Source organism: Hypanus sabinus, chromosome 4, assembly GCF_030144855.1.
Source record: "Hypanus sabinus isolate sHypSab1 chromosome 4, sHypSab1.hap1, whole genome shotgun sequence".
NCBI lineage: Eukaryota > Metazoa > Chordata > Chondrichthyes > Myliobatiformes > Dasyatidae > Hypanus > Hypanus sabinus.
The window spans coordinates 76,418,444-76,706,801 of record NC_082709.1 but is presented as its reverse complement, the minus strand read 5'-3'; the positions used below and the strand labels follow the sequence as shown (position 1 = coordinate 76,706,801).

At 43.0% G+C, this 288,358-nt stretch overlaps 6 protein-coding genes across 8 annotated transcripts in view; 3 read left to right on the top strand and 3 right to left on the bottom strand.

Moving 5' to 3' along the window:
- retreg2 (reticulophagy regulator family member 2) overlaps positions 1-10,956 on the top strand; it is a 35,700-nt gene extending 24,744 nt beyond the window's left edge. Inside the window, exons 8-9 of the mRNA XM_059967453.1 lie at positions 7,802-7,937; positions 8,263-10,956. Of these exons, the coding sequence (XP_059823436.1) occupies positions 7,802-7,937; positions 8,263-8,852 (726 nt within the window). The 3' untranslated portion in view covers positions 8,853-10,956. The remainder of the gene's footprint in view (positions 1-7,801; positions 7,938-8,262) is intronic.
- A 137-nt stretch (positions 10,957-11,093) lies between these two features.
- rpl37a (ribosomal protein L37a) lies at positions 11,094-24,042 on the bottom strand. The gene is made up of 4 exons (XM_059967455.1): positions 23,922-24,042; positions 23,035-23,163; positions 19,078-19,160; positions 11,094-11,228 (listed from the first exon to the last, which is right to left on the bottom strand). Exons 1-4 carry the CDS (start codon positions 23,922-23,924, stop codon positions 11,165-11,167), a joined length of 279 nt encoding a protein of 92 aa, XP_059823438.1. The 5' UTR covers positions 23,925-24,042; the 3' UTR covers positions 11,094-11,164.
- Positions 24,043-32,645: 8,603 nt separating this feature from the next.
- On the bottom strand, positions 32,646-84,040 carry smarcal1 (SWI/SNF related, matrix associated, actin dependent regulator of chromatin, subfamily a-like 1). The gene is made up of 16 exons (XM_059967451.1): positions 82,777-84,040; positions 81,436-81,486; positions 73,443-73,718; positions 71,232-71,282; positions 67,771-67,954; positions 66,539-66,689; positions 63,641-63,802; positions 62,607-62,672; positions 61,302-61,442; positions 59,602-59,820; positions 58,222-58,292; positions 51,500-51,602; positions 43,168-43,350; positions 39,785-39,885; positions 38,131-38,224; positions 32,646-33,200 (listed from the first exon to the last, which is right to left on the bottom strand). Exons 1-16 carry the CDS (start codon positions 83,147-83,149, stop codon positions 33,009-33,011), a joined length of 2,418 nt encoding a protein of 805 aa, XP_059823434.1. The 5' UTR covers positions 83,150-84,040; the 3' UTR covers positions 32,646-33,008.
- A 3,661-nt stretch (positions 84,041-87,701) lies between these two features.
- Positions 87,702-115,598, top strand: LOC132392902 (E3 ubiquitin-protein ligase MARCHF4-like). Its single transcript, XM_059967452.1, has 4 exons — positions 87,702-88,088; positions 94,724-94,879; positions 108,234-108,426; positions 115,054-115,598. The coding sequence occupies exons 1-4, from the start codon at positions 87,702-87,704 to the stop codon at positions 115,374-115,376; spliced, it is 1,059 nt and encodes a 352-aa protein (XP_059823435.1). The 3' UTR covers positions 115,377-115,598.
- A 7,877-nt stretch (positions 115,599-123,475) lies between these two features.
- On the bottom strand, positions 123,476-251,444 carry xrcc5 (X-ray repair complementing defective repair in Chinese hamster cells 5). 2 transcript variants are annotated; one of them, XM_059967447.1, is made up of 21 exons: positions 251,302-251,444; positions 238,595-238,708; positions 234,162-234,345; positions 225,416-225,464; positions 223,578-223,700; positions 203,913-204,092; positions 195,770-195,884; positions 193,526-193,664; positions 180,075-180,187; positions 175,564-175,626; positions 168,221-168,358; positions 167,838-167,928; positions 162,814-162,941; positions 153,830-154,026; positions 147,176-147,260; positions 136,497-136,566; positions 132,980-133,089; positions 129,681-129,777; positions 125,208-125,275; positions 124,700-124,771; positions 123,476-123,675 (listed from the first exon to the last, which is right to left on the bottom strand). In XM_059967447.1, exons 1-21 carry the CDS (start codon positions 251,317-251,319, stop codon positions 123,661-123,663), a joined length of 2,169 nt encoding a protein of 722 aa, XP_059823430.1. In that variant the 5' UTR covers positions 251,320-251,444; the 3' UTR covers positions 123,476-123,660. The 2 variants fall into 2 exon arrangements, with proteins under 2 accessions (XP_059823430.1, XP_059823431.1); XM_059967448.1 differs by lacking the exon at positions 125,208-125,275.
- A 27-nt stretch (positions 251,445-251,471) lies between these two features.
- On the top strand, positions 251,472-270,837 carry tmem169b (transmembrane protein 169b). 2 transcript variants are annotated; one of them, XM_059967449.1, is made up of 4 exons: positions 251,472-251,539; positions 260,833-261,060; positions 265,685-266,035; positions 269,253-270,837. In XM_059967449.1, the coding sequence occupies exons 3-4, from the start codon at positions 265,777-265,779 to the stop codon at positions 269,870-269,872; spliced, it is 879 nt and encodes a 292-aa protein (XP_059823432.1). In that variant the 5' UTR covers positions 251,472-251,539; positions 260,833-261,060; positions 265,685-265,776; the 3' UTR covers positions 269,873-270,837. The 2 variants fall into 2 exon arrangements, with proteins under 2 accessions (XP_059823432.1, XP_059823433.1); XM_059967450.1 differs by having other exon boundaries at positions 251,480-251,539; positions 260,882-261,060.
- Positions 270,838-288,358: the final 17,521 nt, after the last annotated feature.

Genomic DNA, 288,358 nt, shown 5'->3' with positions numbered 1-288,358 from the left:
TCCCCACTGATTCACTGAGGTGTACACGGAGTGTACAGAGAAGTGCAGGCAGAGCGCTGGAGGGGGAGGCTCGTTTCCGTCATGTGCTGAGTTGTGTCTGCAAGTCTCTGAAATTTTTTTGCAGTCATGGGCAGAGCAATACCAAGCTGCTGTGCATCCAGATAGTCACAAAACACAATACAGCACAGAAACAGGCCCTTTGGCCCATCTAGCCTGTGCTGAGCTGTTATTCTGCATAGTCCCATCAACCTGCATCTGGACCAGAGCCCTCCATATCCCTTCCATCCATGTAATAATGCTGCAATTGAACCCACATCCTTCACTTCCACTGGTAGCTCATCCCACACTCTTTGAGTGAAGAAGATCCTCTCACGTTCCCCTTAAATATTTCACCTTCCACCCTTACTCTCTGACCTCTAGGTCTCATCTCACCCAAGCTCAAAGCCTGCTTACATTTCCCCTATCTAGCCCTCATTATTTTGTATACCTGGATAAGAAATTCCTCATTCTCCTACACTATAAAGTCCTATCCTTTTCAACTTGTCCCTTTAACTCATGCTCTCAAGTCCTGTGTGAATAGGATGCTTTCATGGATAAAAGCTGGGGGTAAACTTTAATGGCACATGCCACATTTCGTTGATACACTTTTTTGGTGATGTCTAGGCCAGCATTTAGACAGACACAGGTTCACTGTGGATAGTTAGCGTAGATTTCCTAGGGATATTTTGTGCAATAAACATTACATTTCTTGGAAAGTTATTGAATGTGGAAATGAAGATAACTATACGCTGGATATTTTTGCAAAATTCCACATAACATAGAACATTACAACTTAGTACAGGCCCTTTGGCTGATATGTCAACCTTTTAATCCACTCAAAGATCAATCTAACCTTCCTCTCTTGCATAGTCCTCCATTTTTTAAATCATCCATATGCCTATCTAGCAGTTTCTTAAATGCCCCTAATGTATCTGCCTCTCCCACCATAGGTGTTCCATGCACCCACCACTCTCTGTACAAACCCCATTTCTAGAAAAGTTGGGATATTTTCCAAAATGCAATAAAAAAAAATTTGTGTTATGTTAATTCACGTGAACCTTTATTTAACTGACAAAATTACAAAGAAAAGATTTTCAATAGTTTTACTGACCAACTTAATTGTATTTTGTAAATCTACACATTTAGATTTCGATTTTTGTTTTTATTGCATTTTGGAAAATATCCCAACTTTTCTGGAAATGGGGTTTGTAGATAAAACCTACCTCTGACATCCCCACCCCCCATACTTTCCTCCAATCTCCTGGAGATTGGAACCTACCTCTGACGTCCCCACTCCCCATACCCCCCATACTTTCCTCCAATCACCTGGAAACTATGCCATCTTGAATTAGCCATCTCAGCTCTAGGAAAAGGTCTCCAGCTATCCACTCGATCTATGCCTTTTATCATGTTGTATTCCTCTGGCAAGTCACCTTCATCCTCCTTCATGCCAAAGAGAAAAGCCCTAGCCTGTTAAACTTATTGTCATAAATCTCCTCTGCACCCACATCCTTTCCATAATGTGACCAGAACTGAACACAATAATCCAAGAGTGGTCTAACCAGAGTTCTATAGCACTGCAACATTACCTCACAGATCTTGAACTCAGTCCCCAACTAATGAAGGCTAACACACTATACACCTTCTTAACCACCCTATTAACTTGGACAGCATCTGTGAGGGATCTATGGACGTGGACTTCAAGATCCCTTTGTTCCTCCAACCTGCTAAGAATCCTGAAATTATCTCTGTGTTCTACCTTCACTTTTGACCTTCCAGAAAATCACTTCACACTTTTCTGGATTGAACTCCACCTGCCACTTTTCAGCCCAGTTCTGCATCCTGTCAGAATCCTACTGCAACCTTCTACACTTTCTTCACCAATCTTCGTGTTACACCAGGGCCTGGGGAGATTCTTCACCAATCTTCGTGTCATCTGTACCACGTTCTAACCTACCTTTCAAATTGAGTGTAAGCATCTATGTTCAATCATTCGTCGTCACAATCATGTCACTCCAGACTGCCCCAAATTATACTCGCATCAGACTAAATCTGCACCTGTGTGATCCCATTGCTGTACACAGTGCTCTAGTCTGAATGGATCAAGGGTGCTGGAGATGGCTTGATACGGAGCCTACATCCAGCACCCCTGTTGACAAAGTCACAATCTCTTCTGGTTCTGTTTCAGAGACAGCCATTGTAACTCTGATCAGCTTTGGAAGCATGGGCTGTGGAGATCAGTGGGGGTTTTGTGTAGTAAAGTGTTTTGGAGAATTGGAAGTTAGAGGCTCCAAGGTGGAATGGTTGAGGAGGTCAAAAGTTTGGAGCATGGAACTAGGGTGATAGGGTAGAGGTTGTTGGGCACCGGGAAGTTCAGAGGAAGGAGGTGTCTTAGGGCTCATGTTAGTATGGAAGAAGCTGAAAGACTATGCTGTGACTTTCAAAGGAAAGGGTTTGGGTTAGCAATTTGTTAGGTTGTGCAGTGAGTTTGAGATCAGAACATGATGGATGCCACAAAGGGAATATTTAGTATTGTGAGTCTGGTATCAGGATTACTATGTGAAAGAATTTAGGTAGCAGTGAAAATCTTGAGACCATAAGATTTAGGAGCAGAATTAGGTCAACTGGCCCGTTGAGAATGCTCTGCCATTTCATCATGGCTGATCCAATTTTCCTCTTAGCCCCAATCTCTTCTGTTCTCCCCATATCCCTTCATGCCCTGACCAATCAAGAATCTATCAACCTCTACCTTAAATATACATAGGGTCTTGGCCATTCACCACTCTTGGTGTTCTGTGCGCAGTGTCAGATGTGGGAAGTCTGGGAGATTCTCAGCTGCCTGGACGGCCACATCTGCGCCAAGTGTGTTGAGCTGCAGCTCCTTAGGGACTGTGTCAGGGAACTGGAAGTGCAGTTGGATGACCTTCATCTGGTCAAGGAAAGTGAGGAGGTGATAGATAGGAGCTATAGGCAGATAGTCACACTGGGGCCTGGGGAGACAGACAAATGGGTAATAATCAGGAGAGGGAAGGTCAGGAATCAGAGGCTTGAGAGATCCTGTGGCTGTACCCTTTCACAATAAGTACTCTTGCTTGAGTTCTGTTGGAAGGGATGGTCTACCTGGATGAAACAACAGTTGCTGCACCTCTGGCACAGAGTCTGGCCTTGTGGCTCAGAAGGGTAAGGAAAGGAAAAGGATGGCAGTATGATAGGGGACTCTGTAGTTTGGGGGTCAGACAGGCGATTCTGTGCATGCAGGAAAGAAGCATGGATGGTAGTTTGCCTCCCAGGTGCCCGGGTCCGGGATGTTTCTGATCGCATTCACGATATCTTGAAGTGGGAAGGAGAACAGCCAGAGGTTGTGGTACATATTGGTACCAATTGCATAGGCAGGAAAAGGGAGGAGGTCCTGAAAGCAGACTACAGGGAGTTAGGAAGGAAGTTGAGAAGCAGAACCGCAAAGGTAGTCATCTTGGGATTACTGCCTGTGTCACGTGATAGTGAATATAGGAATAGAGTGAGGTGGAGGATAAATGCGTGGCTGAGGGATTGGAGCAGGGGCAGGGATTCAGATTTCTGTGTCATTGGGACCATTTTTGGGGCAAGAGTGACCTGTAATCCCAGGGGGACCAATATCCTGGCTGGGAGGTTTGCAAAGGCTATCAGGGAGAGTTTAAACGAGGATTGCTAGAGGTGGGAACCAAACTGAAGAAACGGAGGAAGAGGCGGTTGGCTCACAAATAGAGAAAGCTTGGAGACAGTACGGGAGGGAGGATAGGCAGGTGATAGAGAAGGGACACACTCAGACCGATGGTTTGAGATGTGTCTATTTTAATGCATGGAGTCTCATGAACAAAGCGGATGAGCTTAGAGCGTGGATCAGTACTTGGAGCTATGATGTTGTAACCATTTCAGAGACTTGGATGGCTCAGGGGCAGGAATGGTTACTTCGAGTGCCAGACTTTAGATGTTTCAGAAAGGACAGGGAGAGAGGCAAAAGAGGTGGGGGACGTGGCACTGTTGATCAGAGATAGTGTCATGGCTGCAAAAAAGGAGGAAGACATGAAGCGATTGTCTACAAAGTCTCTGTGGGTGCAAGTTAAGAACAGGAAGGGGTCAGTAACACTACTGGGTGTTTTTTATAGACCACCCAGTAGTAACAGGGACATCGAGGAGCAGATAGGGAGACAGATTCTGGAAAGGTGTAATAATAACTGGGTTGTCATGGTGGGAGATTTTAATTTCCCAAATATCGATTGGCATGTCCCTAGAGCATGGGGTTTAGATGGGGTGGAGTTTGTTAGGTGTGTTCAGGAAGGTTTCTTGACACAATATGTAGATAGGCCTACAAGAGGAGAGGCTGGACTTGATCTGGTATTGGGAAATGAACCTGGTCAGGTGTCAGATCTCTCAGTGGGAAAGCATTTTGAAGATGCTGATCACAATTCTGTCTCCTTTACCATCGCATTGGAGAGGGATAGGAACAGACAAGTTAGGAAAGCATTTAATTGGAGTGAGGGGAAATATGAGGCTATCAGGCAGGATTTTGGAAGTGTAAATTGGAAACAGATGTTCTCAGGGAAATGTGTGGAAGAAATATGGCAAATATTCAGCGGATATTTGTGTGGAGTTCTGCATAGGTACATTCCATTGAGACGGAAAGGATGGTAGGGTACAGGAACCATGGTGTACCAAGGCTGATGTAAATCTAGTCAAGAAAAAAATAAGAGCTTACAAAAGGTTCAAAAAACTAGGTAATGATAGAGATCTAGAAGATTATAAGGCTAGCAGGAAGGAGCTTAAGAAAGAAATTAGGAGAGCCAGAATGGGCCATGAAAACCCCAAGGCATTCTACAAGTATGGGAAGAACAAGAGGATAAGACGTGAGACCAATCAAGTGTGACAGTGGGAAAGTGTGTATGGAACTGGAGGAGATTCCAGAGGTGCTTAATGAGTACTTTGCTTCAGTGTTCACTACAGAAAAGAATTCTGCTGATTGTAGGAATGACTTGCAGCAGACTGAAAAGCTTGAACATGTAGATATTGAGAAAGAGGATGTGCTGGAGTTTTTGGAAAGCATCAGGTTGGATAAGTCACTGGGTGCAGATGAGATGTACCCCAGGCTACTGTGGGACGTGAGGGAGGAGATTGCTGAGCCTCTGGTGGTGATCTTTGCATCATCAATGGGGATGGGGGAGGTTCTGGAGGATTGGAGGGTTGCAGATGTTGTTCCATTATTCAACAAAGGGAGTAGAAATAGCCCAGGAAATTATTGACCAGTGAGTCTTACTTCAGTGGTTGGTAAGTTGATGGAGAAGATCCTGAGAGGCCGGATTTATGAAACATTTGGAGAGGTATAATATGATTAGGAAAGTCAGCATGGCTTTGTCAAGGGCAGGTCATGCCTTACGAGCCTGATTGAATTTTTTGAGGGTGTGACTAAACACATTAATGAAGGTAGAGCAGTAGATGTAGTGTACATGGATTTCAGCAAGGCATTTGACAAGGTACCCCATGCAAGGCTTATTGAGAAAGTAAGGAGGCATGGGATCCAAGGGGACATTACTTTGTGGATCCAGAACTGGCTTTCTGACAGAAGGCAGTGAGTGGTTGTAGACGGGTCATATTCTGCATGGAGGTCGGTGGCCAGTGGCTCAGGGATCTGTTCTGAGATCTCTGCTTTTCGTGAGTTTTATAAATGACCTGGATGAAGAAGTGGAAGAATGGGTTAGTAAGTTTGCTGATGAACAAAGGTAGGAGGTGTTGTGGATAGTGTGGAGGGCTGTCAGAGGTTACAGCAGGACATTGATAGGATACAAAACTAGGCTGAGAAGTGGCAGGTGGAGTTCAATCCAGATAAGTGTGAGGTGCTTCATTTGGTAGGTCAAATATGTTGGCAGAATATAATAATGGTAAGACTCTTGGTAGTGTGGAGGGTCAGAGGGATCTTGGGGTCTGAGTCCATAGGACTCTCAAAGCTGCTGTGCAGGTTGACTCCATGGTTATAAAGGTATATGATGCATTGGCCTTCATCAATCCTGGGATTGAGTGTAGGAGTCGAGAGGTAATGTTACAGCTATATAGGATCCTGGTCAGACCCCACTTGGAGTACTGTGCTCAGTTCTGGTCACCTCACTATAGGAAGTATACGGAAACCATAGAAAGGGTGCAGAGGAGATTTACAAAGATGTTACCTGGATTGGGGAGCATGCCTTAAGAGAATAGGTTGAATGAACTCGGCCTTTTCTCCTTGGAGCGACAGAGAATGAGAGGTGACCTGATAGAGGTGTTTCAGATGATGAGAGGCATTGATCATGTTGATAGTCAGAGGCTTTTTCCCAGGTCTGAAATGGCTAGCACGAGAGGGCACAGTTTTAAGATACTTGGAAGTAGGTACAGAGGAGATGTCAGGGGTAAGTTTTTTTTTACGCAGAATGGTGAGTGCGTGGAATGGGCTGCCGGCGACGGTGATGGAGGCGGATATGATAGGGTCTTTTCAGAGACTCCTGGATAGGTACATGGAGCTCAGAAAAATAGAGGGTTGTGGGTAACCCTATGTGATTTCTAAGATAAGGACATGTTTGGCACAGCTTTGTGGGCCGAAGAGCGTGTATTGTGCTCTAGGTTTTCTGTTTCTGTGTTTCTCTGGTTGAAGACATTCCTCCTCATCACCGTTCTAAAAGCATGTCCCTCTATTCTAAAGCTGTGTCCTCTGGTCTTAGACTCTCCCACCACAGGAAACCTTTCACCATTCAATAGGTTTCAGTGAGGTCACCCCTCATTCTTCTGAATTCCACTGAATACAGGCCCAGAGTCGTCAAATGCCCTTCATTTGATAAGCCATTCAGTCCTGGTATCATTTTCAGGAACCTTCTTTGAACCCTCTCCAGTTTCAGCACATCCTTTCTAAGGAGCCCAAAATTGCTCATAATACTCCCAAGTGAGTCCTCACCAGTGCTTTATAAAGTCTCAACATTACTTCCTTGCTTTTGTATTCTACTCTACTTGAATTAATGCTAATGTCACATTTGCCTTCCTCACCACAGACTCAACTTGCAACTTAACCTTTAGGGAATCATACCCAAGGACTCCCAAGTCCCTTTGTGCCACAGTAGTCAAACCAAACTGCTTGACCATACACTTCCTGACATTGTAGTCCATCTGCCATTTCTTTGCATTCTCCAAGTCCTTGCTGTAGCCTTGCTACTTCCTCAAACCTCTACTTATCTTCATATCATCTGCAAACTTTGCAACAAAGCCATCAATTCCATCAACCAAATAACACACACAAAATACTGGTGGAACACAGCAGGCCAGGCAGCATCTATAAGGAGAAGTGCTGTTGACGTTTTGGGCCGAGACCCTTCGTCAGGACACATCAACCAAATTATGTCTTGGGTGGTATGAGGTCAAGGATTAGGAGGGAATTGTGGAAGTGACAAATTTCAGAAGTCAGTCCATGGGATTGGGGAGATTGAGAATTCAGATGTGTGTGAGCAGCTGAGTGATCAGATCAGAAGTTGATGGATGAGGACTTAAAAGATTTGGAGATGAGTCAGGGTCGGAACAAGTTGTCATTGGGAGATCATATGGTCAATAACTGGAGGGTGTATTGGGGCGTTGGACCAGGATTATATTATTGGAAGAGCTGGAAGATAGTGACGTTGCTGGGTGATGTCAGGTGAGAATATCAGTGTTTGTGAAGGGAACGTCAAGGGTTGTGTGATGGACTTGTTTATTACAAGTGTTTTGATCTCAACAGGTAGATGTCAGGACAACAGCTTTGGCCTTTGCAATCACAGACTCAGAGTTGTCAGATGAGGAAGCTTCGATTCTGGAGAGTGGAGGATTCACAGTGTCTCGAGGAACAACTCCGCAACTTTCAGATGTGTCTGAAGGTAAGGCAAATGTCCAAAGCTGGAGTATAGAAATCTTGCACAGCCCGGCACATTTGTCCCACTGAGCTCTCCAGTTATCCCATTCGCTCTGCCATGCCCTTAAAATCCTACCTGACAGAATTTATTTGCTTGGCTTTTGAAAAGCTCTGCTGCTCGACCATTCAGCAGCATTCACCATGCACCTTGCCTTCCCCCACTAGTAAATTGCGAAATAAGAACAAGTTTGCAGGGCTCTGGACCAGAGTGAGATGGGTATTAACAGCTCCTGGGCAGAATGGTCTCATTAGGCACCCCGATGGCTCTGATTCTAATCCTGTGCTTTCAGATCTGGAGCGGCAGAGTGTGCATAGTGAACCTGAGGAAGCTTTTGCCAGGGACCTGCCGGAGTTTCCCTCCGTGGAAGAGCTGTCAACTGACGGGAGCCCGTCCCACGTTGTGCCCCGTCTCACCTCCCAGACTGACAGCAGCACTCGAGACTCTCAGTTCTTCACTGAGACCCTGACCTCCCCTCTGCACTTTGTAAACTCCCATTTTAATGGGAATGAGGCTGCAAGCAATCAAGCAAAGACTGATCAAGCTCTCAGCTCATCCCTACAGAGTTTCAGCGAGGAGCTGGTAGCCTCTGCGATCACCACTGTGGTTCGGAACACACTATCCTCCCTTCTTTCCAGCCCTCTGACAGACAACCACACAGAAAGCTTGGGCTTCCTGCCTGCAGAGATAGATCAGAACTTCCAGACACCATCGGAGCTGGGACTGGATGAGGTGGAACCTCCGCAGGAGGAGGGGGATGATTTTGAGCTGCTCGATCAGGGGGAGCTGGAGCAGATGGACACGGAGCTTGGTCTCACTCAGCAGCTCAGGGAACCGGGTACTTCGCAGGGTGCAGCACCTGAGGCGCAGGAGGAGAGCTAGTGTCGGCATAGGTCCACAGACCAGATCGGTGAGAGAGACCAACCTTGGTCCTCAGCATGTGGTACCAGTCCGTCAGTGTATGGTACCAGCCCCTCAACTTTGCTCTCCTTCCCCTGCTGTGTGGCACCGGTCCAGTGATCCCTCAGACCGTGGCCCCAGTCTTCCCAGCATGTGGTACTACTTCCTAACCGCCCCTGCTCCCCCTCCTTGTGGCACTTACCTCTGTGGCTTCAGTCTGTCAGTTTGTGGCAAGTCTCTCACCCTGTCTGTGCTGGAACCCCACTGTCTCTCTGTGCTGGTACCTTAGTCCCGTTCTGCGCTGGGAAACCCGGTGCCCCCGTGTTTGGCCCTGGACCTCAGTCACTGCACATTGGGACCCCCCCACACACCTCAGCCTTTCTGTAATGTACTAATGCTGTTGTCCGTGTGGCATCAGTACACCTCTGGCCCCTCAGCTTCCAACCCCAGTCCCTGTGAGTGACCCGGGCATCTTGGAGTCTGGATCCCTCTTCAGTGTGTAGGCTTGTTTACCCCATTGGACCTACCTTGTTCTCCAGGAGCAGAGCAAATTCAAAAGGTTGTGAAGGACCAGGGTGTTTGCAGTTCATTGACTACTTGGCCGTTGTGGCAGCTGAACCAGCCTAAGCCTAGTCCCTGGCCTGTGATCCTTCTGTGGTTCCACAACCAAAGGCTGGTTATGGACTCATTTCTCCAGGAGTTAATGGAGAATCTACTGCCCCGATTCCTGTCAGCTATGGTTTCCAGTATACACTGACAGGTCTTAAGGGGAAGGCTTGTAAATGTTTTCTGGCATAAATGTTGGGGGCATACTTGGATCCCTCCCTAAACCTGGGACCAGATTAGTGATCATAAACACAGGTTTGGGTTGGGACTCACATTTCAGAGCATTGGTAATTTAGGATCTAGTGTGGGAGATTGAGAATTGTCAGGAGACAGGGCTTGTGAATTCAGGACCTAGGATGGACATTGAGAATTCTGTGGTAGGAGATGGGGGAGCAGAAAATAGGGGTTGGAAGGTTAGGATCAGGCATTCAGGGGCCCAGGCAGCAATCAAGAGTCGGCAAAGGGATTAGGAATTCTTAATTCCAGGAATTAGGGAACCTGAAATCTCGATCTTAGGTAGATCCTAACTCACTACATGCTGATAGAGAAGACTTGGCGTAGGCCAAAAGGCCTGTTTCTGTGCTGTAGTGCTCTGGCTAGGATCTAGTCTCATCTGTGATTCCGATGCGTGAGCCCCTCTCTGGATCTCCACTGGCCAGGATTGAGTTTCATCACCCCCAGTTTAACGGTTTTTTTCGATATTCTTGTGAAATTGCTTTCAGTGGCACTTTGAACCATTATTTCGTGTGCAGTCATGTTTACATTGAGGCAAGGGATCAGGAGGTACACCTTAAGCACTTTGTCTTTCTCTGTCTGTTGGGGCAGGGGAAGGTGAATTAGAGATCAGTGTGATGTCTGACAGTCACTGGTAAGATTTGTGAGATATTGAAAAGATGATGCTGGAACTGGCTGAACAGTGAGACACCCATTTTAATAAATAATGTTCAGGCCTTGGAACACAGTTTACATTAGAACCCAGTCATTAAATTAAATGTATTTATTTATCTAATCAACTAGGCAATACAGGTAAACTGGTTAGAGCCCAGCTTCTACCTGCTTAATACTGAACATAATCTGCTCTGTCAATATACAAGCATTTTTCTACTTAAACGTAGTAAAAAATGTGTTTGTAAACAAATAGCACGGCTCAGAATTTCCTTTCTCAATGCAAAAGAAACAAGAACATATTTGCTTCTGGGGGGGAGGGTGTTGAAGGCAAGCAGAAATCTTTGGAAGTGGGGGCACAGAGACTATTTCCACAGTGATTTCAAGGTGATAATTTCACTTTTAAAGTTGGGGTCTTTGGTAGGAGGAGGAAATTTCAAAGTCTTCAAAATTAGAGCACCAAAGAGAGTAATTCACATTGGTAGAAGGATCAGGACTAGGAGGACATGGATCGAAGGTGATGGGTGGGAAACTTACTGGTGAAATATTAAGTCTTTTATAACTCCCTGCCCCGAACTGCATTTGAGTCAACATCTCATTTAGCTCTTAACAATCTCTTCAGACACCCTGCACCTCATTTAACAGGCAAGTGAGGCTCCTGTTTTATATATTAAAACTGACCTTATTTTTAAAAATGAGATTTAATGGGTAAAGAATGAGCAGAAGAACTGATGTATTTAAACCTTTTATTAGGTAGGTTGCAGGCAAACAGCTGAAAATTAGATACTCCCAATGGCTGACATTCACTGGTCCTTCAGCTCCCGGAGGCGACGAATGGCAGACTTCACAGTGACAGCTGAGGTCGTGCTGGGGAAAGAAAACAACAATTAGAGGGACAGAAACCTATCAATCCCCCCACCAGACACCACCCTGAGCTGTATGCAAACATTACAATGCTGACAGCAAAGGAAGACTTCCCATCTCAGCTTCTACACTGTTAGTGTAGATGGATGAACAGTGGCCCATAGAGTACATATCCATGTCCGACAACTTGCAGCAGGAAACATCCTACCAATTTTTATATACATCCTTTGCTGAAGTTATTAAAACCAGGTCACACCTGTTCATGGCGAATACAGAAGAACTTGTCACTATAATATAAGGGAGATTTCCCTAGAGTTGCCAATTAGTGTGAGAGGCTATTTGGCCTCTCCAATTGTCCAAAGTGCCCAAACCAATTATGAAGCAGCCACAGTAATCTCATTGCCCAGCATCAAGTCCATTACCTTCTGCAGCCAGGGTGGTTAAGAAGTGGCAGATGTTGAGTATGTGGATTAACTTCACTCAGCTAAGTGAAGTGATCCAACACACTGACTTGTACCTTACAAGTCGGGTTGTTAGATTTGTAGCATCAGTGTTACCTGTCTTTTATCAAACCACCTCACAGGACTTGCGGGGGTTAATGGGTGCTTCACTTGCTGAGTTGCAAATGCAACTACATAATGTCTCCTCTGACCTGTGATGCAGCTGAGGATGGCTGAGCCCTTAGAGCCTTCTGCAGCAATGTGCTGGGACGTTTAACCTCCAATACCTCCTTCCGTGAGATCAGACTCCTACCAATGGACCGTTTGCCCCTTAATGCCAAATACAGTCGGCCCTCCTTATCCGCAAGTGCCACATGCGCAAACTCAACCAACCGCGAAGCGAGCAAACCCGGAAGTGCTCTTCCAGCACTTGTTGTTCAAGCATGCATGGACTTTCTTTCCTTGTCATTATTCCCTAGGGATTACAAGTCATCTAGAGACGAGTTAAAATATATAGGAGGATGTGCATGGGTTATCATAGATTGGGATCGAAAATAATTGGAAGTTATTATTTAGTGCCAGTTTGTCAAATGTTTGTCTTAGTATATAGTAGATATTTTACCTTCCTATGCATATAAAACACTTAAAACACATATTTCAGCACCAGAAGTTCCAGAGTTCAATCCAGTGACAGATCGCTCCCTATCTGTGCCTAGTTGATGTGGAGGATCAAAAACCCAAAACTCAATAATTAAACCACTGTGTTACTTAGTAATAATTGTAGCTTTCATTGGGGAAGGGCCTTTCTCATTTTATCCTTTAAAATTGTTCCAATAGTTGACTGACTGTAGCCTAATGCTTTTCCGATGGCGTTTCACCTCTTTCCGATCGCTTTATTATTTTCACTTTATTTTCAATCGTGATCGTGATTATTTTCGTGAACAGAAACACCGCGGATTCAGAGCTCAGCCGCCAGGTCCTAAGGTCCACCACATTGAAACAGGTTGAATAAGGGACTTGAGCATACGCGTTTTTTGGTATCCGCGAGGGGTCCTGGAACTAATACCTTGCAGATAAGGAGGGCCGACTGTAGTTTCAGTTCTACCAAGGCTCCTTGATGCCACACTTGGTATTAGCACCCTTCTCAACCCATTTTTGTGCCTGCTCCCGTACCTTTGATGCCCTGTCAAATCAAGAACCTATCAACCTCCACTTTAAATAAATACGCCAGTGGCTTGGCCTCCACAGACATCAGTGGCAATGAATTCCACAAATTCACTACCTCCTGGCTCCACATCCACTCCATCTAGTCCTTTCAATATCGATAGGTTTCAAGTACGAGCACAGAGCCACTAAATGCTCACGTTAACCCCTTCATCCCCAGAATCATTCTGACAAACCTGCTCCAGACCCCATCCAATGTCTGCACATCTTTTCTTAGATAAGGGGCTTAAAACTGCTCACAATACTCCCAAGTGAAGGCTGACCAATACCTTAAAGCCTCAGCATTACTCTTGTATTCTAATCCTCTCAAGATGAGTGCCAACACTACATTTGCCTCCCTTACAATTGATTCAACCTTGGCCATTTGTACCTGTGATTTTTGAATTTTCTCATTTAGAAAATATTCTAGACCCTTATTCCTTCCACCAAAGTGCATGACCATACACTGACACCACCTATATTCCATCTGCCACTTTTTAGCCTCCACCTTATCTTTGTATCATCTGCAAACTTGGCCACAAAGCCGACATTTCCGCCATCCCAACAGTTGACGTTCAAGGCGAATAAAGGTGGTAAGAATAAGAGAATTTGCTGCACCCCACTCCCCACGCTGCACTACCAGCCTTATTTTCAGGCATCATCCCCATATTCCTGGATTCCTGTAATAGTCAAAAATCTGTCCATCTCCATCAATGTTATGCCTACAATGCAGTTGATACATTTTGGGAAGTCAAATCCAGGTATGATATGTACAATAAATATTAAGAAATGCAGATGAACAAAGAGACCTACAGGTTCAAGTCCATAGTTCCTGGGTAGATATGCGATGAATATATGTGGCTTACTTGCCTTCAGGGCATAACATGTAAAAGTCAAATAATATGTCACAATTAAAAACCCATAAACCATATGCTATAGGAGCAGAATTTGGCCCTTCAGCCCATTGTCTCTTCTGCTATTCCATCATGGCTGATTAATTACATCATTCTCCTGTTTTCACACAGTTACCATCGACGCCTTTACTAAACAAGAACCAACCAACCCCCGCTTTAAATATACTCAAAGTCCTGACATCCCTACCCACATTCACCAGAGGACAGGCCACTAAGAATTCAATGCTGGTCACTACACTATCGGAAGGCCGAGGTGCCACCAGTGAGTGCAGAGGCTGCTCACCAGGATGCTGCCTTTAGTTCTGGACAGACTCAGGTCGGGCTCAGACTCATTTTCCGGAAGAGAGAATGGTTAAGAACTGAAACACATCAGAGACACTGGTAGAATTATGTGAACTGTTATGTTTAGAAACATTCAAACGGACAAGACACAAATGCAGGCAAATAGATGGGATAAAAGGTTAGCCAAAGACAAACGAGAGAATCTGCATTTGCTGGAAATTCAAGTAACACACACAAAATACTGGAGGAACTCAGCAAAACTACCAAAACATCGATTGTATTCTTTTCCATAGATGCTGCCTGGCCTGCTGAGTTCCTCCAGCATTTTGTGTGTGTTACTTAGGTTAACCAAAGCCCATTTTATACTGTGCTTACACCACTCAGTTTCATGTACTTCTACCATGATTCCTTCAGCCTTCTCTACAAGGAAACCTAGCCTATCCATTCTAATTATTACAAAAACACAGCATCCCAGACAAAGACAATCCATTTCTACACCCTTTCCAGTGCAATCACATCCCTGCTAGAGTGCAGTGACCACATGGCCTTTGTGTTGCTGTATCCTATGAAGGACTACTGCATGACTCGAGTTGTTACCGTCCAGTCAATGCTAATTCCATATTATTCCCAGTTTGTATACAATCCCAGCCCCAACACATCCTACAGAATCTACACAGCAGGGACAATTAACCAACTAAATTACTCGTGACTGACTGGGAAGAAATGGGAACGGGTGCATTATGGTTACATGTACTGAGGTACAGTGAAAAGCTTGTCTTGCATACTGCTCATACAGATCTGATCATTACACAGTGCATTAAGGTAGAATACCAGCTCAAGCAGTAACAATGTGAATAAAGTGTAACAGTGGCAGAGAAACTAGAACACCTCCAAGTAGAAACTGCTTACCACATCATAAGACCACCAAGTCAACTCTGCAAGAATAAATCCAGTTGAACGGATTCAAAAGCAAGATGTCAACAGAGTGGGGTATGTGATCTCTTGGAATTGTGCTGCTGGCTCAAAAGTTTAAGTGTGCATGGGAAGGAGCACACAGACTGCTTCAAGTGGAACCATTCACACACTGGGAGTGAAAAGGAATCGTGAAAATACAAGCTCATTGTCAGAGATGTTCTCTCTGCAGCCAAAAGCAATGCCAGGGTGAATGCCATCTCGACTGGAATGGGAGGGCAAAGTTCAAAGTGGCAGCAAAGACATTGAAAAGACGAGTGAAGTTGTGTGAGGAGCACGTGCACCTGGGATCCAGATTAAAAACAGAACACGACACAAGATCAAACTGCAAATCTCTGATGTAATAAGATTAAAGAAGTAAATGTGTGGCTCAAAGACTGGTCTGGAAGAAACAAAATTCAGTTCCACGTTGACTGGGACAGATGAACTATGACCCAGCTGATGCAAGCTGGACAGGTATGGACAAGGCTTTGTACTAAATTTATTTTGGCAACTGGGAGAGGTAAACTACCAGCTCCAGTGCGTGGAAATACAGAATAGAGAGATCTCATTTAACAGATGTAAAATAAATTCACTGTTGTTGGCTAGAATTTCAGATGGCAATGAGGTTAAAATGAAACAGCTGGTTGAGTTCAAAGTAAGTGTCGCCACATACAACACTGAAATAGAGCTCTTAAAAGATAGCAGAGTCGAGGGATATGGGGAGAAGGCAGGAACGGGATTGTGGATGATCAGCCATGATCACATTGAATGGCGGTGCTGGCTCAAAGGGCTGAATGGCCTACTCCTGCACCTATTGTCTATTGAAATTAACTTTTGCGGGCATTCACAGTAACTACAGAAATGCAATAGAAACAGTGGAAGATTACACCTACCAGGACAGACAACCACCAATGTAAAACAAAACTGCAGAAATACAGAAAGAGGAAAAATAAAAATAAACAATAAATATCGAGTACATGAGATGAGTCCTTGAAAGTGAGTCCATAGGTTATGGGATCAGTTCAGTGATGGAGCAAGTGAAGAGAAATGAAGTTATCCCCTCTGGTTCAAGAGCCCAATGGCCTAAACCTGGTGGGTCCTGTACCTCCTTCCTGAAGGCAGCAGTAAGAGAGCATGGCCTGGATGGTGGGGTCCTTGATGAAGGATGCAGCTTTCCTGCATCAGGTAGCTCACTGGTGGGGAGGGCTTTAGTTATGATAGACTGGGCCATATCCACTACTTTTTGTAGGCTTTTCCATTCAAGGACATCGGTGTTTCCACAGCAGGCCATGATGCAAACAGCGAATACATTCACCAATGCACATCTATTAGAAGTCTGTCAGATTTAGACAACATGCAGAATCTTTGTAAATTTTTAAGAAAGCAGAGGTGCTATCTTCATAATGAGTGGTGTTGTACTCAAACCTCAGCAAGAAATTGGTTGTGGACTTCAAGAAGGGAAGCCAGGCACACACACCAGTCCTTACTGGGGTCAACAGTGGAACTAGTAAGAAGAGGATCTACCTGATTAAAAAGTCAGTATGACACTGTGAGCCGAAGGGTCCATACAAGGCTGTAATGTTCTTTGTCCTATGCTGGGCCCAACACACTGATGCAATCTCAAAGGCGGCTCCAGTGGCTATACTTCATTAGGAACTTGAGATGTGGTATAGTACAAAGACTAGAAAATCTCTACATATGTATAATGGACATACCAATTTGATCACCACCTGGAATGGAGACTCCAAAGGGTTGCAGAGTCAGTCAGCTCCAACCCCAACCATTGAAGACATCTAAGAGGAGGTGTCTCGCCCATCATTAAGGACCCTCACCATTTGGGACATGCCATCTTCTCATTATTACCATCAGGGAGGTGGTACAGCAACCTGAAGATCCACACTCAACAATTTAGGAACAGCTTCTTCCCTCCACCATCAGATTTCTGAACTGTCCATGAACCTCACCTTGTTATTCCACTTTATCACACCAGTTATTGATTTATCTGTCTGCCACAAATCAGCAAATTTCACTTCACACGTCAGTGAAAATACACTATAAAAGATTAAACTGCAAGCAGTTCTGATCATCATTCAGCAGGGAAAGGTTGTCATTAAGCCAGAAAAGATTCCCAGGGATGTTGCTGGGACTGGAAGGCTTGAGCTGCATGCACAGACTGGATAAGCCAGGACATTTTCCCTCAGGAATGGTGGTATAGAACTGAGGGATAACTTTACAGTCATGAGAAGCTGAGATAAAGTGAATAGTTTAAGCATTTTACTAAGGCTCAGAGAGGCAAAGTTTTCCCACATAGGGTAAATGGAACAAAGTTGCCAGAGGAAGCAGTAGGATGGGTACAAGTTGAACCTTTGAAATACATTTGAACAGGCAAGATTGAACTGAAATGATTTAAGCTGTGGCCTGCAAACATCAGCACCTGTGTTCAGGGACTCCGTTAATGGTCTGTGTGTTCTTTATTATTTGGACGTTTTGTTATTTTCTGACACGTGGGTGATTGGCAGTCTTTGTTGTGTGTGTGTTTTAAACAAAAATGGGTTCCATTCAGTTTCTTTGATTTGTGGCTGCCCACAAGAAGGCTGCATACAGTGTGCATAATTTGGTAATAAATGTACTTTGAACCTGGGTTGCAAGGGATATTGGCCAAAAGGGAGGCACCTTGCTAGGCTAAAGGGACTACTTCAGTCTCGAATACCTCTAGGAATCTAATACATGAATGGTATGCAGGGTAAAACTTCAAAATCAGCAGATTATTCCACATTTGTAAATAAGTTAGTAATCAACTGCATCAAGCAGCCTGACAAAATGGACAGATAACCAGCAGATTAAGGTTGGAACAACATGTGCCAAGAACTGAAAAGTGGCAGAGTACACTTGGCCATCTATCTTGACACAGAGGAACAGTACAAAAGCACTGTTTAAACACAACTGGAACATGGCATCCAATCCTCGTTAACTCTGAAGAATGAGAGCTCCCCTCCCAGAAAGGTTCTGCGAATGGTTTCAGCTACAGGATTGGACTGGAGAATCTGGAGATAACCCTGAAGCAACAAGAGGCAGTACAGTTGACAAAGATGCACTAGATAATGACTAGTTTGTGTTGTCAGAAGGAACATAATCAGGTAGTGAAAGGGTTAATACAGCTCCAGCCAATTGCTAAACATGTACCAGTACCCACCCACTTGCTAGCATTAACCACAGTCTTGCACATCCCAGTATCTGCCCAGATTCCTCCAAAATCTCTTTTAGCATTTCAGCCCAAATACCAACTACGCTGTGTGTGAAACATTTATCCCTCAGATCTCCTTTACACTCCCTCCTTAGTTTTAGATTGTTAACTTTAGTTAAAAGAACACAACTCAGAAGGTGCAGGCTTATGGAAAGATCTGTTCATGATTTGGAATTTAGCACCTGCCACAGTGGCATTAACAGCCACCCAGCCCAGCCTCATCAACAGTAGCAATTCCAGTTCTACAGAGATCTCACCAAAACTCCACACAATTTCAGCAAGTGTCCCTTACTGGAACCAACTTGCAATTACCACTGCCCTGTGAGAGCTTTAGAGAACCAAACATTTACTTTCTGAATCCCATGAAACAACACAAGTCCCTCAGTGCACTAACGTTTTCCTAGTTAGACCATTTCTTTACTCTGCCTATGTGAATGACCTCACAGCAATGTATGCCACGTTTTACCCACACTCTCCAAAGTAACTGCTCCTCTCACTCATCTATCAACAGGCTCACTATTATTATAGGACAGATTTCATTGATTTCCCGGTGTATTTATGCCCAGGTATTTGAATAGTCTTATGCCTCAAATTTCCACTCTTCAACATGTCTGCCAATGTTCCCCATGGACTCAATGATAGGCTACAGTTGAGAGGGGGTTCACCACCAGAACAAGCAATGGATCGGATCTTATGAATTTTCCAAACAGCAGATTAGGAGATAAGAGTGTGTGCAATTCATTCTAGTTTAATGTGAATGTACACTGCACCCAGGTCATCCCACAGATACTTTCACCCATCAGCTCAGTACTTACTTGTAGGACCAGGCTCCTCCAGCTACTGTCTTCATGCAGGACCCACAATGCCAGATTCCAACAGCTCTCCTCTTCATCTTCGTCTGTGGGAAGGAAAGATTCAGGAGTTACCATCAGTGAAACTCACACAATCCTTGTATGGTAGAACTAGGATCACCAGCTCCAGAAATTTCCACAGATAAAGAGCAGACCCATGGTGCACTTTGAACAATCCCCAAGCCGCAGACTGACTGTGGGGGAAGTGGATTGACAAGTGTTTTGGGCCGAACAAGTTGCTCAGAGCAAGCAATAGACAAATACAGCAAGGAAGCAGGCTCTCCGGCCCACATCCCTCCAAGCTCCACCTTCCATTTACCTATTCAATGACAATATTGTACCTACCTCAACTGCTTCCTCTGGGAGCTCATTGCGTACACTCATCTCTGTCCCTTTTAAATCTTTCCCCTCACCCTCAATCTATGTCCTCTGGTTTTGAACTCCCCCACCCTAGTGAAGACCTTACAATTATCCACCGATCATAACTTTAGACATTTCTCTCTAGATTGCCACTTGTTCTTCTATGTGCCAAGGAATAAAGACCAATGCTAGCCAACCTCTCCCTATAACCCAGACTCTCTAGTCCTGCTAACATCCTTGCAAATCTCTTCTGCACTCTCTAGCTGTTCCTGCAACTGTGACCAAAACTACACACAGTATTCCAAGGGCAGCCTCAGCAACAACCTATACAACTACAATATGTCCCAACTCCTATCTTTGACATCCTGAAGTCCAGTGTGCCAACCAGTCTACCCGTGACACAACAATGCATGTATACTCCTAGCTCCCACGTCCTGCTCCGCATTGTATGGAGCCTAACCTTCCAGACCAGCCTTCCTGCCTAGCGGGATCTCGTGTCAAAGGCACTATCCAGTCATTCTATCATCTATCCTTTTGGCTACTTGTTCAAAGAACACCCAGATTCGTCAAAACGATTTCTCATGGACAAAAGTTATGCTGACTCCTCTTAAGATGCAATGTGCAGTGAGACTGTGAAGGTGAATAGACACATAAACACAGTCAGTTGGATGGGTCAAAATGTTTTTGACTTAAAAAAAAAGACAGCAGATGAGTAAGGGTGATGAACATTGAGCATGGATCAGTACATGGAATTATGACTTACAGAGACTTGACCATTGCAACAGCAGGTTGATGTTCCAGGGCTTGGATATTTCAAAAGGGATAGGGAGGGTGGTATAAGTGGAACATCTAAGCCCTTGAAATCACTTTGTAGGACCCCATCATCCTTCCTGCCAATATCATGTTTACCAAAGCAAACTATAACCTCTGGCTGCTCACTCTTCCTCTTAAGAATGCTGTGGACTCAATCTAAAGGCTGATTTATACTTATGCATCAAACGAACGCCATAGATACAGCGTAGCCATGTAACCTACACTGTACCCTACACCCTACCCTGACTCGCACCTCTCCAAAAATGTAACTGTGTGTCGCGGCGACGCAGACCGCAACAACTGTGATTGGTCCGCTTGGTAGCATCGCATTTCCTCCTGTCTATAGGCATACTGTGCGTACAATGATGCGAAATTAATGGTTGGAGGCGATGAACCAAATCGTCAAATCTACCTGCCGACATCCGAAAATATTTGAAATGCATTTCCTCGTCCATGTCTCTCAGCGGCCGGACAAGCACAGAAACTCACCCTCCCTCTGCCTCAATCCGTTCAATGGCCGTACACACCATCTCCTCCGACGTCTTCTCTCTTTTCTGCGCTGCAGTAATTTCAGTAAGAGTAACCCTTGTTCAACCTTTATCAGCTCCAGCATGATGCGCTCAGTTTCAGTCGCCATTGTTTGAAGTACACAAAGAAACTCTACACAGTGGCAGAGAAACCCCACCACCGTCTAGCGTTTTGACAGTGAATTGCAAAGCGACACAGACACACCAACGCACAGGTATAAATGCTCACAATGGCGCAGGCCACTTACGAATGCTGCGGCGTAGACTGAAGTGTAAATCAGCCAATAGATGTCCCTAACCCTGGCACCTGGGAGGCAACATGCCATTCAGGAATCTCATTTCCATCCACATAACTTCATCTGTTGCCCTAACCAGGTAATCCCCAATCACTCCTCTTCTGAACCACAGATTCAGACTTAGTGGCTGAGACATTACTGCCAGGGCTTTCCCCTGATACACTGTTCCCAGCCCCAAAACAATATACTTGTTATGCAGGGGGATGGCCACAGGGACACTCTGCACTGATTGTCTATTCCCTTGGTCTCTCCTGACAATCACTCAGTTATCCACATCCTCCACTTTAGGGGTGAGTGTCTCCCTGTATCACCCATCAATCAACCCCTCATCCAGCTCTGTAACATAATCTGTAAGGGGCTGCAGCCAGTCGCACTCCTTGCTGGTGTAGTCAGAGATAATGGAGCTCTCCCTGACTTACCACAGCCTGCAAGAGGAGCACGCCACCACCCCAGCTGTCAATTCTGGTAGCAGAGCGGTTGGGGTGACACCACTAAAACTTAGTAGTTCAAATCGGGAGTCCAGTGTAAGCAAGCTTGTGCATTGTGTGAGTTTGTTTCCTTCCAGAGTCCAAAGATGTATCACTTAGCTTAACAGTTAGCCCCCACCTCTTCTCACTGAAGCTTTGAGCTGAAGCCTCGGCTCCCCAATCCGACACGAGCCCACTGCAACAATGACCACTCACTTCACTAACTTTTTATTAGCTACTGCCAATTAGTTAATGACCCAATATATGAGCTAGGGATTTTCTTGTTGCAGTGAAGGAGGATGAGAGGAAGCTTCAGGATTTATCAAGCGTACATCGAAACACAGTGAAATACATCATTTGCATAAATGACCAACACAGCCGAGGAGCTGGGGGCAGCCCGCAAGTGGTGCCACACCTTCCAGCACCAAAACTAAACACCAACAGCAAAACAAGCCCCATTCCTCCCACCCGCGCAAGCAAACAGTCCTCTAACACTATGACAGGCCATCCTCAGCCTCCCGAGGACCTAGATTCAGACTTTGGCCCTTCAATGTCCCCTGGGGACTTGCAAAAATTCACAGACCCGGGACTCCAGCCATCGGGCCTCGAATTAGAACTTCTGATTTGATCCTTGATATTGACTCCAGGACCCGCTGATCATGGAACACCAGGCCTCGAACTCCACTTGCTCATCAGACCTCGTTCCTCCCAACAGCATGGGACCCGTCAACAACTCACGACACTGGGGGAAGGGGTGCCACAAGCCTTCACGCAGGCGGGTCTGCCAGCCCACAGATGTCCCAGGCCCACACCGCTGGCCTTCAACATGGAGCAGAGGCTCAAGACTCTGTCCTGTCCTCTAATTTTCTCCACACCTCAGTCCCTAAACCCTAACCTGACCCCTAACTCCAGTCCATCCCCAAAACCATACCAACGAGTCCACCCCCCCCCAAAAAAACAGCCACAACCTCAGCCCCAAGATGTTAAATAATGTGAGAGACACACACAGACCATACCTTCTTCCAGCATGGCAACATCCAATACCAGAAGACAACCATTGAGTGGAGGAAAGTTTAGTGAAGATATCAGATAGTTTTTAAAAAACAGAGCAGGCTGCCAAGGAACATGATTGAGGTAGACACATTAGGACATTTAAAAAGCTCGTCTACGTTACACCAGACCATCTATGCAAGTACTGATAGGTCTGGTCCCTCCAGTAACTGCCCCATCACTCATTGTCTAGCCTTTTTAAATATTAACTACCTTCCAGTTCAGGAACTTCACCAGTGCCCAACAATAAAGCACCCATCTCCACAAAGGTCTGCGACTCCAGCTAACCCCGAGGACATGCTCAGTCAGGCCCTGTGGGTTTATCCAGCTCAATGTACTGGAAGGAAGCAGGTAAGATAGCATGGGGTCCACTTCAATGCCAGCACCTTAGATTGTGCGACAACTCACCTTCCCACAGAAGGAGCAGGTGTACTTGGCGTGTTGGCTGATCTCGATCTTTTTCACCATTTTGCGGAGGGATGCTCCGTACCGGGTGCCATACTTGCCCACAATCCCAACCTTCTTGGTGCGTTTCGCCTGGAAAAGATTAAGTGGTCAGTCAGGCTCCATGCTCCCTCCACCCAGATACCCCAGCTCTGCCTGCTTCCACTGGACCACACAGCTCCACATCTCAGATTCCCACTGGATCCCCAGACACATTATTAACACCACAGCGGAAGCACCATTGCTGAAACCCCCAGATAGATCCCAGCTTCAGAACCAGAACCTCAAGCACGCTTCTCAACCTCCTCTCAGCATTGCCACTACCTTAGTGTGTGGCCTGTTCTCCCAGGTATCACTATCCCGTACCTCTGTCCCACCCAGTGACACAACACAACCAGGTCCCGAGTCCTAACTCACCCCCCATCCCCACTCCGCGCCCCTCCCCAGGCGGTTCCCTCTCCCCAACCTACCGGGGCCTGGTACGCCAGTTTACACGGCCGTGAGCCTGATTACAACCGCCATGGTCTCCCCATCCAACACCCTCTCTACCCCACCAATGCCGGCCCACTTCCCGGTTCTCCACCGGCCTTGGTCTCCGTCCCTTTCTGCCCACGGTTCACGAACCGGCACCCCAGTCTCTCCCCGCTCCCAACACTCGGCCACCGCGGACGAGGAGGAGCGAAACGCCGGAGGCCGGGGGAGGATACGCGGCTTCCCACTCATGCATCCAGACCCCGGTACCGATGGCTTCAAACTGACGCTCCTCCCGGGCCCGCAGCGACCCTAAGCGGGGCGGATGGCGGCGGATTGCCGCTTCCCTTCCCCCCTCGATCCCGGCCGCGGCCGCTCACCATCGTCCCAGATCCAGCAGAGGGCCAGCCCCTTCGCGCACGCGCAATATGAGCCAGCCGGCGGATGTGACGTCACCTCCCGGGCGCAACAACCAGGGATTCCGACCACCGAGGGTCCGGGGGCTACCGGGAGGAGAAAATAACCGGGTGATCGGTCCGAGCAGCCGCGGGCCCATGGCGATCCGGACCGGCAAGCGCCCGCAGGGATTGGGCCTGGGGCTGGAGGGCGGTTTGGGGGTCTAGAAGCTTGGCAATCAGTCCGGGAGAAGGGGAGCTGGGGCAAAGACCCTGACTTTCTCGCCTGTTTGTTCCCTTCATTGCCCGAGCTTCCATGAGTGACCACTCCCGCCTGACTAAAGCGGTTCGCAGTGGTGCCTGGCACAGATTGAGGGGTAAAGGAGAGAAGCAACACGCAGCAACTCAGACCTGATGAAGGGTCTCGGCCCGAAACGTCCACTTTTTGCGTGTGTTGTTCTGGATTTCCAGCATCTGCAGATTTTCTCGTGTTTGGGAAAGGAGAGAAGTTGGGTTTGACCCAGCCAGGGCATAAAGAATCAGTCCATTAACCCACCACGACGTCCAAATCAACCGCTCCTCTCGGCAGCCCCTCAGTACCCTTCATTCCCCATTGAAACACATAAATCTAGAGCATATTACAGACCCTTCGGCCCACAATGTTGTACCGACTCTCGAAACAGCTTGGAACTTTTCTACCACATAACCCTCTATGCTCCACATACCTATAGAAGAATGACTTAAAAGACCCTATTGTATCCACCTCCTCCACCTTCGCTGGCAGTGCATTCCGTGCACCCAACCCTCTGAGTGAAAAACTTAACCTTGACATCCCCTCTGTACCATATTCCAAGCACCTTAAAACTATGTGTCAACCCCCCCCCCCCCCATGTTAGTCATTTCAGCCCTGACTATCCACATGACCAAAGCCTCTCATCATTTTATACACCTCTATCAGGTCACCTGTGTACAAGTTGATCCAAGAAGAAAAGGCCAGATTCACTCAACCTATTCTCATAAGGCATGCTCTCCAATCCAGGCAACATCCTTGTAAATCTCCTCTGCACTCTCTATGGTATCCACATCCTTCCTGTAATGAGGTGACCAGAAATTACCTCATCCAGGTCATTTATAAAACTCACAAAGAGGCAGAGTCGCAGAACAGATTCTATGAGGCACACCACTGGTCACAGTCCTCCACGGAGAATATGAACCATCTACAACTACCCTTTGCTTTCTGTGGGCAGGCCAATTCTTGACGCACAAATCCTTGGATCCCATGCCTCCTTACTTTCTGAATAAGCTTAGCATGGGAAACCTTATCGAATGCCTTACTGAAATCCATATACAGTACATTACACCCACTGCTCTACCTTCATCGATGTGTTTTGTTACATCCTCAAAGAATTCAGTCAGGTTTGGAAGGCGTGATATGCCCTTGATAAAGCCATACTAACTATCCCTAATCAGATTATGTCCCCTCAGAAAATGCTCGTAAATCCTGCCTCTCAGGATCTCCAACAACTTGCCCACCACTGAAGTCAGACTCACTGGTCTATAATTTCCTGTGTTATCTTCCTTTCCTGAACAGGGGAACAATGTTTGCAACCCTCCAATCCTCCGGTACTTCTCCTGTCCCTATTGATGATGCAAAGATCATTGCCAGAGGCTCAGCAATCTACTCACTTGCTTCCCACAGCAGCCTGAGGTGTATCTCGTCTGGTCCTGTGACTTATCTAACTTGATAACTTTCATAAGCTCCAGCACAACCTTTTTCTTAATGTCTATATGCTCAAGCATTTCAATCCACTGGAAGACATCCCCACAATTGCCAAGATCCTTTTCACTGGTGAATACTGAAGCAAAGTATTCATTAAGTACCTCCACTACCTTATAGGGCACCATGCACATTTCCCCTATCACACCTGAATAATCCTATTCTCACACAGCTCATCCTCTTGCTCTTCACATTCTTGGGGTTTTCCTTAATCCCGCTCACCAAGGCCTTATCACGTCCCCTTCTAGCTCTCCTAATTTCATTCTTGAGTTCCTTCCTGGCACCCTTGTACTTTTCTAGAGCTAACAGTACCTGGTTTCTTGAACCTTTTTTAAGCTTTTCTTCTTAACTAGATTTTCTATGTGCTTTGTACACCATGTTTCTTTAACCCTTCCATCCTTTCCCTGCCTCAATGGAACATACCTATGCAGAACTCCATGCAAATGTTCCCTGAACATTTGCCACATTTCTGCCATGTATTTCCCTAAAAACAGCTGCTCCCAATTTATGTTCCCAAGTTCCTGTCTAATAGCATCATATTTCCCCATGCCCCAATTAAATATTTTCCAAATTGTCTGCTCCTATCCCTCTCCAGCCATGGTAAAGGAGACAGAGTTGTGATCACTACCTCCCAAATGGTCTCCCAGTGAGAGATCTGACACCTGACCAGGTTCATTTCCCAATACCAGATCAAATACAGCCTCTTTTTTTAGTTGGCTTTTCTACATATTGCATCAGGAAACCTTCCTGAACACACCTAACAAACTCCACTCCATCTAAACCTCTTGCTTTGTTTCCTGATTCTGGGTTTTGGATTTCTCTGGATGTTTTGATCTCTGCCTGAACTTTGATGCCGACTTTCTTTGTAGCTCAGGATTTGCAACTTAGCGAATATCACTGTGAGCACAGTACTGGGTCCGTGATTGGATCCCTGCTCTAGTGCCCTGACACAATCAACACTGGCACACAGTTGAGTATAGTCCAGGAACCTATGAACATACCCTCATTACCCTTGTTCTCTTTTTGCATTACTTACTTATTTCTTTACATATATATTTTTTCTTATTGTACTAAGATAAGAAATGCTTACCTTTCCATACACAACTTGCATTTTGGGAAATCTGATCACCTGGCTCTCCTCCAACCTGCATACAGACGGAGGCTACAGAGTGAGGTTCCAGAGATTAGGACACTGAGGTAATCACAGGAGGCAAAGGAATGATTATGGGACTGCTATGTTGAAGGACTTATCTAGGGATCTGAATGAATACACCACATTGTAACGGACTTTATTAAAAAAGCTGTAAACCATATAATTAGGCCATTCAGTCCATCGAGTCTGCACTGCCATTTCATCATGGTTGATCCCAGATCCCACTCAACCCCATACACCTGCCTTCTTGCCACATCCTTTGATGCCCTGACCAATCAGGAAACAATCAACTTCTGCCTTAAATTTACCTTCAGATTTGGCTTCCACCACAGTCTGTGGAAGAGCATTCCACAGATTCACCACTCTAGTGAGAAAAAAATTCCTTCTTTACCTCCATTCTAAAAGGTTGCCCCTCATTTTGACGCTGTTCCCTCTAGTTCTGGATACCCTAACCATAGGAAATATTCTCTCCATATCTACCCTATCTAGTCCTTTCAACATTTGGTAAGTTTCAATGAGATCCCCACAAATTATTTTAAATTCCAGTGAAACAGGCCCAAAGCCGCCAAATACCTCCTTTGGACACTCTCCAATGACAACACATCCTTTCTGAGATATGGGGCCCAAAACTGTTCACAATACTCTAAGAGCAGCCTGATTAGTGTCTTACACACACTCAACATTTTCTCCTTGTTTTTATATTCTATTTCCCTTGAAATAAATGCCAATATTGCATTTGCCTTCTTTACCACAGAACCAAATTAACCCTCTGGGAGTCTTGAACGAGGACTCCCAAGTTTTTCTGCACCTCTGACGCTTGAACCTTCTCCACCCCCATTTGGATAATAGTCTGCTCTATTGTTCCTTTTACCAAAATGCATTTTCATAATTTCCCAACACTGTATTCTGTCACTTTTTTTGTCCATTCTTCCAGTCTGTCTAAGTCCTGCTACAATTGTTGCTTCCTCAGCACTACCTACCCTTCAGCTTTCTTCGTATCATTTGCAACAAAGCCATCAATTCCATTGTCCAATTATTGACCAACAATGTGAAAAGTACCGGTCCCAACACGAACTCCTGTGGAACACCATTAGTCACTGGCAGCCAACCAGAAAAGGTTTCTTTTATTCCCGCTCACTGCTCCTGTCTGTCAGCCATTCCTCTATCCATGCCAGTATTTTTCCTGTAATGCCATAGGATTTTTTTTTGTTAAATGGCCTCATGTGTGGCACCTTATCAAACGCTTGCTGAACATCCGAATAAATGACATCCACTGCCTCTGCTTTGGCCACCCTGCTTGCTACTTCCTCAAAGAACTCTAACTGATTTGTCAGGCAAAAGTTCCCTTCACAGAAACCATGCTGACTTTGACTTATTTTATCATTAGTCTCCAAGTACCCCGAAACCTCATCCTTGATAATAGACTCAACACTTTCCCAACCACTGAGATTAGGCTAACTGGTCTATAATTTCCTTTCTGTTGCCTTCCTCCCTTCTTAAAGAGTGGAGTGACATTTGCAACCTCCCAGTCCTCCAGGACCATGCCAGAGTCAAGTGATTCTTGAAAGATCATGACCAATGCTACCTTTATCTCTTCAATAACTTCTCTCAGGACTCTGGGATGTAGTCTATCTGGTCCAGGTGACTTATCCACCTTAAGACCTTTGAGTTTGGACTACTATTTGGAGGCCTACCTATGATTCCCAAAATACGTTTTTTTTTTACGCTTGTCATTTCTTAACTCCACAAAGATTCAATAATCTCTGACCGTATGCCACCTCTTTATAGAGATGTAATTCCATCTCTCACCACCAGAGCCACACCACCGCCTGTGCCTTCCTGCCTGTCTTTTTGATACAAGGTATATCCTTTGATTGTGCCTCCACTAAATCATTCAGCGTCTTCTCCATTCAGAAGCCCCAAATGAACCATGAGACCCAAAATCTGCCTAGAGCCAGATCAGAGGCATTCAATTCCGGTGACCAAGAAGTGCAGGTATGGTCTCTGGAAAGCCGTGTCATGGACAAAGTGGCAATTCCTGAGCAAAACTGAATCAACGAGGGATGATCAACAGCTGTGGCAGGGCTTGAATACTATCACCTCTTAAAAAGTTAAAGCATGACATAGGAGACAACTAGGCTTCACTTCCAGATTAACTCAATGCCTTCCATGTTCTCTTTGACCATCAAAACATTGAGGAACCATCTCACAGCCCCCAGTGATCCTATGATCAGTCTCTGAAGCTGACGTATGAGCTGCCTTTAGGAGGGTGAACCCACGAAAGGCATCCGGCCCAGATAGGGTACCTGGCTGAGTACTAAAGACCTGTGCAGAGCCCGGCTGGAGTGTTCACTGAGGTATTTAATCTTTCACTTTAGCAGTGAGTGGTACCCACCTGCTTCAATTATTCCAGTGCCCAAGAAGAGCATGGTGACCTGCCTCAATGATGTTGCCCATAGCATTGACATCCACAGAGATGAAGTGCTTTGAGAGGTTGGTGATGAAACGTATCAACACCTGAGTAGTGACTTGAATCCACTCCAGTTTGCCTCCTGGAGCAACAGGTCCACAGCAGGTGCCATTGCATTGAGTCTTCACTCATCTTTGCAATATCTGGACAGCAAAGATGCAGACATCAGGATGCTCCTCATCAACTACAGCTCAGCATCCAATACCACCACTCCCTCAAAACTATTCAATAAGCTCCAAGATCTTGTCCTCAATACCTCCTTGTGCAGTTGGATCCTGGATTTCCTCATTTGCAGACCCCAGTCAGCTTGGATTGGAAACAACATCTCCATCAGCACAGGTGCACCACAAGGCTGTGTGCTTAGCCCCCTGCTCTACCTGCTGACTGTGTGGCCAAGCACAGCTCCAATGCCATATTCAAGTTTGCTGATGACACCACTGTCATAGGGCATATAAGTGGTGATGAATCGGCATATAGGAGGAAGATTGAAAATCGAGTTGAGTGGTGTCATCAGAACAACCTCTTACTCAATGTCAGCAAGATCAATGAGATGATTACAGACTTCAGGAGAAAGAAACCAAATGTCCATGAGCCAATACGCAGAGGATCAGAGGTGGAGAGGGTCAGCAACTTTAAATTTCTAAGTGTTATTATTTTGGAGAAACTGGCCTGAGCCCAGCACATGTGTAATTACAAAGAAAGCACAGTGGTCATCGTCGAGAATGGCAGCTTAAGTCACTAGCTCCTCTGGAAAAGCGCGTATTAAGCCCCGTTATTCCATCAAATATAAGATTTTTCAAAAGATATTTGAACTGAAAAGAGGGGCAAGAATGGGGAAAAGGAACAGAAATAAAAAAAGCGACACTGCGGAGCCTGGGTCCGAGAGGAGTGCAGTGAGCGGCTCTCCGACCCGACCGCGTGCTAGCGAGGCGGACGCCGGGCCTTGCTCAGTCGAAGCAGCGAGTATGTTCGAAATCCTGAAAGAGATCATGGAGGTCCAGAAAGAAATAAAGCAGCAGCTCCAGGATATTAAGGCAGAGCTCGCCAGCGTTAATCAAAAAATAGCGGTGGCAGGGACTCGAATCGAGAAGGTGGAAGGAAGATCGCGTTCAAAACGTGGAATGGATACTGAGCAAGACAATAAAAATAATACACCACCAAGAAGGTAAACTGCTTGATCTGGAGGGAAGATCATGGCGGAAAATTAGCAGAATCTACAACATTCCCGAAGGAGCGGAGGGCTCGCCTATGATGGAGTTTGTCGAAAAGTTACTGCAGGACGCGCTGGATCTTCCCTCAACTATGGAGCTGGAAATCGAGAGGACGCTGGTTCCGAAACCTACCCAGGACAGAAAGCCATGCTCAATAATAATTAAATTCCTTCGGTACAGCACAAAGGCGCAGATTCTACAAAGGGCCTGGGGTAAGAAGAGAGCGTTTTTCGATGATAAATTAATATATTTCGACCAAGATTACCCCCCCCCCACCGTCCTGTAGAAACGCAAATAATACTCTGAAGTAAAGCGAGTTCTAAAGCAAAATACGATTAGATTTCAAACTCCGTACCCTGCTAAACTTCGAGTGTTTTATGACAACGGGACGCGGTTGTACCAGACGGCGGAAGAGGCGACTACAGACATGAAGGCCAGAGGGTTGCCCGTCAGTGTCACCAAAACGAGGGAAAGCCTGACTGAGGAACTGTCCCGCTTCGCTTGGGAAATAGTGCGAGAATCGAGAAGGCAGGAGATGGGAGGAGGCCGAGGGAAATATATCAGGAAGAGACCGGGAGTTCCCCAAAGACAGTCCTCACCCCCTTCAGAAGAGCCATAAGGTTTAGCTAACTTTAAAAATGTTGAGAAGCTAAATGAAAGCAAAAGTACACAGTGATATACCTATCTCGAAAAATACTTATTATAATGTGGATTTTATATTACTTAGTTGTTATTATTTATTTGTTCACTTACTCCTTTTTCCCCACCAAAATGAGTGTGTGTGTATATATATATATATATATATATATATATATATATATATATATATATATATATATATATACACACACACATTTAATGCGTGTGTGTGTGTATGTATGTATATATAGTACACAGGGAAATCTTTTCTGTGTAATGGATTTGTTCACTGACTTTTATGAATACTGCAATGGGGGCCCTCAACTCACAAGTAGGAGGGGTTATCCCCCACAGCTAGACATTTCCTTTAGCTCAACGCAGGGTCATCTACTAGAGACCTCAGCCTTGGAATCACACGTTCGTTGCCATTTTTGTTATTATCTGCGTTTCCTGGTTCATATTTGTTCAGGGAGTAGATTGATTAAGTTTTATTCTAATTTCAATGGTACATTGACAGATAAATACAGATGGCTAAGGACAAGGTAAAATTTCATTTCTTTTAATGTTAATGGGCTATTAAATCCAATCAAATGTAAGAGAATTTTATCCAATTTGGAACAATTTGATTCATACTGGGAAAAATGGTTTAACTAAATAATGCCTCATAGGCATGACTTCATTCTCACATATCAATGAATCTGTTGTAAAGAAAAAAGATCACTCCCTACTTGTACATAGTTCTTCCCTTTTGCTTGTTTTTTCTCTCCACTCTTTTCTATAAGTGTATATACCTCAGATAAATACTTTGTGCAGATTTGAGATATATATGATTATATGATATATATGTACAATGTCTGAAATACATCTTATGGAAACGTTTGTTTGATGATGAACTTCAATAAAAAAAAAATAACTTACAAAGAAAGCGCAGCAGTGCCTCCACTTCCTTAGGAGTTTGCAGAGATTTGGCATGACATCAAAAAAGTTTGACAAACATGTATAGTGGAGATTATATTGACTGGCTGCTTCACAGCCCTTGAACAGAAAGTCCTACAAGAAGTAGTGGATTTGGCCCAGTCCAGCCCACCCCACCATTGAGCACATCTACATTAAACACTGTGACAGGAAAGCAGCATCCATCATCAGGGACCCCCACCACCCAGGCCATGCTCTCTTCTCACAGCTGCCATCATCAGGAAGAAGGTACAGGAGCCTCAGGACTCACACCACCAGGTTCAGGAACAGTTACTACCCCTCAAGCATTAGGCTCACCAGCCTGTAGGGCCCTGGCTTGTCCATGTAACCCTGCTGTATAACACCATAAGCATCCAGTCTTCTAGTCCCTCTCTCATGTAGTATTTTGCTCTCTAATAAGCAAAATACCACAAGGGATCAAATAATGTTTATGTACTCATTAATAGAGCAATTATTAAAACAAAAACTCTTAAAACCCCTTAAATTTCACTCAAAACAAAAAACTTCCAGACTTTATTAAAAATAGTTTTATTATAAATGGAATCTCATTCTACATTAAACATTCCACTGATCATTAAGACAATGAAACACATTCTCAGTCTCAGCATTATTGTTTTTTTTTAAAAAGCCTGAAGAGATGCAACTCAGAGGCCTGCTGCAAATTTCAGTTTGACGACCCTGCTCGAGACTAATTTCACTCCAACAGTCCACTGCTCCAGTTCAGTCGTTTATTTACAAGTCGTGCAATCAGCAGAGGGAGTGCATGGGCACAGAGCAGGACAGTGCTTACACACAATGCAAGCTGAATTAAGGAATAAGATCAATCACTTAATGCAAGCTTTTTCCACTATTTCCCAAAATATTCATCAATCTTTTTCTTCTTAACAGGAGTCTCTGGTTGATCAGTTTGCTCGACAGTGCTGGAGCCAGAGTCGATACACAGGTCAGCACCTTCCAGGAGAAGAGCTTCATCACTGGTCTCTTCAGAATCGACCAAATTCAGCTGGAAGAAGTCCATCAGTTTTGTTTGTTTCTGACCCTACACAAAAATATAATCCTGGTTAAAAATAGAGAAAAACGGATCAAATCCACCGTCAGCAACAATCAAAGGATATTAATCTACATGTGGGTGGTAAAGCTAGCCCAGATGAGAAGGGCAGAGATAATTGCTTCAATTTTTAAAAAAAGCAGCACAATCTGGAACTATCCCAATTCCATCTCGCTGCAGAGTTCCAGGTGAAGTTCATGATTTCTTTATAAGGGCATCCCTATAAGCTTCCACAAAAATATGACTGATTATATTCAGTTTGAGGAAGAGGAGATAGGATCCAAGACCAAAAATTTAAACTCAGTAGGTTAAAAATTAAAATACTTAATGCCCTACTTTAAGATCAATCTAACCCTTCCCTCCAACATAGCCCTCCATTTTTTAATCTCCATGTGCCGATCTAGGAGTTTCTTAAATGCTGTCAGTGAATTTGCTTCAACCACCACCCCTAGCAGGGATTTCCTCATACCCACCACTCTACCTCTGACATCCCCCCTATACTTTCCTTCAATCACCTTAAGATTATGCTCCCTTGTATTATCCATTTCCACTCTGGGAAAATGTCTCTGGCTATCCACTCGATCATGTCTCTTATCATTTTGTACATCTCTATCAAGTCACCCCTCAGCCTCCTTTGTTCCAAAGAGAAAAGCATCCTGGTAAATCTCCTCTTCACCCTCTCTAAAGCTTCTCCATCCTTCCTACGACAAGGCAACCAGATCTGAACATAATATTTGAAATGAAATCCAATCAGTTTTACAGAGCTGCAACATTACCTCTTGGGTCTTAAACTCAACCCCTTGACTAACGAAGACTAACACACTATCTGCCTTCTTAAACACCCTAACAACTTGTGCAGCAAATTTGAGGCATCTATTAACATAGACCTCAAGCTCTCTTTGTTCCTCCACACTGCCAAGAATCCTGCCATTAACCTATATTTTGCCTGCAAATTTGACCTTCCAAAATGAATCACTTCATTTTTTTTCCGGGTTGAACAACGTCTGAATGAGCCGACCAGGGGAACATTATAAAATGCCCTACTAAAATACATACACACCACATACATTGCTCAACCTTCATGAATGTGTTTTGTCACATTCTCAAAGAATTCAATCAGGCTCATGAGGTATGACCTGCCCATCATAAAGCCACACTGACTACCCTTAACCAGAGTATGCTTCACCAAATGCTCATAAATCCTGTGTCTAAGAATCCCCTCCAATAACTTGCCCACCACTTAAGTAAGATTCACTGGCTCACTGGTTTAAAATTCCCAGGATTATCCCCACTCCCTTTCTTGAACAAAGTAATAACATTTGATAACCTCCAATCATCTGGTATTACTCCTGTGCCCAGTGTGGATGCAAAGATTATCACCAAGGTGCAACATTCTCTTTCCTCGATGCCCATAGTAATCTGGGGTATATCTCTGGAGACAATTTATCTACTGATATTTCTCATAAACCCACTGATTCTTACACCTACCTGGACTATACCTCTTCCCACTGTCACTTGTAAAGATGTCATTCCTTTCTCTTAATTCCTCCATCTCTGCCACATCTGCTCTCAGGATGAGGCTTTTCATTCCGGCACTAAAATGATGTCCTCCTTCTTCAAAGAAAGGGGCTTCCCTTCCTCCACCATGAAGAAGGCCCTCAACTGCATCTCTTCCATCTTGAACACATCTGTTCTTACCCCATCCTCCTGCCATCCCACCAGGAACAGGGTTCATCTTGTCCTCACCTACCACCCCAGTAGCCTCTGTGTCCAGCACATAATTCTCCGTAACTTCCACCATCTCCAATGGGATCCCAGCACCAAGTACATCTTTCCCCTCCACCCCCCCCCACTTTCTGCTGTCCACAGGGAACACTCCCTACACTATCCCCTTGTCCATTGATCTCCCTCCTGCTACATCCTTGCAAGCAGAATAAATGCCACAACTGCCCCTACACCTCCCTCACAACCATTTACGGCCCCAGCAGTCAGCCCAGGTGAGGTGACACTTCACCTGCGAGTCTGTTGGGTCATCTACTGTATCTGGTGCCGCTGGTGTGGCCTTCTATATAATCGCTGAGACCTGACATAGATTGGGAGACCACTTTGCTGAGCACCTGCACTCCGTCCGCCAGAAAAAGTGGGATCTTCCAGCAGCCACCCATTTTAACTTTAATTCCCATTCCAACTTGTCAGTGCACAGCCTCTTCTACTGCTGCGATGAGGCCACACTCACCTTATGTTCCATCCAGGTAGCCTCTGACGTGACGGCATGAACATCGATTACTCGAACTTCTGGTAACTGCCCCTCCCTTCACCATTCCCATTTCCCCTCTCTCAGCTCTGTCTGGTACTCTTCTCTCTTCCCTTTCTTCCATTGTCTTCTGTCCTCTACTATCAGATTTCCCCTTCTCCAGCCCTTTATCTCTTTCACGTATCAACTTCCCAGCTCTCTACTTCACCCCTCCCCCCTCCCAGTTTCACCTACTAGCTTGTACTCCTTCATGTCTCCCCACCTTCCTGCTTCTCATCTTTTTTCCCCCACTGCTGATAAATGGTCTTGACTCAAAATGTTGACTGCCTGCTTTTTTCCCCCAATAGGTGCTGCCTGGCCTACTGAGTTCCTCCAGCATTTTGTGTGTGTTGCTGGGGTACATTTTGACTGGCCCCAGAAGCTTACCTATCCTAATGTTTTTCTAAAGTTCCAGCACATTCTCTTTCGTCTGTTTTTTCACAAACTCAAGTTGCCTTTCACTGGTGAATACTGAAGCCAAATGCTCACTGAGGTCCTCCTCCACCTCCTCCGACTCCAGGCACATGTTTCATCTATATCAGATTTGTCCTATCTTCACTCTCATTGTGGGGGTATTCTTATTCCTACTCACTACGGGCTTCTCATGTCCCTTCTAGCTCTCCTAAGTTCATTCCTTAGCTTCTGATAGAAGATTAGTGGGAATAAAGGAGGCCTTTCCTCGTTGGCTGTAGGTGTTCCGCAGGGGTTGCCGTCGAGACTGCTTTTTTTCATGTTACTTGTCACTGATTTGGATGGCTTTGTGGCCAAGTTTGAGTATGATGCAAAGATAAGTGGGGAGGCAGGAAGCAGGGAGCCTGCAGAAGGACTTAGACGGATTGGAAGAATGGGCAAAGAGGAGGCAGAGGGATCAAATGTAGACAAGTTTATGGTCACAGCCTTCGGTAGAAGGAATAAACGTGTAGACTATTTTCTAAACGGGGAGAGAATTCAAAAATCAGGTATGAAGGGATTTGGGAGTCCTCATGCAGGACCTTAAAGGTTAACTTGCGGGCTAATTTGGTGGTGAGGAGGGCAAATTAAATGTCAGCATTAACTCTGAGATGACTAGAACATAAAAGCAAGTATGTAATGCTGAGGCTTTATCAGACATTGGTCAGTTTGCACTTGGGAGTATTACGAACAGTTTTGGGTCCTTTATCTACAGAAAGACGTGCTGCAGAGGATCCAGAGGAGGTTCTCAAGAATGATTCCAGGGATGAAAGAATTCACATAGGAGGAGTGTTTCCTCTGGGACTGTATTCGCTGGAGTTTAGAAGAATGAGGATACCTTCTAACTCTCTAGAGTCCCATTCAATCCTTGTCTCCTAAACTTTTCTTTTTTTGATAAGATGTTCCACCATCTCTTATCAACCATGATTCCTTCACCCTACCATTCTTTCTCTGTGTCAATGGGACAACCCTACCTGGAACCCCCACCAAGTGCTCCCTAACCAATTTCCACATTACTGTTGTGCATCTCCATGTGTACATCAATTTCCAATTTATACTCCCAAGTTCCTGCCTAACATAATCCCTTCTCCTTCAATTATATACTTCCCCATACTGCGAGCTCCTATCCCTCTCCAAGGCAAGAGAGTTGGTAAGAGAGTTGTGGTCACTATCTGAAATCTCCCAACACATAAGAGGGATGAAATTTAAGAGACCTGAGGGAATCTTGATTATCCAGAGTGTAGGGAATGTAGCAAAATTACTTGGAATGAGCTTCCAGTGGAAGTGGTCGAGGTGGGTACAATCAGAACATTTAAGAACTCAGCCCCAATCCCCTACCTTCTCCCCATATCCTCTTATCAATCAAGAATCAAAAGAATTTAAGAGGCGTTTGTATTGGTATGTGGAAGGGAGGAACTTGGAGGGTTATGGACTGAATGCAAGCAACTGGGACTAACAGTGAAGATGCTATCATCAGCATGGATCAGCTGGGCCAAAGGGCCTGTTTCGACATGATGTTATTCTATGACTCCTTGGTTTAGGAATTACTTACTGGCATGAATAGAAAGCTGACTTGGTTAACAGGAATAATCTTGGTTAACTTGGATGTAGGTTTGATTGCAACGTTTAAGAGAAGTTTGGATGAGTACATAGAAGGAAGGGATATGGTCCAGATGCAGGTCAATGGAACTAGGCAGAACTGTTTAACACAGTAGTGTTCTATGACTATTATAACATAACAAATTGTTTCCCAGGAGATTAGTGCTGGGATCAAATTTTTACACTTTATATTAATGGCCTGGATGTTATTGATCACAGAATGGGCAAAGATCCTGCAAGTGGAGAAAGAAATTGGATATGAAATTGTCCAGATCAACCTAGCATCCAGAGACTTCAGTTCATTGAAATATTCTTTCCACATTTGCAATTTTCTTCATTTTTAAAAATCTCTAAGCAGGTTACTTACTGGAAAAATAAGCTTTGTTTTGACTCTGCAGTGGAGCAACTGCTGCATAATCTATCTGTATTCTGTGGAGACTTCCACAGGCCTTCTGCACACGTACCTATTTTTGTCATCAAATAACCATCCAGATCATTAATATAATAAGTGTTAGAAGTTCATCCTAGCACTGATCCTCTGGCCTGTACAGCATCTCAGGTACCCCTGATGTCATTTACCTTGTGAAAATAATCAGTGGCTTCGAACTCTGAAAAATTATTTCCCGATAGTCCAGCTTCTCCAAGGACCTTTAGCTTCTCCTGAATCATGGGCCTGTGCAGATATTGGAGAGGTGAGAGTTACAGTGGTAACAAAATGATCTGACAGTACTTAAAGCAAACACTGAAACGATCTCTATAATGTTACGCTGGGCCCATCCAAAAGACGCACTTCAAGACAGTGCTATGTTGATTTGAAAACTTAGTATTCTAATATCACTAATGTCATTAATATTATCATATTAGTATTCTAATATTGCTAGTATTCTAGTATCACTAAGGTTACGGAACAGTGTTTTAAAGGAACTACAACGTGTTCACTCTGATAATATAGTGTGATTTCAACTTTTAAGGGTTGGTGGTCAATTATGTCAAAGCAGATGCTGACTGCAATAATTTGCTGAAGGTGTGATATATCTGAAACAAATAGACAACTGTACATAGAATATTAAAGAAAACTACCAGCAATGCACTGGTGCTCAAGACTAGTAAATTAGGGGCAGAGCACCAATTAGGAAAAAAAAGGCTTAAATACTTAGCACTGAAGCTGAAGACACAAGTACCAGAGTGTGAGGCAATTAGTACAAAGACCTAGATAGCTCAAATCTTCAAGAACAGGGGTTCCCAACCTTCTTTATGTTATGGATCAATAATATTAAGCAAGGGGTCCATGGGCTCCAGGTTGGGAACCCCATTCTAGAGGAGAAGAAAGATGATAAGTTAAAACAAAGAATCTGACCAAATTATAGCAGAAGATTTTAGTGTTGATCAGCACCTGAGAATGTAATGTTGTTGCTAACACAGGACTGGCAACTCAACATTAGGGACCTTGTCAATCTTCTCTGCACTCTTTCCAGTTTAATGATGTCTTCTCTATAACAGGGCAATCAAACCAATACAAAGCACTTTAATGTGGTCATAATGTACCAACTCCTATACTCAAAGCCCTGACTGAAGGCAGCCAGAGTGTCAAATGCCTTTTTTAATCACCATGTCTAACCCGACACTGCTTTCAGCAAAGTGTACATGCCCTGTACTTGCAGGTCCCTCTATTCTACAACACTATCTCAAGTCAGTTCGCCACTTGCCAAACCTCCGCCCATCTACCCAGGCTGATTTTTATTTGTGACTGAATGTGCTATCATAACTACAGAATACAGTACGTGTTGTGTGTACACACCGTATTTTACACCTCGGCCCTGGAGGAACGCTGTTTTATTTAGCTGTATATATGTGAATGTCACTTAAACAAACTTGAACATCCCTCTGTAATTTTGATAACCCACTAGAATTTGGAAGAATAAAGCAAATGTCCTATTCTATTGAAACCTGACTGGATCTTAAGGGTTTTAATAATTTCCTCTCATTCTTTCAAATTCCAGCTATGCAAGCCTGCCTCTTACTCACATTCCCCTCTGAAAACCTGATGAACTCTCCTCTGTTCCCCAGCTCAAGGTGGGACTAAGTTGACATGAGTTTAGGAGAGAAACCTACCCGGAGCCCTGGACATCAGGAAGAATCTGGGAAATGGAGTAAGCCAGGTCAAGTTGAGAGCAAGCATGGAGTTAATGCTGGGGAGAGATCAACGTTTCTCAGTATGGGCCAAAGCACTCACCAGAGATAATCGTCTGCAGTGCCTCTGGCTACCAGGTAGTGAATATCCACACATCTTGTCTGCCCGATGCGGTGCACTCGGTCTTCTGCCTGAAAGAGGGTCTGAAGCCAACGAAAGACAATGAAGTTAGTCCCAAACTCCTGTGCCTGAAGGCAGAGACTGCCCTGCCCATCAGCACAAGCACAACCCAGGTTAACAGCAGTTATATTCCAGGCTCAGCACATTCAGACAAGTGTTTATCATCTCTGCTCATCAGGTGATCAAAGCCCTGAGTCATAGAAAAGTACATTACAGAAGCAGGCTCTTCTAGTCTGTGCCAAACCATTTAAACTGCTTAGTCCCACTGACCTGCACCTGGACCATACCCCTCACATCCATTTACATACCTATCCAAACTACTCTTAAACGTTGAAATCAAGCTTGCACGCACCACTTGTGATGGCAGCTCATTCCACACTCTCATGACCCTCTGAGTGAATAAGGTTCCCCTCATGAACCCCTTAAGCATTTCACCTTTCACCCTTAATCATTGACTTCTGGTTGTAGTCCCAGCCAATCTCAGTAGAAAAAGTTGCTTGCATTTATTCTGTCTTTACCAGTCATAATTTTGTCTAGCTCTTCTCAATCTTCTACATTACAAGGAATAAAGTCCTAACCTATTCAATTTTTCCTTATACTGAACCTCAGGTCCTTCAGTCCTGGCAACATACCTATAAAATTGCTCTGTATTCTTTCAACCTTATTTACATCTTTCCTATATGTAAGTGACCAAAACTGGACACAATACTCCAAATTAGGCCTCACCAACACTTTGTACAACTTTAACATAGCATTCCCATCTCCTGTACTCAATACTTTGATATATGAAGGCCATTGTGCCAAAAGCTTTCTTTACAACCCTATCCATTATTATTATTATTATTATTAGTTAAGTTTGCACATTGCCAAGTGTGTTTTTAAATGTTGCTGCTGTAACAAAAGAATTTCCCACTTGGGATCAATAAAGTATTTATTATTATTATTACTACCTGTGCCACCACTTTCAATGAATTATGGACCTGTATTCCCGGATCCTGTTGTTCTACCACATTCCTCAGTGCCCCACCATTTACTGCGTAAGACTTAACCTTGTTCATCCTCACACTCGTTTTCATTAAATTCCATCTGATATTTTTTAGCCCATTTTTCCAGCTGGTCCAGATCCCGTTGCAAGCTCTGATAGTCTTTGTCGCTGTCCACTACACCCCCAATCTTGGTGTCACCCCGCAAATCTGTTGATCCAGGTGACCACATTATCATCCAGATATTGATATAGATGACAAACAACAATGGATCTGGCACCGATCCATGCGGAACTCCACCTGTCACAGGCCTCCAGTCAGAGAGGCAATCATCTACCACCACCCTCTGGCTTCTCCCACAAAGCCAATGTCTAATCCAATTTACTACCTCATCTTGCATGCCAAGTGACTGAACCTGCCTGACAAACCCCCCATGCTGTGCCTTGTCAAAGGCATTGTGCAAGTCCGTGTACACAACATCCACTGCCTCGCCTTCATAAACTTTCCTGGTAACATCCCTAAAAATCTGTACAAAGTTGGTCCGACTCAACCTACCATGTACAAAGTCAAGCTGACTATTGCTAATCAGACCCTGTCTATCCAAATACTCATATATCCTGACCCTTAGAATACCTTCCAATAACTTTCCCTCTACTGACATCAGGCTCACCAGCCAATAATTTCCTGGCTTATTTGTAAAGCCTTTCTGAAAGAACAGAATAATATTAGCTATCCTACAAACCTCCGGTACCTCACCTGCTGCCAAGAATGGTTTAAATGTCTCTGGAAGGGCCCCTGCAATTTCTGCACTTGCCTCCCAAAGGGTCCAGTGGAACATCTTATCCACACTAATTTGCCTCAAGCAGCAAACACCTCCTCCTCCTGTGATCTGTATAGGAGTCATGACTTAATTTCTATAGATTCTGTGCCCAACTACTGAGTAAATACAGATGCAAAAAACCCATTTAAGATCCACACATAGATTACCATTCTGATCTTCCAGAGGACCAATCTGTCCCTTGCAATCCTGTAAAACCCCTTAGGATTCTCCTTCACCTTGTCTGCTAGGGTAACCTCATACCTTCTTTTAACCCTTCTTGCATTTCTTATACTCCATAAGTACCTCATTTGTTCCTATTTGTCTATACAGTCGGCCCGCCTTAACCGTGAGGGATTGGTTCCGGGACCCCTCACAGATACCAAAAAACGTGGATGCTCAAGTCCCTTATTTAACCTGTCTTAATGATGTGGACTTCAGGACCCAGCGGAACCCTAGACCTTATTTAGCCTGTTTCAGTGCGATGGTCTTTAGGACTTGGCAGAGCTCTGAATCCGCAGTGTTTTAGTTCATGAAAATAATCACGATTGAAAATAAAGTGGAAATAATAAAGTGATCGGAAAGAGGTGAAATGCCATCGGTCATCGGAAAAGCGTTAGGCTACAGTCGGTCAACTACTGGAACAATTTTAAAGATTAAAGTGAGAAATGCCCTGCTCCAATGAAAGCTACAATTATTACTAAGCAAAGCAGTGGTTTAATTATTGAAATACATTCTTAAGTGTTTTATATGCATAAAAAGGTAAAATATATACTATATACTAAGACATTGACTGACGCTAAATAATACTGGATGTACCTGTTCCGACTTACTTAATAAGAGAACTTCCAATTTTTTTCAATCCCGATCCACAATAACCCATGCACATCCTCCTGTATACTTTAAATAATCTCTAGATTACTTATAATACCTAATACAATGTAAATGCTATGTAAGATAATTGTTATACTGCATTGTTTAGGTAATAATGTCAAGAAAAAAGTCTGTACATACTCGAACAACGAGTGCTGGAAGAGCACTTCCGGGTTTCCTCGGTTCGCCGTTGGTTGAATTCGCGCATGTGGAATCCACAGATAAGGAGGGCCGACTGTACCTGCTATTCACCGCCTTTTTTTCTTAACTGGGGCCCCATTATCTCTTGAAAACCAAGGTTCCCAAACTTGTTATCTGTACCTCTTATTCTGACAGGCACATACAAGCTCTATACTGTCAAAATTTCACTTACCAAGGGGACCTGCACTATAAAACAGCCTGTCCCAATCCACATTTGCCAGATCCTTTCAGAGACATGGGCCTGCAATACCAGGCTAGAATGCCAACATGTCAAACGGCTTCACTTTCTTCCACTAAACTATAACTCATTTGATAACCAACAGAATTTAAATATCATCCTCACCTGATGTGGAAAAATACAATGACAACAATGAGGAACATCTGCTACTGGGGTTGCACTGGCCTTACACCGAGCCTACACTTTTACTTACACCAGGGTTCCAGAAAAGCTCTGTGATGATAACCAGGTCAGCGGATGAGAGAGTCAGGCCCATGTTGGCGGCTGTGATGGAGAGCACGGCGATACAGCGTGTCTGAGACGACTGGAAGTGGTCGCACAAAGACTGGCGATCAGATGAAGAGGTAGAGCCATCAATGCGGATAAATGCAACCCCCTATGGATAAACCAAAGTTTGTTGTTAAAGCTTGGATTTATACTGCTCACTACAGAGCAAAGGTGGAGTGACACTGTAAAATTCAGCCCCAGAAGCAGTCTGAACCATGAGCAGCTGAACTACAGGGTGGAGCAGCAGCTTGACAAAGAAACCAATGAACAGGACAAGGTGCACGCTAAGAACAATGAGAGCTGTACTGGGATAGGGACCACAGCAAAGCTTAAAGAGACCACAAATACAATCAGCAGAGGGAAGAATTGGCAGCAGAATTCCAGGGAACTGACGAGAGTAAGGCTCAAATGCAAAGAGAATATTTCAGGGAGATCATCCAACAAGGCTCCACTGAGGCAGAACCCAGAAAATAAGGGAAACCAGGGAAAGATGCCGGGCCCTGGTAGAGATACCTGTATCATTGTGCGCCACAGGTGAGGTACTGAAAAGTGGAGAGTGGCTCCATTATATGCCTTTATTTTAAAGGGAACTTTAGCTGGTAAGCCTAACATCAGTGGTGGGAACATTATAACAGGAGATTCTGAGGGACAGGATCCACATGCACCTGCAAAGACAAGGGTGGATCACCAATAGTCTGCATGGGCAAGGGTGGATCTCCAATAGTCTGCATGGGCAAGGGTGGATCACCAGAGGTCTGCATGGGCAAGGGTGGATCACCAGAGGTCTGCATGGGCAAGGGTGGATCACCAGAAGTCTGCATGGGCAAGGGTGGATCTCCAACAGTCTGCATGGGCAAGGGTGGATCTCCAATAGTCTGCATGGGCAAGGGTGGATCTCCAATAGTCTGCATGGGCAAGGGTGGATCTCCAATAGTCTGCATGGGCAAGGGTGGATCTCCAATAGTCTGCATGGGCAAGGGTGGATCACCAATAGTCTGCATGGGCAAGGGTGGATCACCAGAAGTCTGCATGGGCAAGGGTGGATCTCCAATAGTCTGCATGGGCAAGGGTGGATCTCCAATAGTCTGCATGGGCAAGGGTGGATCTCCAATAGTCTGCATGGGCAAAGGTGGATCACCAATAGCCTGCATGGGCAAGGGTGGATCTCCAATAGTCTGCATGGGCAAGGGTGGATCTCCAATAGTCTGCATGGGCAAGGGTGGATCTCCAATAGTCTGCATGGGCAAGGGTGGATCACCAGAAGTCTGCATGGCTTTGTGCATGGGAAATTAGGGCTCACCAAGTAGATGCTGCTTTGTAGAGATGACAAATAGGACTGACGAGAGCAGGGTGGTAGACTTCAGCATGGCCTTTAAGGACTCATATGATAGACTGCTTGACAGTGAGATCATATGGGATCTAATCTGACTCCTGGTGTAAAGAGTCAGAGGGTGCTAATGCATAGTTGTTTTTCAGATTACAAGACTATGCCCAGTGGTGTGGCACAGGATTGGTGCTGGGCCCTCTGTTGCTCATCACTTATATTAACAAAGTGGATGAGACTGTAGTTGCCAGGGTTGGTAAGTTTGTTGATGACAACAGAACTGGTGCTATAGAGAACAACGAAAAACGTTACCTAAGATTACAACAGGATTGAGATTAGGGGTTCCCAATCTTTGTTTTTCATGCCATTGGGCCATTAAACAGGAGGCCCATGGATCCCAGGTTGGGAACTCCTGACCTAGATCAATTGGGAAAGTGGGTCAAAGTTGGCAGATGTAATTTAAATTGGGCAAGTGGAAAGGATGAATCTTTAAAAAAAAACACACACAGCAGGACTTGCACAGTAAATGAGAGAGCTGGCCCTGGAAAGTCTTGTAGAACAAAGAAAACTAGGGGTACAAATACACTGATCCTGGAAATTGGCAACACAGGCAGACAGCTTGGTGAAGAAGGCATTTGGCATCCTTGGCTTCATCGCTCAAGATATGGAGTCGTAACGTCATGTTGCAACTGTAGGTCAGTGAGACTACACTTACAGCATTGTGTGTAGCTCTAGTCATAAGCTTGAAAGAGTGCAGAAGAGATTTAAAAGGATGTTACGTGGTCTGAGGATGCAAGTTAGAAGGAGAAGCTGGGTAGACTGGGGCCTTTTTCCCTAGATTATAGAAGACTGAGGGGTGAACTTATTGTGGTTTATAAATCATATAGGACATAGATAAGAATAATTTCATAGTCTTTTTCCCATGGCAGCAGGGTCTAAAACTAGAGTGCATAGAATTAGGATTAAAAGGGAAAGATATATAGGAGACTGCGGGAATAATATTCAGAGGGTGGTGGGTATGTGGAAGAAGCTGTCAGAGGAAGTGGTAGGAGTACAGTTGTACTGTTTGAAAGGCTCTTGGGCAGATTTACAGACAGGAAAGATTTAGGGAGGTCTGGGCTGAACACGGGCAACTTGGTGGGCATGGACACTGAGCCAAATGGCCTGATTCTGTGCTACGAAAGAAACCAAGATAAATTGCAAAAATTTAATGATTTTAGTTTTGCCAATCTTAAGTTATTGTTTAAGCAGAAAGACTGAGTAAATGCAGGACTATTATGAAGGTATAGTCTTCAGATTGGGAAGATCAACATGGATCTATGGAAATCACGTTCGACAAATTTGTTAAGTTTTTTTTTTGTTTTGACATTGTAACCAACAGGAATATCTTGAATATCAAGAATATCTTGATAAAGAATTAACTAGGTTTTGTTTTGTATTTGGATATTAAAGATGACATTTGACAAGGAGAAATTGGATAGGCTGAGTCTGAGGTTGACTTTCTAAAGGTTTATAAAACCTTGTAGTGCATGGATAAAACAGATGGTCACTTTATTTTTTTCTTTTTAAATCTTTTAAAATTTTTAATGTGGGCAGCTTGCCCACAATGGGTAAATTTGGAATGTAAATCTGTACAAGTCTTTTCATTGTTTTCAATTTTAGGATTTTCACTTCCCTTTTCTTTATCTAAATTGAATAAACAAATAACTAATCCTATAGTTAAACAAACATTGCGAATATGGTTTCAATTTCATAAATTTTTTGGCTCGAATAAGTTTATCTTATCAAGCCCTATGATATCTAACTTTCTTTTTCGGCCCTCTTTTATGGATCAAGCCTTTGTTTTATGGAAAACAAAAGGTATAACATGTTTTCGTGATCTATTTTTAGATAATAGTTTTATGTCCTTTGAACAGCTATCTAATAAATATAATTTACCTAAAACTCATTCTTTTAGATAGTTGCAAGTTAGAAATTTCTTGAATAATAAGTTACAGTCTTTTCCGAAATTATGTCCATCGGACATTACGGAAAAAATTTTAGCTCTGAATCCTTGTCAGAAGGGTTTAGTAGCCACCATTTATAATATGATCATGAAAATGCAGCCAGAAGTATCAGAAAAAATTAAGGAATGGGAAAAAGAACTTAATTGTCTTATACCCACTGAGCAGTGGGAGAAAATTTTACAATTAGTCAATTTTTCTTCTATTTGTGCTAAACATGCCTTAATACAATTTAAGGTTGTACATAGAGCTCATATGTCTAAGGATAAACTTGCTCGATTTTATTCTTATGTTAATCCAACCTGTGACAGATGTCATTCTGAAGTTGCTTCATTGACCCATATGTTTTGGTCTTGCCCTTGTTTGCAAAATTACTGGAAAGATATTTTCAGTATTATTTCAACAGTTCTGAATATCAATTTCCAACCGCATCCTAATACTGCAATTTTCGGTTTACCAATGGTGGATAATAGTCGTTTATCCCCCTCAGCTCGACGGATGATTGCATTTGTTACATTAATGGCTAGAAGATCTATTCTATTGAATTGGCAAGAAATCAATCCTCCAACTATATCTCAAACTATCTCTTGTTTGAGCTTAGGAAAAATTAGAAGTGTTATCTTTGATCCTTCAGTTAAATTTGAAGAAACTTGGAGACCATTTATTCAACATTTTCATATGAGTTAAACTGTCTTTTCCTAAACCTCCCTTTTATTATCCTTAATTATTTGGATGGAGGTATGGAGTTATTGGCACTACTGTATATATTTGACATAATGCAATGGCCCATGTTGGTTAGTTTTTCCCCCTCTTTTTTGGGTTTTTTTTAACTTCTTTTGTTCGTAATTACTTGAGTTTGGGAGGTTATTATATATGGATTATCATCTACTTGAATGTTTATTTAAACTATTAACTATGTACTCTCAAACTCTGTGTATTCATGTTTCATTTATGTTTGTTTAAAAATTAATAAAAAGATTGTCACCTTTTAATAAGATGCCATGTATGATATTATTGAACAAAGAACATACATCAGTGGCCACTTTATTAGGTACCTCCTGTATCTAATAAAGTGGCCACTGAGTATGTTCATGATCTTCTACTGCGGTAGCCCATCCACTTCAAGGTTCGATTTGTTGTGTGTTCAGATATGCTCCTCAGCAAACCACCGTTGTAACACATGGTTATTTGAGTTACTGTCACCTTCTTGTCAGCTTGAGCCAGTCTGACCTCTCTCATTAACAAAGTGCTTTCACCACAGAACTACTGCCCATTGGATTTTTTTTTGTTTTTTGCAGCATTCTCTGTAAACTCTAGCGGCTGTTGGGCATGAAAATTCCAGGAGATCAGTAGATTCCGAGATGCTCAAACGACCCTGTCTGGCACTAACAATCATTCCATGGTCAAAGTCACTTCGAACACATTTCTTCCCCATTCTGTTGTTTGGTCTGAACAATAACTGAACTTCTTGACAATATCTGCATGTTTTTATGCATTGAGTTGCTGCCACACGGTTGTCTGATTAGATATTTGCATTAACAAGCAAGTGTACAGACATAGCTAATAAAGCGATTATTGAATGTGTAAGGTACCAGGTGCACAGACGACCGATTTCTGAAAATAAAATAGCAAAAACAATTAAGTTAATTTTTGGTTGGGAGGGTGTGTCTCATGATGTAGGAATTGGTGCTGGGGCCCCAGTTGTTCCCAAAACAAAGATTTTCTTTATTAGCTGGTTATAGAAGCAAGTCTTTTAACATTTTTGAAAGGCAAAAGTTAATGTATGTTGCTACCAAAATGGGTGAAAGGCTACTTCACAGATTCAAATAATGGGAATGGATTCAGTCTAAGATAATGAGAATTTCTTTTTAAGAGGAAAAGTTTGATATCTCTGGCCCTGTATACATTGGAGTTCAGAAGAATGGGGGCAGGAGAGTGGAAAATGGAATCCCATTGAAGCCTACTGAATACTGAAAGCCCTGTACAGAGTGATAATTCCATTAATAGAAAGACTAGGATCCATGGGACAGCCTCAGACTTAAAGGATGTTTCTGTAGAACTGAGATAAGGGGAAAATTCTTCAGGCAAGTGGTGAATCTATGGAATTCACTGCCAGGGAAGGATGTGGTGGAAAAGTCATCGGGTGTACTTAAGGAAGAGACTGATAGTTTCTTGATTGGTAAGGGGACTAAGGGAAACAGGGAAGAGGCATGAGAATGGGGCTGAGGAAGAATAAGCCACGATGAAATGGCACAGCAGACTTGATGAGCAGAATGGCCTAATTCTGCTCCTATGTCTTATGGTCTTTAAATCAATGCGTTATGATGTGAACTTATCAACAGCAAGGTTGATGGGAACAGTTAGTCAAAGCTTTCATGAGGGAAAGGGCTACCTAGTATTCGAGAGAGAATGCAAATGATCAGATTGTTCGGCAGGACCAAGCATTGACTTTAGAGGCTGGATGGCCATCTTCTTTAATTCCATAGCTCTGCAAGTAGCACTCCACCCTTATGTCGGCATTGTTTCTATAAGATCTACCAATGATCATACTGCCAGTTTGTATTCACTGTCCCCCCCCACTTGCTCAAATTCCTATTCACTTTTCACAACAATCACATCTCCTTCCACTGCACTTGGACCACAAGACATAGGAGCAGAATTATGCCATTCAGCCCATCAATTCTCCAGACTTCAAGCACTGCATTCCTAACAACAGTTTGTTACTTAAAATGAAAGTCTAAACCTCTTGCCTTTTATGCTAATCCAGATTTTGTTAGAAAACCTCTTACTGCCAGATATTGTTTCTCATTCAAAACTCATGGTTTAGAACACCTCTTAAAAAATAATTATTTAGAGATGTAGGGCTGATTTTTTGCAGGAAAATGTACTATGAGCATGTGGTCAATGTTTAGGGATCTCTTGCAGGATGTTAGGGATAAATCTGTCCCGGTGAGGAAGATAAAGAATGGTAGGGTGAAGGAACCATGGGTGACAAGTGAGGTAGAAAATCTAGTCAGGTGGAAGGCTGCAGCATACATGAGGTTTAGGAAGCAAGGATCAGATGGGTCTATTGAGGAATATAGGGTAGCAAGAAAGGAGCTGAGAAGAGCAAGAAGGAGGCATGAGAGGCCTTGGCAAATAGGGTAAAGGAAAACCCCAAGGCATTCTTCAATTAAGTGAAGAACAAAAGGATGACAGGAGTGAAGGTCAGGCCGATAAAGGTGAGAAGATGTGCCTGGAGACTGGAAGTGACCGAGGTCCTCAATGAATACTTCTCTTCTGTACTCACCAATGAGAGGGAACTTGATGATGATGAGGACAATTTGAGTGAGGTTGAGGTTTTGGAGCATGTTGATATTAAGGGAGAGGAGGTGTTGGGAGTTGTTAAAATACATTAGGAAGGATAAGTCCCCGGGGCCTGACGGAATATTCCCCATGCTGCTCCACGAGGCGAGGGAACAGATTGCTCAGCCTCCGGCTAGGATCTTTATGTCCTCGTTGTCCACTGGAATGGTACCGGAGGATTGGAAGGAGGCGAATGTTGTCCCCTTGTTCAAAAAAAGGTAGTAGGGATAGTCTGGGTAATTATAGACCAGTGAGCCTTATGTCTGTGGTGGGAAAGCTGTTGGAAAAGATCTATGGGCATTTAGAGAATCATGGTCTGATCAGGAACAGTCAGCATGGCTTTGTGAAGGGCAGATCATGTCTAACAAGCCTGTTACAGTTCTTTGAGGTGACCAGGCATATAGATGAGGGTAGTGCAGTGGATGTAATCTACATGGATTTTAGTAAGGCATTTGACAAGGTTCCACATAGTAAGCTTATTCAGAAAGTCAGAAGGCATGGGATCAAGGATGTTTGGCAACATGGATACAAAATTGGCTTGCTTGCAGAAAGCAGAGGGTCGTGGTGGAGGGAGTGCATTCAGATTGGAGGGTTGTGACTAGTGGTGTCCCAAAAGGATCAGTTCTGGGACCCCTGGTTTTCGTGATTTTTATTAATGGGTAGAAAGGTGGGTTGACAAGTTTGCAGACAACACAAAGGTTGGTGGTGTTGTGGATAGTGTAGAGAATTGTCGAAGATTGCAGAGAGACATTGATAGGATGCAGAAGTGGGCTGAGAAGTGGCAGATGGAGTTCAACCCGGAGAAGTGTGAGGTGGAAGGACAAACTTCAAGGCAGAGTACAAAGTAAATGGCAGGATACTTGGTAGTGTGGAGGAGCAGAGGGATCTGGGGTAGTTAAGAAAGCTTAAGGGGTGTTAGCTTTCTTAAGTCGAGGGATAGAGTTTAAGAGTCGTGAGGTAATGATGCAGCTCTACAAAATTCTGGTTAGGCCACACTTGGAGTACTGTGTCCAGTTCTGGTCGCCTCACTGTAGGAAGGATGTGGAAGCATTGGAAAGGGTAGAGGAGATTTACCAGGATGCTGCCTGGTTTAGAGAGTATGCATTATGATCAGAGATTAAGGGAAATAGGGCTTTACTCTTTGGGGAGGAGGATGAACAGAGACATGATAGAGGTTTACAAGATATTAAGAGGAATAGATAGAATGGACAGCCAGTGCCTCTTCCCCAGGGTACCACTGCTCATTACATGGCTTTAAGGTAAGGGGTGGGAAGTTCAAGGGGGATATTAGAGGAAGGTTTTTTCACTCAGAGAGTGGTTGGTGCGTGGGATGCACTGCCTGAGTCAGTGGTGGAGGTAGATACACTAGTGAAATTTAAGAGACTACCAGACAGGTATATGGAGGAATTTAAGGTGGGGGGATATATGGGAGGCAGGGTTTAAGGGTTGGCACAACATTGTGAGTCGAAGGGCCTGTACTGTGCTGTACTATTCTATGTTCTATATAGTACAACAGGTCCTTCCAGCCCAACAACCCCAATTACACCCATGCGATCAATCGACTATGACTAAGATATTGACTTTACCTTTACTTCCAGAGCTGTACACAACGCATCCAGAACAAGACGATGATGTCCGAACACCAAGAACTTCTCCCGACCACTCTCGAGTAAATCGCACACATATTCTCTGTAAAAGAGTCATCCAGTAATTTCATAGACACAAGATATTCTGCAGATGTTGGAAATCATCATTAACATATACACAAAATGCTGGAGGAGCTCAGCAGGTCAGGGAGCATCTACGAAGGGAAATGAAGAGTCTACATTTCTGGCTGAAACCAGTCACCAGACATCAACTGTTCATTTCCCTCCATAGATGCTGCCTGACCTGCTGAGTCCCTCCAGCATTTTGTGTGTTCCCCAGTAATTTCAGTTTCTTTTCAGGAGTGGATTTATTACACCAAGTTGAAAAGTTTATCAGGCAGACATACTGACTGGGACCAGAGGCTTTAGGTCAGACTGAAATCATATTAGGAGAGCAGGAACATATGGCCAGTGTAAGGAATCAGGTAACTTCACTTTATGACAGTTCTTTTTAAACTCAGCTTACTATTCAGTTTAAAAGGTTACCTTAAGAGGGTGAGATCAAAATTGTTCTGAGAAGGTAGTGCCTTCGGCGGAGATTGACAAATACTTGATAAGCTAAAGGATGAAAGGCTACTCAAGATAAATGGAAAATGATCTTGGGGTTGCCATCAGGTTACCCAAATCTAATGAAATAGTTGAGCAAGCTTGAAGTGGTCTACTCCTGCTTTTCATAGTGTTCCAAATACTCTTGGCTTTAGAATAAAAGCACCTCACGGACTGGAAATAAGGCCATTAGACCATAAGACATAGGAGCAGAATTAGGCTATTTGGCCATTGAGTCTGCTCCACTATTCAATAAAGGCTGATTTTTTTTCCCCTTCCTCAGCCCCACCTTTGATGCCATGTCCAATCAAGAACCTTTCAATCTCTGCCTTAAATACACCCAACAACTTGGCTGCCTTAGTAGCCTGTGGTAACAAATTCACCACCCTCTGGCTAAAGAAATTTCTCCACGTCAGTCTCCTGGCATGTGCCCTCTTGCCCCATACTCTCCCACCATGGGAAACATCCTTTCCACATCTACTCTGTCTAGGCCTTTCAACATTTGAAAGGTTTCTTTGAGATCCCCTCTCATCCTTCTGAATTCCAGCAAGTACAGACCCAGAGCCATCAAACTTTCCTCAAACCATAACCCTTTCATTCCCGGAATCATCCTTGCGAAACTCCTCTGAACCCACATCAATGCCAGCGCATCTTTTCTTAGATGAGGAGTCCAGAACTTGTTCTCGATACTCAAGGTGAGGCCTCACCAGTGTCTTATAAAGCTTCAGCATCACATCCCTGCTCTTGTGTTCAAGACCTCTTGAAATGAATGCTAATATTGCATTTACCTTTCTCACCATTGACTCGACCTAAAAGTTATCCTTTAGGTTGTCCTGTACAAGTACTCCAGTCCCTTTGCATTTCAGATTTTTTCATTTTCTCCTCTTTTAGAAAATAGTCTGCACATTTATTTCTTCTACTAAAGTGCACGACCATGCATTTCCATCATTGTATTTCACTTGCCACTTCCTTGCCCATTCTCCTAATCTGTCTAAGTCCTTCTGCAGCCTTCCTGTTTCCTCAACATTACGTGCCTGTCCATCAATCTTTGTATCATCTGCAAGCTTGGCACCAAAGCCATCTAGTCAATCATCTAAATTATTGATACACAGCATAGAATGAAGTGGCTCTGACACCAACCCTTGAGGAACACCAATAGTCACTGTCAGCCAACCAGAAAAGGATCCTTTTATTTCCACTCACTGCCTCCTTCCAATCAGCCAATGCTCTAACCATGCTAGCAACTTTCCTGTAACACCACGGGCTCTTAACATGTGTGGCACTTTATCAAAGGCCTTCTGAAAATCCAAACATACAACATTCACTGCATCCCCTTTATCTGTCCTACTTGTAATCACCTCAAAGAATACCAATGGGTTTGTCAGGCAAGATTTTCCCTGAAGGAAACCATGCTGACTTTGTTCTATCTTGTCCTTTGTCACCAAGTATTCCATAAGCTCATCCTTAACAATTGACTCCATCATCTTCTCAAACACTGAGGTCAGGCTAACTGGTCTATAATTTTCTTTCTGTTGCCTCCCTCCTTTCTTAAAGGGTGGCGTGATTTGCAATGTTCCAGTCCTCTGGAACCATGCTAGAGTCCAATGATTCTTGAAAAATCATTATTAATGCCTCTACAATCTCTACTGCTACCTCTTTCAGAACCCTAAGGTGCAGTTCATCTGGTCCAGGTGACTTATGCACCTTTAGGTCTTTCAGATTTTTGAGCACCTTCTTACCTGTAAAAGTAACTGTACTCACTTCTTTTCTCTCACACCCTTCAACACCCGGCACACTGCTAGTGTCTTCCACAGTGAAAACTGGTGTGAAGAAAAACAATTTCAGGACGTATATTGAATACATTTCTCTGACATTAAATGTACCTTTGAAATGCTCATTTTGTACCAACTGCCATCTCCTTGCCCCCATTATTATTTCTCTGGCCTCATTCTCTAGTGGTCCTATATCCACCCTTATCTTGATTTATTTAAATACAGCTTTTTCTATCAACCTTGAAACTATTTGCTAGCTTGTTTTCATATTTTATTTTATCTTTTCCTTCCTAAGGATTCTTGTAGTTGTTTTCCATAGGTTTTTAAAAGCTTCCCAATCCTCTGTCTTCCCACTAATTTTTGCTTTGTTGTATGCCCTCTCTTTTGCTTTTACATTAGCTTTGACTTCCCTTGTTAGCCTTTTGAGTATACCTTTGATTTTGGAATACATCTATTCTGCACCTTCCTCATTTTCCCCAGAAACTCAAGCCATTGCCAGCAACTCCTTCCAATTTACTTTGGCTAATTCCTCTCATACCACTGTAATTTCCTTCACTCCACTAAAATACTGCGTTGTCAGACTTTACTTTCACTCTATCAAATTTCAATTTGAACTCAATCATATTGTGATCACTGGCTTACCTTAAACTCCCCAGTTACATAACACCCAATCCAGTATAGCTGATCCCCTAGTAGGCACAACTATCTATCTTGTAGGCATTCAAGTTTCACTCCATTGTGATCCATTACCAACCTGATTTTCCCAATCTACCTGCATGTTAAAATCTCCTAGGACTATCATAATATTGCAAGTTTGACACAACTTTTCTATTTCCTGTTGTAATCTGTAGTCCACATCCCAGCTACTGTTTGGAAGTCTGTATATAACTGCCATCAGGGTGTTTCTTAACTCAGCCCACAAGGATTCATCACCTTCCGATCCTATGTTATATCTTTCTCACGACTTGATGCCATTCTTTACCAGTAGAGCCACACCATCCCCTCTGCCTACATTGCTATCCCTATGAGGCAATGTGTAACCTTGGACATTCAGCTCCCAATTACAACCATCCTTCAGCCATGATTCAATGATGGTCACAACATCAAAAAGTGGAAATGATCCAAGACGTCCCTGACCCCGGCACCTGGGAGGCAACATACCATCCGGGTGTCCCATTCCTGTCTACAGAATCTCCTGTCTGATCCAGACTACTGGGTCCCCTATCACTAACACTTTCCTATTCTCCCCCTTTCCTTTCTGCACCAAGGACCCTCGCTTAGTGCCAGAGACCCGGTCTCCATGGCATTTCTCTGGGGGGAAATGGGTGACCCCTGTACTAGATCATCCCACGAGAGAAAACATGCTGACTGCATCCAGCTTGTGAAGACTCTTCAGGATCAAGTTTCAATCAATTCCACTCTCACTTTTCTAAAACTACAGCAGATTCAATGTTCGCAGGAGAATGGGATTGAAAACGATAATGAATCAGCCGTGATGGATTGATGGAGAACACTCGATGGGTCGAGTAGCCTAACTCTGCTTCTATGTCTCATGGTCTACGATCAGATTCACGCTGACACTGTCAAATGTTTCTTCACAAGACAACTTGCCTAGATATTTTCCAACACTTAACACCACTCCTTAAATAGAGAGAGACCTGTTCTCCAGACATTATTGATAGAGGTGTTGGTGAAACAAAGTGTCATCTCCCTACTTTTGTATTCAACTCCCCTTGCAATGAACAGGAACACTCTTGTCTTGTAAATCCAGCACTCTCTCCAAAGTCTCTACATCCTTCCCATAACAAGACAATCAGGACCATATGTAATACTCCAGATGCAGTCTAACCAGCTTTTTATAAAGCTGTAATATACCTTCCTAACTCTTGGATTTAGTGGCTCAACTTATAACAGCAATCTCTGAGATTTGAACTCTCTTTATATTTAGAAAATATTCTAAACCTTTACTCTTCCTACCGAAGTGCACAACCATTCATTTTGCTCAACTAATAAAGGCAGCTTCTTATTTTTAAATTCTCTTCCCATTTAGAAAATATCCTAAACCCTTATTCTTCCTGCCAAAGCGCATGACCATACACTTTGTTGCGCTGTATTTCATCTACCACTACTTTGTCCATTCTTCCAAACTGAAAGTTTGGAAGGCTTTCTGTAGACTTTCTAAGTCTTTCTATAGACTCCATGCCTCTGCAGCACTACTTGCCCCTCCACCTATCTTGGTCCCATCTGCAAACCTGGCCACAATACCATCAGTTCTTTCAACTAAATTCATTAATATATAAATTGACAAGTTACAGACTGAGCACCAACTCCCGAAGAGCTCCACTAGTCACAGACAGGCATTCTCAAAAGTATAGCTTTAGCTGACTTCTCTCTACCCTCTGCCAGTCAGCCAATCTTCTACCCATACTAATATTGCTCCTGTATCACCATGAGCCCGTCTTATTTAGCAGACTCATGTACAGCAACTTATCAAAAGCCTTCTGAAAATCCAAGTACATATCCAACATTCTCCTTGTTTTGTTTGCTTGTCTCCTCCTCAAATAATTCTAATAGGTCTGTTCGGCAACTTTATGAAACCTTTATGAAACCAGGCTGACTTCATCCTATTTTATCATGTACTTACAGGTTCTCCAAAATTTCATCTTTGATAATGGATTCTAAAATCATACCAACCACTGAGGTGAGGTGAGCCAGTCTACCATTTCCCATCTTTTGTCTCTCTCTCTTTTTGAATAGGCATGTTATATTTGTGAGTCCCAGAGGATCACCACTAATGGCGCTACAATTTCTTCAGCTACCACTTTCTGATGATGAATGATTTCAGATATTTCACATTTCTTTGTGAGATAAGACACCATTCAGCCTATCAATCATGTGCTGGCTCACAGAGCAATCCCATTTCCCATTAGTTTTCCCTGTAACTTATTAGAACAGAGAATAGTACAGGCCCTTTGGTCCACAACATTGTGCTATTCTTTTAACCTACTCCACAATCAATCAAACCCTTCCCTCCTACACAGTCCTGAACCTTTTATCTTTCCTTCATCCATGTTGTTGTCTCAGTGTCTCTTAAATGTCTCTAATGTATGAACATTGACCGCCAAACCCAGCAGTACACTTCAGGCACCCACAAATCTCTTGTAAAAAACCTATCTCTGACATCTCCTCTGTACTTTCCTTCAATCACATTAAGTGGATGTTCTCTAGTTTTAGCCATTGCTGCCCTGGGAAAATGTCTCTGGCAATCCACTCTATCTATGCCTCTTATGTGCTTCCAAGTCAGCTCTTATCCTCCGCTCCAGAGAGAAAAGTCCCATTACTCACAAAACCATTAGCCTTCATGTAATCTGCAAACTTACTAACCCAACCTTCCACTTCTTCCTCCGAATTATTTATAAAAATGATAGAGTATGTGTCTCAGAACAAACTCCTATGGAACACAAACATTCCATCAACTTCCCCCAGTCACCTGCCTCGGATTTCACCACTCACCGGCACAATGGCAGCAATTAACAATGGCTAATTAACCTTCCAGCCTGCATGTCTCTGGGAAGAGAGAGGAAGCCGGAACATACGGGGTTGGGGTGGAGCGGTGGGAAGCAACCCATACAGTCACAGATCATCAGGATCAAATCCCAGTTACTGAGGTTTAGCCATACCACTGTCCCTCTCCTCGAGACGAACAGTATTCTGAGGACGATAACAAGGACATCTCCATAATTCAGAGAAGGTACTTTCAAACATGGAGGTTGTTTGTGGAACTTTAGAACCCAAGGGTAGAGACACAGAATAAGCTGTTGGCCACTTCAAACTGGGATGATCAGGAATATGTCTCAGGGCAGTAAATTTTAACCACCCTCCACCCAAAAGCTGTGGATGCTGAGGCAGCAGAAGGGACACTTGGGTTACTCCTAGTTCTATTCACACTCTTGTGGTGAACATGCCAAGGCCAGCAGATGCAAAAGGGTATTACCACAAGCAATGTCTCCACATCATAAACCATCTTTTACAGTAAACACAAAGTACACTGCAGATGCTGGGGGTCAAAGCAACACATACAACAAGCTGGAGGAACTCACCAGGTCAGGCACCATCTGTGGAAACAAGCAGTCAATGTTTCGGGCCCAGACCCTCCATCCTGACGAAGGGTCTCAGCCCAAAACGTCGACTGCTCGTTTCCACGTATGCTGCCCGACCTGCTGAGTTCCTCCAGCTTGTTGTATGTGTTCCTCCATCTTTAACAGTGATCAGGAAAAATAATGGTATATAGAGTTAAGTCACAGGTAAGGGAGGAGGTTAATAAATGGATACTCGCTTGCTCACACAATGGATCGAACTTTAGCTTCTCCTGTGCGATTGTAGAAAAGCAGCATCGCTTCCTTTTGCTCACGTTTCTGTTTTAAAATTAAAAAAAGAGGATAATCTTGAAATAAGCACCAAAATCTATTCCATGTGTGTCCACTAAGATTGCACTGTAATCTGAGCTAATTCCATATTCGAGTTTAAGTTGCTGTTTAACTGCATACCACCAAACAAAACATTGTTCCTCTGGACTAAGGAGCAAAACACAGTACATACAACCCATACACATAACATTTAAAGTAATATTACCACAAATAAATTAACAAGTTGCATTTAAAACACAAGTTAAAAAGTAAAGAGACCTGGGTGGTGGCAGGGAGTCCAGTAGTCTCACGGCCTGGGAGAAGAAGGCCTTGACCTAATGCTACGGTTTTTCCTGCCTGACGGTGGTGGTGGGGGGTGGGGGAGGGTCGTTCAAAACGTTTGTTAAATGGATGGGAGGGATCATGGACAATGCTAAGGATCTTGCATACACAGCACTCCTGATAAATATCTTGGACGGGTCCAGCAGAGATCCCAGTGATCCTCTCAGCAGTCCTTGCAATCCTTTGTGGGATCTTGCAGTCAGATGCCTTACAATTCCTATACCAGACAGTGATGCAGCTGGTCAGGACCTCTCAATGGTACTCCTGTAAAAACTGGTTAGAATGGGGGGTGGGAGCCTCACTTGCCTCAATCGACAGTGAAGCTATTTCTCCCTCACACAGAAAGTCTGGCCGTGTAACCCACTGGACAGAACGTGTGCCTACCATCCATTACAAACTCATTAGCTGAGGCAGTGGAAGACACAGACAGAGAGATTTTCATGATACTTTCCAAATCCCCTTGAAGGAGCTGCAGACCCCAAGTTCAAAAAGTCCAGCACAACATCTTCTGCTGACTACAGTAGGCTGAAGGTCAGGAGTTCAGGGTCAACCAAAACTAATTAACCATTGTTCAGTTGTCAATAAGATCACACCATTCACAAAATGATTGCTAGGTTTCTGAACACACTATAAATTGTGCTAGTTGTATCTGACTTGGGGTATATCAAGAACTAGAAGGTATAGGTTTAAGATGAGAAGAGAACATTTTTTAGAAAGGGGACCCAAGGGGCAACTTATTCCACATATGTATGGAAGTGGCTGAGGCAAGTGTCATAACAATATATGACTGACACTTGGAGCAGTACATTGATAGGAAGGGCTTCGAGGAATATGGGCCACACTTTGGTAAATGGACTAGCTTAGATGGGAATCTTGGTCAGAAGTGCCCGTTTCAGTGTTCTATGACAACTACAAGAAGCGGACCTTTTATGGCCAGCAGGAGCTGCGTACTGCTATCGAACCAAACAACACCCACCGTCTTGTGGCCTCTGGCCACCTCATTTGCAGCTGCCTCCAATGCTGCCCTGTCTTTGGCACTCAAACCCTCAGGCTCCACAAGTACCACCTTCCGTCGCTTGGCAGGCAACTGTGACAGAACATCACACTTCAGCCGTCTCACCATCATTGATTCCAGCAGGAGGAGTCGTAGTTCAAGCAGATTAGATGATCCAGAGTAATCCCATCCCCATGGTAACTGCCAATCAAAGGAGAAAGAGAATGAGGCAGAGTCTCATTGGGTAGGGGAGAGGAGGGCTGTAGCTGGGTGATGATAGGGTGTGAATGAGAAGGGAGGGATGCTAAATGAAAATATGGGAAATGCAGGGGGGCACATGAGAATACGGTTTTGTGGTTAAATGAGGGGGAGGTGAGTATACCTCCAAAGAGTGCATATGCAGGGGAAAAAAGTCAAAGTTCAAATTTAAGGTTACCTGCACCTGCAAAATGGTGAATTTGTAACACAAATCAAAGTAAATGCATCTGATTAATAGTCACTTGGGTGCAAACTGACCAACATATGGGATTAAACACAAGAGATTCTGTAGATCCTGGAAATCCAGAGTGTACACACAAAATGCCGGAGGAACTCAGCAAGTCAGGCAATATCTATGCAAGTAAAAAAAAACAAATGACATTCGGGCTGAGACCCTATATCGGGCCTGGAAAGGAAGGGGGAATATGCCAGAATAAAAGGTTTGGTGGGGGAGGGAAAGGAGGACAAGTTAGATGAAGGGAAAAAGTAAAGAGCTGGAGAAAAAGGAATCTGATAGGGAATGGGGACTGGAATTAAAATGGTTGGCCACTGAGAAATTCCATTTTTTGTGGATGGAGTGGAGATGCTGGACGAAGTGGTCCCCCAATTTACACTGGGTCTCGCCATTGCAGAAGAGGTCACAGCTGGAGCACCAGATACAGTAGGCTACCCCAACAGACTTTCAGGTGAAATTAAATATTTCAGAATTCATAAGATGCAAAATGGAAGAAGCAGGACATTTTGATGTTAAACAGGAGGATAAACATCAAAAAGTTTCAGTTCAAAAATCAGGTAACAGAACCAGTTTGGGTGGAGTTAAGAAATAGCATATGAAAAACATAGTGGGAGTTAATTTGAAGTACCTGATCAGTGCAGATGCAGAGCATTGTGTAAATTAGAAAGCACACAGCAAAGGCAATATGTTAACCATTGGAGACTTTAATCTGCACGTAGGCTGGGCAAAGGGAATGAGTAGGTATAGTATGGCGGATAAATTCACAGAGTATATGAGAGATGATTTTCTAGATCACTGAGTGGAGAAGCTAAATTTTAGTCATGTAATGTTAAGGAGATTCCATTTTCCAAAGGCATAGATGTAATTAGGTTATGCAGGCCTATTGGGCCAAACGGGCCTGTTACCGCACTGTATCTCTAAACAAGAAACTGAAAGATAATCAATACAGGGATAATGTTGCCTCTGGCTGTAGTATCTAGAATCAAGACATCCCAGTCTCACAATAAGCAGTGACCTTTCATTGAAAGGAAATGACTGAGTCAGAAGCTGGTTGCTTTTAAGGGAATTACAGGATTATGGGATCAGTACAGGGAAGGTCAGCCATCATCTTGCTGAATGGAAGTCTAGGGCAGCCATACAGACACTTCATTTCTTCTACGATCACAAACTGATCTAACCTCTGCCTCACCTGCTTGGCAGCACAGTAACGCATTCCAAATTGGTGGAAGCTGCGGAAGAGAGAGGGACGGATGGCAGCGATCTGGCTGTACAGCTCAGCAGGTCTCGACAGTGCCGGTGTCCCAGACAACAGCACGAGTCTCCTTGCAGCCTGTGAAAGAGAAGTAAAGATATCAATGGGAGTGTACGAGCAGCAACGCTCCTGTGTGATGGACGCTTCCAAAGCAAATCAATGAGAGAAGTTAAAGGGAACAAGGGGTGGCACAGTGGTGCAGCTAACAGATCTTCTGCCTCACACTTCCTGTGAGCTGGGTTTGACCCTGATCCCAGTACTGGCTGTGAAGACTTTGCACATTCTCCCCGTGACAGTGCGGGTAGGCAGAATGCTCTGTTTTCATTCCACATCTCAAACACAAGTTAACTGGATGCTGTAAAGTACCTCATACATAGCAGATTTAGGTTAATCTGACAGGAACATGACTTCCTGCTTTTATGAAACCTGTTAACCTATTTATACTGTTCCTACTTTAATCCCAATTTTTATTCTTCCAACATTCTCACTGAGAGAATAAAATGGAGCTTGACAATCACAGCGTATCCACTGGGTCAGAGAGCCCATTCCATCCTGCAAAACTCTAAAAGAGATCAAGGACTTGGGTCTCGTGTTCAGTCAGATGGACAGAACAAAGCCTCGTTTCCCCTGCCCTCAGTGAATGTCTGTGGGCACAAAGTGGCCTGGAGAGTGTTTTTGTTTAAAGCACACACTCTGCACCTTGAAGTAGAAAATGGCACCACTACATAGAAAGGAAAAAGGTCTCCACTGATATACAAAGCTTAGTGAGTACCATCTGGTCTGGAGCAGCACGTTGATACTTAAACAAACTACAGCACATTGTTAGACTTTAAGTTGCAAAGCGTTAAAACCCAATACTGGTAAATCTCATCTGATTTTATTAACAACAGATTCCCTTTCCCCTTACAACCTCAGCAGATGGAGGTTACATTGGGAAGCTGAAACCTTGGAGGATTGTTTCAACTTCCCACCGTCTGTGACTCATGAAGTCCAAGGCTCATACAGAAGCAGCTATCCTCAATGCAAAAACCCACTGCAACGTCACAGTGCATCATTTATTTATAATTTTAAACATAAAACAAATTTAAACAAATCCTATTAATGATCACAACTAACCATAAGAGAGACATAGGGAGGGGAGGTAGTAGTAGTAGTGGAAGGCTGGACAAGATCAAACGGGAAAGCCAAGGATCTTTGGAGCAGGGAATCAGTTCCCAGTGGATGGGAAGGTTCGGAAAATACCTGGAGAAGAGGAAGAGCAGCTTTGCATCGAGCAGTCTTCATGTTCTTCAGAAAATGAGACTCATCCTAAAAGACAAAAAAGAAAATCATGTCCTGAGGAAGGGTCTTGGCCTGAAATGTTGACGCTTTATTCGTTTGCATAGATGTTGCCCAATCTGCTGAGTTCCTCTAGTACTGTGCGTGGTACTCAGATGGAAAATCAGTCAAGTTCAAACTGCAGATTCTTCGTGCAAGGCAGACAGTAGGAAAGAAAAGGGCTAACCCTCAAATTTTGTAAAGTTGGGTTATTTCAATAAGGAATATTGCTCCTTCTCCACAAGGAGCAATTTGGGATATAGCCTCAGTAAATTTAACATGGTCTGCATGCAAAATGAAAATTCAAACCTGCAGATTGGTAATCTGAGAAAAGAGAAAGACTTAGAATCATAATCATACAGCACAGAAACAGGACATTTGGCCATCACAGACACAGTGGGCCATCAAATACCTGCCAACGCTAATCCCATAGTCTTCTGTGGTCTGACAATTCAAACATCCATCTAGCTATTTCTTCATTATTCTTAGAAACTCATTGACTTTTCAACCATAATCCCGTTGTTACAACATATACACTAAAGGAATCAGGGTATGGATTTGTGCAGGAAAGTGATGCTAAGGTAGAAGACAGCTGTAATCTTTCTGAATAGTGGAGCAGGTTACAATATCCAAATCATCCACTCTTCCTTCTGGTATATTTAAGCTCTTGTGACAGAGACTAAATGGAGAGCTTACTCAAGAGATACCACCACCAATAAAAAGCACGATATGCTGAGCGACCTCCTCCTGTTGTTATTGCATGGATCACACTGTAGGGAACTTACCATGTGGGAACACACTGTGCAGACACTGGCGAGACTGTGTACTTTGCAATTCTCACAGTAAACACTGAGAGATTCGGGGTCAGGGCGAGTCTCCAGTTTGCACGGTACACGTGCCAGGTGCCGTGTCTGACCCAATACCAGAGTAAATAGTGGAAAACAACTAAATGCACCTACCACAATGATGACCTGAAACTGCCTCTCCATCAGCTGCTTGCTGAATTTGGCAAGCAGGTCATGGCTGATGATATTGACATTGGAAGAGGAGAGGCGATCTTTGCCCGTCATCACCACGTTGACAGTGTCAGCATTCACGGAGGGCAGCCAATGGCTGAAAGCCTGTCAAATGACAATAATGCTCATCACCCAGTCCACCAACTGCACTTGGATCAGATACCTGCAGCCTTCAACACGTACATGATATTAACCTAAAATTCAGTCCGCAGCAAGGCATTTGTAAACTAACAAGCCCAGAGCCCTGATCTCAGGGATCTACCGCGACAAGATGACTTGCCCAGGAATCCCCTACAAATCGCAAGACAAGATTGTAGACGTAGTGGACAGCGAGGAAGAATATCACAGCTTGAAGCAGGATCTGGACCACATAGAATGAGCGCAGTAGAACAGAGGTAGCTGGGAATACTGATCTATAATTCCTTGAACGTGGCATCACAAGTGGATAGGCTCATAAAGGAAGTTTTGTCACATTGGCCTTCATAAATCAGTACTGTATACAGGAGTTGGGATGTTGTACGAGGCAATGGTGAGGCCAAATTTGGAGCATTGTGTGCAGTTCTGGTCACCCATCTACAGCAAAGATATCAATAAGATTGAAAGAGTACAGAGGAAAATTTACAAGGACATTGCAAGGGATTGAGTACATGAGTTATAGGGAAAGGTTGAATAGTTTATGACTTTATTCTGTGCAGCGTAGGAGTACGAGGGGCAGATTTGATAAAGGCGGTATAGCTGTGAGGGGTACGAATAGGGTAAATGAAAGTGGGCAGTTTTTCAATGAGTAAATTAGAGTTAGTGGGAGGGAGGTAGAAGAAAGGAAATTATAGTGCAGTTAGCCTGATTACTGTGGTTGCGAAGATGTTAGAGCTGATTATTAAGGATGAGGTTTCAGGGTACTTGAAGGCACATGATTAAACAGACCAAAACCAACAAGGTTTCCTTTAATCTTGCATGACAAATCTGCTGAAATTCCGAGGAAAGAACAGACAAGATAGTCAAAGAAGAGTCAGTGAACATAGTTTACTTGGATTTTCAGAAGGCCTTTGAAAGGTGCCATGTATGTGGCTACTTACGAAAAGAGCCCATGGTATCACAGGAAAAATACTAATACAGGTAGAAGATTGGCTCATTGGCAGGGAGCAAAAAAGTGGTAATAAAGGGGCTTTTTCTGGTTGGCTGCCAGTGATGAGTGGTGTTTGCAGGGGTCAATGTTGGGATTGCTTGTTTTTACGTTATATATCAATGATTTGGATGACAGAATTGATGGCTTTGTGGCCAAGTTTATGGGTAAGATAAAACTTCATTTACCCTGACGGAAATTATTGTTGCAAGGTTTCTCAGTCACAAATATATACCTTAAAATACAAAATGGAAGCATTGAGGTACAAAAAATACAAAACGTGCATTAAAAAGTAATAGTGCAAAATACAGATGTGCAATGAAATCATATACTTAAGAAGGAGGAGTTGTAGAGTCTTATAGCCATAGGGAGAAAGGATCTAATACAAAGGTAGGTGGAGGGGAAGGTAGTGTTGAGGAAGCAGAGAATCTGCAGAAGGACTTAAACAGATTGGGAGCATGGACAAAGAAGTGGCAAACAGAATACAGAGTAGGGATGTGTATGGTCATGCACTTTGGTGGAAGTTAATAAAGACATGGATTATTTTCTAAACGGGGAGAAAATACAAATATCAGAGGTATAAAGGGATTGGGGAGCTTTCATGTAGGATCTCGTAAAGGTTAACTTGCAGGTTCAATTGGTGATAAGGAAGGCAAATGCAATGTTAGCATTTATTTCGAGAGGGCTAAACTATACAAGCAAGGACGCAATACTGATGCTTTATGTATAAGATATTGGTCAGACCACACAGAGTATTGTGAAGAGCTTAGGGCCCCTTATCTAAGAAAATACGTGCTGGCATTGGAGAGGGTCCAGAAGGAGGTTCACAAGAATGATTCTGGGGAAAAAAGGATTAACATATGAAGAGTGTTTGAAGGCTCTGGGCTTGTACTCATTGGAGTTTAGAAGAATTGGGGGGGGGGGGGGAATCTCAGTGAAAGCTATCAAACTTTGAAAGGCATAGATAGAATGGATTTGGAGAGGATGTTTCCTATAGTGGGTGAGTCAAGGACGAGAGGGCATGGCCTCAGAGTAGAGGGGTGCCCATTAAGAACATAGTTGAGGAGGAATTTCTTTAGCCAGTAGGTGATGAATCTGTGGAATTCATTGCCACAGATGGCTGTGGAGGCCAGATCACTGGGTATATTTAAAGCCAGGTGATAGGTTCTTGATTAGTCAGTACTTTAAAAGTTATGTGGAGAAGGCAAGAGAATGGGGTTGAGAGGGATAATAAATCAGCCACGAAGAAATGGCAGAGCAGACTCAATGGTCCAAATGGCTTAATTCTGCTCCTACGTCTTATGGTCTAGAGGTCATAGGTTAAAAATGAAAGCTGAAATGTTTAAGGGGAACATTGGGAACTTCATCACTCAGAGGATGGTGAGAGTATAGTATAAGCATGTTGGATGCATGTTCGATTTTAACATTTAGATAAATTTGGATAGGAACATGGTTGGGAGAGGTATGGAGGGATATGGTCCAGCTATGGGTTGATGGGACTACCCAGAGTAACAGTTCAGCGGAGACCAGATGGGTCAAAGGGCCTGTTTCTGTGCCCTTTGTCTTAATGACACTAGGGTAATGGAGACTCCAACTCCAATAAATCTGTTGATTTTTTTCCTCTTCTCAATCTCTGAGACATCATATTGTGAGCCTTGGAGTAATTTTAAGGAAAAATGACATGTAGAGTAAAGAAATGTCTGAAGAGTGGCATGTACCTGTGCCCAGGTGAATCGTACTGACGATGGAGCCACCACAAGCACTGGCCACTCCTTACGATAAACTGCAGCAATGCAGATCGCCTGTAGGGTTTTCCCAAGCCCCATGTCATCAGCGAGCAGCAAACGACCTTCTCGTGAAATCGCAAAACTGTCAAGACATAAAGCACCAAACACAAAATGCCAGGAAAGCCTGTGGAACCATATGCTAGACCATAAGACTATGGACGAACCCATTTAGCTTGCTGTCTGGCAACAGCCACGCTGGCTTCTGACACTCTTTCAGAGTCAGGACTCAGACATGTGGTACAGAAAAAGGCCCCGTCACACCGTCATTCTGTGTGGTAACTCAGGAAATGAATTCCACAACCCAACCACCCTCGGGGATCAGACTCAGAGAAGCAGACTCCAGCATGGCCCACTGCACTCAGTCTGCTAGAGATTAAAGTATCTCAAGCAGTGAATCCCACATTCTCACCATCTTCTGGGGTCAGGGTGATCATAAGGCGTAGAAACAGACCCTTTCTACACTGACCTACAACAGTACCGTAGCAGTTAGTGCGACACAACGACAGCTCGGGGCGCCAGAGTCCGGAGTTCAATTCTGCAAGGAGTTTGTATGTTCTCCCCATAACCACGTGGGTTTCCTCTGGGTGCTCCAGTTTTCTCCCAGATCCCAAATTAGTAAATTTGTCTTTGTAAAAGTACAGTCGATGTTTTGGGCCAAAACCTTTCAACAGGCAGCTCAAAATGTAAAATGTACTTTTTTCCCATAGATACTGTCTGGCCTTGAAACATAAATATCTGTGAGTCTTAAGTTTTTGCTTAACAATTAGATGATCAGTACTGTGCAAAAATGTTAGGAAATGCTAGCTGTATATATGTGCCCAAGACTTTTGCACAGTAAAGAAATAAATAAATACCCCTACTTACAGCAATTCCATAGCATTCTGTGTATTGGAGATTCAGTGTATTCCATATTCCAACCACTATCTGGCGTCAGGGCCAGTCAAAGAGTCACTAGCTATGGCTTTTCTTCCCACAGCTGCACTGTTACCCAGTACGTTATTCTCCCAGGAATCACTTTGCCTCCCCTTTCCCCTCCTTCATCCTTTTTCAAGGGTCTACCGAAGATTAATTTTTACTTAACCACTCATCCCACCCATCCTACTCAGACCCTATCTACTGTTTCCCTTTGACTGAATCCACATCAACTGAAGATTAAGACCTACTTCACTCCATCCCTCTGGAAAGGCATTAGGCTCTGAACCAATTTGGAATCGACATGAGAGAGATCAGCATCTGGGATCAACGAAGGCTCTGGGCAGGTCTTTTCAAACTGGGCCAAGAATACCTCCAGTATGCCACGGGGCAGAGGCTCCACCTGCACACTGGAGATCTTCAACAGTTCCTCAACTGGAAAGCAAAACAAACTGTCAAGAAAACATTCAGATGCACAGTCAAAGAATCATAGTACACTACAGCACAGAAACAGGCCCTTTGGCCCATCTAGTTGTGCCAAATTAATAAAGCAGAACATTTCCGAACCTCTGGACATTTCAAAGCACTTCACATGGTAAACTGCGACACAGAAGTCTACCAATACTGGAATCTGGTCAGCAATCTGCTGGTGGAACTCGTATGGGTCAAGGAACATCTGAGGGGGGAGGAAATGATGCATGGTTTCAACCTGAAACATCAACAATTCCTCTCCCCCACACACAGATGATGCTCAAACTCAACTGAGCAACTCCAGCAGATTGTTTTTCGGGATGCTGCCCGACCTGCTGAGTTCCTGCAGCTTGTTGTATATCTAGCAGATTGTTACTTCACATTCAAAAGACAAGATGAAGTGTAGCCACTGCTGTAATTGCTAGAAAAGCTACATACTAGTCATGTAGTTATTATATTAACATTTAATTAAACATATGAGCTACATTAAATTACATTTATTTGCAGTTTAATGACATTTAGTTAGTTAGTAAAACCAGCTATTTTATGCACAAGATCAACAACATTTCCTGTTGTGCAGAGTTCCAAGAGTTATACAACATGGATACAGGACCTTCAGCCAAACAGACCACACCAAAGATTCCCATCTAAACCAATTCAATTTGCCTACATTCAGCCCATGTCCTTCTGAGGTTTCCTATCCTTGTACCTGACCAAGAGGCTCTTATGAGTTCTGTTTTGAGAGACGGTAGATGTGGTTCCCTGGAAGTGACGTTTCAGGTGACAGAGAGGTGAAGGCACACTTTGGTTCACTGGCCTCCATCATTAGGCCTTGGAGTATAAAAGTTAGGAGGTTATGTCCTCATCCTGTGATTGGTCCATATCCCTCCATTCCCTTCAGTCATAAATCTACTTAAGAACCTCTTAAACTCCACCAGACTCCTGATTCCGCTACTACCCATGGTAACCTATTCCAGGGTACACAACCACTCTGTGTATAAAAAAGCGTGCCCCTCACATCACCTTTAAACACTTCCCCCACCTCTCCACACTAACCTTAAAAGCATGTTCTCTGGTGTTTGACATTTCTACCCTGGGAAAAAGATTCTGACTGTCTACCCTAACTAGTGCCGCTCATAATGTGGAAAGAAAAAACCTCTATCATGCTTTCCCTTGGGTGCTGACATTCTAGGGAGAAAAACCCAAGTTTGTCCATCCTTGTAGCTCATACTCTCTAATCCAGGCAGAATCCTGGTAAACCTCTTCTGCACCCTCTTCAATCTACACATCCTTTCTGCTACAGGGTGAACAGAACCACATGCAATACTCCAAGTGCAGTCTTACTAAAGTTTTGTATAGCTGCAGCAGGACTTCCTAACTCCTGTACTCAATCTTAATGAAGGCAAGCAAGCCATACACAACCTTTCCCACTTCATCCGTTTGTGTAGTCACTCTCAGTGAACTATGGACCTGGACCTAATGATATTAATGGGTCTACCTTTAACTGTATACTTTCCCCTTTCATGTGACCTCCCAAAGTACAACTCCTCACACTTGCCCTGATTAAACTCCAACTTCCATTCTCTCCCCACGTTCAAAGCTATTTTATATCCCACTGTCTTCTTTGATAGTCCTTTCTGCTATCCACAACTCCACCGGTCTCGGTGTCATCCACAATCTTGCTCATCCACCCACCTACAGTTTCATTCACACACTCAGCGGCCTCTTTATTAGGTACACCTGCTCGTTAATACAAATATCTAAGCCGCCAATCACATGGCAGCAACTCAATGCATAAAAGCATGCAGACATGGTCAAGAGGATCAGTTGCTTTTCAGACCAAACATCAGAAATTACAAGTGTGATCTAAGAGACTTTGACTGTAAAGTGATTGTTGGTGTCAGACAGGGTGGTTTGAGTATCGAGAAACTGCTGATCTCCTGGGATTTTCACACAAAACAGTCTCTGGAGTTTACAGAGGATGATGCGAAAAACAAAAAGCATTCAGTAAGCAGCAGTTCTGTGGGCAAAAATGCCTCGTTAATGAGATCAGAGGAGAATAGTTCAAGCTGACAGGAAGACAACAGTAACTCAAATAACCATGGTGTTACAACAGTAGTGTGCGGAAGAGCATGTATGAACACACAACACATCAAACCTTGAAATGGATGGGCTACAGCAGCAGAAGACCACAACAGTACCTGATCAAGTGGCCACTGAGTGTATACATGCCACATGCCAGGACATACGCAGAGGATGACTGAACCCTGGGGAGTATTGTTGAACAGAGCAAAGTACAAGTAAAGTTCCCTGAAAATATTAGACAGGGTGGTGAAGAGACTGTAAGGCATGCTTGCCTTCATTAGCCAAAGCAAAGAGTGTAAGAGTTGTGCAGAACATTGGTTAGGCTTGCAGGGTCACATTACAGGAAGGATACGACTCAACTAAAGCAAGTGAGAGAAGATTCAGAAGGATGTTAATTGGATTGGATAGGACTGCTCCACAACCTTTTTTATGCCATTGATCAGTACCATTAAGCAAGGGGTCCGTGGACTCCAGGTTGGGAACACCTGTCCTGGAGCAAAGGAGGATGAGAGTCATAGAGAAATAGGCTCTTTCACCCATCTAATCCATGCTGAACTATTAATCTGCCTAGTCCCATTCACCTGCATCTGGACCATAGCCCTCCATATCCCTCCCATTCATGTACCTTTCCAAATTCCTCTAAAATGTTGCAGCCAGAGTCCATTTCCCATGATAGGGATGCTCAAGGCCAGAGGGCACTGGTTTAAAGTATGAGGGAGGAGGTTTAAAATCTAGCTTGTATCTGCAATGAGCTGCCAGAGGCCGCCATGGAATCTGGAACAGTAGCAACATTTAAGTAGTATCTGGACAGGTACTTGAATAAGCAAAGCGGAGAGGGATATGGAATTAATGTGGGCAAAAAGGATTAGTATAGATCAGCACAGCGAATGTAAAGATGTGGTGGGTAGAAGAGCCTGTTTCTATGCTTTATAACTGTGTGAACTTGAAGGATTATCAGCACCCCGACTGGGCATTCACATCCACAACTCAGATACTCCATGCTCTAACAAGTACCTCATCCACTGTTCTCTTCACTATCTACAAAGTAAAGGGGATTGGCTGGGAACAATACAATGGACATCAAGGAGGGGGAGGGAGGAGGCATTAGAGATGCAGGATGGATAAAGTGGAACACAGGTGTACATGTGGTACTCACCCAGCACTCTGTAATCCTCCAGAAGGAAACTCCACCTTCTCGTTTTCATATCTGCAATCCAATAAAATTGATTGATATCAGCCCAATTCAGAATGAGAAGAATAACCTTCAGGACTGTGACAACACAGAGAGAAAGGAAGATTAAAAATAAACTAATCTAAAGTGAATAGTTGCATCTTTATCATAAACACGAGATTCTGTGGACACTGGAGGAACTTAGCAGATGAGGTAGCACCTATGGAAATATATAGACAGATAATGTTTTGGGCCAAAACCCTGCATCGAGACTCTGGTGTGTGCATGTTACATTGGCTCCAGAAGCATTGTGACACTTGCGGACCACTCCGCATAACCTTCACAGATTTAATTTGATGCATTTCACTGTATATTTCAATGTCAGCACCTCAACCTCCCCTACTCTAGGACTCCGCCCAAGACTTCACCCCTCTTTGTATCAATTTGTACAACAACTCCGGTTGATCGCTTCTCCACCTTTCTGAAAGTTCTGTACCCTGGCTGAGACATTCCTGACAACTATTGTTGGCAGAATTTCAGATGCTGACGGGAAGGTGTAAAGGAGTCAGATAAATCAGCTGGTTGAGTACTGTTGCAACAACAATCTTGCATTCAATGTCAGTAGACCAAGGAATTAATTGTTGACCTCAGGAGGGGGAAGATGTGGGAAAGCTCACCAGTCCTCATTGAGTGATCAGTAGTGGAAAGGGTGAGCCATTTCAAGTTCCTGGGTATCAACATCTCTGAAGGTCTATTCTGGGCCTAACATATTGATACAGTTACATGACAGTACCTGTATTTCATTAGGAGCTTGAGGAAACCTAGTATGCCACCAAAGATGCTTGCAAATTTCTAGAAATGTACCGTGGAGAGCACTTGAACTGGTTGAATCACTGTCTGCTGTGGAGGGGCCGCTGTACAGAATAGGAAAAAAAACTTGAGAAAGTTGTAAACTCAGCCAGCTCCATCATGGGCACTAGCCTCCCCTTCAAAAGGCGATGCCTCAAAAAGGTGGCACCATTCATTAAAGATCCACATGACACTGGATATCACAAACAAGAGAAAAATCTGCAGATGCTGGAAATCCAAGCAACACACACAATATGCTGGGGGAACTCAGCAGGCCTGGCAGCATCTATGGAAAGACAGTACAGTCAACATTTCGGGCTGAGAACCTTTGGCAGGACATCGACTGTACTCTTTTCCATAAATGCTGCCTGGCCTGCTGAGCCTACCCAGCACTGTGTGTGTGACACCGGACATGTTCTCGTATTACTAAAATCAAGGAGGTGGTACAGGAACTTGAAAACACACACACAATGTTTCAGGAACAGCTTCTTCCCCTCCGCCATCAGATTTGTGAATGAACAATGAACGCAAGAACACTACCTCACTGTATCTTTTATACTTGTTACCATAATTAATGTTCTATTACATTATGCATTGCAGTATACTGCGGCTGCAAAACAATAAATTTTATGACACATGCCAGTGATATTAAATCTGATTCTGAATCATTCTAGAGTGTGCAGAAGCACCCGTCTCTTCCCTTTACTGACATATCTCCCACCACTACTGCTCACCTATGCTTTTCCATCCTCTGCTGGGCATCAAAGCCATCTGTAGTGCTACAACCTTACCAGCCACTGCCACTTTGCTCTGTGAGACTGTTCCCCCGACAGTATCCAACAAGCTATACCTGTTTGAGAGGGGACCACAGGGGACTCGTGCTCTGCCTGCCCATTCTTGCTGCTCGTCTTCCTGTGTCTGCGGTGTGACCAACTCACTGAACACACCGACGTTTTCTGCATTGCAGATGCTCCGTAGCAAATCCAAAGCTCCAGCTGCTCAAAATGGTCACCAAGAGCTACAACTGGATGCACTTCCTGCACACCAGCCCAGCAAAGATGATGGAAATGTCCCTTATCTCCCACATCCCACAGGAACTCTGACTGACTGCTTCTCCTTTATCATCAGTCCCATCTAGAGAGAGGAATTAAAACCTTTCCCAATGCTCCTCGCGGGAGTTTGGTTCTCACCAAAACTGAGCCTCAACACCTGTTCCCTGAGACAGCTGAGATGGTTGTGGGGAAAAAGCGGAAGAAAATTAGAGAAGTAATCAAGTGGCATGGGCTGGGCAGTGAGAATAGGTGTCATTGGTCCATTGAATTCAATCAAAGAGATTGAATTACTCACCATAATTCTTGGAATTCATCTGCTTGAAGACATTCAGCACCTCTGCATGATAAGCAATCTCGACCTCACAGCGGGTCCTGGAGAGGAGGACGAATCGCCCCTGTATTCCCGCACCAGGTTTTTTCCAGTTCTTCCCTGCTATCAGCAGTTTGCTTACAGTAAGTGACAAACCGTGCTGCCTCCTGGTATTCGGTCTATCACTGGTGACACCATCCGTTTCCAGCACTCCATCTAATGGTTTCAACGTAACCGTCGGAATGTGCTTTACCAGGCCCACTGCAACAAAGACACAAGAATTGATGGTCATTATAAAGGTCACATCATGTTCCACCATTACAAGTCTCCCCAGTTCACCTTCTCTTCACTGACCTCCTTATTGAAACTGACCAAGTTCTGCACTCTGACACAGAGAAGGCAACACAGTTCCCCTATTTGGAAGTAACATCCACTTCAAACTTTTCTTTAGTTTTCACTTTATTAGACTCTTTTCACAACATAAACCAGCAACGGAACAGGCCATTCTGCCCACAATGTTGTGCTGAACTAATTAAGCTAATCCCATCTGCCTGCACATGGCCCACACCGCTCCATTCTCTGTCTATTCATGTGTCTCTTAATCAGATCTGCCTCCATCACCCCAGGCAGTGCACTGCAGGCACAGACTTCTGTGTAAAACTAAACTTGCCCTGAAGATCTCATTTGAACTGTCCCCCTTCATCTTAAATTCATGCCCTCTAGTATTAGACATTTCAACCCCAGGAGAAAGATGCTGGCTGTCTATCCTATCTGAGCTTTCATAATCTTATTAAGTTATATCAGGCCTCCCCTCACCTATGCCACTCCATAGAAAACAGCCCAAGTTTGACCATTCTCTCTTTATAGCAAATGCCCCCTAATCAGTTGTGCCCATGTCTGCAACTGATCGATGTATCTACTGATAAGCTTACACTGATCACAATGCCACTAATTGTTGTATCATCCGCATCTACTAACCCACCCACATTTTCATGCAACTCATTTATATTTACTGCAGACAAGGGTGCCTGCAGAACTCTACTGGTAATGAATCTCCAGCCAGAACATCCCATCGACCACTGCCTTCTGCTTTCTATGGGCAAGCCAAATCCAGATTTCAAAGTTGAAAGTAAAGCACATATACATCACCATATAGAACCCCGAGATTCAATTTCTTGTGAGCATTCACAGAAAATACAAAAGAGCACCACAGAATCAATGAGAAACCACACACAAGATGGACAAGCAACCAATGAGCAAAAGGCACCAAATTGTGCAAATACAAAAAGAATAATAATAATAAATATTGAGATCATGAGATGAATAACCCTGAAAGTGAGTCCATAAATGTAGGAACATTTCAGTGCGAGGCAAGTGAAGTTATCCCCTCTGGTTCAGAAGCCTGATGTTCCTGAGCCTAGTGGTGTGGGTCCTGAGGTTACTGATGGCAGCATAGAGAAGAGTACATGGTCTTGATGATAGATGCTGCTTTCCTTCAATAACTCTCTGTATAGACGTGCTAAATGGTGGGGAGGGCTTTATCTGTGATGGACTGGGCTGTATTCTCTCTTTCTGCAGGATTTTCTGTTCGAGGGCATTTGTGCTTCCATACAGGCTGTGATGCAACCAGTCAAAATATTCCCCACTGAACATCTTCAATAGGTTTCAAAGGTACATTTAATCTCAGAGGAATGTATAGAATATACATCCTGAAATTCTTTTTCTTTACAAACATCCACAAAAACAGAGTGCACCAAAGAATGAATGACAGTTAAACATTAGAACCGCAAAGCCCCCCCACTCCCCCTCCCACACATAAACAGCAGCAAAGCGATGACCCTCCTTCCCCCACCAACAAAAAAAGCATCGGCACCTTCCACTGAGCACTCAAGCGTGCAGCAAGCATCAATAAAGACACAGACTTGCAGTACCCCGAAGTCTACTCATTCCCCCAGTAATTTGATGTACCGTAGGCTCCCTGCATCCCTATAAGGGAAAAAGAGGAGTCCCCTTTTCACAGTGAGAGGAGAGACATAACAAAACAACTTGCTGATTTATGGTGTTAAAAGTCTGTTGAGTCACTTTTCCCGAGCTCTGTGCCCAAAGAATTCGGGTCTCCGGGCACACGGTTCACTGCTCTTCCATGTACTCCCATGACACATCAGGCAGTGACCCCCACCTGTTGCTGTGCTCTATTAAAAAAAATATAATTGCACTTATGCGCTGGACCCAGGACAGATCCTCTGAAACATTAACAGCAAGGACTCAGCATATAGGAGGGAGACTGAAAATCTGGCTGAGCAGTGCCACAATAACCTCCCACTCAATGTCAGCTGGGCCAAGGAGCTGATTATTGACTTCAGTAGGAGGAAACTGGAGGTCCATAAATCAGCCCTCACTGGGGGATCAGAGGTGAAGAGGAACTTTAAATTTCCGGTTATCGCGTCAGAGGATCTGTTTTGGGCCCAGCACACAAGTGCAATTACGAAGAAACCAGGGCAGCGCCTCTACTTCCTTAGAATTTTGCAAAGGTTAATTATGACAGCTAAAACTTGGACAAACTTCTATAGAAGTGTGGTGGAAAGTAATTTACTTTGTGGCCTTGGATGGAAAATCCTACAAAAAGTAGTAAATACGGCCCAGTCCATCACAGGTAAAACTCTCCCCACTATTGAGCACATCTCATGGCACGCTATCACAGGACAGCAGCATCCATCATCGGGGACCCTCCACTACCTTGGGCATGCTTTCTGCTCACTGATGCCAACTGGAAGGTGGTACTGGAGCCTCAGGACCGGCACCACCAGGTTCAGGAACAGTTATTACCCCTCAACCATTAGGTTCTTGAACCACTTGCCCCATCCTGAACTGTTCCTACAACCTAAGGACACACTTTCAAGGGCTCTTCATCTCATGTTCTTGATATTTATTGCTTTTTTTTGGGTACTTTCAGTTTGTTGTCTTTTGCACATCAGTTATTTGTCCATCCTGTTGGATGCAGTCTTTCATTGATTCCATTGTGTTTCTTCGATTTATTGTGTATGCCTGAAAGTAAATGAATCTCAGCATTGTATATGGTGATATATTATATGTACTTTGATATTAAACTTACTTTGAACTTAAACTTTAAAGTTGCTGACTCTCTCCATCTTTGATCCCCCCCCCCCCCCGCCCCCAATGAGGTCTGTCTCATGGATTTCCACCTGTGGTCAATCCTGAACTGTTTGGCCTAATCACTGTGGATATTATGCATCTTAACGTTCTGGATAAGCCCACCTGTCAAGTGTCTTACTAAAATTCATTTAGACAAAATCCACAGCTCTACCTTCATTGATCCCCTTTGTAATCTTCTTGAAAACCTCAGTCAATTTGGTGAGACATGGCCTGGCTAAGCCAAGTTTCTATGCTCATAAACACCACCCCTAAGAATCCTCTCTGATGGCTTCCCTACAACTTGAACCTCCTGCAGAATTACAGTTGTGTTGTGGCAAGAGAAAAATACATTAATGACAAACTGACTGTAAGTAGGAGGAGGGGCAGGAAAGGCAGGAATCAAAGCAGAAAATGTGGGAGACAGTTTGGCAGTATCCATGGAATGAGAAACGAGGGTCACAACCCAAAGCAGACTGGGTTTATTTTTCATGGAGCCAATAAGAGTGATATTCAAATTAAGGGGATATAGGTACTGAGAAACTTTTCTTCAGTTGCAGAGTTGTTGAGGATTAATGGGTAGAGAGGCGACACATTTCTCCTGAAGTCCAGAAGAAGCAGAAGAGGAGAAAGTGTTCCGATATCTGGAGTAACATACACAAAATTGTAGAGGAACTCAACAGGTCAGGCATCTTTGGACAGGAATAAACAGTCGATGTTCTGGGCCAAGACCTTTCACTGAGACTCATATCTGGAGCCGAACCAATTCCTCGAAACTTCTTATGCCTCAAATTATTCTCCAGAGGCCGCCTAACATCAACTGAACCTTTTGTGGGAGATAAATTACTGGAGAAACTCCTAAGGGATCAGATTTTATGTACATTTGGATAGACAGGGACTGATTTGGGATAGTCAGTATTGCTTTGTACAGGGTAAATTATATATCAGCAGAGAGGTCCAAGCTGGGACATTAGCTGTTTGTGAGTTTAGGAGACATGATTCATACGTTTGCAGATGACATAAAGATTATACTATTATGGATAGCAATGGCTACAACATGTTATAGATCTGATGGAAAATGGTGGAATGTTGGCCAATGGAATTCAGTTCTGACAAGTGCAAGATGATGTATTTTGAGATGTCAAATAGAAGTAGGACTTACACAGATAAGTGGCAGAGAGCAAAGGAACATAGATAAACAGAGGGATCTTAGGGTTCGAGTCTATAGTTCCACAAACATAGAATAGTACAGCATTGGAACAGATTCTTTGGCGCAAAACATTGTGCTGAACCAATTAAATTAGTAATCTGAAGGCCAACGAAACTAATCCCTTCTGCCTACACAATGTCCCTATCCTTCCATTTCCCTCATATTCATGTGCCTGTCTAAACACCTCTTAAAAATCCCTAATGTGTCTGACTCTACCACCTTCTGCAGCATATTCATCCTAGGCATCCACCAAAACAAAACTTGCCCATCACATCACTTTGAAATGAGCCTCTCTCACCTTACATGGATGCCCTCTGGCATTAGACATTTCAACCCTGGGAACAAGATACTGTCTGACTGCTCTATCAACGCCTCTCATAATCTTATAAACCTCTATCAGATCTCCCTTTAGCTTCTGCCGCTCGAGAGAAAACAAACCCAAGTTTGTTCAACTTCTTGTTACACAGGTTGATAGGGTAGTGAAGAAGCAACATGGCATGCTTGACTTCATAGACTGAAGCAGTGAATCTAAAAATTGGGAGCTGAGGTTGCAACTTTACAACATAGAGGTTAGGCCACACTTGGAGTATTGTGTGCTGCCACACCACTGCAAGGATACACTAGAAAGTGAAGAAGAGATTTACCAGGATGCTGCCTGGATTGGAAGGCTAATTATGGGAATATATTGGATTGTTTGTTTTCCCTGAAGCAAGAGGGTTGAGGACACACACATACACACAGACACACACACACACACACACAGACACACACCTGGAACTGCCTGACAAAAGAGGTGATGACACCATTTATGAAACACTGAGACAGACAGTTGAATAAGTGAGACACAGAAAGATACAAACGTAACACAGCCAAATGGAATTTGTGCAGATGGAAAAACGATGGGCTTGGCTGAAGTTACTCAGAGTACCAGAGATACACAGCACAGAACCACCCAATACCCATCCCCCAGTACCAAACTGCCGTCCAACATCTCTCCCAAACCCGACCACTTTATCAGAATGAGGGGTGATTTTACTGAAGAACAGAAGATACTTAAGAATCCTGACAGAGCAAATATCAAGACCTTTCCACTTGTGGAAGTACCTTGACTAAGGGCACATAATCGCAGAATTGAAGGAGAATCCCAGGAGCTTCTACAGATATATTAAGAGCAAAAGGACAGCAAGGGACAAAATTGAATTCTTGAAGATCAGAGTGGTCATCTTTGCATGGAGCTGAAAGAAATGGGGGAGATCTTAAATGGATTTACTGAATCTGCATTTACTCGGGAGATGGAAACAGGGTCTGTCTAGAGAAGACGGGCAAAGTAGCAGAGAGGTCACGGATCCTGAACAGACTACAGAGGAGGATGTGCTTGCTGTCTTGAGGCAAATTAGAGTTGATAAATCCCCAGGACCTGACAAGGCATTCCCTCAGACCCAGTGGGAGTATAGTGCAGAAATTGTCGGTCCTAGAAGAGATATTTAAAATATCCTTAGCCAGAGGACTAGAGGATAACTAATGCCTTTCCATTGTTTAAGAATGGCTCTACAAATAAGCCAGGAAATTATAGGCCAGTGAGCCTGACATGAGTATTGGGTAAATTATTGGAAGCTATTCTGAGGGACCAGATATGTACTTCTAAGTATTTGGATAGACAAGTCAATATAGATTAGTCAACATGGCTTTGTGTGTGGCAAGCCATTTCTAACCAATCTTATAGAGTTCTTCGAGAAAATTACGAGGAAAGTTGATGAATGCAAGACAGTGGATGTTGTCTCTACTGACTTTAGTGCGGCCTTTGACAGGGTCCTGTATGGGAAGTTGGTCAAGAAGATATAGTCACTCGGAATTCAAGATGAGGTCATTAACTGGGTGTGGTGAACTACATATACCTGTCTGGACACGCCCCCCCTGCTGACTGCTCCTGTGGCTCCTCCCACAGACCCCAGTATAAAGGCGATTGTTGACACCGCCCCGGCCTCAGTCTCCAGGATGTAGTGTGGTGGTCAATTGCAGCTTGTTCTTTCTTCCAGCCAATAAAAGCTTATATCTCACCTCATGTCTCTGAGAGTTATTGATGGTGCATCACTGGGTTGAGATTAGCTTTGCAGGCAAAGCCAGAGAGTGGTAGTAGCTGGTTGTCTCTCTGACTAGACGCACATGGCTAGTGGTGTGCTGCAAGGTCTGGTGCTGGGTCCACTGCTGTCGGTCATCTATATCAATGATATGGACGATAATGTGGTAAACTGGATCAGCAAATTTGTGGATGACACCAAGATTGGGGCTGTAGTGGACATCAAGTAAGACTATCAAAGCTTGCAGTGGGATCTGTATCAGATGGAAAAACGGGATGAAAATGATAGATGGAACTTAAGGCAGAAAAGTGTGTGGTGCTGCACTTTACGAGGATAAACCAGGGGAGGACTTGCACGATGAGCAGTAGGACACTGAGGAGTACTGTAGAACAGAGCGATCTGAGAATACAGATCCATCATTCCTTGAAAGTGGCGTCACAGGTAGATAAGGTTGTAAAGAAAGCTCCTGGCACATTGGCCTTCATAAATCAAAATACTGAGTACAAGAGATGGGATGTTACGTTGAAGTTGTATAGATGTTGGTGAGACTTAGGTCGGAATATTGTGTGCCGTTTTGGTCACCCGCCTACAGGAAAGATGAAGATAAAATTGAAAGAGTGCAAGGAAAATTTACAAAGGTTGCTGTCTGGACCTGAGGACCTGAGAAAACAAACCCAAGGGCTGAATAGGTTAGGACTTTATTTCCTAGAACATAGGAGAAGGAGGGGAGATTTGATAGAAATGTACAAAATTATGAAGGTATAGAGAGGGTAAATGCAAGCACACTTTTTTCACTGAAGCTGGGCGAGATTATAACTAGAAGTCATGGGTTAAGGGTGAAAGGCAAAATGTTTAGAGGAACATGGGGGAAACTTCTACTTAAAGGGTGCTGAGAGTGTGGAACGAACAGCCAGCGCAAGTGGTGGATGTGGGTTCGATTTAAAATTTAAGGGAAATGGGGATAGGTACATGGATAAGAGGGCATTGAGGGCTATGATCCGGGAGCAGGGCAATGGGACTAGGCAGATTGATGGTTCTAGATGGGCTGAAGGGCATTTTTCTGTGGTATAGTGTTTTAATGCTTTATGATTGAACTGTCGGCAATTTTGGAGGCTAAATGATTGGGGATACTGGTGCAAACAACAAACTATATCCGAATCAGGAGCTTGACCTGCCTAGTTCCTCCAGGATGTAGATTCCAGATGTAGACATCTGTAGTCTTGCAGCTCAATGTCCCTCTGCACAGGTGAACATCTTCTCAGAAACTATACTGCACTGGAAAGGGTGAGCAAGAGCAGGCACACAGGCTGAAGGGAAATCTTTGGAAACAAACACGATGTTTAAAAAATAGCACTGCAATGATCGATGACTTTGCTAAGGGAGCTGGTACTTTCTGTGAGGGTGACAGACAAACTTGGCCACAAATAACCCCGCTCTGGGAACGAGGGCTCAATTGTATCACCGTCAGAGTCAGCAATGTGCTGAATAGCTCCCCCACCTTCCCCAACACTGTACAATCCCAACAGGTCCCAATACTCACTCAAGTTGTCATAATCATCCATGCTGAAGTTCCACATCTTGCTGGCTACATCTGAAATCAAAGCAAAAACTGATGTTATCATGGATATTATCAACCTTTCATTGCCTTGTGAAGCATAGCAATGCTTGCACCCGAAACCCAGGTTTGGAAGTAATACTAGAATGGGAAGGCAAAACCAAAACTGCTGGAGATTGTCGATGGATAATGATTAGTGACCACTGGCCCTTGAGTCTGAGAAATGATCACATTCCCAATCAATCATAAGATGAGATGCCTTATCCTTCCCATATGCTGGAACACTTAATCACAAGAGAATCCGACTAATACACCAACCTGCCTTCCCAATTTTAGTCATGTGATCCCAAAAGTCCTCCCAAATCTTTCTGTTGGACTATGATGTGTCACTCAATTTGTGTGCCTTTTCCTATAGGTGCAGCCTGAACCACTGAATATTTCCAGAATCTGCAGTTTTTTTTAAATTGAAATGTGGACAGGTTGTTGAACCTCCCTCCAATTCCTCCCAATCCTAATCTTAACCCTACCCCCTCCTCCATCACCCCACACACTGCCATGAACCCTTCCCTCCCTCCATCATCAACCTCCACAATCCTCCATCAACACTTGAAGGCACAGTACTAGATTAATGGCAAGATTCTCAGCATCGTGGACAAACAGAGGAACAGATTCTTCAAAGCTGCCAAGCAAGTTGATACAATGGTTAAGAAGGTGTATGGTGTGTTGGCCTTCATTAGTTAATAGACTGAGTTCAAGAGCCTTGAGGTAATGTTGCAGTTCTATGAAACTCTGGTTAGACCACACACAGTATTGTTCTGGTCACCTCCTTACAGGAAGGGTATGGGAGCTTTAGAGAGGGTGCACAGCAGATTTACAAGGATGCTGCCTGGATTAGAGACCACCTCTTATAAGAAAATGTTAAGTGAGCTGGAGCTTTTCTGTTTAGAACCAAGGAGGATGAGGGATAACTTGACAGAGGTATACAATTGAGTGAATAGCCAGAGACTACGTTTCCCCAGGGTAGAAATGGCTAATACAAGTGGGCAAAACTTTTAAGGTGACTGGAGATAAGTTTGGGGTGGGGGCAATGACAGGTAAATTTTGTTTACACAGAGAGTAGCTGGTACATGGCAGTTACAAATCCTGGGTCCCCCATCAACCCCCACCACCATCATAACCCTGGGCCCTTCATTATCACCACCCCTAATCCTGGGCTGGGTTCTCCCCTCCAAGCTCCTCGCATCCCTATCCAACTCCACCCCATCCCCTCCCCACTCTCTCCTCCCATCCCTACCCCTCCCCTTCCATCCCATCCACTCTTCTCACCGTAACGTCTGCTCGGAACACTCTTGAAGACGGCCAGCAGCGCGGGATTGAAGCCGACCTCCACTCGGAAGCGCTGCGGGTCGTGCCTCACACACCTGCCGCTGAGGGGGACCCCCGGGGCCACGGACAGTCGCTCCCGCCCGCTGCCCGGGGCAACGGGGGCCGTGACTGCTGCGGCGCGATGCTGGGGCTCAGGTTCGGCGGTGGCTTCCCCCCGGGCCGCGCACACATCCCGCTGCGCAGGGGCAACGGGACGAGGGGTGCTGGGACCGGGAGCCGCAGCCAGGGCCAGTCTCTCTGCCCGGCGGGCCAGCGCCTTCTGCCGGTTCTCCTCAATCCGCTGCTTCTGCTGCTCGCTGAGTCCGGCAGACATGGTCAGGTCGGCATCAGCCCCGAATAACCGCTGCCGCCCTCGGCACTGAGCAAACAAACCTGCTCCCTGCTACGCAAGCACCAGGCTTTCCGTGGCGCAGGCCTCAAGAGGCGGAATCCAAACAAACGTGATTGACAGGCTGACAACCAATCACGGGTGCGGTACAGGTTTTTAAAGGCGACGGGATTGAAGGCGCTCAACACGGGAATGAATTAAAGTGTGCGGGGGCATTTATGAACCCGGTAACCCAGGCAGCCGAGCCACATTATCCGAGTTTTACTGAATCACAGAGTCGTACCGCAAGGAAACAGGCCCTTCGGCCCAACAGGCCCGTGCCGGCCAAGAATCCCTTCAGCCCATCTTTCGCCCATATTTCCTATCCAAGTTCCTTTTAAATAGTATTGTTAATGTTCCTGTCTCAATCGCTTCCTCTAGCTGTTTGTTCCATTTACTGGCTACTTTGTGTGTAAAAAAACGTTGCCTTTAGGTTTCAATTAAATCACCCCCTCACCTTATTTTGTGCCCTGATGTTCATGATTCCTCAACCCTAGGGGAAAGACTTTGCTGATTGACTCTACCTGTGCTCTTCATTATTTTATTCACTTCTATAAGATTATCACTCATTCTCCTATGTTCCAATGAATAAAATGCCAAGCTCCCAACTCCTCTCCAAAAACTCAGCCCTTGAGTCCGGGCAACATCCTCATGAATCTCCTCTGCACTCCTTCCAGCTGAATGCCAACTTCCTATAGCAGGGTTGCCAGAATTGAATATAATATTCCAAATGTGGCCTCAGCAAATTTGCAGAACATCATGTAGGATTACAGAAATCAGAAGAACTAGAGGCGCTGAAAATCTGTATTAATACGGAAAACACAAGGTGAAAGAGTTAAAATTTCAGTTCAAAATACCATTTATGTGAATGTTTGTTATGCACTGGGCCTATGGCCATTTCCACAGCAGCTGCCCAATCTTCAGAGTGTTTCCAATATTTTCTGTTTTTGTATAGAAAAGTAGGGACCTTGTACATAGAAACCAGATAATGTCAATGTTCTTTAATGCCACTGATTTGGAACTTGGGTCTTTAGGGCACAATTTACAAATCTGCAGATTCACAAAACTTGAAGGTGCAATAAATGAAAGAAAAATGAAGGGTTATGTGAGAAGGAAGGGTTAGATTGATCTTGGAGTAGGTTAAAAGGTCAGCACAACATTGTGGGCCAAAGGGCCTGTACTGTGCTGTACTGCACTTAATAAAGTTGCCAGGTGAGTGTATGTGTGTGGTGTTCTGCTGTGACACATTCGCATCAAGGTCCGACGTGTTGTGTGTTTAGAGATGCTTTTCTGCACACCACTGTTGTCATGTGTGGTTATTTGAGTTTCTGTGGCCTTCCAGTCAGCTTAAACCAATCTGGCCATTTTCCTCTGACCTCTCTCATTAACAAGACATTTTTTGCCCAAAGAACTGCCACTTACGGGATTTTTTTTGTCTTTCTCAGCATTTTCTGTAAACCCTTGAGTTCATGTAGCATGGAAACAGGTCCAGTGGCCCCATAAGGCAGATGATTAGAAGACCATAAGATACAGACCCAGAGACCACTGTATTAGGCACACCCATACACCTGAATGTTAATGCACATATCTAAGCAGCCAACCGTATGATAGCAATGTATAAAGGTCAGTTGTTGTTCAGACCAAACATCAGAAAAGGGAAGAAATATGATCTAAATGACTTTGACCACAGAATGATTGTTGGTGCCAGATGGGGTGGTTTGAGTATCTCAGAACCTGCTGCTCTCCTGGGATTTTCACACACATCAGTCTCTAGTGTTATAGAGTTGGAGAACAGTATAGTGCAGAAATAGGCCCTTTGGCCCATCTAGTCCATGGAGAACTATTAATCTGCCCTGTCCCATCAACCTGCAACCCAGACCATTGAATTTAAAGAATTTAGGTGTATAAGATGATGAGAGGTATTGATCGTGTGGATAGTCAGAGGCTTTTCCCCAGGGCTGAAATGGCTAGCACAAGAGGGCATATTTTTAAGGTGCTTGGAAGTAGGTACAGAGGTGATGTCAGGGGTAAGTTTTTTTACACAGCGAGTGGTGAGTGTGTGGAATGGACTGCTGGCAGTGGTGATGGAGGCGGATACGATAGGGTCATTTAAGAGACTCCTGGAGCTTAGAAAAACAGAATGCTATGGGTAAGCCTAGGTAGTTCTAAGGTAGGGACGTGTTCAGCACAGTTTTGTGGGCCAAAGGGCCTGGATTGTGCTGTAGGTTTTCTATGTTTTCCGATGAAGGGCCTTGGTTCAAAACGTGAACTGTTTATTCCTCTCCACAGATGCTGCCTGACCCGCCATATTCACATAGCATTTGGTAATTGTTTTTACTTTATCCTCTATCATTCATGTGTCACAGTCTTCCAACTCCACCTAGATGACAGATGACTCCACCGTCATCTTACACCCCTCCTCAGTCCCAAAGTCCTTTTTTGCCACTCCTCTTCTCCTCTCTAAAGAGAATGGTGAGAAAAACAAAAAAAAAAATTAGTGAGCAGCAGTCTTGTGGGCAAAAATACCTCGTTAATGAGAGAGGTCAGAGGAGAATGGCCAGGCTGGTTCAGGAGGTACCTAATAAAATGGCCACTGAGTTTAGGAGCAGAATTTGGCCATCCAGTCCGCCAAAGCTAACATATCCACCTCATCGCTCAAGGAAGCTGGATCTGGAAACTGGTGGAGTTGGAAATGAAAGTCATGTCTTGATCAGGACTACTGACAGGATACAGGGGCCCAGCACTGGCATTAAACCAATTGGCAGCCTCCATTTTGTGGTACTGTCATGGTCTCTTCAGTCCTGCCCACTTTTTCCGAGACTTAGAAGAAATTAAGTGAATTTCTGTGGAGTCACAGATTAACAGTCTTTTTTTAAATTCTGTGTCTTCCAATGGAGGAAGGGATTCTGGGAACGAAAGGGTTAACTTATATGGAGCATTTGATGGCCCTAGGCCTGTAGTCACTGACGTTTAGAAGAATGAGGAGTGCTCTCATTGAAACATATCGAATATTGAAAGGCCGAGGTGGTGGATATGGCGAGGATGTTTCCTATACTGGGGGACTCTCAGGACCAGAGGACGCAACCTCAGGAAAGAGGGACGTCCATTTAACACGGAGATGAGGAATTTATTTCGCCAGTGGGAGTGGCTCTGTGGAATTCATTGCCGCAGATGGCTGTAGAGGCCAGGTCATTGAGTATACTTAAAGCAGAGCTTGAGGGGTTCTTGATTAGTCATGCTGTCAAAGCTCACAGGTAGAACGTAGGAGAATGGGGTTGAGATTGATAGTCAATCAGCCACGTTGGCACGGTAGCGTAGTGGTTAGCACAATGCTTTACAGTACCAGCGACACGGGTTCAGTTCCTGCTCCTGCCTCTAAGGAGTTTGTGCGTTCTTCCCGTCCCTGTGTAGCTTTCCCCACACTTCGGAAATTGTCCCGTGATTGGGCTAGGGTTAAATTGGGGACCGCTGGATGATTCGGCACGAAGGGCCTATTCCGTGCCGTATCTCAATAAATAAAATCAGCCATGATGGAATGAAGCAGACTCGATGGGCTGAATGGTTTAATCCTGTTCCTGTTTATTATGGTCTTATTTACCCTGACCACCACCCGCTTAAAGCTCTGTCAATTGCTTCTGGGATGAGAATTGGCACCGGAATTTCTCAGCTGCGCTGACGGTTTGTTCGGTTGAGGAGAAGCCGCTTTAAGAAGCGGGATTGGTGAGAAAGAGCAGAGAGCCGCTTTAAGGAACTGACGGGCGGGAGCTCTCCGCCGTTCTGGTGCTGAATTTCTCCGGAGCGCCAGCGAGTCCAAATCAGACTCGGAAGGAGAGCTTGGAGTCGGAGTGGATCGGAGAACGCTCGGTGTTCGGAGACTCAATGTAAAGCGGCGCTGGGCGGGAGATACTGGGTACAGATAATCAGATCCAGGAACGGTGTGGAGCTGCGACAGAAACTGAGCTTTGGAGCGGGCCCAAACCGGGCCTAGTCCGGGCCAGCCCCGGGCAGCTCGGGTCCAGAGCCGCAGCCTCCGTTCATTGAGCACAACAACCCGTTATCGGTCTTAACCAGGAACAACTGCTCAAATTCGCGCAATATCAGCGTCTGTCTTTGTGGCTCGGGAACAGAATGGATTCTGTCTGTGCTGCCGTGAGAATTCACCGAGAGCTCGGCCAATGACCCAGTTCGCAGACAACCGGGACCACCCGGGTCTATCACAATTCTGCATCGGGATCCCCCCTGTGCGACCGCTCTGTCGGAGGATCATCGGCTTGGATCGATCTGCATCACGGGCTCGGACTCGGACCAATCTGGGTCAGGACATTTCCGGGTCGGACCCGCCCGTTCTCGCGTTCCAGGTTGGACCCGGTTATCCCGAGATCTTGGGTTGGATCCAGATTTAGATCTAGTTGTCCCAGGGTCCTGGCTTGGATCCGACTGTCCCGGGAGCCCAGGTCAGGGCTGCTTCCGTTATTCATTGTTGGGTCACACCACACAGATGTTGCGCCAACTCCGGCTGAAGTGCCGCTGCCACATGTTGTTTAGTGACTTGAAGGTTTTGCCGTTCCGGCGACCTGCCCCTCCGCCTCCTGCGATGAACTACGACCAAATCTCACACCCGATCACCCATGGACTCCCGCCCAACAACAACACTCTCGCGCCGGCTGTTAAAGAGACCAAGTGGAAGCCAGGCGGCTCGGCACTGGCCGAGGATCGCCGTCAGGAGCAGGAGTCCAGCAGCTATGATCAGGCCACTGCTTTAGCGAGTTCTGCGGAAGAGGAGTATTTCCGAAGGAAAGCCGAGGACAGGGTATCCCTGAGCAGTAGCATTGCCAGCGGCTGCAGGTCCCCCCAGTGTCGGATCTGTTTCCAAGGCCCCGAGCAGGTGAGTGGTGACTACCCTTCCCACTTTCGAAAAGCAATCCACGTCGCTTCTGCTTCCAATCTGCTGAGGAAGTGTTCACACCCGTGGCTGAGATGACTTGGAAATGATAATAAGTTTGAGTTGTTGATATCTTTGGATTGTTTACTTCTAAACATTTCTTGTAAGTAGTTCAGGAGGACATTGCCAGTGCCTAAGTCACATTTCACATTTCCCATTGAAAAGATATCGGTCAACTCTAGGTAGAGCTGATACTCATGGTGAGAGACAGATCAATCCATGTCCACAGACACCAGAAACAAATGTTTGCAACAGAAGACTTAGGAGCAGAATGAGGCCATTCAGCCCATCGAGTCTGCTGTGCCATTCTATCATGGCTGGTTTATTATCCATCTCAACCCCATTCTCCTGACTTCTCCCTGTAATCTTTGTCACCCAGACTCTTCAAGAACCTATCAACCTCTGCTTTAAATGTACCCAATGACTTGGCCTCTATAGTTGCCTGTGGCAGATTCACTACCCTCTGGATAAAGAAATTCCTTATCTCTGCTCTAAATGGGCATCCCTCTAACCTGATGCTGTGCCCTATGGTCCTAGACAATCATTAATAACCAGATACAGTCAACATCCTTTTCCCAAAACAAAACTATCTCAAACACAAAACAGTTGGGAGGCACAGTGACCTGTAGAAGATGAGGGTGGGTATGGACCAGTAGACCCCTTGGGTCCCACTTCTAAATACCATCACGGCTGATCATCCATTTCAATATCCTGTTCCCACTTTCTCCTCATAACTCCCTATCCCTTTAATGTCAAGAGATTGGCCAACTTTGAAGAGAATTAACACACACAAAATGCTGGAGGAGCTTAACAGGTCAACTTCTTGAGCAGAGACCCTTTGTTATGGCCAAAAATGTAGGTTGTTTATTCCCCTCCAGCATTTTGTGTGTGTTGCTCTGAATTTTCAGCATCTGCAATATCTCTTGTGTTTACTCAAGAAGAAGTCTGAGGTTTCTGGGAAAGTATCAGGAGCTGGGAAAGAAATTAAAAGCATGGAATTGTGGAAACAGGATTCAGAGACGATGGGAAATTTAAACCGTGTGAACTAACAAAGGGGAGCCAGCACAGAATTGTTAAGGGTGATTATTATTTGAGTAAGTTGGTGGAGTTTCTTTTTGAAAAGGTAACATAAAGGGCATTGCATTTCATAGTACAAATATCAATTTGGAAAATATCTCTAGGTTAAATACAGTGCCACCCACTGGTGAAAGATGGAATTGGAGAATCTGGCAGATCGTTGTGCAGCAGAGGCAGGAGTCAATTGGAAGGAGGGGTTGCTTTAGATTTCCATTAGATAGAGGTAGAATTGGGCCATTCAGCCCATTGAGTGTGTTCCACCATTCCATCATGGCTGATTTTTTTTCTCAACCCTATTCATGTGTCTTCTCCCCACTAAAAGGGCAATCAGGAGAACACACAACAGTCCTCATTGGGGTCAATGGTGAAAAGAGCAGGTGGCTTCAAGTTCTTAGGCGTCAATATCTCAAGGAATCTATCCTGGGCCCGACACATTGATTGCATCACAAATAAGGCAGCCGGCAGCTCTATGTTAGAAGTTTGAGGAGATCTATTGTTTATTTATTTATTATTTGTTATCTTTTGCATTTGCATAATTTTTAGTCTTTTGTGCATTGCTTGTCTGTCCATCTTGTGTGTGGTTTTTCATTGATTCTATTGTGTTTCTTTGTATTTACTGTGAATGCCCACAGAAAGTGAATCTCAGGGTTGTGTATGGTAACATAGGAGTACTTTAATAATAAATTTACTTTGAACTTTGATTTTGACCCTCCTTGGCTCCAGTGAAAATAAGCCCAAGGACGTAGGTTGACTTGTTCTTGATCAGTGAGGGTGTCAAAGGTTACAAGGGAGAAGGCAGAATAAGATTGAGAGGGATGATTCATCAGCCATTATGAAATGGCAGACCAGACTCGACAGTCAGAGTGGCCTAATTCTGCACCTAAGGTTTATGGTCTGATGGTCTGAGTTGTAAGGAGAGGCTGGATCATCTGGGAGTTCTTTCCCTGGAGTATAAGAGGGTGAGGCATGACTTTGTAGAAGTATATAAAATTATGAGGGGAGTAGATGAGGTAGATGGTCACAGTCTTTATCCCAAGTCTAAAACTCAAGGACAGAGCTTTACGATGACAGTAAAGACTTAATGGGGTAGCTTTTCACAGAGAGGGTAGAGGGTGTGTGGAACAAGCTGCAGAGGTGAATAGAGTTACAATATGTAAAAGACATTCAGGCAATTATATGCGTAGAAAATAGATTCGAGGGTTATGAGGCAAATACCCGTATTAGTGATGATGTATGAAAAGAGAAAGAAGACAAGAAAGAGGATGATGCCTCAGACGAAGACAAATCAAAAATTGAGGATGTTGAATAGATAGATACTTTATCGATGCCAAAGGAAATTACAGAGTCACAGTAGCATTACAAGTGCACAGATATACAACTATTAGACGTAATAAAGAAATAAGTTACCTTAAAAATAAAATGTAAAAGATTTACAAGTCAAAGATTACAGTATTTCCAAGATTTCCATGTTCACACTGAAAAGATGGTAGTCAAGAATTACCGTAATATTATACAGTAATGGGTGCACAGTCCCACCATCCAGGTAAGGTGATGGTAATATTGCACAGTATTGCCCGATAACCGGGCGTGGTAAACAGAGCTCTTGTAAACAGAGGTTATTAAAACTCTAACAGGAGGGGGTCATCACTTCCCTGGCTATAGTTTGACTCATTGTAGAGCTGAATGACCGAAGTTAAGAAGGACCTCATATAGCGCTCTTTGGAATAGCACAGCTGTCTTAGTCTATTACTAAAAGTGTTCCTGTTCAGCCAAGGTAGTGTGCAGAGGGTGAGAAACATTGTCCAGAATTGCCAGGATTTTCCAGAGGGTCCTCTAGTGTGTCCAGTTTGACTCTGAGAACAGAGTCAGCCTTGCTAATCAGTTTATTGAGCCTGTTGACATCACCCATGTTGATGCCATTGCCCCAGCACACCATAGAAGATTGAATTAAATTGAAGGATCAGGTGAAGAAGATAAAAAGAAAGAAGGGGACAAAAAGAAAAAGAAGAAAATCAAGGAAAAAATGCATTGGTCAAAGGGATTGAACACAACTAAACCAATTTGGACAAGGAATCATGAAGATGCTACAAATGAAGAATGAAGGGTTTTGGAAGAGTCTGACTAATGACAGTGGTATAGTTGGAAGCACGATACAGTTACAGCTCAGGGCATTGGGGTTCAGAGTTCGATTCCAGTGCCGTCTGCAAGGAGTTTCCTCCCTGTGAGCATGTGGGTTTCCTCTGGGTGCACTGGTTTTCTCCTACAATCCAAAGATGTACCAGTTTGTGAGTTAATTAATCCTTGTAAATTGTGCTGTGGTTAGGTGAGGGTTAAATAGGTGGGATGCTGAGTGGTGAGGCTCGCTGGACTGGAAGGTCATGCTTCATGCTTTATCTCTAAATAAATATAAATAAATAATGCAGGAAATTGGGATTAATTCAGACAGACATCCTGTGGAGGACTTCTCTTCTCCTTAGAGGGATGCCCTGTATCCTTCTAAACCTTTTCTATGTATGTACTGCCACGACACTAAACTCTTCTTCTGTTGCCCCCCACCTTGCCTGCATTTCAGTGAGTTCTGCGCCCGACACGACACCAAGTTCTTCTTCCAGCGCCTCCATCTCTGAGCCTTTGAAAAGAAAACTTCTTTGAAAAGAATTCCACACACCACCCTGGTGACCTCTTCTCCTGCCTCAAGCACTCCTCCTCCTTTTCTTGGGCACCTCGCTCTGGCTCTCTGCCTGCTCTGGATCTTTTCATTTCAAATTACCAACAAGACATCAACTATCTTGACTTCAGTACTCCTCTCTCCTCCTTGAACTTTACTCCCTCTGAATGCATTGCCAGCCACTCTCTCTGCACCAATCCCAACCTCAGCATCAAACCCGCAGACAAAGGGGTTGCTGTTGTAGTGTGGCAGACTGACCTCTACCTTGCTAAGGCTAGGTGGCAGCTCTCAGACACCTCATCATACCTGCCCCTTGAAGATGACCTCACTCAGAACCATCAGAAAACTGTCTCTGACACCATCACTGACCTCATCAACTATGGAGAACTCCCATCCACTGCCACCAAACTCATAGTTCCCTTACCCTATACTACTCACTTCTATCTCCTACCCAAGATCCACAATCTGGACCGATCAGGTAGGCCCATTGTCTCTGCTCCTGCCTCACTGAAATTGTGCCCTCATATCTCAATTCAATTTTTGGTTCAGTCCCTTCCCACCTACATCTGTGACACTTCTTATGCCTTTAACCTCCTCACTAACTTTCAGTTCCCTGGCCCTGACCACCTCATTTTCACCAGGAACGTTCAGTCCTTATACACTTCAATCTCCCATTGAGAAGGCCTCAAAAATCTCTGCTTCTTTCTCAATAAAGAATTAACTAGATGCCCTCCACCACCACCCTCCTCCATCTGGCAGAACTGGTCCTCACCCTCAACAATTTTTCCTTTGTCTCCTCCCACTTTCTCCAGACTCCGGGGTAGCCATGGGCACCTGCATGGACTCCAGACATGCCAGGTTTTTTGTTGGCTACATAGAACAGTCAATGTTCCAAGTCTTCCCCGGTAACGATTCCTCACACTTTCTCCGCTACATTGACGACTGCTTTGGTGCTGCTTCATGCACCCAAGCTGAGCTCATCAATTTCATCAACTTTGCCTCCAACTTCCACCCTGCCCTTAAATTCACTTGGTCCATTTCCGACACCTCCCTCTCTCTGCCTGTATCTCTGGTGATAAACTGTTGGCCGACATCTTTTATAAAACTGCCGATTCCCATGGCTATCTTCCACCCTATCTCCTATAAAAATGCTATTCCCTTTTCTCAGATCCTTCATCTCTGCCACATCTGTTTCCAAGATGCAGCTTTTCTGTCCAGGACATCAGGAATGTCCTCCTCCTTGGAAGAATGGGGTTTCCCTCCATCCCCTATTGATGCTGCCCTCTTCCTCATCTCCTCCATTTCCCATAAGTTCGCGCACACCCCATCGTCCCACCACCTTACTAGTGATAGGGTGCCTCTTGTCCTTATTGACCACCCCATCAGCCTCCACAACTAACACATCAACCTCAGCAATGTCCTCCATTCCCAAAGGCATTATTCATTTACATGGCTTTCCGTAAACTCATATTCCACATTCTTGATGTCCAAAGTCAAAATCAGATTAAATTTACTATCAAAACACGTGCCAGCATATACTACCTTAAGATTCATTTTCTTGCAGGTATTTACAGGTTATCAGTACCTTAAACCATGCAGTATTCATTTAAGACTTCACCCACTGAAACAAAATTATCAAGTTACACAGTAACACACACACAATGCTGGAGGGATTGAGCCGGCCAGGCAGCGTCCATGGAAAGAGTAAAGAGTCGATGTTTCAGGCTGAGACTCTTCATCCAGTCCTGAAATGTTGACTGTTTACTGTTTTCCACGCATGCTGCCTGGCCTGCTGAATTCTTCCCGCATTTTGTGTGTGTTACCTTGATTTCCGTTAACTGCGGATTTTCTCTTGTTTGTGTTTTCAAGTTACACGCAGCCTTTCAAATACTTCTGATGATTCCATTAAAATGGATGTCAACTATAGGCTACGATGATGGGATAAAACATGTTGTGACCAACCAGACTCATTTTTACCCCATTAGACTTCATTTAATTGTGAAGGAAGATGACATCAACATTACTGTCAAAGGCCAGTTAGCAGTGACCTACCTGCTAATCATTTCATCAGCACTGTGAGATGTATCCCTCGAGGTCAGTGATGACTTGCACAAATTGTCAATAAAAGAGCTATTTTACAGAGGCACGTATTACAGGAAGGATGTGGAAGCTTTAGAGAGGGTGTGAAGGACATGTAGCAGGATGCTGCCTGGATTAGAGAGCATGTCTGTAGGATAGGTTGAGTGAGTTAGGGCATTTCTCTTTAGAGTGAAGGAGGATGAGAGGCAACTTGATGAGGCATAGATTGAGTGGACAGCCAGAGACTTTTCCCAGGATAGAAATGGCTAATATGAGGAAACATAATTTTAAGGTGATTGGAGGAAAATGTAGGGAGGATGTCAGATTTAAGTTTTTTTTACACGGAGAATGGTTGGTGCATGGAATGCCCTTCTAGAAGTGGTGGTAGGGCAGATACATTGGGGGCATTAAGAGACTCTGAGATAGGCACATGGATGATAGAAAAATGGAGGGCTATGTGGGAGGGAAGGGTTGGATTGATCTTAGAATAGGTTAAAAGGTTGGCACAGCATTGTTATCCAAATGGCCGTACTGAGCTACAGTGTTCATTGCTCTAAGATTTGAGTCAATGTCCTCAGCACTGAGAGAGCATTTTACCAAATGAAGGGCCACTGGTGAAATCGAAGTGAATGGGAATGGGGAGCAAACTCTGCAGTGATGAAAAGGTGATGTGTGCCTCTGTTAAGCTGATTATATTGTCATGCTCTCCATTGCTGTCCCATGGTTTCACCACATTCTGTGTCTTGCTTTACAGGGAGACCTGCTGAGCCCATGTCGCTGTGCTGGTTCTGTGCGCTGTACACACCAACCGTGCCTAATAAAATGGATAAGTGAGAGAGGATCCTGGAGTTGTGAGTTATGTTACTATAAATACCACGTCATCGCCATCAGTGCCAAGAACCCTCTCCAGGTAACGGACATCTTTATTGTAATTTGCTTTTATTTTCCTCCTTTTTCACAAAATCCATGACTTTCTCAGATGAGCACAAAGAACTCTGAGTGCCCCTTTAATAGACAGGATGGCAGTGGATAGTGCTGCCGCCTCACGCCTCCAGAGATCTGGTTCGATTCTGACCTCCGGTGCTGTCATGACCTTTCTGTGACCAAGTGGGTTTTGTCCACCTGCTCAAATTTCTTCCCACATCCAAAAAAGGGTTAATTGGCCACTGTGACTTGTCCCTTAGTGCAGGTTACTGGGCAAAATAAAAATCAAAACATGTGCGATAATGGTGTACTCTATAAAACCCTTGTTAGTCCACACTTGGAGCATCGTGTTCACTTCTGGTCACCTCATTATAGGAAGCACGCAGAGGCTTTAGAGAGGGTGCAGAGGAGATTTACCAGGATTAGAGTGTATGCTTTATGAGCGTGGATTGAGTGAGCTTGGGATTTTCCCTTTGGAGTGAAAGAGGATGAGTGATGACTTGATAGAGGTGTATCTGATGTTGAGAGGGCAGAGATAGAGTGGATTGCCAGAGTTTCTCCCCAGGGCAGAAATAGCTACTATGAGTGGTAATAATTGGAGGAAAGTATTGGAGGGGGGACGTCAGAGGTAAGTTTTTACAGACAGAATGGTGGGTGTGCAGAACACCCTGCCAGGGATGGTGTTAGAGGTGTTAGGGATGGCATTTAAAAAACTCTTAGGGAGGCACTTGCTTTGTGGCCAAGTTTGTGGACAATACAAAGATAGGTGGAGGGGTAGGTAGTCTTGAGGAAGCAAAAGGCCTGCAGAATGACTTAGACAGATTAGGAGAATTGGCAAAGAAGTGGCAGGTGGAATGTAGTGAAGGGAAGTGTAGAATCATGCACTTTGGTAGAACAAATAAAGGCATTCACTATTTTCTAAACAGGGAGAAAAGTCAAAATTCAGAGGTGCAGAGAGACTTGAGAGTCCTCATACCAGATCCCCTAAAGGTTAACTTGCAGGTTGAGTTGGTGGTAACAAAGGCCAATGAACATTAGCATTTATTTTCGGTCAAAATGGCACCTGTGTACAACGCTGTTTCGGTCGACATCTTCTAGATAGATCATGAAACCATATATTTCACTTTTAAAATGTTTTTTTTTACATTTGCTTTTTTGTTGTGAATGTGACTCTGGAACTGTTGGAGCTTCTGATTTGCAGTTTGGAGATCGTTTGGGTGTTTTAGCGCTCTGCAGATTCCAGGAGGCAAAGGCAGTGTGCTCGAACCTCGTGATGAGCAGGACGCAGGATGGGGTGTGAGCTGATGTTCAACTCCATTTTGCCAATTAAAGCTTCCATTGTTCGCTGATTAAAATCACAAAGAAGATTGAAACACTGGGGAGAATGTGGAAGGTGAGCACTGGCTGCCTTTTGATCACTGGTCAGAGAGAAGAGACTGCCTTTGGATCGCTCTGCTGCTGGAGAGGAGAGACTGCCTTTGGATCTGTGGGGGATCGCTGTGCTACAGAGAGAGGAGACTGCCTTTGGATCTGTGGGGGATCGCTGTGCTACAGAGAGAGGAGACTGCCTTTGGATCTGTGGGGGATCGCTGTGCTACAGAGAGAGGAGACTGCCTTTGGATCTGTGGGGGAACGCTGTGCTACAGAAAGAGGAGACTGCCTTTGGATCTGTGGGGGAACGCTGTGCTACAGAGAGAGGAGACTGCCTTTGGATCTGTGGGGGAACGCTGTGCTACAGAGAGGAGAGACTGCCTTTGGATCTGTGGGGGAACGCTGTGCTACAGAGAGGAGAGACTGCCTTTGGATCTGTGGGGGGAACGCTGTGCTACAGAGAGGAGAGACTGCCTTTGGATCTGTGGGGGGAACGCTGTGCTAGAGAGGAGAGACTGCCTTTGGATCTGTGGGGGGAACGCTGTGCTACAGAGAGGAGAGACTGCCTTTGGATCTGTGGGGGGAACGCTGTGCTACAGAGAGGAGAGACTGCCTTTGGATCTGTGGGGGGAACGCTGTGCTACAGAGAGGAGAGATTGTCTTTGGATCTCTGGGGGATCGCTCTGCTGCCGGAGAGGGGAGACTGCCTTTTGATCTCTGGACAATCACTCTGCTACAGAGAGGAGACTGCCAGGTTTTCTACATTTTGGATATGGACTTGGACTATACTATACTGTGTTTCTTTCACCTGATCTTTCTCATTTTTTCGTGTGGCAGGAGGGATTTGGGGTTGATGATCTTGCTGTCATTCTTTTCTTTCATGGTTTCATGGTTATCTGGAGAAGAGTTTTGGAATTGTATACTTTGATAATAAATGAACCTTTGAACCCTTTTTTGAACATTTCCAGAGGACTAGAATCTAAAAGCAAAGATATAATGTTGGGGCTTTATAAGGCATTGGTCAGATGGCCCTTGGAGTAATGTGCGCAGTTTTGGGCTCCTTATCTAAGAAAAGATGTGCTGGCATTGGAGAGGATCCAAGTAGCAGGTCCGCGAGAAAGAGTGTGGGAATGAAAGGATTAACACATGGTAGGTGTTTGATTGCTCTGGGCTTGTACTCACTGAATTTTAGAAGAATGGGGGGAGGGAGGATTTCATTGAAACCCATTATGTGCATATACTTAATTAAATTAAATAAGTCATGCAAAATGAGAGCAAGTTCTGAAGTTGTTTTATGTGTTTGTTCATTTTGCATTCACTGTTCAGAAATCTGATAGTGGACGGGAAGCACCTGTCCCTAAAATACACCTGCCCTTCGTACCCCTTCCATCCATACTTCTCTTAAATGTAGCAGCGAACCCACATCCACCTCTTCCACTGGCAGCTCGCTCCACGCTCTCACCACCTTCCGATTCCCTTTCACCCTTAATGTAAAGTTCCAGCAACGTCCTTGCAAATTTTCTCTGTACTCTTCGACCTTATTGACAGCTTTCCTGTATGCTCCTTCTTCTCCTTAACAAGGGCCTCAATATCTCTCAAAAACCAAGGTTTCCTAAAGCTGTTATCCATGCTTTTCATTCTAACAGCAATATACAAACTCTGTACTCACAATATATCACTTTTGAAGACTTCCCACTTTCCAAGCAAGGAAAACAATCTGTCCCAATCTTCACTTGCCAGATCCTTTCTGATACCATCAAAATTGGTCCTTCTCCGACTTAGAATCTCAACCTGAGGACCAGACCCATCCTTTCCCATAATTATCTTGAAACCAATGGCATTATGATCACTGGATGCAAAGTGTTCCCCTGCATAAACTTCTGTCACCTGCCCTGTCTCATTCCCTAATGGGAGATTGAGTACCACACTCTCTCTAGTTGGGACCTCTGTGTACTGATTAAGGGAACTTTCCTGGATACATTTAAAAAAACTCTATCCTATCTAGTCCTTTTACAGCATGGAAGTCCCAGTCAATATCTGGAAAGTTAAATCACCCATTATCACAACCTTGTCGCAACAGTCTCTCAATATCCTGCTACAGATCTCTCTATAGACCTGCTCCTCTTGGATGGTTGGGTGGTCTAGAATATAATCCTTTACATGTGGTCAGTGCTTCCTTATTCCTCAGTTCCACCCATATAGTCTCAGTAGATGAGCTCTGCATTCTCTCCTGCCGTGACATTTTCCTTGATGAGTATCAGCACTTAACCAAGACACTGCTAACTCTGTAGTAGCAGTATTTTCTTCCTTAGTAAAGACTAATGTAATCAATTTATTTGGAACCACAGCAGCGCTTCTGCCCCAGTGAAGCTGTTTGCTTTTTGTCTCTGATTGGCCCCCTCTCTCCTTTCAGAATCTTTTTCCTGTTTACAAGTCTGCACTCCCCATTATGTTTTGTTGCCAGTGTTATCTTCTCTGTTCTCTTGTTTGCATTTTCGCTTCTCCTGTGAGCTTTCTGCAATCAGCCTGGCTCTGATCCATATGAACAACCTGCCATCTATTGTCTCATGGAGATTTTACTGTCTGTCTGTTTGGGTGATGGGATTCAGCTGGGATTGCCACCTGAACCACCAGAAAATGGGAAAGATTTGAGCAGACCAGAGGGGTTACAATGCAAGACCTGATGAAGGGTCTTGGCCCCAAATCATCCCAATGACGCTGCCTGACCTGCTGAATTCCTCCAGCATTTTGTGTGTGTTGGGATGGATGTCCTGCATCTGCAGAATCTCTTGTGTTTAGAGAGTCACAGTGAGTTATTAATCCCTGGATAGACGGAAAGGAACTCTTCTGTGGAGTTGTTCAGCACTAATCCGGAGTGGGACTGGTCCTGATGAGTTAGAGGAACTGAAAGTAGTGAAGGAGGTGGTAGCAGGGTTGGAAAAAAGGAAGGGTGAAAGAACAGAGCCAAGTAGTGTTTGAGTAAAGACAGCAGAGGAGATATTAACAGAAGCATTTAATGGTAGTATTGCATCAGTAAACAGTGCAAAGAAAAATGGTAAAAAAAAGGTAAAATTAAATATGTACAGTAACTACATGTGCAAACTATTTCATAAAAAGAAACAATACTATAATGACAACAAACATGATTATTAGAAGGTCATTCCTGCATTCAGAAAAATCATAGATTATCTTCACCTTGGAACTACCTTCCTGTAGTTACTCTAGATTATTTGATTCCTTTATTATTTGAAAAATTACCTACTGCATTTAGCTTGGAGGCATTAAAAAGGGCAGGACTGCTCAAAACATTTAATATGTCCTCAGATGAGCAGTTGAAGTCCCTTTGCAACTGCATCCTTGATTTCCTGACCTCCGAGCCACAATCAATAAGGAGAGACAGCAACACCTCCATGGCATTCTCTCTTCCACCACCCTCAATGGGCATAAGATACAAAAACCCAAAAGCACATAACACTGGGCTCAAGGGCAATTTTATCCCACTGTTGGACCATTGTATATTTTGCTAGATCGACTCTTGATCTTACCATCTGCTTCGTTGAGATTTTGCATTTTATTGTCTACCTACATGATCCTTACCCTGTAACTGTAACCTTTTATTCTGCACTTTGTTATTGTTTTACCTTGTACTCCCTCAATCACTGGGTAATGATTTGATCTGTACGGACTGAACTTCAGTACATGTGACAATAATAAACTAATTCACCAGTTTAAGTCCTCTGGCTTTGAACACTATAATATAGGGTTACTGTAGATCAATACTTAATGGCAGGCATTGAGTGGTGAATTAGAATGTCTGTTTTCGTAACATGATACGATGATCCTAAACGAATAGACTCATAAAGCACAGAAAATGCCCTTCGGCCCATCTAGTCCATGCTAAGGTCTTAATGAGACATTATTATTTAGTTAAGGGAAGATCACATGTGATTAGCCAGATGGAATGTTCTGAGCTACAACAAGAAGGGCAGAATGTTTGAGGTCAAATTCAAAAGTGCTCACAGCAGAAAGCAGAGTACTAGTGAATGGATGTTTCTATGACTGGACTGCAGTCATAAAAGCTGCAGAAAGTTGCCGATTCAGCCAGTCCGTCATGAGCACTGGCCTCCTCAGCATCAAGGACATCTTCAAAAGGCAAAGTTAGCACCCAGGACATGCCCTCATCTTATTGCTTCTGTCAAGGAGGGGGTACACTGGCCTGAAGACTCACAGTCAATGTCTCAGGAACAGATTCTTCCCCTCTGCTATCAGATTCCTGAATGTACAATGAACCAACCCGTTAACACCCCCTCATTACTTTTTGGTCTCTCTTTGCACTAGTTACTTAATTTAATTTATATTTCTTTTTGTTTTATTGTAATTTATATTTTTATGTGTTGCACTGTACTGCTGCCGAACAAATTTCATGATATTTACCAGTGATATTAAATCAGATTCTGGAAGGCTGATTGCTGTTGGACTCCCTGTGACTCACTCCCTTGCATTAATGATTGAGATCAAAATGAAAAAAGGGGTGATTAGGGAACTTACAAAGATATAAAATTGACTATGTGTTTTACAGTGATGAGGAAGCGTTGCACCTAAGCTAGAGAGAGATCAATATCCTTGGAAGGTTTAAGCTAAATTGGCTCAAGGACTGTGAAGCATTTACCAAAGCAGCAGGTGGGGAGAGTAAGGCAGAGGATAAATCGTTAGTCCATGTGCCGAGCAGGCAAAGGCAGGTTAGGATACAGGGCAGACAGGGGCAGGTTAGAATACAGGGCAGATGGGCAGGTTAGTATATGGGGCAGACAAGGGCAGGTTAGAATACATGGACAGACAAAGACAGGTTAGGATGCAGGGCAGACAGGGGCAGGTTAGGATACAGGGACAGACAAAGACAGGTTAGGGTACGGGGCAGACAAAAACAGACTGGAACATAGATAGGAAAAATTTAGACAGATATGGACCAAATGTTTGCAAATGGGACAAATATACTATAGGCAAGAACTTAATCAGCATGGGCGGAAGGGCCTGTTCCTGTCCTGTATTACAATATGACTCTGACTCGATGAATGATCCTTACTGTTCTTACACGTTATCTTCAAGTAGCTGTTACCCATTCTTTCTTTGATAAAACATTTTGTCAGCCCAGTAAAGCTAATCTCACAATTTAAATGTTTATACCTGTTTTCTCTCGTGTATATTAGACAGGCAATGTCGAACAGAATTAGACGATGAGTCATAGGGGCAGCATTAGGCCATTCAGCCCATTGAATCTCACCCACCATTCGATCTCAACCTGATTCTCCTCATTTCTCCACGTAACCTTTGATCAGGAACCTATGAACCTTACTTTAAATATACCCAATGTCTTGGCCTCCACAGCCATCTGTACACTGAATTCCACAGACTCACAACCCACTGGATAAAGGCATTCCGCCTCAGCTCTGTTCCAAGTGGACATCCCTCTATTCTGAGGCTGTTCCCTCTGGCCCTAGATTCCCCTGCTATAGGAAACATCCTCTCCACATCCATTCTATCTAGGCCTTTCAATGTTCGACAGGTTTCTTTAAGATCTCCCGTCATTCTCATAAACTCCAGTGAGTACAGGCCCAGAACCATCAAATGGTCCTCATACATTAACCCTTTCATTCCCAGAATAATTCTTGGAAACTTCCTGTAGACCCCCTTCAATGCCAGCACATCTTTTCTTAAATAAAAGTCCCAAAACTGCTCGTAATATTCTAAGTGTGGTCTGACCAATACCTTATAAAGCCTTAGCATTACATCCTGGTTTATATATTCCAGTCCTTTGGAAATGAATGTTGCCTTTATTACCACTTACTCAAACTGCAAATTAACCTTTAGGGAATCCTGCACGAGGACTTCCATGTCCCTTTGCACCTCTGATTTCTGAAGTTCCTTCCTATTTAGAAAACAGTCTACATCTTTATTCCTTCTACTGAAGTGTATGATCACACATTTCATCAAGATGGTGCTGATAAGTGGTGACCCATTATGTACAACTCCAATTGGAATGATCAAATATTCCCATTTAAGACACAACCATGGGTACTTCAGAAAGCAATGTCACTTTGAGATGTTTAAAAAATCTAGCTATGTTGCCGGAACCTGGCTGACACTCTCAGGTTGTGATTGCGATTCCCCGTTAAAATACAGAAGTGGGGACCGTGTACTAGTCTGCAAATACCACTGAAACACAGAGGCTTTAGAATTCCACTCCAAATTGTCCTGCTGGTGAATGTACAGTCTCTGGAAAATAAAACTGAAGACCTCACAGCAAGATTGCAGAACCAGAGGGACATCAGGAACTGTTGTGTGCTCAGCTTCACAGAAACGTGGCTCACTTCCATCATTTCTGACACAGCGCTGCAGCCCAATGGTTTCACCATTCACCATAAAGACAAGACAGCTCAAGTCTTTTAAATGTCGAAGAGGTGGAGTATGCATTATGATTAACTTATCATGGTGCAGAGACATGGCAATTCTGTCTCAACCCTGCTCACATGACCTGGAACATCTTGTGGTCAAAGGTCATCCATTTAATCTGCTGAGGGAGGTTTCTGTCATCATCCTGATAGTGGTGGATGCCTCACCTCAGGGTAACTTCATGCAGGCATTGGAAGAACTGAGCACCATGATCAGCAGTTATGAAAAACCACGCACAGATGTCTTCCCTATCATTGCAAAGGCTTTGAGGAAGTCTCGGAACAACTACCATCAACCTATCGCCTGTGGAAGCAAAGGAGCCAATGCACTTGACCACTGCTAAACCACTGTCTAGAACACTTACCATGCCATGCCATTCCACACTTTGGAAAGTCCGATCACCTGTCTGTATTTCTACTCCCAGCCAGCGTACAGGCAGAGACTAAAGTCCACTGTTATGGTCTGAGAAGGTATGGTCAAGGGAGGTGGAGGAGTGCTACAAGACTGCTTTGAGTCAGTATACTGGACAATATTTAGGAACTCGTCTTCGAATACACCACAGTTGTCACCAACTTCATCAAGATCTCTGTCGATGGGAGTGTGCCTTCGTGAACACACCAGACATACCCAAACCCAATGCCATGTGTGAACCAGCAGATTTTTTAGTCTGCTGAGAGCTAGATCTATTGCATTCAAGGCCAGTGATCCAGAACTTATAAAGAAGTCCAGATACGACCCAATGGAAGGTTATTTTAAGAATGAGAAACCAATTCAGATTGAAGTTAGAGACAGAATCAGATGAACGTTGGAATGGTTCTGGAGGAATGGAAATTATAAATGTCACTCTATGCTTTCAAAAGGGAGGGATGCAGAAGAAAGGAAATTATAGGCCAAAGTCAGCATGGTTTTCCAAAGTGGAAATTTTGTCTGACAAATCTGTTGGTGTTCTTTGAGGAAATAATGAGCAGGATAGACAAAATGGATGTTGTGTACTTAGATTTTCAGAACACCTTTGTCAAGGTGCTGGGCATGAGGCTACTTAACAAGATAAGAGCCCATGGTATTACAGGAAATGTACTAGTATGGATAGAAGATTGGCTGACTGCCTGGAGGCAGAGAGTGGGAATAAAGGGGCCTTTTCTGGTTGGCCACTGATGATTAATGGTGTTCCACAGTGATTCTGCTTCTTTTTCCATTATATGTCAATGATTTAGATGGAGGAATTGATGGCTTTTTGTTCAAGTTTGCAGATGATACGAAGATAGTTGGAGGGGCAGGTAGTGTTGAGGAAGCAGGGAGGCTACAGGAAGACTTAGATAGTTTGGGAAAATGGGCAAAGATGTGGCAGATGGAATACAGTACAGGGAAGTGCATGGTCATGCATTTTGGCAGAAGGAATAAAGGCATAGACTATTTTCTAAATGGGCAGAAAATTTAAAAATCTGAGGTGCAAAGGGACTTGGGAGTTTTCATGCAGGATTCCCTGAAGGTTAACTTGCGGGTTGAGTCGGTGGTGAGGAAGGCAAATGTAATGTTAGCATTCATTTTGAGAGGATCAGAATATAAAAGTAAGGATGTAATGCTGAGGATTTATAAAGCACTGGTCAGACTGCACTTGGAGTATTGTGAACAGTTTTGGACCCCTTATGTAAGAAAATACATGCTGGCATTCCAGAGGGTCCAGAGGCGGTTCACGAGAATGCTCGCAGGAGTGAAAGGGTTAACAGATGATGGTCTGGGCCTGTACTCGCTGGAGTTTAGAAGAGTGAGGGAGGATCTTATTGAACATTTTGAATATTGAAAGACTTCAATGGAGCGGCAGGAGAACGGGGTTGAGAGGGATAATAAATCAGCCAGAATGGAATGGCCGAGCAGATTCGATAGGACAAGTGGCCTAATTTTACTCCCATGTTTTATAGTCTTATGGTTTTTTGGTCATAATCACATCCTACGAGGTGAAACCTAATAGTACGAATGGCTGTGATGCTTCGCTCCCAGGTGAGCTCAATGCCTTTTACACAGGTTTCAAGGGGGGATAAAACTACACCTCTGCAACATCTGGAAACCCTGTGATCTCTGTCTCGGAGACCGATGTCAGAACACCTTTCAAGAGAGTGAACCTTCGCAAGGCCTCTGACTCTGATGGTGTACCTGGTAAGGCATTGAAAACCTGTTGCAACCATCTGGTGGGAGTGTTCAAGGACATCTTCAATCTCTCGCTACTGCAGTTGGAGAGTCCCACCTGCTTTAAAAAGGTCAACAATCATACCAGTGCCCAAGAAGAGCAGGGTGAGCTGCCTCAATGGCTGCAACCCAATTGCACTCATATCTACAATGATGAAGTGCTTTGAGATGTCGGTCATGGTCGAAGTTAGCTACTGTCTAAGCAAGGACTTGGGACCACTGCAATTTGCCTTTTGCCACAATAGGTTTACAGCGGATGCAGTCTCATTGGCTCTCCTCTCAGCCTCAGATCACCTAGACAATAGCAATACCTAGGTCAGGCTTGATTGATTGCAGCTCAACAATCAGACCCTTGGTTCTAATCATCAAGCTCCAAACCCTGGGCTTCTGTAGCTCCCTCTGCAAAAGGCTCCTTGACTTCCTCACTGGGAGACTCTAGTCAGTGCAGATCAGATATAACATCTCCTCCTCACTGACAATCAACACTAGCACACCTCAAGGATGTATGTGTAGTCCACTACTCTACTCTCTCTATACTCATGACTGTGTGGCTAGGCATAGCTCAAACACCATTTACTGATGACACAACTGTTGTTGGCAGAATTTCGGACGGTGCAAAGAGGCATAAAGGAGTGAGATAGATCATCTGGGTGAGTGTGTTGCAGCAACAACATTGTGCCCAGTGTCAGTAAGACCAATGAATGCATTGTGGACTTCAGGAAGAGGAAGCTGAGGAAAGACACAGCAGTCATCATCAATGGATCAGCGGTGGAAAGGGAGAGTACTGGGTGTCAACATATCTGAAGATCGATCCTGGGTCCAACATATTGATGCAATTACAAAGATGGCGTGATAGCAGCTATACTTCGTTAAGAGTTTGAGAAGTCTTGGCATGCAACCCAAGACTCAAGCAGTTGTACTGTGGAGAACATTCGAACCTGGCAAGAGGGGCCACTGCACAGGAAGAAAAACCTGCAGAAAGTTGTAAACTCAGCCAGCTCCATCATGGGCACTAGCCTCCCCAGCACTGAGGACACCTTCAAAAGGCAGCATCCATCATTAAAGATCCCCATCACCCAGGACATGCCCTCTTCTCATTGCTACCGTCAAGGTGGAGGTACAGGAGCCTGAAGGCACATGCTCAGCATTTCAGAACCAGCTTCTTCCCCTCCATTATCGGATTTCTGATTGGACAATGAACCCATGAACACTAGTTTTTTTTTGCACTCTTTTTGCACTACTTTGTCAATTTAATTTTTAATATATATTTCTTATTGTAATTTATATATTTTTAATTATTTATCGCAATGTACTGCTGCTGCAAAAGAAAACAAATGCCAGTGATATTAAACCTGATTCTGCTTCTGACATCTCTATACCATATTCCATCTGCCACTTCTTTACCCCTTCTCCTTACCTGTCTAAATCCTTCTGCAGACTACCTGTCCTTCCACCTGTTTTCATACCGCCCTAAAACCTGGGCATAAAGCCATCAATTCTGTCATCCAAATCATTGACATATAATATAAAAAGAAGCAGTCCCAATACTGACCCCCATGGAATGCCTCTAGTCACCAGCAGCCAACCAGAAAAAGCCCCCTTTATTCCCACTCTGCCTCCTGCCAGCCTTTCAATCATTCAATTGGAAGAAACTTAATAGTTTATCAAAAATAGTAACATGGAGGATTTAGAAAGTTTAAACAAGCAGTAACCAATACCTAAAAACTGCAAAGAGAGAAAGTAAGATGCTTGTGGTAAGTTACCAAAAAGTGTAAAATTGTTTGCATGATCTTGCAAGATGATGCAAAAAAGAGGAAAAAAACGCCGAAGGTGAATGTTCAAATAGATACAACATGAGGAGACATTGCCATTAGGGAAAAGTAGTTATAGGACCAAAATAAGTATTTTATTTTCAACTTCACCGTGAAAGAAATAAAATTTAAGAAATGGAAGGCAACCAAAGGTCTAACGACAGTAAGGAAATTGACATAATTCGTATCATTACAGAGAAAATGGTAGAGAAATGAAGGTGACTAAAAGCAGAAGAGTTCCCTGCACAACAGAGTCTAAACCAAACAGCTGTAGATTTACCCAGTGAGGGACTAGATTAGATCAGCCTCTGGTTCAGTATGGACAAGATGGGCCAAATGGCCCGTTTCAGTGCTGTATTGCTCTAGCACAGTGAATCTACCTCTACTAAGTATGCAGAGGCAGCAGATGGAATATAAGATGGAAAATTTGAAGAAAATTCTAAAGGTGTACAAATGGATCAGAGAGAGCTGGTTTATTGAAAGTAAAATGGCAAATACACCAGCAATTAGATCGTGAAATGAATACATTGGGTTTAATTGCAAAAAGATTAAAGTAGTGCATAAAAATGTATAAGTTTTGTCAGAATATCACTGAGATCTCAGCTGGAGAACTAAAGAATGAGGTACTTGTCTTGCGGCTGAGATTTAATAGATGCTGAGGATGAGGGGAGACTAAGTAAAACTGGTCTGTATCTGCTGGAGTTGGGAAGGATGAGAAACTGCCTCACTGAGGCACAGAAGATCTGGAGACACAAGAGGCTGCAGACGCTGGAATCTGGAGCAAAATCTGCTGGAGGAACTCAGCGGGTCAGGCAGCATCTATGGAGCAGGAATGGACAGTCCATATTTTGGATTGAAGCCCTTCAACTGGTTTGGACTCCTAGAGTAGTGGATGCTGAGAAGATGATTCCCCAAAGGGAGTGTCTGAAAAGTTGGTACAGATTCTAATAAGGGCTGAATGTTTAGGATTGAGGGTAAGGAGGAACTTCTGGGTGAAGGTTATACATCTTTAGAATTCTCTGCCCCAGGTGGTTATTGGGTGCATTCAAAGCTGAGGTCAAATTTTGAACAGTGGGGAAATTAGGGACCAGGCATGAAAGTAGAGCTGAGTTACAGAACAAGTCACCATCTGACAGAATGATAGAGCAGGTAAGGCTCCTCCCATTTCTGCTACTTAGTTATTAGGAACTCACCACAAACTATGGATAGTTCTGATTCCTGCCTATAGTCCATATTAATCTCCTTTTGCCCAGCTCCGGCTGTTGCTTATGGCAGTAATCTTTTCCTCAGGAATTCCCTCCAGAAGCATCTTCGCCTCTGTCTCCTTTATCCTTACAAAAACCCTTCCATATTTATCCGGCTCGGCCTATATTTTGTGAATCCGTACTCCTCAGGGTTACAGTCATTAACACTGATTGCTGAGTGAATATTACATTAATGTATGTTATGTAAACAAACTGCCAACTGTACAATTGAACTAAGAAGACCTGCGCAGACTTTGATCTCTTTCTGCTCCCCCTTCAGTGGCAGGCAATCTCCCTGACAGTGATTGAGAGAGTGCAAATTGCAGCTGCAATCCTCGGCTCCTTGTTTCTCATCGCAAGTATTTCTTGGTTGGTCTGGTCAACAATCAGCCCTTCAGCAAAGTGGCAGAGACAGGACCTCCTCTTCCAGATCTGCTATGGAATGTATGGATTCATGGACATCATCTGCATTGGTAGGTCCTCCTCAATCCACCTCTTGAAACATAACAAAATTCTTTTGGGGTTTGTCAGAGTAAATGCAGGGATGATGTTTGCTGCAGCTGGGGTACAGAGTTTGGGGTCACAATAAGCACTCAGCTATTCATAACAGAGGCCAGAAGAATTTCCTCTTTGTAATTCTTTATACATGAGGGCCATGGTAGCATAATTGATGGGAATTTTCTGTATTATGGTCTAGAGCAGGGGTTCCCAACCTTTCTTATGCCGTGGACTAATAACATTAAGGAAGGGGTCCGTGGACCCCAGAATGGGAGCCTCCGATCCAGAGGGAAAATGGACCTGAGTTAAAAGCTCTGCCGTGATCGTATTGGATGCTGGGTTGGTGAATGAACATCCCTTCCATACATGTCTTATGTTCTGCATGTAATTCCAACAGCAGACTGGAAGGCATGTGTTCTGAGAATGAGATGTACTGGACAAGGGAAAGGAGAACATAGAACACTGTGACACAGTACAGGCCCTTCTGCCCACAATGTTGTGCTGACCTTTTAACCTACTGTAAGATCATTTTAGGAGGATCAGAAGTGACTTGACAGAGATGTACAAGATTATAAGAGGCATAGATTGGCTGAACAGCCAGCACCTTTTCCCCAGGGCAGAAATGGCTAATACCAGGAGACATACTTTCAAAGTGATTGGTGGAAAGTCCAGGGGGGATGTCAGAGGTAATTCTTTGACACAGATGGGCATGTGGAACACACTTCCAGGGGTATGTGGTAGAGACAGATATGCTAGGGGCATTTCAGAAACTCTTAAGTACCTCACAAACTACCCACCCACCCATCCTGTCCAGCGATGCCTGCACCATTTGTGGAAAAGACTACCGTTCCCATTTGGGGTTTACCAGGCACTGCAGAACCGATCAAACTGCAGTGGAACAGGTCTACTGCCCCAGGAGAAAAAGAAGGGTAGACTAAGCAAGTAAGGAGTATGAGAATATCGTTTATAGAGCATCTGGCACAGTATTACTGAAAATATTGAAAGCATCCAAATGTCATTATCACAATCTGTTCCATGACTGACACACATGAATAATGTGATGGAAAGATTAAATTTGTGGAAGATTGAGGGAAAAGCAGAACATAATTGAAATGGCATGAGACTAACGAATTTTGTGTTCAGAATATCTACATACGCAGAGCAGAGAGGGGCGGGATAATAACAAGGGAGACAAATCCAATTTTGGCCTGTGTTGTAAAGCAGATGGAGCAACAGATTGGCGGTAACAGAGTGATTAGAAAGTCGGGAGTGAGGGAGACAGACAGGAGACTCAGTGGCCACAGAAAAGGCGCCAGGATGGTGTGTTGTGTCCCAGGTGCCAGGGTCAAGGATGTCTCTGAGCAGCTGCAGAGAATTTTCAAAGGGGAAGGATGAACAGTCAGAGGTATGTTGGTACAAATGAATCAGGTAGAAAAGCCGGAGGTAACACTTCACCTGACAATCTGTTGGGGTCACCTATCGTATCCAGAGCTCCTGATATGGCCTGCTCTACATTTGTGATATCTGACGTGAATTGGGGGGGGGGCAGCTTTGTTGAGCACCTCCACTCCTTATACAGAAAGTGTAATTTCCCGGTGGTCAACTATTTTAATTCCCATGCCCATTTCTGTTCCAACATGTCGATGCATGGCCTCCTCTTCTGCCACAATGAGGCCACTGTGGTTGGGGGTGCAACATCCATTATTTCCTCTAGGTAGTCTCCAACCTGATGGTATGAACATTGATTTCTCCAACATCTGATTATTTTTCCCTCTCCCTCTTCCTCCATTCCCTACTCTGGCCTCTGTCTTATCTCTTGTCCTGACCTGCCTATCACCTTCCTCTGGTGACCCTCCTCCTCCCTTTCTTCCATGGTTGACTCTCCTTTCCAATCAGACTTTTTCTTATCCAGCCCTTTACCTTTTGCACCTATCAGCTCCCAGCTTCGTACTTCATGGCCCCCTCCCTTGCTAAACTTGGCTTCACCTATCACCTTCTAGCTCGTCTTCCTCCCCCCCCCCCCCACCAACCCCAATTCTTATTCTGGAATCATCCCCATTTCTTAACAGTCCTGATGAAGGGTCTTGGCCTGAAACGTTGACTGTTTACTGATTTCCACAGATGCCGCCTGATCTGCTGAGTTCCTCCAGCGTTTTGTGTGTGTTCTGGATTTTCAGCGTCTACAGAACCTCTTGTGTTTGCAGGAAATTTGCCTTCATTATCTGGGAAAGCCTATAAGAGCAGCGAGGTCACAGTGTAGCTGTATAAAAGATGGTCCAGGTCACAGCAGGAGTACAGTGTGCAAATAGGACAATCTGAGCTGGAAGAGAGGAGACCAGGGGGTGACCAGTGTAGATAGTTATGAGCCAGATCAATGGGGTAGATGGTGGGAATCCTTTCCCCGTGATGTGGATGTCTAAACAAAGCAAGAGTCCAAGGTGAGAGATGGGGGGTGGTGTTGGAGAGGATCTGAATCCCCTGGGGGAGGGGGGAATGTCTGGAATATGGAATATGCTGCCTGAGGAGGTGGTGGAGACAGAGATTCTCAGAACATTTTAAGAATCATCTAGAGGAGCACTTGAGAAGCCATGGTTTTGTAGCTATGGATGAGGTGCTGGTAAACAGGATGACTATAGATGGGGAGGTGGAAGTCACCAGGGACAAGGCGAATTGAAAGGCCTGTTTCTACCTTGCCTGACTAAGAATAAACTGCTTCGAGGCAGCTGGAATTCAGATAGATCCTGGTAGCAGTGACATGGACTTCAGCAAAGCATTTGACAAGGTCCCTCATGAGAGACTCATCCAGAAAGTCATGAGGCATGGGATAAGTGGAACTGTTTGGATAAAAAATTGGCTTAAAGGAAGAAAGCAGAGGGTAGTTGTGGAAGGAAAGTATTCTGTCTGGAGGTTGGTGACTAGTGGAGTGCGCATGGATCTGTCCTGGGACCCCTGCTATTTGTGATTTTTATAAATGACTTGGATGTTGAGGTGGAAGGATGGGTGAGTAAGTTTGTGGATGACACGAAGATTGGAGGAGTTGTGATGGAACTGTAGGTTGTCGAAGGTTACAAGAGGATATAGACAGGCTGCAGAGTTGGGCAGAAAAATGGTAGATGGAGTTCTATCCGGACAAGTGTGAAGCGATGCATTTGGAAAGGACAAACTGGAAGACTGAGTACAGGATTAACGGTCAGTTACTGAAGAGTGTGGATGAACAAAGGGACCTTGGGGTTCAAATCCATACATTCCTCAAGGTCGGTGCACAGGTTGATAGGGTAGTTAAGAAGGCCTACGGGATGCTAGGCTTCATTAACACGGGGATTGAGTTCAAGAGTAGAGAGGTCATGTTGCAACTCTACAAATCTCTGGTGGGACCGCACTTATTGTGTTGTGTTTTGTGTTCAATTCTGATCACTTCATTATAGGAAGGATGTGGAAGCTATGGAGACGGTGCAGAGGAGATTTACCAGGATGTTGCCTGGATTGGAGAATGTTATATGAAGCAAGGTTAGCAGAGCTGGGACTTTTCTCTTTGGAGTGTAGAAGAATGAGAGGGGAGTTGATAGAGGTCTACAAGATTATGAGAGGCATTGATAGGGTGGATAGTCAGTACCTGTTTCCCAGGGCACCAATAGCAAACCAGAGGGCATATGTACAAAATTAAGGGAGGGAAGTTTAGGGGAGACATCAGGGGTAAGTTTTTTACACAGAGGGTTGTGAGTGCCTGGAATGACTTGCCAGGGATGGTGGTGGAGGCTAAAACATTAGGGGTATTTAAGAGCAACACGAGTGAATCTGCAGATGCTGGAAATAAATAAAAACACAAAATGCTGGCAGAACTCAGCAGGCCAGACAGCATCTATGGGAGGAGGTGGTGACGATGTTTCGGCCTGAAATGAGAAATTGAGAGTGAACAGCCACAAATTCTCAATTGGATTGAGGCGTGGACTCTGACTTGGCCACTCCAGGACATTAACTTTGTTGTTTTTAATCCATTCCTGTGCAGCTTTGGCTTTATGCTTGGGGTCATTGTGTTGCTGGAGAACAAATCTTATCCCAAGTTGCAGTTCTCTTGCAGACTGCATCAGGTTTTCATCCAGGATTTCCCTGTATTTTGCTGCATTCATTTTACTCTCTGCCTTCACAAGCCTTTCAGGACCTGCTGCAGTGCAGCATCCCCACAGCACGATGCAGCATGCTTCTCACTCGGGATGGATTGTTTCTGATGGTGTGCAGTGTTTGGCTTATGCCAAACAGCGTTGATTGTGATGGCCAAAGCACTATTTTGGTTTCATTATATCAAAGAACCTTCTACCCGCTGACTTCAGAGTCTCCCACATGCCTTCTGGCAAACTGTAGCTGAGATTTCATGTGAGCTTTTTTCGACAGTGGCTTTTTCTTTGTCACTCTCCCATAAAGTTGTGACTGGTGAAGCACCTGGGCAACAGTTGTTGTTTGTACAGTCTCTCCTTTGCACCTCTGAATTTTGGATTTTCTCCCCATTTAGAAAATAGTTCACACCTTTATTCCTTCCGCCAAAGTGCATGACCCTACACTGTATTCCATCTGCCACTTCTTTGCTCATTCTCCCAGTCTGACTCCTTCTGTGGGCACCCTGCTTCCTCAACACTGTATATCCCACATCTCAGTATCATCTGCAGATATGGTCACAAAGCCATCGGTTCCGTCATCCACATCTTTAACATATAATATAACTATATAACAATTACAGCACAGAAACAGGCCATCTCGGCCCTTCTAGTCCGTGCCGAGTGCTTACTCTCACCTAGTCCCACCGACCTGCCCATAACCCTCCATTCCTTTCCTGTCCATATACCTATCCATTTTTAAAAAATGACAACATCGAACCTGCCTCTGCCACTTCTACTAGAAGCTCGTTCCACACAGCTACCACCCTCTGAGTAAAGAAGTTCCCCTTCATGTTACCCCTAAGCTTTTGCCCCCAACTCTCAACTCATGTCCTCTTGTTTGAATCTCCCCTACTCTCAATGGAAAAAGCCTATCCATGTCAACTCTATCTGTCCCCCTCATAATTTTAAATACCTCTATCAAGTCCCCCCTTAACCTTCTACGCTCCAAAGAATAAAGACCTAACTTGTTCAACCTTTCCCTGTAACTTAGGTAACGTTTTAGTAAATCTCCTCTGTACTCTCTCTATTTTGTTGACATCTTTTCTATAATAATGTGAAAAGAAATGGTCCCAATACTACTAGTCACCATTAGCCGACCAGAAAAGGAAACAATTCAGAAAATGTGTAGCTCAGATGTTTGATGGTTGGGTTGAGTTGTTCTCTAATCTTGGCAATTTACCTACAAATGTATTGTTACCATATGAGGAGCTAGCTCTCCATGCTGTATAGCTCCAAGGCCTGAATGATGAATTCGTCAGAACACAAAAGGAGACTGTCTGAAAGGAAAAACCAGCAGGTCGCATTGCATCAGCCTTGGCCAAACCCTGCAAACTCCTTTCAGAGTATCAGATAGTCCCTTGGAGCACTGTCATGGGATCGGCCTCCTCTTTTACTCATTCCAAACCGTCCTGGGTAAAATATTCTTTCCTTAGCTACGATAGCTCGTAACAGTGGTGAGAATTAAGTTGCCTTATGGAGATGCCCGTCATGCCATTTCACAACGCACAGAGACGGTTCTTGTACGGCTACTCCCGCACTCCTTTCACCACCCTGCCATTGCCTACTGACCAGGCATGCCAGGGCAGTCTCTTTTACCATCCAGTGGTGGGGAAGGTCCCCAGTGGAAGTCTCTTCATGCAGGGGCCCTTTCGGGACATGAGAAGGAAGGTACTACGTAGGGCAGAGTCATGCAATGGATTTTTCAGCTAGTTCACTGACACCCCATTCACCTGTCCATTCTGAGACTGGGAGGAGTCAGTGTACCATGTCTATATGGATTGTGAAAGGTTGCAGCCCGTTTGAGTATCTGCTCCTCAAGTACTGGCTGCACTTTAGCCCCAGACTCCTGGTATGGTCACCCAGTAAGTTGCTGGGGGGATCTACTCGTAGGCTAGCTCCTCTGCTTGCCTCTCTTCCAGGGTTACGTTCGTGTCCAAGTTGCTTTAGAAAGGGAGCATGTGGTCACTATGGGTACAGTGGGAGATTTCTGAGAATGGTGGGCCTTCCAAGAAATTACGTATCATAGATGATAGTAACTTTGTAGGAATTTGAAATTGTAAATAGTATTCTAATTCCCCGATCAATGTGTGTATTTTGAGTGTGAATAAACTTCTGTAGTTTTGTTTAAAAAAAAGAATTAAGCTAGTTTGACTACTAATACAACTACTGTATGTCTGAAACAGAAAATTAAAATGCTGGACACAGCAGGTCAGGCAGCATCTGTGGAGAGCCAAACAGCAATTAACATTTCAGGTTGAAGAAATTTCTTCAGATCTGGAGTGTACTTCAGAGTCACAGTGTCAGGAACGATTTGGCTTTCAGTGAGTAGGGCTAAACGTGTGCTATATTCCAGAACCATCCTGGTTTACACTGACGGCTCCAGTCCAGGATGGGGCTGGCCTCCAGAACTGATGATAAAAGAACTGACTGGTCTTTTCTCATACTTTTCAGGACTGATTATTCACGAGGGACCATCTGTTTATCGGATATTTAAGCGCTGGCAAGCTGTTAACCAGCAGTGGAAAGTTCTGAACTATGAGAAGTCCAAGGACGTTGAGGATCAGAAAGACAACGCAAATGGGAACAGGACCTCAGGGACTGAGCACACGTCCAACACACAAAATACTGTCCAAGGCAATCGGCCAATGATATCTGTGCCCAGTCATTACTGCGCGTACACCATCCTGCACATCCTCAACCATCTAAGGCCTAATGAACAAAGGCACCAAACAAGTACAGGCAGAGAACTGGTGATGAGGGTGACTACAGTGTGATGCCGGGAGCTGCATGATGAATCTTTGTTAATTTGGAATGACTTTGAGTGGAAGAACAGACTGAGATTCAGATGGTCGAGGATCGTAGCCAATGCCATGGTTAGACCCAAGCTCGGCTGTGGAATTAGACTCAACAGGAACTGAATGGTTGAAGAGAAATTCTCCCATTTCTTAATTTACTGTCAGTAAATAATCTGAACACATGTGACACGAGATAAAATGGCCACGATTGGTTAAGCATTTCTCTGAACACTATGATTCCTTTAATTCTGGTTGCGAGTGATTTACCAGGTTTTACTTACTGTAATACCACTGAAATGAGATTATTATTCATTAATATATTTGAGCTACATCATGCAGAGTCTGGAGAGAAGCAAGTGTTTCTGATACATTTAAAATCTGATAACCTATAGAACATAGAACTGTACAACACTGCAACAGGCTCTTCAGTCCAGTTAGTAATCAAATATCCAACTAAACAATCCCTTCATTGTGCACAATGTCCATGTCCTTCCATCTCACTCACATTCATGGGCCTGTCTAAGAGCCTCTTAAATGAATCTATCACATTTGCCTTCACCACCACCCCTGGTAGCGCATTCCAAGCGCCCACCAATCTCCGTGTAAAAAAAACTTGTCCTGCATACCTCCTTTGAACTTAACCCCTCTCACCTTAATTTCATGTCCTTTGGTTTTAAAGATTTCGATTTTGGGAAAAAGATACTGTCACCCTGCCCTCAAGTGTACCTGGTCCATTTCCGACACCTTCCTCCCCTTTCTTGATCTTTCTGTCTCTATCTCTGGAGACGGCCTATCTACTGATATCTACTATAAGCCTACAGACTCTCACAGCAACCCAGACTATTCCCCTTCCCACCTGTCTCTTGCAAAAAGGCTATCCCCTTCTCCCAATTCCTCCGTCTCCACTGCATCTGCTCTCAGGATGAGGCTTTTCATTCCAGGATGAAAGAGATGTCTTCCTTTTTTAAACAAAGGGGCTTCCATCAACTCTGCTCTCAAATGCATCTCTCCCATTTCCTGCACATCTGCCCTCACCCCATCCGCCCGCCACCCAGCCTCCAGGTCCAACGTATAATTCTTCGTAACTTCCGCCACCTCCAACGGGATCCCACTACCAAGCACATCTTTCCCTCCCCCCCCCCCTTTCTGCTTTCCACAGGGATTGCTCCCTACACGACCCCCTTGTCCACTCGTTCCCCCCCCCATCCCTTCACACCGATCTCCCTCCTGGCACTTATCCTTATAAACGGAACAAGTGCTACACCTGCCCTTATACTTCCTCCCTCAGGGCCCCAGACAGTCCTTCCAGGTGAGGTGACACTTCACCTGTGAGTCGGCTGGTGTGGTATACTGCGTCCAGTGCTCCCAGTGTGGCCTTTTATATATTGATGAGACCCGACGCAGAATGGGAGACCGTTTCGCTGAACACCTACGCTCGGTCCGCCAGAGAAAGCAGGATCTCCCAGTGGCCACACATTTTAATTCCACGTCCCATTCCCATTCTGATATGTCTATCCATGGCCTCCTCTATTGTCAAGATGAATTCACACTCAGGTTGGAGGAACAACACCTTATATACCGGCTGGGTAGCCTCCAACCTGATGGCATGAACATTGACTTCTCTAACTTCCGTTAATGCCCCTTCTTACCCCATCCCTGACATATTTAGTTGTTTGTTTTTTTTCTCTCGCTCTGTCCATCACTCTGCCTGTTCTCCATTTCCCTCTGGTGCTCCCCCCCCCGTTTCTTTCTCCCTAGGCCTCCCATCCCATGATCCTCTTCCTTTTCCAGCTCTGTATCACTTTCACCAATCACCTTTCCAGCTCTCAGCTTCATCCCACCCCCTCCGGTCTTCTCCTATAATTTCGCACTTCCCCCTCCCCCCACTACCTTCAAATCTCTTAGTATCTTTTCTTTCAGTTAGTTCTGACGAAGGGTCTCGGCCCGAAACGTCGACAGTGCTTCTCCTTATAGATGCTGCCGTGTTCCACCAGCATTTTGTGTGTTGTTTAAAAGATACTGTTTGTCTACTTACTCTATACCTCTCAGATCTCACCTCAGCCTTCGCCTCACCAGAGAAAATAACCCAAGTTTTCTCACCCTCTCATTATACCACATGCCTTCAAATCCAGGCAACATCCTAGTGAACCTCTCCAGAGCCTCAGCACCTTTCCTATGTGCAGGATGGTTGAGCAGAACTGTATGCAAAACTCCACTTGTGGCCTAACTAGAGTTTTATAAAGCTGTAACATAATTTCCTGACTTCTGAACTCAATTCCTTGACTACTGAAGGCAAACAGGCCATCTGCCTTCTCAACCAGCCTATCAACCTGTGTGCTACTTTCAGGGAGATATGGACTTGGACTCTAAAACCCTTCTGTCCATCAACTCAATTAAGGGTCTTGCCATCGACATGTACGGTCTGTTTACATTTGATCTTCCAGAGTGTAATGGTTCCCAATGGTCAGATTGAACTCCGTCGGCCATATCTGTAACTGATCTTCATTCCACTCTATCCTTTGCCAGTCTTCTATGCGGTCCACGGCACACTGAGTCATTGTATCGTCCACACATGTACTAACCCACCTCACTCTGTTTGCATCAAGTTATAGAGTCATAGAGTACTGTAGCACAGAAACAGGCCATTCGGCCCATCTGTACTGAATATACCAAACTGGCATTTGGCCTGGACTAATGAATCACACCTGGACCATAGCCTTCCATACCCCTTGCATCCGGGTAACTATCCACAACTCTCTTAAATGTTACAATTTAACCCACATCCATGACCTCCGCTGACAGGGTGCTTACACCAACTTCTGAGTGAGAATTCCCCCTCAGGTACCCCTTAAACAGTTCACCTTTCACCCTTAACTTATGACCTCTAGTTTGAGTCTCACCCATCCTCAGTGGAAAAAGCCTGCTTCATTTACCCCTCATAATTTTGTATCCCTCTATCAAATCTTGCCTTATTTCTACACTCTAGGAAATAAAGTCCTAACCTATTCAACCTTTCCCTATAACTCAGGCCCTCAGTCCTTGAAACATTCAATTCAAGTTTAATTGTCACTTAACCATACATGAAGACTCAAGAGACAGTGTTACTGTGGGATCAAGATACAAAGACACATTACTAACAGTCCCACACAAGATCACAATCACATAATATGAGTCCTGACGACCCCCGCCACCCCTCCCACACTCACAATGCCACAGATTGATGCATACAAGTCAACAAACCCATTTAGAATATCAGTAAAAATACAACAACGCAGAATGCATATATATAATCCAGACACCCCCCCCCCCAGCCCACCGATATCAACTGTCGACTGGCCCCTGATGCCCACCAGGCAACACTGAGGCCCAGTCCTTGTAAATTTTCTCTGTATCTTTCAATCTTATTGATACCTTCCTGTTGGTTAGTGATCAGAATTGCACACAATACTCCAAATTTGGCTTCACAAATGTCTGATACAAATTCAACATAACATTCCAGCTCCTGTACTCAATACTTCGATGTATGAATGCTGATGGGCCAAAAGATCTCTTTATGACCCTATGTGTCACCATTATCAACAAAATAAGGAATTGTATACCCAGCATTTGGTGGCTCTGGGTCTGTAGCCACTGCTGTTTAGAAGGATAGAAACTTATAAGCTTCAGCATATAGACATTAAGAAAGAGGATGTGCTGGAGGTTTTGGAAAGAATCAAGTTGGATAAGTCACCAGGACTGGACGACAAATACCCCAGGCTACTGTGGAAGGTGAGGGAGGAGATTGCTGAGACTCTGGCAATGATCTTTGCATCATCAATGGGGAAGGGAGAGGTTCCAGAGGATTGGAGGATTGCAGATGTTGTTTCTTTTGTCAAGAAAGGGAGTAGACATAGCCCAGGAAATTAAAGACCAGTGAGTCTTACTTCAGTGGTTGGTAATTTGTTGGAGAAGATCCTGAGAGGCAGGATTTATGAACATTTGGAGAAGCATAATATGATTAGGAATAGTCAGCATGGCTTTGTCAAAGACAGGTCGTGCCTTACGAGCCTGATTGAATTTTTTGAGGATGTGACTAAATGCATTGATGAAGGTACAGCAATAGATGTAGGGTATATGGATTTCAGCAAGGCATTTGAAAAGGTACCCCATGTCAGGCTTATTAAGAAAGTAAGGAGGCATAGGATCCAAGGGAATCTGATCTGGCTTTGTGGATCCAGAATTGGCTTGCCCACAGTAGGAAAATAGTGGTTACAGACAGGTCATATTCTGCATGGAGGTCAGTGACCAGTGGTGTGCCTCAGGGATCTGTTCTGGGACCACTTCTCTTTGTGATTTTTATAAAAGACCTGGATGAGAAAGTGCAGGGATGGGTTAGTAAATTTGCTGATGACACAAAGGTTGGGGGTGTTGTGGATAGTGTGGAGGGCTGTCAGAGGTTACAGCAGGACGTTGAAAGGATGCAAAACTGGGCTGAGAAGTGGCAGATGGAGTTCAACCCAGATAAGTGTGAGGTAGTTCATTTTGGTAGGTCAAATATGATGGCAGAATATAGTATTAATGATAAGACTTTTGGCAGAGTGGAGGATCAGAGGGATCTTGAGGTCCGAGTCTATAGGATACTCAAAGCTGCTGCGCAGGTTGACAGTGTGGTTTAGAAAGCATACAGCGCCACTGTGTTCAAGAGCTGAGAGGTAATGCTAGGTCTTTATAGGACCCTAGTCAGATCCCACTTGGAGTACTGTGCTCAGTTCTGGTCACCTCACTACAGGAAGGATGTGGAAACTATAGAAAGGGTGCAGAGGAGATTTACAAGGATGTTGCCTGGATTGGGGGTGCATGCCTTATGAGAATAGGTTGAGTGAACTTAGCCTTTTCTCCTTGGAGTAGCGGTGGATGAAAGGTGACCTGATAGAGATGTATATGATAATGAGAGGCATTGATCGTGTGGATAGTCAGAGGCTTTTTCCCCAGGGCTGAAATGGCTACCATGAGAGGGCACAGTTTTAAGGTGCTTGGAAGCAGGTACAGAGGGATGTCAGGGGTAAGTTTTTTTTTACACAGATGAGTGAGTGGAATGGGCTGCCAATTACAGTGGTGGAGGCGGATACAATAGAGTCTTTTAAGAGAGTCTTGGATAGGTACATGGCCATAGAAATAGAGGGCTATGGGTAAATAGCCTAGGTAAATTCTAAAGTAAATTTTATAGAGTATATAAAGTATTTTATAAAGTAAAGTAAAATTCTAAAGTAAGGACATATATTCGGCACAGCATTGTGGGCCAAAGGGCCTGTATTGTGCTGTAGGTTTTCTATGTTTCCTATGAATATTGAAAGGCCTAGACAGAGTGGACATTGAGATGTTTCCAATAGTGAGGGAGTCAAGGCACAGCACAGCCTTAGAACAGAGATGAGGAATTTCTTTGGTCAGAGGGTAGTGAATCTGTGGAAATAAAATGTCACAGATGGCTGTGGAGGCCAAGTCATTGCGTATATTGAAAGCAGAGGTTGATTGATTCTTGATTAGTAGGGGTATCAGAGGTTACAGGGGAAGACAGGAGAATGGAGTTGAGAGGGATAATCAGTCAGCTATGATGGAATGGCAGCAGACCTGATGGGCCAAATGGTCCAATTCTATGTCTTAGGAATAGTGTAATATAGTCAGTGAAGAGTATTTTGATGTATGCATCTGATGTCCAGGTGTTTCAGATCTGAGTGAAGATCCAATGAAATTACATCTGTTGCTGACCTTTTGTAATGTTAGGGAACTTGGAGCAGGACCAGGTCATTCCTCAGGCAAGAGATGATATGCTTCCTATCCAGACTCTTGAAGCACTTTGTCACAGTGGGCGTAAGGGTTGCTCATTCAGGCAGGTTACCACATTCTTCTTGGGCACCAGTATGATTACTATCTGCTTGAAGCAGGTAGGTATCTCAGACTCAGTATTATTCTCCAAGCTTCTAAATCTGGGCTGCCCACCCTCTGCAACAGGATCATTGACTTCCTATCAGACCAGTTAGTATTGATTGGTGATAACAATTCATTGCCAGTCAATCAATACCTCTCACCTCAAAGGTGCGTGCTTATCCCACTGCTATACTCTCTCTAATGTAAGACTGAATGCCTGGGTACAGCTCAAACTCCATCTATAAATTTGTAGATGTCACACACCTATGGTAAAATCTGATGGTGATGAGTATAGTTGAGTGGTGTCACAACAACAACCTTGAACTCAATGTCAGCAAGACCATGGAATTGACTGTGGACTTCAGGAAGGGGAATCTGGAAGAACACACACTAGTAAGTATTGAGGGGTCAGTGTGGAAAGAGTGAGTAGTTTCAAACTCCTGGTTTGAAGAGGGTCTATCCTAGACCTAACACATTGATTCAATCATGAAGGCACACCAGTGGCTATAGTTCATGAGGAGTTCAAGGAGATTTGGTATATCACTAAGAATTCTTGCAAATTCCTATAGATATATGGTGGAGAGCCTGCTGAGCAAGTCACTGCTTGGAATGAAGCCCCCAATGCACAGAACCAGCAGAGATTGAAGAGGGTTTGTAGATTCAGCCAGTTCCATCATGGGCACCAGCAAGGATATCAAGAGGCACTGCCTCAAGAGACATCCATCGTTAAGACCCTCACCATCTAGGACATACCCTCTTAGACCATAAAACATAAGACCAGAATTATGCCATTCAGCCCATCTAGTCTTTCCCTCCTGCCTTCTCCATATAAGATATCCTTTTTACTATCATCAGGAAGGAGGTACAGGAACCTGAAGACACTAAGTCTTTCCCTTTCTTCCCCTCTGCCATTAGATTTCTGAACAGTTTGTGAACATTACCTCATTAATTTTTGATGCACTAATTTATTTTTGCAAATCAGAGTGATTTTAATGTCTTCACACTGTGTTGCTGCTGCAAAACAACAAATTTCACATAAGACAACAATAATAAACCTTGTGATCCTCTGATTCTAATCACCCCCCCACTGAGGGAAACATTATCTCTTCATCTACCCAGTGAAGCCTTGTAAATATTTTGCATATTTTAGTCACGTTCCTTGCTGCCAGATAATCTTATTAATTCATAATCTGCTCATCTTCTCTGTAAATATAATTTTATTAATTACCACTGACAATTTTAACTGAAAAAACAGTGGTGAGCAGGGACTGTAAATTGGCTGTAATGAAATAGGAAACACAACCAAAATACTCCATATTGTAACACTGGCCGGTGAATACTTCACTGGTGATCCGGAAAGCTGGTCTGAGATGTGATCTGAAGTCTCCGCACAAAGATAAAAATATGTAGTGAACTCTCGAAAGCTCTGCATGAAGGGAAGGTTCATGGTATTGAGAAGCCCCACCAGAAGGGACAGTTCACATTGAGGATGCTTTACCTGAAGGGACGGTTCACATTTAGGAAGGTCTGCCTGAAGAGGTGGGTTACAGGATTTAGAAGACTCTGCCTGAAAGGGTGGCTCACATCATTTAGGAAGATCTTCCTGAAGGGACGAATCATATTTAGGTAGCTCTGTCTGAAGGGACAGTTCACATTTAGGAAGCACTGCCTGAAAGGGGGCAGGGGGGGTCCACAGCATTTAGGAAGTATCTAGGCAAACACTTGAATTGTAAACTAGTTCACAAATACAGGAAGATGGGACTAGAACAGACAAGTACAATAGTTGTGATGGGCCAAGGCACCCGCTTCTGTACAACTCCATGACCAAACATTTGTAAATGCGGTTAGGTATGATAGGTATAGCTATTATATACAGTTAGTAGGAGAGGCCCAGATAAAGTGGATGTGGAGAGAATATTTCCTGCAGTGGGGGAGTCTAGAACCAGAGGGTACATAAAGGTGTGAGTATGCTGAACAACCTGTTTCTGCTCTGTATGGCTATGACTATTCCTTTCCTTTCTAATTTGGTGTTTTTTGCTTCAGATTTTCCCAGTCATTTTGATTCCTTTTCTCCCCCCTTTAGACATTCACCATTGCACCATTTAGGTTTAATTCATTTCAGTCAGCTGCCCACTACAGTACATAAGTGAATAAAAACAACAAGTAACAATGCAAACTATTTAAAATTAGGTTTATTTTGCATTATTGATTGACGGGCAACTACGCAAATACAAAGAATGTGCCATCTGTCTTTAAATGTGGAGATCTGTGGCTGAGGATATTGATAAATTCTTGCACCGTAACCATGATATTGTCTTCTTAGCTCTGCGATCCTGTGCTGCATTTCTAAAGATCCTCCTTACATCATATCGAGCTATAAAAACATGACAATAAGAGTAAACCAAACTAGTTAAAAACACTCAGCACTGGATCCAGTTCCAGAACCTGATTGTTTCATCTTCTAAAAGTGTAACTTTCTTCATGTACACCTCAGTTGATTATTTTTTTTTAAAATGACAATCCATTTCCTTTTCTTAATCACTAATTCTCTGAAAAGTAGAATGGGAAATATCACCCAAATCAATGCGCGTGCGAATAAGCACATTTTAATAGTGGGCAGTGTTGTTGAAGTCAGCTTTCACTATCCACAACTGCCCTGGACTGTTGCTGAGCTGCTTTCTCAATGGACCACAATCTTTGTGCTGAAGGGAAGGAGTCCAAGATTTAGATGATGAACACTGGAACTGGAATAGCGATTTGGAGGAACCTGCAATCGTTCCCAAAGCATCTGAATCCCTTGTTCCTTCTGATGAGAGATAACGGGTTTGGGATCTGTCACATTAGGCTGGATGACTAATTGTGCTACATTCTATTGTGAGTACACCCGACTGGAATAAACGTTTATACTGGATGGGTTACCAACCACACAGGCGGCTTTGTCCTGGAAAGTATCCAGCTCATCAGGCAAGTGCAGCACTCGAACGCCTGATTGTGGCTTGGAGATGTCAGATCAACGCTGGGGTGTTAGGAAGTGATACCCAGTCTCTGACCTGATCTTTAAGCCACAATGTTAATGCATTGAGTCAATGATAACCTCAGAGCAATTTCTGACCAATCATCGAACTCTGTGGCAGCACATGGAGTTATTAGAAATGTTCCCGTTTTCACTAATACACAAAGTAAAAGTGAAGCCACCATCACATCCTGACTGCACTTTTAACCTTCATTTAACCAACCCCATTGTTATACACACATTAATACACTGAAGTATTAACATCAGGCATTATTGGAGTAGAACTTTAGTGGGTGGTAAACTATCATGTAACAAATAGGATCTGAACTGTCTACCTTGGGAATATGTGAAAAATAAACATCATGGTGTTAATCACAGCACTAACCAGGTCATCGACATCTCCTTCATCCTGGGTCACCGCCAATTCTTCCACAGACATCTCTTCTGGTATCAGAAACTACAGATGAGACAGACACAACTCAGAACCACAGGAACATTTAATAAATGGAATATATTCTTATTTATTCATTTCCTGGATGTGACAAGGTTAATGACAGGATTTTTAGCAGTGTGGAGAAACAGAGGGATCTTGGGGTCCGTCCTTAGACCCCTCAAATTGCCCAATCTCTATCTTTGTTTCCTCCTTTGGGTGGTTCGACTGATTCAAAGGGAAACTGATACTCTAACTGCAGGTCTGCATATTCAGTTGTGTCTCAGAGGTGAACTCAAATCCAGAGTGAACAGCAGTTGCAGTCCTGTAGAAGCAACACACACAAAATGCTGGAAGACCTCAGCATCTATAGAAAGGAATAAAGAGGATTTCTACAGTTCCTGTAGAACCAAGCAACCATTGTACTGATAGGATACAAACCATCACAAATGGCTAGTTGTACCTTTTTGGCTTCATCACTGGTCACTGTACTTTTTGCATCTTCATCCTTGGTTATAAGAGAGATAGCATCTGTGTTTAGGGAAAGGTTGTAAGGGTTACTATTAGATAGCATGGCAGATTAACTACAAAAAACTCTGTCCCAGGATACTGACGGACTTTTACCGCTGTACCATTGAGAACATACTCACCAACTGCATCTCAGTGCGGTATGGCAATTGCCCCGTTTCGGACTGCAAAGCACTCCAGCGTGTGGTGAAAACTGCCCAGATTATCGGCACCCAATTGCCCACCATTGAGAACATCTACCATGAACACTGCCTAGGCAGGGTGAAAAGCATTATCAAGGATGCATCTCACCCTAACCATGGGCTTTCTACTCTCCTCCCATCCAGTAGGCGCTACAGGAGCCTCCGCTCCTGCACCAGCAGGCACAGGAAGAGCTTCTTCCCTGAGGCTGTGACCCTGCTGAACCTCACATCACAGCGCTAAGCAGTATTGCACCCATATTGTACAGTCTCAGTACTTTTATATTTGTGTGCTGTAGCACTTACTTTTTATTCACAGTTATTTTGTAAATAACACTATTCTTTGCATTTCTGATTAGATGCTAACTGCATTTCATTGGCTTTGTACCTGTACTCGACAATAAAGTTGAATCTAATCTAATCTAAAAACACTAAAAGGTATAGAGCAGATGATTGTAGAAAATCTACTAACATTCTTCATAATGCCAGCAACGAAACAGATGAGAAATGTAATTTAGTCACATCTGTTCCAGTATTCCCCTCCACTGGCCACAGTCTATTTCAACACCAAATGGCACACTGATGCAGTTAACAGATTTGTTGCTTCAACAAATCCAGCGATCCATGTTCAATACTGACCTTGGGTCTTGTCTGTGTGCAGTTTGCATGTTCTCCCTGTGACCACGTGGGTTCCCCTAGATACTGATTTCCATTCACATCTCAAAGATGGGCAGGTTAATGGGCCACTGTTAACTGCCCCAAACATGTTGGTGAATGGCAGGAACTGGGAAGAGTTTATGGGAATGCAGAAAAAATGCAAATCCTTACACTTGGAGTAGGCATGTGTAAGGTTTTGTACTCAGGAAGGTCGTATGAAGGAGTAAAGTATACTGTTACCGGTAGACCACTTAATATCATTGTGGTACATTGAAATCTTGGGGTCCAGGTCCATAGTCTACTGAAAGTGGCTATGCAAATGGATAAACAAGAGAAAATCCGCAGATGCTGGAAAGCCAAGCAACACACGCAAAATGCTGGAGGAACTCAGCATGCCAGGGAGCATCTGTGGAAAAGAGAAAACAGCTGACATTTCGGGCCCAGACCCTTCATGAAAGGATACGGTGGGATCTGGCATGCTTGCCTTCATTGGTAGGGCTATGCAGTATAAGAATAAGGAAGTCTTACTGTAGGTTATAAAACTTTAATCTGACTGCATTTGGAGAACGTGTGCAATTTGGGTCCCCTCTTCATAGGAAGAATGTGAAGACTGTGGAGAGGGTGCAGAAGAGATTCACCAGCGTGCTGCCTGGATTAGAGGGATTGAGCTATAAAGAAAGGTTGGACAAACTTGGGTTACTCTCTCTCGAGTGCCAGAGGCTGAGAGGAGACAGGACAGAAGTTTTCTTAATTATGAGAGGCAATAGATAAGGTATACAGTCAGAATCTTTCCCCCAGGCTAGAAATACCAAACAGCAGACAATATGCTTTTAAGGTTAGTGTGGATGGGAGGAGGAGTTGTTTAAAGATTATACAAGTGGGTAGGCTTTTTTATGCACAGAGTGGTCGGTGCCTGGAATAGGTTACCAGGGGTAGTAATGGGTTTAACAAATGGACATATAGAGGTGGAGTTTAATGAATAGACACATGGCTATGAAGGGAATGAAGGTTATGGATGATATACAGGAGGAGGACATTTAGTATAAATTGGCATCCCGGAATGACCTGTTCGTGCTAGAGTCAGAGTACTCGGGCAAAGAATCAGACCCTTTGTCCCATCTCATTAGAAGGTGATCACTGTACCATACAGTCTCCCAGTCAACAAGAAATGGAGGAACAAATACAGAGGGAGTTACAAGAATAAAAGGGTTGCAATACTTGGACATTTAACCTTTTCTTATATAGACAGGACTGCCATACTGTAAAGGTTAGTAAATTTGCTGATGACACAAAGGTTGGAGGTGTGGATAGTGTGGAGGGCTGTCAGACATTACAACGGGACTTTGATAGGATGCAAAACTGGGCTGAGAAGTGGCACATGGAGTTCAACCCAGATAAGTGTGAGGTGGTTCATTTTGGTAGGTCAAATATGATGGCAGAATATAGTATCAATAGTAAGACTTTTGGGAGTGTGGAGGATCAGAGGGATCTTGGGGTCCGAGTCCATAGGACACTCAAAGCTGCTGCGCAGGTTAACTCTGTGGTTAAGAAGGCATATGGTGCATTGGCCTTCATCAACCGTGGGATTGAGGTTAAGAGCCGAGAAGTAATGTTACAGCTTTATAGGACTCTGGTCAGATCCCACTTGGAGACTGTGTTCAGTTCTGGTCACCTCACTATAGGAAGGATGTGGAAACTATAGAAAGGGTTGCCTGGATTGGGGAGCATGCCCTATGAGAATAGACTGAGTGAACTTGACCTTTTGTCCTTGGAGCGACAGAGGATGAGAGGTGACCTGATAGAGGTGTATAAGATGATGAGAGGCATTGATCGTGTGGATAGTCAGAGGCTTTTTCCCAGTGCTGAAATGGCTAACACGAGAGGGCACAGCCTTAAGGAGCTTGGAAGTAGGTACAGAGGAGATGTTAGGGGTAAGTTTTTTTATATTAAACGCAGAGAGTGGTGAGTGCGTGGAATAGGCTGCTGGCAACGGTGGTGGAGGCGGATACGATAGTGTCTTTCAAGATACTCCTGGATAGGCACAAGAAGCTCAGAAAAATAGAAGGCTGTGGGTAGCCTTCTGGGGAGAGAATTATTTCAAAAAATTATTTCCTGTTTAAAACTCTCAATAATCTGCTAACCTCAGCCTTCTGGGGAGAGAATTCCAGAGATTCACCAGTGTGACTGTTCCAGACTTCAAAGATATCCTAATTCTGTAACTTCGTCCCTTTCTTCCAGTTCCTTCCATCAGAAGAAACATCAACTTGGTCTTGCCCACCAAGAACCTTGAAATCAGAATAACCTTCATTCTTCTGGACATTGTGTAAGCAGAAGAGACTAACTTATTTGGCCATTTGATTACCGATCTTAATTAGTTCGACACAGCATTGTGGGCTGAAGGACTCGTTCCTGTGTGCTATGTTCTATGTTCTGAATGCCAAAGAGCATGGCGGCATGATAGAGTAGCTATTAGTATTACACTAATACAGCACTAGTGACCTGGACTCAATTCCCACTGCTGTCCGTAAGGAGTTTGTATGTTGTCATTGTAACCATGTGGGTTTCCTCCTGGTCCTCCGGTTTCCTCCCATATTCCAAAGACATATATATGGGTCAGTAGGTGAATTGGCCACACGGGTGACTGAATTGACAGCTCTGTGGCTGTTAGCAGCTGATACAAAGATAGGTAGAGGGGCAGGTAGTGTTGAACAAGCAGGGAGTTGGCAGAAGGTTTTAGAAAGAGTAGGACAATAGGTAAAGAACTGGCAGATGGAATACAGTGTAAGGAACTGTATGGACATACATTTTGGTAGAAGAAATAAAAGTGTAGACTATTTTCTAAACAAGGAGCCTATTTAGAAACCAGTAGTGCAAAGTAGACAGCAGGCCCAATGACCCATTCCTGCTTTTATTTCTTACATTATTTCTCAAGATGCTAAACATTGGAAATATCAAGACATTGTCTTCAATCCATGCTACATTTTTCCCTTGCAAATATCTGAACCAGAATGGTTCTTAATCTTGGTGATACCTTTGAACCAGGCAGAACTCTCAAACCTCCCCCAACTCCATCAGAACTACTAATTTCCATTGTTAGGTAAGTGTCCCAAACTCGGTTTCTAAATCACCCATTCAGTCCTTTCAAGTTTCAACCCTGCTTCCGATTGTTTCCTGTCTAAGTATCTTTCATGATCCACCAATCCTAACCTCTTCTTTACATAGCTCTAACATTTTTCACCCAGAGAGTGGTGGATATGTGGAATGCTCTGCCCCAGAAGGCAGTGGAGGCCGTCTCTGGATGCATTCAAGAGAGAGTTAGATAGAGCTCTTATAGATAGCGGGGTCAAGGGATATGGGGAGAGGGCAGGAACGGGGTACTGATTGTGTATGATCAACCATGATCACAGCGAATGGCGGTGCTGGCTAGAAGGGCCGAATGGCCTACTCCTGCACCTACTGTCTATTGTCTATTATTTGAAGTGCCTCTAATGCCTGGACCCAAACTCTGTAATCCATTCTGTCATGCAAGATGTTTTGCAAAACAAGGCACATGTTAATAAAATATTTCCTACCTTGTACGATCAGCTCCCAGAATTCTTGCAGCCCTTTTGACTCCGTACCCTCTTTCAACATTTTCAGTATTGTGTTGAAATGTTGGGATTCTCCTGCCTTGAAAGACAGAAGTGCCAGGTTACAAATAATAATGATCACAATATGATCTAAATCTCTACCAACTGAGTTTGGAACTAGAGGAAGTTCAGATTGGGAAAAAGGAGAACAGCTTTTTGTTCATGTTTTACTTTTACACTTCAGTTCGAGCAGTAGCAGGCAAAGGAGCAGGAGAATGGCTGACAGGAAGGAGGCAGCAAGTGGGAATAAAAAGGGCCTTTTCTGGTTGGCTGCCCGTGACTAGCGGTGCTCCTCAAGGGTCTGAAGAACACCACTACTTTTCACATTGTTTGCTAATGATTTAGATAATGATAGTTTTGTGGCAAAGTTTGCCAATAATACCAAGATAAGTGGAAGGGTTGGTAGTACTGAGGAAGCAATGTGATTACAGTAGGACTTAGACAAATAAGAAGAATGGGTAAAAAAAAAAGTGGCAGATGGAATACAGTGTTGGGAAATGTATGATAATGCATTTTGGTAAAAGGAATAATAGTGCAGACTATTATCTAAATGGAGAGAACATTCAAACATCAGAGGCACAAAGGGATTTAGGAGCCTTTGTGCAAGACTCTCAGAAGGTTAATTTATAGCACAAATCTGTGGCAAAGAGGGAAAGTGAAATGTTGCATTTATTTCAAAGGCATTAGAATATAAAAGCAAGGAGATAATGCTGAGCTTTTATAAGACACTTGTCAGGCCGCACTTAGGAGAATCGTCAACAGCTTTAGGCCCCATATCTCAGAAAGGATGTGTTGTCATTGCAGAGTCCAGAGGAGGTTCACGAGAATGTTTGTGGGAATGAAAGGGCTAACATATGATGAGTGTTGGCAGTTTTGGGCCTGTACTCACTGGAATTTAGAAGGATGCAGAGGGATCTCATTGAAACCTACTGAATGTCGAAAGGACTAGATAAAGGTAGATGTGGAAAGGATGTTTCCTATGGTGGGGTATCCAGACCTAGACCACACAGCCTCAAAAGGCAACCTTTTAGACCAGAGGTAAGGAAGAACTTTTTTAGCCAGAGATTAACGGATCTTTCAAATGCTCTGCTGCAGACTGCAGTGGAAGCCAAGTTCGTGGGTATATTTAAAGCGGAAGTTGATGGTTTCCCGATTGGTTAGGGCATCAAAGGATATGGCGAGAAGGCAGGTGTATGGGGTTGAGTGGGATCTGGGATCAGCCATGATGGAATGGTGAAGCAGACTCAATGGGCTGAATGGCCCAATTCTGCTCCTATATTTTATGGTCTAAAACCGATGAACTATTGGAGATGAACATATCAGAATATGAAATAGTGGCTATTAATGAAAGGTGGTTTGAGGAGGGGTAGCATTGTGAATGAAAAGGTTTAGTTACTATAACTTATGATTATTTGTCATTCATGTGAATGCTGCTTTATGCAATGCTGTGTGACTGATGCTGCTGACACTGACACAAATTTTTCCATCGCTAATGCTTGCATGTTCCTGTGCATATGACAATAAACTCAATTTTAACTTTGACTAATGCTTTCTAACTAGATAAAGAAGTTAAAAATGGGTGGAATTGTAGCAATATGTATCAAGAAAGCAATAACTGCTATGAAAAACAATGTTAAACACAAGAGATTCGGCAGATGCTAGAAACTGAGGATGTTGGCCTCATCAAACCTTGGTTTACATGAGCACGATAGGCAGTGTTCAGCGATCCCACTTCGCAGGGGGCAAGGATTTAGCGGCAGCTTAACTAAAAAGCAAAGATTAACTTGCCAAAAATATGGTGTCCATTTAAAAGTGAGAACACAATTAGAAGAAAACTAAGCAAAGTGACACCTAGAAGACCTAAAGAACTCTTTCAGGGAGTTGTGTCTCCATACCTCAATCACCATGCTAAAAGATATATTTTGTTGAGACTAGAAGGCCACTGAAGACCAGGAAAGCAGAACATAGAAGTACGTTAAAAACTTGAGAACAAAACAAAAATGGGATCACTGAACACTGCCTATCATGCTCATGTAGACCAAGGTTTGATGTGGCCAACGTCCTTGGCAAGGAAGAGAATGCCTACAAGAGAAAAATTAGGAAATCACTGGAGATGGAGCATGTGGGAAACCTAAATGTAGGTTTGAAGAGTGTAGATATAGCTCCAGCCTGAGACCACACATTCCCAAACAGGTTTTGGCCTAAAAAGATCAAACAATCAGAACAAAGCCAATTCAAACTAACCAATCAACAATAGGCAATTCAGATCCAGCCAATCAAATTGAGCAGCAAGTCCCATCCATACCCTACACAGTCGAGAGGGTATACAAGGAGGTGTCTCTAGGGGCACATCATTTCTCTAACTTGTGTCTGAGGAAGATGGTCGGGTTTACCATTAAAATGCTGCAAGTATGTGACTGTTAGGGCCAAAGGACAGTATGGATGATTTGATAACCAGTCACAAAGCTTCTGTAGTCAGTTACAATAAATATAAGTGCATAAATGACTTACACAAATAGATTGATTGTACTTCCATAAAGTAAGGTGAGGCACAGGAACCGAATCAAAATTCAGCTACATAAAGGACAAAGATAAAATTGGATTTCTACCATAGAGGCAAGGCTAATTTTACTCAATTGAGAAACAATTTAGTGATACTGGTCAGGAAACTCCATGCATAAATCAGACTCAGTACAGCAGGCAGGCATATGGGTAGGAAAGACCTAGAGCAGGGGTTCCTAAACTTTCTAATGCCACTAACCCCAGGTTGGAACCTCTGACTTAGAGGGATATAGGCCAGACTTAGGCAAATAGGATAGCTCAGGTAGGCATCTTGTTTGTCATGAATGCAATGGGTCAAAACCCTATTTCCATGACTCATGAATCTTTTCTACTATAACTATTAACTGGACCTGAGAATCAGACACACTAAATGTATTTTGTCTGCTGTCAACACTGGGTTTAAAGATATGAACTGTAGTCGAGTATTGCTAAGTCCTTTTGCGAACCATCCCTCAAGCTGCTGACCAAAGGAGTCTAGTTGACGAGCATCACCATAGGCTACGGTTATCCAGCAGGCACAGTAACATCCTGCTCTGTAGCTACAGTGGTCAAAGATTAACAAAAAGTTGTTAACTTCCTCTGCACAGTTCATTTCAGATCCTGTAAGTTATAAAACATTCACTCCACATCAAAGAGTCTTTTACTGAGATATGAAGCAGTAAATTAACTTCTCTGCTCACCTTGACAGCTTCCTTCCTGAAGACTTTTACACAATCCAAACTTTTCATGTAATATTGATGATTCTTGACTTCAAGAAACTGGTAGACACGATCCATCAGCTGCCTGGTCACTGTATGGAGACAGAAGTCTTAGAATTTCTATCCTTTTCAAACCACATTTATTTCACTAGGTATAGTTAGAACACCCATCATGCTAAAGTTTAGCACCTCTTTCAGGCCAGGGGATCTCAATCTATGATCACCCCTCTCCATCTGGCCAAAACTATTATCTTTATTCACTTTGTATCTGGAATTGCAAGTTTAGAGATGAGACTAGGATATCTTTTTGCAAACCCTTCCTTGTTACCTCTCCCATTTCACAAAATCATATGGGTGCAAATTGGCTTCTATCAATTGAGTCCAAGAAAACAGGATGCTTTGCTGCAGCTACACAAGGTTTTGGTGAAACCTCGTATGGCGTTTTTATCTTATTAAATGACACATTTCTCACGGAGGGAAACAAGCTAATGTTCAATAGATTGATTTCTGGGACTAATGTATAAGGATAGTTTGGGTAAGTTTTGCCTATATTCACTGAGGTATGGAGGATCTAATAAAAATCCATAAACTGTTAACTGGCCTGAGTAGACTGCATATGGGAAGGATGTTCCCAGTGTTTGGAGAATCATTGACATAGCCTAGTGACAGGGTAAGATAATTAGATCAAGATCAGGAGAAATGTTCTTATTCAGAAGGTGATGAATCCATCAGTTTTTACCATGGAAAATAGTAGAGGCCAAGTCATTGTTTAATTCAAGAGGGAGATAGATGTATCTTAATTTCCAGAGGTTGAGGTATATGGGAAAAGACAGGAACAGTGAAGTACTGAACCAGTCATTTCCCTCCACAGATGCTGCTTGACCTACTAAGTTCCCCCATCTGTTTGTGAGCTCCTCAATGGCCCAATGTTCAGATTCTGTTCCTATTTTCTAGGTTTCTAATTCACAGGATTAATTTATAGCTGGGAAGGAGGCCATATGGCCCACTGCGGCTGTCACAGAGCCAACGCTGCACACAATGCTCCAAATTAGGCTTCACCAATGTCATTGGGACCATTTCTGAAAAAGGTAGGAATTCTGCAGGGGTGGGGGGAAGAGAGTGTTGTTGGTGCTGTTTCTAATTTACAAGATTAATGTTATAACTGGAAAGGAGGCAATATCACCCACTGGAAAGGTGTGAATTCTATGTAAACAATCCAGTTAGTCATGTTCCTCATAACCATACAATTTTTTCCCTTTCAAGTAATTATTCAGCTCTCTTTGAATACCTTTGTTTGTGTTGCCATGGACAGATGGGCCAAAAGGTCTGTTACTGTGCTCTATTAATCTATGATAATGTGCTTAGCTCCCTGCTCCACTCACTTTATAACTATGATTGTGCAGATAAGTACAATTTCAATGCCATGACACCATTGTCGTTGGCTGAATAAAAGGTTGTAACAAATGGTCACATAGGAGGGAGGTTGAAAATCTGGCTGAGTGGTGCCATAACAACAGCCTCTCACTCAACCGAAAGAGCTGATTATTTACTTCAGGAAGAGGAAGCCGGAGGCTGATGAGCCAGTTCTTATCAGGGGGATTAGAGATGGAGAGGGTCAGTGACTTTAAACTCCTTGGTATTACCATATCAGATTATCAGTCATGGGACCAGCACACAAATGCCATCACAAGGAAGGCACAATGATGCTTCTACCTTTTTAAAAGTTTACATAGATTGAGCATGAGATCTAAAACTTTTGAATTAACTTTTGAATTAACTTTTGAATTATCGCCTGATATGGAAAAACCAACACCCAGGAATGGAAAAGCCTGTTAAAAATGGTGGAGACAGCCAGTCCATCACAGGCAAAGCCCTCCCCATCACTGAGCACATCTAAATGGAGTGCAACAACAAGAAAGTGGCATCCATCATCAACAACCTCCATCATCCAGGCCAAGCTCCCTTGTCATGATTACTATCAGGCTGGAGATACAGGAGTCTTACGTTCCACATTACCATGTTCAGGAACAGTTATTACCCTATAAACATCAGGCTTCTGAACCAGTGTGGATAACTTCACTGCTATAGCTGGACTGACTCCACAATCTATAAACTCACTTTCAAGGGCTCAACAACTCATTTTCTCATTATTTATTTGATTTTTAAAGTTTATTACTTGCAGGATTTGTGGTCCTTTGCACATTGTCAGACTTTGTTATGTGTAGCTTAAATAAATTCTATTGTATTTATTTTCCTGTGAGAAAATTAATCTCAAGGTAGTACATGGTGACATATATGTACTTTGATAATTTACTTTGAACTTTGAAGAGGACCTTAGAAAAGATAAAATTTGTTATGAATATTTGTATAGTTTTTCAGGATTTGTCCATCAGTAGCAAGGTTAAAGCTTATTGCTTTCTCATTATTTCTCTTGCTCGGCCATTTGAAAACTAAGTACGTAGGTGGGTCTGGTGCCAGATATATGCCAGACCAGATATGGATGACAGATTGCCTTCCCAGAATGAGATTAGTGGCCAGATGAGTTTTTAACTGGAAGGAGGAATGGAAGCAGGAAAAGGGCTGTAACCAGGAGACCATATACATCCAAGGTGGTTGAACAGAAATTATCATTCATGAATTTTGGAAACACCAGTTTGGAATTCCTGCATTTTTGTCACCATTAAGGTACAGCTTGAAGTTCAGAGAGGGTCAAGGCCCACTTTGCCAGTGGCTATGAAAATGACCGTGAAGAGAAATGTTTATATATCTGCTTCCCTTCAGACTGTTACTTGGCACATTGGTAACTTCTAGCAGCTTACAATAGACTGCTGTAGGAGGATATCAGTGAAATTTATTGCATTAATATATTTATTTCATTCCTTCTTTCCCATGAGATATTTGTGGAGTAAACATGAGAGTCAGTAACAACTATGAGGGCAACCATGGTGAAAGATGCCGTTGGCTTCCACCATATGCACTATGGATTCTACATACAGAACATTACAGCACAGTACAGGACCTTTTAACTCACTCTGAGATCCATCTAACCTCCTCCTCCTACATAACCCTCCATGTTTCTATCATCCATGTGTCTATCCAAGAGTTTCTTAAATGTCCACAATGTATCTGCCTCTAACACCACCTCTGCAAGGCGTTCCATGCATCCACCACTTTGTGTAAAAATAATGGCCTCATGCATTTACCATTTCTGCCCTGGAAAAAAATTCTCTGTCCATGCATTCCATCATCTTGCACACTTCTGTAAAATCACATCTATCCTGCTTTGCTCCAAAGAGAAAACCTTAGCTTGCTTAACCTTTTCTTGTAAGACAGGCTGTCTAATCCTGGCAAATCTCCTCTGCACCTTCTCTGAAGCTTTCACATCCTTCCTATAATCAGGCGACTAGAAATATTATCTCTGTACAGAGGTAGATGGAAAATACACCGACAGTAACCCACACTGCCCTGACTTCTCAATCACTTCATTCCACTTACATACCTTCTCTGAAATTGGCATTCTTTTGCTGGACGAGAGCCTGGAAATCCTTTGCTGGATTGAGGCTGCCAACCTATGACCCAGAAACAGATCAATTTAATTTAAGCATATAAATTAAAATGTATTGCACAGTAAAGTTTAGATAATGTTATCTATGTGGAAATCCCAGTAACTTCGCATCTGGTTTACCAAGGCTTCAGTTCCTCTGCTCCCTTTCAGCCCCCCAGTGTCCTGACTCCCTCACCCCCTTTAAACTTACCAAGTACTGTACATTGAGAAATTTACGATATTGTGTAACATGTAAAAGTTAACTGATAATATTTTGAGGTATTTATTGGAATTACATTCAATTGTTCAGAAAATCAGCCAGCCTGATATCTGCAAACTCCTGTGCATGACGAGTGATTACTGGAATTAGTCCCTCAATTTTAAGTACAAACTAGATGCAATCAGCCCAGTGAAATGTGCACAGTTAGCACAGGACTCACTATTCCGTTCACAGAAACAGGCAGTGCAGCTGTCTCATAGCTTCAGTGGTTCAGGCTTGATCCTGAACTTTGGAGCGGTCGGAGTGGAGTCTGGATGTTTTCCAAGCGATGTTTCCCTTCCCGTGTCATGACATGTTGGTTATTACAGAATGGTGTAAAAGCAATAGGATTATTGTAGTGAGTGATTTCAACTTTCTCAGTATTAACTGGGATGATCTTAGTGCAAGTAATTTAAATGGCTGGACTTCACTAAATGTGTCAAAGATGCAAGGAGAGAAGTTTAAAGAAGATGTACAAAGCAATTATTTTCAGACACAGGATGGAATTTACCTGGAACTTACTAAGATAGACAAGGCACCATTTTAGGCTGAGACCATTCATCAAGGATTCGGCCTGAAATGTTGAATGTTAATTGATTTCCATAGATGCTGTTTGACCCACTAAGTTCCTCCAGCAGTTTGTGTGTTGCTTTGGATTTGAAGCATTTGCAGAATCTCTTGTGCATTGAACAGGCAGCTCTGGGAATAGAGATGCAGATTATGTGCAGGCAGATGGGACTAGTTTAGACTGGCATCATGCTCGGCACAGACAGAAGGACTGAAATATCTGGTCAGTAGGAGTCCTATGAAAGGGAGCTGGCAAGAGTTCAGGGACACGTGTACTGCTAAGGACAAAAGGAAAAGATGGCAGGATGAGGAAACACTGGATGACAAAGGGGTTTGAAGGCTTAATCAGGAAAACAATGCAGCATATGACAGTTGCAGGCAACTACAATCATGCAAGTTCTTTGAGGAATATGGAAGGTGTAGCAGAATAGTTAAGGAGGAAATCAGGAGGGTATAAATAGATTATGAAATACCCTTGACATGCAAGATTAAGGAAAATCCTAATTCATTCTTTAAGTATATTAAGAAGAAAGGGTAGCTAGGGAAAAAGTGAGTTCCTTGAGGTATCAGAGATATAACTTGTGTGTGAAGCCAGGGGACGTGGTCTATCTCTATTCACATAGAAGAATAGTGTGATCAGGGAAAGGTACATTAATTACTTGGATCATATAAGTTTTAAGAAGATAAAGATGTTAAATGTCTTGAGAGATGTAACTGGATAAAATCCAAGGGCTGGATGAAATCTACCCCACAATGCAATTGAAAACAAGAAGATTGGTAGGGCCTCAGCAGAAAGTTTTGTGTCTTCATTAGCTACAGGTACCAGAAAACTAGAGAAAAGTGTAAACCATTTCTTTGCTTAAGAGTTAAGCTGGGTAATTACAGGCCAGCAGACTTTCATCAGTGATAGGGAAAGTATTGGAGACAATTCTCTGAGATAAGATTCATATGGATTTGGAAAGATAAGGATTAATAAAGGACAGTAAGCATGGCTTTGTGTGAGGGAAGTCTTGTCTCTCTATCTTGATTGAGTATTTTTGAGGCGATATCCAGCCAGCTCAAAAAAAACAGGGCAATAGATTCTGCATGGAGGTCGGTCACCAGTGGAATGCCTGTTCTGGGACCCTTACTCTTCATGATTTTTATAAATGACCTGGATGAGGAAGTGGAGGGATGGGTTAGTAAGCTTACTGATGACACAAAGGTTGGAGGTGTTGTGGACAGTGTGGAGGGCAGTCAGAGTTTACAGCGGGACATTGATATGATGCAAAACTGGGCTGAAAAGTGGCAGTTGGAGTTCAACCCAGATAATTGTGAAGTGGTTCATTTTGGTAGGTCAAATATGATGGCAGAATATAGTATTAATGGTTTGACTCTTGGCAGTGTGGAGGATCAGAGGGATCTTGGGGTCCGAGTCCATAGGACACTTAAAGCAGCTGCGCAGGTTGACTCTGTGGTTAAGAAGGCATATGGTGTATTGGCCTTTATCAATCGGGGAATTGAATTTAGTAGCCGAGAGGTAATGTTGCAGCTATATAGGACCCTGGCCAGACCCCACTTGGAGTACTGTGCTCAGTTCTGATCGCCTCACTACAGGAAGGATGTGGAAGCCATAGAAAGGGGGCAGAAGAGATTTACAAGGATGTTGCCTGGATTGGGGAGCATGCCTTATGAGAATAGGTTGAGTGAACTCGGCCTTTTCTCCTTGGAGTGAAGGAGGATGAGAGGTGACCTCATAGAGGTGCATAAGATGACGAGAGGCATTGATCATGTGGATGGTCAGAGGCTTTTTCCCAGGGCTGAAATGGTTGTCACAAGAGGACACAGGTTTAAGGTGCTGGGGAGTAGGTACAGAGGAGATGTCGGGGTAAGTTTTTTTACTCAGAGAGTGGTAAGTGCATGGAATGGGCTGCCAGCGACGGTGGTGGAGGCGGATAAGATAGGGTCTTCTAAGAGATTTTTAGATAGGTACATGGAGCTTAGTAAAATAGAGGGCTATAGGTAAGCTTAGTAATTTCTAAGGTAGGACCATGTTTGATGCAACTTTGCAGGCTGAAGGGCCTGTATTGTATTGTAGGTTTTCTATGTTTTTAGATACTATTTGAATGTACTTTGATAAGGTCTGGCTGGTTCAAATTGTCAAGGCTCGAGGGATTCAAGGCAAGCGAGCAAATATGATACAACATTGGTTCGATGATAGGGAACATAATGTGGTAGTGGAAGGCTGCTTTTCCAAAGGGGAGTATGTTACGAGTGGTGTACCACTTGTTTGTGATATGTACCAATGACTCAGATGTCAATGTGGGAGAATACACACATGGAGGAACTCAGAAAATCAGGCAGCATCTATAGAGGAGATTAAATAATTATTGTTTTGGGCCAAGACCCTTCATCAGGACTGGAAAGGAAGGGGCAGAGAAAGATAGAGGGTGTGGAAGGAGTATAAGCTGGCAGATGATAAGTGAGACAGGTGAGGTGGTGGGTAGGTGAGTGGGGAAGGGGAGTGAAGTAAGAAGCTGGTAGGCACAGGTGGAAGAGGTAAAGGGATCTCAAAGGAATATATTAAGAAAGGACAGTGGCCCATGGGAGAAAGAGATAGAGCAGGGGAACCAGAGGGAGATGAAGGGCAGTTGAGAAGGAACCACAATGGGGAATGGAAAAAGTGGGGGGGAGCGGGGTAGTTACTGGAAGTTAGAGAAATTGATTTTTAGACCATCAGGTTGGAGGCTATCTCGATGAAATACAAAGTGTTGCTCCTCCAACCTGAACCTGGCCCCACTGTGGCAGAAAAAGTGGTCATGGACTGACATCAGAATGAAAATGCTAAGATGAACTGAAATGGGTAGCCACCAGGAGATCTTGCCTTTTATGGCAAATGGAGTGAAGGTGCTTGACAAAGTGGTCCCCCAGCCTGCATCAGGTCTCACCAGTGGAATCAAAATCAGAATCAGATTTAGTATCATTGGCATATGTCATGAAATTTGTTGTTTTGCAGCAGCAGTAAATAATAGTAGACTATAAATTACAATAGGCACAGTATATATATAAAATGTATAATTAGTGCCAAAAAAAGGGAAAAATACTGAGGTAGTGTTCATAAATTCATTGCCCATTCAGAAATATGACTGCAGAAGGGAAGAAGCTGTTCCCCAAACGTTGAGAGTGTGTGTGTTTGTCTTCATGCTCCTGTACCACCTCCTTGATGATAGCAATGAGAAGAGGGCATGTCCTGGGTGATGGGGATCCTTAATGATGGATGCCATCTTTTTGATGCATTGTCTTTTGAAGACATCCTGGATGTTGGGGAGGCTAGTGCCCACGATGGAACTGGCTGAGGTTACAACTTTCTACAGCTTTTTCCAATCCTGTGCAGTGGGCTCTCCATAACAGTTGATGTTGAAACCAATTAGAAAGTGACAGATTGAAGATGCATCAGGAAGTGTTTGGGAAATGGAAGAAATACAGGTGAGGACAGCCCTGTTCTTTAAAAAAAGATGTTTGAGAATGGAAAGCCTCATCTTGAGTACAGATGTGATGGAGATGGAGGAACTGAGAGAAGGGAATTGCATTGTTATGTGACAGTGTGAGAGGAGGTTTAGACAAGCTCACTGAGTCAGTACATTTTAAAAATATGTCAGTGGATGATCAGCAGATACAGTAGATGACCTCGACAGACTCGCAGGTGAAGTTTTGCCTCATATGGATGGACTGAATAGTGGTGAGGAAGGAGCTGTAGGGGCTGGTGTACCATTTGCGATGTTTATAATGATAAGTGGAAGGAGGGAGATCAGAGAGAAGGGACTAGTGGATAAAGAAGTTGGGAGTAGAGTGACCTTTTCAGAAAGTGGGAGTGGGGTGGGAGGGAAAGATGTGCTTGGTGGTGGGATCCTGCTGGAGATTGTGGAAGTTATGGAGAAAGATGTGTTAGATAAAGAGACTCAAGAGGTGGTAGGTGAGGACATGGAGAACCCCATCCCTGTAATGGTGACAGGAGGAAGGGGTGAGTGCAGATGTGTGAGAAGTGGAGGAGATAAGGGTGGGGGCAGCCCTGTTCTTTAAAGAAACAGAAAACTCAGATGTTCTTCAATCTCTCACTACTGCAGCCAGAGGTTCCTACCTGCTTCAAAAAGGCGACGATCAGCGCTCAATGACTTATCGCCTGGAGGGAATCACATCTACTGTGATGAAGTGCTTCGAGAGTTGGGTCATGGCTAAAATCAACTCCTGCCTAAGCAGGGAATTGGACCGAGTGCAGATGTGTGAGAAGTGGAGGAGATATGGGTGGGGGCAGCCCTGTTCTTTAAAGAAACAGAAAACTCAGATGTTCTTCAATCTCTCACTACTGCAGCCAGAGGTTCCTACCTGCTTCAAAAAGGCGACGATCAGCGCTCAATGACTTATCGCCTGGAGGGAATCACATCTACTGCGATGAAGTGCTTCGAGAGTTGGGTCATGGCTAAAATCAACTCCTGCCTAAGCAGGGAATTGGACCCATCGCAATTTGCCTATCACCACAACAGGTTCACAGTGGGTGCAATCTCACTGGCCTTGGATCACTTGGACAATAGTAATACATATGTCAGGCTGCTGTTTATTGATTAGGGCTCTGTTTATTGATCATATCTTCAGTTCTAATCAACAAGACCCAAAACCCGGGCCTTTGTACCTCCATCTGCAACTGGATCCTTGACTTCCTCACCGAGAGATGACAGTCTGTGTGGATTGGAGATGTGCCTAAGCATAGCACAGCTCTAACACCATCTATAAATTTGTTGATGACACAACTATTCTTGGCAGAACTTCAGATGGTGATGAGGAGACATATGAGACACTTGGCTGCAGCAACAACCTTGCACTCAACGGCAGTAAGACCAAGGAATTGGTTGTGTGCTTCAGGAAGAGTAAGTTGGGGGAACACATACCACTCCTCATCAAGGGATCAGAAGTGGAAAGGGTGAGCAGTTGGAAGTTCCTGGGTGTCATCATCTCTGAACATTCATCCTGGGCCCAACATATTGATGCACTTACAAAAAGGCACAACAGCGGCTATACTTCATTAGGAGTCTGAGGAGAATTGGTATGTCACTAAAGACTCTAGCAAATTTCTACAGATGTACTGGGGAGAGCATCCTAACTTGTTGCGTCACTCTGGTATAGAGGGGCCCCAGCACAGGACCCGAAAAAGCTGCAAAAAGTTGTAAATTCAGTCACCTTCATAATGGACAATGGCCACCCCAGCAGTGCGGACACCTTCAAAAGGCGATGCCTCAAAAAGGTAGCATCCATCATTAAGGATCCCATCACCTAAGATATGACCTCTTCTCATAGCTACAATCAAGGTGGTGGTACAGGAGCCTAAAAATGCATGCTCAATGTTTCAGGAACAGCTTCTTCCTCTCCGTCATTAGCCATCAGGTTTCTGAATGGACATGTCCTACCTTTTTCCCCCTTTCTTTTTGCAGTAAGCGTGTTTTAATATGAGAGAGAGGGAGAGAGGGGGGGGAAGGGAGAGAGAGAGAAGGGAGAGAGAGAGGGGGAGAGAAGGGAGAGAGAGAGGGGGAGAGAAGGGAGAGAGAGAGGGGGAGAGAGAGAGAGGGGGAGAGAGAGAGAGAGGGGGAGAGAGAGAGAGAGAGGGGAGAGAGAGAGAGGGGGAGAGAGAGAGGGGGAGAGAGAGAGGGGGAGAGAGAGAGAGGGGGAGAGAGAGAGAGGGGGAGAGAGAGAGAGAGAGAGGGGGAGAGAGAGAGAGGGGGAGAGAGAGAGAGGGGGAGAGAGAGAGAGGGGGAGAGAAGGGAGAGAGAGAGGGGAGAGAGAGAGAGAGAGAGAGGGGGAGAGATTTTTATTCTGGTGAATTGGTTTATCATGGCAGCCATTTATTTGAAACCACTCTTAAAGAGCAAAAACTAAAATTGAGAAAGCTGCTGGGATTCCCTTCATTTACTTAGGAAAATATGCCGCTTAATATTGCCGAAGTTTCTAACTAGCACCAGACGCATGCACTTCCGTATCTGCTAAACACTACACTGTCCTTTAGGGTCATTAAACACTATAGCATCAGTTGTGTGTGTCTTTGTTCAAAATGCAGTGTTGTTGTCAATGCAGTTGGTGGGAAGAAGCAGTAAGACAATACAGAACTTTTGCTCAATGCAGTTTCAAAGATTCAGGCTTGGAGATGCCAGAAATGGCCAGGAGTTAAAATGGAATGTCTTCATTATTTCAACAAGTTAGGAATTACGAAGGTACTGACAATCATTTTGAATGCTACAATGAAAATAAAGATTTGGAGGATGAAGACAGCCCATAATCTGTACTAGATGTCTGTCTGTGCTGATTTTGGTCATTTATAGTCAATCAAGAGAACAGAGCAGATGAATTCCTTCATTGATAACCATTAGGAACTAATAAACAATTTTATAGTACTGTAGAGGTGTTGGTAATGTTCTAATTTGTTCTGTGTTTCATTTAAATACATAAATTGTTCCACAGTTAAATGGTAGTTTGTCTTCTTTAATACCTTTTTAATTACTTGCATGAAACTTTGGCTAATTAGGGCAGCCGCTAAATTGGGCCAAGATGTACTGATCTCGATGTGTCCCAATTAGCCAGAATCCACTGTACATCTTACTGTAATTTATAGTTTTTATTATTATGTATTGCAAAGTTCTGCTGCCGCAAAACATCAAATTTCACAACAAATGCCAGTGATGTTAAACCTGATTCTGATTCTAGAATGAAAAGTCTCATCCTGAGAACAGATGTGGTGGAGAAGGAGGAACTGAGAGAGGTGTTATGAATGTACCACAGCTCTGAGGGGCCGAAGGGTGCAGAGTAGCCCCCTCCTTTGTGAGAATCGCAAGAGCATTATTGGATTGGGTCAGAGGACCCAGGAAATGAGAGAGAGAGACATGGCCATTGTATCCTGGAGACAACGTTTGTGGATTGGGGACAATGCTACGTGCAAGCCCTCGGGCAAAGTGGGCTGGTTGAGAGAGAGATTGCATCACCCCAACCTGATTGACATCTACTACCCTGCGAGTTAGGATAAAAGAGGGGCTGTAAGAAACACTAGCGATCCCGTAATAGCGGGAAGCCATTTGAAGGAAGCCATGTGCGTTCGGTTCCCTTGCCTGGGGGCTGGTGGCTGGTACCACGGAAAACGACTTGGAACTAACAACGGGGAACCAACTCCCCCGACTCAACAGATTGGCCTCAGAAAAGACCAGGGCAAGTTTAAAACCGTCTCTCTTAAACCCAAAGAGCTGCAGCTTGAAAGGACAGTGACTTTTATCTTTCCATTGGACAATACAATATCCCCTAGACAAACGATAGAGCTATTGCTTAATTGATGATTATTATTATACCCGCGTTTTTAGATTGAGTATTGATGACGTATATTATCTGAATGTATTAATCTAATTTTGTACCCCTTTATAAATAAAGACTTTTAAAAATAGTACCATCAGACTTCAACGGACCTCTCTATCTTTGCTGGTAAGTGATCCAGTTACGGGAATTTCGTAACAGAGGGAATAGTATTTTTACAAGAGAGACGTGGGAAGAAGTTACAGAGTATAGAACAGACCCTTTGGGCCCACAATGTTGTGCTGAAATAATTAAATTAGTAATCAAATGGCCAACTAAACTAATTCCTTTTGCTTACACAATGTCCATATCCTTCTATAACCCTCACATTCATGTGCCTAACTGGATGCCCCTTAAAGGTCTCTAATATACTCTACCACCAGCCGAGGCAGCATATTCCAGCCACTCATCGCTCTTTGTGTAAAAAAAGAAAAAATAACGGTCCTCACATTTACTTTGAACTTAACCCCTGCAGCTCATATGTATGCCCTCTTGTATTAGACACTTCAGCTGTCAGAAAAAGATACTGTCTACTCTATCTATGTCTCTCATAATCTTATAAACCTCTATCAGAGCTCCCCTTAGCTTCTGCTGCTCCAGAGAAAATAACCCAGGTTTGTACATCCTCTCATTATAGCACATGCCCTCTAATCCAGACAGCATCTTCATAAACCTGTTCTGCACCCTCTCCAAAGCCTTGACATGGTTGCGAGGGCAACCAGACCTCATTATAATATTCCTGTTGTGGCCTAACTGGAGTTTTATAAAGCTGCAACATAGCTTCCTGACTTTTGAATTCATCGATTTGATTATTAAAGGCAAGCATGCCATCTGCCTTCTTCCCCACTCTATCAACCTGTGTAGCCACTCTCAGGGAACTATGAACTTGGGACCTCAGGGTCAGTCTGCTTATCAGCACTGTTAAGGGTCTTGCCTTTCACAGTGTACTGCCTCTTTACATTTGACCTACTAAGGTGCAACACTTCATATTTGGTCAGGTTAAACTCTATCTGCCAATTCTCCACCCATACCTGCAACTGATTTATATCCCTTTACCAATCTTCTACACCATCCAAAATACCACTAACCTATTTAACATCTGCAAACTTACTAACCCACTCATCTACATTCTCAATCATGTCATTTATATACATCACAAACAGCAGAGGTCCCAGCACAGTTCCCTATAGAGCACCAGTATTCACAGATCTCCAGCTGCAATAAGTCCCTGCGACCACTACCTTCTGTCTTCTATGAACAAGCCTGTTCTGAATCCAAATGGCCATTTCACCATGGATTTCATGGCTATTAATCTTCCGGATGAGCCTCCCATGAGGGACCTTGTCAAAAGCCTTACTAAAATCCACATAGACACCAGCCACAGCTCTACCTTCATCAATCACCCTCATCACCTTGTCAAAAAAACTCAGTCAAGTTGGTAAGACACGACTTGACCTGCACAAAGCCATTTTGGGTCTCCCTCTTAGGCCATGGTTTTCCAAATGCTCATAAATCCTATCCAGTAACTTCCCTACTACCGAAGTGAGACTCACTGATGTGAGTATAGTCTAGCTAACCGTGAAATTCAGTCACCTTATAAATGATATCACTAGACAGTTGGTCTCTAAAGATGGAGAAAGGAGAGAGAGGTGTAAGAGATGAATCAAGCAAATTTGAGAGCAGGTTAGAAGTTGCAGACAAAGCTCAAGAAGTTGATGAACTCAGCATGAGTGCATGCAATCGCTAATATAGGAGAGAAAAAGTTGTGGAGTGTTAGAAGTGAAAACTTGAAACATGGACTGTTCCACATAGCTGATGAAAAGGCAGGCATAGCTCAGGCTCATGCTGGTGCTTATGGCTACATCTTTGGTCTGAAGGGACAGAAAGAGAAATTGTTGAGAGTGAGAACCAGTTCCACCAGTGAATCCACTAAACTAGCTCTCCATAGTTTCCATGGGGTCTAAACTTCCAGACATTCCTACCACGTGGGACCTTCTCAAAGGACTTGCTAACGTTCAGATAGATAACATCCACTGCACTACCCTCATCTACCCGTTTGGATACTTCTAAAGCTCTCAAACAGAACAACACTAACCATCTATGAGGGCAACTTCAGATGTGATTAAGATATCTATATAAAGGTGTATTGTATAAAGAGGTAGGGAGTCCAAAATTAGGGGGCATAGATTGAGAATAAGAGGAGAAAGATTTGGTAATAAATACAGTGGTATGTAGATCACATGAGCTGGTTAAGGCAGGTGTAATGTAATCAGTTAATCCCCATTGGAGTGGAGGAGACTGAGCAATATGAGCTGAACATATGAACTTGGGATGAGGGAGGAGGACAATATGTTTGGCATGGGCTCAAGGGCTTGTATATGGGCATTCCTCTGTTGCTCTATATAGTGATGGCAAATCTTGAAGTGTAAAGGATTCAGTCAGTACTCACCACTGTCACAGTGCCTTCAGCCAGTGCGACAATGTTGAAATCATCATCAGACCTTGCCCTCTTGACATCTGGTTCCTCTGGTTCACTATAGGAGAATCAAATCCTTTCATTAGTTAAATTGTGCATCCAACCAAGCCTTTTGGTGTGTGTCTGCAAGATTAGTTTTATTTGTTTTGGGGCATGAAGGAAGATCAAACAAGAAAGAGAGTGGTATTAAGATGGTTGTCTCTCTAACAGCAGGCTTGTGACTAATAGTGTACCACAATGATCAATGCTGGGTGTGTTGTTGTTTATCATCAATATTAAATATTTAGAACATCTAAGCACAGAAGCATACCCTCAACCCATCTAGTCCCTGCTGAACTACTAATCTGCCTTATCCCATTGACCTGCGCCTATTGGAGAATAACAGTTGCATTGTTTGCTGTGTAACCAAAACTATGTAGTCAGCTTTGAGTTTGCTATTTGCTATGCATGTATCCAATTTAGTAGGGGAATGAAATCTTAAGAATGTAGAAGATAAAGGGGTGTTAATGAGAGGTAGCTAAGAGATGTAGATTAGAACATGATTAAGTCAATGGGTAGAAACAATAGTGGCGGATGTACTTGTGATACGCAACTGTAGACCGATTGGATATGCTAATGCAAATAAACCAGGAGATTGCTATAAAAAATTCTATCCGATCGTGGGCAATCAGCGACGAGCTCAATGACTGTCTCAGCTTTGATTTGCAAATTAAAGTATAATACTTCTTGAAGAATCTTCTGCGTCCCCTGGTCGTTTGTGGGGCACGAGAAACCACGACACACCCAACCCACAGCCCTCCGTACCTCTCTCATCCATGTACTTACCCAAGTTTATCTTAAATGTTGAAATCAATCCTGCATTCACCATTTCTGTTTGCAGCTCATTCCACAATCTGAGTGAAGAAATCCCCCATGTTCCCCTTAAACACTCTTAACCCATGATCTCTAGTTCTATTCTCATCCGACCTCAGTGGAAAAAGCCTGCTTGCATTTACCCTATCTATACACCTCATAATTTTGTATACCTCTCAAATCTCCCCTTATTCTCATATGCGCTAGGAAATAAGGTCCTAACCTATTCAACCATTTCCTCAACTCAGACCCTCAAGTCCTGGCAACATTATAATTTTTCTCTGCAGTCTTTCAATCTTACTGATATTTTTCCTTTAGGCAGGTGACCAGAACTGCACACAGTAGTCCAAATTAGGCATCACCATTTCTTATACAACTTCAACATAACCTCCCAACTCCTGTACTCAATACTTTGATTTATAAAGGCCAATATGCCAAAAATTCACATTACAACCCTTTCTACTTGTGATGCCATATTCAAAGAATTACCCAGATCCCTCTGTTCTACCGCACACCTCAGTGTGCTATTGCACACCATGTAAGTCCTACCCTGGTTTGTCCTCGAAAAGTGTAACACCTCGCATTTGTCTCCGTTAAACACCACCTGCCATTTTCAGCCCATTTTTCCAGCTGGTCCAGATACTGCTGCAAGTTCTTGCTATCCTCTATGTCCCCAATCTTTGTGTCATCTGTAACTTTGCTGATACGGTTGACCACATTTTCATCCAGATCATTGATATAAATGATAAACAACAACAAGCCCAATCCCAATGGCACATCACTAGACACAGGCCTTAGGTCAGAAAGGCAATCACCTACCACTTTCTGTCTTCTCCTCTAAAGCCAAATATCTAATCCAATTTACTACCTCATCCTGAATGCCAAGCAACTGAACCTTTACGACCCACATTCCATGAAGGACATCATCAAAGGCCTTGCTAAGGTCCATGTAGACAACATCCACTAACCCTGGCTTCATCAGCTTTCCTGGTAACTTCCTCGAAAAACACTATGAGATTAGTTAAACGCAACCTACCATGCACAAAACCACGTTGACTATTCCTAATCATCTATCCAAATACTTACATATCTAGTACCTTAGGATACCTTCCAATTACTTATCCACTACTGATGTCAGGCTCTCTGGCCTATAAATTCCAGCTTCTTTTTAGAGCCTTTCTTAAGCAATGGAACAACACTAGCTATCCTCCAATTCCTCAGCACCTCACCTATTGCTGAGGATATCTTAAATATCTCTGCTAGGGACACTGCAAATTCAATACTAGCCACCCACCAGGTCCAAAGGAACACTTTGTCTGCGGATTTACTCACCCTAATTTGCCACAAGACAACAAACGTCTTCCTCCGTCAAAGTTGGGAACTGAATAGTTGAACATGGTGGGAATAGTGTTCTGAGTTGTGCATATTTCAATGCAATGAGTATTGTAAGAAAGGCAATTGAGTATAGGGCATGGATCAGGATTTGGAATTGTAACGCCGCTGTCTGGGAAAAGGCTCCGAAGCATTCGGGCTCTCACGACCAGACTGTGTAACAGTTTCTTCTCCCAAGCTATCAGACTCAATACCCGAAGCCTGGACTGACACCTTGCCCTACTGTCCTGTTTATTATTTATTGTAAACGCCTGCACTGCTGTTTTTGTGCACTTTATGCAGTCCTGTGTAGGTCTGTAGTCTGGTGTAGCTTTCTCTGTGTTTTTTTTTAATTATGTAGTTCAGTCTAGTTTTTGTACTGTGTCATGTAACACCATGGTCCTGAAAAACTTCTCATTTTTACTATGCACTGTACCAGCAGTTATGGTCGAAATGACAATAAAAGTGACTTGACTTGACTTGTAGCCATAGGTGAAACTTGGTTGTAGGAGAGGCAGAACTGACAGCTCAATGATCCAGGGTTCCATTGCTTTAAACATGATGGAATGGTAGGGATTACATGGGGGAGGGTGTGTGGGTGGTATTACTTGTCATATTAAATGTCATGGCAGTGCTCAGGACAGACTGGTGAGCAAATCTACTGAGAATTGAGGAATAAGAAAGGGAGGACCTCATTAATGAAATTATATTATACACACCCAACAATATGCTTGGCTTAGAGGAGCAAATTTGTAGATCGCAGACTGTTGCAAACAAAAATAAGGTTGTGATAGGTGGTGGTTTTAACTTCCTGTATATTGACTGGGAGTCCCATCCCTTAAAAGGGCTGGATGGGATAGTTTGTCAACTGTATTCAAGAAAGTTTCCTTAATCAGTTAATGGAGGTCCCAGCTAGTGTGTGATACTAGCTCCCCTGTTAGGGAATGAGGCAGGGCAAGTGACAGAAGATTGTGTAGGGGAACAGTTTACATCTAGTGATCATGGTGCCATTAGTTTCAAGGTAATTATGGAAAAGGACAGGTTTGGGTTGAGATTCTAAATTGGAGAAAGGCCATTTTTGATGGTATCAGAAAGGATCTTGCAAGTGTGGATTGGGACATGTTGTTTTCTGGCAAGGATATAATTTGTAAGTGAAATTTTGAGAATACAGAGTCTGTATGTTCCTGTCTGAATAAAAGGCAAGAATAACGGGTTTAGGGACCTAGATTATTGAGGTTCTGTTTAAGAAAAAGGAGGTGCATAGCTGGTATAGGCAGGCAGGAACAAATGAGGTACCTAAGGAGTATAAGAAATGCAAGAGAATACTCAAGGAAATCAGGAGAGCTTAAAGAATGTGGCTCTACAGATATATTAAGAGCAATAGGATAGCAAAGGACAAAAATTAGTCCTCTGGAAGATTAGATTGGTCATCTACGCATGGAGCCGATAAAGATGAGGAAGATCTGAAATAGATTTTTTTCATCTCTATTTACTTGGGAGGTGGACACAGAATCTACAGAAGTGAGGCAAAGCAGTAAGGTCATGCACTGTATACATATTAAAAAGGATGAGATGCTTGTGTCGAGGCAAATTAGGACAAATGAATCCGCAGGGCCTTACAAGATGTTCTCTTGGATTCTCTGGGAGGCTAGTGCAGAAACTGCAGGGGCCCTAGCAGAGATATTTAAAACGCCCTTAGCCACGGGTAAGGTGACTGACGGTTGAAGGATGACTAATGTTGTTCAATTGTTTAAAAAAGGCTGTTAATGGGATTATATTATAGACCACCTAACAGTTCACAGGATTTAGAGAACATTTGTAGAGAGATTGCAGATTGTTGCAAGGAACATAATGTTGTGGTTGTAGGTGATTTTAACTTTCACATATTGACTGGCTTCTACAGATATATTAAGAGCTGAAGGATAGCAGGGGACAAAGTTGTTCCTATGGAAGATCACAATGGAAATCTATGCATGGAGCTAAAAAAAGATGGGGTACGATTTTAAATGAAATTCCTGCATCTGTATTTACTCAGGAAAATGACACAGAGTCTATAGATGTGAGGAACTTAGCAGCATGGACTTTACACAGATTATAGAGAGGTGGTGTTTGTGGTTTTGAGGCAAATTAGGATGGATAAATCTCCAGGACCTGACAAGCTGTTCCCTCGGAGCCTGTAGGAGGTTAGTACAGAAATTGATGGGGCTCCAGCATAGATATTTAAAATATCCTTAGCAACAGGTGAGGTGCTGGAGGGTTTTAGGATAGCTAACATTATTCCAGTGTTAAGAAAGTCTCTAAGGATAAGCCAGGAAATTTTAGGCCAGTGAACCTAACACCAGTAGTGGGAAAGCTATTGAAAGGTATTCTAAGGGACCGGGTATATATTTGGATAAATAGGGACTGATTAGGGATAGTTAACATGGGTTTGTGAGAGATAGGGCACTTTGAATCCATGGTAACTTGGTAAGACTGGATTGAGAACTGGCTTGGCCGTGTTAGATGGAGTGTAGTGGAAGCTTGAGTGGAGGTCTGTGAGCAGTGGTGCTCTGCTGGGACCTCTGTTTGAGGTATACACATGCTCTGGATAAAATGCAGGTGGGCTGAGTATGTCTAGACAATGCCAGGTTTGTAGAGTTGTAATTAAAGAGGAAGCTTGTCAAATGATTCAGTGTAGTTCACACCACATGAAAACGTGGGCAGAGAAAAGGCAGATGAAGCCTAATCCATACAAATAAGGGGTGTTGCACTTTGAGAGGAAATGTACAGGAAATAGGGACGACCCTTATGACATTAATCCACAGAGGGTTCTTGGGTGGCAAGCCCACAGCTCCCTGAAAGTGGTAAATAACACAGCCTTTATCAGTCAGGAAGTCATGTTGCGACCTTTTAAAACTTTAAATGTAGAACATCTGGAGCAATATTTGTAGTTCTGGTAGCTGCATTACAAAAAGGATGCAGTGGCTTTGGAGAGGATATACTGTAGAAGAGCTTCACCAGGATGCTGTTTGGATTACAGAGTATTAACCATAAGTAGTGATTGGACAAAACTGGATGGTTTGTTTTAAATGAGACACAAGACAGCCAGTAGATACTGGAAATCTGGAGCAATACACAAAATATTGGAGGAACTTAGGCAGCATCTACGGGGGGAGAGGAACAGTTTACATTTCAAGTTGAGACCCTTCAACAGGACTGGAAAGAGAGAAGACAGCCAGTGTAGAGTGTTGGGGGGAAGGGGTGGAGAAAAACTGGCATGTGATGGGTGGATCCATGTGAGGGGGCAATAGGCAGACAAGAGTGGCAGAGATTGATGCAAGAAGCTGGGAGGTGATAGGTAGAAATGATACTGACATCCTCAATACATGGATACTCAACTGATTAGCTGAGTAAGAGGGCAGAGGAATGGCAAATAGAGTTTAATATGGCTAAGTGTAAGATGTTGCATTTTGGGAAATCAAATCCAGGAAGGATTTTCACAGAGTTCTGGGGATTTGCTGATCAGAGGGACCTTGGAATAAAAGTAGATGGTTCAGTGACATTGGACTCACAGGGTGGTGAAGACAGCCTTAGGCACATTGGCCTTCACATGTCAGGATATTAAGTATAATTGTTGGAAGGTCATGGTGTGGTTGTACTCGACACTGCTGAGGACACATTATGTTCAGTTTTGGTCATCCTGCTACAGGAAATACATTATTAAACTAGAAAGAGTGCAGAAAGGAATTTAAATAATGTTGCTAGGATTTGAGGGACTGAGATATAGAGACAGGCTAGGACTTTATTCCTTAGAACACTGGAGGCAAAGAGGTGTATACAATCATGAGGGGCACAGACAGGGTGAATGCTCTCAGTCTCTGTCCCTGAGTTTAGGTATCAAGAACTAGAGGACTTAGATTTAACATGAGATAAATGACTTATGAGGAACTTGAGGGGAATTTTTTTTTAAAGTAAGGTTGATATCAACACAGTACTTTTGGTACAGTATGGAATTGGCAGGTTGAGAGAGGTACAATAACAACTTTTAAAACTCTTGAACAAGTACATTGAAAGATTTTGTACGATTATGGACCAACTGCTGGCAAAATGAGACTCTCGGTTGGCACGAACCAGTTGGGCCGAAGGGTCTGTTCCCATACTGATTGACTAAGACTCTATAATGGGAACACATTCCTTTCTTCCAAGGAGAAAACTGCATCACACTCCAGAAATAAATGGGGAACAAGGTGAAATGGTAACCACTACTCTGTTAGTTTATCAGCTATTGTTGAAAAATTCTCGCTAAAACCACTGAAATTCTAGCTCCATAGTGGATTTGTCCACACAGACTGAATTCTACCTTGGGCATCTAAATATAAAAACTCAGTGTTAAAGTTGTTTGCCTGAAATCCCGGTCTGTCATACTTGTCTTTGAAGATAAGTTGTGCAATCTTCTGGTCTTTCCTCTTGCCCGAACCTTGCAGAGTGAAAAGTTTCTTTAACTGCTCCAAGGATGCCAGGCTGGAATCAGCCACCTCCTGAGGCTGGTTTAACATGTTTTTCACGTGCGGGTCTATGGGAGGCAGAGGCTCATCTTGCTGAAATGCTTTCCACTGAAGACACTGGAAGAAAGCAGACCAATAACTTGAAAATCCTCTGGTTATTTCATTACTTAAGAAGCCATCAAGATAAAAGGAAGCATATGATAGGCAACTATCATTCAGTGAGTCCACTATGGAATACAGAACATGTAGCAGAGTATTTAAGAAGGAAATTAAGAGGGCGAAAGTCTTCTTGGCAGGTAAAGTTAAGGAAAATTTAAAATGGGGCCCCAAGCACAAAATGCTTGAGGAACTCAGTAAGTTAGGTAGCATCTATAGAGAAGAATAAACAGTCAACTTTTCAGGCCAAGACCCTTCAGCTGGATTGGAAAGGAAGGAGGGAGAAGCCAAATTAAGAAGGGGAAGGAGTACAAGCTGGCAAGTGATAGACAAGATCAGGAGAGGGGCAAGGTAGATGGGTGGGGGAGGGGGTTGAAGTCAGAAGTTAGGAGGTGAGAGACGGAAGCAGTAAAGGCTGAAAAAGGACAGGGGAGTAGAATGGGAAGGAGGAGGGGCACCAGAGGATATTGATGGGCAGGTGAGGAGGAGGAGTGAGAAAGGAGTTAGAATCAGAATCAGGTTTATTATCACCAACATGTGTGGCGAAATTTGTTAGCTTAGCAGCAGCAGTACAATGCAATAAGTGATACTATAGAAAGGAAAAAATGTAGATCAATTCAGGTATGTATATGCCTATTAAGTAGACTAAAAATAGTGCAAAAACAGAATATATATATAAAAAAAGTTCATGGCTTCAATACCTCTTTTGTAATCATATGGCAGAAGCTGTTCCTGAATTGCTGAGTGTGTGGCTTTAGGCTTCTATACCTCCGTCCTGACAGTAACAATGAGAAGAGGACATGCCCTGGGTGATGGAAGTCCTTAATAATGGACGTCACCCTTCTGAAGCACTGCTCCTTGAAGACATCTTGGATATTACAGAGGCTAGTACCCAAGATGTAGATGATTAATTTTACAATTTTCTGTAGCTTCTTCAAGCCTTTTGCAGTAGCCCGCCCATACCAGTCAGTCATGCAGCCTGTCAGAATGCTCTCCACAGTACATCTGTAGAAGTTTGACTGTTTTAGGTGACAAACTGAATCTTTTCAAACTCCCAAAGGAATATAGCCACTGTCTTGACTTCTTTATAGCTGTATTGATATGTTGGGACTAGGTTAGATCCTCAGAGATCTCGACACACAGGAATGAGGAAAAGAAAAGGGGAAGTGGGAGAAATTACTGGAAGTTGGAGAAACTCCAACTTTATGACTGTGAGGTGAAGCACAGCTCTAATGCCATATTTAACTTCGCTGATGACACCATTGTTGTTGGCCGAGTTAAAGGTGGTGATAAATCTGCATATAGAAGCTGAGTGGTGCTACAACACCACCTCCCACTTAGTAACAGTTAGATCAATGAGCTGATTATTGACTTCAAGAGGAGGAAACCAGAAGTCCATGAGACAGTCATTATTTGGGGGGAATCAGAGGTGGAGAAAGTCAGGAACTTTAAATTCTCCAGTGTTACTATTATGGAGGGTCTGTCCTGGGCCCAGCACATAAATGCAATTATAAAGAAAGCACGGCAGCACCTCTATTTCCTTAGAAGTTTGCAAAGATTCGGCATGACATCTAAAACTTTGACAAACTTCTGTAGATGTGTGGAGAGTATATTGATTACTTGCATCTCAGCCTGGTATGGAAACATCAATGCTCATGAATGGAAAGTCCTACAAAAAGTAATGGATATAGCCCAGTCCATCACAGGTAAAACCCTCCCCACCACTGTTGCAGGAAAGCAGCATCCATCATCAAAAATCCCCACCACCCAGGCCATGATTTCTTTTTGTTGCTGCCATCATGAAGGTACAGAAGCCTTAGGATTCACACCACCAAGTTCAGGAACAGTTATTACATCTCCACCATTAGGCTCTTGATCCAATGGGTATAACTTCACTCAAGTTCCACAACCTATGAGCTCATTTTCAAAGACTTTTAATCTCATATTCTCGATATTATTTCACTTGCCTGCTTGTTTGTTTGTTTGTTTATCTATCTATGCTTTTGCATTTGCACAACCTGTTTTTTTGCACATTGGTTGTTTGTCTTGTTGGATGTGGTCTTTCACTGATTCCAATATGTTTCTTGGATTTAGACTATTAGACATACGAACAGAGTTAGGCCATTTGACCATCAAGTTTGCTTCGCCATTCAAGCATGGCTGATTCTTCTTTTTATCCCTCTCCTCCTCAGCCCCACTCCCCAGCTTTCTCCTTGTAGCCTTTGATGCCATGGTCAATCAATCTCTGCCTTAAATACACCCAACAACCTGGCCTCCACAGCTTCCTGTTTAACAAATTCACCACCCTTTGGCAAAAAGAATTTCTCTGCATATCTGTTTTAAATGGACTCCCCTCTATCTTGAAGCTGTGCCCACTTGTCCTAAACTCTCCCACCATGGGAAACATTCTTTCTACATCTACTCTGTCTAAGCCTTTCAACATCCGAAAGGTTTCAATGAGACCCTCGCCCCCCCCACCTCCAGCCATCTTTCTAAGTTCGAGCGAGCACAGGCCCTGAGCTATCAAATGGTCCTCGTATGATAACCTTTTTATTCCTGGAATCATCCTTGTGAACCTCCTTTGAACCTCTCCAATGCCAGCACATCTTTTCTTAGATGAGGAGCGCAAAACTGTTCACAATACGCAAGGTAAGGCCTCACCAGCATCTTATAAAGCCTCGGCATCACACCCCGGCCGATAGTCTAGACTTTTTGAAATGAATGCTAACATTGCATTTGCCTTCCACACCATCTACTCAATCTGCAAGTTAACCTTTATTGTGTTCTGCACAAGGACTCCCAAGTCCCTTTGCATCTCAGAGTTTTGGATTTTCTCTCTGTTTAGAAAATAGTTGCATATTTATTTCTTCTATCAATGTGTATGACCATGCATTTTCCAACATTGCATTTCATTTGCTACTTTCTTGCCCATTCTCCTGTCCATCCTTCTGCTGACCACCTGTTTCCTGAACACTATCTGCCCCTCCATCAATCTTTGTATCATCCGAAAACTTGGCAACAAAACCATCTATTCCATTATTTAAATAATTGATATACAACATAAAAAAGAAATGGTCCCAACACTGACCCCTATGGAACACTAGTAGTCACCGTCAGCCACCCAATAAAGAATCCTTTTACTCCCACTCACTGCCTCCTACCAATCAGCCAATGCTCTAACCATGCTTGTAACTTTCCTGTAATATCATGGGCTCTTAACTTGGTAAGCAGCCTCATGTGTGGCACCTTGTAGAAAGCCTTCTGAAAAACAGTACACATCTACTGCATCCCCTTTATCTATCCTATTTGTAATCTCCTCAAAGAATTCCAACAGGTTCGTCAGGCAAGATTTTCTCTAAAGGAAACAATGCTGATTTTGTCCTACCTTGTTCCGTGTCTCCATGTACTCCATAACCTCATCCTTAACAATTGACTAACATCTTCCCAAACACTGAGGTCAGGCTAACTAGTCTATAATTTCCTTTCTACTGCCTCCCTCCTTTATTAAAGTGTGTAGTAACATTTGCAATTTTCCAGTCCTTTGGAACCATGCCAGAGTCCAATGATCCTTGAAAGATTATTACTAAGGCCTCCACAATCTCTACCATTACCTCTTTCAGAACCATAAGGTGCAGTTCATCTGGTCCGGGTGACTTATGTACCTTTAGAGGTCTTCCAGCTTTTTGAGCATCTTCTCCCTTGTAATAGTACTCACTTCTTTTCCCTTACACCCTTCAACATCTGGCACACTACTAGTGTCTTCCACAGTGAAAACTGATGCAAAATACTCATTTAGATAATCTGTTATCTCCTTGTGGGCATCCTGCAAAGATCACACCAACAGCACAATGTGCAATATTGAAGGAAGTGAAAAAGAACCCAAGGGTAGCAGCAAAAGACCTGTAGAAATCTCTAGAAATTGCTAAAGGCTCTTCATGTGTCCACTACAAGAAAAACACAAAACAAGAATGGTGTTCATGGAAGGACACCACTGCTCTCCAAGAAAAACATTGCTGCATGTCTCAAGTTTGCAAAAGACCACCTGGATGTTCTGCAATGCTTCTGGGACAATGTCTGTGGACAGACGAGATAGAAGTTGAACGTTTTAGCTGAAATGCACATTGCTATGCTTGAAGGAAAAAGAGCACTAAACAGCAACATCAAAATTTCATCCCAACTGTGAAGCATGGTGGAAGGAGCATCATGGTTTGAAGCTGCTTTGCTATGTCAGGGCTTGGACAGCTTGCAATCATTGAGGGAACAATGAATTCAAAATTGTATCAAGACATTTTACAGGAGAATGTCAGGGTAGCAGTCTGTCACCTGAAGCTTAATAGAAGTTGGATAATGCAACAAGATGATGATACGGAAGAATATCAATAACAGAATGGTTAAAAAAGAAGAAAATTTGTGTTTTGGAATGACCGAATCATAGTCATGTTGTGGAAGGACCTGAAGCAAGCAGTCCATGCAAAGAGGCCCACCAACATCCCAGAGCTGAAGCAGTTTTGTAAGGGTTAATGGGTTAAAATTCCTCCAAGCCAATGAGCAGAACTAATCAATAGTTACCGAAAACATTTGGTTGAAGTTATACACTAGTTACTGAAAGCAAAAGTTCAAATTTTTCCCAACAAATTCATGTAATATTGCATCATTTTTCCAAATATATGAACAAGTATAATATTTTTTGTATTATTTATTTAATCGGGTTCTCTTTATGTGTTTTAGGACGCGTGAAGATCTGATCACATTTTACGCCACATTTATGCAGAAATCGAGAAAACTCTACAGAGTTCACAAAATTTCTGACACCACTGTATATCCAAGCATTTCTCTTATTTTTTTTAAATACTTGAAAAAGCTTTCTCTATCCACCTTAAAACTGTTTGCTAGCTTGCTTTCATATTTCAGCTTTTCCCTCCAAATGATTCTTCTAGTTGCTTTCTGTAGGTTTTTAAAAGTTTCCCAATTCTCTATCTTCTAATTTTTGCTTTGTTGTATGCCTTCTCTTTTGCTTTTACTTCAGCTTTGACTTTCTTTGTCAGTCACTGTTGTACTATTTTGCCAATTGAATATTTCTTGTTTTTGGAATACATCTATCCTGCACCTTCCTCATTTTTCCCAGAAACTCAAGCCATCGCTGCACTGCTGACATTTGTAACTTCCTTTACTCCACTGAAATACTGCTATGTCAGACTTTACTTTCTCCCTATCAAATTCCAAGTTTAACTCAGTCATATACTGATCACTGCTTCCTAAGGGTTCCTTTACCTTAAGCCCCCTAATCACCTCCAGTTAGCTGATCTTCAAGTAGGCTCAACGACAAGCTGCTCTAAAAAGCCATCTCATGCACATTCAACAAATTCACTCCCTTAAAGTCCATTTTCCCAATCTACCTGCATGTTAAAATCTCCCATGTCTATCATAACATTGCCCTTTTGACATGCTTTTTCTATTTCTCATTGTAATCTGGAGTACACATACCTGCCTGTATATAACTGCCAAAAAAAGTCCTTTTAACCCTGATGCTATGCCACATCTTTCTAAAGATTTGGTGCCATTCCTTACCAGCAGAGCCATGCCAGTCCCTCTGCCTATCTCTCCAATACAACATGGAACCTTGAACATTCAGCTCCCAACTACAACCATCCTTCAGCCACAATTGAGAGATAGTCACAACATACCTGACAATCTGTAAAAGTGCAACAAGATCATCCACATTATCTCTTATACTCCATGCACTGAGACATAACACGTCGAGTCTTGTATTTGCTACTCTTTCTGATTTTGTACCCCTAATGCACTCATGCTCACCCTACTGGCTGCAATTCTGTCCTTCCTGACAGTCTGACTGCACGCTACCTTTTCTTTTTTTTTACCATTTGTCCTATCCTGAGTCTCTTCACTCCAGTTCCCATTCCCCACCAAATTAGATTAAACTCTTCCCAACAGCTCTAACAAACCTACCTGAGTCCCCCTTGGGTTCAGGCACAACCTGATCCTTTTGTGCAGGTCATACCTCCCCCAGAAGAGATCCCAATGATCAAAGAACCTGAAGCCCTGCTCCTGCACCAGCTTCTCAGCTATGCATTTACCTGCCAAATCATGTTTCTACCCTCACTGGGTAGAAACTGAGTATGCCTGCAAGAAAAGGCTGGAAATATCAATAACTGTAGCGCTTCTCTTCCTGACAAACTTAACGTAGTTTACGCAAGATTCGAACAGAAGATGGGCGTCCAGCCCTCTCTGGATGAACCGGATCTGGTGGCATCAAGATTCATTGTCACCGAGGAAGACACTAAAAGAGCCTTTGTGAAGATAAATCCAAGGAAGGCGACGGGCCCAGATGGCATCCCGGAACGGGTTCTCCGGGCCTGTGCAAGCGAGCTAGCTGGAGTGTTTGCTGACATCTTCAACTGCTCCCTGCTTCAGTCTAAGATCCCCTCGTGTTTTAAGAAGGCAATGATAATCACGGTGCCGATGAAAAGCAAGGTGGCATGCCTGAATGACTACCGACCTGTGGCTCTTCAATTGCTATGAAGTGCTTCGAGCGATTGGTTAAGGCACACATCAACCATAACCTACCGGTCAACCTCGACACTTTGCAATTCGCCTACTGGAACAACAGGTCAACGGCAGATGCCATCTCTCTGGCACTACATTCCTCCTTAGAACACGTGGAGAATAAAGACGCATATGTAAGGCTCCTTTTCATTGACTACAGCTCTGCCTTTAATACCATCATTCCAAATAAACTGATTCCTAAGCTCCAGAACCTGGGTCTTAGCACTCAGATCTGCAGCTGGATCTTCAACTTCCTCACAGACAGGACCCAGGCTGTAAAAATAGGGGACAAGCTCTCCTCTACAATCACTCTGAGCACCGGTGCCCCACAAGGCTGTGTACTCAGCCCCCTGCTGTACTCACTGTACACCCATGATTGTGTAGCCAAGTTTCCATCAAACTCAATATACAAGTTTGCTGATGACACCACAATCATAGGCCGTATCTCGGGTAAAGATGAGTCTGAGCAGAGAGAGGAAATTAAGAACCTGGTGGCATGGTGCGAAGACAATAACCTATCCCTCAGTGTCAGCAAGACAAAGGAATTGGTTGTTGACTTCAGAAAGAGTAGCGGACCGCACAACCCCATCTACATTGGTGGTGTGCAGGTGGAACAGGTCAAAAGCTTTAAGTTCCTTGGGGTGAATATTACAAATGACCTGACTTGGTCTAACCAAGCAGAGTCCACTGCCAAGAAGGCCCACCAGCGCCTTTACTTCCTGAGAAAGCTGAAGAAATTTGGCCTGTCCCCTAAAACCTTCACTAATTTTTATAGGTGCACCGTAGAAAGCATTCTTCCAGGGTGCATCACAACCTGGTATGGAAGTTGTCCTGTCCAAGACCGGAAGAAGCTGCAGAAGATCGTGAACCTAGCCCAGCACATCACACAAACCAATCTTCCATCCTTGGACTCACTTTACACAGCATGCTGTTGGAGCAGTGCTGCCAGGATAATCAAGGACAAGACCCACCCAGCCAACACACTTTTTGTCCCACTTCCCTCCGGAAGAAGGTTCAGGAGCATGAAGATTTTTACGACCAGAACAGCTTCTTTCCAACTGTGATAAGATTGCTGACCAGATCCTGACTCGGATCTGGGCCGTACCTTCCAAATATCTGGACCTGATTTGCACTACCTTACTTACCCTTTTCTATATTTCTAATTATGATTTATAATTTAAATTTTTATTAAATTTACTTTGATTTGTACTTCAGGGAGCGTGAAGCGCATAAACAAATATCACTGTGATATTATTTGGTGACAATAAAGTATAATGATAATGATAATAATAATAATAATCATCATCTCAGGGTTGTATATAGTGACATGTATGAACTATGATAATATGTTCACTTTGAACTTTGAAATCTATGTTCATGCCATCAGGTTGGAGGCTACTCAAATGGAATATGAGGTGTTGCTCCTCCAACCTGATCTGAGAGTGGCATAATCGTGGCAACAGAGGAGGCCATTGACTGACATGCTGGAATGGGAATGGGTGGCCACTGGGACAGCTTGCCTTTTGTGATGGGCGAAAGGAAGGTGCTCAATGAGGTGGTCCCCAAATCTACATTGGGTCTCACTGATGTGAAACATTGGTTGGGCCTCTTTGAAACCTAAAGGATTTTGTCTGGATTCTGAGGAGCTAGGGAATGTGGACAAGGTCCTAAGTTAATACTTGCATCTGTATTCACCAAGGAGAAGAAAATGGAGGAAAGTGAATTTAGGGAGGATCGTATCGATAGTCTAGAGATCAGCATCAGGGAGCACATGCTGTAAGAATGGATAATTCCCCAGAGCCAGATGGGGTCATTCTAGCTTACTATGGGAAGCAACAAAGGAAATTGAAGGTGAATGAATGTAGATAGGAACAGGTGAGGTACCAGAAGACTGAAGGAAAGCTGATGCTGTTCTTTTAAATAGGGCAGCAGGAATAAGTCAGGTAAAGTTAGACTGGCAAACCAGTCTAAAGTTGTAGGGAAATAATTATAAAGGGTAGATTTATGTACTTTTGGAAAGGTAGCAACTGATTAGAGATAGTCAGTAAAGATATGTGCATGGGAAGTCATTGACTTCATTGAGTATATTGAGTTTAAATCCACATCACGAAAAATGAAATATAAAAATGCAGTATTGTGATTTTCATTTAGGTCAACCAAATTCTGGTTTACTTCATACTTTACCTGAAACAGCCTCTGGAAGTAAGGATTGGGAATTTTGCTGACTTTGAAGAGATCCTCAAATTCTTCTCCATTATCCGTCACTAAGCTCATCGAGTCAATCAGAGCATCCACAGCTGCTAACTGCTCTTCTGTTGGGAAATGAATACCCAAGGAGAGATAAAACAATTGTTTTATTTAGAGTCACAGAGTAAAACAGCATGGATACAGGCTCTTTGGCCCAATGAGTCCATGCCGATCACAGTCCACTTAGCTAGTACAAATTTCCTGCATTCACAAAGTCAGTCATACAGTACTACAGCAGAGAAACAGCCCTTAGGCACATCTAGACTGTGCTGAACTATAGTAGCATTCTACCTAGTCCTATCGACTGGACCTACATCCTCCGCACCCAAATCTTCTCAAATGTTGCAATTGAACCCACAACCACCACTTCCTCCAGCTGTGTGTTTCACACTCTCACCACCCCCTGAGTAACAAAGGTCACTCCCCAAGTTCTCTTAATATTTCAGCTTTTATCCTTCACCAATGATCTCTAGTTCTAGTCCCACCCAACCTCAGTGGAAAAAGCCTGGTTGCATTTACCGTCTATACCACTCAAAATTTTGTATACCTCTATCAAGTCTCCCCTCATTCTCCTGTGCTGCAGGGAATGAAGTCCTAACCTATTGAACATTTTCCCATAACAAGTCTTCAAGTGTCAGCAACATTCTTGTAAATTTTCTGTGTTGACTCCCAGCTCCTGGGAGTCCAGTGAAGAGATTGCTTGGAAACATAGTACTGAAAGCAAGGTTATCATGTAGCTTCTTCCCCAACCTGTCTACCTGCGTGCCACATTGACAGACTTGTACACCTGGTCTGCCTATCCAACGGCATTCCTTAGGGCTTTGAGAGGGATAAAGGCAGAAACCTAACTTCCAGACCAAGAAAATATGCAGAGGTTGATAACCAACAATAGGGACGGGAGAAGTAGCAGAGGATTGAAAGGTTGCAAACCTTGTTCAACAAAGGGAGTAGAGATAACCCAGGAAATTATAGACCAGTAAGTCTTTCTTCAGTGGTGGACAAGTTGTTGGTGAAGATCCTGAGAGGCAGGATTTATGAGCATTTAGAGAGACATAATCCGATTAGAGATAGTCAGCATGGCTTTGTCAAGAGCAGGTGTGCCTTACGAGCCTGATTGAATTCTTTTGAGGATGTGGCAAAACATATTGGTGAAGGTAAAGCAGTGGTTGTAGTGCATATGGAGTTCAGTAAGGCATTTGTTAAAGTTCTCCATGCACAGCTGATTCAGAGAGTAAGGAAGCATGGGATCCAAGGAAACTCTGTGGATCCAGAATTGGCTTGTCCACAGAAGGCAAAGGGTGGTTGTAGATGGTTCATATCCTGCTTGGAGGATGTTGTTCTGGGGTCTGTTCTGGGACCCCTCCTCTTTGAGATTTTTATAAATGACCTGGATGGGGAAGTAGAAGGGTAGGTTAGTAAGCTTGCAGATGACACAAAAATTGGGTGTGTTGCAGATAGTGTGGAGAGTTGTCAGAAGTTACAGCGGGCACATCGATAGGATGAAGAACTGGGCTAATAAGTGGCAGATGGGAGTTCAACCCAGATAAGTGTTAAGTTCTTCATTTTGGTAGGTCAAATTTGAAGACAAAATATAATATTAATGGTAAGACTCTTGGCAGTGTGGAGGATTAGCGAGACCTTGGTGTCTGTGTCCATAGGACACTCAAAGCTTCTGTGCAAGTTGACAGTTTTGTTAAGAAGGTGTATGGTGTGATGGCCCTCATCAACCATGGGAATGAGTTCAAGAACTGTGAGGTAAAGTTACAGCTATACAAGACCTTGGTCAGACTCCACTTGGAGTACTGTGTTCAGTTCTGGTCACCTTAGTATAGGAAGAATGTGAATACTATAGACAGAGTGCAGAGGAAATTTACAAGGATGTTGCCTGGATTGGGGAGCATGCCTTATGAGAATCGATTGAGTGAGCTTGGCCTTTTCTCCTTGCAGCAACAGAGGATGAGAGGTGTATTAAATAATGAAAGACATTGATCATGTGGATAGCCAGAGGCTTTTTCACAGGACTGAAATGGCTAATATAAGGGGGCATAGTTTTAAGATGTTTAGAAGTATGTACAAGGGTATATCAGAGGCAGGTTTTTCCACGCAGAGAGTGGTGGGTGCGTGGAATGCACTGCCAACGACAGCGGTAGAGGCAGAAACAATAGTGTCTTTTAAGAAACTCTTAGATAGGTACATGGAGCTTAGAAAAATAGAGGGCTGTGCAGTAGGGAAATTCTAGGCAGCTTCTAGAGTACGTTAAATGGTTGGAACAACATTGTGGGCCGAAGGGCCTGTGATATGCTGTAGATTTCTATGTTCTAAAACAAGGCTGCCCCAGTAATAGTAACAATATATTGAAGCTATTCAAAAAGAGTGAGCTGGCTCGAAAGAAGTTCTTAACTCAAAAGGTGGTGAGTGTGTGGAAAGAGCTTCACTTTGACAAATAAAGAACTGTGCAAAAGCCTTAGCTGCCCTAGCTATACATGTACTTAAAACCTTCGCACAGTACTGTACACGTATGTCACCAAGTACAACCTGAGCTTCAATTTCTTGTGGACATACTCAATAGATAATAGAATAAAATAATGGAATCAATGGAAGACAACACCAACTTGGGCGGTTAACCAGTGTGCAAATACAAAAAGAAAAGAACAAAAAATAAAAAAAGCAGTAAGTACTGAGAACATGAGTGAAGTTATTGCTATTGGTTCAAGAGCCTGATGGTTGAGGGGTAATAACTGTTTTTGAACCTGATGATGTGAGCCCTGAGGCTCTTCTACCTTCTTCCTGATGGCAACAGGAGAAGTGAGCATGACCTATGTGGATGAAGTCCCTGATGATGGGAACTGCTTTCCTGCAAAAGCACGAGATGTACTCAATGGTGGGAGGACTTTACTGATGATGGACTGGGCCGTATCCACTACTTTTTGTAGAATTTTCCATTCAAGAGATTGGTGCATACTAGGCTGTGATGCAGTCAGGCAATATTCTCTCCACCACAGAACTATAGAATTTTGTCAAAGTTTTAGTTGTCATGCTGTATCTTTGCAAACACCCAAGGAAGTAGAGGCACTGCATGCTTTCTTCGTAATTATACTTACATTCTGAGCCCCGGACAAGTCCTCTGAAATGGTAACACCAAGGCATTTAAAGCTGCTGACCCTCTCCAGCTCCGATCCCCCATTAAGGACTGGCTTATGGACCTCTGCTTTCTTCCTGCTGAAGTCAATAATCAGCTCCTTGGTCTTGCTGACATTGAGTAAGAGGCTATGTGACACCACTCAGCCAGATCTTTAATACCCTCCTATATGCTAATTTGTCACCACCTGTGATTCAGCTTACAACAGTGTTGTTGTCAGCAAACTTGACTCACAGCCACATAGTCATAAGTATAACGTGAGTAGAGCAGGAGGCTAAGGACATAGATTTGTGGTGCACCTGTGCTGATGGGGATTGTGGAGATGTTGACAAACTGACTGGGGTCTGCAAGTGAGGAAATCGAGATTCCAATTGCACAAGGTAGTATTGAGGCCAAGGTCTTGAAGTTTATTGATTAGTTTTAAAGGGATGATAGTATTGAATGCTGAGCTATAGTAGATAAAAAATATGATAATTCATCTTTACTGCCCCGATGTTCCAGGGTTGAGTGATGAGCCAATGAGATGGCATCTGCGGCAACAGTGGGAAAACTGGAGCAGATTCGATTCACATCTCAGGCAGGAACTAATACACTTCTGTACCAATCTCTCAAAACATTTCATCACATTTGACGCAAGTGTTACTGGCCAATAGTAATTGAGGCAGATTACCACGCTTTTCTTAGGCACTGGTATGTGAAGCCTGCTTAAAGCAGGTGAGTACCTCAGGCTGCTGAAGCGAGAGGTTAAAGATCCAGTGAACACTCCAGCCAGTTTATCAGCACAGCTTTTTAGTAACCTGGCCAGGTACTCCGCCTGGGCCGGATGCTTTTCGTGGGTTCACCCAACCTGAAGGCTGCTCACATGTTGGCCTTACGGACTGAAACCACTGGAGTATTGGGGGATATGGCATTTGTGATGGATATTCCATTTTTTAAATAGTCAAAGTTAGCATTGAAGGCATTGAGCTCATCTGGAAGCGAAGCCCTGCTGTCGCCAATGTCGCTTGATTTTACTTTATAAGTGGTGATAGTATTCAAGCCACAACTGTCCAGCAGTCTTCATTGATTCAAATGTAGTTGGGATTGCCACTTTGCCCATGAGATTGCTTTCCAGAGATTATACCTGGACCTCTTGTAACTTCCTTCGTCACCAGACTTGAGTGCTTCTGAAGAGGGTATCCAGGGGTTCTGGTTGGTGAAGACTGAATGATTTTGTGGGGACACACTCATCTATGTTTTTTTTATATATAAAGCCTGTGGCAGCCATGGTGTGTTCATTCACCTCCTCAGATGAGTCTTTGAACACGGCCCAATCCACTGACTTGAAGCAATCCCATAGCTGCTCCTCTGCCTACCATGACCATCTCTTTGTTGTCCTAATCTTTGGAGCCTTGCTCTTTAGCTTCTGCTCATATGCAGGTCGGAGAAGGACAGCCAAATGATCAGATTTCCCAAACTGTAGCCTGGGCATGGAACGGTAGGCTTTCCTTATCTTAGTATTACAGTAGTCTAGTGTGTTGGCTCCTCTGCTGTTTCTTTGCATTTACTGTGAATGCTCCCAAGAAAATGAATCTCAGGGTAGTAATATGGTGACATATGAGAACGTTGACAATAAATTTCCTTTGAACATAGCAACAGACAACACATTTATAACTTCGCGTCAGCCCGGCTACTAATCCAAAGCCATTAACATCGATTAGCCTGTTTTCTACTGCACAATGTTTTCTGTACGTTATTGTTAAATTTTACTTCTATGCGTTTTCCAAGGCCATGAAAATCATGAACCCTAATGTGTGAACTTCTCTCCACTACTGCCACCTACCTGAAGCTGCAGCTTTCTTGTTGTTCTTCAGAGAACTGAAAGTAAACTGTCGAAGATCCTCCATAAATGGGAGTTGGATGTAGATTAAACACTGAGGGAAGAAGAGCCATGATATGAGATCAGATTAATTTAGCTTGAAACCAATATAGTCCCAATTATAATTCTATTACAGCATCAGAGTGATATATCCACTAGGCCAGTGAAATGCAGCAAACTATGATTCAGTCTTAGACCTGATTCTCAAATGCATTATTTCATTTTACAAATACTGATGATCTTGACATATTTACAGCATTTCTGCTGTAGCCTTAAAAATGTCTTCACTTAATCATTTCCTCTTCACCTTCATGTCATCCCCATTTATGTCATGCCAAGCCTATTACCTCATATTTGTTTTTAATCAAAGGAAAGGCCACTCCAATTTGTGGGTGTGATCTCCGGTCGTAAACATAACGAACTATTGCCACCATTTCCAGCTCTTCCAATGAATGAATCAGTGCTGACAAAGCCACCGCAGCATGCTGGGGGAACAAAAACAAGATGCACTCCAATGGTCAACACTACAGAACTCTAGAAATGCTAAATTGCTGTCATGTTTATTAAAGGAGAAGGGAAAGGCAGTTACAATAGTACAGTCAATCTGGGATGACAAACAATATTGAGAGAGACAGGTTAATCAAAGGGACGTCAGCATGGCTTTGATAAGGACAAGCCTCGCATGACTAACTTAAAAGAAGGTTTTTGATGCAGTAAGTTCTGATAAGGACAGGGCATAATATAGGGTGCAAGGATTTTGACAATTATTCAGTCACAGAAAGCAATACCCTTTTCCTTGATTTCCTTAGTATCTAAAAGACTATTGATCTGTTTTGAATGAACTGAATAACTGGGCTTCCAAAACACTCCAGGAAGAAACTTTCAAAGGTTCTCCCTCCTCTGAGTGAAAACAAATTTCTTTGTTTCCAAGCCAAACAATATCCCCCCTCCCATTTACAAACTACACAACCCCTTGTTCTGCAGTACTCAGTCCAGGGGAAATATAGTTCCAGAAATTAATGAAACACTACAGCAAAGTACAGCCCCTTCGTCCCACAATGTCGTGCTGACCTTTTAATCTATCCAAGGTCAATCTAACCCTAGTAAGAGGGAAGTGTTAGATTTATCTCAAAGTAGGTTAAAGGGTTGACACAACATCATGGGCCAAAGGGTCTGTACTATGCTGCTATGTTTTATGTTCCTTCCCACACAGCAATCCATTTCCATTCCATTTACATACCTATCTAAGAATCTTATAAATGCCCTTAATGTTCCTGCCTTTACTATCACCCCTGACACTTTCAAATGACTTACCACTCTCTGGGTAAAAATCTACCTCTGACATCCCCTTCAACCACCTTAAAATTATGTTCCCTTAGCCATTTCTGGCCAGAGAAAAAGTCTCTGGCCTCTTATCTCGATCTATGCTTCTGCTCATCTTGTAAAGCTCTATGAAGTCACGTCTGAAAGAAAAAAGCCCCAGTTCACTAAAACTATCCTCATAAGGCATGCCCTCTAGTCCAGGCGGTATCCTAGTAAATCTCCTCTCCAAAGCTTCCACATCCTTCTGATAATGAGATGACCTGAACTGAACACAATACTCCAAGTTGAATTCAGTCTCCCGATTAATGAAGGCCAACACACATTGCACTTTCATGATCACCCTAACAACTTGCACTGCAACTTTGAGGGATCTCTTAACCCAAGATCCACCTGTTCCTCCACACGGTTAAGAATGTTGCCATTAACCTTGTATTTTGCCTTTAAGTTTGACCTTTCAAAATGAATCACTTCACACTTTTCCATACTGAACTCCAGCTCCCTCTTCTCAGCCCAGCTCTGCATCCAATCAATGTCCTGTTGTAACGTAAGACAACTTTCTACATTGTCCACAACACTACCAGCCTTTGTGTCATCTGCAAACTTATTAACAAACCCTTCCACTGTCTCATTCAAATCATTTATAAAAATCACAAACTGTACAGTTAAACTTTTCAGTAAGATGGTCTCATATTCTTCTAAACTCAAAGGAATACTGTCCAAGACTGCTCAATTTCTCCTCTTCTGACAAACTGCCAGCCCTAAAACCAGTCTAACCTGCAATTTTGTTGTGTCAACTACACCCTTTCTTCCAAGAGGACAAAACGATGCATGACCCCCTCGGTGTAATCTCACGTGAACAGTACAGGGAAGCAAAATTGAAAAGGATGATGAATACAGGATTGAAATGTTACATTTGAATGCAGACAGTATACAGAATAAGGTAGATGATCTTGTAGCGCAGTTAGAGATGGGCAAGAATGATGCTGTGGGCATCACTGAGTTGTGGCTGAAAGAAGATCCCACAGTTGTTGGCTAAACATCCAAGGATATACTTTGCTTCAAAAGAACAGGCTGGTAAGCAGAGGAATAAGGCAACTCTTATGGTAAAAAGTGATACCAATTTCTTAGAAAGATGTGACATAGGATTGCAAAATGTAGAATCCTCGTGGGTAGTGTTAAGAAACTCAAAGGGTATAAAGGGTGTTATTACACTGGCCTCCAGACAGTAGCGAGGATGTGGGGAACAAATTACAATGGGAGATAGAAAAGGCATCCAAAAGGAGCATTGCTAGGATAGTCATGAGGGATTTCAATACACAGGTAGATTGGGGAAAATAGAGTTGGTGCTGGATCCAAAGAGAGGAAATTTATTGAATCCCTATAAGATGGATTTTTAGAGTAGCTTGTGGTTGAGCCTACTCAGGGAAAGGCAATTCAGGGTTGGGTATTGTGTAATAAACCAGATTTGATTTGGGAGCTTAAGTTAAAGGAACCCTGAAGAGGAAGTGATCATAATATGATAGCATTCACCCCACAGTTTGATTGGGAGCAGATAAAATCCAATGTATCAGTATTACAGTGGAGTAAAGGAAATTACAGAGGCATGAGAGAGAAGCTGGCCAAAACTAATTGAAAGGGGACACTTGCAGGAATGATGGCTGACATCAATGGTGGGTATTTCTGGAGGCATTTTGGAATGTGCAGGATAGGTATAGTTCCAAGACAAAGAAGTATTCTAAAGAAAGGATGATGCAACCATCGCTGACAAGGAAAGCCAAGGACAGCATAAAAGGAAAAGGTGAAGGCATATAATATAGCAAAAATTAATGGGGTGTTAGAGAAATAGGAAGCTTTTAAAAACCAACAAAAGGGAACTAAAAACATCATAAGGAGAGAAAAGATGAAATATAAAGATAAACTAGCCAAAAATATAAAAGAGGATACCAAAGGTTTTTTCAGACGTATAGAGAGTAACAATGGCAAGAGTGGATATCAGACCACTGGAAAATGATACTGCAGTGGTATAATGGGGAACAAAGAAATAGCAGACAAACTTAATAAGTATTTTATGACAGTCTTCACTGTGGAAGGCACTAGCTGTATGCCAGAAATTCAAGAGGGTCAGAGGACAGAAGTGAGTGCAGTTGCCATTTGGAGAAGATGTTTGGGAAGCTGAAAATTCTGAAGCTTGGTAAGACACCTGGACCAGATGGACTATATGCCAGAGTTCTAAAAGAGGTAGCTGAAGAGATTGTGGAGACATTAGCGATCATCGTTCAAGAATCACGAGATTCTGGAATGATTCCCGAGGACTGGAAAATTGCAAATGTTACTACTCCAATCTTTAAGAAAGGGGGAAAGCATAAGAAAGAAATGATAGGCCAGTTAGCCTGACATCAGTGGTTGGGAAAATGTTGGAGTCCATTGTTAAGGATGCTGTTTCGGGGTACTTGGAGGCATGTGATAAAATAGGTAAAATAGGATAAAATAGGTAGCATGGTTTCCTTGAAGGGAATTCCTGACTGACAAATTTGTTGGAATTCTTTGAAGAAATAACAGGTGGGATAGACAAAGGAAAGTCAGTAGATGCTGTTTGCTTGGATTTTCAGAAGATATCTGACAAGGTGCCGCACATAAGGCCGCTTAATGAGATATGCGCCTATGGTATTACAAGAAAGATACTAGCATGGATAGAAGACTGGCTGACTGGCAAAAGGCAAAAAGTGGGAATAAAAGGGGCTTTTAGTGGTTGGCTGCCAGTGACTAGTGGTATTCTGCAGAGGTCAGTTTTGGACTACTTTCTTTCATGGTTTATGTCGATGATTTGGTTGAAAGAATTCATGGCTTTATAGCCAAGCTTGCAAAGATATGAAGATAGTTGGAGGTGCAGGTAGTGTTGAGGAAGCAGGGTGTCTGCAGAAGGACAGATTGGGGGACTGGGCAAAGAAGTGGCAGATGGAATATTGTGTAAGGAACTGCATGGTCTTGCACTTTGACAGAAAGAATAACAATGTGGACTATTTTCTAAATGGGGAGACAATTCAAAAATCAGAGGTGCAAAGTGACTTGGGAATTCTTCTGCAGGATTTCCAAAGGTTAATTTGCTGGTTGAGTTGGTGGTAAGGAAGGCAAATGGTACGCTAACATTCACCCTGAGGACTAAAATATAGGAGCAAGGAGGTATTGCTTTTTTTTAGCGTGTTGCACCAGACAGTCAGCCATTCTTGTCTGGAGTGTGGTGTCAAGATCAGTCTCCTTTCGGATTAACCGGGTCATGATATGAGTGTTCCTGACTCGACCCTTGTACTTTTTACAAGGCCAAGTGGCTAGCTCAATGCTCAACCCGGCACGGATGGAAAGCGTGCTCGGGAGTGGCCCGACTTGGATTCGAACTCGGGAGCTTTCGTCCTGGAGTCCGGTGTTCATGCCATTGCACCACCAGTCGGCCTGTTGCTGAGACTTTATATGGTGTTGGTCAGACTGCACTTGGAGTATTGTGAGCAGTTCTGCCCATTATCTAAGGAACCATGTGCTGGGATTGGAGAGGGTCCAGAGGAGGTTCACAAGCACGAGTCCAGAAATTAAAGAGTTAATGTATGAGCAATGTTTGATGCCTCTGGGCCAGTACTCATTAGAGTTCAGAAGAATGAGGTGGGATCTCATGGAATCCTATCAAATATTGGAAGGCCTAGATAGAGTGGATATGAAGAGGGTGTTTCCTATAGTGGGGGAGACCAGGACTAGAGGGCACTGTCTCAGAATGTAGGGATGTTCATTTAGAACAAGGATGAGGACGTTATTTAGCTAGAGGGTGATGAATCTGTGGAATTCATTGCTACAGACAGTTGCGGGGGTCAAGTCATCCGGTATATTTAATGCAAAGGTTCATAGGTTCTTGAATAGTCAGGGTGTCAAAGGTTAAGGGCAGCAGATGGGAGAATGGTGTTGAGAGGAATAATGTATCAGCCATGATGGAATGGTGGAGCAGACTCGATGGGGTAAGAGACGAAATCTGCTCCTGTGGCTTATGGTTACACTCCACAATTATCTCATTCTCCTCTATGTCCTTTGGTGAATACTGATGCAAAATACTAGGTTAGTGCCTCGCCCAGATCCTCTGGCTCCAGGCATAAATGTCCCCTTTAGTCTAAAATGGTCCTATTCTCTCCTTGGCTACCCAACTTGGAATTTTGACCTCACACTGTACCTCTTACGATCTTGCACTTTTTGTTTGACTGCACTGTACTTTCTCTGGAGCTGTTACACTGTATTCTGCATTGTTATTATTTTACCGCAATGCACTTGTGTAATGATCTGGTCTGTATTGACAGTATGCAAGACAGTTTTTCTCTATATCTCATAAATGTGCCAACAATAAGCCAATTTCAATTCCCATTCCATGGTCTATTTGCCATGTTCTCTTCCACACAGCTTGTTTATTTTTCCTCCTAAAGGCCCTTACATCAATCTCCAAACTCACAATCTGCCTAGTTTAGTGCTATCAGCATACCTGGTTCCTTCATATACAAGAGAATATCTGCAGATGCTGGAAATCCAAGCAACACACACAAAATGCTGGAAGAACTCAGCAAACCAGGCAGCATCAATGGAAAAGTGTGTAGTCGACGTTTCGGGCCGAGACCCTTCATCAGGACTGGAGAAAGAAAGATGAGGAGTAAGAAAGTGGTGGAAGGGAGGAAGAACCACAAGGTAATAAGGGAAACTGGGGTGGGGGGGGGAGTGAAGTAAAGAGCTGGGAATTTGATTGGTGAAAGAGATACAGGGCTGGAGAAGGGGATATCTGATAGGAGAGGACAGAAGGCCGTGGAAGGAAGGAGGTATTTTAATTCCACTTCCTATTCCCATTCCGACATGTCAGTCCATGGCCTCCTCTACTGTCATGTGAGGCCATACTCAGGTTGGATGAGCAACACCTTGTATTCCATCTGGGTAGCCTCCAACCTGATGGCATGAACTTTGATTTCTCAAACTTCCAGTAATGCCCCACCCCCCACCATTCCGCATTCCCCCTTCCCTCTCTCACCTCATCTCCTTACCTGCCCATCACGCCCCTCTAGTGCTCCTCCCCCTTTTCTTTCTCCCATGGCCTCCAGTCCTCTCTTATCAGATCCCCACTTCTCCAGCCCTGTATCTCTTTCACCAATCAACTTCCCAGCTTTTTACTTCACCCCCCCCTTCCTGGTTTTACCTATCACCTCGTGTTCCTTCCTCCCTCCCCCCCCCCTTCCACTTTCTAACTCTGACTCCTCATCTTTTCTTCTCCAGTCCTGATGAAAGATCTTGGTCTGAACCATCAACTACCATTTTTGCATAGATGCTGCCTGGTCTGCTGGGTTCCTCCAGCACTTTGTGTGTGATACCTGGTTCCTTGTCATAAAGCAGAAAAGCAGCCTGTTTGCCCCTCTACGTCAATGTCAACAATGTATTATTCATTTAATACAACTTTTTCCTCTCTCTTTCTTGAAAAGTTATTTGGTGTTTTCCAATCTACTGAAATTTACATAGAATTTAGACTATTTTGCAATTTGAAACTCTGGAGTACCATCAGTAAAATAAGAATGATATACAGCCATGGAAATCCTGGACAGTATCTCTCTAGCATCACAACAACTGGGTACTATCATTATGGCACCACTCCAAGTGGTTACGTTCCAGATGGGTACTATCTCCCTGGCACCATACACCAGATGTATCTACTGCATCACTACAACTGGGTACTATTATCCTGGCACCACTCCAAGTGGATACTATCCATTTAGGTACTATCATCCTGGCACAACTCCAACTGGGTCCTATCTCCCTGGCACCAATCCAACTAGGTACTATCCAGTTGGGTTCTATATACCTGGCATCACTCCAACTGGGATCTATCTCCCTGACACCACTAGCTGCATTTACTGCACAACTCCAAGTGGGTACCAACTCCCTGGCACCACTCCAACTGCAATTACTGCAAAAAAAAAGAGCCAGGTCATTCTAAAGTGGATTAAAAATGTTGGAAATTGGAAACAAAAACACACTAAGTTCTGGAAATACACAGGAAGTCTGTCATCATCTGTGAGAAGAGAAACGGCACCATCATTTCACGTCAATGACCCCCTCTTCAGAATATGTCATTCTCCCTGAATTGGTTGCTAGATGATTCAAAGAAAAAATGCAGCTTCCCTTAACAAAGGTATTTTAATCACATTAAAAGCACATCAGAGATCTTGGCACAAGAGGCATTACCAACCCCTAAAGACATAGCAAAAAGTGACTCCAAGTCTAGGAGAAATATCATAGGACCATGCCCAAGAAAACAGATTGAAGCTGAACTGCTGATTGCAATGACTTATGTGTTCCTCACCTCGTCATCTTTTGCAGCAAAGACCTTCAGTACCTGTCGTCCAGCATAATAATTCTGCAAGATCTGTAATTCAAGGAAACCCAGAACAGTGATATTTACCTAGTTAAGGCGTAACTGTTACAAAACAACATCACAGGCAATTAAAATCAAATAATTTTCTGCCGGGGTGCAATAAAGCCTTCCTAATTATTCATTAAATTATCTTACTTTAGATAAAATAAAATGCCTTCTAGAACATTATCACTACAGCATAGTACAGGCCATTTGGCCCACTATGTTGTGCCAATCTTTTAACCTACTCCAGTATCACTTCACTCCCAAGGCATTTGACAAGGTTCCTCAGGGTTGGCTCAATCATAAAACCAGGAGGCATGAGATCTAGGTAAATTGGCTGTGTGGATTCATAAACATCTTGTCTATAGAAGGTATAGGGTGATAGTAGATGGAGCATACTCTACCTAGAGGCCTGGGTGGCATCAGGGATTACACCATAGTGAAGTCTCAAGGTGTAATGGGGTCGTCTCTGGTCAGTGAGTAGTGGTGTTCCACTCTGAGACTCTTGCTCTTTATGATTTTTATATACTTGAATGAGGAATTATTAGGGTGGGTTAGTAAATCTGCAGACGACAAGATGGTTGGTGGCATTGTGAATAGTATAGAAGGTTGTTGGAGGTTAAAACAGAACATTGATAAATATAGAGCTGTAATGAGAAGTGACAGATGGAGCTCAATTGGATAAGTGTGAAGTGATTCACTTTGGAAAGCTGAATTTGGAGGCAGAATACAGTGTTAATGGCAGGATATTTAGCAGTGTGGAGAAACAGAGATCTTGGGATACATGTCCTAGAACCCTCAAGTTGCTGCACAGGTTAATAGGATGTTTAAGAAGGTGTATGGTGTGTTGTTCTTGATCAGTCAGGGGACTGAGTTCAAGAGACAAAAAGTAATTTACAACTCTACAAAACTCTGGCTAGATCATACTTAAGGCTGACTTATACTTCTGCGTCGCACCTACACCATAGGTACTGTGTACCCTACACCGCAGGGTGACATGCACCTCCCCAAAAAAGTAACTCATGCGTCGTGGTGACGCAGACCACAACAACTGTGATTGGTCCGCTTGGTAGCATCGCATTTCCTCCTACACATTTCCGGTTGCTTCTTCTCCGCCATGTCCGTACACCAAATCGTCAACTATACCTGCCAACATGCGAAAATGTTTGAAATGCATTTCCTCGTCCATGTCTTGCATGAAGAAACTCAACACAGTGGCACAGAAACTTCACTGCCAACTAGCATTTTGGCGCACACCAACGCATGCTCGTTACGGCGTAGAGCCTACGCAGAAGTATAAATCAGGCCTATGGCGTAGCCTATACGCAGAAGTATAAATCAGCCTTTAGAGTCAGAAGTTCATAGTCTAATAGCAACATAGCACCAAAACAGGCCCTTTGATCCTTCCAGTCCAAGCCGAACAATAACTCTGCCTAGTGCCATTGACATTTACCTGGACCACCGGTCTCCTCACCCTTCCCATCCATGTACTCATCCAAAATTCTCATTAATGTTGTAACTGAATCGACAAACACCAGTTCCTCTGGCAGCTTTTTCACACTCTTACCACCCTCTGAGTGAAGAAGTTTCCCCTTAGGTTCCCTTAAACATTTCATCTTTCACTTTTAAACCATGACCTCTAGTTGTAGTCTCACCTAATTTCAGTGGTAAAGGCCTGCTTGCATTTCTCTATGCGCAATTTGACGTAAAATTGATGTAACATTGAGGAAAGCTCCCTCTCTTTGATGAACAGGCACTCTGTCAGGCCACAGCCAAGGTGGAGGATCCTAGGTAGAGTAAACCCATGCAAAGCTGTGGGGCTGGAAGATCTAACCTGGGGCTACAACACCCCCTCATCAGTCAAGGCGGCACTGCAGTGTCTACTCCAGGGGTCGGCAACCTTTTTGCCTCTGTGGGCCGCATCGCGTATTAATGAGCAGATGGTAGGCCAGATAAATGCCATAAAAAACTTGAAATATGGGAATTATCCATTTAAATACATCTAGTTATGTTTTGCCTCAAATTAATGAATAACGCATGCTAGAAAATCATCTGTGCTTAGCCAAGGATGCCAATTAATAATCAAATAATTCAGTTTAGTTGCAATTTATTTCAATCAAGGCATCTTTTGAATCTATTAAAAGGACACAAAGAATCTTTAAACATATGAACATGATCCATTGAATGGTGGTAAATTAAGTATAATAAAAAAGAAAATTTTAATGCAAACAGTCGATAAATTGATGCTGTTTGTTGCTTGAAAGCTTCTCAATATTGTGTGTCAGACTTGTTGATGCCAAGAGCAAGACATTATCCAGATGAGCATCAGTCAAGCTTGTTCTCAAATGGTTCTTCGTGTGCTTCATTTTTGAAAATAATTGCTCACACAGATAAGTGCTGCCGAACAATGATGCCGTCATTTTTGCATGGTCCACTAAGTTAGGATACTTCCCACTTGGATGAATATATTTTCTATAGAAGTCAAGCACTGACACATCTTCAGAATGAAATTTCCATCTCAATATGTCATCACACTGCATCTCAATCAATTCCATTTGAAAAATTTCTGATGCAGTGTCCACTTCCACATCAAATGGAGTAGCAAACAGCCTGAACTCATTTGTATGCAAGCGAAAATCAGCAAAACAAAATGAAAACTCTTTTCTGAATTCTTGGACCATATTCACAAAAATGCCTGGATCTTGTGCTTTACTTTTTAGAAAAGTGGGAAAATGTGCACAATTTCCTTTTTGAAGCTGGTACACCCACAATTGTAGCTTTCTTTCAAAGGCCACAATATGACCATACATCTCATGTATCAGCTGATTTTTTTTTCCCTTGAAGTTGTAAATTCAAATTATTTAAATGAGATGTAATGTCTACAAGAAATGCCAAGGTTGCAAGCCAATCAGGATCACGAAAAAGTGAAGCACCCTCATTTTTGCTTTCAAGGAATATTGCCACCTCTTCATGTAATGCAAATACTCTTTCCAGCATTGACCCTTGGCTAAGCCAGCATACATTGCAGAATTAAGCCAGGTCCTCATATTTTGCCTCCGTATCCAACAAAAACTGCTGAAACTGGTGATGATTCAATCCACAAGATAGAGTCAGATTCATTGACTTCACAACAAAGTCCATAACAGCATCCGTGGAAATGAGCAGTCAACGTTTCGGGCCGAGACGCTGACTGCTCGTTTCCACGGATGCTGCCCGACCTGCTGAGTTCATCCAGTTTGTTTGTATGTGTTGATTTGACCACAGCATCTGCAGTATACTTTGTGCTTAAAGTCCATTAGTATCCAAGTGTCTTGGAAACTTCGGCACTCAGTGTCTACCTTCCTGCAAAAATTGTCACTGGAAATGTTTTCTTCGATTTTATTTCAAAAAGCGAGTTATTCAACAAGTATTGCAGCACATGTAAATATCTGGATATTTAGCGTGGATTTCGTGTTAAAACACAGTGACACTGTTTCTGTTTACAAATTTGACTGATCTCATCTAAAAACCTGCGCGTGCACGGAGAGTATCTAATACATATTAATAAGGTAGTCTGCCTTGCCGTCATTCGTATATACCAGTGTTTGGTTTGGAACAAAACAGAACCTGGGGCTAGTGTAACAAGACATCATGCATGTCCATCAGTGTGGTCGCTTGAAACACTCAGAATAAGGAAAAAAATCACTCGCGAGCTGCATAAGCATAGTATCCCAATATCTGCTCGCGGGCCGGTTCTGCCAACCCCTGGTCTACACTTTCTGAGGAGATTGAGATGGGCAGGTTCCTTGCTCCCTTGCCAACAAATTCCTTAAGCAACACCGTCGAGAGAATCCTGTCTGGCCAAGTCTCACTAATCAAGTTCAAAAGGGAGGAGGGAGACCCTGATGATCCTTCCAGTGGTTTTACCTTTGTCTGTAGGGTCTTGTAGTACAATACTTTGCAGCTTCTGTATCGCATAATGAAGCAGTCAGACAGGACACTCTCGCAGTCCTCTGGTACAAGATGGTAGACTTTTAATCTCACCATCTACATCAATATGATTTGCACCTTACAGTCGACTGCACTTTCACTATGGCTTTTGCATTTCCTTCTGCATTCTTTTATTATTTTAGCTTGTTCTACCTCAATGATCTATGTAATTATCTGATCTGTACAGATGATATGCAAGACAAGCTTTTTACTGTAACAATATGTTACATGTGACAATAATAAACCAGTTTCAATTTGCTGTTGCAGAGGCATTGCAAGACCAAGCACTTGCAAACTCACGGCTCTGAATGTAGAGGATATGAAGAGAACAGTGCCTTAAGAGGCAAGTACCAGATTGGTTATGCTGAATACAGGGTGATTTTCTGTGCCCACAATAATGAGTTTGAGCAGAATTACAGTGGAGCATAACCAGTGGGCCACTGGGATTGCAAAGACCAGGTTACACAAACATTCAGAACAACACCTACTTGCACTGACTTGGTAAATCCAAGGACGCTAAAACACTTCCCATCTGTTTTGTACTTCATGTACTCCTGATCCACTTGAGAGAATGGAATAATGTCACTACCATAACGGAACCCTGCAAAATAAAACAAAACTCTCAGCTGACTATCTTGACTGAATTTTTCCCGGGGGAACAAAATGTATTGACAACAGCAATCGACATACTTACATGAACTTTAGAACTGAGAACACTGAAGAACATAGAACAAAATAGGCCCTTTGGCCTGCGATGACCGTTCCTACCATGATGTTAACTAATATTCTGCACATGTGCTCTAAACCCCTCAAGCCCTGCCTGCTCCCTTCAACAGCAGAGTCATACAGCACAGAAACAGGCCACTTGGCCAGCCATTCCATGCCAAACTAATATTCTGTATCATTCCATCAAACTGCACCTGGACGATAGCACTCCATAAACCATCTATCCACATACTTACCCAAATTTTGCTTAAATGTTGCAATCAAACCCTCATCCTCGACTTCCACTGGCAGCTCGCTCCACCCTCTGAGTTAAGAAACACCCCCATGTTCCCCTTAAACATTTCATCTTTCACCCTGAACACCGGACCCCTAGCTCTAGTTGCACCCAACCTGTGTGGATAGAGCCTGCTTGCATTGACCCTATCTATAGCCATCATAATTTTGTTTACCTCTGTAAAGGGGGTTTCTTTTTTTTCTTTGTTACTGTTGGGAAAGGGTTTCCTTTTGTTAACTAGCAGGAATGCTAATTTACTGATAACGAGAATGGTATTCCTTTGTAAACCAAACGGGGATTAATGTTCTTTCTTCTGAGTCTGTACGCTTTTGTTGACGGGCTTTTGGGGAGATCGGCGCGAGGGGATCGAGAGAGAGGACGCAATTCTCTAAGCTGGGCGAGGATCGGACCCCAAAGGGGGGTCCGAGGCAGGAGATTCTCCGAGGAGGGGGGGGGGGATGAAGCTAGATGTGCTTGGTTGACCACTCGGAGGGTCTTGAGCTGTTTGGAGAGTCGAGGAGTTTGGAGGGTCCTGAGCTGCGAGTCGAGGAGTTCGGAGGGGATCGAATGGTGGCCAGAAGACTTCAGTAATTGAGCTCCAACGGTTGTGCACGAAGTGGTTTGGACTTTGATAAGTTTGGCGCCTTTTCTTTAATTTTCTCTTCATATATACTGTATCGTTATTAATCACTTAGTTATAGTAACCTTTATAAATTGTACTCATTTAATCGCATATGGTGTACTGTCTGTTTTTGGGCGAGGCGGGGACATCACACAGCATCCACACCAGCTGATTACCCAGTTTGGCGGGGCCGAAGGCTGCTCCCCCTAGACGAGAACGAGCTGAGCGAGCCTGAGGCGACCCAGGGGGTTACATTGTGGGGTGCTCGTCCGGGGTTGATTTCTGTGGAAGCTGTGTGATCACCCTCTTTAAATTGTGTCTGCGGCGAAGAGCTGGTGTGCCTTTGTGGGTGTGCGATTGCTGGTTATCGCTGCGTGTGTGTTGGGTGGGGTGGTTGCTGTTGGCTGACGAAATGGTGGTGGGACCATGGGTTGTCCGTACTGTTTGGAGATTGAGGAGTGACAGGTTGGGATGTTTCAGCAGTGGTGAGTTCTGCCCGGTTATTGGAATAATGTCCAGCCCTAAAGGGGCGGAGGCGTGGGCGGAGCGGACCCCTCAGTTGTTGGGTGAGTGGCAGTACTTGGCTGAGGGAAAGCGACAGGGACGGGTTGAAAGTTTGAGTAGGCGGGCTGGTGACTTTGTTAGAACTGTCAGGCGCAATTACCTCGAAGTGACCGCTGCCAGTTCTGGGAAAGTGTGGGAAAATGCGTGTGGTTCGACTGGAAGTCAAATGCCGCAGCTGGGGGGCTTATTATATCTGTGGCAGGAGATTGGTGGGAAGTTTTTAGGGTATCCCTTTTTGCCTAGGGGGGCAGATAAATTGCTTGTGGTGCCAAGGGGATCTGTCAAGGGGATCAGTTGTTCCGTTGATTCGAGAGGTGTCGGGAAACTTAGAGGAGGCCCAGTGGGGGAACGGCTTGGGGTCTCTGGGGGAGCACGTTCCCAGCAATGTACCAAGGAACTCCCGAAAGGAGCAGACCCTATTCCTGATGGCTTAGAGGGGCCATGCGCACAGGTGTTGTTATGGATGGATGGAAGTCAAGTTAAAACCATCCTCGGCACCGGGGCGCCAGTGAAGTTGCTGTACAGTTTGTTTCATAACCGTTATTGGAAGCATTTACCCTTGACAACATTGAGGACACTGGAGATTCGGGGTACCAGTGCCGGTGATTATCCAGACAACGGTTGTTGGTCAGTGAAAATGGAGTTCTTAGAGGCAAATGTGGAGGAGACTGAGGTTCATGAATCGTTAATGCTGATGTGTCCGGACACTGTTGAGACGGGCAGCGTTTCTGTTCGAGAAAGAACCAAAATCCTGCTGGTGCGCTTGGGAGCCTGCCCGGAGGAGGCGGGTGAGCGCTGTTTGGAGGCATTGTCGATGCACCCAGGGTTTCGAGCTGCTTGTGCGGACGTGTGTAGCAGCATTGGGCTGATACCGAATTCAAACAAGAGCCAGTGGTGGTACGGCCTGGGGGAAGTATCTGAGGGTGAGACCCTCTTCGTGGACGCTGCGAAATACCACAAGGGAGGGGAGTTGACTGCTGAAGACACCTCGGAGAGAGAGAGGTTGCGGCGACTGGCCCCTACAGCCGTGGAAGATGTAGGCAGCGTGTGTATGGATTATATTGCGTTGAAGAGGCGCACTGTCAGTGACCAGAATATGGCCCTGAGGGCCAGAGAGGCGATGGCCTGTCTGAGTGGTGTGAAGTGGTTTAAGGTGCTGGATCTGAGGAGTGGATGTTGCCAGATCCCGATGAGTGGGGCCAACAAGGAGAAGACGGCCGTTATAAATTCCCTAGGAGTCTTCGGGTCCGAAAAGATGCCACAGGGCATATCTGGAGCCCTTGCAACCTTCCTGCGGGGCAGGTGGAAGACCATAGGGGATGTGGAGGCGTTTGGAGTTTTGGTGTATGTGGATGATCTCTTGGTATTTGGATTTGCCTCAGGAGAATATGAAGTGAGGTCGTTGCAGGAGCAGCTGAGAACTACCGAGTTAAAGTGTTTTCGGGACACGTGCCAGGGCTGGCGAAGGTCGCAGCTCGTGAGAGACTGTCTCTATGGAATCAAGTTTGAAATGAGGACGGAGAGACTGGAGAAAGTGATCTGGAACCATTCGGAAGACTTACACGTTGGAGAGAATGAAGAAAGTTGTCTGACTGAGGGTAATAGCAAACTGAGAACCCGGAGAGGGGAGTTTGCAGAGGTGAAGAAATTACAGACGAATCTCAGAAGAGAGAAGCGGAAGCTTGAAGGGAACCTGAAGATGACCATCGACAGTTCAAATGAAGTGCAAAACCTGAAAGTTGATCTGGAAGAAGTCATGAGGAAGAAAAAGCTGGAGAGAAGTGCAGTGAATACTGAACAGGAGGCTGAAGAGACTGCGGGAGCAGTGCAGGCCACGTGTTTCCGTTTGGAGAAGATCAAACAGCAGCTACCGATCACAGGAATGAGGAAGAATACAGATTCGATGGATGATGTGCTGGATGTGTGGTACATGCTGCCTTTTGCTGACTTTCACTCGATTGAGGAAGAGACCTTTGGCCCTTCTCCCATTGAGTCAGGTGTAGCGGGGAGGGTTAGCTGTGTGCAGTGTGGGGCATGAGTGAGAGGTTGAGAGAGGAGTTGGTAGTGGGCCCAAGGTATCCCCAGTTGTGTCCGAGCCTGAAGGGTTTAGGTGAGGGGGTACGGAGGCCTCAGAAGGGTTAGGGAACTCCCAGATAGTTGGCCTAAGTAGCGCCTGAGGAACAGGGCGTGAGGGTTACTGTGTGGGGAGGAGATGTCACTGTTTGTGCTTGGGTTACGGTGTGTTGGCAGGAAAGGTGGCGAGTTATTTAGTAGTCATGAGGACATGACATTTATTTGGTGGAGGAAGTGTGTAAAGGGGGTTTCTTTTTTTTCTCTGTTACTGTTGGGAAAGGGTTTCCTTTTGTTAACTAGCAGGAATGCTAATTTACTGATAACGAGAATGGTATTCCTTTGTAAACCAAATGGGGATTAATGTTCTTTCTTCTGAGTCTGTAAGCTTTTGTTGACGGGCTTTTGGGGAGATCGGCGCGAGGGGGTCGAGAGAGAGGACGCAATGCTCTAAGCTGGGCGAGGATCGGACCCCAAAGGGGGGTCCGAGGCAGGAGATTCTCCGAGGAGGGGGGGGATGAAGCTAGATGTGCTTGGTTGACCACTCGGAGGGTCTTGAGCTGTTTGGAGAGTCGAGGAGTTTGGAGGGTCCTGAGCTGCGAGTCGAGGAGTTCAGAGGGGATCGAATGGTGGCCAGAAGACTTCAGTAATTGAGCTCCAACGGTTGTGCACGAAGTGGTTTGGACTTTGATAAGTTTGGCGCCTTTTCTTTAGTTTTCTCTTCATATATACTGTATCATTATTAATCACTTAGTTATAGTAACCTTTATAAATTGTACTCATTTAATCGCATATGGTGTACTGTCTGTTTTTGGGCGAGGCGGGGACATCACACAGCATCCACACCAGCTGATTACCCAGTATGGCGGGGCCGAAGGCTGCTCCCCCTAGACGAGAACGAGCTGAGCGAGCCTGAGGCGACCCAGGGGGTTACACCTCTATCAAACCTCCTCTCATTCTCCGACACTCTAGAGAATAAAGTCCTAACCTATTCAACTTTTCCCCCCAGGTCAAGTCCCAGCAAAATCCTTACAAAATTTCTCTGTATTCTTTTAATCTTATTCCTATCTTTCTTGTAGGTAGATGACAAGAACTGCACACAAAACTTGAAATTCGGCCTCACTAACATCTTATACTACTTCAACATAACATCCCAGCCCTTGTACTCAATAGTTTGATTTATGAAGATCAATATGTCAAAAACTCTCTTTACAACCCTACCTACCAATAATATCACTTTAAAGGAATTACGGATCTGTGTTCCCAGATCCCTCTGTTCGACTGCACTCCTCAGCATCCTACCATTCACATTATAAGTCCTACCATAGCTTTCATCCTAAAGTACAACTCTTCACACTTGCCTGCATTAAATTCCATCTGTCACTTTTCAGTACATTTTTCCATCTGGTCCTGATTCTTCTACAAGCTTTGATAGCCTTCCTCACTGTCTGCCACACCCCCAATCTTGGTGTTATCTGCAAATCTGCTGATCCAGCGTACCACATTATCATTCAGATCATTGAAATAGATGACAAACAACGGACCTAGTACCAATCCCTGCGGCACTCCACCAGTCACAGGCCTCCAGTCGGAGAGGCAACCATCTACTAACACTCTCTGGTTTTTCCAGCAAAACCAATTTCTAATCCAGTTTACTACCCCATCCTGAATGCCATGTGACTGAACCTTCTTGACCAACCTCCCAGGCGGGATCTTGAGAAGGGCCAGGTAAACAATATCTATTACCTTTTCCTTCAACAATTTTCCTGGCAATCTTATTGAAAAACTCTATAACACTGGTTAGACACATCCTATCATGCACAAAGCCACGTTGACTCTCCCTTTCAGTCCCTGTCCGTCCAAAACCTTGCATATCCGGTCCGTTAGAACACCTTCCATAACTTATTCACTACAAATGTCAGGCTCACCAGCAAGGTTATTCTGAGAGCCTTTCTTAAACAACAGAACAATGTTAGCTATCTACCAAACATCTCACACCTCATTTTAAATACCTCTGCTAGAGTCCTCAAAATTTCTACACTAGCCTTCCACAAGATCTGAGGCTGCTGGCAGGGCACTGTGTATAGGACTTGGGGCGTTATGTTGCAGTTGTACAAGATGTTAGTGAGGCCGCACTTGGACTATTGTGTATAGTTTTGGTTACCCTGCTATAGAAAAGGCATTATTAAGATAGAAAGAATGCAAAGAAGATATACAGGAATGTTACCAGGACTTGAGTGTCTGAGTTATAGAAAGGGGTTGAACAGGCTAGGACTTTATTGCAGATCAGACTCCTTAGGCTGAATGACCTAGCTCTGCTCCTACGTCTTATGTTTTTTATTCTGTGGAATGTAGGAAAGAGACAGGTTAACATGTAGAGGTGTATAAAATTATTTGAAGCATCAAAATGGTGAATGCACTGTTTTCTATAAAGGAAAAAGGAATTGAAAACTAGAGAACATAAATTTAAGCAACACACACAAAATGCTGGAGGAACTCAGAAGGCTACGCAGCACCTATGGGAAAGAGTGCAGTCGATGTTTTGGGTCCTGCTGAAGGGTTTTGGTCCGAAACATTGACTGTACTCTTTTCCATAGATGATCCCTGGCCTGCCGAATTCCTCCAGCATTTTGTGTGTATTACTTGGAATTCAAGTGTCTGCAGGTTTTCTCTTGTTTGAACATAGATTTAAGGTAAGAGATGGGAAATCTGGAATTGGCATTGGTTTATTATTATCTCATGTACCATGACACATAGAACGCAGAACACTGCAGCACAATACAGGCTCTTCAGCCCATGATGTTGTGCCAACCTTAGAATCTACTCTAAGATCAATTTAACTTTTCCTTCCTTCACAGCCCTCCATTTTTCTATCATCCATGTATCTAAGAGTTTCTAAAATTCTTGTAAAGTATCAGCCTCTACCACTGCCCCTGGCCAGGTGTTCCACACATTCACCTGTGTGTAAAACACTTAACCACTGACCTTACCCTGTACTTTCCTCCAATCACCTACAAATTATGCACCATGGCATTATCATTTCCACCCGGATATCTACTTGATCTATACCTCTTTATCTTGTACACCTCTATCAAGTCATGTCTCATCCTCCTTCAATCCAAAGAGAAAAATCCTAGCTTGCCAAATTTACCGTCATAAAACTACCTCTCCAAATCAGGCAGCATCCTCATTAAACTGTGCTGCATACTCTTGAAAGCTTCTACATCCTTTTGATAATGAGAAGACCAGAACCAAATATGATATTCCAAGAGCAAACACGAGGAAATCTGCAGATGCTGGAAATTCAAACAACAACACACACAAAATGCTGGTAGAACACAGCAGGCCAGGCAGCTAATTAACTGCTGCCTGGCCTGCTGTGTTCTACCAGCATTTTGTGTGTGATGATATTCCAAGTGTGGACTAACCAGGGTTTTATAGAGCTGCAACATTATGTTCTGGCTCCTGAACTCAGTCCACTGATGAACGAAGGCCAACATATCATACTTCTTTCTTTAGCTACTCTTTTGCTGCTAATATACTTATAAAATGTTTTCAGATTCTTATTAATCAGTTTAGAAATTCATTTTGGCTCTTCTCAATGCAATTATACTTTTCAAGGCGCTCTGTTATTATATTGATTGTTACAGATTCCAGCATCAGATTTATAGGTTGGTAATTCTGTTTTTTTTTCCCCTTTCTCTGTTGTGTAGTTTCTTTGGTGGTCTCCAATTAACTTCAGAATTGGTACTACTTCAGAAGACAATCACAGAACATCTACCAATTCTAAATTTACCTAACAATATTCAGAATACAAATCTTTCAGGTCCTTTTCTGTTCACCAATTTCTGTAGTACTTTTTGACTAGTACTTAGCTTCTTCAGTTAGAACACAGTGCAGTACAACACAAGAACGGTTGCTTCAGTCCACAATTAAATTAGTAATTAAACACCTGACCAAAGTAATCACTTCTGCTAATATGATGCCCTTATCCCTCCAGTCTCTATACATTCACGTATCTTTCTAAGAGCCTCTCAAATGTCTCTTTTGTATTCACCTCTATTACCACCTGTGTTAGGGCATTCAAAAGACCCACAATTTTGCTTTGGACATCTCCTTCGAACATAAATACAGGTGTCCATAGCCTTCTAGCATTTGACATTTCAAACTTGGGGAAAAAGATCTGGCTGTCTACCCTATCTTGACTCAATGTTATAAATTTCTACCAGGTCCCCCTTTAGACTCTGCTGCTCTGGAGAAAACAACCCAAGTTTGCCCACACTTTCCTTATAGCACATTAGCTCTATCCAGCAGCATCCTGCTAAACCTCTTCTGAACCTTCTCCAAAACCTCCACATCCTTCTTGTAATTGGGTGACCAGGATTGAATGCAATACTCCAGATGTGGCCTAACTAGAGTTTTATAAAGCTGTAAACTAATTCCCTAACTCTTGAATTCAAACCCTTAATTATTAAAGGCAGCATGCCATGTGCCTTGTATACCACCCTTTGAAACTGCCAGTACCTCATTCTTGCAAAACTACAGATTCTCTATTATATCTAGCAGATTTTGTAGATCATCCTTCATGAAGACAGATACAAAGTAATCATTTAATTCTGATGCCATTATACATTCTACCTGGACTTGGTCCTCTACTTTAAAATGTTCTGTCTCTTCAGACCTTTGTTATTTACATAAATCCTTTGCTCGTCAGCCTTTTTGAGTAAAATTTCCTTTGGAAATTTTTGTGCCATAATAAACATATATTTTTGCAAATTAGACTTTGCAATCATTACCTGTCTGCCATCAGAGAAAGTAATGTCAATTAAGTCACCGCAGAATTAGGGCATTCGGCCCATCGAGTCTGCTGTGCCCTGACTGATTAATTTTCCCTTAACTCTATTCTCCTGCCGATTCCCCATGTTTTACACCTTTATTAATCAAGAACGTATCAACTTCTGCTTTAAAATACCCAAGGACTTGGCCTCCACAGTTTCTTTGGCAATGAATTCCACAGATTCAGCACCCTCTGGTTCAAAAGATTACTCCTCATCTCTGTTATAAAGTGATGTTCCTCCACTTCAAAGCTGTGTCCCCTGGTCCTAGAACCTCTGCCCCTACACCACTATGTCATAGGGTCATATAGCCCAACTGGTTTATGCTGACCAAGATGGCCATCTAACCTAGTCCCATTTGCTTGAGTTTGGCCCAATACCCTTTTAAACCTCTTTCTATCCACGTACTTGTTACATATTTTATCATGTAGTTTTTCCTATATGCTGGAATATTTAAATCTCATTCTGCAACCAAACCTCTGTGATTCAAAATGGCAAATGAGATATTATTGTTTTGTTAATGTTCATGAGTACAGCCAAATGAAGGGGGGGGGGGGGGGTTAGTCCAGCGCCAAGGTGCAAAACATGGTAGCAACAGTATGCACTGTATGTACCTTTTGCTCTGCTTGCACGAGGCACATTTAGCACATCTACGATACTTAGCTCATTTTCCATCAGTTCAATAATTTTTTGAAAGCTATAAGCATTCTAAACTTGGGCACATTTTTAAAAAACTTTATTGACTATTTATTTCACTTATTACTTTTCTAATTGCTTCTCCCTATCCTATATCAACATTCTATATCAACTGTCTGGATGATAATGTGGTAAATGGGATCAGTAAATTTCTGAGTTTAAGGTCACTGTTAATGTTCATGAATACAGCCAAATGAAGGGGTGTTAGTCCAGGGCCAAGGTGTAAAACATGGTAGCAACAGTATGCACTGTATGTACCTTTTGCTCTGCTTGCAAAAGGCACATTTAGCACATCTAAGATACTTAGCTCATATAAGGTATCAGTAAAGTACAGTCACATTAAAAAAAATACAGTCTAAGACCTTGAGACCATGAATGTTGCAGAAATTCGCAGTCAACCATAATAGAGCTTGTCCTCTGCCAAGCAAACACTGAGAGCAGCACCAACTTCAGCTTGGACACTGTACCATACTGCCTCCAATGCAACACACCGAGACTGACATCTCTCTCTGGATGGCTGTAACAGGCGACACTAAGGCCATGCAGTTCCAGCGTCACCCACCAATAAATCAGTGAATCTGTACACAACGCTGAAAGAACTCAGCAGGCCAGGGAGCATCTGTGAGAAAAGAGTAGCCAACGTTTCGGGCCGAGGCCTTTCATCAGGAGGATGGGTTCCCGTCACCACAACAAAGACCAGGTTCCCCTTGTCCTCACCTACCACCCCACCAGCCTCCGGATCCAACACATTATCCTCCGCAACTTCCGCCACCTTCAACAGGACCCCACCATCAAGCACATCTTTCCCTCCCTACCCCTCTCAGCTTTTTGCAGGGATCGTTCCCTCCGCAACTACCTGGTCCACACGTCTCTCCCCACAGAACTCCCACCTTACCAAACCAGACAGTCCTTCCAGATGAGGCAACACTTTACCTGCAAGTTTGCTGGAGTCGTCTATTGCATCTGGTGCTCCCCGTGCGGCCTCCTCTACATTGGCGAGACCCGATGCAGATTGGGGGACTGCTTCATCGAGCACCTACGTTCCGTCTGTCACAATAGACAGGACCTCCTGGTTGCCACCCACTTCAACTCTGCCTCTCATTCCCATCTAGATATGTCCATACATGGCCTCCTTTACTGCCAATGATGAGGCCAAACTCAGGATGGAGGAGCAACACCTCATCTACCATCTGGGTAACCTCCAGCCTGGTGGTATAAACATTGAATTCTCCAATTTCCAGTAATTCCCTCCCCCTATCCAGGTCCCTCTCTGCCTCTCTCCCCTATCAACTTTCTGCTTCTTTATCTCCACAGTTCTTTCATGCTTATCCCCTCCCCTCCCCCCTTTATCTTTCCTCTGATTGGTTTTCCAGCTGGCACCTCTCGGACCTACCCCCTCCCCTATCTCTATTACTGGGCTTTGGCCCTCTCTTCCCCCCCACCCCCCATTCCTGATGAAGGGTCTTGGCCCGAAACGTTGACTACTCTTTTCTCACGGATGCTGCCTGGCCTGCTGACTTCTTCCAGCGTCATGTACGTATTCTTTGATCCACAGCATCTGCAATTGTATTTTTGTGTTTTGAATCAGTGAATCTGATTTGCAGTATTCCACATTAACAATAACCAACAGGATCCTGCGATCACAAGAAAAACAACTAAGGCAATCACTTGCTGTTAGACTTCTCCGACGCTTCTCTGACACAGGCAGCAGTATGATCTGCACCAAGTCTTCAGTTTCTCCACAATGAGCAACTCGCTGGTGGGGAAGATCAGCAGTGATTTTAAGTTCTTAATGTCCAGCAGGGTCTTGTGATCGTAAAAATAATGTTTGAAAAGGAGAATAATACCTTTGGTTGACCCTATAAAAGCTGCTGGGATCAAACACGCTGCCATCTTACTGGATTTGTGCATAATGGGCAGTGAGGAAGGCTATCAAAGTTTGCACTGAGATCTGGATCATCTGGAAAAATGGCAGATGGAATTTAATGCAGGCAAATGTGAGGTGTTGCACTTTGGGAGGGTAAAGCAGGGTAGGTCTTACACAATGAATGGAAGGGTACTGAAGAGTGCTGGTGAACAGAGTCAAGTCAAGTCAACTTTTATTGTCATTTCGACCATAACTGGTACAGTGCATAGTAAAAATGAGACAATGTTTTTCAGGACCATGGTTTACATGACACAGTACAAAAAACTAGACTGAACTACGTAATAAAAAAAAACAGAGAAAGCTATACTACAGACCTACACTGGAATGCATAAAGTGCACAAAAACAATGCAGACATTACAATAAATAATAAACAGGACAGTAGGGCAAGGTGATAGCTTGGGGGAAGAAACTGCTATATAGTCTGGTCGTAAGAGCCCGAATGCTTCAGAGCCTTTTCCCAGACGGCAGGAGGGAGAAGAGATTGTATGAGGGGTGCATGGGGTCCTTAATAATGCTGTTTCCTTTGCGGATGCAGCATGTAGTGTAAATGTCTGTGATGGTGGGAAGAGAGACCCCGATGATCTTCTCAGCTGACCTCACTATCCACTGCAGGGTCTTGCGATCCGAGATGGTGCAATTTCCGAACCAGGCAGTGAAGCAGTTGCTCAGGACGCTCTCAATACAACCCCTGTAGAACGTGATGAGGATGGGGGGTGGGAGATGGACTTTCCTCAGCCTTCACAAAAAGTAGAGATGCTGCTGGGCTTTCTTTGCTATGGAGCTGGTGCTGAGGGACCAGGTGAGATTCTCCGTCAGGTGAACACCAAGAAATTTGGTGATCTTTACGATCTCTACCGAGGAGCCGTCGATGTTCAGTGGGGAGTGGTCTCTCCGTGCCCTCTTGAAGTCAACAACCATCTTTTTTGTTTTGTTCACATTAAGAGACAGGTTGTTGGCTCTGCACCAGTTCATTAGCCGCTGCATCTCTTCTCTGTAAGCTGACTTGTTGTTCTTGCTGATGAGACCCACCACAGTGGTGTCATCGGCGAACTTGATGATATGGTTCGAACTGTGTGTTGCAGCACAGTCGTGGGTCAGCAGAATGAACAGCAGTGGACTGAGCACGCAACCCTGGGGAGCCCCCGTGCTCAGTGTGATGGTGTTGGAGATGCCGCTCCCGATCCGGACTGACTGAGATCTCCCAGTTAGGAAGTCTAGGATCTAGTTGCAGAGGGAGGTGTTCAGGCCCAATAGGCTCAGCTTTCCAATCAGTTTCTGAGGGATGATTGTGTTGAAGAGGGATCCATAATTCCTTGACAGCAGTGTCACAGGTAGATAGGGCCGTAAAGAAAGCTTTTAGCACATTGGACTTCATAAACTGAAGTACTGAGAGCAGGAGTTGGGGTGTTATGTTAAAAGTTGTATAAAGCGTTTGTGAGGCCTAATTTGGAATATTGTGTACAGTTCTGGTCACCTATCTAAAGGAAAGATATCAAGAAGATTTGAAAGAGTGCAGGGAAAATTTACAAGGGCATTATCAGGACTTGAGGCCCTGAGTTATGGAGAATAGTTGAATAGGCTAGTTCTTTATTCCCTGAAGTGTAGGAGAATGAGGGGAGATTTGAGAGGTATACAAAATAATGAGCGGGATAGATAGGGTAAATGCAAGCAGGCTTTTTCCACTGACTTTGGATGAGACTACAACTAAAGATCACGAGTTAAGGGTGAAAAGTGAAACTTCTTCACTCAGAGGCTGTTGAGAGTGTTGAACAAGCTGTCAGCCGAAGTGGTGGATATGGATTTGATCTCATCATTTAAGAGAAGTTTGGAGAGGTACCTGGAAGGAGGTGTAGGGAGTGCTATGGTCCTGGTTCAAGTCAATGAAACTGGACAGATTAATAGATCAGCATGGACTAGATGCCGAAGGCCTGTTTCTGTGCTATAGTGTTCTATAAATCTACCCTAAATTCTCCTTGGGGTTCCCATTCTAAAATCACCACCTGCGATGAGAATGCTTCTACTTTGACAAGTGTAACAATGCCTACACCAAGGTCTTTCTGAGTCTTAGCTCATGATGTCTGTCACAATACCCTGCTCCTTCGACCTCTTCCCTGCAGAGTTCCCTTATACCAGAATAAAATAGTTTAGATGTAGAGTCGGGTTATTAATGAGCAGATTAGAGGTTGGAATCAAACAAAATTGACTAAGGAATTGTACAAGGTACCTTGAATAGTTTCTTCCTTGTTAACTTCAGTCTCATTGTCATCATTGAGGCAGTAGACAGTCTCTCTCCTCACATCCTCTTTGCGTAGAGATTTGGCATCAACAGATATCCAGGTCTTCTTCAACTTTTCTTCAGTTACCTGTTCAAAGAGTTTTCATTATGAAGTTGCAAATGTGATAATTATATATTTTACAATGAGGGAGAAGGGCATGATTGCACTGCAGACCCTTTGCATCTTCTCCAATGCAATTCACCAGTTGATAGACGGATAGGATGTAGAATGATTGTTAGAGGGATAACTTCAAGATCTAGTGAGTTTCATCAAAAGGAACAACAAGGATATAACTATGGAAATTATGTCTTCGGGCCTGTACTCGATGGAGTTTAAAGAACGAGGGGGATCTCATTAAAATCCTCAGGATACTGAAAGGCTTGGCTAGAGTGGACCTAGAGGCGATGCCTCTATTACATAGTACAGAATGGTACAGACCTTTTGGCCCACGATGTTGTGCCAACATTTAATGTACTCCAAGATAATGTAACCCTTCCCTCCTACATAGCTCTCCATTTTTCTTTCATCAATATGCGTATCTAAGTCCCTTAAATGCCCCTAATGCATCGGTCTCTACCACCACCCCTGCCAGGGCTTTCCATTCACCCACTGCTCTGTGTAAAAGAAAAGTACCTCTAACAACCCCTCCTTTATACTTTCCTCCAATCACCTTAAAACTATGCTCTCTTGTACAGGTCATTGCTGCCTTGGAAAAAGAGGTGTTGTCCATCCACTCTGTCTATGCCTTTTGTCATCTTATCCATCTGTATCAAGTCACCTGTTAACCTCCTTCGATCCAAAGAGAAAAGCCCTACCTCGCTCAACATTACCTCATAAGACATGTTTTCTAGTCCAGGCAGCATCCTGCTGCACCTTCGCCACACCTCACTAAAACTTCCACATTCTTATTCCTATAATGAGGTGACTAGAAATGAACACAACTCCAAGTGTGGTCTAACCAGAGTTCTTTAGAACTGCAACATAGCCTCGCTCCTCTTGAACTCAATCTCCTGACTAATGAAGGCTACACAACATGCAGCTTCTTCACCATCCTATCAACTTGCATGGCAACTTTGAGGAATCTCTGGGAATAGACCTCAATATCCCGCTGTTCCTGTCAATGCCCTGTTGTAATCTATGACAACCTTTGACATTATCCCCAGTGCCACCAACCTTTGTGTCATCTGCAGATTACTAACCCACCCTTCCACTTCCTCATCTGAATCATTTATGAAGATTATAAAGAGCAGGATTCCTGTTCTAAATGCTAATATTGGGAAGTGTGAGATTATGCACTTCAGTGCGAGGAATCTGGACACAGACTGTCATTTAAGTGGAAAAAGATATCATACAGGTGAAACCAGAAAGATTTAAGTGTTCTTATGCACAAATCACAAAAAATGATCAGGCAGGTGCAACAAGTAGTTAGGAAAGCAAAGGCCATTATTTCAAGGGTGTTGGAATTTAGAAGTATTGCAAGAATTGTATAACATATGGTGAAAGCATAGCACTGTGCACAGCTTTAGGCCCCCTTATCTAAAAAGGATATGCTGGCAATGAAAGCAGCTCAGAAGAAATTTGCTATAACAAATATCTCATCTCAGCAATTGGCCTATCACGACAGCTAAGGATGTTGAAGAATGAGGAATGATCTTGTTGAAATTTTTAAGATCCTGAGGGGCAGAACAGATGTCAAGGTGTTTCCACTGGTGGGAGAATCATGAACTAGTGAATAAACCAACAAGATTAAACTGAGGTGCACAGGGATTTATTCTCAGTGGCTGGTCCATTTCTGAAATTCTCCTCTCCAGAAGGCTGTGAAGGCGAGATTATTGGGGGCATTTAAATAGAAGGTAGAAAATTGTTTTATAAATCAGGAAACAGGAGGCGAGGGCACACTTCCACAGAGGAGGCGATGATGTCTCTGGAACATGAGCTAAGATTGTGATGAACGGGCTTAGGAACTGATTAGTCTAATCCTCCTCATATTCTTATGTCCACACAAGCTCTTCAATCCCAATGCCCCACACTCTCTACTCCCACTGTAGCTATGGTGCTGCCCATCTTATCCTGAGGCTCTCTACTCATATTGCCCCTCACTCCCATTGTTCCCTAGATCAGCTCTTTGCCAAACCCTCATTCATTATGAAATGTTTTACTTTCTCGATTTCAAGATAAAGTTTACAACTTACAGCTTTGTATGCCACAATGTTAATGGTGATTCTGGAGCCAATGGTGAGTTGACATGGCCATGCCATAGGCCTCCTTTCTATTTTCTTAAAAATGGACAATTGTTCAACACTTCCCCTAATATAAGAGAAAATAAATGTAAATTTAAATTAAAACTGCATTATACAATAAACTCACAGATGAGGAAATGGACTTCAAATACAATTGTGTAGTGATACCTTGGCAATTTGGCTTGAAAGGTTATTAGATAGGACTCTTAATAGCAGAATAGATTTGCCTGCAGATTCCTGGTACACTTGCACTAACAGAACAGTACAGCACAGGAACATGACATTCACTCCGTGATGTCTCAGCTGAGCACGACACCAAATTAAACTGATCCCTTCTGCCTGCACATGATACTTACTCCTCTGTTCCCCCATGTTCTCATGCCTGATGTAAAAGCCTCCTAAGCACCATGATCATACTTGCTTCCATTTCGACTCCTGGCAATGCCTCGTAATGCACCACTGGTCACCGACCCCTGGCAATACCTTGCGATACACCAATGGTCACAGGATTCCAATGGAAAAAAGCAAAACTTCACAATCACCCTCTTTCTCCTGCTACCAAGCTAATTCTAGATCTAATTTGTTGATTCTGGATGAGGTGGAGTTTGCACAAGCCAGACAGAACTGTTACAATATCCCCCACAGGAACCTGTGATCCTTTTGGAGAGGGTCACAAAATCAAGTCTATCCTCAACCTTCTCTGCAAATCCAGGCCTGGAAGAGCAAGGTGACCTGTCACAATGATGACCATCCACTAGAACTTGCATCCACTGTTACAAAATACTTTGAGAGACTGGTCATGTTTCAGATCAACTCCTGCCTCAGCAAGACGTGGACTTGCTTCAATTTCCCTCTACACAGACACCATCTTGCTGGCTCTGGACTCTGCTGTGGGCCACCTGGAAAATTGATGTGTGTTTCTCAGCTTACTGTTCAACATCAACACCCCTTCAAACTTTTCATCAAGCTCCAGGGTCTGTACCTCCCTCAGCAACTGGATCCTTAACCTCCTGACCGGGAGTCTACAAATAGCCCGAATTAGAAACCTCATCTCCTCCTCACTAAACATCAGCACAGGTGCATCTCAGAGCTGCATGGCTAGCTCCTTAATCTACTACACCTATGACTGTGTGGTTAAGCATAACTCCACAGCAATCTACAAATTCACCAAATATTAGCTTTACAAAGATAAGAAGATTAAAGGTAAACTTTATTTGTCACATGTACATTGAAATGTACAATTAAATAGGTCACTTGTATCAACAATCAACACAGTCAAAGGACGTGCTGGGGGGTGGGCAGCTCACAAATGCCACTACGCTTCTGGTGCCAACATGGCATGCCTGCAACTTACCATACGCCCCTAACCCATACATCCTTGCAATGTGGGAGGAAACTTGAGCACCCGATACACCCATACAAACTCCAGGAACAGAACTCTGATCCCTGGCACTGTAATTCATTATACTAGCTGCTGCTATGGGGTGTATCGGGTGTCTAGGGAGGGGTAGCACCTCTGACAGGGGGGCCTGCTGTGCCCTTTTTCAGGGCAGCTTGTCCACCTTTGGTCCCCACCTGGTGATCTGCTCTCACCTGTGGCTCCAAGTAGCTGTAACATGCGCAGTAGGGGTTCTGCCTATCCCAGCGTGTGAAGTCTGGCCCTGGCAGATTGAGCGGAGGAGACTGATTAATGGTCCAAAGGTCAAGCAGGCAGGCCAGCAGGCATTGGTGGAGCGTTAAGAGCACGACAAGGCACTTAAGACGTTCTGGTTATCCACTGCAGGATGTGGTGATCTCTTTAAACTCACCCGGCAGAAGGCAAAGGGAAACTACTGCTGTAACTTGTTGAGTACATGATTTCCCAATATGTCAGAGCGGTGTGGAGGGAAATCGTCCACCAACTGGAAATTCCAGATGCGACCTACGATGATGAGCCGCTGCACTACCATGCACCAATGACATCACCATTGTCAGCAAAATCACAGAGCTGGTCGAGTGGTGTAGTAACATCAACCTTGAACTCAGTGTCAGTAAAACCCTCAATTTGCACTAATATCATAAGGCTTATTTTATCTTGTAGGTATAATTTATGTTAATTTAAGGTTTACATAATTTACGTTTATAAAATACTGTGTTGTACATTGCAACTAATTTTTATGGTATTTATAAACTGGGTACTGTATATACAGTACACCCATGAGAATAAACTTGAACTCATAACCTAACTAGCAAAAACATCTCCTCTACGATCTCCATCAGCACAGGTGTACCACAAGGCTGTGTGCTCAGCCCTCTGATCTGCTTGCTTTACCCAAAGCATAGCTCCAATGCCATATATTGGTCTGGTAATGACACCACTGTCATTGGCTGAATCAGCATATAGGAACGAGACTGAAAATCTGGCTGAGTGGTGCTACAACAACAAAGTCTCACTCAATGTCAGCAAGACCGAGAAGCTGATTATTGACTTCAGGAGGAGCAACCTGGAGGCCCGTGAGCTAGATCTTATCAGAGGATCAGAGATGGAGAGGGTCAGCAACTTTAAATTGTTTGGTATTATCATTTTGGAGGATCTGTCTTGAGTCCAGCATGTAAGTCCCATTACAAAGAGAACATGACAGCACCGCTACTTCCTCAGAAGCTTGTGAAGATTCAGCATGACATCTAAAGATTTGACAAACTTCTTTAAATGTGTGGTGAAGAGTATATTGACTGGTTGCATCACAGCATAGTATAGAAACACCAATGCCCTTGAATGGAAAACCCTACAAAAAGTAGTGGTTGCAGCCCGGTCCATTACGGGTAAAGCCTTCCCCATCACAGATTGTATATTGAGTTAGTACAAGGGAAAACAATAAAAAATATAGAATTAAGTGTTAACAGTATAGAGAAAGTGCAGTGCAGGTAGACAAGAAGATGGAAAATCACAACAAGGTAGATTGTGAGGTCAATAGTCCATCTTATTGTACTAGGCAAGTATTCAATAGTCTGGGAAGCTGTCCTTGAGCCTGGTGATATGTGTTTTTAAGCTTTTGTACCTTGCGCCTGATAGAACAGGGATAGACCAGAGAACACTTAGGATAAGTGGGAACTTTAATTATGTTGGGTGCTTTATTGAGGCAGCAAGAAGTATAGACAAGAGCACATGGAAGGGAAGCAATTGGTGATGTTCACTCAGGAACTTGAAACTCTCAACCCTCTCAACCTCAGCACTCTTAATGTAGACAGTCAGCTTGTGACTGCCCCCCCCCCCTTCCTGAAGTCAATGACCAGGTATTATGTTTTTCAGACATTGAGGGAAAGGTTGTTGTCATAACACCATGTCACTAGGTTCTCTAACTCTTTTTTGCAGGCGAGGTTTAAAAAGAGCTCGGAGTCTTTTGGAACTTTTCAGAGGGCTGCAATCCAAAACTATGTTTTCGAAACTCAGCTGGGGCCAATAAGAAGCAAGGTGTATCCAGACTGGCCATTGTTAGAGTGGCCAGGCTTTGGCTCAACAGGCTCAGGTAAGAACAGGCGCAGGCTTGAGTTTAAGATTGAGAAGTTAGAGGTATAAAAAGTGTACACAGGATGGTAGTTAAGGCAGTGGAATGCTCCTCCTCCAAGATGTGAGACTGCAGGGTAGCTAATAGTCTCCATGATCACTATATTTGCAGGAAGTGCAACTACTTCAGCTCCAGTTTGACAGTCAAGGAACTGGAACTAGTTGTACTCGGGACCATTCGGAATGCGAAAACCTCATAGATGGGTGACCACCAGGAGAAATAATGGAAGTAAGCAGTCAGTGTACAGTTCCCCAGTGGCCATTCCTCTCAGGAACAAATAAACTCCATCCGATACTGCTGGGGAATGGCCTATCAGGGCACAGCAGCAGCAGCCAGGCAAGTAGCACTGTGGCCGGCTCAGAGGCTCAGCAGGGAAGAGTAAAGTTAGGCACAGTGGTAATGATAGAAGACTTGATAGTTAGGGGATGGACAGGAAATTCTGTGGCCTCAAAAGAAGCACCAGGATGGCATGTTGCCTCCCAGGCACTAGGGTCCAGGATGCCTCAGAGTGGCAACAGAGGATTCTCAAGGACGAGGGTGACCAGCCACAGGTTATGGTGTACCTTGGCACCAATTACATAGGTAGAAAGGGGAAATAGGTCCTGCGCAGTGAGTATAAGGCGTTAGGAAGAGGCTGAAGAGCAAGACCTCCAAGGTAGTAATCTCTGGATTACTCTCAGGGCAGGAATAGGTTAATAATAGAGGTAAGAAAGTGATGCAGGAGGCAGGATTTCAGATATCTAGATCATTAGGATCTCTTCTGGGGAAGGTGCAGTATGTACAAACAGAAAGGATTACACCTGAACCCATGAGGTCCTTCTGGGCAGGTTTATGACAGCTGTTGGAGAGGATTTAAACTAATGTGGCAGGCTGATGGGAATCAGAGTGATAGGGCTGAGGATGGGGCAGTCAGTATACAAGTCAATGCATTGTGTAGTGACACTGTGAGGAAGAACAGGCAGATGATAGGGCAAAATTGCAGTCAGTGGGATGAGTTAAAGTACAAAAATCAAAAAAGTGTGATGAATACAGGACTGAAGGCACTATATTTGAATTATGCAGTATACGGACTAAGGTAGATATTCTGCAATGTAATTAGAGATTGGCAAGTATGACATTGTGGACATCACTGAGTCAAGGCTGAAAGGAGAATATAATTGGGAGCTTAACATCCAAGGATAGACATTGTATCCAAAGGACAGGTAGGTAGGCAGAAAAGGTGGGGTGGCTCTGTTGGAAAAAACAAAATCCTTAGAAAGAGGTGACATAGGATCAGAAGAGTTAGTTAAGAAACTGCAAGGGTAAAAAGACCATGATGGGAGCTTTATACAGACCTCTAAATAGTTGCTAGGATGTGAGATGCAAATTGCAACAGAAGGTAGAAAAGGCATGTAATCAGGGCACTGTTAAGATAGTCATATGGAATTTTAGTATTCAGGTATACTGGAAAATCAGGTCGGTACTGGACACCAAGAGAGGGAATTTGTAGAATACTTATTAGATGGCTTTTTAGAGCAGCCTGTGGTTGAGCTCACAAAGAGAAAGGCAATTCTGGATTGGGTGTAGTGTAACGAACTGGATTTGATTAGGGAGCTTATGGTAAAGGAACCCTCAAGACTCAGTGATAATAATGTGATTGAATTCACCCTGCAGTTTGAGAGGGAGAAGATAAAGTCAGATGTATCAGTATAACAGTGGAGTAAAAGGAATTTCAGAGGAATGAGCGAGGAGCTGGCTAAAATTGATTGGAAGGAGACATTATCAGTGACGATGGCAGAACAGCATTGGCTAGAATTTCTGGAGGCAATTCAGAAGATGCAGGATAGGTACATTCAAAGCTGATTTATTCTAAGGGGAGGATGAGGCAACCGTGGCTGACAAGGGAAGTCAAAGATAATATAGTAATATAGCAAAAATTCATGGGAAGTTAACAGGATTGGGCAGAAGGCAACTAAAAAGCCATAAGGAGAAAAAAGATGATATATGAAGGTAAACTGGCCAATAATATAAAAGAGGATTCCAAAAGTTTTTTTCAGATATATAAAGAGTAAAAGAGAGGCAAGTGTGGATATCAGACAGCTGGAAAATGACACCAGAGAGGTGAAATGGCAAATGAACTTATTTAATATTTTACATCAACCTTTGCTGTGAAAGACACGAGCAATATTCTAGAAATTTGAGAGTGTCAGGGGACAGAAGTGAGTGTAGTTGCTATTACTAAACAAAAGGTGCTTGGGAAGGAGAAAGGTATGAAGTAGATAAATCACCTGGAGAGATGGTCTGCACCCAGGGGTACTGAAAGAGGGAGCTAAAGAGATTGTGGAGGCATTAGTAATGATCTATCAAGAATCATTAGATTCTGGAATAATTCTCAAGGATTGAAAAATTGCAAACATCATTCCACTCTTTAAGAAGGGAGGGAAGCAGAAGAAAAATTGTAGGCCAGTTAACCTGACGTCAGTGGTTGGGAAGATTGTTAGAGTCCATTATTAAGGTTGAGGTTTCAGAGTAGTTGGAGGCACATGATAAAATAGGCCAAAGTCAGCATAGTTTCCTTAAAGTGAAATCTTGCCTTAGAAATCTGCAGGAGTACTTTAAGGAATTAATAGGCAGGATAGACAAAGGAGTCAGCGGATATGGTTTACTTGGAATTTTAGAAGGCCTTTGACAAGGTGCCACACACAGGCTGAGTAATAAGAGCCCATAGTATTCCAGAGAAGACACTATCATGGATAGAAGACTGGCTGGTGGTGAAAAGTGAGAATAAAAGGGGCCTATTCTGATTGGTTGACCGAGACTAGTGGTGTTCCGTATAGATTGTCTTCTTTTCACATTATATGTCAACAAATTTGATGACAGAATTTATGGCTTTGTGGCCAAGTTTGCAGATGAAACAAAGATAGCTGCAGGGGCAATTAGTGTTGAGGAAATAGGGTGTCTGCAGAAGGACTTAGACAGATTGGGAGAATGGACAAAGAAGTGACAGATGGAATATAATGTAGCGAAATGCACGGTTATGCACTTTGGTAGATGGAATAAAGGTATATACTATTTTCTAAATGGGAAGAAAATTCAGAAATCAGAAGTGCAAAGAAACTTGGGAGTCCTTGTGCAGGATTCCCTAAAGGTTAACTTGCAGATTGAGTTGGTAGTAAGAAAGGGAAATGCAATGTTAGCATTCATTTTGAGAGGATTATAATATAGAAGCAAGGATGTAATGCTGAGGCTTTATTAATTGGGCTGCACTTGGAATACTGTGAGCAGTTTTGGGCTCCTTATCTAATAAAGGATGTGCTGGCATTTGAGAGGGTTCAGAGGGTGATCGCAAGAATGATCCCAGGAATGAAAGGGTTAAAGTCTGAGGTACTGTATTAGGAACAGTTAATGGTTCTAAACTTGTACTCCCTAGAGTTTAGAGGAATGTGAATCTCATCGAAACCTATTGAATATTGGAAGGCCTAGATACAGTGGATGTAGAGAGGATGTTTCCTACAGTGGGAGAGTCTAGGACCAGAATACAAACACTTACCTCCAGGACACAAATGAAGAGGAATTTTTTTTATCCAGATGGTGGTGAATCTGTGAAATTCACTGCCACAGATGGCTGTGGAGGGCAAGTCATTTGGTATAATTAAAGTTGAGGTTGATAGGTTTTTCAATTAGTAAGGGCATCAAAAGTTACAGAAAGAAGGCGGGAGAATGGGGTTGAGAAGGATAATAAATCAGCCAAGATGCATAGCAGACGAGGTCAGCTGAATAGCCTGATTCTGCTCCTAAGTCTCATAGTCTTATGGTCACATTCACCCTTAGAAAGAAAAAATGGGTCATTTTACTAGGATTTCATTTTAGACTCTCCAAGAGTCAGTAGGAACTTGAGGAGCGGGTGCATAGAGAAACTACTCATAGTTATATGAATAATAGAGTTGTATTAGTGTGAGGTTTGTATTTCCCTGGTGTTGACTGGGCCATTCAGTGTGTTGCAGGCCTATTTGGGGTGGAATTTGTGCAAAGTGTCCAGGATAATTTCCTGAGCATATATACTCTGGTCTAGGGCTGAAGGTTCTCAGGTGAAAGATGAAATATTTAAGGCTAATCTGATGGGAAACTTCACTCAGAGGATGGAGCAGGTATAGGATGAGCTGCCAGTAGAAGTGGTAGATGTGGGCTTAATTATAAGAGAAGTTTGGTTTAGTACACAGATGGGAGAGGTTTGGAGGGATATGCAGATACACTAGACTGGGCAGAAGATCAGATAAGCACGGACTAGGCAGGCCAAAAGGCCTGTTTCTGTGCTGTAGTGCTCTATGACTTGTTGAGTTTCCCCAAAATTGTATTTCTTTCATTCACAGTTCCCTCTGTACCCTTTGTGTACCAGTTTTCCATGCAACACATTAATTACCTTCTGGAAATCTTAATACACTATATCTACAGTATCCCTCAATTAAAACTGCTTATGTTGGTTTGGTTTGATTGCATTTAGCTTCTCTAAACAAGCTGCTTCTTGATTATAGCATCAGTCACCTTAATGTCCATATCTGAGATTCTCTCACCTGAATGTGAACACTTCATCTAGTCCTCCTTCTTCATCCAAGGATAACATAACCCTTCTAACCATCTTTATTCCTTCTTTCTGCTCTGCAGTTAGAGCTTTCCCATGTGAAATATTACTTTGTCGTTCTGCAGCATCACCACCGTCATCCATGTTGATAGCATCCAGTGCAAATGGCAAGCTGTAAATAGAGGTGTCAGAATGACTGTTTAATCAATAGAGTGACAACAGCATACAGGGCCATTCAGACCATTAAGTATACAGTGGTTCACTAACCATAAGAGACAAGACTATAAGATATAAGAGTAGTAGGCCATTTGGCCCATTGAGTCTGCTCCACCATTTCATCATGGCTGATCCAATTTTCCTCTCAGCCCCAATCCCCTGCCTTCTCCCTGTATCCCTTCATGCCCTGACCAATCAAAAATCTACCGGCCTCTGCCTTAAATACACAAAAAGACTTGGCCTCCACAGCTGTCTCTGGAAAAGAATTCCACAGATTCACCACTCTGGGTAAAGAAGTTCCTCCTCAGCTTCATTCTAAAAGGATGGCCCTCCATTCTGAGTGTGTCCTCTGGTTGTAGACTCTCCCACTAAAGGAAACATCTTCTCCACATCCACACTATCAAGGCCTTCACCATTTAATAGGTTTCAATGAGGTCACACCCCCCCCCCCCCCATTTAACACAATCTACTAGCTCCAAACCTAACTCCTTCTCTATCGTATCGGATAATATTCTTGATCACATATTTAACAAAATTTCATCTTGAAGGTGGCAATGAAACCTGCTTCCAGCACATCTGCAGACAGCCTTTTCCTGATTCCAACTAAACTTTGTGTCAATACGTTAAGTTTTTACTATTTTCAGTATCAATTTTCTTCCACCACTTTAAACCTACTGCCTTTAGTTCTTAACCCATTCACCAACAGGTACAGCTGCTACTATATATTCAGTCTCTTCCCTTCATCAGTTAATATACCATCAGACCTCTCTGAAGAAAACATCTTAGCTTCTCTAATTTATTTGGTAATTCCAATCCCCCATTCCAGGAGCCACTCTCTAAATCTGTTCTGGACACTCCATTTCCTTCAATCCTTTCAATAACATAATAACCAAGATTGAAGATATTTACTTCAGCTGAACCCAGATCAGCTACAATGCCCTCCCTGCCTTTTAAATTCTATGCTTCTGATAAAGCCCAAAGTAATGTATTCCTTATTAACCATGTTCACAACCTGCCCCGTCATTTACAGTGTAATCATAACTCACAGGTACTCCAGCATGTGGACAATAAAGACACTCACATTTGACTGTTTATTCATTACAGTTCTAGTATAATTGTAAGCAAACTCATCTCCAGACTCCTAGACCCAGGATTCAACACCTTCTGGATCGTTGACTTCCTTGCCAATATATCATAATCAATAAGGATAGGCAGACACAGCTCCACCACAATTATCCTCAACACTGGGGCCCCATAAGGCTGGGTCACTTTCCCCTACTCTGCTCCCTGGACTCATAACTATGTGGCCAGATTGTTCTTTGACTCCACCAAAAAGTTTTCAGATGATACTACTGTAGTGGACCACATCTCAAATAACGATCAGTCAGAATACGTGAAGGAGACAGAGAGTCTAGCGACATGGTGTATTAACAACATTTCCCTCAGAGTTACCAAAATAAAAGAGATAGCTATTGACTTCAGGATGGGGAGCAATGCAAATGCTCCTGTTTATATCAATGATGTTGAGGTCAAAAAGGTTCAGAGTTTCAAGTTTCTAGGAGCAGATAATACCTATAGCCTATCCTGGTCCAACCACATTGACACTGCAGCCAAGAAAACTCACTAGCGCCTCTACTTCTTCGGAGGCTAAAATATGTTGGCAATGTTCCCTGTAATCCTCATCAACGTTTAGCTCTCTTACACTTGTATGCTCACTCTCATCTATCTGACTGTCTGGATGGGTCATTGTTTCTGCCTGCTCCTGCTCCAATGAATATCTCGACTCAATTTTGTCCTCCTTGGTTCAGTCCCTTCCCATCTACATCCCTGACACTTCACATGCTCTCAATCTCTTCAATCACTATTTTCTCTGACTGAACCTATGGATATTCCATCTCTGTACAATTCTATCCCCCATCAGGGAGACTTCAAAGCTCTCTGCTTTGTTTTAGACAGTAGATTGCTAGGATCCAGTGGACTGTACATAGATGAAGCAATATTTCAAAAGGCAAGCACTGCCAGTCGGAACATTTTGAGTGCCACGGATCATGGGTCAATTAAGCACTTGGCAAAGCTCAATAAAAAGAAGTTAGGTTTAAGCAGCCATAATGTGAGTGGACTGGAGTTGGAGTGGAGAGTTGTGGCATTTGTTTAGAGGCTTCAGCAAGGAGAGGCAGAGGGTTTAGGAAGATTTTTTTGGGTAGCTTTCTTTCTTTCCCTTTTTTAATTGCACAGTTAGAGCTGTGGGAATGCCAAGCAAGATAATGGAATGCTCTTTTTGCTGAATGTGGGAAGACAGGGAGACCTTGAGTGTCCAACGACTACACCTGCATGAAGTGCATCCAGCTGCAGCTTCTTACAGACCGTGTTAGGAAACCGGAGTTAGAGCCGTCTGAACTCCGGATAATTCGTGAGGCAGAGAGATTGATTGACAGGCAATACAGGGAAGTAGACACACCTAAGGTGCAAGATGCACTTAACTGGGTGACAATCAAGAGGGGGGAAAGAGAATAGGCAGCCAGTGCAAGATACCCCTGCGGACATTTCCATCAATAAAAAGTATACCTTTTCAAATACTGTTGGGATGGATGATCTTGCAGAGGGAAGCCAAAGTGGTCAGATTTCTAATACTGAGTCTGGTTCTGTGGCTCAGAATGGAATGCGGGAGAAGAGGCAAGCTGTAGTGATAAGGGATTCATAAGTTAAGGCAAAAGTTAGGGAGGTTCCTTGGGCAAGAATGAGATACCTGGATGTTATGTTACCTTCCAGGTGAAAAGGTCCACAACTTAGCCTCCACAACTGTCTATGGCAATGAATTCCACAGATTCATCACCCTCTGGACAAAGATTTCTCCTCATCTCTGTTCTAAAGGGATTTTATTGTATTGTGGCTGTGCCCTCTGTTTCTAAATGTTATCAGCATAGGAAACGTTCTTCACATCCACTCTTTCCAGGCCTTTCAAAAGGTTTCAGTGAGATCCTGGTTATTCTTCTAAGCTCCAGTGAGTACAGGCCTAGAAAGCCCCCTTTATTCCCTCTCTTTGTCACCTATCAGTAAGTCAATATTTTATCCATGCTTATATCTTTCCTGTAATACCATTGGCTCTTGGATATCTCATATTGAGTCTGTAGCATTCTTAAGTGGTGAGCAGCCAGAGGTCATGGTTCATGTTGGTACCAATGACGTATATAGAAGGGGAGATAAGGTCCAGCAAATGAGTTCATGAACCTCTGGGGTTGTGATCTCAGGGTGGCTACCAAAAGTGAGGCCAAAAGTAGATGGCCTAAGGAGATGGTGCAGGAAGTGGGGGGCTTCAGATTGTTGGATCATTGGGCTCTCTTTCAGGGAAGGTGGGGCCTGTACAGATAGGACAGTTTGCACCTGTACTGAAGGGGAACTAATATCCTTGGAGGAAGGTTTGCTAGTGCTGCTTTGGGATGGTATAAAGTAGAGTTGCAGGGGGATGGGAACCAGGGTGACAGAGAAGGGTAGTGGAGTGTTTGTGGGGTAAGATTGGGGAAAGAAATAAAGGAAAGTATAATAGCATGAGAGGGGAACTGGCCAAAGCTGACTGGAAAGGGACACTAACAGGAAGGACTTACAGCAACAATGGCTGGAGTTTCTGCGAGAAATGAGGGAAGTGTAAGACAGATATATTCCAAATAAGAAGAAATTTTCAAATAGAAGGAGGAAGTGGCTGACAAGTGAAGTTAGAGCCAAAGTAAAAGCAAAAGAGAGGGCATACAGGGAACCCATAGCAGGTGGGAAGATAGAGGATTGGGAAGCTTTTAAAAACTTGCAGAAGGAAACTAAGATGGTCATTAGGAAGGAAAAGATGAATTATGAAAGGAAGCTGGTGACTAATATCAAAGAAGATACTAAAAGCTTTTTCAAGTATATAAGCTTAAAGAGTGTCGAGGGTAGATATAGGATCAATAGAAAATGACGCTGGAGATATTGTAATGAGAGTCGCAGAGATGGCAGAGGAACTAAATATGTATTTTGCATCAGTCTTCACAGTGGAAGACATCTGCAGTATACCAGACATTCAAGAGTGTCAGGGAAGTGAAGCATGTGCAGTGAAACTTACAACTGAGAAGGTGCTCAGGAAGCTTAATGGTCTGAGGGTAGATAAATCTTCTGGATCTGATGGAATGAACCCTCAGGTTCTGAAGAAAGTAGCTGGAGAGACCGCAGAGGCATTAACAATGACCTTTCAAGAATCAATAGATTCTGGCAGTGTTCCTACAAATGTTACTCCACTATTTAAGAAGGGTGGGAGGCAGCAGAAAGGAAACTATAGATCTGTTAGCCCACCATCAGTGGTTGGGAAATATGTGGAATTGATTGTTAGGGATGAGATTATGGAGTACATGAAGGCACATGACAAGGTAGGCCAAACCCAGCATGGTTTCCTGAAAGGAAAATCCTGCCTGACTAACCTACTGCAATTTTTTGAAGAAATTACATGTAGGGTAAACAAAGGAGATGCAGTAGACGTGGTGTACTTGGATTTTCAGAAGGCTTTTGACAAGGTGCCGCACATGAGGCTGCTTAGCAAGATAAGAGCCCATGGAATTACAGGGAAGTTACTAGCATGGGTGGATCATTGGCTGAACGGCAGAAAACAGTGAGTGGGAATAAAGGGATCCTATTCTGGCTGGCTGCCAGCTACCACTGGAGTTCCACGGGGGGGTAGTGTTGGGTCCACTGCTTTTTACGATGTATGTCAATGATTTGGACTATGGGTTAATGGATTTGTGGCTAAATTTGCCAATGATACAAAGATAGGTGGAGGAGCGGGCAGTGTTGAGGAAACAGACAGTCTGCAGAGAGACTTAGATAGCTTAGGGGAATGGGCAAAGAAGTGGCAAATGAAATACAATATTGGAAAGCGTATGGTCTGGCACTTTGTTGGAAGAAATAAATGGGCAGACTATTATTTAGATGGGAGAAAATTCGAAATGCAGAGATGCAAGGACTTGGGAGCCCTTGTGCAGGATACCCTAAAGGTTAACCTCCAGGTTGAAATGGAGGTGAAGAAGGCGAATGTAATATCACCATTCATTTCTAGAGGTATAGAATACAAGAGCAGAGATGTGATGTTGAGGCTCTATAAGGCACTCATGAGACCGGACTTGGAGTATTGTGTGCAGTTTTGGGCTCCTTATTTTAGAAAGGATATACTGACGTTGGAGAGGCTTCAGAGAAGATTCACAAGATTGGCCGACTAGCAGGAGACAGAGTGGGAATAAAGGGGCATCTTGTCTGGTTGGCTGCCAGTGATCAGTGATGTTGGGATTGCTTCTTTTCACGTTATATATCAATGATTTGGATGATGGATTTGATGGCTTTGTGGCCAGGTTTGTGGACAATACCATGCAAAGGTACTTGGGAGTCCTTCTGCGGGATTCCCTAAAGGTTAACTTGCAGGTTGAGTCAGTGGTAAGGAAGGCAAATGCAATGTTAGCATTCATTTTGAGAGGACCAAAATATAAAAGCAAGGATGTAATGCTGAGGCTTTACAAGGCATTAATCTGACTACACTTTGAGTACTATGTGCAGTTTTGAGACTCTTATCTAAGTGAAGATATCTTAGCATTGGAAGGGGTCCAGAGGAAGTTCATGATAATGGTTCTGAGATGAAAGGGTTAACATATGAGAAGCATTTGATGTCTCTGGGCCTTTGCTTGTTTTAGCTTAGCAGGAATCTCATTGAAATCTATCAAATATTAAGAATCCTAGATAGAGTGAATGTGGAGAAGATGTCTCCTATAGAGTGGGAGTTTAGGACCAGAGGGCATAGACCTCAGAATAGAGGACGTCCCATTCGAACAGAGATGGGGAGAAATTTCTTTAGCCAGAAATTCATTGCCACAGACGGTGATGGAAGCCAAGTCATTAGGCAAATTTAAAGTGGAATTTGATTAATAAGGGCATCAAAGGTTACAGGGAGAAAGCAGGAGAATGGAGTTGAGAGGGATAATAAATCAGCTGTGATGGGATGGTGGAGCAGATGCAATGGACCAAATGACCTAATTCTGCTCCTACGTCTTATAATCTTAGATCTCCAGGGCCTGACAAGGTGTTCCTTTGGATCTTGTGGGAGCCGAGTGCAGAAATTATATGGCCCTGGAGATCTGGAGGATACTTTACGTTCTTAGAATAAGCTGGGAAATTATGGCTGGCTAGCCTGACGTCTGGTGTGGGCAAGTTATTTTTTATGGTACTGGGTATGTAAGAATACCGATAAACTGACTAATTAGGGATAGTCAACATGGCACTTTGCATGTTAGATTGTGTCTAACCGATCTTATAGAGTTTCTTGAGAAGGTTACCAGGAAAGTCGATGAAGGCAAAGCAGTGGACATTGTCTGTGTGGCCAAGGACAGACAGAGATGGAGGGCCTACATTGCTGCCCTCAACGCCAGTGGCATAATGGGCAGTAAGACTTTGGTTGGTGAGGCCAAATTTGGAGTATTGTTTACAGTTCTGGTCACCTACCTAGAGTAAAGATATTGATAAAATTGAAAGAGTGCAGAGAAAATTTACAAAGATGTTGCCAAGACTTGAGGACCTGAGTTATAGGGAACAGATGTATAGATTAGGAGAATGAGGGGAAATTTGACAGAGGTCTACAAAATTATAAGGTGCAGATAAGGTAAATGCAAGCAGGCGTTTTCTACTGAGGGTAGCTTTGACTAGAATTTGAGGTCAAGGCTGAAAGGAGGAATGTTTAAGGGAAACATGGGAGAGAACTTCATCACTTAGAGACTGTAACAATGTGGAACGAGCTGTCAGCAGAAGTGGAGGAGGCAGATTCGATTTCAACGCTTTGGAGAAATTTTCATGGCATGGTTAGCAGGGGTATTGAGAGCTATGATCCAGGTGCAGGTCCATGGAACAAGGCTGATTAATACTTTGACAAGGACTGGTCAAAGGGCTGGTTTCTTTGTAGTGTTCTATGATTCTAGTTACAGATTGATAGGAAGGCAGAATATTAGTTCAGCATAGACTAGATGGGCCAAAGGGCCTCTTTCTGTGGTGCAGTGCTCCATGATTCTTTAACAGATCTAAACAGTTCCTCTCCACCACCACCACCATCCTCCATCTAGCGGAACTGGTCCTCACCTTCAATAATTTCTCTTTTAGCTCCACATACTTTTTCCAAACCCAACATGTAGCCATGGACTCCACATCGTCCCCAGCTATACCTGCCTTTCCATCGGCTATGGAATGGTCCATGTTATGGCCTACTTTGGGAACGCTTCCAACTTTTTCTGTGTTATATTGACGACTGTCTTGGTGCTTCTTTCTGCATCCATGCTGAGCTCGTCAATGTCATCAACTTTGCCTGCATCTTCCATCCCACCCTCAAATTTACTTGGTTCATCCTTGAACAACTTTCTCACTTTTCTCAATCTGTCTAGTGGAAACATATATAAACCTTCTGACTCGCAAAGTTATCTTGACTGTACCACTTCTCACCCTGTCACTTATAAAAGTGCTATTCCCTTCTCTCATTTACTCTGTCTCCATTGCATCTGTTCTTACTTAGGATGAAGCTTTCCTTTCCAGAACATCTCAGAAATCATCCTCCTTCAAAGAACATGGTTTCCCTTTCTCCACCATTGATGGTGCCTTCACCCACATTGCCTCAATGTCCCTGGCATCCACCCTCACCCCACCTTCCAGTCGTATTAACAGGGATAGGGACTAGGTGAGAGTAAGCATTCGGCATGGACTAAAAGGGCTGAGATGGCCTGTTTCCATGCTGTAATTGTTATATGGTTATATGGGATAGAGTTTCTCTTGACCTTACCCACCAACCCATGGACTTCCACATCCAGCACATCATTCTCTGTAACTACTGCCATGTTCAATGACATCCTACCACCCAATCTCCACTTTCCAGAGATTGCTCCCTATGTGACTCTTGTTCACTCACCCCTCCCCACCAATCACCCCCCACCCCCCCACGCTTATCCCTACAAACAGGACAAGTGCTGAACCTGCCCCTGCACTTACTCCCATCACCATTCAGAACCCAGACAGTCTGTCCAGATGAGGTAACACTTCATTTACGAGTCAGTTCCCTGTGAGATCTGACATTGATTTGGGGACCACTTTGATGTGCACCTTCACTCCATCTGCCACAAATAGTGAACTTTCCCAGTAGCCAACTATTTAAATTTCACTTCCCATTCCAATTCCGATCTGTTGGTCCACGGCCTCCTCTGCTACTACAATGAGGGCACTCACAAGTTGGAGGAGCAAAAATCACTTATTCCAGCTGGGTAGCCTCCAACCTGACAGCACAAACATCAATTTCTCTAAATTCTGGCAATTTCTCTCCCTCCCTTCCCCTCTTTTTCCATTCCTCATTCCGATTACCTTATTACCATTTCTCCCTAATTGCCTATCAACTCCCTCTGGTGCTCCAACTCCTTTCCTTTCTCATGTGGTCCACTCTTTTCTATCATTCCTTTATCAGCCCTTTATCTTTCCCTCAGCTTCTCACTTCATCCTCCTCCCCCACTAACCCACCTTTCCCTTCACCTGATTTTACCTATCATCTCCCAGCTTGTTTAAAAACGCAAACACTAGGAAATCTGCAGATGCTGGAAATTCAAGCAACCCACACAAAATGCTGGTGAAACGCAGTGGGCCAGGCAGCACCTATAGGAAGAAGCACAGTCGATGTTTCGGGCCAAGACCCTTCGTCAGGACTAACTGAAAGAAAAGATGGTAAGAGATTTGAAAGTGGGAGGGGGAGGGGGAGATCCGAAATGATAGGAGAAGACTGGAGGGGATGGGGTGAAGCCAAGAGCTCGAAAGTTGATTGGCAAAAGGGATACACAGCTGGAGAAGGGACAGGATCATGGGACGGGAGGCCTTGGGTGAAAGAAAGGGGGACAGGAGCACCAGAGGGAGATGAACAGCAGGCAAGGAGTGATTGTGAGAAGGGCAGAGAGAGAGAAAAAAGAGAAGGAAGAAAAGGGGGTGGGAAGAGGAGAGGATAATAAATAAATAAATAAGGGATCAGGTAGGAAGGGGAACAGAAGTTAGAGAAGTCAATGTTCATGCCATCAGGTTGGAGGCTACCCGGTCAGTATATAAGGTGTTGTTCCTCCAACCTGAGTGTGGCTTCATCTTGACAGTAGAGGAGGCCATGGATAGACATATCAGAATGGGAATGGGACGTGGAATTAAAATGTGTGGCCACTGGGAGATCCTGCTTTCTCTGGTGGACAGAGCGTAGTTGTTCAGTGGAATGGTCTCCCAGTCTGCGTCGGGTCTCACCGATGTATGGAAGGCTGCACCGGGAACACCGGACGCAGTATACCACACCAGCTGACTCACAGGTGAAGTGTTGCCTCACCTGGAAGGACTGTCTGGGGCCCTGAATGGTGGTGAGGGAGGAAGTGTAAGGGCAGGTGTAGCACTTGTTCTGCTGAGGGAGGAAGTGTAAGGAATCTACCAGCTTGTACATCTTCCCCTCCCCCACCTTCTTATTCTAGCTTCTTTACTCTTTCCAGTTCCTGTACAAAAAGGACGGGTTGCACTTGAATCCCGGGGGACCAATATCCTAGCAGGGAGGCTTGCTAAGACTATTGGGAAAAGCTTCAACTAGGATTGCTGGGGGGTGGGAACCAAATTGAACAGATGGGGGAAGAGGTGGTTGGATCACAAATAGAGAAAGCTTGGAGGCAGTGCGAGAGGGAGGATAGGCAGGTGATAGAGAGGGGATGCGTTCAGACAGATGGTTTGAGATGCGTCTATTTTAACGCAAGGAGTATTATGAACAAAGCAGATGAGCTTAGAATGGATCAGTACTTGGAGCTATGACATTGTGGCCATTACAGAGACTTGGATGGCTCAGGGGCAGGAATGGTTACTTCAAGTGCCAAGCTTTAGATGTTTCAGAAGGGACAGCAAGGCAGGCAAGAGAGGTGGGAACATGGCACTGCTGATCAGAGATAGTGTCACGGCTGCAGAAAAGGAGGAAATCATGGAGGGATTATCTACGGAGTCTCTGTGGGTGGAAGTTAGGAACAGGAAGGGGGACAATAACTCTATTGGGCGTTTTTTTTAAAATCGACCTCCCACCAGTAACAGGGACATCGAGGAGCAGAAAGGGAGACAGATTCTGGAAAGGTGCAATAACAGGATTGTTGTGGTGGGAGATTTTAATTTCCCAAATGTCGACTGGCATCTCCCTAGAGTGAGGGGTTTAGATGTGGTGGAGTTTGTTTGTTAGGCAGGTTTCTTGACACACTATGTCGATAACCCTACAAGAGGAGAGGCTGTACTTGATCAGGTATTAGGAAATGAACTTGGTCAGGTGTCAGATCTCTCAGTGGGAGAGCATTTTGGAGACTACAATTCTATCTCCTTTACCATAGCATTGGAGAGGGACAGGAACAGACAAGAAAACGTTTAATTGGAGTAAGGGGAAATATGAGGCTATCAGGCAGGAACTTGGAGACATAAATTGGGAACAGCTGTTCTCAGGGAAATGTGGCACATGTTCAGGGTATATTTGCATGGAGTTCTGAATAAGTACGTTCCAATGAGACGGAAAGGATGGTAAGGCTGTTGAAAATCTAGTCAAGAAGAAAAGAAGAGCTTAAAAAAGGTTCAAAACACTAGGTAACAATAGAGATCTCAAAGATTATAAGGCTAGCAGGAAGGAGATTAAGAATGAAATTAATGAGCCAGAAGGGGCCATGAGAAGGCCTTAGCGCATGTCCGCTAAGGCCTTCTCATGGCCCCTTCTGGCTCACCTAAGGAAAACCCCAAGGCATTCTACAAGTATGTGAAAAGCAAGAGGATAAGATGTGAGAGAATAGGACCAATCAAGTGTGATGGTGGAAAAGTGTATGGAACCGGAGGAGATAGCAGAGGTAATTAATGAGTACTTTGCAACGAAAAAGGATCTTGGTGATTGTAGGGATGACTTACAGCAGAATGAAAACTTGAGCATTCAGCTGTTAAGAAAGAGAATGTGCTGGAGCTTTTGGAAAGCATCAAGTTGGATAAGTCACCGGGTCCATATGAGATGTGCCCCAGGCTACTGTGGGAGGCAAGGGAGGAGATTGCTGAGCCTCTGGCGATGATCTTTGCATCATCATTGGGGACTTGAGAAGTTCCAGAGGGCTGGAGGTTTGCGGATGTTGTTCCCTTATTCAAGAAAGGGAGTAGAGATAGCCCAGGAAATTATAGACCAGTGAGTCTTATTTCAGTAGTTGGTAAGTTGATGGAGAATAGCCTGAGAGGCAGGATTTATGAACATTTGGAGAGGCATAATATGATTAGAGTTAGTCAGTATGGCTTTGTCAAAAGGCAGGTCACGCCTTATGAGACTGATTGAATTTTTTGAGGATGTGACTAAAGACACTGATGAAGGTAGAGAGTAAATGTGGTGTATATGGATTTCAGCAAGGCATTTGACAAGGTACACCATGCAAGGCTTATTGAGAAAGTAAGGAGGCATGGGATCCAAGGAGACATTGCTTTGTGGATCCGGAACTGGCTTGCCACTGAAGGCAAAGAGTAGTTGTAGACGGGTCATAGTCTGCATGGAAATCAGTGATCTGTGGTGTGCTTCAGGGATCTGGAGAAGGAAATGATGGGACAGGTTAGAAAATTTGCTGATGACACAAAGGTTGGGGGTGTTGTGGATAGTGTGGAGGGCTGTCAAGAGGTTACAGCAGGACATTGGATGCAAAACTGGGCTGAGAAGTGGCAGATGGAGTTCAACCCAGATAAGTGTGAGGTGGTTCATTTTGATAGGTCAAATATGATGGCAGGATATAGTATTAATGGTAAGACTCCTGGCAGTGTGGAGGATCAGAGGGATCTTGGGATCCGAGTCCATAGGACACTCAAAGGTGCTGCGCAGGTTGACTCTGTGGTTAAGGAAGCATACGGTGCATTGGCCTTCATCAATCGTGGGATTAAGTTTAGGAGCTGAGAGGTAATGTTGCAGCTATATAGGACCCTGGTCAGACCCCACTTGGAGTATTGTGCCCAGTTCTGGTCGCCTCACTATAGGAAGTATATGGAAACCATAGAAAGGGTGCAGAGGAGATTAACAAGGATGTTGTCTGGATTGGGGAGCATGCTTTACGAGAATAGGCTGAGTGAACTTGATCTTTTCTCCTTGTACCGACAGAGGATGAGAGGTGACCTGATAGAGCTGCATAAGATGATGAGAGGTATTGATTGTGTGGATAGTCAGAGGCTTTTTCCCAGGGCTGAAATGACCAACATGAGTGGGCACAGTTTTAAGGTGCTTGGAAGTAGGTGCAGAGGAGATGTCAGGGGTAAGTTGTTGTTTTTTTTAAAAACACAGAGAGTGGTGAGTGTATGGAATGGACTGGCGATGGTGGTGGAGGCGGATATGATAGGGTCTTTTAAGAGACTCCTGGACAGGTAATGGAGCTTAGAAAAATAGAGGGCTATGGGTAACACTAAGCACTTTCTAAGGTAAGGACATGTTCAGCACAGCTTTGTAGGCCGATGGGCCTGTATTGTGCTGTAGATTTTCTGTGTTTTACTATGAAGGGCCTTGGTCCAAAACGTGAACTGTTAATTCCTCTCCACAGATGCTGCCTGACCCGCCATGTTCATACAGCATTTGGTAATTGTTGTTTTTACTTTATCCTCTATCATTCATGTGTCACAGTCTTCCAACTCCACCTAGATGACAAATGACTCCACCGTCATCTTACACCCCTCCTCAGTCCCAAAGTCCTTTTTTGCCACTCCTCTTCCCCTCTCTTTGCTGACCTCTCCACTCTCAGTCCTGACACAGGGTATTGACGCAAAACTTTTACAATTTATTTCTTCAAACTGCCGAGTTTCTCCAGCAGGTTGCTTGTTGCTTCATATTCCAGTACCTGTAGTTTCTTGTGTCACCAATTGTTACTGATGCACCATATGCACATCATGGAAATCCGCCTGGATTCTGTCTACACTTCTTGCTGCCTCAGTAAGGCAGCCAACATAATCAAAGACCGCACTCATCCAGACATTCTGTCTTCTTTGCCCTCCCATCAGGCAGATTTCAAAAATCTGAATGCATGTATCACCAGGCTGAAGAACAGTTTCTACCTTAATATATTAAGACGATTGAATGGTCTCTTAGTAGAATAAGATGCGCTTTTGTCTACCTCATTATAGCCTTACACCACATTGTCTGCTTACACTGTACTTTCTGTGTAACTGTTACACTTTATTCTACATTGTTTTCCCTTGTACTACCTCAATGCACTGCTGCATTGAAATGACCTGAGTGAATGGCATTCAAAACAAAGATTTTCAATTTGTGCATGTGACAATAATAAACTCATTTACAAATAACCACTCACACCCAATATTCACCAACAAAACACTTCTTTTCTTGTTTTTTTACCCTGTAAACCCACTTTGAAGGTTACTAGAATATTCATTACTATCTGAGAAATCGTTCTTGATTTCACAGTAAATCTCAAGTTTGATTCTCGCTGAGTGCTACTTGCAGGCTGATTAAGTGTTATAAGTTGTTATTGGACAGAAAAGTGCACCATCAGTAATGCACTTGCTTCAGCAAAAATGTATTATTTTTCCTTACACCAAAGCACACTTAAAACATGGGAATATCTGTGCCTCCAAAGATACAGGAGAAACTATTAGTGAAACACATTGCTGGACGTTCTATTCAGTAATGTTAATATGCATTGCAAATTTTATCTTCACACAGATCATTCTACCTTTTAATGAATAGTTGATTCTCTGAACTTAAAAAATCAAGTTTAAGTGCTCTTATCTTGTACTTAAGGTTTTCAGTAACTTTTTGGTTGAAGATATTGATTAGTAGTAACAAAAGTTTTCTTTATTATATATATTGTTGAATACACAGAACACAATAATTTTGAGAACTAAATTGATATCTGTATTTCATTCAGTGCAGCGTATTTTTGATGCCAGAGGATGACTGTTTTTGTGTTGTGGATTAGGAAATAAATGGATCTTTTCAATCCAATGAAACTAGCGTTTAGTACCCTGAATCTTTTGTCACAGTATCAGCTACACTTAAGGTCCTCAATGTGCTTAGCTCCACTCTGCTTGGTAAACTATCCATAGAATTTGATGATTTAAATTAAAATAGGCCCAAACACTTGGCTTTCCTTAAATGTCTAAATTATCATTATCTATTTGGTCAGCATGGACCAAGTAGGGCAAAAGGCCTCTCTGTGCTGTCTAACTTAATTTGGTATTAGACCATAAGATATAGGAGCAGAATTAGGCCTTTTAGCCCATTGAATCTGCACCTGCCATTTCACCATGCTGATCCATTCCCCTCTCAACCCAAATCTCCTGCCTTCCCCTCATAACCCATCATGCCTGACTAATCAAGAACCCATCAACCTCTGCCTTAAATATATCCAATGACTTGGCCTCCACAGCCGCCTGTGGCAACAAAGTCCACAGATTCACCACTCTCTGGCTAAAGAAATTCCTTCTCATCTGCGTTCTAAATGGACATCCCTCTTTTCAGAGGCTGTGCCCTTTGGTACAAGACTCCCCCACCATAGTAAACATCCTTTCCACGTACACTCTATAGAGGCCTTTCAACATTCAATGCTCAAAGAGATTTCCCCTCATTCTTCTGAATTTCAGTGAGTACAGGCCCAGAGCCACCAATCTGTCCACATTACCCTTTTATTCCCAGAATCATTCTCAAGAACCTCCTCTGAACCTTCTCTAATATCGGCACATGCTTTGTTAAACTGCACACAATTCTCCAAGTGAGGCCTTACCAGTGCCTTATAAAGCCTCAACATTACATCCTTGCTTTTATATTCTAGTCCTCTCAAAATGAATGCCAATATTGCATTAACTTTTCTCACCACAGACTCAACCTGCAAATTAACCTTTAGGAAATCTTGCATGAGGACTCATGAGCCTCTTTGCACCTAAGACTTTTGAATTTTCTCTCTATTTAGAAAATAGTTGGTGCTTTCATTTCTTCTACCGAAGTGCATGACCATACACTTCCTGACACTGTATTCCATCTGCCACTTCTTTGCCAATTATCCTCATCTGTCTAAGTCCTCCTGTAGTGTCCCTACTTCCTCAACACTTCCTGCCCCTCCACCTATCTTCATATCATCTGTAAACCTGGCCACCAAGCCATTAATTCCATCATCCAAATCACTGACATATAACTTTAAAAATGGTCCCAAAACAGACTCCAGTTAAACACCATGGCAGCCAACCAGAAAAAACTCCCTTTTTCCCCCACTCTTTGCTTCATGCCAGTCAGCCAATCTTCTATCCATGCTAGTATCTTTTCTGTAATACCATGGCTCTTAACTTGTTAAGTAGCCTCATGTGTGGCACCTTGTCGAAGACCTCCTGAAAATTCAAGTATACTACATCCACCAATTCTCCTTTGTCTATCCTGCTTGTTATTTCTTCAAGGAATTCCAACAGAGTTGTCAGGCAAGGGTTTCCCTTAAGGAAACTACGATGTGTTACAGCCTATTTTCTCATGAGCCTCCAAGTACCCTGAAACCACATCTTCAACAATCGATTCCAACATCTTCCCAACCACTGAAGTCTGACTATAATTTCCTTCCTTCTGCCTCTCTCCCTTCTTGAGTCGAGCGACATTTGGAATTTTCCAGACCTCTGGAATCATGCCAGAATGTACTTACTTCTTGAAAGATCATTACTAATGCTTCCACAATCTCTACAGCTACCTTTTTCAGAAACTTGGGGGATAGTCCATCTCATCCAGGCGATATATTTATCTTCAGACCTTTCAATTTCCCAAGAACTTTCTCTCTAGTAATGGCACCTTCAATTATTTCTGCCCCCGGTACTCTAGAACTTCCTGGCACACTGCGAGTGTCTTCCACAGTGAATAGTGATACAAACTACTTATTCAGTTCATCCGCCATTTCTTTGTCTCCCATTACTACCTCTCGAACATCATTTGCCAGCAGTCTGATATCTACTCTTGCCTCCCTTTTACTGTTTATATATTTGAAGAAAATTTTGATCTCCTTTTTAATATTATTGGCTAGCTTACTAGCTTATTATTGGCTAGTATTCCATCTCTTCCAAATTTATGTCTTTTTAGCTGCCTTCTGGTCGTCTTTAAAAGCTTCCCAATCCTTTAACTTCCCAGTAACTTTTGCTCTATTATATTCCCTCTCTTCAGATTTTATGCTGTCTTTGACTTTGCTTGTCAGCCACAGTTATGTCATCCTGCCTTCAGAATATTGCTACTTCTTTGGGATGTATCTATCCTGTGACTTCTTAATTGTTCCTAGATATTGAAGCCACGGTAGTTCTGCTGTCATCCCTTCCAATCAACTTTGGTCAGCTCCTCTCTCATGTCTCTGTAATTCCCTTTACTCCACTTACGTATTGATACATCTGACCAGCTTCTCCCTCTCAAACTGCAGGGCGAATTCTATCATATTATGATCACTGTGCTCTAAGGGTACCTTTTCCTTAAGCTTTCTAATCAATTCCATTTCATTGGACAACGCCCAGTCAGAATAGCTGATCCCCTAGTAGGCTCAACCATGCACTACTCTAGAAAGCCGTTTTCTCCAAATTCCCTATCTAGGCATATCACCTTAAATACTGGGTTTACAAAGTCATAGAGAAGTACAAGTCAGAAGCAGGACCTTCAGCCCATCTAGTCAATGCTGAGCTATTTAAACTGCTTACTCCCATTGACCTGCACCAGGACCATAGGCACCCATACCTCTACCATCCATGTAGCTATCCAAACTTCTCTTAAATGTTGCGATCAAACTCATGCGCAGCACTTGTGCTCATAGCTCTTTCCACATGTGCACTCACACTCTGATGAAAAAGTATCCCCTCATGTTCTCCTTAAACTTTTCACTTTTCATCCTTAACCCATGACCTCTAGTTGTAGTCCCACCCAGCCTCAGTGGAAAAAGCCTGCATGCATTCACCCCATCTATACTTCTCATAATTTTGTATACCTCTATCAAATCATCTTTCAATCTTCTACATGCCAAGGAAAAAAGTCCAACCTTTCCATGTAACTCGGGTGCTCTAGACCCGGCAAGGAAGACGACCAAAGCTTGCATGGGATCTGGACAGCTGTTAAAATGGGCTGAAAAATGGCAAACAGAATTTAATGTAGAAAACCGTGAGGTGCTTCACTTTGTTAGGACCAACCAGGCTAGGTCTTACACAGTGAATGGTAGGACACTGAGTGAGGAGTGTGGTGGAACGAAGGGACCTGGGAATACAGGTCCATGATCATTGAATGTGGTTTCACAGATTGACAAGGTCATAAGCATTGGCGTTCAAAGTAGTGAGTACAGGACTGTCAACTTCAACTGTCTGTTGAAGTTGTATATGATATTGGGGAGGGCTAATATAGGGGTATTGCTTTGGTCACCTACAGACAGGAAAGACTTAAATAAGGTTGAAGGCGTAGACAGAATATTACAAGGATGTTGCAGAGTCTGGAGGACCTGAGTAGACAACATCCACTGCCTTGCCTTCAACATTTTTCCTGGTAACTTCCTCAAAAACCTCGATTGGTTAGACACGACCTAACATGCACAAATCATGCAGATTATCCTTAATCAGTCCACATCTATCCAAATACTCATACATCGGGTCCCTTAGAATACCTTCCAATAACTTTTCCACTCCTGACATCAAGCTCACCAATCTATACTTTCCTGGTTTACTTTTAAAGCCTTTCTTAAACAGCAGAACAACACTGGCTATCCTCCGATCCTCTGGTACCCTACCTGTCACTAAGGATGACTTAAATATCTCTGCTAGGGCCCCGGCAATTTTTGCACTCGCCTCCTGCAGGGTCTGAGGGACAAGCTTGTTAGATCCTCATGATTTATCCACCTTAGTTTGCCTCAAGACAGCAAACAGCTCCTCCTCTGTAATCTGTATAGGGGCCATGAAGTTGATGCCTTTTTGGCTCACTTCTATAGACTCAGTAGACTCCTAAGTATTTACAAATGCAAAGCATTCATCTCCCATCTCTTTTGCCTCCACACATGAATTACCATTCTCTCCAGAGGACCAATTTTATCTCTTGCAATCTTTTTGCTCTTAACATATATCTGTAGAATCCCTTAGGATTCTCCTTCACCTTGTCTGCTAAGGCAACATCATGTCTTCGTTCAGCCCTCCTGATTTCTTTCTTAAGCGTTCTCTTGCATTTCTTGTGCTCCATTAGCACCTCATTTGTTCCTGCTTGCCTATACCTGCAATGCACCTTTTTTTTCCTTAACCAAGGCCTCAGTATCTCTTGAAAACCAAGGCTCCCTACATCTGTTATCTTTATCTTTTACTCTGACATGCATATACAAGTTTTGTACTCTCAAAATTTTACTTTTGAAGTCCTCCCACTTAGTAAGTATACCTTTGCAGGAAAACAGCCTGTCCCAGTCCACACACCATTGGTACCTACTTGGACCATGACCTCTGGCTGTTCAACCTCCCACTTAAGAATGCCCAGGACTTGATCCAAGATATCCTGGGCACTGGCACCCAGGAGAAAACATACCATCCAGGAATCTCATTCTCATCCACAGAATCTCCTTGTTGTTCACCTAATCTAATGAATCCCCTATCACTATAGCTCACCACATCTCCCCATTTCCCTTCTGAGTCACAGAGCCAGCCTCAGTGCCAGAGACCTGATCACTGTGATTGTCCTCGTCACTGGCTGTTTAACCCCATTCCCCTTTCTGCATGTCACTCAGTTTCTGGTGTCCTGTACCTCGGGTGTAACTACCTCTACATGTGCCCTATCTATCACCCCTTCGCGAATGATCCGGAGTTCGTCCAGTTCCAGCTCCAGCTCATTAATGCAGATTGCTGGAAGCTGCAGCTGGATACACTTCCTGCAGGTCTAGCCGTCAGGGACACTGGAGGCCTCCCCGCCTTCGAAATCTGACAAGAGGAGCATTCCACTATCCTGCCTGGCATATCTACTGTTCCAAACTGAGCAACTATAACGAAGGAAAAACAATGAACTGTGAGGGAGAAAAATAAAACTCTACCTACAACTTTTTTTTTGTCTTCTCTGACTGAAGCCTCTCCTTGCGGAAGCCTTAAAGAGCTTGACCACCCTGACGATTGCTGCACCGAGTAAATGACAGCTCCGCTTGTCCCTGTCTTACTTTAATTTGTTCTTGTCATGCTGACTGGCTGCTGCTCAAAGCTCCAAACTGCTGTGAGTCGCTGCTTTTTCTACTCAGTCAGTGAACCTGAGTGAGTTGGGTCTTCTCACGCTATTGATCCTCAATGCAGGATGTTTGCAAATATCAAGGATTTTGCCTTTCAGTTTTTGTTAAGTTCTAGACTGGTCTTGCCAAGGATCAAGCCTACCCCAGAGCTGAAGTGAATGGAGATTGGCACTCACAAGAACTGCAGTGTGATTCCAGCTCTCTTCATGTTGTCTGTAATGACATCCAACTGGTCAGAACTGAAGGGGCTGCTCAGATCAGTGAACACGGCAATGTGTAATTTCTCAAACTTCTTCCCCCTGAAAGGCAAGGTGATATTTTTCCTGGGTAAGCTACTGTGATATTACTTCAGAACCAGAAATGGGAGAATTAAAATTCCAAACATAAATTCTGCATATACAGTAAACAAATTAAATACCGTAGCTCTTAGTGGCTGAAAACATTGACACCATTGAGAATGTCACAAGTAGGCATTTGAGTACATCCTATTGTTCATCAAGACGTAACTCGTATAACAGCACAGCACAGCAAACCCTTCAGCCCATCTTGATTTGGACTAATTAAGCTTATGACACCTTATTACACCTATTGTTTCTACCCACACATGGTCCATATCCCCTCATTCTCTGCATATTCATGTGCTGATCCAAGAACTCCTTTAATTAGCAGGGATTGATAGATTGTTGCATGTTAAGTGAATCAAGTGAATTGGGATAGTGCACTTAAGTGCATTAAGGTTGATGAAGAGGTGTTTAACCGAGATTCTGTATCTGCATATGTTAAGAAATTACCAATATTCACCATCCTTTGCATTAAAAAAAATTCTCTTTGTTCAATTCGAAATGGCGTACAACTTATTCTGAGACTGGAGCTCCAAGTTCTGGTCTACTTACCAGAAGAACCATCCTCCTCGCCTGCAATCAGCTGACCTTTTTAAGAATTTTTAAAAGTTTCCATGCCATCATTCTTCTGAACCCAAGGGAATTCAGAAGGGGCTGGTCAAATCAGTGAATGCAGTAATATACAATTTTTCATACTTCATTCCCCTGTTTCACTCTATCTCCTGACGGAGCAAACCTTGCATCCATGCAATCTGTTCTGTGAATTACTGCTTTCATCTCAACCTTTATTTTTTATGCTTTCACTTTCTCTTTCAGATTACTGTATTCAGCCTTACACTCAAGAGTTAATCTCCTGAGAAACACCTTTCTCTTCTTCCATTATCTTCATCTCCTTTTTGAATGTTTTGTTTCAGAAGTTTGCAGATGTTCTGTGAATTAGATGTAAAATAGATGGTTCCATCTACACTTCTTGCTGCCTCAGTAAAGCAGTCAGCATAATCAGAAGAGCCCACCCATCCCAAACATTCACTCTCCTTCTATCTCCCATCAGACAGAATATACAAAAATCCTTTCCTGAAAGCATGTATCACCTGTCTTAAGTGCAGCTTCCATCCCACTGTTTTAAGACTATTAAATGGTCCCCTAATACTATGAGATGGACTCTGGAACTTAGCTTATTATAGATGAGCACCCTTATCGTCTATCTGCTCTATACCTGTGTCAGTTTATTCTACACTATTATTGCTTTACTTTGTACAACATCAATGGACTGTTATAATGAACTATCTATTTGCACAACATGAAAGGCAAGTTTTTCCACTGCTCTTCAGTATATGTGACCATAATAAACCAAGTTACTAATGTATAATTTATCAAAAAGATTTCTGGACGCCAAGACAATCAGCTGCACTGACCCAGCTAGAATGTGGATGAGTAACAGTATTGGCTTTAACACTGTGAAATGTGGAACAGGTTCAAGAGACCATGCAGCCTTATCCTGTTTCTGTTCCTACAGCAACAACATTCAGCAGGTCACACAGCATGTTGGAGGAAATAAATTGGTGCCATTTTGGGTCAAAATCCCACTTCAGGCCTGGGAGTGGGAAGCTGAGATGGCCAAAGGGAGAACTGAGAAAGGATTCTGATTGAATACCATTTAGTTGAATACTTACAGGGACTGTTTCTGAAGCAAGTCCATGCAAACGACCAGGGCATCTAGAACTTTAGGAGAGTTAAGGTTCAAGCATTAACAAAGATAAATTCAGTTTTGTATTAGTAACTGTATCTTATCATAGACAATAATTTAAATCTCACCCAGAAATGAGATAAACTAAGGACTGTCAGAATAGCTTCATTAAAGGAAGATCCTGTCTGATTCAGATCCCAAGGGAGATCAATATCTTTGCAGGCAGGTTTGCAAAAGCTGTTCAGGATGGTGTTTAAACAATGCTAGTGTGTCGTAAGACTGCTAGCAAGGAGAGGCTGTTGATTGGACAAAATTGCAGTCAACAGGATAAGTTGAGTTGTAGCACAGTTATAGATTGACATGCATGACATTGTGGGCATCAGTGGGTCAAGGCTGTAAGGTTACAGCTGGGAGCTTAACGTTCAAGGATACACATAGTATCAAAAGGACAGTCAGATAGGCCAAGGGGGTGGGGTGGCTCCATTGGTTAAAAAAATGAAATTAAATCATTAGAAAGAGGTGACAAAGAATTGGAAGGTGTGGAATCATTGTGGGTCGAGCTAAGAAACTGGAAGGGTAAAAAAAGTCTGATGGGAGTTGTATACAGACCTCCAAACAGTAGGAAAGATGTAGTCTACAAATTACAACAGGATATAGAAAACATACGCCAAAGGGGCAATATTACAATAGTCAAAAGGGATTTCAATATGCAGGTTGGGAAAATCAAGTTGGTGCTCGATCCCAAGAGGGGACATTTGTGAAATGCCTATGAGATGGCTTTTTAGAACAGTTCATGGTTGACTGGCTATTTTGGATTGGGTGTTGTGCAATGAACCGGAATTGATTAGAGGTTAAGGTAAAGGAACCCTTAGAGGCCAGTGATCATATAGCAGAATTCACTCTGAATTTGAGGAGAAGCTGAAGTCAGATGTATTAGTAATACAGTGCAGTTAAGAGAAATACAGAAGCATAATAGAGAAGCTGGCCAAAATTGATTGGAAGGGAATACTAGCTGGCATGACAGTAGAATTGCAGCGGCTGGAACTTCTGGACCAATTCAGAATACATCCCAAAGAGCAATACCTCCTTGTGCAATTGAATCCTGGATTTCTTCTCTTGCAGACCCCAGTCAGTTCGGATCGGCAAAAACATCTGCTCCACAATCTTCATCGGCACTGGTGCACCACAAGGCTCTGTGCTTAGCCCCCTGCTCTACTTGTTTTACACTTACGACTGTGTGGCTAAGCACAACTTCAATGCTGTATTTAAATTTGCTGATGACACCACTGTTGTAAGCCAAATCAATAGTGGTGATGAATCAGCATATAAGACAGAGACTGAAAAACTGGCTGAGTGGTGCCACAACAACCACCTCTTACTCAATGTCAACAAGACCAAGGAGCTGATTATTGGCTTCAGAAGGAGGAAACCAGAAGTCCATGAGCCAGTGCTCATCAGGGATCAGAGATGGAAAGGGTCAGCAACTTTAAATTCCTCAGTATTCTCATTTCAAAGGACCTGTCCTGGTCCTAGTACAGAAATACACTTACAAAGAAAGAACAGAAGTTTGCGAAGATCCGGCTTAACATCTAGAACTTTGACAAACTTCTATTGTTGTGTGGTGGAGAATATATTGACTGGGTTCATCACAACCTGGTATGAAAACACCAATACCCTTATGGAAATGTACTTTACGGAGTAACAAAATGGCAGCTTTGTCTGTAACAAAATGGAACCTGTATTGTACCAGAGTGCTTCGCTAATAGTGTTTGTGCAACATTATGTCGATGGAAACTTGAGTATAGGTGACAAATTGCAGAAAGACAAGCAGGTGCATTACTGGAAGAATGCCAAGTACACTGATTAAGCAGGCAAACAGTATGTACTCTGACCTTGAACTGAAGCACAGTAGCTAACATCTGGGTATAAAGGAGTAATAATGCTGTTTGTTTTGTCAAAGCTATTACTGGCTCAGTGAAGTGATGGTCTTCCCTTGCAGCAAGCAAAATAAATGCACTTATGATTGATCCATTCTGAGTTAATTGTTGTTTGTTATAAGACCCAATCGTCTTTACCCGAATTGCATTCTGTCGTTCCTCAACAGAGGACAGTTTATTGATGTCCCAAATCAGACCTGGTAGAGTTTTGCATACAAGACCAAGATTTATATCACACCCTTCAACTTTCTACGGATGTGCTTGTAAACTTTTGTAAAATTTGAGCTACGATTTCCTGCCCTTCTGAGAGACTTAATGTGTGCATACCAGAGAGGCATTGTGAACTATACTATTTCAGAAAGAGTCAACCTATTTTGTGTAAGTGGCACTTACTCAATACAGACTTATCAAGGAGTTCGGAACATTTTTACGAGAGTGCCTTGAAAGCCTCCAGCAAGTTCTCTAGATGCTGTTTAGATTTACAACTCGGTAAGTGGTACTGTTATCTTCACGCTACAGCTTATTATAATTTGGCTGGAAATCTTTCCCCAGAGGCTAAAGAGGGGATTGATCAATCATACAAATCAAACGTGGTATGCCCTGGCTTATCACAAGCTGTAAATCACGTTTGTGAACAATATATGATATGTATTTTACAAAATCCAGGGAACTAGTGAAGGTTGAACGATCTCATAAACCACCCACTGATGGACCGCTCATGCACTTACAGATGGATTTTGTACAATTACTTCCATGTGAAGGATATAAATATGTACTGGTTATAATTGATTTTTTTTCATGACAGGTTGAAGCATTTCCTTGCGGGAAGAGTGATGCAGTTACAGCAGCTAAATGTTTACTGAAGGAAATCATCCTGAGGTTTAAGATCTCTTGGAAACTGTCTAGCAATAATGGTACCCACTTCACTGGGAAGGTAAAAAGTATGCAAGGCCTTACAGATTGACTACATTTTAGCTACCATCCTCAGTTGGCAGGCCTAGCAGAAAAGATGAATAGAATGATTAAAATAAAAAGCATAGTAAAATGTGTGAGTATTTGAAAATTAACGAGGCAACTAGTCTTTTACTAATTGAAAGAAACACCAAACATGTGATAAACTACAGCATGATAGAAACAATGAAAAGTCTAAGGAGCAAATCTTTGCATTAACTGAATGAGCAAAAGGACACTGTAGTTCAATTGATAAGAAGCTCCAAAGAGAACTAAAAACATTAAAATGCAGCTGTGACTTCAAGTGGGTGATCTGGCTAGTGCGGGGGTCGGCAACCCACGGCTCCGGAGCCACTTGTGGTTCTTTCACCTCTGTGCTGCGGCTCCCTGTGGCTTTGGGAAATAATTGGTCAGTATTTAATTAAAATGTATTTTATGTTAGTTTGTTAGCTTTTGAAATGTAATTCTAAATTTGAAGATTATGGTGATCTTGTACAATCTAAATAAGACTTTGCGGCGACACATTTCCTGGCACATCCGAAACGGCTCACAATTAGCCAGCGTTCAGGCTAAGGGAGATAGCCTACGGGGGTTTGTGAGTACGTGTCTTTTGCAGCATCCGCGCCCATGGGGGCTGGGTTGAGGGAGGCTTAAAAGCAAGGCTGTTTAGTTCGAATAAAGTTATTCGACTGCAGTTTACTGACTGCGTGAGCACACCGCTACAACGTGTTTTTATCGCTATTAATATATGTCACCACTGCCAATACCTGACACCCATCAGTGCGCGATTTCTTTAATTTTTTGATCCAAGGTAAGCCAACTATGGAGAATTCTAAAAAAAGAAAAGTGACTGAAGAAAACAGAACGTTTAATGATACGTGGACAGATTCATTTGCTTTCACTGTTGACGAGACTGGTTTACCGGTATGCTTAATATGCAATGAGAAACTAGCAAACAACAAAAAGTCAAATGTCGCAAGGCATTTCCAGAATAAACACGCAGCCTTTGCTCAAAAATATCCGGATGGAGATGAGAGAAAAAAAGCCGTTTCGGAACTGATGCGAAAGGTTGATCTGAGCAAAAATCATTTCCAGAAATGGATTAAGTCTGGAAAATCAACGACATACGCTAGTTATATTGCCGCTCAGGAAATAGTCAGGCACGGGAAGCAGTTTACAGATGGTGAATATATAAAAGAATCTTTCATTAAGATTTCAGAACATCTATTCACGGACTTTAAAAACAAGAGTGAAATTGTGCAGAAAATCAGGGATATGCCCCTCTCTGCAAAGACTGTCAAAGACAGAACCATAAAAATGGCAGAAGACAGCAAATTAAAGACATCAATTCAGCTGTGGCCTACTCGATGCCTGTGACGAGTCTAAAGACAAAGGTGATATTGAACAAATAGCGCTGTTCTGCCGGTATGTAAACTCTGCCAGGCCACAGGAAGAAATGATTGAGTTGATACCTGTGCTGTCTTTACGACAGTTATTTAGTTTATAATATTTTCGCTTAGTAATTCATTCAATAGTATTTTCTAGTTAGAATTAGAAGTGTTTAAAGTATATTCATTGCATGTAAAATATATCGGCATGCGATGACGTCACATCCGGTTTCGCCGCGTCTTGTGGGAAAACACCGGTTTGAAATTAGCGCGAGGGTGGGGGCTTTCCACGAGGCTCACCTGAGCACAAGCAGTTTTGCAGGCATGAGAAATCACAGTGAGAGCAACGCTGTAAGTTAATAGATAATCGATATATTGAACTAAGATGTTAATGCTGATCCTGTTAGAGGTAACGACGGTAGATAATGTTTATGCTTTCGTTAGTTAAAGAGTCGCGGATAGTTTGCATGGAAGTGTATTTAAAGTAGTCAATGGAGCAGGTAAACTCTCCCTGTATACTGCACCTTAGTGTAATGTAGTTATAGTCACCTTTGCAAGTATTTACACTTGAAATGTGATATTAAGGAAGGAACAAATACTATATCAATCTTGCATTGTTTTATCAACAGTTTTCACCATATGTTAATGTGAAGAGTGAACAGTAAATGGTTAATCTTACTGCGATCTGGTTTCATTGACTGTGGTTTATCCGGACGTTGAATTCGGCGTTATTAGTACACCCGAAGGAGAACGTTACAATACCTCTAAAAGACCAAACACGGGGGGAGGACATCTGTGAGGCTGTCTTGAATTGTTTAAGAGCCAAAGGAATAAAGACCACCCATCTGGTGTCAGTAGCTACTGATGGGGCACCGAATATGACGGGAACGCACAAGGGATTTGTGGCTTTACTGCAGAAGTTGCTGGACAGAAAGCTGCTGACTTTTCACTGCATCTTGCACCAAGAGGCACTGTGCGCTCAAACATTTCCTCCGGAATGCACAGAAGTAATGGATGTTGTCATTCAGATTGTCAATAAAATAATGGCAAAAAGTTTAAATCACCGTCAATTCCGTTTGTTACTGGACGAGCTGGAAAGCGCATATTCTGATCTCCTGCTGCACAACAAAGTCCGGTGGCTGTCCAAAGGGGAGGTGCTGAAACACTTTGTCGCGTGTCTGGAAGAAGTGAAAACTTTCCTGGGCAGCAAAGGGCTCACCTTTCCTGAGCTGGAACAGCCAGAGTGGCTGGAAAAGCTACATTTCATGGTAGACATGACAGCGCACCTGAACACGCTGAACACAGCTCTTCAGGGGAAAGGACGCACAGCCCTGCACATGTTGGAGGATGTTTTGGCATTCGAGCGCAAGTTGACAGTGCTTGCCAGAGATTTACAGAAAGGCACTTTGTCTCACTTCCCCAATTTGAGAGAGTTCAAACAAGGTCACGACATGATAATTTCGGAGTATTTACATTCTGCAATCATCGCAATGCAAACATCGTTTGGGAAACGCTTCTGTGAGTTCAGAGAGGAAAAAAACACATTATCCTTCCCGGTCACTCCCTTAAGCATCGATCCTTCCCTACTGAATACGACTGCATTGGCAGGTGTGAGTAAACCTGATCTTGAGATGGAACTGGCCGAAATAGCCGACAAAGACATATGAGTGTCAAAGTTTAGACGCTTGACAGCAGACCTTGAAGATGTTGCCCGTCAGAAGGCCGTTCTTGCTCAGAATCACAAATGGAGTGATATTGAAAACCTCCCAAAACCGGACAAACTTGTGTTCGAAACATGGAATGCTATGCCCGACATTTATGTAAACATGAAAAAGTATGCGCTTGGAGTCCTGTCGATCTTTGGATCCACATATGTATGTGAGCAGGTGTTCTCCAACATGAACTTTATTAAAAAACATCGCGCACGCCTCACAGATGACAGCTTGCGATCCTGTGTAAAGATGAAGGTGACGTCATACAGCCCTGATGTGCAGACGCTGTGCGCTGAGGTCCAGGAGCAGAAATCCCATTAACCAAGTATGATAAATATTTTAATTGCCTATTATTTTACGTATATTCATATTTTTTCATTGTTCAGTGAAATAGTCCTTTTATTTTTCAGGCTGACAGCTGGCTGATGTTATTTTTGGTTTGCTGCTGGCGGAAAATTTAAGTTCGGCGTTTTTCATAAATACAAGAAGGACTCAAATAGACATTGAGTATTTTACTTAAAAGTAACCTTCAACCCAACGTCTTTTTTTCGGAGTTCAAAATGTTTTTGTTGCATGCAGAAATGTAATTTCGTTTTCTCTGCAGGAGTTCATCAATTTCATAAATGCAACACATTATAGTTTGTTTATACATAGCATAAAGGCAAAAAAAAACGTTGTATGCTGTGTTATTTCATTTTAAATGTCAAACGGGTTTTGCGGCTCCCAGTGTTTTCTTTTCTGTGGGAAACGGGTCCAAGTGGCTCTTTCAGTGGTAAAGGTTGCTGACCCCTGGGCTAGTGACACAACTCCTGGTGATCTGCCCATGGAAACAACTACTGTACTTATGAAGCTCTGCCCAAAGAATTGCAGCTCACATAAAAGTCTCCCTGATAGCGCCACCATCCAAACTCCGAAGAATTACAGGATGGATGTGGTATGGACTCTACAGCACCCCCTGGCAACTCATGTGAGAATGACAGTGATGAAACAAAAGGATTGACAGGAATTTCAAACAAACTTATTGCTAATTAATGTATTGACAAGCTAGTGGCAACTATTGCTCAACTGCTTAATGATCTGAAGGACAAGTATGCAGATGACCCAGTGACTCTTAATGAAGAACAACTGAATGTGTTTTACATTTTAAAGGTGACATTGTGCACTGCCCCTACATTAAGAATCCCTGATACAGCTGGACAATTCACCCTGTATGTCAACGAGAAACACATGATGGCAGTCTTAATATAAGAACATGGAGACCGACAGCATCCTTGGTTAATGCTATGGGTCCATAGAATAACAAAGTTGGGAACCCCTGCTTTATACAGTGATGTCTCTTCAAAGATTGAGAGATGGATTCAAGTGGTTGTTTCTGGACCCAAAGTAACATCAGGTAACATGCCACTACAACTAGAAGAGCTGCTGTTATCTTGCAGCCCATTCCTATTAAGGAAAGGAATGGATACTCACTGAAGTGGATGGCTGAAAAGGGAATTTTGGGGTTGGGATTTGAACCTGCATAATTAGGGAATATGGAGATGTACTTTGCTTGTGGTAACAAAATAGAAACTGTATTGTGCCAGAGTGTTTTGCTAATGGTGTTCATGCAAAATTATGCTGAAGGAAACTTGAGAATATGACAAACAGCAGAAGACAAGTGAATGCATTGGTGGAAGAATATTCAGTACGCTGATTTAGCAGGTGATCGGAATGCACCCTAACCTTGAACTGACACACAGTAGCTAACACTTGGGTATAAATGAGAGACTATGCTATATGTTTTAACAAAGCTATCAATGGCTCTTGTGTGGTGATGGTCTTCCCTTGCAGCAAGTAATGTAAGCAGGCTTATGATTGATCCACTCTGAGTAACTGTTGTTTGTTATAAGACTTAGTGAGAAGGTGCACATTTACACAGAGCAGTGTCACAGGAAAGGAGCATCCACTGTCAGGGACCCCCACCACCCAGGTCATGCTCTCTTCTCGTTACTACCATCAGGAAGGTACAGGAGCCTCAGGACTCACGCCATTAGGTTCAGGGACAGTTATTATCCCTCAACCAACAGGGTCTTGAACCCGTGGGGATGACTTCACTTCTCTTTACTTGCCCCATCACTGAACTGTTCCCACAACCTATGGACTCACTTTCCAGGGCCTTTTATCTTATGTTCCCAATACTTATTGCTTTATTTATTATTATTAGTACTATTATTTCTTTCTGTATTTGCATATTTTATTGTCTTTTGCACACTAGTTGTCCACCCTGTTAGTGCAGTCTTTCAATGATTCTATAACAGTCATTGGATTTATTGATCATGCCCACAAGAAAATGAATCTCAGGTTCATATATGTTGACATACTTTGATAATAAATTTGCTTTGAACTTAAAAATCACTGAATACAGAATAACCAGTCTTCTAATTGCACAAGTTAATTTTCTGATCAGTGGTGGATATCTTGGCAATGGTTAGAGTTTGGTTGGATTTGGTCATCACGTGGTACTTGTACAAATTTAATTTGCAACTTAACCCAAGCCTGAATATTACCTTGATTTTGCTATAATCATGGACTGAATTTTATTATCTGATCACCAATGATTAATATTCTATGATTTTTATCACTTCATAGATTTGTTAAAATCTTTCTCTTTCCACTGATGACTAATGCCCATGTAAGAGTAACTGCCACACAGAATTATGCCTTTATATTCACTTTCTTCATTCAAACATTGGATAAAAGGATACAGTCAGCTTGATTGTCACTTGTCGCAAAGCCACTTTGAACATCTTCTAAGAGATCAAAGTCAGGGATCATTAGGTCTCTGTGCACAGTAATATGCTGGTACTGGTCTGGTGTAGCAAGACTGTTAGAGGTTCCATCAGTCCCAAACAGGACTAAAGCTGTCTCATCTTTACTCTCAGCAAAAACCTAGTGCCAAACAAACAAAAAGAGTCAAACTCCACACCATGCAGAAGCTAAGCAAATTTAATCAGTATTAATTTTTCATGGACTATTCCAAGTTTACCCAGGATTCTGTCAAACAAGTCAATTGAAAAATGATTGACATGTTGAAATCTCTCCTGGAATTGCATAATTGACAGACTTAAAAGACAACTGGATAACTTAATAGAGAAGTCTTGAAGGACATGAGCCAAATATTACAAAACACGCAAGTTTGGTGGGCACCTTATTTATTCATCCATCTCCCCACATTGTAATTGTCTCATTCTCCATCACTCCCCTACACTCATCTGCCCCCATACTGCCATTATCTCAACTCCTAACTACCTCTCCCTCCCCACAATGAAATTACCTCACACTCCCACACTGTCATTGTCTCACCCCTATCTTCCCCCACATTTTAATTGTCTCATCCCCTCTAACTACGCATCACTTCCCACACTTATCCCTCCCCCACACTATCATTGTCTTAACCTCCTCCCCCCCCCCACCCCCATCCCAAGTCATCTTCTCTCCTTCCAGGTCCTGATCTGGGCCTCAGTTCTGAAATGTGAATTACTTCTCTCTTCACAGATGCAAACTAATCTACTTAGTGGTTCCAGGAATTTCTGTTATCAGATTTACAGCATCTGGTACTTTCAATTTTCAAGAAATAATCAGCATCTGATTTTTTTTGGAAGGACTTAACGAAGTGGAGGATATTTTATTGAAAGAGCACCATGGAACCATGATGACATCAGTATATTTAGAAAAGTTATGGAAAAGACTTACTAAAATCCGGCACTGACATTAAATTACAGAATCATACAGCATAAAACAGACCATTTCAACCCAATTGGCAAACTCCTATCTATGCTTCTCCAACTTATGTGTATTAAGCACATTTCCCTCTACACCTTTTGTATCCAAGTACCTGCCCAAACATCTTTCAACATTACATCCATTTCTCTCCACACCTTTCCTATCCAAGTACATGCTCAAACACCTTTCAACATTACACCCATTTCTCTCCACACCTTTCCTATCCAAGTACATGCTCAAACACCTTTCAACATTACACCTATTTCTCTCCACACCTTTCCTATCCAAGTACACGCTCAAACACCCTTCAAACATTAAAAATGAATTCTCCTCTATCCTTCCTTCAATTATTTTAACGCAATACCCCCAGTAAATGACACTGGAATGCCACTAATGTGTACCCCATCACTAAATCTGCCAGACCATTATCCTTCATTTTAATCCTATTTGCCAGTTCCCTTTGGATTTCAAAGGCTTTTAATTTCCTAATCAAACTGCCATATGAAGTGACTTGCTAAAGCCTCGACAAATTATATCAGATATGCTACACTGCTTGCAGCTAGGCCAGGGGTGGGCAAACTTTTTGACTTGTGGGCCACAAAGGGTTCTAAAATTTGACAGGGGGGCCGGACCAGGAGCAGATGGACGGAGTGTTTTGGTAATACACCTCATAAGAGAAAATAAAATATCATGGGATATGTAGAAAACATGTGCTTTAATTTCAATTGAAAATGAACAAATGCATTACAACAAAATATCTGTCTTTGAAGTCCCATGGTATTTAGCTATTTATTGAAATGACTTTTAAAATACTGAAAATTAAATGAATAAAATACAGCTTTTTTTAATAGTAACAGTTATTATTTTAAAGCACTGAAAATTCTGTTATCCTTCAAGATATTATCATCATCACTCTCCTCCTGACTGTCTTTATTTCAAAAATGGTAGGAGATGCAGGTCTACTTGTCCTGCTCCTTCTTATTCAATTGTCCCCTGTGCCAAAACTCAACAACGACCAGCACAAGGACAGAACAGTGACAGCGCGCCAGTATGCGGAGCGCGTTATTTGATCTGGAGCGCATTTTTTATTTTGAGAACGTACGTGCACCTGCGCACTACTCATGTCCATCGCTTAACAGAAATGACATGTAACATGTAAGGCTTATTGAAAAAAATATTTTCAAATGCATTTTTTACATAACACAACGAAGAAACTTGTTTTTAATTTCAGTGGGAACAGTGTTGTTGGTCTCCCTTTTTAGCCAGCGCATCAAAGTCTGGATTTAGTTTTGTTGTGGCAATTCTCAGGATGGATCTGAGGTGTTGGTCAGTTAACTTGGATCTGTGGCTGGCTTTGTTGATGTTCATGACGCTGAACGCCTGTTCACACAAATAGGTCGAGCCGAACAAAGAGTAAAGCGCAAATGTGGAGTAATACGCTGCACCTCAACAAAGGTCAATGTATATAGAGTGCGTCATCTATCGGGAAAGCGCCAGAATTGCGGGGAAAAAATGTTAACAAGGTTTATTAATATAATTTCATCAAGTTCTGCGGGCCGGGTTAAAAAGCTTAACGGGCCGCATATGGCCCCCGGGCCGTAGTTTGCCCATGCCTGAGCTAGGCTTATACCGCCCAGGTTCAACAACAGCTTCTGCCCTGCTGATATTAGTCTATTGAATGGTTCTTTGGTACAATAAGATGGAGTCTTGACCTCACAATCTACCTTGTTATGATCTTGCACCTTATTATTTAACTGCACCACACTTTCCCTGTAACTGTAACACTTTATTCTGGATTCTGTTACTGTCTTACCTTGTTTTAACCTGAAAGCACCATTTAATGATTTGATCTGTGTGACCAGTTTGCAAGACAAGTTTTTCAGTGCATCTCCATATATTTGAGAATATAAAGCGATTTCAGTTTCAGCAGCCATACAGGTCAGTAAAATGATAACCAGAGCCTATGCTTTTTTTCTCATCTGTTCCTTTGAAGAAGATTGGATAGATTTTATCGATTTTTTTCTGACCTACACATTTATCCACCTTTAATGTTGTCCTTACAGACTTTAACATGACCTTTCTCATTTTGCTTGCCTTTCTGTTACTTTGTTGGAGAATGGCAGCCAAGGTAAAGAAGTATGCCAGTATAGTAGCCACAATAACAATCTCCCCTACTTTTCTTCCTACTGAAAACTTCTCTCTCTCTTTCCCTCCCATTTCAGATGAAGTCACAGTCTGAAAACATCGATTTTCCACAAACACTGACTGACCTGCTGAGTTTTTCCAGCAATTTGTGTTTTTGTTTTAGAATTCCAGCACATGTAATTTTATTTTAATTTTGATCTACTAAATAACTCAATGGAATAATTTGTCTAGACCCAAAACATTGAAGCAAACTAGCCAAATCCAACCACTGAAATTGTACTTAATTACTTACTACTCACGTATTTGGTTCCTTAAGGTTGTTATAGCCCAGAGGGTGGTAATGGCGACAAGCTCCCACTATCTATTACACACTCCCAATGATGTGCACTTCAAATATCTTCTGACAACGAAGTTCAGCTCCTGGCTTTCTGATGTAACTTGGCTACTGAGACCAATGGAATTGTTTCTACTGACAGGAGAAGGGGCATAGGCTGGTTACTGGCATCTTAAAACCATTTGCTTTGGGCAGATGGTGCTCACCAGCCATGGTAGGCAGAAGGAATACTCTGACCTCAAACCTCCACTGCCCTGTGGCTATATCCACTCATGGGGAAGGCTTCTGGAGTAGACCCCGAGGGAAAACGGAGCTGGAATCCCTGATGCAGTCCAACACTGAGTTCGATATGACTGGCAACTCCTGTGAGGCTGTTGGTGCCAAAACGTAGCAGTCTCTGCGTTCCTTTGGGTTAATCAGATGCGTGGAGAGGGGGAGCTCACTTCAAAGGCAACAGTTTGCTCTCCGTATTGTACTACCAGGCTTGCGTATTCTTTACCTTGGCTGCCATTCTCCAACAAAGTAACAGAAAGGCAAGCAAAATGAGAAAGGACATGTTAAAGTCTGTAAGGGCAGCTAGGACGCAAAATCCAAGGCCAACCTTGACCGATGGAGGACTCAGTCGCTTACCTTCGAGTACAGGGAGATGCTTCCTCCTACTCTCTTTTGCAAATTTGTATGTGCTGAATAAAGGCATCTCGAGCTCTTAACTCCAAATGGCTCATTGAATCCATTCTTCCCTCAATGTTAACATCTGAATGTTTGCATCAACTCCTCTTTTGAAGACCTGGATTGTTATGTAGGCCAAGTTTCAATCCAGGCAACGTCTCCCAATGACTCTGGGCAAGAATTGGGAAGAATCTGGACTCGTCTTAACTTTATCATAAATGAGGATCTAAGAAAACGGGAAAAAATATGCATAGAAAAATTGTTTACTTGTCGCTGGAGGAACAGCAGCACAATTTTCTTTGCTTGTTCAAATGATGATTCTTCCCCTGGTGGCGCCACGTTCATGGTACGTCCCACATCCCAGCACAGAACCACAGCACTCTGCAAAACAGAAAAAATTGCCCTTTCAAAAGCAAAATTACTTTTCACAACACAGAAGTGTAGTATTCAAATCATTAACTCATGATGACCATCAACAGAGCATCCCTGTCTCATTACTTCTCTGAAGCTTATTCTCTCTAACATGCTCCATGATTTCTCCTGTCAAATACCTGCACAAAGAGATAATTGACAGTGGATAGTTAACCTGCTAACCTGCACGCATTGGCATCTGGAACGGAACAATTCTTAAACTAGCATGGCAGAGAAGTCTGAATGCATGGAAAGCCCTGCCAGGGGTGATGGAAGAAGCAGATCCATAGAGACATTTAAGAAACACTGCAAAGACATGCGGGATGATGAAAAAATAGACGACTATGTAGGAGGGAAGTATTAGATTGATCTTAGAGTAGTTTAAAAGGTTGGCACAACATCGTGGTCCGAAGGGCTTATACTGTGCTGTGATTTTCTATGTCCTAAATGTGGTAAGTGTAAACCTTTTTCCTGCCATGGACCAATACCATTAACTAAGAGGTCTGTGGACCCCAGGGTGGGAAACCGTGGTGTAGATAAATAAAATGGTCAGAATGGACACAGTGGACTGAGGGGCCCACTATGATAAATCACTATGAAACCAGACATGAAAGCAAAGTGGTCACAGGAACAACTTGCGAACTCCACACAGAAAACACCCAAGGTCAGAATCAAACTATGATCTCTGAAGCAGAGACAACAGCATTAACTCCTGTACTGTGCTGCCACTTTCCATATCATCAAGCACCTGTATTTTATAAACAAAATACCAGAGAAAAAGAGGTCGTAGATACTTCATATATAGAGTTACACATATGCAGAATCTATATGTCTATAAATTACATGTATATTGTTAAATCTCATATGTTAAAAACATCACAGACCCTACACTCCCACACAAAGTGTGCAAAGGAAGTTCGGTGGGACTGGCATTATACAGTCTCTCACCGTATGATCATGCAACAGACCCAACCTGTTCAGCCTCTTGAAAACAGGGCTGTACCCTGGAACTTAGAAGACTTACTTACTACTGCTGTTTATGCTGCTCGCACACAGATGTGGAGGATTCTTCATTGCTGTTTCTGTAACAAGTTGTTTTAACCAGTCAGGGTTGTTAGCCCTGTTAGAGGAATGAGGGTGACCCTAAACAGTGTTCATGAGCAGAAGGATATTGGGTTCATAGGAACTGGAATGGATTTATTATTGGCATGCGCACTGAGGACCACTGAAATGTCCTCCATACTGTTCATTCATATCAGATCATTACACAGTGCATCGAGGCGGTAGAATGGGCCCTCCCGACATTTCAACCTATTCCACAATCAATCTAACCCTTCTCTCCTAACAGACCATAACTCTCTTTTTTTTTTAATCTACTTGCCTATCACTTAAATATCCCCATTGAGTACGCCTCTAACACCACCATTGCAGGGCATTCCAGGCATCACATTCCTTCTCAACTACACTATCAACTTACACAGCAAGTTTGAAGGATCTATAGACATGGACTCCAAGATCCCTCTGTTTTTCCACACTGCTAAGAATCCTACAATTAACCCTGTACTCTTTCTTGACATACATTTAAAAGTATGTATTGTTTTTCCACTTCTTCAGATTGAAGTCCATCTGCCACTTCACAGTCCAAATCTGTATCCCATGTCCCATTGTCACCTTCAAGAACCTACATCATCAACCTTCATGTTATCTGCAAACTTCCTCATATAATCATTTATTTAAAAAAAATCACAGGGTATAGAAGTCCCAGAATTCATCCCTACAAAACACCACTGGACACTGACCTCAGGCAGAAATCACTCCATTTACAACCATCCTCTCCCTCTATGGGCACGTGAATTCTGAATCCACACAGCCAAGTTTCTCTGGATCCTATGCCTCATGACTTTGAAGATTAGCTTTCCATGGGGAAACTTGTCAAATGCCTGACTAAAATCCACATACACTACCTTATACTCACCAATTTGTTTAACCACTTCCTCAAAAAACTTAATCAGGCTTCTGAGGGAGGACCTGCCCCTCACAAGGTCATGCTGACTATTTGTAATCAGACTATACGTCCCCAAATGCTTATAAATCCTGTCTCTAAGAATCTTCTCCAATAATTTGCCCACTACTGAAGTAAGATGCAAGGGTCTATAATCCCCAGGATTATTGCTGTTACCTTGCTTGAACAAAGGATTAACATTTGCCACCCCCCAGTCCTCTGGTACCACTCCTGTGACCAGGGAAGATGCAAAGAGCATCGTCAAAGGCAATGTCAGAATAGAACACTACGGTAGCACAGAATGCTGAACAGAGTGCAAAAGTCACAGAGAGAGTGCAGGTAAGCAAGGTGGTACAAGACCATAACAATGATAGAAGCTGTCCTGGAACTTGGTGCTTCATACCTTGAAATTGACCAGTTTGATAGAATGCTAAAGAAGACATGGCATGCTTGCCTTTATTAGTTGATGAAGTGAGTTCATGAGTCAGAAGGTGACATAGCAGGTTTATAAAAAATATTCTAGTTTGGTTGTATCTGGCATAATACATTCAGTTCAGGTTGAGCTATTGTAGGGAGGATATCGAGGCTTTGGAAAGGGTGCTGCCTGGATAAACCACCTGCCATTTCTTTCTGCAATTGATCATTGTCCTGCTGTATTCTTTGCCAAACTTCTATGCTATCCATAACACCACCAGTCCTCATATCATCTCCAAACTTACTAACTCACCCATCTATATTTCATCCAGATTCGTTGTATACATCACAAACAGCAGAAGTCCCAGCACAGACCCTGCGGAACACCAGTAATCACAGACCTCCAGATTGAACAGGTCCCTTTGATAATTAACTTTTGTCTTCTATGTGCAAACCAGTTCTGAAACTAAACAGCCAATTCATCACTGATCCTAAGCATCTTAATCTTCCAGATGTGCCTCCCATGAGGGACCTTGTGAAACACCTTACAAAAATCTATGTAGACAACATCCAGAGCTTTACCTTCATTGATCACCCTCATTACCTGGGCAAAAAAAATTCAATCAAGCTAGTAAGACACAGGTTGCCCCATACAAAGCCATGCTGGCTCTCCCTAATTAGGCCAAGGTTTTCCAAAAGCTCATAAATCCTATCTTTAAGGATTCTCTCCAGTAACTTCCCTACCAGTGACGTGAGATTTATCAGTCTATAGTTTCCACACTCGCTACTTGCCAGTACCTCCAGGACTTCATTCAGTCGCTAAAGAGGACACAAAGGCCCCAGCAATCCCATCTCTTGCCTCTCTCAATAACCTGGGGTATAGTCCATCAAGCTCCAAGGATAATGCTCTTTAAGCAACCCAGCACTGCCACTTCCTTCACTTCAAAATGCCCTAGCACTTCAATACATTCAGCACTGATCTACTTGTCCTTCACATCCTTCTCCTTGGTAAATAATTATATAAAGTACTCATTAAGGACTTCACCCACATCCTCTGCATCTAAATGAATGCTACCGCCCCAACTTTATCCTTGAGTGATCCTACTCTCTCCTTAGTTTTCCTCCTGCTCCTGATGTATGTTTAGAATGCTTTGGGATTCTCCTTAATCCTACCTGTCAAGGACTTTTCATGGACCTTCCTGTCTTTCCCAATTCCCTTCTTCAGTTCTTTTCTGGCTTATTTATAATCCTAAAGGGTTCTATTTGATTCTAGCTTCCTACACTTTATATACTTCTGCTTTTTCCTCTTGGCAAAATTCATCACCTTTCTCGACATCCTCCATGGTTCTCTTAATTTGTCATCCTTGTCCTTCCTTCAAACTGGAACATGCCTATCCTGTAGTCTGTGCAGTTGGTCTTTAAACACTCATGTTGGATGTGGACTTGCTCAAAAACAGCTACATTGATCTTAGTGTAGGTTAAAAGGCTGAAACAACTGTGAGCTGAAGGGCCTGTACTGTCCCTTATTGTTCTATATTCACCCTTAATCTGTAACCTCTCGTTTTAGTTTCACCGATCATCAGTGAAAAGAGCCTGCTTACACTTATCTATACCTCTCCTAATCCTGTTTACCTCCATCAAATCTCCCCTCATTTTCCGGTGCTTCAGGGAAGTCCAAACCTATTCAGCCTTTCCCTGTAACTCAGGCCCTCAAGACCCAGCAACATCCTTGTAAATTTTCTCTGCACTCTTTCAATCTTATTTATATCTTTCCTGTAGGTAGGTGACCAGAACTGCACTCAATACTTCAAATTAGACTTCATCAGCATCTAATATAATTTAAACATAACATTCCATCTCCTGTACTCAATACATTGATTTATGAAGGCCAATGAGCCAAAGGCTCTCTTTATGATCCTATATACCTATGATGCCACTTTCAAGGAATTATAAATCTATATTCCCAGATCCTTCTGTTCTACCATATTCCTCAGTGCCCTACTGAGGATGTCTCACCTTGGATTATCATCCCAAAGTGCAACACTATCTGACCTTTTTCAGTCCATTTTCCATCTGGTCCAGATCCCGTTGCAAATTTTGATAGTCTTCCTTGCTGTGTCCACTACACCCCCAAACTTGATGTCATCCATAAATTTGCTGATCCAGTTTACCACATTATCTTCCACATCGTCGATATAGGCGACAAACAACAACCCACCTGGAACCAATCCCTGTGGCACTCCACTAGTCACAAGCCTCCAGCCAGAGAGACAAACATCTGCTACTACTCTCTGGCTTCTCCCACAAAGCCAATGTCTAATCCACACAAAATACTGGAGGAACTCAGCAGGTCAGGCAGTATCTATAGAAAAGAGTAAACAATCAATGTTTAGGGCCGAGACCCTTCACCAGGACTAGAAAAAAGATGAGAAGTTAGAGCAAGGTGGTGAGGGGAGGGGAGGAAGGAGTACAAGGTGGCAGGTGATAGGTGAAACTCGCTGCTGCTTTGCCTTACTTCTATAGACTGTGTCCATCTCCCGAGTAAATGCAGCTGTAAAAAATCCACTTAAGATCTTCCCCATCTGCTTTCTCTCCATGCAAAGATTACCATTCTGATCTTCCAGAGAACTAATTTTGTCTCTTGAAATCCTTCTGCTCTTAAAGCATCTCGAGAAGCCCTTAGGATTCTCCTTCGCCTTGTCTGCTAGAGTAACCTCATGTTTTATTTTATCCCTCCTGATTTCTTTCTTAAGAGTGCTCTCTCACATTTCTTATACTCCATAAGTACTTCATTTGTTCATACCTGCCTATTTCTGCTATGTACCCCCCCTTTTCCCCTTTTAAAGGCCAAAGCCAGCATGGTTTTCTAAAAGGAAAATCCTGCCTTACTAACCTACTGCAAGTTTTTGAGGAAATTACAAGCAGGGTAGACAAAGGAGACACAGCAGATGTGGTGTACTTGGATTTTCAGAAGGCCTTTGACAAGGTGCAGCACAGGAGGCTGCTTAGCAAGGTAAGAGCCCATGGAATTACAGGGGAGTTACTAGCATGGGTGGAGTATTGGTTGCTTGGCAGAAAACAGAGTGAGAATAAAGGGATCTTATTCTGGTTGGCTGCCAGTTACCACTGGAGTTTCACAGGGGTTGGTGTTGGGACCGTTGCTTTTTACGATGTATGTCAATGATTTGGACTATGGGATTAATGGATTTGTGGCTAAATTTGCTGATGATGCAAAGATAGGTGGAGGAGCAGGCAGTGTTGAGGAAATAGAGAGCCTGCAGAGAGACTTAGATAGTTTAGGGGAATGGGCAAAGAAGTGGCAAATGAAATACAATGTTGTAAAGTGTATGGTCATACACTTTGGTGGAAGAAATAAACGAGCAGACTACTACTTAGATGGGAGAAAATTCAAAATGCAGAGATGCAAAGGGACTTGGGAGTCCTTATGGAGGATACCCAAAAGGGTAACCTTCAGGTTGAGTCTGTGGTGCAGAAGGTAAATGCAATGTTGCCATTCTTTTCTAGAGGTATAGAATATAAGAGCAGGGATGTAATGTTGAAGCTCTAGGAGGCATTTGTGAGACCACACTTGGAGTATTGTGTGCAGTTTTGGGCTCCTTATTTTAGAAAGTGATATAGTGACATTGGAGAGGGTTCAGAGAAAATTCACGAGAATGATTCCAGCAATGAAAGGGTTACATGCGAAGATAATTTGGCAGCTCTTGGTCTGTATTCCTTGGAGTTCAGGAGAACTGGAGGGGGAAATCTCATTGAAACACTCCGAATGTTAAAAGGCCTTTCTCTTTCTTTTTACAATATTTTTATTCAGAAGAAAAAAAACTTAAACCCCTTATTGAATTATGTGAAAAAGACGTTTTCTAAATGGTCTCCTCTTCCTTTATCCCTAATTGGCTGAATTAATTCGATTAAAATGAAGATTCTTCCTAAATTTTTATATCTTTTTCAGGCTTTACCTATTTTTATTCCTAAGACCTACTTTGATTCTTTAGATTCAATTTTAACATCCTATATTTGGAATAATAAACGAGCTCATTTAAGTGAAGTTTACCTATAAAGAAATGAAGAGATGGGTGGATTAGCTTTACCCAATTTTAGGTTTTATGACTGGGCTGCCAATATAAGGAATATTACTTTTTGGTCCTATTATATTTATCATAAAGATTGCCCATCATGGGTCTCCTTAGAAGTTAATTCTGTAAAAAATTCCTCTATTGTTTCCAATCTTGGATCATACTCTTCTTTTTCAGCAAATAAAACAAAAGATAACATAATTGTTAAGCAAACTTTAAGGATCTGATCTCAATTAAGAAAATTTTTTGGTTTAGCGAATTTTTCATTATCTTCTCCCATTCTCCTTAATTATTTTTTTTAATCCCTGCAATAACTGACAAAGTCTTTAAGGATTGGGATGAACTAGGTATTAAGTGTTTTTGGGACCTGTTTATCTCAGGATCTCTTGCTTCATTTGACCAATTGTCAACTAAATATGCACTGCCAAAAACACATTTTTACAGATACCTTCAAATTAGAGATTTCTTATGTTTCCAATTAACTACTTTTCCTATAGGTCCTGATAAAAATTTACTGGACGATCTTTTAAATTTAAAACCTTTTGTTAATGGTTCTATTACCGGTATCTATCACGTTGATTGATTCTAGACAAGACTTTTTAGATAAAATAAAAAAAGCTTGGGAGGATGACCTAAATTGTCAGATTTCTGATGAAAGATGGAATAAAATTCTTAAACAGGTTAATAAATCATCTTTCTGTGCTCGTCATTCTCTTCTACAATTTAAAGTGGTTCATAGAGCTTACATTTCTGAACAGAAGCTGTCCAGTTTTTATCCGAATGTTTCTCCACTTTGTAATAAATGCAACTCTGCTGATGCCTCTTTAATTCATATGTTTTGGTTTTGCCATAAAATTGAAAAGTTTTGGTGGGAAGTATTCCATACCTTCTCACAACTTTTTAGGGTCCAATTTGACCCAAATCCCCTTACTGCCTTGTTTGGTATTATTGCAAATGAAGATATAACTTTAAATACTCCTAACCTACAGGTTTTAGTTTTTACCTCTCTTCTAGCAAGGAGAGCAATCTTGCTTAAATGGAAGGAGTCTACCCCTCCTACACATCTTCAATGGCTACGTCTTATTCAAAGACGCAGCAATGTCTTATTCAAATTTAGCGAAGATCCGCTGCTCAGCCTTAAATTCGAAACAATCTTTTTATGATATCTGGGGACCTTTCCTAAATTACTTTTCCAATTTATAAAGTTTAACAGTGCACAGACTTTTATGTATATTTCTATCTTCTCTTCTTAAGCGAATATATATTTTTTCCTAATTATCTATTATTATCCATCAGCTTTTTCTTTGGTAGTTGGTAGGGGGTTGACTTTTTTATATAAAAAATTTATTTTATGATGTATGACCTATCTTTAAATTTTTGATTACAGAGTGGTATACCTTTATGTGATATGCTATAACATTTCGATCAATTTTATTACAATAAATGAATGTACACAATTTATGTTGAGATGTATCTAGTGTTGCACTCTGTAAATCTTGTTTTTTCTTCTGAATAAAAGGCCTGATCAGATTAGATATGGCAAAGTTATTTCCCACGGTAGGGGAGTCTAGGACAAGAGGGTACGACTTCAGGATTGAAGGACGTCCATTTAGAACTGAGATATGGAGAAATTACTTTAGTCAGAGGGTGGTAAATCTGTAGAATTTGTTGCCACGGGCAGCTGTGGATGCCAAGTCATTGGGTGTATTTAAGGCAGAGATAGATAGGTTCTTGATTAGCCAGAGCATCAAAGGGTATGGGGAGAAGGCAGGGGAGTGGGGATGACTGGAAGATTTGGATCAGCCCATGTCTGAATGGCAGAGCAGACTCGATGGGCCCAACAGCCTACTTCTGCTCCTATATCTTATGGTCTTAGAAACATAGAAAACATACAGCACAATACAGGCCCTTCTGCCCACAAAGCTGTGCCGAACATGTCCTTACCTTAGAACTACCCAGGTTTTACCCACAGCCCTCTATTTTTCTAAGCTCCTTGTACCCATCCAGGAGTCTCTTAAAAGACCCTATTGTTTCCGCCTCCACCACCACTGGCAGCCCATTCCACGCACTCAACGCTCTCTGCGTAAAAAAATTTACCCCTGACATCTTCTCTGTATCTACTTCCAAGCACCTTAAAACTGTGCCCTTTCGTGCTAGCCATTTCAACCCTGGGGAAAAGCTCTGGACTATCCACATGATCAATGCCTCTCATTATCTTGTACACCTCTATCAAGTCACCTCTCACCCTCCGTCACTCCAAGGAGAAAAGGCCAAATTCACTCAACCTATTCTCATAAGGCATGCCCCCCCAAACAAGGCAACATCCTTGTAAATCTCCTCTGCACCCTTTCAATGGTTTCCACTTCCTTCCCGTAGTGAGGTGACCAGAACTGAGCACAGTACTCCAAGTGGGGTCTGACCAGGGTCCAATATAGCTGCGACATTACCTCTCGGCTCTTAAACTCAATCCCACAACTGACGAAGGCCAATGCACCGTATGTCTTCTTAACCACAGAGTCAACCTGTGTAGCAGCTTTGAGTGTCCTATGGACTCAGACCCCAAGATCCCTCTAATCCTCCACACTGCCAAGAGTCAAACCATTAATGCTACATTCTGCCATCAGATTTGACCTACTAAGGTGAACCACCTCACAATTATCTGGGTTGAACTCCACCTGCCACTTCTCAGCCCAGTTTTGCTTCCTATCAATGTCTCATTGTAACCTCCAACAACCCTCCATACTATCCACAACACCCCAACCTTTGTGTCATTAGCAAATTTACTGACCCATCCCTCTACTTCCTCATCCAGGTCATTTATAAAAATCACAAAGAGTAGGGGTCCCAGAACAGATCCCTGAGGCATTCCACATAAAGCCTCACTAGACAGATTCTCAGTCTGTCCTGAGCAGTGCAGCGGCAATTTCCCAGACTAGTAATGCCACCTCTCCCCCTTTGATCCCCCTTCTCTAGAACATCTAAAACAACAGAACCCCAGAATACTGAGCTGCCAATTCTGCCCCCTTCTGCAGCCAAGTCTCACTAATGGCTACAATATCATAATTTCATGTTCTGAGCTCATGTGCCTTTCCTACAATACTTCTTGCTTTGAAATATGCACAATTCAGAATATTAGTCCCACCATGCTCAACCTTTTGCTTCCTAATTTTGCCTCATCTGGCTCCACAACCTTTCCAATGTTCTGAAATACTGGAGATCTCTCTGCCTTCTGACATTCCTCTACAACTTTAGTTTAAAATCCCTAGCAAACCTTCCTGCTAGGGTATTAGCCCCCCTCCAGTTTAGGTGCAAACTGTCTCTTCTGTACAGGTCTCAATTTCGCTGGAAGAGAGCCCAATGATCCAAACATCTGAAGCCCTCCCTCTTACCACCAACTCCTTAGTCACATGTTAAACTGTATGCTTTTCCTATTTCTGGTCGCACAAGTATGTGGAATGAGTAGCGATCCTGAGATCACAATCCTGGAGGTCCTGTCCTTTAACTTAGAACCTAACTCCCTGAACTCACTTTGTAGAACCTCATCCCTCTTCCTATGTCATTGGTATCTATATGGACCACAGCCTTTGGCTGCTCACCCTCCTATTTAATAATGCTGAGGTCTCGACCAGAGATGTCCTGGAACCAGTGAGGCAACATACCATCTGGGAATCTCGTCCATGTCCACAGAACCTTCTTTCCATTTCCCTAACCATTGAATCACCCATTACTTCTTCTCCCCACTTCCTTTCAGAACCACAGAGCCAAACTCAGTGCCAGAGACCTGAGTGCTGTGATTGTCCCCTGCTAGGTCATTCCCCCCCCACCCCAAAACAATACTTAAAGTGGTATACCTCTTGTCGAGGGCATAACCACAGGATTACTCTGCACTGGCTGTTTAACCTATTTCACTCTCCTGTCACCAAATTTCCTGTTTCCTGCACCTTGGTTACAACAACCTCTCTATGTCTTGTTTATCACCCCCTCAGCCTCGCAAACGAGCTGGAGTTCATTCAGTTCCAGCTCCAACTCCTTCACGTGGAGTGTTAGAAGCTGCAGGTGGATGCACTTCTTGCAGGTGAAGTCATCAGGGATACTGGTGATCTCTCTGCCTTCCCACATCCTGCAGGAGAAGCATTCAGCTATCGTGCCCAGCATCCCTACTGCTGTAACCGAGCAAATAATAAATAAACTAAAAATAATCTATCTACAGCTTTTTTACCTTCTCTCACTCAAGCCTCTTCACGCTAAAGCCTTGAACAACTAAAGTCTCAAATTCCACACTCTAACCCTGTCCACTCCAACAAAGACCATTCCGTTTGTTCCTTCCTTATTTTAATTTGCAGCTACCAATGAATCCTGATTTCAGAATGGCTGCTGTTCAAACCCCAAATCTCCTGCGAAGTGCTGTTTTTTTTAATACATATTAGGGTTAAGGTTAGGGCTGACCTGAGGGAGACACTTCCACAAGTGTTCTCATTTGTTCTGTATTTCATTTAAATACACAATTCGTTATTCAGTTAAACAGTAGTTTGTCTTTTTTTTATACTTTTAACTATCTCCATGAAACTAATTAGGACAGCTCCTTAACTGGGACAAAATGTACTGGTCCCAATATGTTCTAATTAACTTGAATATACCGTACTTATATACCCAGTCCCTTGGAATCCCTATCAATAATTTACCCACTACTGACATCAGGCTCTGTAGTCTATAATTTCCCAGCTACTGAGAGCCTTTCTTGACAGCAAAATTTACAATAAGTTACAATGAGAAAGATAAAAATAAATAAATAGTGCAAAAAGGAGAGCAAAATAGTGTTCATGGACCGTTCAGAAATATGATTGCTGAGCGGAAGAACCTGTTCCTAAAAATTGATTGTGTGCTTCATGCTCCTGAACCCAGCCCCCTTCATGGTAGTAATGAGAAGAGGGCATGGCTTGGGCTGTAGGGTTCTTTAATGATGGATGCCACTTCCTTGAAGTATTGCCTTTTGAATATATCCTTGACAGTGGAGAGGCTAGTGCCCATGATGAAGCTGGCTAAGTTTACAACCCTCTATAGCTTTTCCAATCCTGTGCATTGGCACTTCAAAGTAAATTTATTATCAAAGTACATTTATGTCACCATATACAACCCTGAGAATCATTTTCTTGCAGGCATACTCAACAAATCCAGAATAGAATAATCATAATAGAATCAACTGAACACCACACCAACTTGGACGCTAAACCAGTGTGCAAAAGATAACAAATTGTGCAAATACAAAAAGAAAGAAATAACAATAAATAAGCAATAAATATTGAGAAAATGAGATGAAGCATTTCAACGATGTGACATCGTTGTCATGCAAGTGACATCTAAAACTTTGACCGGCTTTTATAGCTGTGTACTGGCTGCATCACAGGCTGGTATGGAAACACTAATGCCTTTGAATGTAAAATCATAATGGGTAAAGCCCTCCACAATGCTGAGCTCATCTACAAGAAGAAAACAACACCCATCATCAGGTACCTGCTCTCTTCTCATTGCTGCCATCAGGAAGGTAGTACAGAGCCTCAGGACTCACACCACCAGGCTCAGGAACAGTTACTACTCCTCAATCATCAGACTCTTGAGCTAGAGGGGATAACTTCACTTGCCCATCACTGAAATGTTCCTACAACCTATGGACTCACTTCCAAGGACTCTTCACCTCATGTTCTCGATATTTAGTGCTTATTTTTTATTATTCTGTTGGTGCGGTCTTTTATTTATAAGGTTATTGGAATTATTGAGTATGCGAGCAAGGAAATATACTGTATCTCAGGATTTGAATATGGTGTTATATACGTACTTAGGAAATAAATTTACTTCGAACTTTGAATGGTATGCAAACTGTTTTCACGTGTTACAAAAGTAAACCAATTCCACTCACCACCCACGTCTCCATAACACCCCCCCCAGACACAGATACCCACCTCCCCGCAGACCCATCACTTCAACCTACCCTCAAGTAAATCCCTCATCCAAACTCCCAGCCTCTTGCACCTTCCCTCTCCCCATCACCCCTTGCTTACCTTGGCTGCCCGCGCCATGCTCTCTCGCTGTGGCAGATTCAGGATCCGGCGCTGGGGGCTCGATGCCGGTCCGGTCCGGGGTGGGGAGGGTCAGAATCGGACTCTTCTGTTAGTTTCGCGACCGGGATCCAGATTCCGGATGCTCAGCGGGCGGGAACAGCCTACCGGATGTGACGTAGCAACGGGCCCGCGACGCTGCGGCCCTGCTGCAGCTGAGGGCGATGGACGGAGGTTAACAGTAAGTGAAGTGCGGAGTTGGCTCGTGTGAGAGTGGAAGGTGTCGGGTGGGGTGGGTAGGCGAATGGAAGGGCGTGCGTTGGAGTGGAGGGTGGTGAGTGGGAAGAAGAGGAGGGTGTTGGGTGGGGTGGGTAGGAGGATAGGAGGGTGTCAGGTGAGGTGGGTGGATAGAAGCGGAGGGTGTCGGGTGGGTAGGAGGATGGAAGGGCGTGCGTTGGAGTGGAGGTTATTGGGTAGAAGAGGAGGGGGTGGGTTGAAGTTGAGGGTTGGGTAGAAGAGGATGGGGGTGGGATGGGTGGGTTGAAGTTGAGGGTGTATGGTGAGGTGAGTGGGTAGAAGCGGAGGGTGGGCGGGCGTGTATTGAAGTGGAGTGGAGCCGATAGGGTGGTGTTGGAGTAGAAGGTGTGGGATAGGGTGGTATGGGTGTGGAGGGGGTAGAGGGTGGGGAGCAGAGGGGGTGGTGTTGGAATGCTGTGTGTGGGAGTGGGGATCATGTGGGGGGGGGGTGTCGGGAAAGATGCCGTTGGAGTAGTGGGAGTGGAAGGTGGGGTCAGGTGGTGTTGGAGTGATGGTGTTCTGTCGGGTGGGATGGCATGGAAGTTGGTGTAGGGTATTGGAATGGAGAGCGGGGTGGCAGTGGGAGCTGTTTGGGAGTGGAAGGTGTGCAAGAGTGAGGGAAAGGAGGATAAAAGGAATAGAATCATGAGCAGGCAATCTGTCATTGAACAAAGCAGAACATTTGCTTCAGTCCATTGTGGTCAGGGTGACTTGAAAACACCTATCTATATAAACCTTATTGCATTAAATAACAACCTGTCATTCACCACAGCCCCACTTTCTAGCACTAAAGTGATTAGATCATAAACATGGCAGAATTAGACCATTTGGCCCATCTAGTCTGCCCCATCATTCGATCTTGGCTAACTTATTATCCATCTCAACCCCATTCTTCTGCTTTCTTCACATAACCTTTAATGCGTTGACTAATCGTGAACCTATCATCACTCACTTTATTATGCACAATGATTTGGCCTCCACTGCTGCCTGTGGTACTGAAATCCACAGGTTCACCACCCCCTGGATAAAAAAAATTCCTTCTCTGTTCTAAAGGGATGTCCTTCTTTTGTACCCTGAAAACTCATTCTTAATAATGGATTCCAATATCTTCCCAGCTGTTAAAGTCAGGCTAACTAGCTTATAATTTCCTGTCTTTTCCTTCCCTCCCTTCTTAAAGAGAGGAGTGACATTTGAAAATTTTCAGTCCTCCAGATCTGCTTCAAAGTCTAGTGATTCATGAAAGGTCATTACTAATGCCTCCACAATCTCTTCAGCTACCTCTTTTACAACTCTGGGATATAATTCATTTGGTCCATGTGACTTACCTACCTTCAGACCTTTCAGCTTCCCAAGCATTTTCTGCTGAGTGGTAGCAGCTACACTCACTTCTGTTCTTTGACACTCTGAATTTTGGCATACTGCTGGTGTTTTCCATAATGAAGTTTGACACAAGATACTTAAGTTCATCTGCCATTTCTTTGTCCCCCAATATGACCTCTCCATTGTCATTTTCCAGCTGTCTGATATCCACTTTAATCTCTCTTTTACTCTTCATATATCTGAGAAAACTTTTGGTATCCTCTTATTTTTGACTGGTGAACCTTCATGTTTCATCTATTCTCTCCTTATTTCTTTTTTAGTTGCTTTTTGTTGGTTTTTAAAAGCTTCCCAATCCTCTAGCTTCCTTCTAATTTTTGCTATATTATTGTGAGGAATTGCTTCCAGAAACTTCAGCCGTTGCTGTTCTACCATTATTCCTGCTGATGTTAGCTTTTGTATGTATTTTAAAAAAAGCTTCTCCTTAAGTTTCTATAAATATTTATTTTCTGTGTCCTCCAGTACTTCATTCACCATCCCTAGGGGCAAAACCGAGCATATTCATGTGTCTTTATTTAGGTTTTCAGTATGTGCAGTTTTAATTTTTGTTTACTGTACCCTTCTGACTGATTGCATCTTCCAGTAATTCACATGCTCATGAATATGTGCCACATCCCTTTCAAATAACAATCACGAGGAAATGTTGGCTGTGTGGCAGGAAGACATCTTCTATTCACAGCTTCACCACCGCAGTGAAGATTGTCTTGCACTCAGTATGAGTTTATACACCTCTATAAGATCATCTTCTAAATCTATGTTCTACATCTGAAACACTTCTCAGGGCTCTGCTGTTCACTATGAAAGTCCAGTCTAGATTTGACTTTCCAAAATGCAACACCTCACTTAACTGATTTAAACTCCATGTGCTATTCCTTGGCCCAGTAACTCAGCTGATTGAGATCCTCCTGCCCACTCTACCCCCTAATTTAGTGTCACCTGCAAGCTTACTAACCATGAAAAAAGATCTAGTGCTTTACTGTTCATGCTTTGTACATTCATCCAAATCATTGACATTTAATGACAAACAACACTGAGCCCAGCACACCACTAGCCATGGTTCTCAAGTTGGAGAAGCAAGCTTCTACCATCATATTCTACTTTCTGCCATAAAGTCATTTGTGAATCTAATTTGCCAGCTCTCCCTGGACCCATGCAATCATGTGAAACTTTATCAAAGGTTTTGCTAAAGTCAAAATAAATTTCCCTGCCCTCATCAACTTTCTGGGTCACATCATCAAAAAGTTTCCAGAATGTGATCTCTCATGCATAAAGCCATGCCAACTACCCCAATCAACCTTTCCAGTTGTACACTTATCTAATTCCAGAAGTCAGACTTAGTTCCCAGATTTTCCTTTTCTGTCCTTCTTGAAAGCACACCCATGGGCATACCCATGTCTGACACGGATCATAGACCAGTACTGCAGAGGGATAAGCCCTTGGCCCATAATGTTGTGCTGAACCAATTAAATTGGTAAACACATGGCCAACTGAACTAACTAAACACTGCTGCCTGTAGGGAGTTTGTATGTTCTGCCTGTGACTGTGTGAGTTTTCTCCTGGTACTCAGTTTCCTCCCACAGTCCAGAGACATACTGGCAGGTAGGTTAACTGTTAATTGTAATTTGTCCCGTGATTAGGCTGGAGTTAAATGGGGGGATTGCTGGGTGGCGTTGGTCGAAGAGCTGGAAGGGCTTGTTCAATGCTGTAACCCGATAAATAATCTCTTCTGCCTACATAATGTCCGTATCCTTCCATTTTCCTCTTATTCATGTGCCGATCTAAATGTTACTCAAATGTCCCTAATGTCACAGGTAGATAGGGTAGTAAAGAGAGCTTTTGGTACATTGGCCTTTATAAATCAAAGTATTAAGTATAACAGTTGAAATGTTATACTTTTATAATAAGGCATTGGTGAAGCCAAATTTGGAGTATTTTGTGCAGTTTTGGTCACTGAATTACAGGAAAGATATTAAGGTTGAAAGAGTGCACAAAGGGTTTACAAGGATGTTGCTGAGACTTGAGAAACTGAGTTACAGAGAAAGGTTGAATAGGTTAGGAATTTATTCCCTGGAAAGTAGAAGAATGAAGGGAGACTTGATAGAGGTTTATAAAATTATGATGGATATAAATAGAGTGAATGCAAGCAGGCTTTTTCCACTGAGGCTAGGGGAGAAAAAAAACAGGATATGGGTGAAGGGGGAAAAGCTTAAAGGCAACATTGGGGGGGGGGGCTTCTTCACACAGAGAGTGGTGGGAGTGTGGAATGAGCTGCCAGATGAAGTGGTAAATGCAGGCTCACTTTTAACATTTAAGAAAAACTTGGACAGGTACATGGATGAGAAGTGTATGGAGGGATATGGGCCAGGTGCAGGTCAGTGGGACTAAGCAGAAAAATGGTTTTGCATAGCTGGGAAGGGCCAAAAGGCCTGTTTCTGTGCTATAATGTTCTATGTTCTAATGTATATACCTCTATCTCCACCCTAGGCACCCTCACATCTCCTTAGAAATTAATTCCACTCACTTTAAGTACATGTCCTCTGGTATTAGACATTTCAGCCCTGGGAAAAAGATACTGTCTATGTAATCTATCGATGCCTCTCATAATCTGATAAATCTCTATCAGATCTCCGGTCAACCAACACCTCTCCAGTGAAAACAAAATAAGTTTGTCCAATTTCTTGTTATAGCACTTGCCCTCTTATCCAGGCAGCATCCTAGTAGCCTCTTGTGCACCTTCTCCAAAGCCTCGACATCCTTCCTATAATGGGCAACCAGAACTGCGTGCAATACTCCAGATGCAGCCTAACTTGAGTCTATAAAGCTGCAATATAACTTCCTGACTTTTGAACTCAATGCTTCGACTAATAAAGGTAGGCATGCCATAAACCTTCTTAACCACCCTATCAGACTGTGTAGCCACTTACAGAGAGATATGAACTTGAACCCTAATGTCCCCCTGCTCATCAAAACTTAAGGATCTTGCCCTTAACAGTGTATTGTCTCTATACATTTGACCAACCAATGTGCAACACTTTATTTTTGGCCAGGTTAAACTCCATCTGCCATTTCTAAGCACATATTGCTGCTGATTAATATCCCACTATATTGTTTGCCAATCATCTAAGCTATCCACGTCATCAATCTCCATATCATCTGTAAACTTACTAACTCACCCATCCAGACTTTCATGCAGGTCATGTATATACATCACATACAACAGAGGTCCCAGAACACATCCCTGCAGACCACAGCTAATCACAGATCTCCGGCTAGAATAAGACCCTTCAACCCCTACCCTCTGTCTTCTATGGGCAAGCCAGTTCCGAATCAAAACTGTCAATACACAAAAGATCCTATGCATTTTAATTTTCTGGATGAGTCTTCCATGAGGGACCTTGTCAAACGTCTTACTAGAATCCATGTAGAAAACATCAATCAGCCTTGTAACCTTATCAAAAACTGAATCGTTAGTAAGATACAACTTGCCGCGCATAAAGCTATGCTGACTATCTAATTAAGCCATGGTTTTCCAAATTCTCATTAATCCTATCCCTAAGAACTCTCTAGTAACTTCCTTACCAATGATGTGAGATTCACCCAATCTGTAGTTTCCAAGATTATCTCTAGTTTCCCTCTTGAATAATAGAACAGCATTAGCTATTCGTTGGTGCTCTGGGACCTCTCCTGAGGCTACAGAGGACATGAAGATATTGGTCAAGGCCCCAGAAATCCCTTGTGTTGCCTCTCTCAATAACCTGGGATGTATCCCATCAGGCACTGGGGAGTAATGCTTTTTAAGAGCCCCATGACTACCTTCTCCTTTAACTCAAAATGCCCTAGTATATTAATATGCTCAGCACTGATCTCCCAATCCTCCCCATCTTCTCCTTGGTAAATACTGACACACATCCTCCACATCCAAGCAAATGTTTCCCATTTTATTCTCGAGTGGTCCTACCCTCTTCCTAGTAATCCTCTTGCTCTTGCTGTATTTATAGAATGCCTCTTTAATCGTACTTGTCAATAACTTTTCATGGCACCTTCTGACTTTCCCAGTTAACTCTCCTTAACTCCTGCCTAGTGTTCTTGTAATTGGCCTACTCCGATTTGTTACTCTCTCGCAAGGTCCATACTTATCCCTACCTATAGTTATCTTAAAACTTAAGCAGTTGTGATCATTCTTCCTTAACTGCTTACCCACTGAGAAGTCGGTCACCGGGCCAGGCTCATTACCCAACACCGTCTGGTATAGCACCTCTTCTTGTTCGACTATCTACATATTGATTTAAGAAACACTTCTGGGTGCATCTAACAAATTCTGCCATCTAAATCTCTTGCACTCAGGAGGTCCCAGTTTACATTAGAGAAGTTGAAGTTCCCTGTGAGAAACACATTCCACCCTCCCCCCCCCCCCCCCACCCCACAAAGCGCTATCCAAAGGGAGATATACTTGGTATATGGTAACAGGGTAATGGTAACAGGGCAACACTGCTTACTCCCCTTACTCACCTGTCTACTATTTGAAGTCAGTATTCTGGGTGTGCCCACCTGAGTAAAAGTCTTCTCTATGAAGTTTTCAGCCTCCTGATAGGTCCTAAGTACAACTAGCTCCAGTTCCTTGACCTGGTCAATGAGGAGCTGCAGTCGGATGCATTTCCCACAAATGTTAGTCGTCGGGGATACTGTTAGGTACTCTGAATTCCCACATTTTACAGGAAGGGCATTCCACTGCCTTTACTACCATCCTGCCTACACTGAATTAGGAACTAAGGACTTACAGACAACAAGATGCTGGGAGAATCCAGTACCAGAGGGCATGGTTTGAGAATAAGGGGTAGGTCATTTAGGACAGAGTTAAGGAAAAACTTCTTCTCCCAGAGAGTTGTGGGGGTCTGGAATGCACTACCTCGGAAGGCAGTGGAGGCCAATTCTCTGGATGCTTTCAAGAAGGAGCTAGATAGGTATCTTATGGATAGGGGAATCAAGGGATATGGTGACAAGGCAGGAACCGGGTATTGATAGTAGATGATCAGCCATGATCTCAGAATGGTGGTGCAGGCTTGAAGGGCCGAATGGTCTACTTCTGCACCTATTGTCTATTGTCTAAAATAAAACTCATCTGCTCCCATCTGTGCCTTCTCTCTGAAACCTTTGAGTTTCACATTCACCAAGTTCACTCTTCTTACCTAGCTTGTTATTCCTTTGGCTCTAACTTCTCAAGCTTGAACTCTACAATTAACTGAATGATTGCAAATGATTCAACACCCTTAGCCTCTGCCTGTTCTTTCCAAAGCCAGTTGAGCCAAAACCACACACTCTAACCCTGGCCTGCTCCCACAATGGCCATTCTGCTTACACCTTACTGCTTCTTATTAGCCCTTGTTAAGTTACTAATAACCCAAGCAATCTCTTGCCCTGCAGATAGGTTCTGACTGGCCTGGCTCGTTTTTAAAATTGGTGTGTAAAATCTACAACTGTCCCTAGCTATCTCTGCGATTTCCTGTTCTATGATGAGTCAAGTCCCAATGATGATGCAACTATCTCAGCCAGGGCTCCTGCAGTTTCTTCTCTAGCTTTCCACAGTGCTCTTCCATTGACATGGTCAGGCCTTGAAGATTTGTCTATATTTATCACCTTCACTTCAATGTGGACTATCCCGAAGAGTTTTCCATTTTCTTTTCCGAGATCTCTTTGCCCACAGACAGCCTAATCCAATCTGTGCGAGAATCTATACTATTAAAATTCACCTTTCCCCAATTTGACCTTGATCCTAGGAATTGTTCCTGAACGCACAAACTAATTCCGCCCTTGTCTGAAGCCTTAACAGTAGACCCAGTCTATGATAAGAAAGTTAATCCTCACCCTAACCCTATTATTCTTACAACTTTCTGCAATCTCTCTGCCTATTTGTTATTTTAATTTCTGTTGTCTATTTGGGGTCCTGTAGTACAACCTCATCGAGGTGATTGTACTCTTCCTCTTTCTCAGCTCCACCTATAAATCCTCACTGGATGATTCTTAAGTAATTTCATCTCTGACTACTGCTTTGACATTCCCATTAATTAAAATTACAACTAACTAACTCAGGTCAAATCTATCTAAGCTCATAGCAGTACAGGTTTCACCTGCTATCCAAAGGCAGAGCGTTCCTATGAAACTATTTGTAAGCCGAAATATCGTAAAGCGAAGAAGCAATTGCCATTAGTTTAAATGGGAAAAATTTTTGAGCGTTCCCAAGAATGATATAATAAATATACAGCCTATATAAAGTAGAAATATTGTATGTACAGTGTAGTTTCACTTATCAGAATCGGGAAGAACGAGCCAAAATAGATTTGAAGAAAAATAATCGGCACATACACGCATACGCACGTACACACACAAGGCTTCATGGTCAGGGTAGTCTTTCGGGGTAAACACACATATAAAGCGGGTGTCTTTTTTTCTGTAAAAATGAAAATCCTCTTTGGTTAGCGAAAACAGGTATTTCGTAACAGCAAGCTGTCATAATACGAACGTTCGAAAAACGGGGGTCACCTGTATGATGGTTCCAGTCTACGATGGGAAAGTTAAAATCCTTACTATGACAACACTTTTAGTTTTGCAACTCTCCACAATCTCCCCACATATTTGTTCCTCTAATTCCCATTGAATATTTGCAGGCCTAAAGTACAATCACAGAAATAATATAATTTATGTATCCTCTTCTTACTGTTCTGTTCCACCCACAATGCCTCACTTCAGTAATGTCACTTCTGTGACATTTCTCTTAATTAAAATGCAGCTCCACCTCTTCCCTTTCATGCACCTCTATCCCATCCAATTGCACCTAAACCCTGAAACATTGAGCTGCCAGTAGTGTCCCTCCCTTAGCCGTGTTTCTGCAATGTCTAATAATATCCCAGTGCCATATAGCTATCCAAGCTCTACGTTCGTCCACCATTCCCATCTCATCAATTGCATTGAAATAAATGAAATTTACTCCAGCAGGCTTTCTTTGATCCCTGCAATTCCCTGCCTGTTAGATTTGCTGGCACTAAATTCTGCATCACTTTCCAGCCTTTTATTTGCCTCCCTGCTACTTGAGATCCCACCTCCTGCCACACTATTGGAACTCTCAAATCTGCCTGCCAGGGTATTAGTTCGCCCACTGCCTTACTATGTTGTGCTGACTATTTAATCTACTCCAAGATCAATGTGCACTTCCCTTCTGCATAGCACTCCATTTTACTTTTGTACATGCGCCTAAGAATCTTTTAAGTGTCCTTAATGTATCTGCCTCTGCTAGTACCCATGGCAGCATATTCCACACATCCACCACTCTATGTTAAAAAAAAACACACCTCTGACATCCCCTGTATTTCCTCCAGTCACCTAAAAATTATGTCCCTTGTATTTGTAATTTCTGCTAAAAAGTCTCTGGCTGTCTACTTGACATGTGCAGTTATCATCTTTGACACTGCTATCAAATCACCTCTCGGTCTCCTTCACCCCAAGGAGAAAAGCCCTCGCTCGCTTAACCTTTCCTGGTAAGATAAGTTTTCCAATCCAGGTAGTACCCTGATTAATCTCGGCACCCTTCCAAATTCTATAATGAAGCAATCAGAACTGAACACAATACTATACACTGTGGTTAAGTATAATCTAACATTCCACCCCCTCTAACCCTTTTACTATCTAACACCAATCTAACACTACTTTCCCCCAGCAGGCTCCTTCTGCCCATCACCACACCGCAATCTGATTTCACCTATCACCGCTCTCACTTCTCCTCTCTTCTATATTGGCTGTCTCCCTCTGCATATCCATCCTGATGAAGGATCTTGAGCTGAAACATTGACAATGCCTTTGCCTCCACAGATGCTGCTTGATGTGCTGAATTCTTCCAGCAATTTGTTCTTTACTCCAGATTACAACATCTGCAGTCTCCATATCCTTCTCCTTGGTGAATGCAAATGAGAAGGGTTCATTTAGGAAATGGCATCTGATTTCAAGTATTTTCTATAACTCAACAAGTGAAAGGGTTTGGAACTCTGCCTGGTAGGATGGTGACGACTGAAGACTTCACCAAATTTAAATAGTATTGAGGTAAGCATTTGACAATATAACTGAGACAGTGGACCACATACAGGGGAATAGGATTCACTTCTTCAATTTTTGACCAAATAGCTTTATTCAGTGCTTTTAAATTTCACTGATTCTATGATTTTGTGACTAAGCTTGTGTTATTCTGAGTTTAGAAGAATAAAGTAATATCAGTGAAGTCCAAAATTCTTCATGGATTCAGAGCGTAGATGATGGGAGAATGTTTATTGGATCAAAACTGGAAGATGTAGCTGTTCCCAAAATCTGGAAACTGGATTTTTGCATTTTGCCTTTTCCTTCTAATCCTTTCTTATCTATATGCTTTTCAAACACTGCTATTGTGCCTGCCTCTATCACCACCTTGGGCAGCTTGTTCTATATACCCACCACCCTCTGTATAGAAAAAATTCCCTTTAAATGTCCTTTAAGTAACTCCCCTCTCACCTTAAACCTTTGTCCTTTAGTTGAAGTTTCCCCTGTCCTTGGGGGAGAAAAAGACTGGCTATCTACTGATTGTGCCACTTAAAAATTTATAAACCTCAATGAGGCGACCCCTCTGCCTACTGCATTCCAGTGAGAACAATCGCAGTTTTTCTAGAAAATACGAAATCTTAAAGGAAATGTACGAGACCATTAGCACCTTGGAGACTGTACACCCAGAGGCTGCCTTCATTGTTGCCCAGGATTTTAACAGAGCATTGCTGTCTAAAGACTCTGAAGTTTTGACAACACATCCAGGTGAGCACACGGACACGGGGAGATAGTACACTCGACCACTGCTTCTCTCCCTTCTGCAATGCTTACAAAGTGCTCCTCTGTCCGGCGTTTGGGAAGTTGGATCATTCCTCCATCTTGCTTCTGCCGACAAACAGGCAGAAGCTGAAACAAGAGGCGGCCATAGTTAAAAGTGTCCATTGTCGGTCCGACCAATCGGTCTCCATGCTACAGGACTGCTTTGATGACGTCTTTTGTGATGAGGATGGCTCCAAGTTCATGGATGAGGCCACGAGCTTTATCCGGAAGTGCATTGAGGATGTTGTCCCCCCCCAAAAATTGGTCAGGGTCTATCCAAACCAGAAACCCTAGATCAACAGTTCTGTGCGTGCTGCACTGACCGCGCAATACAGAGCTTATGTTGCCGGTAACCAACAGGAACTCAAGAAATGCAGCTATAATCTAGGCAAAGTCATCAAGGCAGCGAAATGACAATACAGTGACAAGATCCAGATACAACTCTCCACAAACAGCACACGCAGCTTATGGCAAGGTCTACACACCATTGCAGACTTCAAAGCTAAGCGCAGTGGTGCTGCCAACATTGCTGCTTCTCTCCCAGATCAGCTAAATCTTTTTTAAACTTTGATGTTGCCAATACTGAGCTTCCAAGGAGAGCCGAAGTGACCTGCACCTTGGTCATCTCTGAGGCTGAAGTACCCATGTGTTTCCAACAAGTGAACAGTTGCAAGGCTGCAGCACTGGATGGCACCCCAGGGTGGGTATTCAGGATGTGTGGGGCACAACATACTCGTGTGTTTACAGACATTTTTAATATCTCTCTCTCCCAGTGTAGAGTACCCTCCTGCTTCAAAACATCCACCATTATCCCTGTACCTAAAAAGACCAGGTAAATGTCTGAAGGACTGGCATCCTGTCGCACTCACCTTAATAATAAGCAAATACTTTGAGAGATTGGTCAAAGACTACATTTGCAGCTTGCTACCACCCACACTGGACCCCTACACTTCACCTACCAACACAACTGATCGACAGATGACGCAATACCCACAACTTTACACACCATCCTTACACATCTGGAGAAGAAGGATGGTTATGTGACAATGTTGTTCTTGGACTACAGTTCAGCATTCAGCACCATAATTCACTCCAGGCTCGACAAGAAGCTCAGAGACTTTGGCCTTCACCCTGCCTTGTGTAGCTGGATCCTGGACTTACGGTTAGATCGCTGGCAGGTGGTTAGGAGGGGGCACCCTCACCTCTGTCCCTCTGACTCTTAACACAGGAAGTTCTCAGGGCTCTGCCCCAAGCCTCCTCCTTTGCTCTCTATACCCATGACTCCCTCAATGTCACAAAAACAAAGGAGATGGTTGAAGACTACTGGAGGAATGGAGACAGGGTAACCTCTATTGACATCAAAGGATCTGGCGTTGAGAGGGTGAACAACTATGTTCCTCAGTATACACATCACTGAGGATCTAAAGTGGTCTGTACATATCGGCTATAAGCACAGCAGCACCTCTTTCACCTCAGATGGTTGAAGAAGTTTGGCATGAGTCCCCAGATCCTAAGGACTTTATACAGGGGCACAATTGAGAGCATCTTGACTGGCTGCATCATTGCCTCGTATGGGAATTGTATTTCCCTCAATCTCAGGACTCTGCAGAGAGTGGTGCGGACAGCCCAGCGCATCTGTAGATGTGAACTTCACACTCTTCAGGAAATTTACAAAGACAGATGTGTAAAAAGGTCACCCCAACCACAAACTGTTCCAGCTGCTACCATCTGGAAAATGGTACCACAGCATTAAAACCAGAACCAACAGGCTTCAGGACAGCTTCTTCCACCAAGCCATCAGACTGATTAATTCACGATAATACAATTGTATTTATATGCTATATTTACTGTCCTTTTGTACGTACTATTATAAATTGCACATTTAAATGGAGACGTAGCATAAAGATTTTTAACCCTCGTGTATGTGAAGGATATAAGAAATAAAGTCAATTTAATTCAATTCAATACTATGAGTTTCATCTATTCCCCAGAGACCCACCATACATTGTATAAGTTCTATCCTGCTTTGATTTCCCAAAATGCAGCAGTTCACACTTAACTGATTTCAAAATTCAAAGCAAACACGAGGAAACCTGCAGATGCTGGAAATTCAAGCAACACACAAAATGTTGGTGGAATGCAGCAGGCCAGGCAGCACCTATAGGGAGAAGCGCTGTCGACATTTCGGGCTGAGACCCTTCGTCAGGACTAACAGAGCCCCCACATAAGACTGTGCTGACTATCCCAAATTACACGTTGCCTATCCAAATATTGATAGATCCTGGTCCTCAGAATCTCCTGTATTAATTTGCCCACCACTGATGTCAGACTCACTGGCCTTTAATTCCCTGGTCCGTTTCTGCCACTTTCCAGTTTTCCAGAGCTTCACTTCTAGCTAAAAGTGAAGTAAATACCTCTGGAGAAATCTTTACATTTGCTTACTTGGCTTCCCACAAAGTTCGAACATACACGTGGTCAGTTCCTGGGATTTATCAGTTTAATTAAGCTTTAAGGCCACTATTATTTCCTCCCATGTAATTTGTATGTGGACCAAGGCATTACATTCTCATTTCTTGAGCCTTTTTCAATTGTGTCAAAGTAAAAAAAAACTGCATGAAAAACATTCATTAAACATCTTGCCCATCCATGTATTAGATAGTCTTGCTGATCTTAAAGGGAATCTATTATCTTCCTAACTCCCTTTTTCTCTTAATATGCCTATAGAGTTTCTTGGTATTTTCCTTAACCCTGCTTTCCATATCCTACTTGCACTTCTGATTTATAAACTGCTCTCCTGATTTTCCATTGTTCCAAACTATCTGCGTACACCACCTCTAACTCTTCATTCTCCTTGTCCTTCTTGGGAAATATTGATGCAAAGCATTTGTTCAGGATGCCACACTTTTCCCCTTTCCCCACACAAAGATATGATCATACAATAGGTTCCCTCAGTTGACCTATTCTTCATGAGCATCTTGCTTCAAGCATAATTCATAAAAGGTTTTGGAATTCTTTTTAATTCTGCTGGCCAAGGCCATCTCATGCCCCCTTTTTGACTCCTAACTACTTTCTTCTATAAACTTCAAAGGACTCATTTGATATCTATTTCCCATTCCTGATAAACACTTCCTTTCTCCTGATCAAACCCTCAATTTCCCTTGTTAACCAAGGTTCATCAATCATCATCTTTGCTTGTCATCCTTACAGAGACATGCTGACACCAAACCCTTTGGCTTTTAAGTACCGTCCACTTACAGCATGTTGTTTTCTCCCCTCTAGCAACTGGGCCTAATCTACTTTACCTAGGTGTTACAACCCTCCCTTAGTTTAAGACTTTAACTCTAGGTCCCTTATCCTTTTCTATGACTACTGAATTATGGTTGCATTCCTTCACAGACATTTGCAGCACTTGCCCATCCTGATTCCCTAAAATAAGATTCATTATTAGTTCTGTATCTTTCCTGGTCAAGTGAGGAGGGAGCAAAGCCCCCTTTTCTTTTTCTGCCTCATTCCTAGGTCACCAGTGCTAGATGGCATCGGTTGATAAATGATTCTGATAGTTGAGCGAGGGCGGCTGAGAAGTGATGCTATGGCTGAGTGAGGATAAATGAATGAAGAATGAGCCTCTGCTGAGGAATAATGCTGATAGCTAAATGAGGATAGCAATTGATTCTTAACAATTTTTTTGAAATTCATCAGAATTTAAGGCTTGTACATAATTCAACCTTCATTGAAGTTAACTATGCCAAGAGAAAGGAAGAATTTCAAGCTTTTTTCATGTGTTGTTATTTTTATTCCAGAATTTAATTATTGTTTTGTGTGTTTGATGTTTCAGTAACAGGCAAATGCAGAGGAGATTCTGGCTGAGCTGACAGAAGCAAACATAGCTCAGCATAACGTGACCATTGTTTAACAAATATTCACCAAATGCCCCAAAACAACGTTGGCATGGAGCAGGCTGCTCAGGTTCCCACACAAGGTTCCCCGCACAAAACTGGCATTTTTGAAAAAGATGGTGAATTTACTATGGAGCGGAAAAAGAAGAGAAAAAAGGAGCCAAGGCCAGAGTCAATTATAATCTACCGCACTGGAAGTGAGAAGGTTGAAGAAGATCAGCAAGATCCAGATTCTACAGTCAAAAGCACTGAGGAAAGGACGAACTTTCTGTGTCCTCCAGATGTAGAAGGTACAAGAGATAAAATGATAACCACAAGGTGGCGCTTGGCTGCAAACTTTAAACTGATTACTATTTCGTTACTTTCTGTTCCTGTTATTTTCTTCTGGCATTTGATGAGATGATCACAACAAAATTCACTCTACCCGATGGCTGTGTATCATGTTTCTCTGAGTATTACAGCTAAATTCAAATCTCTGCTTGCCTAGCTAAAAACAAGTTGTTGAGATAGGTCTCAATTTAGTAGATTTAGTATTCCATGTCAAAGTTATGGAGTTAAACTTAAATATGCTGTAGGCAAACTATTTGATAATGATGAAATGAATGTGGATTGTCCAAACAGATCCACTTTCTGAGGATCTGATTTATAGAAAAATGTTGAATAGTTTAGGACTTTATTCCCTAGAGCAGGGGTGGGCAAAATTTTTGACTTGAGGGCCACAAAGGGTTCTAAAATTTGACAGGGGGGCCGGACCAGGAGCAGATGGACGGAGTGTTTTGGTAATACACCTCATAAGAGAAAATAAAATATCATGGGATTTGTAGAAAACATGTGCTTTAATTTCAATTGAAAATGAACAAATGCATTACAACAAAATATCTGTCTTTGAAGTCCCATGGTATTTAGCTATTTATTGAAATGACTTTTAAAATACTGAAAATTAAATGAATAAAATACAGCTTTTTTTAATAGTAACAGTTATTATTTTAAAGCACTGAAAATTCTGTTATCCTTCAAGATATTATCTTCATCACTCTCCTCCTGACTGTCTTTATTTCAAAAATGGTAGGAGATGCAGGTCTACTTGTCCTGCTCCTTCTTATTCAATTGTCCCCTGTGCCAAAACTCAACGACCCGCACAATGACAAAGCAGGGAGAGCGCGCCGGTATGCGGAGCTCTGTGCTCGCAAATCCCCGCAGGCGATCTCTCTTAGCCGGAACGCTGGCTAATTGTGAGCCGGTTCGGATGTGCCAGGAAATGGGTCGCCACAAGGTCACAAAGTAAAGCGCAAAAGTGGAGTAATACGATGCACCTCAACAAAGGTCAATGTATATAGAGTGCGTCATCTATTGGGAAGACACCAGAATTGCGGGGAGAAAACGTTAACAAGGTTTATTAATATAATTTCATCAAGTTCTGCGGGCCGGATTAAAAAGCTTAACAGGCCGCATATGGCCCGCGGGCCGTAGTTTGCCCATGCCTGCCCTAGAGCATAGGAGATTGAGAGGAGATTTGATAGAAGCATATAAAATGGAGGGGTGTAGACAGAATAAATGTAAGCTGGCATTTTCCACTGAGGTAGGGTGAGACTAGAACTACAGGTCTAGGATTAATGGTGAAAGGTAAATTATTTAAGGGGAATGAAGGAAGACTTTTTCACTCAGAGGGTAGTGAGTGTGGAGCAAGTTGCCAGCAGAAGTGGTGGATGCAAGTTTGTTTTCAACATTTAAGATGAATTTGGATAGGTGTGTGGATGGGAGGTGCATGAAGGGCTATTTGGTCCTTGGTCCAGTCAATGGGACTAGGCAGAATAATAATTTGGCATGTGCTAGATGGGCCAAAGGGCCTGTTTCTGTGCTGTAGTGCTGTCTGACTCTATGGTTGTATTTTGATCAGATCTAAAACTAAAGGGTTCATTCATCTGCCTGTAGAAGAGGTAAAGGATTCCTTCAAGATTAAAGTATGTTACTAGTGTTTCCAATATCTCGAAACTCTCTCTACCTTTGTACATGTTATACAGTTACTGGTAAAAGGATCTGGCCTAAGAATTGGGAGCAGTTTAAACATCAGCAAAAGAGAAATAAGTGTTTGATCATGAGAAGCAAAGTATAGAGTTTGAAAGTAAACTTGGAACATAAGCTGACAGTAAAGGTTTCAGCAATGAAATAAAAGAACAATATTCGTGGAAAACAAATGTAGGTCCTGGAAGAATTTACAGGAACAAAGAAATAATAGACTATTCAAATACTTCAGTTCTGTTTTTAGGGAGGAGGGCACAGTATAATTAGAAAAAAGAAGAAAAGATAAGTGCAGGAGAAACTAATGCCAGTGAAAGCTAATAGTGGACAACTTCACATTTTCTCACAATAATCTTTACCCATTAAACCTATCCTTGAAGTATCCTTATAACCACTTTTATACTTACTTTATGATCAGTCTTTGCATCATGTCTGAGCTTGTCTGAGCTCTAGTGTGCTACAGCTCAGAAAAAAGCCCTTCAACCCATCGAGCCAACACAATCTCTAAACCTATGAAAAACTTACCTTACAGATAACATTGCGATTTATGCACAAGCACTCCCAAGCCTCTCTGCACAAAACATGCTGCAGTCTTGTGCTATTTAAATAATAATCTGATCTATTATTTTTCCTTCTAAAGTGCATTACCTCGCATTTACCAATGGTGTACTCCATCTAACAGACTTCATCCACTAACCTGACATATCCAAAGCTCTCTGCATCCTCTACACAACTTGTGTTTCTATTCAATTTCTGTCATTAGCTAACTTAGATATGCTGCACTTGGTTTTCTCTTCCAAATTGTTAATGTGCAGTATGTCCAGCACTGACCCCTGTGGCACTCTGTTGACCATTGACAGCCAACCAGAGAAACACCCATTGATCCCAATTCTTTGCCTTCTATTGGTTAACCAATCCTCTATCCATGCAAATACATATCCCCAACTCCATCCATCCTCATGGGACACTCTATTGAACACCCTTTGGAAATCCAAACATCTACCTATTCCCCTCTATCCATTGTGTTCATTGTATCCTCAAAAGAACTCCAGTAAGTTTGTCAAACAGGAACTGCCCTTCATGAATCTATGCCGTGTTTGCCTGATGGAGCCAGGTTAAGGACGTTGCGTCTTAAGCTGAGAGGTGAAATATTTAAAGGGGCAATTTTTTTTTATACACGGGGTCATGTGCATATGGAACAAACTGGTAGAAGTGGTACAGGCAGGTACTATTACAATTTTTAAAAGTCACATTTAAGCATTTTAGAGGAATAGAAGGCTAAGGACCAAATGCAGATAATTGTGCTCAGGTAGGCACCTTGATTGGCAGAGACTAGTAGGTTGAATGACCAGTTTCTGGGCCATATAACTTGAATGTAAATTTTCACCTTCTGGCATGCAGGCCATTGCCATCTGAGGTTCAAAACGAGAGAAATGTAAATGTTTATTTTGTACAACTGATTTTATGTAACCTTTTTGTCCTGGATAGGTAGCTGGAACTTGCCTGCTGACAGCAGATATGTGACCCTAACTGGCACAATTACCCGGGGAAAGAAGAAAGGACAGATGGTGGATATCCATGTGACACTGACAGAGAAGGAGCTACAGGAACTAGCCAAGTCCAAGGAGACCCCACAACAGCAGGAAGACAGGAAGAAACAACCATGTCAGATTGGACTTTACTGTGGTCCTCATGTTGTCTTCTGGAGTCTGCTATGTACTCCAGTGGTCTTTCTGTTGTCTTTTGTCGTCTCTTTTTACTACGGAACCATCACCTGGTATAACATTTTCTTGGTTTACAATGAAGAACGTACCTTCTGGCATAAAATTACAGTTTGCCCCTTTCTAATTGTTTTTTATCCAGTCCTGATTGTGGTAATTTCATTGTCCATCAGTATATACACAGCTGTAACACAGATTTCCTGGTCATTTGCTGAGTGGTGGCTGTCAGTAAGGGACTTGGAGAAAGGTTTCTGTGGCTGGCTCTCTGGAAAACTTGGACTGGAGGATTGCTCCCCATATAGCATTGTGGAGCTACTGGAGTCGGACAATGTGTCAGGTAGCCTATCGGGAAAACCAGTACCAGCAGAACAAACCTCTGCTGTGTAACCAGGAAAAAGCTGCCCAAGATTATTTGAGGAAACAAAGTGAATGCTGTATAATCTCTTCATTTCTGACTTTCCTTGAAATTATCTTTAGAATACATGCATGTAACTAATACTTGTTTTAAAATTTGATCTATTTATACATTTACAAGATTCATCTTGTTGAACCACAGTGAGCCCAGTACCTGTATGTAATTTCCCTCTTATAAGATCAGTGAAACAACCTTATCTCCCCCATTCACAACTGCACCTTTCTGAGCAGTAGCTCCTTCACAGTGGCAGGAAGATACAAATGATGGTTCGAGTCAGATTGAAAATACTAGGCATTGAACACTATTTATTTATTTATTTAAACATTGATAGCCTGTATGATAAGCTGGGTGCCTACTTTTTTTTAATATAGTTTAGGGTATCTTTTGTACTCACTCTTAAAGTAAAATTTAAATGAGCGATGTTTACTGTATAATTCATAAAATCTTCTGTCGATGTTGCATTAAAGATGCACATCTGTGTGTTTGGTACATGCTCTAAAGGAGACTGAACACCTGTTTTATTTTGTGTTGAGCTACATATATCAGCAAAATGAAAATGGATGTGTCTAGTAATAGATTTTGTATGATTTTTCCAAATGTAAAAGGTAAGCAATTGCCATATCATTCATATACAACCTCAAAGCTGTCAACATTCACACTTTGGCTTTAAGCATTTTGGATCGTTTTTATACATTAAAAGCATTATATATGTATCAACTTTAATTCTATTCATGTCATTGCATAATCATGGAACAAAGATAACAGCAAGTACATAGAACCCTCATCCATACACTGAAAACTTGATTTGTATATAATTTGATAATATATCAGAGAAATTAAAGTTTAGCATTGTTACCTTTCACCGTACAAGTTGAGTGATTTTGTAATGATATGTTACTTATTGCTTGCTAACTTACAGAAACATGGAAACAGGTGGTGTCTCTCTAACTAGGGAGTTTGATAAATACACAGATTTAAGGTAATTTGTAAAATATTTAAAGGGACTCAAATTCATTCACACCCTGTGAGTGGTGAGTATCTGAAACTCACAGGCTGAAAGAGTCGTGATGGCAGAACCTCATCACATGTCACACATTCCTTGAAGAACAGTTGGAGAAATGTGGATTTTAAAAATGTGAAATTAAAAATTAAAGTAATCTAACTACCCTTAACGTTGGCCAGCATGAATCTGATATGCTGCTTAACCTAATCTACTGTTTTATTTTTATTCACTTTTGCGATTTGGGTATAGCTGGCAAGGTCACCATTTGGTCCCCATCCTGAACTGCCATTGAGAAGGTGATGGGCAGTTGCTACATTGAACTGCTGCATTCCTCCTGGCACTTGCAGAGTGTTGAGCAGTTTTATATGGTGCTGTTGGGTCTGAAATGTTCCCACACAGGTCCGGCAAAAAGCTTTAAAAAGCAGCAAGTTTTTTGACGGAAGTTGACTGCAGTACTGCACAGATGCAACTGAAGCATTCCCTTGCATGTCTGGTGAAGAGCTTTAAAAACCCAGTCTCTAAAAGAGGTACAGCTTAGTGGGGCGGTTGTCATCGGAGTAGTCTGAGTCAGAGTAGTAAGGCTTTGGTGAGAATAGGTGAAGGGAAGGTTAATAGGTGAGTTCATTCTTTATTGCCTATTTCTTTTTAATAAGTTAACTCTTGAGAGAATAAGGGGTATGTCTACAGGGCCAGTGTTCTGACCTGCGTGTCAGATGGGGAATTTCCAGGAATGGCCACATCTACACCAGGGGCATCGAGATGCAGCTTCTTGTAGACTGTGTTAGGGAACTGGAGCTGCAGTTCAATGACCATCACCTTGTTGAGGAAAGTGAAGTGATGATAGACAGGAGCTACATAGAGGTAGTCACCCCAAGGCTACAGGAGTCAGACAGTAGGTTGAGACTGCAAAGGGAGTTGGAAGAGGTATATGATAAGGGTAATGAAACATTTGTAATGGGGGACTTCAATATGCAAGGTGATTGGGAAAGTCAGGTTGTTGTCAGATCGCAAGAGGGAATTTGTTGAACGTCCACGAGATTGCTTTTTCGAGCAGCTTGTGCTTGAGTTTACTTGGGGAAAGGCTATCTTAGATTGGGAGTTGTGTAATAACTCAAATCTTACTAGGGAGCTTAATGTAAAGGAACTTTACTTACTAGGGAGCTTAATGTAAAGAGTAGATAGTGGAGCAGGGGTGAAAATAAATGATGTTAAAGGTTCATGCAAAGTCACAAATAGAAGGGTCATGTGTGGTGGTAATAATCTGAGGTGTGTCCATTTCAATGCAAGGAATATTGTGGGGAAGGCTGAAGAGCTGAGGGTGTGGATTGATGTGGAATTATTACATTGTAGCCATTACTGAAACTTGGCTACAGGAGGGGCAGGACTGGTAGCTTAATGTTCCAGGGGTCCAATGTTTCAGACATGTTAGAGGCAGAAGGATGAAGGGTGGGGGTGGGGGAGGGTGGTGGTGGCATTGCCAGTCAGGGAAAATGTTATAGCAGTGCTCAAGTAGGACAGATTAGAGGGCTTGTCTACCGAGGCCATATGGGTGGAGCTGAGAAACAGGAAAGGTATGTCCACATTAATAGGATTGTATTATAGACCACCCAATAGTCAGCGAGAATTAGAGGAGCAAATCTACAGAGAGCAGACAATTGTAGGAAACAAAGTTGTGATAGTAGGAGATTTTAATTTTCCACATATTGATTGGGACTCCCATACTGTTAAAGGTCTAGACTGGTTAGAGTTTGTAAAATGTGTTCAGGAAAGTTTTCTAAATCAATATATAGAGGTACCAACTACAGAGGATGCAATATTAGATCTCCTATTAGGAAACAAGTTAGGACAGGTGACGGAAGTATGTGTAGGGGAACACTTTGGTTCCAGTGATCATAACACCATTAGTTTCAACTTGATCATGGATAAAGATAGATCTAGTCCTCAGGCTGATGTTCCAAATGGAAAAAGGTGAAATCTCAATAAATGAGAAAGGATCTAAAAAGCATGGATTGGAACAGGTTGTTCTCTGGCAAGGATTTCGGTAAGTGGGAGACCTTCAAAGGAGAAGTTTTGAGAGTGCAGAGTTTGTATGTTTCTGTCAGGATCAATGGCAAGGTGAATAAGAATAAGGAAACTTGGTTCTTTAGGGATATTGGAACTCCGATGAAGAAGAGAGAGATGTATGACATATAGGAAACGGAGCAAATAAGGTACTTGAGTGTAAAAAGTGCAAAGAAAAACTTAAAGAAATCAGGAGGGCTAAAAGAAGACATGAGGTAACTTTGGCAGTCAAGGTGAAGGATAATCCAAAGAGCTTCTACAGGTATATTAAGAGCAAAAGGATAGTAAGGGATAAAATTGGTCCTCTTGAAGATCAGAGTGGTTGGCTAAGTATGGAACCAAAAGAAATAGGGGAGATCTTAAATGTTTATTTTGCATCTATTTACTAAGAAAACTGGCATGGAGTCAATGGAAATAAGGCAAGCAAGTAATGAGGTCATGCAACCTATACAGATTGAAGAGGAGGAGGTGCTTGCTATCTTGAGGCAAATCAGAGTAGATAAATCCCCAGGACCTGATGGGGTATTCCCTTGGACCTTGAAGGAGACCAGTGTTGAAATTACAGGGGCCCTGGCAGATATATTTAAAACATCAGTATCTGTGGGTTAGGTGCCGGAGGATTGGAGGATAGATCATGTTGTTCTGTTGTTTAAAAAAGGCTGAAAAAGTAATCTGGGAAATTATAGGCCAGTAAGTTTGACGTTGGTAGTAGGTAAATTATCAGAAGGAGTACTGAGAGATAGGATCTACAAGTATTTAGGTAGACAGGGACTCATTAGGGAGAGTCAACATGGCTTTGTGCATGGTAGGTCATGTTTAACAAATCTATATTAGAGTTTTTCAAGGAGGTTACAAGGAAAGTGGATGAAGGGAAGGCAATGGATGTTGTTTGCATGGACTTCAGTAAGACCTTTGACAAGGTCCCGTATGGGAGGTTAGTAAGGAAGATTCAGTCGCTAGGTATACATGGTGAGGTAGTAAATTGGATTAGACATTAGCTCAATGGAAGAAGTCAGAGAGTGGCAGTGGAGGATTGCTTCTCTGAGTGGAGGCCTGTGACTAGTGGTGTGCCACAGGGATCAGTGCTGAGTCCATTGTTATTTGTCATCTATATCAATGATCTGGATGATAATGTGGTAAATTGGATCAGCAAATTTGCTGATGATACAAAGATTGGAGGTGCAGTGGACAGTGAGGAAGGTTTTCAAAGCTTGCAGAGGGATTTGGACCAGCTGTAAAAATGGGCTGAAAAATGGCAGATGGAGTTTAATACAGACAAGTGTGAGGTATTGCACTTTGGAAGGAAAAAACACAGTAGAACATACAAGGTAAATGGTAGGGCACTGAAGAGTGCAGTAGAACAGAGGGATCTGGGAATACAAATGCAAAATTCCCTAAAAGTGGCGTCACATGTAGATAGGGTAGGAAAGAGAGCTTTTGGTACATTAGCCTTTATAAATCAAAGTATTGAGTATAAGAGTTGGAATGTTATGGTGAGGTTGTATAAGGCATTGGTGAGGCCAAATTTGGAGTATTGTGTGCAGTTTTGGTCACTGAATTACTGGAAGGATATTAATAAGATTGAAAGAGTGCAGAGAAGGTTTAAAAGGATGTTGCCGGGACTTGAGAAACTGAGTTACAGAGAAAGGTTGAACAGGTTAGGACTTTATTCCCTGGAGCATAGAAGAATGAGTTGAGATTTGATAGAGGTATATAAAATTATGATAGAGTGAATGTAAGCAGGTTTTTTCCACTGAGGTTAGGGGAGAAAAAAACAAGAGGACTTGGGTTAAGGGTGAAGGGGGAAAAGTTTAGGGGGAAAAGTTTAAAGGGAACATTAGCAGGTGCTTCTTCACACAGAGTGTGGTGGGAGTGTGGAATGAGCTGCCAGATGAAGTGGTAAATGTGGGCTCACTTTTAACATTTAAGAAAAACTTGGACAGCTACATGGATGAGAGGTGTATGGAGGGATATGGTCCAGGTGCAGGTCAGTGGGACTAGGCAGAACAATGGTGTGGCATAGCCGGGAAGGGCCAAAAGGTTTGTTTCTGTGCTGTAATGTTCTATGCTTCTATGGAACGCTTAGGAGTCAGTGATCATAATATGAATGAATTAATACTAAAATTTGAGAGGAAGAAGCAAAAGTAATATGTATCAGTATCACAATGGAATAAAGAGAATTACAGAGGCATGAGAGAAGAGTTTGCTTAGGTGGATTGGAGGAGGATACGTCCTATAGAAGAAGTTGTTCTCAAGTGGCAGGTGTAGGCAACCGTAGCTGACAAAGGAAATTAAGGACTGCATTAGAGCCAAGGAAAGGATATATAAGGTAGCAAAAGTGAGTGGGAAGTTTTTTGATTTGGAAGCTTTTAAAATTCAAAAAAGGCAACTAAAAACAGAAGGGAAAAAATGAAATATGAGGGTAGACCACCCAGTAATAAAGCAGGATACCAAAAGTTGAAAATTATTCTGGTGACATAGTAATGGGGACAAAGATAAGGCAGATGAACTTAAAAGGGTACTTTGCATCTGTGTTCACTATGAAAGACACTAACAATGTGCCAGTGGTCTGTGAGTGTCAAGGAGCAGGAGAGAGTGCCATTGCTATTACAAAGGAAAAATTGCTAGGCAAGCTCAAAGGTCTTAAGCTGAATCAGTCACCTGGACCAGACAGACTACATCCCAGAGTCCTGAGAGAGGTTGCTGAAGTGATAACCGATACATTGATCATGATTAAGGATGAGGTTACGGGGTACTTAGAGACTAATGATAAGATGTCAAGTTCAGCATGGTTTCTGTGAGGGGAAATCTTGCCTGACAGATCTGTTAGATTTCTTCAAGAAAGTAAGAAGCAGGGTGGATAAAGGAGAGGTAGTGGATGTCATTTACTTGGATGTTCAGAAGGCATTTGATAAGGTCCCACACATGAGGCTGCTTAACAAGATAAAATCCAGTGGTGTTACAGGAAAGATACTGACATGGATAGAAGAATGACTGACAGTTTGTGGGAATAAACAGAATAAACTGGCAGTGAGTGGGAATAAACAGAACATAAAACATAGAACAATACGGCACAGTACAGGCCCTTCAGCCCACAATGCTGTGCCAACCCTTAAACCCTGCCTCCCATATAACCCTCCACCTTAAATTCCTCCAAATACCTGTCTTGTAGTCTCTTAAATTTCACTAGTGTATCTGCCTCCACTGCTGACTCAGGCAGTGGATTTCACGCACCAACCACTCTCTGAGTAAAAAACTTTCCTCTAATATCCCCCTTGAATTTCCCACCCCTTACCTTAAAGCCATGTCCTCTTGAACTGAGCAGTGTTGCCCTGGGGAAGAGGCTCTACCTATTCCTCTTACTATCTTGCATATCTTTATCATGTCTTCTCTCATCGTCCTTCTCTCCAGAGAGTAAAGTCCTAGCTCCCTTAATCTCTGATCATAATGTGCACTCTCTAAACCAGGCAGCATCCTGGTAAATCTCCTTTGTACCCTTTCCAATGCTTCCACATCCTTCCTATAGTGAGGCGACCAGAACTGGACAAAGCCTACGACTCTTTAACTCTATCCCTCGACTTAAGAAAGCTAACACTCTATAAATTTTCTTAACTACCCTATCTACCTGTGAGGCAACTTACAGGGATCTGTGGACATGTACCCCCAGATCCCTCTGCTCCTCCACACTTCCTGCCATTTACTTTGTACTCTGTCTTGGAGTTTGTCCTTCCAAAGTGTACCACCTCACACTTCTCTGGGTTGAACTCCACCTGCCACTTCTCAGCCCATTTCTGCATCCTATCAATGTTTCTCTGCAATCTTAGATATTCCTCTACACTATCCACAACACCACCAACCTTTGTGTCATCTGCAAACTTGCCAACCCACCCTTCTACCCCCATAGCCAGGTCGTTAATAAAAATCACGAGAATTTAGAGGTCCCAGACTGATCCTTGTGGGACACCACTAGTCACAACCCTCCAATCTGAATGTACTCCCTCCACCACGACCCTCTGCCTTCTGTAGGCAAGCCAATTTTGAATCCACCTGGCCAAACTTCTCTGGATCCCATGCCTTCTGACTTTCTGAATAAGCCTACTGTGTGGAACCTTGTCAAATGCCTTTCTAAAATCCATGTAGATCACACCCACTATACTACCCTCATCTATCTGCCTGGTCTCCTCAAAGAACTCTATCAGGCTTGTTAGTTATGATCTGCCCTTCTCAAAGCCATGCTGATTGTCCCTGATCAGACCATGATTCTCTAAATGCCCAAAAATTCTGACTCTAAGAATCTTTTCCAACAGCTTTCCTGCCACAGACATAAGGCTCACTGGTCTATAATTACCCAAACTATCCCTACTACCTTTTTTGAACAAGGGGACAACATTAGCCTCCCTCCAATCCTCTGGTACCATTCCTGTGGACAATGAGGACATAAAGATCCTAGCCAGAGGCTCAGCAATCTCTTCCCTTGCCTCCTGGAGAAGCCTGGGGAATATTCCGTCAGGTCCTGGGGACTTACCTGTCCTAATGTATTTTAACAACTCCAACACCTCTTCTGCCTTAATATCAATATGATCTAGAACATCAACCTCACTCATACTGTCCTTACTGTCATCAAGTTCCCTTTCATTGGTGAATACCAAAGAGAAGTATTCATTGAGGACCTCGTTCACTTCCGCAGCCTCCAGGCACATCTTCCCACTTTATCTCTAATTGGTCCTATCTTCACTCCTGTCGACCTTTTGTTCTTCACATAATTGAAGAATACCTTGGGGTTTTCCTTTACCCTACTCACCAAGACCATCTCATGCCCCCTTCATGCTCTCCTCAGCCCCTTCTTAAGCTCCTTTCTTGCTACCCTATATTCCTCAATAGACCCATCTGATCCTTGCTTCCTGAACCTCATGTATGCTGCCTTCTTCCACCTGACTAGATTTTCCACCTTACTTGTCACCCATGGTTCCTTCACCCTACCCTTCTTTATCTTCCTCACCGGGACAAGCTTATCCCTAACATCCTGCAAGAGATCCTTAATCATCGACCACATGTCCATAGTACATTTCCCTGCAGAAACATCATCCTAATGCACACCCGCAAGTTCTAGCCTTATAGCCTCATAATTTGCCCTTCCACAATTAAAAATTTTCCTGTCCTCTCTGATTCTATCCTTTTCCATGACAATGTTAAAGGCCAGGGAGCGGTGGTCACTGTTGCCCAGATGCTCACCCACTGAGAGATCTGTGATCTGACCCGGTTCGTTACCTAATACTAGATCTAGTATGGTATTCCCACTAGTTGGCATGTCAACATAGTGTGACAGGAATCTGTCCTGGACGCACTTAACGAACTCGGCCCTGTCTAAACCATTGGAACTAATTAGATGCCGATCAATATTAGGGAAGTTAAAGTCACCCATGATAACAACCCTGTTATTTTTGCACCTTTCCAAAATCTGCTTCCCAACCTCCTCCTCGGTATCTCTGCTGCTACCAGGGGGCCTATACTCTCAATAGAGTAACTGCTCCCTTCCTGTTCCTGACTTCCACCCATACTGACTCAAAAGAGGATACTGCTCACCCTTCCTGTAGCTGTAATAGTATCCCTGACCAGTAATGCCACCCCTCCTCCCTCCCCCACCCCACCATCCCTTTTAAAGCACTGAAATCCAGGAATATTGAGAATTCATTCCTGCCCTGGTGTCAGGAATGATGTCCACTACATCATAATTCCAAGTATGTATCCAAGCTCTCAGTTCATCACCTTTGTTCCTGATACTTCTTACATTGAAATACACACACTTTAGCCCTTCTACCTTCCTACCTTTACACCCTTCATTCTGTTTCTCTTTCCTCAAAGCCTCTTTATATGTTAGATCTAGATTTACTCCATGCACTATACTTGCAGCTGTCGCATGACCTTTATCCTCCTCCACCTCACCACCTGCTCTAACACTCTGGTTCCCCTCCCCCTGCAAATCTAGTTTAAACCCCCTGGAGCAGCACTAGCAAACCTTCCTGCAAAGATGTTAGTCCCCCTCCAGTCCAGGTGCAACCCGTCCCATCGGAACAGGTCTTACCTTCCCTGTAACAAAGCCCAATTGTCCAGAAACATGAAGCCCTCCCTCCTGCACCAACTCCTTAGCCACGTATTTAGCTGCATTATCTTCCTATTTCTAGCCTCACTAGCACGTGGCATGGGTAGCAATCTTGAGATTGCAACCCTGGAGGTCCTGTCCTTCAACTTTTCACCTAACTCCCTAAATTCTCTTTGCAGGACCTCCTCCTTCTTCCTATCCATGTCACTGGTCCCTACATGGACCACGACATCTGGCTGTTCACCCTCCCTCTTGAGAATACTGAGAACTCAATCCAAGATATCGTGGACCCTGGCACCATGGAGGCAACAGACCATCTGGGATTCTGGATCTCTTCCACAGAACCTCTTATCTGTCCCCCTAACTATCAAATCCCCTATCACTACTGCTCTCCTCTTTTACCTCCTTCTTTTCTGAGCTGAGGGTCCAGTCTCGGTGCCAGAGACACAATCATTGCAACTTGTTCCTGGTAGGTCGTTCCCACCAACAGTATCCAAAACGGTATACTTATTATTGATGGGAACAGCTGAAGGTGCGTTCTGCTCATTTTGTCTATCCCCCTTCCCACTCCTGACAGTCACCCAGTCAGCTGCCTCCTGACTCTCAGGGGTGACTATCTCCCTGTAACTCCTGTTAATTTCTGCCTCTGCCTCACAAATGATCTGAAGTTCATCCAGCTCCAGCTCCAGTTTCCTAACTCGGTTTGTCAGGAGTTGCAGTTTTTGCACCTTTTACAGGTGTAGTCATCAGGGACAATTGTGCTCACCCTGACTTCCCACGTACTGCAAACGGAGCACTCGACTGCCATAACTGCTGCCTCCATTACCTACTTCTAAGCTAATTAGATTAATTAAAGGAGCTTACCCAGCCTACCTCACTGGGAGTAAGCTCGTCCTCAACCTCTGCTCACTGAAGCCTCTTGAGCCAAAGCCTTCCTACTCTATCTCCCACTCCATCGCCCGCTCCATTAATCTGCTCACTTTTTAAAATCTCCGGCTGCCTCACGGGACGGCTTTCCTAAATAATCCTAAAGGCATTATTTTCTGGTTGGCTGCCAGTGACTAGTGGTCCTCAGTATTGGGACCACCACTTTTCACATAGTTTGTCAATGATGTAGATAGTGGAATTGATGGCTTAGTGGCAAAGTTTGTGGATGATACAAAGATAGATGGACAGGCAGGTAGTGCTGGGGAAGCAATGTGATTGCAGCAAGATTTGACAAATTGGAAGAATGGGCAAAAATGTGGCAGATGGAATAGTGTTGGGAAATTATGATAATACATTTTGGTAAAAGGAACAATAGTGTGGACTATTATCTAAATGGGGAGAAGGTTCAAACATCAGAGGTGCAGAGAGACCTGAGAGTCCTCATGCAAGACCTCCAGAAGGTTAATTTACATGTTGAGTCTGTCGTAAAGAAGGCAAATGCAATGTTGGCAATTCAAGGGGAATAGAATATAAAAGTAAGGAAATAATGCTGAGGCTTTATAAGACACTAGTCAGGCCGTACTTGGAGTATTGTCAAGTTTTGGGCCCCATATCTCAGAAAGGATGTATTCTCATTGGAGAGAGTCCAGAGGAGGTTCAGGATGGTTCTGGGAATGAAGGGGTTAACAGATGAAGAGCGTTTGGCAGTTTTGGGTCTGTACTCACTGGAGTTTAGAAGAATGCTGAGAGATCTCAGTTTTGAAAGGTCTAGATAGGTTGGATTTGGAGACGATGTTTCCTGTCGTGGGGGTATCCAGAACTTGAGGGCACACCCTCAAAATGGCGGGGTGACGTTTTAGAACATAGGTAAGGAGGAATTTTTTTTCACCAGAGAGTAGTGAATCTGTGGAATGCTTTGTCACTGGAGGCCAACTCCGCAGGTATACTTAAGGTGGAAGTTGATAGTTTCCTGATTCGTCAAGGCATCAAACGTCAAAGGACATGGCGAGAAGGCGGGTATATGAAGTTGAGAGGGATCCGGGATAAGCCATGATGGAATGGGGAGCAGCTTGTTGGGCTGAATGGCCTATGTCTTATGGTCCTATCTTGGCATAGCACGCAAGGCCACGATTTGGTCCCCATTCTGAATTGCCATTGACAATGTGATGGGCAATTGCTACGTTGAACTGCTGCATTCCTGCTGGCATTTGCACACTGTTCTTGCAACAGGAACTCTAGGATTCAGACCCAGCAGCAAAACGGTAAATTGGTTTACTATTGTCACAGGTACCAAGGCATAGTGAAAAACCTGTTCATACTGATCAACTTACTATTGATTGAGGACAAAGTAAATTGAGGCAGGACAAGGTAAAACAATAACAGAATACAGAATACAGTGGTGCAGTGCACTAGACGATAAGGTGCAAGAACACAACAAAGTAGGTTGTGAGGTTATCATATTCCCTTTTATCATACGCAGGAAACATTGAAAAGTCTTATAACAGTAGGGTAGAAGCAGTCCTCGAAGCTGGTGATATGTGTTTTTGGGCTTTTGTGCCTTCTGCCCACTAAAGGCAGAGAAGAGAGAATGTCATGGGTAGGTGGGGTCTTTGATTATGCAACAGCTTTTCTGAGGCAAATAAAAGTATAGACAGTATCCATCATGGAGAGGCTGGTTTCTGTGATTCACTGAGCTGTGCCCATAACTTTAGAGTTTCTTGTGATCATGGATAGAGCAATCTGATGGGAAGCTTTCCATAGTGCACTGATAAAAATTGGTGAAAGTCGAGTGGGACATGCCAAATTTCTTTAGCCTCCTGAGAAAGTAGAGGCGCTGGTAAGTTTTCTTGGCCACGGCATCAATATTGTTGGACCTGGGCAGGTTATCTAGGTTATTTCTTAAGTCTGCCCCACCTTTCCATCATGGCTCATAAATTGTCCCTCTCAACTTCATTTTCCTGCCTTCTCCCTTTAACCTTTGACACCCTGACTAATCCAGAATCTAGCAACCTCCACTTTAAGTATACCCAAAGACTTGGCCTCCACTCTCTTCTGTGGCAATTAATTCCACAGATTCACCACCCACGGGCTGAAGAAATTCATGTTCATCTCTGCTTTAAAGCAAAGTCCTTTTATTCTGAAGCTGTGCCCTCTGATCTTAGAGGCTCCCAATATTGGAAATATACTCTCCACATACATTGTAGCCCTCTAAGTATTTGGTACATTTCAATCTTCTAAACTCCAACAAGTACAGGTCCAGGGCCATCAAACACGTTAACCCCTTCATTCCTGGGATCATTCATAAATGTCTTCTGTATGCTCTCCAATACCAGTACATCCTTTGTTAGAAATGGGACTCAAAACTGCTTACAATATTCCAAATCCAGTCTGAACAATGCCTTATAATGCCTTAGCATTTATTACATTCTTGTTTTTGTATTCTAGTCCTCTTGAAATGAATGTTAAAATTGAATTTGCCTTTCTTACTCAACCTGCAAGTTACCCTTCAGGGAATCCTGAACATGGACTGGTAAGTCCCTTTGCAGATCTGATTTCTGAATTTTCTGCTCATTTAGAAAATAGTCTACATGTTTATTCCTTCTACCAAAGTGCATGACCGTACATTTCCTCGCACTGTATCCCATTGGCCTCTTCTTTGCCCATTCCCCAATCTGCTTAAGTCCAGCAGATTCCCTGATTCCTCAACTCAGTGTCCCTCTATGTATCATCTGCAAATTTGGCCACAAAGCTCAATTCCAAATCATTAACATAGAATGTGAAAAGTAGCAAAACTAACACCAACCATGACAGAACACTTCTTGTCACTAGCAGCCAAACCAGAAAAGGTTCCCTTTATTTTCACTCTCTGCCTTTGCCAGTATTCTATCCATGCTAGTATCTTTCCTGTAACACCACATGGACTTTTAACTTGTTTAGCAGTATGATGTACAGCACCTTGTCAATGGCCTTCTGAAAATTCAAGTAAACTATAGCTATTGTCTATCCTGCCTGTTATTTCTTTAAAGAATTCCAACAGATTTGTTAGGAAACATGCTGATTTCCACCTATTTTATTGTGTGCCCCAAAAGTCATCCTTAATAATGGAATCAAACATCTTGCCAACCACTGAAGTCAGGCTAACTGAATTCCAGTCATTTTCCTCACTCCCTTCTTAACGAGTTAGTGAAGTTACTCATGTTCTCAATATTATTTATTTATCACAATCTGTCCTCTTTTGCACATTGGGTCTTTATTTATGCATAGTTTTTCATCAATTCTGTTGTATTTCATATGTCCCTGTTAAATGCCTACAAGAAACGAATCACAGGATAGTTTATGGTGACATGAATGTACTTCATGTACTTCATGACATTTACTATTTTCCATTTCTCCAGAACCATTCCAGAATCTAGTGGTTCTGAAAAAAGACAGTTCCTCCACAATCTCGTCAAAGGTTTCAAAGGTACCTGTCGGAGAACTGTATACAATATACATCCTAAAATTCTCTTCTTTTGCAACCATCCACAAAAACAGGAGTGCCTCAAAGAATGAATGACAGTTAAATGTTAGAACCACAATGTTAGAATCCACGTGTAAGCAGCAGGAAAGCAACGATCCCCCCCCCCAACACCAGCAAGAAAAAGCATTGGCACCCCCCACGAGCACTCAAGCATGTAGCAAAGCATCAATAAAGACAGAGACTTGCAGTGCCCCAAAGACTACTCGTTCATCTGATAATTCGACATACCACAGGCTCTCTCTCTCTCTCTCTCTCTCTCTCTCTCTCTCTCTCTCTCTCTCTCCCTCCCTCCCTAATTCAATGTTCAAACTTCAAAGTAAATTTATAATCAACGTACTTGCATGTCACCATAGACTACATATAGAAAAGCTACAGCACAATACAGGCCCTTTGGCCCACAAAGCTGTGCTGAACATGTCCTTACCTTAGAACTACCTAGGCTGACACAGGGCCCTCTATTTTTCTGTGTATCTATCCAGGAGACTCTTAAAAAACCCTGTTGTTTCCACCTCTGCTGCCGGCAGCCCATTCCACGCACTCATCACGTAAAAGAACTTACTCCTGACATCTCCTCTGTACCTACTTCCAAGCACCTTAAAACTATGCCCTCTCATGCTAGCCATTTCAGCCCTAGGACAAAGCCTGTGACTATCCATGTGATCAATGCCACTCATTATCTTCCACACCTCTATCAGGTCACCTCTCATCCTCCGTCACTCCAAGGAGAAAAGGCTGAGTTCACTCAACCTATTCTCATAAGGCGTGCTCTCCAATCCAGGCAACATCATTGTAAATCTCCTCTGCACCCTTTCTAAGGTTTCCACGTCCTTTGTGTAGTGAGGTGACCAGAACTGAGCACAGTACTCCAAGTGGGGTCTGACCAGGGTCCTATAAAGCTGCAACATTACCTCTCAACTCTTAAACTCAATCCTATGGTTGATGAAGGGCAATGCACTGTACGCCTTCTTAACCACAGAGTTAACCTGGGTAGCAGCTTTGAGTGTCCTATGGACATGAACTCCAAGATCCCTCTGATCCTCCACACTGCCAAGAGTCTTGCCGTTAATGCTATATTCTGCCCTTATATTTGACTTACCAAAATGAACCACCTCACACTTAGAAACATAGAAGCATGGAAAACCTACAACACAATACAGGCCCAAATTATCTGGGTTTAACTCCATCTGCCACTTCTCAGCCCAGTCTTGCATCCTATCAATGTCCTGCTGTAACCTCTGACAGCCCTCCACTCTATCCACAACACCTCCAACCTTTGTGTCATCAGCAAATTTACCAACACATCTCTGCACTTCCTTATCCAGGTCATTTATAAAAGTCACGAACAGTAGGAAACAGATCCCTGAGGCACACCACTGGTCACCGGCCTCCATGCAGAATATGACCCATCTACAATCACTCTTTGCCTTCTGTGGGCAAGTCAGTTCTGGATCACAAAGCAATGTTCCCTTGGATCTCATGCCTCCTTACTTTCTCAATAAGCCTTGCATGGGGTACCTTATTAAATGCCTTGCTGCAATCCATATACACTACATCTACTGCTCTTTCTTCATCAATGTGTTTAGTCACATACTCAAAAAATTCAGTCAGGCTCGTAAGGCACGACCTGTCTTTGACAAAGCCATGCTGACTATTCCTAATCATATCAAAATGAACATTTATTCTGCCTCTCTGGATTTTCTCCATCAATTTACCAACCACTGAGGTAAGACACATTGATCTATAATTTCCAGGGCTATCTCTACTCCCTTTCTTGAATAAGGGAGCAACATGCCCAACCCTCCAATCTTCCAATCCTCCGGAACACCTCCCATCCTCACTGATGATCCAAAGATCATCACCAGAGGCTCAGCAATCTCCTCCCTTGCTTCCCATTTTCATTTTTTAAAATCTTTTTATTGATACATAATCTTCCTCAGCAATAAAATGATACAGAACTTCAACAAGTTGATATATATATATACAGTTAATAAAGCTGAAAAAACTTATCAAAAAAGAATAGTATACGATAATGAAAATTTTATTTAAAGAAAAGAAGGGAAAAAAGTGAACCGAACTAACTAAAAATAAGGAAACCCTACTAACTACTAGAGAAGGAAAAAGAAAAAAGAGAAAAAAAGAAGAAAAAAAAAACCCATTAGGAATCAACTCCCAGAGCAATACATCTTACCATCATATATATAAAGAAGAAGAATCATCAACCACCAATTCACATTCATATAAAATAAAATTGGAAGGAAACCATATAAATTAATTCAAATTAAATGATAATATTTGGCAGAAGAGCCCCATCTTCTCTCAAAATCAAATCGAGGATCAAAAGTTCTACTTCTAATTTTTACCAAACTAAGACATAACATTACTTGACAAAACCATTGAATTAGGTATCTTTCCATTTCAATAAAATAGCCTTTCTTGCCAACATTGTAACATATGCAATTACATGTTGGTCTAAAGATGAAATACTTTGAATATGATGTGGAAATATTCCAAATAGAACAGTGAATGTATTAGGTTGTAAATTATTTTTCAAAGCTTTAGAAATTGTAGAAAATAAGGATCTCCAAAAAGATTTTAATAAAAAATATGACCAGAATGTATGTGACAAAGTGGCTACTTCAGTTTTACACCTATTGCAATAATTGTTTATGTTAGGAAATATTTTGTAGAGTCTGTCCTTTGTTAAGTAATAACAATGAACAATTTTAAATTGAATTAAACAGTGATTGGCACATATTGAAGAAGAATTGACCATTTTCAGAACTCGCAACCAATCTTCATTAACAAAGGTCATATTAAGTTCTCTCTCTCTCAATCTTGTTTAATCTTTAGTGAGAGGTTATCATTTTGTAGTAAAAATAAATTATAAATTTTACCAATGGAACCTCTCAATAAAGGATTTATATTCAAAATAGTAGTCAACAAATCAATTACATATATGGAAACGTAGATAAGTATTTTTCTAAAAAAGTCTAACCTGAAAATATTGCAGAAAGTGTGTATGAGAGAGAGAATATTTGCTAATTAACTCTTCAAAAGTCATCAATCAACCATCACAAAATAAATCTGCAAAAAAAACCCAGATCTCCTTATTTCTCCATAAGCAAAAATTTGGATCGGTTATTAAAGGTTTAAATAAAAAATCTTGATATAAAGAACTAGATAATTTAAATTGCTTAAAATTAAAAAAATTGTGAAACTGAAACCAAATTCATAAGGATTGTTTAATAACAGGGTAGAGATCTAAATTTGGAATTTTAGAGAGTTGTAAAGGTAATGGAACTCCTAATAATGAGGTTTAATGAAATTATTTAATAGCTTTTAATTTCAAATGAATCCAAGCTGGTTTTTGGCTCTTATCGTGCCAATATAGCCAAAAAACATAACTGTCAAATATTAACTGCCCAATAATACAATCTTAAATTAAGAAGTACAAGTCCACCATCTTTTTCAGATTTTTGTAAATGATACTTATTAATTCTTGGTCTTTTATTGTTCCAAATAAAGGACGAAATAATAGAGTCAATTTGATCTAATAATTTTTTAGTTAAAGAGATAGGTATATTTTGAAAAATATATAAAAATCCAGGTAAAATCATCATGTTCACAGCATGGATATGACCTATTAAAAAAAGTGTAAGTGGGTTCCATCTAGAAAATAATTGTTTCATAGAGTCCATTAAAGGAACTACATTAGCTTTATGAAGATCTTTATATTTTTTTTAGTAATTATTATACCTAAATATTTAAAAGAATTAACAATTCTAGATGGAATATTGCTATATATAAAACAGGAGTATTTAATGGAAACAATTCACTTTTATTTAAGTTAAGTTTATACCCTGAAAATTTTGCAAAATCATTTAATATTTCCAAAAGATTAAGAATAGATTCTTCAGGGTTCGAAATATAAACCAAATGATCATCTGCATAAAGAGAAATCTTATGTATGGTCCCATTTATAGAGATACGATGAATATTTTTAGCTTCATGGAGTATTATGGCCAAAGGCTCCAGTACAAGATTAAATAATAAAGGGCTTAATGGACATCCCTGTCTAGTACCTTGTTAAAGTGAAAAAAAGAGGACCTGAGATTATTAGTAATAACAGTAGCAGTAGGATTGTTATAGATCATTTGAATCCACCTATTAAAATTATTACCAAAGCCAAATTTTCTCATAACTTTAATTTTCTCATACCATTCAACTCTATCAAATGCCTTTTCTGCATCAAGAGAAATAACACATTGGGGTACCTTAGATAGTGATGAATATATAATATTCATCAATCTCCATACATTGGAGAAAGAGTAACGACCTTTAATAAAGCCTGTTTGATCCATAGAGATGATTTTTATTAAACATTTTTCTAAACGGTTAGCCATTATCTTAGAGAGAATTTTTGCATCCACATTCAATAACGAAATAGGTATATATGATGAACATTCAGTAGGATCTTTATCTTTCTTAAGGATTAAGGAAACAGAAGCTTCATGAAAAGAAGCAGGTAAATTGCACTTCTCAAAATATTCATGAAATATTTCCAAAGGATATGGAGGAAGTAATTTTTCAAATTTTTTGTAAAATCCTATCGAATAGCCAGCAAGTCCAGGAGCTTTACCTGATTGCATTGACAACATAGCTTTCTGAATTTTATGCTCAGTAATTGGAACATCAAGCATCTGTTGATCTTCAACGGTAATTTTGAGGAAATTTAATCTTATGTAAAAAAGCCTTCATTTTGGAGGGAATCTGCAGGAAATTGAGATTTATAAAGATCAGAATAAAAATCCTGAAAAATATTATTAATGTCTTCATGGTTACTTACT

What these genes read in the sequence shown, in the direction of transcription:
- smarcal1 (XM_059967451.1), bottom strand. Translation starts at nt 83,149, where the DNA reads ATGTCTGCCGGACTCAGCGAGCAGCAGAAGCAGCGGATTGAGGAGAAC. An exon ending in CTGCTCTTCCTCTTCTCCAG is followed by an intron (nt 61,443 to 62,606) that starts GTATTTTCCGAA and finishes TCTCTTTCACAG; the next exon opens with GCTGCAAGGAGACTCGTGCT. An exon ending in GTACAGCTCTGGAAGTAAAG is followed by an intron (nt 43,351 to 51,499) that starts GTAAAGTCAATA and finishes GTTTATCCATAG; the next exon opens with GGGGTTGCATTTATCCGCAT.
- rpl37a (XM_059967455.1), bottom strand. An exon ending in CCTGCTCCTTCTGTGGGAAG is followed by an intron (nt 19,161 to 23,034) that starts GTGAGTTGTCGC and finishes TCCTTCCCACAG; the next exon opens with ACGAAGATGAAGAGGAGAGC. An exon ending in GGAGGAGCCTGGTCCTACAA is followed by an intron (nt 11,229 to 19,077) that starts GTAAGTACTGAG and finishes TTCTTTCCCCAG; the next exon opens with CACGACCTCAGCTGTCACTG.
- tmem169b (XM_059967449.1), top strand. Translation starts at nt 265,777, where the DNA reads ATGCCCCAAAACAACGTTGGCATGGAGCAGGCTGCTCAGGTTCCCACA. An exon ending in GTGTCCTCCAGATGTAGAAG is followed by an intron (nt 266,036 to 269,252) that starts GTACAAGAGATA and finishes TGTCCTGGATAG; the next exon opens with GTAGCTGGAACTTGCCTGCT.
- xrcc5 (XM_059967447.1), bottom strand. An exon ending in TGATTAAAAACAAATATGAG is followed by an intron (nt 167,929 to 168,220) that starts GTAATAGGCTTG and finishes TTCTTCCCTCAG; the next exon opens with TGTTTAATCTACATCCAACT. An exon ending in CAAGAAAGCTGCAGCTTCAG is followed by an intron (nt 162,942 to 167,837) that starts GTAGGTGGCAGT and finishes ATTTCCCAACAG; the next exon opens with AAGAGCAGTTAGCAGCTGTG.
- LOC132392902 (XM_059967452.1), top strand. Translation starts at nt 87,702, where the DNA reads ATGTTGCGCCAACTCCGGCTGAAGTGCCGCTGCCACATGTTGTTTAGT. An exon ending in GTGCCAAGAACCCTCTCCAG is followed by an intron (nt 94,880 to 108,233) that starts GTAACGGACATC and finishes CTCCCCCTTCAG; the next exon opens with TGGCAGGCAATCTCCCTGAC. An exon ending in CATGGACATCATCTGCATTG is followed by an intron (nt 108,427 to 115,053) that starts GTAGGTCCTCCT and finishes CATACTTTTCAG; the next exon opens with GACTGATTATTCACGAGGGA.